Here is a 288358-nt window from a genome sequence, read left to right as displayed (position 1 = left end):
GTGAAGCTGTTAGAGTTGAATATTTGACCTGTGAATAGAAGTTGTAAGTCAAGAGCAATCCTTAAATTTGAGAGTTGTATTGAACACAAAGATGCTCAGAGAAATACAGTGCTGAGAACGAACATGCTCAGACAAAAAAGGGCTGTTTTAGCCAAGAATATGTGAATGCTTTATATGGACTGACCTCCTTGCACTAACTGCAATTTTACACCTCGTGACGCTGTGGGCAAGATTAGTTTTCTTTTTCTACGTGGGAAAAATGGTTGCATCATCTGGATGCATCAGAGCTGAGAGCAGGGAGGGAAAGGAAATCAAAGTAAGTCTTCACTCATGGGCAGTCACATTAGAAGATGTTTGAGAGGGGCCTTACTCATAAGAAATAGGACCACACATTTCACCATGGTTACCAGGAGCGTATGTTGAAAGTGTGCAGCCCTTGGGCACCACAGGCAGGGGTGTGATAAATCTCAGAGTCCAGCCTACAGAGAATGAAAAATCAAACATCTCTGAGTGTGCGTTGATAGTTGGCACACTGCTCAGGAGGTGATGCTCTTTGGCCATGTAAGCTCACTGTTAGGGCAGCAATGAAAGTATTTCAACACCTCATAGCACCACCAGGCTCCCTGAGTGCTGTGTGTGTGAGCTGCTTTATGCAATCCCCACTTGGCATTGATAGTGCCAGGCTGGTGGAGAGGTTTTGCACACTGAGAAGTCTGCCCTGCAGTCCTGTATTGAATGCATTGGCAACCCTTGCTCAATGATTATATAACTCTTAAGACCAAGTCCCATTTTGTGACTGTGCAGTGGGAAAATGCTTGAGGCAGTCAAGGCAGCAGCCAAGCAGAGAAAAACCAAGTCAGTGTTACAAGAGGATTTCCAAAGCACTTGCAAAGTTAAATAAGCAGTAAATGATTCTACTCATGTGCAAAACTCATTTAGGTTATAGCTCGAAACAAGGCTCTGTGAAGCACTTCACTCAGTCTCCTCTTTTATATGTATGTTATTTGAAGGACTGGAAAGGATAAATACTGAACATAGGTCCTCTGGCTCTCTGGAAGAGAAAAACAAACCATACATCATAACAGTCCCTCATTCTAAGATATTGACAGCTGGCTTAAGGTGTGTTCACAGCAGTGTTCTGTGTCTGATACATACGTGTATGTATATAAAAGAACACATTTATCTTCTTTAAAAATACGTTCTTCACAATTAATCTCTCAGCCTATAATTTAGTTTTGCATGAGCATGTATACTTTGTTTCTTTGTGTGTGCCAGATGCTCCTCTGGCATGCTCTGATTCAGGGGGCCTCCAGCATCAGGTAGCAGAGAGTCTGCACATTCAGACTATGAGGGGAGATATTCAGAGGGAGAGATACCCCTCTGGGAGCAAAACTGGAGCCACACAGCAGGTTTTCTCGTGCCCAGTAAGGAACAAATTGTGTTAGGGCATCCTTCACTGGGAGGACCATTCCCTCCGTGGACTCTCCACTTCAGTCTGCCCCTGAGGGAACATGAGTTGTGGTGTTCTCTGATTTCCACAGCATTCTAAGGAACGGAGTATCATTGAGACTTTGACCTGTCACGATGCACCAACCTTTGGGACCAGAAATCTTCATAATGGGATAATGGATTCATGTGCTAAAAATTGGCAAAAAGCCCAGGGACATTTATGGGTTTGTTGCTGCTTTGTGCCATTCAGGCATCTTGTGATTCTCTTTCCCTCCCTCCATCCCTCCCTCACTCCCTCCTTCCCTCCCTCCCTTCCACCATCCTTCTCTTTCTCCCTCCTCTGGGGCTGGTGCCAGAAGACAGTGCTAGTAACAAAAGCCTCAAAGCTCTGCAGTGAAGTATTTAGCACAGGGGAACAGCATGAAGATGGTAACCTTTGAAATCATAAGCACTGTTGTCTTCCATCACATGCTAGAATTACTCTTAGCTAGTGAGTGCAGTCTGTGGTGGCATGGGGATGCTCAAGAGGCCACCAGGCTGTTATCAGAAACAATGTGTGGGATCGTACACTGAGCACTGAGTAGCCCATGGCCCAGAAAACAACATATGCCACACTTGCCCTATTGGAAATCTGTGAGAGCAAGAAAGTGCTGGGAAGTGTGCTGGGCTTGAGCCACTTTAGAAGGCGGTGCAGTCCCATTTGGTATCTGCAAAATTCCATGTTGTGGAAGCCTTTTCTGGCCACTTGGGTCTCTGCTTTTGCCATGCCCATTAGAGAGAAATAGCGTCACTGAAGGCGGCTAAAACATGCTTCAGGAACAGGAAGATGATTTAAAGGTGGAGTGGGGACCTTAACTCAAGACTTCTTTGCTCCTGTCAGCTTGCAACACTGCCTTTAAGTTATTTTTATGTCATCCTTGCATACTTTATTATTCACAGTAGTGTTCAGTTTAATGTAGGATGACCAGATGCCCCAGCATGACTCAAACAGTCTTTATCCTTAATTAAATGTCCTCTCTGAGTCTGTTTTTTCTTGCTGGTTTCTGAAGTCCCAGGAATTCAAGACAGCTTTCACTTTCTTGTTATTAGCAAACATTATTTCATACGTGGCTTTACAGTCTTTATTATACAGTCAGCTGCAGAGTTAAAATTGCATTATAAGGCTCCCTTGAATACTCTGCCTCTCAATATAAGCTGCCTTCTGCAGCATGGTGTTTCTAAAGCTTGTGCTATTACCCAGTGATAATGCACAATTTTATATTTTAGTATCATCTACTGTAAAAATAAGACAGTAAAAGTTTGTAATTTACAAGGCTATAGATGACATCTGCAGATCTTATGGGTTTAAAGATGTATTGGTTCAGTTTCACATATATATCAGTCTGAGATGGAAGCTATTGCATTCTGCATATATTCAGCATATTGCTTCTATTTACACTCTATGCTGTCATGTCTTTGAGGGAGAGCATAAAAAAGCGAGGGCAAAAATAGGAGTATGGACTCTGTTAACTACAGCAGATGTTTTCTAAATATGTCAAGTCACAGGGGCTTGATAGACCTGAAATGGCAGCAGAAACAGTCCAAAATCTTGAAAGCACATATGGATGTGCTTTAAATTTATGCATTGGAATAGTTGTGATTATTTTAATGGAAATGCTTATGGATGTTATGCTAAGTATGTGCATGAGAGTTTGCAGGACTGGATGATAAAGAATAGTTTATCTTAGGGCTAGAAATTAATTGTGTATATATATGGGCAGCCATGAGTTGGTCTGTGAATTACTTGCAAGACCATTCAGGCAGTCTTACAAAACAAAGTGTCATCAGTAGAGCAGACTACCCTCAAAACTTCACTTTTACCAGTTGGAGAAGGGTAGGAAGTGTGCAGAAAGAAAAATACAACTGTGGCTGTGACCGCATGCGCAGAGCAATGTAGAAGCTTTTGGTTTTGTTTTACCAGCACTGTTGCTGTAACCTGCAGCCGTGAACTGATAGGATTTAATTGACTAGTGTTGGATTTTCACAGCAGACCCCCTGGGGTACACCAGCTCTGCTCCTGATGGCAGCCTTTTGTGCCATTGATTTTAAGTGTAAGAAGGTGGTACAGCACGCAGGATACTGGAATAGTATTGACAGAGTTAATGTACTCTCTCTTTGGTCTTGATCTCTTGCAAGAGAAAGGTAAAATCATAACAAAGCCATGGTTGCACATGCAAGGATGGGAGGTGATCTCTACTGTTTGAGCCAGCAGTATCCCAGGAGATTTTCAAATAAACATATGGGCTTCAGGTTGCAATTAGGAAGTTCTAGGCTGATAAAATCGCTTGATACATTAAATTTCAATAAGAAAGGTAAATCTTGACTCTTGTCTGTACTTGTACAAATCTAGAATATCTCCTGTGCCTGAGAAGGATTTAACCTTGTGCTGCATTTCAGACTGAAAACTGATTATGAGCCTCTCTACTTCAGGAGAGAAATGAGAGTAGGGCGAAAGTGCTGTTTTGTAGTACTGGGAGGGATGTGAAGTGACAGAATCAATGTCTGCAGAAGTTTACAGACTAATTTTTTGTGACTTTGTTACTGGATACTGTGGTGCCAGGTTTTACGTGCTGTATGACCACCCTGTAGAGTTTTGGCAGTGGTTTACCAGCCGACCTTGCTCTAGCAGTGCCTTGAGGGGTTTTGTGTGTCTGTGCTTGCTCCATGTGGCCTGAAGTCTCAACCATGATCTCCATCCCATCTTCTCTGCTGTGTGTCAGCTGAAAAGCCTGTGTGTTTCCTGCTGGTTCATGTGTGCTGCTTCACATCTCTCTCTGGAGCCTTGACCTGGGATGTGGCTTTTCCCCATGTTTTGAGTATGTTGTGTCTTCATCCTCTGGCAGTTGCAATAGTGCAGCAGATGAGGCCACTGTCAGCACAGACCTCCCAGTGCCTTATGAGAGGAAGGCAAGTGAGAAGTAAAGCAGGTAGAAGAGGATGAATAAAGAGTCACCCTGAGACAAATGTGATATGATGGGTAAGATTAACTTACATAGAGAGAGTGAATAAGGTAATAGAAGCAGGAGCCAAGCAAGATATTTTTAATGTGGTGCACAAACCTATTACTCAGACTAAAATGTTTTTTATGTAGTGTTTTGTGCCCTTGCACAGTATGCAAGGTCTGTAAATCTATCTGATCTATACAGAAAATTTGTGTGTCAGGATAAGCAGAGAACACAGCATCAAATAGAGAAAAGCAACTGCTAGTAAAATCAGTGATTAAGACATATTGAAACAAACACGTAGGCTATTTTGAAATGCTTGCACAGTGGACTTGTTTTTGAGGCATCCAGTTATAAAACACAATGTTTCTTTATCAAAGCCTTATAACTGAGCTGCTGTGATAATGTGGATTGCTTGTTATTGTCTGTTTCTTGAGCTCGCTTCTTCTTGTTAGTTACAGAAGACCCTGAGTTAGAGGATAATTAAATGAAAGGACCATTTGAAGGAATTATCTGGATAATTAGTTGTGATAAATACAATTTTGCTTTAGAGCACTGAAATAATAGAAGTCACTGAATTGAGACGAGAAATCATATGGGATTCCTTTCATCTGAGCATATTTATTATCTGTTTTAATTAGCCAACTAAGTAATAAATGTAATGTAAAGTACTTGTCTAGGGTTTCTTTTTGTTAAATTACTTACTCTCTGAAAATCCATTATGCAGCACCTTATATATGCATCCTTTTATGGCTACATCAGTGGCAGGGTTTTACAAAAGGACAGAAAAGTGAATTATAGAGAAATATTAACATTTTGAGCTAAGTTGGATTTTTTTTGGTCTGTGGAGATCTGGTTTTGAAAGGTTTTGTGTATATTTGACATACTCCCAGTGGCTGGAGCCTTTAGACTATTAAAGCACACAAAAGCTGCTAAAAACAACATTAATTCTGTGATTGAAACTCAGCAAAGCAAGAAAAGTCTGAGGCTGAAATGTTTTGCTTAACTTTCTCTCTCATGCCTATTCCTGGATGCTTGTGCAGAAGGTGAGAACACAAGCTGCTCTGTGGCACTGGGAGGTTTCACTGCAGGAATTTCTTACCAAGAATAACCACAGAGGCAGATCAATCCTGGTCTTTCTTACTGGAATTTAACAAGGTTTGTATTACCTTCAGATCTCAGCTTATAGTTTTTAGGGACCAAAAAGCAAGCAAACCCTCTCCCTCTTGCAGTTAAATATCCAACTCCACAGAATTCTATTTGCACCTGGAAATCAGTCCTATGAAACTTGCTGTTTCTAGCTACATTCTGGGTATATCAAACATGTGTTCTTTGTTACTGTCTGAGAGAATTTTTGGAGGCACTGGAGAAATTACCTGATCATTTCTCTACATTTTTGTGTGGAAATCCATGCATAAAAATGTCTGTGCCACCGTCAGTATATTTGTTTATAGAAGAAACCTCTCTTAGAGCTGCAAGACACTTTATTGATGTAACATTCATCCTCAGTCACTTATAATGTTATCCTGATTGTTGGAAAATTTGATCTGCAAAAGCCAAAGACCTGAGTTATTCCTTCAAGGGCTTTTAAACTTGAGCCTGCCATTGTACTAACATAGCTCTAGTTTATGTACTGAAGGCACCACCTTTCTGACTGCTAGGGGCATGAGTAATTGACTCTATGTGATCCCCTCTATTATAGACATCTTCAGGTCTCCAGAATCCTGCCTCAGTCCCCTAAGTAAAAGGTTTCCCTTCCTTGTGTACTGGCTGGAACACATGGGAGAATAATTGTTTGGTAGCTTAATTTCCTTTTCTGTTTTATGATAGCGTTTAAAGGAAACAACAAGCTGTTGACAAGTGCTACAGCATTAAAGCTCCCTTAAATCCAAGGTCCTACAGCTGTGTGCTGTCTGCTGACTCCTGTCTGAAACTGAGCAAATTTTGGCTGAATGCAATGTTGAGCTCACCCCTGTATGGAGGGCCCATGCAACAGCACATCGTGCAAGCCTTTCATGAAAAAGACTTGCCCCTGTGCAGGCAGTCAAAAACTTCCTTCCCATTTAGTTTATATTTTGAGAACTTAAGTGATTTATTGACCTTGTGTCATCATTTTGCCCTAGAGTAAATTTTACCTTTAAATGCAGGACTTGACTAGGATTCGTGTAATTTCTGAACCCTTGTGCAGAACTGCTGTGCAGACATGATTTTCAGTGTGAATTTTGAGGTTTGCTTCAGTTTTATCTGAAAGTGAAAATTCATAGCATTTCTTACAGTCATAACAAGGTCTATGTCAGTCTTTGGATAATGGAGTTTATTTTTCAGCAAAAAGAACTTTCAAAAGAAACATAATTTGGCAAAATAAATCACTCTTTTGCATAAGTAGAAACATTATTTTACTGTTTTGTAATATATGTTCATGTGTACTTTCAGAAATAAAGTATTTTTTAAAAAGAGGTGGCATCTGAAGACTGGAAGTTTGAGATTTTGGGCTTTATTAATGCTCTGTTTTCCCTTCAGGCAAATAACCTTCCTTTACCCATGTCTCCATTTGTAATATAGTACAGAACAGAAAGTTATTCTCCTTCATAAAGTGCTTAGTAGATAATGTGTGTCAGGTACTGCTAAATTCTCACTAAAATACAATTTTTGTCAAAAAAGTCATCCAACAACTAATAAACTGTTAACTTTTCCAAAATTTATCACTTCCAGTGTATCTCAGTCATTTCAGTGCAAATGTAATGGACTATTTCATCAAATGTCATAACAAATACTATTCAAATAAAATAATTTAATAAATTTAGAATTTATAAAATATGAACAGTATAAAGTATGAATTACTATACTTGTAGTAATTAAAGTTTTAATAGAGGTTATTTGATATTTAGCCAGAAACTTTTGTAGTATTTTGTTTAATTTTAAGCAATGTTTTTCATTAAGTAGTTTGAGAAATAAAAAGGGGTGAAAAACACACTGTAAGAGACAAAAAAAAACCCCAAACCAACAACAAAAAAGAACTATTTTGTAATAGATTTGGGTTTTAGACTTGACCAGCTTTAAATGTTGCAAAGTACGTTCGTGTATGCTGTGGCTTCCTCTGGAAGTGCTTGTGAATTTAAAGGTAATGCAAGACCCTAATGGTCTCATTTTAGCAGATTTTTGCTCTGGTCATAATCATGGATTAGGAATGGCAGGATTTAACCTGAAGAGATTATCAAAATATTTTCTACTTCTGTTTTACTATTATTTTACTTTCAGTATTTAAAAGAATACACGTGCATAGCCATTTTTGGATGCAGTTTGATGCATTCATTGAACTGTGTGTGTCGTGTCACCAGTGTATGTATTGCCACAGGAAAGTTTATAGTGCAGTGGTCTTGACAATTATTAGAGGAAAATTCCACGTTACAGTTTTCTCATATTTCTCTTAAGATCACAGCAGAGTCCTGAAGATTCTTGTTTGTGCCCCACACTGCGCATGTTAGAAGAGACACTTCTCTGATGAGCACCGCTGATTTATACATGCATGTTGTGCCTACTCTAGAGACCCCTCTATTTTTTATGAGATACAGGATTGAAAGGATTCCTCTGTCTCATTGAATTAAATCCCACTGCAGACTCAGGCAGCCACCTTATATGTTATTTCCACAAACCAATAAAGCTTCGCTGTAAAATAGCTAGATTTCCTGCTCATTAGTGCTTCTTCAGAATTTCATTCCTCTGACGGTTAGAAGTCATGCTCCCAGCCTAACCTTATTTATGTCCAGCTTCTACCTTTTTGTTCTTGTGCCAGTGCTGGCCTTCAGTTTAAATAGCTCTTCTCCTTCCCTGATGTTTACCTCTTTGATATATTTATAGAGAACAAATATATTCTGTCTCAACCCTTCGTTTGTTAAGCAGCTTCTCTTCTCAGATAAGTTTTTTATTTTCCTGATCAGCCTAGAAGCTGGTTTGTGCTCCTGCTTCAGTTTAAATATCTTAAATTCCTCAGTTTTTGGAATATTGATCACGAAAGTTGCCCATAAAGCTCCAAAGGACATTTGAGCAGTTCCCCATGCCCCATGTCTTGTGCCATTACCTTTGCTTAGTATCACTTGTTATAAGACAGCTCATTCATGTTTTCCTTCTTCTCAAACTGATGCCCTTTCATCTTGTGCTTGCATTTCCCATCCATCCCTTACTACTGCTGCCCTCCACTGCAGTATTTCATATCTTTTCTCCAACCTCCTGTTAATTACCAGTGTTTCACTCTGTGGCAAATGTCCTCAAGCTTTGTCTTACCAGCATATTACTTAACTGCCACCATTCAGCTACTTGCTAAGTAGCCCAGACTGTCACATTCTTTAGGTCATTTCCCATGAAGTACTGTAACAGATGTTCTTCTAAAGCCTTCATTATATTGCTTTTTATTGGTTTGATGACTGGTCAGTAAAGAAGTTTTTCTGCTGGCAGTCTGATAGGTTTAGGTCATAGAATGTTAGAATCATAGGATAGTTAGGGTTGGAAAGGACCTTAAGGGTTATAATATATGTTAAGAATATTGCATCTTTTCCAACTTAGAACCTTTGTCTCTCCTCTCCCACCAACTTTAATCACTGAAGAAGAGGAAGGAGAAAGCATTAATGCACCTACAGTGGTGATGATCAGATTTGTGCTGATATAGCCAACTTTTTGTGCAGCTTTGCAGCTGTCGTGAGGAAACTTGCTTATTTGAAATCATCTGGAGTGTGAAATGGGACTTTGTTAGAAGAGAGATGCTTAGCCATTGATTTTATTTGTCTTTTTTTTTTCCTTTTAATCAGATACAAAGATACCCAGATATTTTAAATTCCCTTTTATTGAGGAATTGATGTCTAGCACTTTGATTTTGCTTGGTCTCTTATTGAATGAAAACTTGCTTGGTTGTGTCTACATGAATTGGATAACTTTTGAAAAGGAAAGCTCAGCTTTTGTTTTTTGTATGTCTAAGATCTGATTCTTTGCTTTCTTTTTTTTCAGCTCTTTGAGCACTAAAGATTTACATTATCCCTGCTATGTATCTGAAAACTAGCCAGAGATTCTTCTAGTTTTTCAAGTTGGTTTTGTGCTGTTTGCAAGATTTTCTTGGAAGAAATCAGACTTATCTCATTTCTTCATCACTTTTTAATATATATTCTTTCAGTATCTCCAGATATTTTCCTCTGATCTTGCAGATACGAGACCATTATCATGCTATTTAAAAATGCTTAAATATAAGATCCTCCAAGATTTGCAGAACAGAGCATGTTCAGCTGTGACTGTCCAACTGGTGCGCTATAGCGTAGCTGGAGCATTGAAATGTCATACAGAAAGAATATGTATTGTAAGATTATTTTCCCTTATGCGTTACCAGCAAATTGAATAACATTGTTCCTATTAATATATGGCTTCCTCAATAGGTAAGATGACACACTGTTAAGAAACACCTATGTTTAGGAGAAGGGGAAACTAATATAAAGCAAACCAAGCTGAAACAGACCTTGGCCCAGGCTGTTTCCGGGGGTGCTCTTTGGTGCTTGTGAATTCTGACTCTTCTCCTGGCTGTAATGTGATGCTTCTCTGCAGTGTGACAGCTTCAGCTTTCTGCCTGAATGATCTCATCACACACATGCACAAAAAGCCAAAAATGACAAAATGAAAACTCTCATATTGCTTATCTGCCCATCTTTTTGGTGAGGAGAAACTCATAATGTCTGTGCAGAACTTCAGACATAAAAAATGCTACATAAATGAACAGAGAGAAGGCTGAGAATGGGATATGATTGCTATCTATAAATACATTAGGGAAGTAAACTTTACAAAGGAGAAGAGATATTTAAGGTAGAGGACAATGCTGGTGCAAGAGAAAACAAATGTAAGAGGGCCATTAATAAATATAGGCTGGAAATGAGAAGAAAGCATTGCTTAGAGCAATGCAGCAACCCTCAAGACACAGGCACAAGGTCAGAATCTGTCCTGGCTGTGAGATGGAGTTTCAGATGTTAGAACTGTATGCTGTGGTTGCTTCCCGGGGGGGAACTGAAAGTTTGGCAAATACTTTCCATTGCTCACCTGGCAGACCAGAAAAACCTTTGGCTACAACCAGATGCCCTTCAGAAGGTCTCACTCCCCCCAGTCTGGCCACAGCCTGTGATTTTCCTCTCTGAAAGAAAACAAAGAAATAGAGTGTGAAATTGTTTTGTTTCCCTGAAGAATACCTGTTCATCCTTGATTTGGACTAACTTGTATCTCATATCCAAGCATAGTATCTCTTTGTATCATCTTATCTATAAATATCCTGCAAAAGCCAAGCTCGAGGGTCTGCGCTGAGTAGAGGGATGGTGTCCTCAATAATTGCTGTATTTCCTCTCATAAGATATACCATCACAATATTTGGATTGGTTCACAAATTACTTGCAAACAGGAAAAAAAAAAAAGGATGAATATCATCACATAGCTTATTTACTAAATAAATAAAAAAATAAATAAATAAAGTTGACCGTCTCTGTTTCTCAACATAAGAGCTTAGTGGAAATGAACGAGGACTCTGTAGTTCCCATTGCTGAATTACAATCGTTTTTTGATCTTACTGTGAAAGGAAAAAGTGAATGCTTAGATAAGTTTGACCAGCAGCTGATGAATGCACTCTTTAGAATGTAAACAGGTTTTTCCAACAACCAGAAATATGTAGAATGTGAACAGAGTTTATGTGTAACTTGATTAGACTCCTACTTGGTCTCATGAGGTGTGGGGAGACACAATTAAATTAATATACTAATTGGATTGCCCCACCACCTTATAGCTCACATAAGGCCTATTTCACACTGATACCTTTTGGAACTACAGAGACAAGAGAAAAATTATATTTGCTCATTAAATGGTTGATGATGATTTGAAAGACCAGACAGGTCTACCAAAAATAGTCAGCCAATTTTTCAGTTCCCTGTAAAAATAAACATTTTTAAAGTATTTTCTTTAAAAAAAAACCATCTTTTTCTCACAAATATAATCTGAAAAAAAGATCAACTATAGACTAAATCTCCTGGAAAGATTTAGACTTTTGATAACTCTCTAGCATGCCTTGTCAAGCAGTTATTGATTGTGAGCATTAGTCAGAGGTATATAAACACTTATAAATATTGTATGCAGAAGACTAGCTGCACTTAGAGTGATGATTAATAGGTCTGCTGTTGTTAATCTATGGCATCTCTTTTGCATGAAGAAAGCAATTAGAAACACATTTCCGAATATCCCAGACATACCTTAGATGATACACAGCATAAAATTGAAATCTTGAAGTACTTGCATACAGGAGTCTAAATTAAATATACAGATACAATCGTAGCATCTCCCACTGTAGTTATTTAGAAACTATTAAAGTTCCTAGGCTGAAATGCAATTTAGTTTTATCTTTACTTTTTGTGTGATCCCGAAAGTTTTTATTTTTCTTTTCCTGTTTTCTTTTGTTACATTTTAATATAATTTTTATATATTACCCTGTGTTAAAAATTAGAACAAAATCTATGACACCTGTCTAGCATTTGTAAGCAACAATATATTTATAAACTAGCTATTGTGTGGAACTGACGAAAACAGCATTGATTAGGCAATGAATGAGGATTAGAGCAGCACTCTTTAAAGGGATGAAACTCTTCACCTTATGTCCCCACCAATATGGTCTGTAGCATCAGGCAGTTTTCTCCCAGTTCACCTTGAGAGGATCATTTGGGAAGCTTCTTCATCTGTAGGGATGCAGTTTTTCACACACCTGATTATGGGGGTAGAGGCAGGGATGGGAGGGATGGAAGGCCCCCAGATGTGAAGGTACTTTTAGAGGGAAGGTTGTACCAGCCAACGAGTCATGTGGCTTGGTAAGTAACATGGAGTTAAGAAATACAGAGGCAAGTAGTGTGGGGCTGATGTTAAGGCATGATTTCCTCTTTCAGAAGCCTTCTTACACATCTTGTTTTCGAAGGCAGCAATGAAGATCAATGGATTGCTGTCTGTGAGTATGTCATCAGCCATCCTCCCACTCTCCAGCTGTCACCTTTTGCTTAATTTTTGTCAAATTTGTCAGATAGGTGGAGAACAAAAAATCCCATGAGATCCATGGTCTAGGGGTGATGTGAAGCCTGTGGGACCCTCAGGTTCTCCTGCAGCCAGTGGCTGATGAGGCTCAGGTGGGACATGTGTGCACTTATCCTCCCATGCTCTCTCCTTGGGGAGAACCATGGGGATATGTGAGAGCTGAAAGCAGTGGCATAGGAGCTCAGGCAGTGCTGAAGGAATGAATGAAACAGAGATGCTTGTGCTGGAGGGAATCAGAGGGTGAGGTAGATGACGTGGATACATGTCTAAAGTAAACAAGGCTTCTCTATTCTGCCATGCATAGAGCTTCCTGACTGTATAAGAGAATTATTTGCTATCCTGTGCTACTCTGCATTGTTTCTTATTTTTGAAAAAAGGTGTTCAGAGTTATTTTTTTTCATTATTTTAAGTTTCTGTTCACACATCTTTAATTTTGTAAAAGAAATTATTAATACACTGTGACAGAATGCTCAGAGATAGCATTTGGTATTACAGTTTTACCTGAGGGAGAATAATTATTAATTTATTTTTTAATTAAGGAATTAACCCCTTCATAACTCCCCCAGTGAAGTCTGGGAAGGAAAAAGGTATGTCATTTTGAGTTCCTCCGTTTAGTTCATTAGAGAATAATTAAACCATAATTTTACATCAAACCTCAGTTTTGGAATCCTTTTGAAAGTAAAAAGGAAAAATCTTTTTTTCTGTCCTGACTTTTCCCCTGCTGATTCTCAGGCAAGAGGAGGTGTTTTCAGTCTTCATACAGTTTGGTTGTAAAGACTTTTTATTTCTGCATTAACTGCCACCGCATGCTGTCGATAAGGGGTCTTTCTTCACTTTGTCTTGTTACCTTTAAGACACAGGAACATTTGAACTCAGAAAAATCTCCAAAGTTGGCTAAAGTTCTGAATTCAGCCTTAGAGCGCAAGATAATTCATGTCCAGTACAAAGTCATATCCTTAATCTATTGTACCTACAAATTGAAAGGGTCACCAAAACCCCAGGAGATCTTTCATAGCTGCAGTAGGTGCCACAAGTCCTCAATAGGCAAAAGTCTGATGTTAGATACAGAGCGAGAGGTTCAAACTTTCCTCTGAATTTTCTTACTTTTGTGCATCCAAGGTCAGAACCTTAATGTTATATGAATACATCATGTTTTGTGATTTAATAAAGCAATGTTAGAGGCCAAAGGTCTGCCTATTGAATGAGTTATTTTTAACATGTCCTTTAACTTTATGAGACTCTTGAGGATATTTTTATATCAGTAAAGTCATCAGGAATAAGGCTGGTCAGGGGATGATAAAACTTAGGATAGCATCTATCCACCCATTTTAATTTTGCTGGTGTTGACAACTGGTGTATGTAAACTAAACTTTCCACGTGTTGTTTGGAAACTACTCAGAGCTTAAGAGCTTAAAGAGCCCTGCTTCACTCAAACCTCCTGGTCAGCAAAGTCTGGTGGAAATGCCTGTGTAACATGGCAGCTGGGTCTTTCTAGAGACTCCAAAAGGCAGCATTCCATCCTTTGTCTTTTTCCTTTCTGTAGCTAGTACTAAAAATCACATCAAGTAACAATTTCCCTTAATTTAACTTCAGATTTAAACCACACCTGATTATTAATGGCCTCCAGTTAGGCTCTTAAAGACCCAGGGTTAGTGTACTTTCCTGTTAGTGTTCCTTTTTGTTTGTGAGGTTGTAGGTCCATTTATTCTAGGTCTGTCCTACCTTGTGAGCTCAATTTCCAGTTTTAGGTGTCTCCTCATGTAAGAAGACTGTATACTCTTTATCTCCATTTTATACTGCACCATTGTCCTTTATTGCACTATTTAGTGCAAGCCTCACCTATTACTTTTGGCCTAGCTGGAGTGGCAATCTCTTATAGCTGCTGCTACTTGTGCCATTCCTAGATAAGACTGCACTGATCTCTTGGTTCATTGGCTTATCCTTCTCGGAGAGTTCTTTTTCGCATTTCCCTGTTGAACACAAGTTGACCTGTGCTCTTTGGTGCCTTGCTACAATTCATTAGTGCTGAACAGAGATCAGAATCTGAATCTGTAGTTCCTATTCAATGTGTGTTTTAATATTTTGATGTGCTTTTCCATGCACTTGAGTATAACAGGACTGGTGGGGGGGAAGGGGACATAGGTGCTATCTTTCAACATAAGCTGCACTGAAAACTGCTCTACCCTGTTAAACTGTGGCCCATGATCAGAGATTACTTTCGCAGTCATAACAAGTGGGAGTTTTATATCTGATTTTAGCCATCTAAATATGAAGCATCACATCAAAGGTAAATGTTTAGACTCTGTCTGTAGTCAATAAAGATCAATTGCTACAGAGAGCAATTAATTCTACTACCTTAGATAATTATCCTAGAATGACAAAGTACCTAATTTTCTTCACTTACTGGAGAAGGAACCTAAATAACTAGCTTAGACCAGGTACTCACTTTTGGATAGCTAATATTAAATTATATGAATCCCACGAATGGGTCTAATAAAAATAGGATTTGACAATCAACTCTTTATTTGTAGAAACTTTTAGAGAGGCTGAATTGGAAATGAGATTGTTTTATATAGGACAGTTGTTTTCCTATTTTTCAAGCATCCATATATGTGCCAGCTTTGCTCCAGTGCATCATTTATTCCCCTGCTGCCATGAAGGACTCAATTGGTTCACTTTGCAAAACACCTTTCTCCATGTCTCTTTTCTGAAGGTCAACATCTCAATTTATTGCAGTTGAATTTTTAGATCAGAATATGATGATGATTTTGGTCATTTCTTTCTGTAGGTATTTCCAGCTTTGGAAGATGACCTAGCAGTTGACACTCCTTTTGAAATTGAACTGGAAAAAAAGAAATGCCCAGTGGCTTGTAGGCACTGCAGGTTTAAACTCAGCTCTTCAGATTTTTGTCAAAGGTGAAGTGTTTGTGCCATCAGCTATTAAATCTTATCAAGTTTGCCTGACTTTTATAACTCATACATTGCAGATGGAAAACCTCATCTTCCTATTTTAGGGAAGCAGGCTGTTTGCCAAGCCCATTTTGACAAAAACTTTACATTGTTTATAGTTGTTTCAGCTCATCTGGACTTTATGTAATGACTTAAAATTCTACACATGTGAACAAAGTCCCAGTCACCTTCTATGCTTGAGCGTGTGTCTGCTGTTCAACCTGTGAGATGTAAATCAGCAGTCTCTGGGTTTGACCTCATCGTTTCAGGAGGACTCTGACACTTCCTGGGTTGAAAGCATTTGGGGGAAAATTATTTATACATTCCCAGGCTTACGGGACTTGAGATTTACAATTTTATGAGGGTATTGTGAGGAGGTCTTTGTACTAAGTTTCTGAATTATTACTTGGATTCATTCATGCTGTTCTGTTTCTATTAGTTTTACATTCTCAGTAGCGGCTCTAGCAATAAAGATTTTGGACATTCCCAGCATCTACCTGAAGTAAATAAATGTCTTTGCTATATTCTCTCTTTTTTTTAAAAATTAATATATTATTATTATTGTTTTAAATTACAAGTTAGACCAAACCTTTTAGTAATCAGTTTCTCTGGGTGGTTTCTCCCAGCTGTAATCACCATCTGGTCTCTAATCACTAGTTCAATTACCATGACTGCTAACTGCAATTGCAAGATTAGCTCTTTAGCCTTAAATCGGTCACAAATTCTTCTGTATTTTTACCTTCTGTTTGTTTAAAACTTCTCTCTGAACTATTTTACTTTTCCGAGTAGTAACATCCTTCTCAAATGAGCCTCATTTGCCTGAGTTAACTGAAACCTCTTACATATTTTTTTCTTTCAGAACTAGCTATTATCATAATTTTTCTTCTAGCTGTTGTCCTTTTGACTGATGCACTCTGCTTGCATGGAGCACTGTAGGAGGTAGTGAATTAATATATTCCTATAACTCAGGAAGATACTGAAGTGCTTTCTACCTAGTGTGAGCCAAACTCAGAGTAGCCTTGTGATACATGGGCCTTTTCTGAGAGCTTTCTTGAAGCACAGTCTCCCCACAGTCTCATAGCGTTTTCTCTGACAATTGAATGTAATATTTCATGATGCAAGAAGAGGTAATCCTACCTAGTCAGCTTCACTGTTGCATGCATGATAACCAGATTACTTTTTCTCCTTTAGATAGCTGAAGAAGTGTCACCTTACCAGCAGGTTTTGTAAAACTGGCAGAAGACACCAAAACCTATAATTAGTTATATTGCATGCATGCAAATTCCATACTTTTTACCACCTTGAGAGATCTGTTTTTACTTGTCCTTTCTTTTCCAGTTGGCCTTGGTCTCTTAACCTCCCTTGGCCATCCAGCAACTTATCAGTGCAATTAGCTTCTGCCTCACTCTGCTAACTGCTAATATTGTCCATGTGATTTCCTCAAACATACCAGAGGCACCTGCAGTGGGAAAAAAAATAAAAATAAAAATCAAAGACCACAGTGACAATGAGGTATAAAAAATGGGGCTACAGAAGGACAGGAAATTTGTTCCTACATGATCATCCATGTATCTGGGTGTAAAATGTAATTCCTTTCTATAAGCAATAGAGCAATCTAGCACAGACCAGGCAGAAAACTGAAAGCTTTGCCTATGTTGGGATGGGTTTAAAAGCCTGATAAAGGATTTGTCATTACTTTAACAACTATAAGTGATGTAATAGCACAAAGATTTCTCCCTTCTTCTCTTTTTAGACTTCTTTGCAATTGCATACTTTTCATTGGAATACCTCCTTTCAATGAGACAAAATCTATAGCTTGTATGGAGAAATATCACATACATTCAGGAGATAAAGCATAAGAACATATTACTTCCATTCAGTGATTCATGAAACTGAACCCTTACTCTTTGAGGACCTTAGGCATGCAAGCTGCAGGAAGGGGAAGATTTATCATACACTGATGACTGCACAATTGTTTTAATTTTCCTTGAAAGTAATAATTACAGTCAAGACAGCCAAAAAAGCTATTTCAAGACTACTTAAGGTGAGTCAAGGTGAAAAAATTCATAGGGGATTAATTCAGCTGGAGAAGGATTAGCACCAAACCCAAAATATCATACACATTGTCTCAGGAAAGCACAATTGGCAAGTGTTTATTTGCTTATTTCATAAGCAACCTGTTACAGAAATTCTTCAGTAGTATTTATATTTGAAACACTTCTATTATTTTTGCTTGTTCCCTCTACCTCTCTTTTCTCCATGAAAGCAACAGTATTTTCTCTGTCAAGCTTCAAGAAAAATATCTTAGCATCTGCTGGGAGAAAAGTTATCTCAAGGAGCTTCAGTTCATTCAGGAGTAGACATAGGCTTTCTATTCTGTGTAGCTGATTTTTTATCCTTGTTGCTTATAAGCTTTTAATATAGACTAACAAATTTTGTAATAATTCAGAACAAACACCAAACAGGTTGCCAAATTTGCACATTAACCCTCATCCTAATCCCTCCTCCAGTTTTGACGTGAGGTTGTTATCTTCTGTTTCTCTACCTTCCTCCTTCTGGGAGACCAGGCAAAAATTCTGTTTTAAATGTCTATTCAGATCTGAATGGAAAGTGAACACCTGAACTCCTTGTAGGGTGAAATTAACGTGAAATAAACAGTACAGGGGCTATTAGGAACTGCCCATTCAGAATGGTGTGTGCCTTCCTGAGGGTTGTGTTTATGTACCCACTCTTCCAAAGCATCCCAGAACTGAACAGAATCATAAAGTCTCCAAGAGGATTTACTGAATCACACACCAATGAAGTGGTTGCGTGGTTGTGTCTTCTCATGCACAGAACATTCATTTGATAGAATGTCTCTGGGGCTAGGTGAGGAAGAAGACCAACCAGCTAACAGATGGAACAAAACCCCATCACAACACTGCAATCACACCTCACTCTGTGGGCCCTGCGGATAGAACTAGGATTTTCCATTGCTCTCAGGTGCCTCGTTAAGGCACTGAGGGCATTAGTAAGCCTTAATGACCCTAAACAGCCTCACCTGTGCACCAGACCACACCCAGGAGCCCTATTTAAACCCGAGCTCTGTGCCTCAGTTGCTCTTTAGGACTCTGTTGGAGGAATGCTGCTCTTCAGCTCTGTCCCTGCCTGTGAAGATTGTTAGTCTGGACTTCAGACTGACTGCCCGGCTTGATCTTCTATATGATTATAGAGCAGCTTGGCAATTGCTGGACCTGATGGTGATTTGTGGACTGGATTGCTGCTTGTTCACAAGCCTGATAGACTCCTGGCTGGACTTGGCTGCTGCTGGACCTTCTCTTCTTGGGTACCTTGAAATTGGGCCTAGGCTGGCAGAGGTCTCTTCTCCTGCTGTGGGAGCCCAGAGGTGGCCTGGTCTGCTCTTGTTTCCTGAGGGCTGTGGAGATCCCTGCAAGGTTTGTGGGCAGTGTGGAGGATATGGCTCTGAGGGTGAGCCTGTGCTGCGGCACCAGAGGGGCCTCTTGCCAGGGAGCCGGGAGTGCTGTGTGCTCTGCCTCACCAACTGCCTCATCCACAGAGAACAGCTGGGCTTCTCTGGGCCTTTTGCATTGATTTCTTTGCTTTGAGCAAAACCTTTGGCTGCTGACTTATGAACTAACTCCTTAGACCTGTTTGAGGCACTAAAGTGATGAGCTGCAGGTAAAGGCCTGCAGTCTGAGGAGCAAATTGTGTCTGTTTTCCAAGTGCCATGAGGTGCTGCCACAGAAGTACCACTGCAAGGCAAAGTATGTGGGCTGGTGTGCCCCTTCTCTGCTGTATGTGTGATTGGACTCGGAAATGGCTTTTAATTGCAATGTTTCATATCAAGCTTGTGGGGAGAGTCTTGCTGAGGCTGACACAACTCCCAGTTTGACTATGAGTTAACTGGCTAATTGGAGAGACATGGGAAGATGTACATCGAAAGAGAGTAAGAGGCTTCTGAAACAGGAGGTGGAGAAAGAGAAGTCCATTCAAAATCCATGAACAGGAGCTTCAGCCAGCCTCAAGCAGTCATCTGTAATGCAGCTAAAGCAAGGTAAGTGTTGAGCCTTACTACTTTTACTGATAAGACTTTACTTTTTAAAGCAGTGTGCTGAACATGTTTAAGTGTTTCTATGTATATTTGCAAACATAACTTCTATTGATGTGTCTCAAATGCATTTGGAAGCTAGTTTGTGTGTTTGTGTGCTCTAGTGCTCCTCAGAGTTGCTACAACTACCAGGTGCTAAAAGCCCTTCAGAATAAGACTAAGCAGGAGCTGCAAGGATATTAAAAGCAAGCATTCAGATACTAATCAAACTTTCTGCATGTCTCAATAACTGAACAAGTACTATTGTGTGTGCACAGCTACACAATAGTGCACTTTCTGGGTTTGGCTAGGAAAAGATGTCTTAGCATGGTGTTTGCTCTCTCAGGTGAGTTCAAGGCCTGACAGAGCTGGTTGAACCAGTGATGCAGGTGTTGGTCCATCTTATTCAGCCTGGTGAGGTTTCTGTTACTTTGCTTCAGGGCAGTGAGTGAATCATTTTGTTTGGGAGGCTGCAGCTGTGTCTAACCCTGTTTCTATGCTGGTTGGGGAAGGAATGCCTTATGGAAAGGAAGTATACCTGTGTGATGGTAATGATTACATTGCTGAAGAGATGTTTAAGGCTATACAGCAGTGGTGCTAGATTTTATGCATTGAGACCCTTTGTTATATGTATATTACGTAGTTAAAAAGTATGACTTGTGATTCTTTGTATATGTACAGTTGTATAAAGTTAGTCCTTGTTACATTAGCCTATTTTGTACTTCTGCATTGGCTCTAGATAACTTGGACCTTCTATCGAATTGATTTTGGCCCAGGTTCACAGGGTTAGTCATAAAACTGAGTTCTTCATAGGACTGGGGCTCCTGAGATATTTTTGAGTCTTTGTGCCCTCTAAGTGAGCATAACCTGCACACAGCATGGTATTCTCAGCTTCTAGAAACAAGTGCTAGAGGACTAGCCTATTGAGTTATGGGGAGAGAGAGAAAAACAGTACCCAAGTGCTAGCTCTTGTTACATTTGGTTCTAACTGTGCATGTCATTAGAAATTAGAAATAACAAAAAGCTTTTTTGTTTTTTCACTGCCAAGATGGTCAGAAGCAGACAGCAATTTTCTTGGATTTAGTACTTGTCAGACTTGTACCCAATTCAGTATTTGATCCTTTCTTAATCCATGGAGGGGAGCTGAGCAGTTTTGCTGGCATTCAGCTTCTGAGCTGCTCTTTTGTTCATCAGGAGAAAACCTTTAAATCACTCACAGACTAATAGAAAATAATCAGGGTTTAATTTTTATACTTAACTGCTGCACATCTCACTTGAAAAGTTCATGATCTCATTTTAAGAGACTTGCTCATCTCTGGGGGTTGGCCATTTTCCTCCCTGCATGGAGAAGTTCCCTTAGGGTGGAAAGAGGGGAAATTTTAATGGGTTACAGAATGATCTCTCTAAATTCTTGATTACTTTCAATTTTGGGTATGTAATATCTACTAGAGTTCTTAATCACTTGGTGTTTCTAGGTCTTTATTGAAGCTAGAGAGCTGAGTTAGTTTTTCTGTGAGATGTCATGCGAACTGTTGGGTGATGGCTTTTCATAGACGTGTGAGTTAGCTGTCTGCATAGTGGCTGCCTAGTTTCTCCCATAGGGCAATGCAATGAAGTGTAGTATGTTCTAGAAAGCCTACGTATAGGATGTATGGATTTTGATGGCTGCTGCAGGAGAGGAGTATTTGTTGCTATTGTGGAAATTTGTTGCTGGGTTTTATACTTGCTTGAGTTTGGTGTGTTTTCATCTGGAAACAGCAGGTTGTATGCTTGGAATAAGAATTTAGCAAAGCTGGAGAGACAGAAGTGCAAATGTTAAATGAAAAAAGCAGAACCTAATGGGTGGTACCTGTTAAATAATGTTCTGTACTGGTGCCAATCAGGGCAGTGTAATGATCAGGGCTTCTATGCATGAGCTTCCTAGGATGTAACATGCTCTATCTGTGCTCTCCTGGCAATATGTTCTGCTTTGGCTCTTAAAATCTTCCATTTTTACACGAGTACTTTTTTTACCCTGTTAAAGTGGATGATTAAGTAAAAGCTGTTGTCACTTATCAACAGTCTTAACCTCTCAACAGCATTATGGCAATAGCACTACTATAGAACTTAATCCTCTTCTTTCATGCCAGCTTTGTGTTGTCCCAGAGTCTGTACTCAGTTTATACCAGAGCACAGAACTCTAAGCTACAAGTAGTAGTAGTCACAGAAACTGAAATCATGAACAGTTCCCAGTGATGCTTAATCAAATCTGTGTTAAGGAAGCTGTGGTAGAAAAATGTTTGAGAGCAAAATTTAACAATGATGGTTTCTGAGGTGTATGGGTAGGTTTAAGTTTTGGTTACTGTAAAATGAAATGAATCTATGTGCATCAGCCTTTCTTTGAGTGTAATTAGATCCTTGCCTAGTTAACTGAAGTACTTGTGTGCCGAAGCTTTGTTGTGAAATTGGGAGAAGGCTCTTCCTGTGTGTCAGGCAGTGGCCTTTAACATGGAACTTGCCATTTTAGTATGAAAATTGGAGGCAGCAATCTTAAATTTGCTTTCAGGTGACATTTATGAGCTAAACTAAATCATTTATTTGTGGTAAGCTGACACTGAGAGAACTTGTCTTTAGACTGGAGTGGATACTTGGGAAACTTTTTTCCATTAGAATACCTCTATTTATAGGATGGATTTACATGAGGAACCTGGAAAATTGCTTCAGAAGTACAAATCACTGGAATTTTGGTCCTTTTGTGCATATCTTATCACTTCAACATCAGATCTACAAGATATTGGCTATAATAGGGGACCTGGTTATTTATAAATGTATAGCCACATTTTAAGGGGAAAGGTTTCTTTTTTGAAGAAGCAAAGGGCTTTGATTTTTGTGTAATTTTGCATGCAGCCCCATCTTGGTATAAACTAGAGAAAAATCTTCTGTTTGAACTTTGTACTGCTTATGTTTAAGTTTTTAATTAACTTTTCCTCTGTAATTCTCAATATGTTTCTATTGTAACTCTCAATATGTTTTGATAGCATTCAGGGAACAAAAGGTAAGGCTGCTGTGGCTAATTTAACACCTGTAAATTCCTTGCAGATGAGCAAGGAAGCAGTGTGTAGCCTTTTGGGAGGGAGAGGGGGGAAACATAAGCTTTTATATAAAAAAGCAGTAGTTCAAATGCTATTCAGATAGATTCATTAATTAGGTGTTGGATTTTCCATCTGTGCAATTATAAACAGATTAATTCATAGCATTTTATGCAGATGAAAGAAGTAAAGTAGACCTGTGACCAAAATAACAGGCCAGGGTTATTTCCATGTTCTTGTCTTTATGTTTTATTTGGAGGGTGGAAGAATTCTATCAAGTTTTTTTTTCCTCTGCAATATTTATCTCCACAAATGAATCACGTACAGGAGACCAGTTCAGTGAGGAAGTGAAACTGAGGCATCATCTTACATTTATGCACAGTTTCAGGGTCTAATTGAATACTTATTGTCCCGTTCTGCACGAAATGGTGTATAAATTTCGAGTTAGTTGACCAAAATAGAGTCACGTAGAAACCTGTGCAGAAGCCAGCCTTGGTTTTACTTTGCAGTTTGAATGTTTTTCTTCTAATAGATTGTGCCTTTTAACTGATTTCAGAATACTTAGAACTAAGCTTAGATCATCTCATTTTAAACATATAAAATCTCAAGAGAAGAAAAATTTGGAGGTTTAACTCCTGGTATGTGTAGGATGATTTTGCTATGGAGAGCACACTCCACAAGGCTTGGAAGGTCTTTATAAGGTTTAGCTCTTGGCTCAGGAGTAGTTAAATAATGCACACCAGTAAAAGTTTAAAAGACACGGATCTCCTTTCTCTGCAAGGAGTTCTCTGACTTAATTTGCTGTTTTTGTAGGTGAAGAATCTGAGCATCAAGAGATGAAAGAGTTTAAAGAAGCATTTGGGAAATGAGCTCAGGAGGTTCTTTAGGGATATGTGACAGTAGTGAGCTGCATCAAGTTGTCTCCATGTCCAAGGTTCCATGTAATGGGTGTATAATATTTGACACATTTGCACATTTTGTATTTTTTTTTTTTTTTAGTTCTGGTTTTTGTTTTAAATCTAAATGGTACTTTGCCTTGTGCAAGATGTCAGGTCTCTGATTCATAATGCTGCTGTTCCAGACTGAAAAAACAGTGGCTGATGTTCTGAAGTGAGACCTACTGGAGTTAGTGGTGGTAAATTGCAATAATGTAGCTTTATAATGCTGATTTTAGGAAATCAGGAACATAGAACTACCACAGTAACAACAGAGGTGCTAGAACAGAGAGCGTTCTCAAGGGTTTCCAAAAGAGGTTCCCAAACTTCTTTCTCTCAGATTTGGTGTTGGGAATGAATGCACATTGCTTCAAGATAAAACCTCCCAGTCTCTTGGAACTTTATTGTTTTCTGCTTTTTAGTGGAAGTTACATATAATGATGTTTCTTTGGATGATATATATATGACTATTTCTGAAAGACTGGTCTTTACTGTGCCTTTACTACTCTCTTTTCTGTCTTCCTGTTCCCATTCATCCTTAGAAAAGAGAAAGTAAATGAATTGACTTCTGAAATAAGGGTATATTGCTTTAAAGTATCATCTCAGTATTCCCTCTTAGAAGTAGCTATTATCTAATAATACTCTAATTTCCTGGCTTTAACTCTGGGCCTTCAGCTGATTTGCCTTGACTTTCCTGAGCATGCCATGTGTAGATAAGCTCCTAATGTATGTTAGACTGGGGTTTTGCTGCAAGCATTTTTACATGGATGTTATATAGGCAGAAGGACATTGCTCTGCTCAGGAAGATGAGCTGTGAGACTGCTCTAGCTAGCAGGTTTGTTATCATGGCACTAGCCCAGTGCTCATGCTGGCAGGGTCTGCCACCTTGATCCTGGGGCTGCTGCTTAAGTGCTTTATACAGCTGTTGGACTGGAGTTGGCATACAAGTCATAGTAAGGACAGGAGTTCTGGTCATCTATTGCTCTTTTGAGCAGGTGTTAATGCTGATGAAAATCAAATAAGGTAATTTTTGAGCAGTATTTTAAAATGGGCATTGTTTCACATTTAAAGTGTTAAAAATCATGTGGTTAGAGGTGTCAAAAAGCACTCTTCTTTTTAAAGAAAGATTCTCCTAAGTTTTTGTGCATCCTGAATGGCATTTTGAAGAGTCAAGTACAAACCGAAATTAATCAAAATGGGGTTTTTTGGGTTGACAACAAAACCTTATCCCTTATTACTTGGATCACTCTTAGTTATCACTTTCAAAAACCAGGCGGCTATTTCTGGGATTCTGACCCTGAACAATAAAGTTGGTAGTACTGAAGGCAGCATGGAGTGGCAAATGTCTTATTGATACAAGCGTTACCCTTCAACATTATTCTGACACTTCTACTGCTTGTTAAATGTGGAAGGGTAGAAGAAGTGGAGAGCTCAGGGTGTGCACATGTGTATGTCTGCATGCATAGCACTAGGTGTGACTAAAGTTAGCTTCTTTGAGTCTCCAGAAATTTCAGCTCTGATTTTGAACAAAGGATTAGGAAGGTTCATACTTGTTCTGAATTACTTACCTAAATCATTCACCTAACCTGTTTTAATTAACAAGTGGGCTCCACAGTGTCTAACTCAGAAGACTGAGTCTTATTTCTACCAATTACTTGCCTGTGATTTGGGGGTGCTGTGTATTTTATTTTTATCTTGCTGTCTTACCGTCTTGACTCCCTGGAAGTGTGCTGACTGATCTTGGTAAGGGAAAAGTACTTCATGCCAGAGAAGTGCAGGAACAGTTGGTATCAGGCTTCTCTGCACCAAAAAAAAGTTATTAAAATGAGATAAGCACCTTTTATTTTCCACATTAAAAGGAACAAAACCATAGGCAAATGGAAGTGCAAATTCCTGTACAAATTACATATGCTGTAAAACTTGTTTTTTGTGCTTTAACTTCTGTTCATTGTGATTTTTCAAAGTCAAATTGAACTACTTTCCAGAAGCCAAACCTGTGCTATTATATTCTGCACACTAGATGTTTAAGCATCCTCTGTGGCTCATTGCCCTGTAGGTTTAACAGTTCTGGAATTAATTGTGGTGGCTTAGGAAAAAAAATTGCCTTTTCCTAGTCCATATGCTTGGTGCTGCAGCAGCAGCTCTAAGGTAGTATCGGGATCTATGTGAGGAGGGTGAAGTGAGTGGTGTAGCTTTGGGGGTGCTGGTGCCAGAGAAACAGATGACTCCCACTGTCCTGTTGGACTTGTCAACTCAGCTGCTTGTGAGAGCAGTGCCTGCCTCATTTCAATTAAAATGTAAAGGTTTGGCTAGTCTAGTTTCTATGCAGTTGAGTGGGTGCTCTGAGGAGAATTGCTTTCCCCAGGCTCTTAACATTGAGCTTAGTTGTTTTCTAGAGCCATAATTGTTGCCACCAGCAGCCTTCCTGGGGACAGACCTTTCACAGATAATTGCCCATCCTTGTCCTGCTTAGCCGAAGTGGTGTGTGCTTTGGCCATGACTGTCTGGCTACTACTGCAGCATGTGTGCTGGCAATCCCCCTCGCCTTGGGGTTGGCCCTGATGAGTGGGGGACAGCTGGGTGCCCCTACTGTGATGTGAGGTAATTAATGCCATGAACTTGGCTTTGGTAGGGCATGGACCCCTGGCCTTCCATGCAGTGGCTGGGAAAACTGCAAGTTATATTCTCTTCACAGAGGGTGTGAGGTTTGTGTACCTTTGCTGAGGCTTAATTGCTTTGAAACAACTTGTTTCAAACAAGTTTAACTGACTATAGTTTTTCATTGTTTTGGTTGTGTAAGGTTTTGACAGGCACAATGTAGTGCATGCTGCTTCTCATCCTTTAAATGGTTTGATATCGCTTGTGTCCTAGGTCACTGTTGTAAATGCCCTTGGTTGAACCACAAAAAATTCCCCATTTGCAGCCCTGTTATTCCAGGTAGTCCTAAACCCCATTTTCAGTACTAAGGCATATGCCACTTTCTGCTTTTGCATCTGCAATATATAGTTTTAATGCAAATGACTCAACAGTCCCAATGTGCTCGTATTCATTAGTGCCATAAAAACCTTGAGATTTATTAAGTCTTGATATGAAGAATACTTTAATTTTAAATGGAATTGTGTCAAGGCCTTTCTGAAATTATATTTGTCTAAAACTTTAAGCTATGAGCTTTCAAACTGTGTTTAAAGTAACTTTGTCAAGGCATATTTGAGCTTTTATTGCTGTATTAAACCACTTTTTATTGTGTCATAAAATGCAGAGACAATATTTACACTTCCAAATATTTTAAACTTGCAGCCAAGGCCTTTAGAAAAGATGTAAGATTGGCATCCCTCACTATGAGGTGTTGTTTCATGCAGATACTGCTGTGTCATCCTCTCATTACTGTGTGAATGTTTTTGCTGGAGTATAAATAACATTTTGGTTAATACATCTTCTGTGGGTAGGGAGCTTACCTGATAGGCAGCCCTTACTGGAAGACTTGCTGCTGCAGAGAGGTGCTGCTGGCCTACTTTCTGGGCTGGGGAACTAGAAATCAGGAGAGCCAGGAGCCTATTGATAGGGCTGCCACTGAGCTGTTGTTGCCCAGCCTTGAATATTCTTGAGGGAATTGCTTAACCTCTGCAAGTTACTGTGCCTTTTCTTGAGAGAACACAGAACAAGTTGCTTGTAGTGTTTGGATGCCTGTGGCTGAAAGGTTCTAACAGTAGATGCTGTAAATGTGCGTACTACATTTCTGTAGGATTTAGTTGTCCTTTGCACCAAGGAGGATACCTTATGATCAATGTGTTTTCTGTTAGGCATTACTTATTAAAAGTAATCTTAGGTATTACCTAGGTGTAGGTAGTCCTTAGTGCACAGGAATCCCTTGTGTGGTAAGGATGACATACTTGTCTCGCTCGAAGGCTTGTGAATTGCTCTGGCAGAAGTAAAACTTCACATTTTAAAAACATTTATTCCACATTGCCCTATTAATGTACCTTAGCATTGTTCCTCAGGGACTTGTTCTAGCACTGATGAATAACAGTCAAATTTCTGTGCTAGTGCAATTTCTTGCATCAGCTGACTTGCTGACAAATGTACTATTTCTACAGGCATTTGACCTTTAAAAACTGGCCTTGGATCACTTAGCTGCTTCACATTCATCTCAAAATTGCTTTGACACTTTAATGGGGATGAGCCTAATATTCAGGTTTCATTGTGAAGCCTATATGGAAGTAGGATGCCAAGTGCATATTGCCTACAACTATGTATTAGGTACTGTAAGCCTCTCTCTCTGTGTTTGCCCATTGTTTTGGTATTCATTTTTCTTGGGCCTTGGTGGCTTGTTCCCAAATTTAAGTACTGCTGCTTTTAGCAGAGTTGTCATCTAGGTTGGTTGTTGGACCCAAGCTGCCAGAAAGTTTTACCTTTATGGGTTTGTTTTTGTTGGAAAGCCAAGCTGAGTTTTGAAATGTATCGAATCCCTCCATCTTTTCCAACTTACCTGAGATCATGAAGATATTTCTGCTGGAGCTGAAACAAAATAATTTTTTTGCTTTTGTATTCTGTTAATTTTTTGTGCATACCTCAAACTGGAAAAAAAAAACAGTAAAAGCTGCATTGCAAAATTTTTTTAAATATAAAAGTAAACCAAAATATATTAATGCTATTTAAGTTCCACTTTCCCTGTATAAAATAAACACATCCCTTTGAAATGTATGGGGGTTTTGCCTATTCTAGGGATAGCTTTGCAGGATTCACATTGCAGAAGTGAGTGAGTTGAACACAGCTTATTCTGAACAACTGTATTTCAGGTCAGTAGCTCCCCTTAATTCCCAAAGAGACAAAGTTGGTCGTAAGGAGGATTCTCTTTCTAAATAAGACAGGGTGGAGTGTGGAATAGGCCTGAGATGGAGATGTATCCAAAAAAGCCTGGGAAATGCTGTGCTGAGGTATGGATTTCCAGCTGAATCATGTTTTATATTTTACAGTCCTGTCTGCATTCCTGTGATGCACAGGGTAAAATGAGGATTTTTGTATTTTAACTGGAAAAAGCTGCCCATGTGAGAAATGTGAAGTGACCCATTTTTTCCTTAAGAATTTTTACCTTCTTTTGTTCTTTCCATTACTCCAGTGAAACTCCCTCTCCTACAAGTGGTCGCTCATGCGCAGCAGATTTTCACAGTTGACAGTAGATCTACTTCCATAGTGGGACCAATTGGATGTAATAAGAGGGTGCTATGACCTGATGGGCTGTTGCAGTGTGTTTGTGGTGCATGGGCTCAGCAGTGCTACATGACAAGTTATTTTTTATTGATGTGGCTTTCCAAAGACTTCTGTTTGTGCCTCCACCACTGCTGGTGAGATCTGTGGTTGTTCAGCACTTCATGGATCAGGTCTTTTCTTACTGATCTCCCTAGAATAAACATCATAGTTGCTTAGAGGCATCACTTGATGTTAATTCTTTCAGGGTCCAAGAGGAATGTGCCGGAAATGAAGAAGTACTGGTTCAGTTAACAAAGGGAAAAATCAATTACAGATATATTAGGGTGCTGTATTAGATATGCCTGTACTCCCAACAGGATAAGCTAATGGCTGTCAAAACACTGCAATCTTTTTCCCAATTATATGTAGCTTTGCATTTGGTTTTCATGGAGATTAGAAAAAAGGATTCACGAAGCCTGGTAGTTTGGTCTGGATTCAAAAGGTGCTGAATAGATTTGCTTCCGATGTCCCTATTTTTGTGTTGCACATGATGATTTCTGCTGTACTGAGCATTTCTAAGAAAAGCGAAGTCACTTTAAGATTTGTCTAACTGGATGCAAAGAGAATTGATGTGAATATGTGATCTTGTGCAGCTCTCTGAGACAGAGTGATGGGGAGGATGAGGCAAGGAAGTGCCTTTGTCTTGTGGATCCAGTTGCTGGAAGAGTGCTCAGCCCTCATATGTTTATGTGTCCACTGATGAAAACAGCACAATAGCGGATCTATCTCTTTGCACTCATGTTTTTTGCAAGCAGGGATCCTGACTCTTGTTTTCCTTGCAGTAAATGATGGAAGTTCCACTGATAGCAGAATAAGAGAACCAGGCTCTCCGTAGACTCTTTTTCCCCTGAATGCAGAAATAAAGACTTTGAAATGCAACCTTCCTATCTTGTCAGTATGATTATTTCTAGATTGCTGGGAGGGCCCTTTAAGGCAGCACACTTGATGGACACACAGGAAGATGGCTAGACATTGCAACATAGGAAGAATACTAAATTCTAGCCTGGTCGCTCACCTGATGGAGCTCTGAGTAATAAAATGAGGTTTCTGAGAAAGGAGGTGGAGTAGAAATCTCATGCAGTTTACAACAGCTTTGTGTGTTTTGGTTTTGTGTGTGCTTAAAAAGACCAATTTGTTTTTGAAATGGAGTTCCTTGTCTGTTCACCAGCACACATGTGGCCCTAGCACCCAAATTGCCACTATAGCCTTTGCTTGCTTTGTGAGACAATGTGCTATGCTGCAATAGTGTCACCAGCTACCCAGTCTGCAGGCATCCTGTCACTTGGAGTGAGCAGACAGAGGTTGTGTGTGGGCCCATATAAGTGAGTGGATAACAGAAGAAACAGCTTTGTGTTGTAGTGAACAACTCAGGATAGTGGGAAGAGCTGGTGTCCATATTTGAACTCTGCTACTAAAATCAGTCTTCCCTTTGCAGCAGCATGGCCCTCAGTTCTGGAAGTAGAGATCCCTGTGGACAAGACCCCTCCCATTGTGTGCAGCACTGGCGTGGAGCACTGTTCATTTGTGTAGTTACAACCTGTAGGCAGTGATCCTTTCTAGGAGGATGACTTCTGAGGCAGGATTTGCGGAGGGCAACACAAACAATCCCTAGGTGTCAGGGAAACCAGGAGCCATGGTGAAGAAATCTGTATCTATTTTACAGTATTTGTGCCTCCTCTTGTTCTTAATACAAGAACTGGTGTAAGCATTTACAATGTAAAACTTGTAGTGACAGTCAGACTCAAAAGTCTTTAATAGCGTTTTACACTGCATTGGCAGAATCACACCATAGGTACCAGCCAGTATCTCTTAAAGAGTTCATTCATACAGGGAATGAATATCAAAATCAACCTCCAATAGGCCAGCCTGACCACTTCCAGCTCTGCAACAGTCATTGTAATGCTATTGCAAATGGCCAGGGACTTTTTCAGGTTAGATAACAACTGTGATACAAAATTAGATCTGGAGGAAGGGCTTCTGCCTGCTGTGATGCAGCTCTTCAGGGCATGTTCCCGATAACACTGTTCTCTTTACCAAGGGGGACAGATGTGATAGGCTTTATCCCACCTCCCTGTACATGTCTGCAGTATAAATATACCCACTTAAGCAAGGCTCTCCCTTGGCTTCTTTAGTTGGAAAAAGAGAAACGGGCTTTTTTAGGATGTCAGTTATCAGACCTATTTTTGACATATCATTTTAGCTGAGATTAATGGTGGCTTCCAGCTATTTACTTGTTTCCAGTGTGACTAGATTTTATTTAGAATATACCTGCACAGAAACATCACCCTTCCTGACTAGACTTGATTTCTTAGTGGCAGAATTGATTTTGGTAGGTGATACACATAACATGCAAACAAAATTGGGGATGGGTACATTTATGCTCTATTTTGTTATCTGCCCCAAAGCTGGATTTTGCTGTTGGTGTCGAAGATAATGCAGCAAACTTGGTCTCACATACAAAACTTCTCTTCCATCCCATCCACCGTTGGTTTCTGGCATGTCTTGCAGGTTTGTACACTGCCCGAAAATGCCCTGAGGGGACATCTGCAGGCTGCTGTTCCATGCTTGATCCTTAAGTGCAGTGCAGGCAAATCCACAGTGTCAAAAGAAGTGTTGGGGACATGATACTCCTGGTTTTGGGCTGTGATTTCACAGATCAAGAGAACTACATTAGGGTAAATACAGCGTGACTCGGGAAAGAAACAGATCCACATTTCTTCTTAGAAAGTCAGATGCTTTACAGGACTTTGGTTCCCATCTGCTGTAGTCTCCAGCAGGTCCTGCTGGGGAGACGGGTCAAGGCGGAGGGAACTGGGCTCTTTCCTCTCATTATTGAAGTGTTAAATATGTCACAGAATTCTGGTGTTGAAAGCTGCAATGTGAACAGTTGAGGAAAAGTTCAGACCTGCCTACTTGGCTTCCAGAAAATGCCCACATGAATTTCTCTGACTTAAGTGGAACAACCACAAGGGAAATTCTCAGGACAGACAACTTCTAATTCTAAATAGAAATGTAACAGGAAATTAAAGTAAAAAGGAAAGACCTATGACCAATGTCCCTAAAGAATCATTTAACTGGTGTCTGTATTTCAGCTTCATAACAAATCTAGGCAAACTACCAAGAAAAATGTATTTTTTTATACTTCTTCAATTCTGTTTCTCAAGCTCAAAGCACTTGAAGTAAATAAAACCGACTCAGGAAATTAGTGTATTAAGGTTTTCGTTGATGTGAGTGTAACTATAAAGAACATTTTGCAGTATTAACTTCAGTATCCAATCATTAGTTTGCAGTCAATATAGTTGGATGCATCTGATAATTAAAGACTCAATCCTGATCCCATTGATCCTTTTATAACTGCTTCCCCCATCAGCAGCTGTTTGTATTTGGTGTATTACAGGTATGAGAGATTTCAAATGAGGAAAGCTCCAGTCTTCCTAACAGCAATGTCTCAATCATCTTCTCAGTGATCTTGGTGTTCAGAGACATTAGATACCTACATGGTGTTAATGAGCAAGCACTCACAAACTGTTCTGCCTCGATTCATGGTATGACTTCACGAGTAACTTCTTACAAGTTGGAGGTAAGTCTTCTCCACCATTGGGCCACTAATACTCTGGATTTTTTTGGGTTCACAAAACCTGTATGGCAATGCTGCCACATGCGCAGCACCACTAAATGGGACATCCAGTGACCTAAGAGTATAGTGGAAAGAGAAAACTGGTCCTTAGGTCTGTTTGTAAACCTGAAAGAACAAATAGTACAATTGCAAGCTTACAGTGTATGAGTCTTTCTTCTCAGAGTAATATTTCCAGGCACTCAGTGCTAGAAAATTTTGTAAATCACAATTGTATTCTATAGTATGTGAGTGTACACATACTTATAAGCATACACTCTGCCATATATAACAGGATAAAACTAATTGTAGTGGGAAAACATGCATCCTGAGTGCATTATTGTTACTCCATTAAAATTGCCTGTTTGGTGTGTTTGCACATAGAGGCTGGATGTTCTTTTATGTAAAAAGAGTTTCTTTAAAAAAAAACCCCACCCCCAAACACAGTTTTTTAACACTTTGTCTCTCCACCCCAGCAATTAGAGATTAATTGGATGTCTTAAAACTCAGAAGTCTCTTTCCCCACTCCCGGGCTGGAAACAAGTGTGAGAAATGTTAAAGGAGGTAACAGATAATTATCTCTATATGTGCATATATGCAACACCATACACATTTTTATATGTTATACATCAGAAACTTCAGCAGTGCAGGGTTTCTAAGGGGCTGCACCATGCCAGCCATAGGGGTAATGCCAGTTGCTCTCCTCCTTGAATATTATCCCATCAGTTTCAGGATGGAGAAGGAGGTTGTTGAGCTGCAGCTCTGCTGTGAGAAACAGCTGGCAGAAGCCCATTAAGCAGTAGCACTTGCTTGCTTTGCCCTTGAGCTCAAATAACTGTTTTATTGGTCTTCTGAGCAAGCTGTGAGTCTCATTTGTTTCTTCAACATGGAAGGAATGAGAAGACCCTTAAACAGTCTTGCATGTGTGTTTTACTGATGATGATTACGGAGCTGTTGCTGCGCAGTGGAAGGGGCTGGGATGCTTCCAGGAATGGTGGGTTCCTGCATGTACATAAGAACAAGCTGAAGAGTGGCTGCAGCAAGCTGGGGTGATTTCTCTCTTGTAGTTTTTCAGTACAGCTAGATGAATACAAATAAAAAGCAACTGAGCAAGTTATTCTCAAAGTACCTCCTGGCCAGGAGGAGTGATCTAAGTAACATAAAACACTTATTTGAGCAGTAGAAGGGAAGACAGATGGTTCTATAGGGAGTCAATTGAATCTTGCTTGCTTGGCATTGCTTGCTAAGATTTTCTCTGCTTTTTAAATACGTTGTAAGAATTCCTCCCCTGAGTTGGTCTTTCTTCTGTTCTCTTCCCATGGAGTATTTATTCAAGGGCTTGGGGGCTGTTTCATTCAACTTTAGAGATTAAGATCACAGGTAATTAGGCCCAATTTATGAATCCTTTGTCCTTGCAGGAACTTCAGTGGGTTCAAAATGTATCAGAGACACAAGCATGGTGTGTGACTGCCAATCCTGTTTCCACATAAAACAAGGCAAAAAATTAGTAGGTGGAGATGAAAATAATTCCAAACTCTAAGATTCTGAATGTATGCACCTCTTCCCCATGTGTGACCCAAAAGGCGGTATAAAGTTTGCCAATAAGAATCCAAGCAAATAAGTTGGAAACCTATTCTCATTATGTGTACAGATACTGAGATAAAAGAGATCATAAAGCAGTTTGAGGTCTGTAAGTTGCCTCCTGCTGCAGAAAGAGCAATCCTCCTACCATCTCCTGTGTGACTTGGAAGTCTCCCATCTAACTCCACAAGAAGTCTGGCCATGCTTAGCTCCATAAAAAGCAGGCAGGAGCAAGCGGATTTAAAAAACCCAGCATGTGCTACTATTGTGAAGAGTTGGTTAAGTTTTTTTCCCCTTACAGCATTTCAGAGGACAAAAGTGTTTTTTCATGGATTAAAAAAAAAAGCCAGAAATGAGAAACCACAGCTTTGGGGTACAAATATTTTGTTTATAAAAACTGGAAAGGATTTTGGGAAGTGATTTTTAAACTTTTTTTTTTAATAGAAAATGAGTTTAAGTAAACAGGAGAAAATGCAGTTTCGGGTCTGAATTTCTTTGACGAACAAACATTTTGTGTGGGGAAGAAGAGGGAAAAAGCTTTTGTAATCTTCTACAAAAATACTTGGCGTTTAACACTTCTATGTCTTTGTTTGCCTCTCGCTCTGCTTCTTAATTGTCATAATTTATACTTCCCAAGATGTAATATTATTTATCAAGGAATTGTGTTGACTACGTCATACACTCAAAGGAAGGTGGCTAAGAGGAAGGTTCCTGTTGCAAGACAGCATTCCAGGGGGCAAGTCACTCCGCTAAAGCTCTCTTCAAGTCAGATAACTATGTTATAGAAGTGTATGATGCTACAAAGAATGTTTGCAGTGACTTGTCTTTTCCTTTCTTAAAAATACAGCATATACATCATCTTGCCAAACCATTGTTCTTGTGTTAACTGCTTCCCATGTTGAGAAACTGCATACCTCTGTGTAAAATTGCAGCTCTCCAAAGGCAGCTGGAAGTCCAGGGTGGTACTGGGTTATAGGGTGGAATAAGTTGCTGCTTCTGCACGTTGGTATAGTTGGGGAGAAAGGTGACGCTTTCCCATTAAGTTTCACTGAAGACTCACTCTGATTCTGGGTTATCAATACTGGGGAGAAATGATCCTCAGTGTATCATTTGTTTTTAACATGAGACAGTCTCTAGGCATTTCTAGCTTTCTGTCAGTTGATTTGATTGCTATTTGTACTGTCATTTCTTTCAGTGGCAGAGACACACAGCAGAGATTGACAACAGGGTCAATCATTAACCTTGCCTAACAATTTAAAAGAATCATCAGTCTTGTCTTGATTCTGTTTTCACTTGTTGATATTGCTGTTGAACTTCAGCCCTGCAGAGTGGTATTTTCCACACCAGAGGTTTTCCCAGGATGGAGTCACAAAAGTTAAATCACAAAGGGCTTGCTGAGTCTTCAGTCAGGAAATTAGCTATTTTTGCCACTGTGAAGTCTCAGGAGGAAGGAAGAGAGAATACAGTTTGTCCTGAAAGTGGAGGGGCTACGTGGGAGGTGGCAGCAGGGTCAGCAGAAGGGTGACAGTTCATGACTGATAGGGAGGTGACAACTGAACTACAACTCAGACAGTGGGGCTCAAGTAGTCAGCACAGACCCTGAGACTTGACATTTCTTTCCTGCTAGCGAACAAGTGGCTCTAAAGCAGTTTTTACCCTTCCATTGGATGCGGTCCATGCTGCCTGTCTCCTGTTGGTGTAGAGCCTAGCAGTCCTCAGTGTGCCGCAACACAGAGGGCTTTTGCAAGACATGGGCTATAGTGTCTGTGTTGGTCTTATGGGCAGCTGGAATGGAGATGCCTGTAAATCTCATGTGTCTTTGTGACAGATTATATTTGGACCTGCATCAGTTTTTTATTTGCTTTCTATGGGCATAGGAAGCTGATGTGGTAGGTACCTGATTATGAGCAAGCTCTGAAGCCCAGAGTCTTCTTATGGATGTCTGTGTGTATAAAACACAGGGTATATGCCTCCCCATGCAGAGTGAGCTGGAAGATTGCTTGAGATCTAGCCTGCTGATAGTGTATTTGACAGTATGTGACGTGGACTAACAATAAGTTTGTTCTTTGCAGCCTTGGGACTGTTCTCATGCAGCATTGTAGATGCATCTTCAGAGGATAAGGAGCATTTTTTGTTAGCTTGTGTGGTGTGTGTAGTTGTGTGCTGGTTTTGGCTGGGATAGTTGATTTTCTTCACAGTAGCTGGTGAATGTCCATGTCTTGGATTTGTGCTGGAAACAGTGTTGATAATACAGGGATGTTTTAGTTATTGCTAAGCAGTGCTTACACAGAGTCAGGGTCACCTCTGCTCCTCACACAGCCCTCCCCCCAGGTGGGCTGGGCCCAGATGCACAAGTTGTGAGGGGTCACAGCTGGTACAGCTAACCCCAACTGACCACAGTGATATCCCACACCATATGAAGACATTCTCAGCAATAAAACTAGAGGGGCATTGGTGGGGAGGCTAATGCTCAGGCACCCGGTCATTTGGTGGTAACCAGTTGTTTTCATTTGCACCAGTTGTCTTTCCTGGGTTTTATTTATCTGTGTTTTTATTTTATTTATTATTTCCCTTTTAATTATTTCATCATCATCAATCATCTTTCAATTATTAAGCTGTTTTTATCTTGACCCATGAGTTTTCTCACTTTTCCCCTTCCTGATCTCTCCCCTTATCTTGCTGAGTGGGCATGAGCAAGCAGCTGTGTGGTGTTTAGTTGCAGGTGGGGTTAAACAGTGACACTTTGCATAGATCTAATGCTGTTGGAAAACTGGAATAATCCTCAGCAGTAGCTTTAACTGCCTGTGTTAATATGCAACTGCCAGACAACCTGCAGAATATTCCACTCCAGAATCAGTAGCTCCTATCCCAAGACAAAATGAGGTCCTCCAGCTTTCTTACCTGTCTCTCTCTGAACTGATGTTATTCCATGTTAGACCCTCTGTGCTGGCAGTGTCCAGCGGGAGTTTTACTAATGATTGAAAATGGCATTTATTCCTGCAAGGGAGATCTAACAATGGCTACACAATGGTGCCTTTCATGCCTTCAAGCCAAAAACCAAGGCAGCTGCTTGCCATGGGGGTTGCAGTATGTGAGTTGTCCCTGTACCACTAAATAACTAAAGGGAGCAATCCCTGCACAGTGAGGCTGGTCTGAAGAAGAGAACTGCTTTCACTGAAAATTACTATTAGGAAACAAAACCAGTAGGAGCATGGTTTGTAAAGGTCATTTGAAGCTCCCGGTAACAGTGTTCTTGAGGGTGGAAACTAAGAACCAAAGGGGTGGCAGGAGCCCCTCTCAATCTGAAGAGCTTAATCATATCAGTATTACCCAGGGAATTCCCCCTAATTTTTGAGTACTGCTCAGCTATTTAAGCATGACACTGTCATTGCTAGAAGAGGCCTAAAAGACAAGAACTCTGTCAGTGGTTTTTAGAGCATTGCAAGAGAAGCTGTGTTCTCTCCGTTCTGAGACTCACATGATAGTGCTTTGTCATACCTTCTGGTATCTAGAGACTCTTGCTCCATCTAGTGAGTAAATATATTGCTCATACTGCCTTAGTTTTGCCTGTGGAGAGTGCCTGGGGAAAAGTAAAATAACTTATGAATTTGACCTATACAAAGATGGGAATTACCCAGGAAGATTCTATGATTGATTTTGTTGGAAGAGCAAGAATGACAGTGATTTTAGGTTACAGCTGGTCACTGATAAATCTTTTAAATTCTCTTTTAAAAAGACTGGAGGATTTTTTTAATGAACTTCTCCATGAAAATTTATTTGTGTTTATATTCTGTGGGTGGATTTGCTTCTTATGTGAACCAAATAAGGGGAAAAGATAAAATTAACAAAGTTGGTTTAAGTACTTTAAGTGTATCTGTTACAATCGATCTTTATTGTTCTTGTTCAGCAGCCAAAACGCATTGCTCTTTTAGAAAAGAAGGAACACAAGGGCACCAGCTTACAGATCTTTAATGCAATAAAGCCATCTCTGAGGCCTATGTGAGGATCCACATCCTGCTTGGCACTGATGAGCAGAAAAATAGAGACAGGGCATGCCAGTATAGGGATGCTCAGGACCCTCTCTATGCCTGGTGACTCCTATGTTTGGTGGCACTGCCTCTTCTCCTCTTTATCTTCTCTGCTAGCTCAAGTGGCAGAGGCCTGCTCTTCTGGTGGAGGAAATGCCAAGGTAATGATTTAGCCTGTAAAACCAGAAGCCTTTGTACTGCAAGCGCTATCTACAAAAACCCCATTTCTGAGTCATCGCAGACTGTCTCTGGTGGTCTGGGGGTTTAAAGCAAAGGAGTGTCTCTGGGTGTGAGCTGTCACAGGTTGCTGATGGGGTAACTGTCTCAGCTGTACTGCTGAGCACATACCTATATATGTGATACATGGTAAAAGGCACATGCTGATGGTCCACCCCTGCTCTCTGATCTTGGTGTTTGCGATCCTTCCCCTGTGTACATGCATGCATTCTGCACCTACGTGTGAAACAACCAAAGAGCTGAAAGTGTGAACTCATGATGCACCCGCATTACACTGCAGGATAACACCCTGTGCTGATGGTATGTTGCTCTCAATGGCAACAGTGACTGTTTCTATAGGTGAAAGCCTGCAATCAGTTTCATGGACTTGTGGCTCCGGCCCCTCGCTGGACAAGGGGTGTCCCCTCTGTCATCAGGGGCTTCTTCCCAGGTAAGAATATTGGCTTCTATCTTCTCAAAGCCTCACTGTGCAGGAAGCTCCAGTCCCCAGACCTCATTGACCCTCTTATGGAAGTACACTTGACCTGAGGAATAGGGTGGGAAGCCATGCTGGCACAGCAGGCATCTGGCAGCAAGGGGGCATCGTGTTCCCAGTGTGCTACATTTTCCTTGATGTTATATTAATATACAATGGAGTATTACAGATGTTCCTTCTACAGTTAGACAACTTGTGTTATTAATGCCAAGTATAATAAAAATGTTTTCTAATCTTCACTGGGTTTCTGCTCGGCCCCTGCCATCTTAAGTTTCACTGCCTTTTTTCCCTTCCAGCACTTCTTTCTCTATCATGATTCTTGTGTGTCTTGGGTCTTTCACAGACATGGTCCCTTTTTAGGGCTTTCTTTAGCTAGTCACGAAGTGCATTTTGAGTTTTTGTTCTTTCTTTATTAACATCTTTGTTAATTTACAGAGGAACAGTGAGGGAGTGCTTGGGGAGCATCTTTACATCTTCTTGCCTTCGTATTCTGTCTGTCATCTCATATCACCTCCTCCTTTCCACGTTGTGGAACCTTGTGTGAATCTCTGGACTGACAACTGCACCATCTGGCTCATGATTGTCCTGTCTTGTGTCCTTTGTCTTTGGTCCCTTGCAAAGCAGAATAACCTAAGCCTTGCAGATTATTGAATGTGCAACACTCTCAAATGCAGCAGGTAAATCCATGCTATGTAGAGTTTATTACCCTAAAATCCAAACCAGTGCTATGCCTATACTTGCTTCTGCCAGAAACACCAAAGAAGAAAGAGCAATAGAAAGGGGACATCTGTAAAGCGGGGGGGGGGGGGGGGGGGGGGGGGTCTCCATGTCTTTGTAGGGAGTGATGAGAATGGGAGATCTGAAAAAAATACCATGATAAAAAATGGCTTATAAAAATTTTGTGTCATGTTACAGACCCAAATTTGTCAAGATTCTATTTTTTTCTTTACCATTTTCTTCTCTAGTTCACAATTAGAGAGAGGGTTTAAATATTTCCAGAAGATCATAAAATCTGAAAACATTTGTACTGAACTTTTCATGGGAAATCTTTCTGATAATATTTTCTTTTCATTGCTACCAGCCACAGAAACTCTATCCATATAACAATAACAGCATGCACCAGCACAGGGCTGTGCCCTTACCTCATACAAGTTCCCAAGGCACTTTTCAGACCATATATAGGGATCATTCCCTTACCTCTTGGGCAGGAGGCAGGGTGCCACTTCTCAGCACCAGCTGCGCTTCTCTGCAGGTCTGCAGTGGGGAGGCAAAGATACATTTTTCCTACTGAATGACAGTGGAAATTCTTACGCAGGCAGAAATGTGGTTACCTCAGCCATACTTTACAGGGACACCCAGGACTCCCTCTCTGAAAATAAATGTTCTAGAAGGTGTTTAATACCCAGAAATGTTCAGAGCATCTGTATAATACATTGACTGTATGACAATGGTCTTTCCCTTCCCTGAGAACTCATCAGGGGATTGATTTAAAGTAGCAATAAGCGAACTGTGAAGCAGTAGAAAGATTAAGGGACAGTAAGTATTACAGCTGTTTTCCAAGGTATTTTATTCCACAGGGTCAGCATATCTGATCTCCTGCTTGATGGAACTGATGGTTGCATAAAATGCTCCTTCATAGGTCAGTGGGACCAAGATGCTGGAGGTAACTTTGATATTAGTCTTTCTAACCATCTGTCTGCCATCATCAATAAAATTCCCAATGAATTAGCATCTAGGTTCTTGCTTAATTTCTGTCCAAAATTGATTGTTTGAAGTGTTAAAGTGATTCTTCAGCCATTCTTGAAGCCAGATTTGGGGGCAAAATAAGTAACACCAAATAATAATAGTAAAAATTTTAATGGTTTTCTGTGTAAGAAAGAAGCTGATGAGAAAGAAGGGACTGCCTGAGACTGTCCAGAGCCAGTCAGCACTGCTTTAATTTGTGTCTGAATAGAAAAATGGGCCCTGAGTAAGAGACCTCGTGGGAGCCCTGGGAGATGTCAGCAGCCAGTGTGGGGTGACAAGCACCAGTGGGAGCCTAGATCCTGGGTCTGAAGGAGGAAAACCAAGGCAGCAGGTGAGAACAGAGAAGGAAAGAGCATTTGAGAAACAAACAGGTATCCAAAGGGTTTGTTCAGCTGAACCTCTGCCCGTTTGTTTTTTCACTTCTTGTTATTTCATCACAGACAAAGAGCAATGACCACTCCTTTGCTCTTCAGCTGTGATAATCTGCCTTATCATGGCTTGGTCTGTGCCCAGTGAATATTGGTAAGGTAAAAATACCTTCAGGGAAGAGTGGGGCTATTTTACTGCCTACTTTATGTGAGGGTCATTTATCAAAAGGGCTGCCCCTTGGGACAAAAGGCTTCCTGAGGAAGCAGGTAATACTCCATCTGATGTGGAGTGCCACATATTAAGAGAGATGATTCCCATGTCACCTTCACCAGGGTCAAATATTTAAATTACCTCTACTAATCCTGAGCTAACAGTGTTTGGTTTAAACTGACTATAATTTTCCAGCATTATGTAGCAGCACAGAGCACTGGGCAGACCCTGAAAAACCGGTGACCAAACTGACTGCCTGAGTGTCAGTACCAAGTGATCTGTGTGGAAATAACTCATTTCAGCCCTTTGTGTTCCCTTGATGAATCCAACATTGGGTGTGCGAGCTGCCAAAAAGGGAAGTATAATTATGACTGATTATATGTCCTTTAGAAGTCCATGGAGCTGCCAGCCCTGCTCCATCATCAATCCCGACTGAGGTGCTGCGGGGTGATGTTTCCTAGGAAGGGCTGATTGCACCTCAGTGAGAAGATGTTTCTTGTGGGGTAAGAAAGTGTTAAGCAGTGAACTGAGGACAGGGCAGGGAGAAGCAGCAAGTACAAGGTTTCTGTTGTCTGTTTTGGTCAGTAAAATAGTTTTGTGTTTGAAAGATAAGCCAAGCCCTGAGGAAAAGGAGCTGATCCAGGCTCTGTGGGTGGTGTCAGCCTTTCCCTACTTGCAGAGACGGGCCAATGCTGTACAATGGAGTGCATTTTTGTGTGCGTTTGGACTGCTTCAAAATGCTTTTCCTCTAAACCTTGACATATGCTCTGCCCAAAGGGACTAGTATTGTTTGCACTGGATTGATCAGCTCAAAAAAGAAAGCTGGCCATGAGTGAGTGTGTGGATAAGATTCACTGGTGTGCACTGGTGTGCATTGGCCTTGCCTTGCACAACAGGCAAAGTGAGGTGGTGGATCTGGTACAGTTGGTGGCTTTAACTGTGGGTTTGGTGGAAGAACATTTGGGGTTGTGTGTAGTCATAGATGCTGGGCTGTGTAACTATTTCCTCAACACTAAATGATGTTCCAGGTAGGGGAGTTTTAGGAAGGAGAAGCACCCACTGAATACCCACACAACAGCACAGGCCCTTGTGTGTTACATTTATTTGCTGGCAGCCTAATTCTGCAAAAATTACATGCATTAACAGCAGGCTGCCCATATGTGTGTTGCCTAAATGAATGTCCCAGAGAGGGCTTTGTACCAGGTGGGGGCACCAGGATACTTTAGACATAACATCGTCCCCTTGGATACCACAGCTACTGTACAGAAACTTGGTTGATTCAAAGGAGCCATTAAATGGAGAAACACGGTTCAAAATGCTTCATGTTTTCTTCCATAATGACTCAAGTTTTCTGCTTATAGTATGATGAATAGTAGCTTGTGAATTTGCCAGCCTTTGGATGAATGTTATGGGGGTTTCTTTTGTGTGTGTGTTTTTTCACTGCAGTTGGCAGGGTGGTAACTGGTTACTTCAAGTCAGTAGACTCAATGTTAAGCAGCCTGAATTTCTCCCTGCTCTCTTAAAGTGGTTTTGGGTAGCTGTGTGAAACTGCACTTTCAAAATGCCTACTGCCACATGCTTCTCTGTGGCAACAACTTCTGCTATTAACAACTTTATAATGTGTGTACTACAGCTATACAGCTTAAGTAAAAAGATCATGAGTGTTTTCTTTCATCCTCCATAGCCAGGAGAAGATGTTGATCAGCAGCTATATGAAAAAGATGGGTTGGACCCTTAAGTTCTTTTGCTGCAGACTGTAGCCTTGCCAACCCAGTTATTTTCTGGAAATAGCTTATTGTTTTTCTTGGCAATTTAGTGACCTAGTCTGTTCTAGACATCTGGCTGCTGTATAATACCAGATAAGTCTGTGCACCTATGGTAGCCTAGCATACTTACGTTTGAAAAGTGGCTGCTGTACATTCATGAGGATCTCAGCATGGACCCAATTGGCTTGCTGTGTGTGAACAGGCATGCTGGTATTTGACCTCCTTGATGCTGACAGGCATGAATTGTTAGTACTGTTTGTCAAGACTATTTTTGAACCATGCACAGTGCTCAGAGTTCCAGCTGATGGAGCGGTATCAAAGATACTGCATCAGCACAGGTAACACTGGATGATGCTCAGCCAACACTGTGTGCTTTTGTCATTCAGCTCCAGCTTTGTGCTAAGGTGAAAGGTGGTCCAGAGCTTGCTTATCCTCCATGCACACTAATTGAAAATTGTCCTTCGTAAGAATGTCAGATGTATTTCCTGAAGAGAACTTGCAGGACAGGATAAACACACTTACTTTTCATCTACATGGCAAAGTCAAGAGATATCAATCTTTTTATTGTCAATACTGGTCAAGTTCGAAAGCGAATACTAGTCCCCAGAATGTGATGTGTTGCCTTTTTAAAGCTGTGAGTTAGTATTTCAATCCTTTGTGTCAAAAACCTGTTGCACTGTGGGGACAAAAACCAAGCCATTGTCCTCAGAAGGAAGAACAATACTTGAACAAAGACATGGCTTTTCTTTTTTCTTCTATCCTGAAGAAAGCCAAACCCACCATCTAGGACATATTTAAGAAATCCAGCTGAATAGAGAGCAATACTGGGTGTTCACATAGTGTTCTGTCTCTTTAAAATGCCAAATAGCCTTGGCAGTCTTATTTTAGGTCATGTCACTAGGGAGAAGCTGACATACAAGTAAGGAGGACCCAGCGCATAATCTTACCTGGTGTGGGATGGATAAACCAAGCAATCATGAGTCCCGCTGTAGCAGTCCTGTTTTATGAAGTTAGCAAAGAAATACGCTCTCCATGAGTACCGGTGCTGCTGTGGGAATTTCTCTCTTGTTTTATATTCCCCAAATGCACTTTTGGCACGTCTGGCAACTACAGGGTTGAAGGGATAAAGGCACCTTATTTGTGGCCTAATCCAAACCCCATGGATGTCACTGAGAGTTTGTGCCAGCAATGGGACTTAGTTGAGCTTAGTTATGAGCCTTTATCTTTTCCCAATGTGTGTGGATAACTATGATTTAACTACTACTGAGTACAGGTGAGTCCCACTACCTGATGCTTCTCTGCAGCGTGGCTGCAGGTTTCAAAGTAGTTTTACCTCTCCTCTCTCATAAAAACTCATCCTTTTTTTTTCTCTGCATCTATTAGCCAGAAAGACACTTATCTAAAGTGAAAACACATTCCATGATTGTAGTTTTTCTCCTTGGAATGTTATGACACATGGCTCAGATACTGGTTTTGTTAACTGTCAACAAATTAGTGTCTTCTCTCTCCCAGCATGTGCACTCATGGGTACTCTTAGCTCCTGCCATTAGAGAGAACAGCACCAAAGCTGCAGTCCAGGGAACAGTCCCTTTCCTGACCTTCTACCTCAAAATTCACGTTCTCAGCAACTGAGAACAGCGTCCTCACAGCTAGGAAAGCTTCCTCACCTTCATGTAGAATCAAAAGAAGAGAGCTGGCACTAAATTTATTTACTGTCACCAGGAGAACTTGAGGTGGGAAATACTGGGCATAGTATAGAACCACTTTGGTTATGTTTCCAATCCAGTTTTATTTTATATGCTTTATGAAAGCAGATGAAGCTCTTGGACAGTATCACTTGGATAGTACTTGCAATAAAAAGCCGATCTGGAAAGCCTGACCCAGCAGTGCTATACACCATGCTGAGAAACTGCTGCAAATTGGAGAAACCACAGCCTACAAAGGCAGGAGAAGGAGAAAACCCAGAAGCTTATGTCTATTATCTCTTATCTCAAACTTTGTTCAGTTAGAGAACTAGAGTGGAGAGAAAGCCTGAGAGTTTGCTGCACCATCATCCCACAGCCTTAAGCTTGACAAGAGTCTGAACCTGTTTTGCTTTAGCAGATTATTTGCAGGACCATGCTTTGCTCCCTCAGTGACTCTCAAGGTCCCTTTGGAAACCTGATGCTATCCCAGGCTGAACAGTTATGCTAGAAAGGCTAAAGGTGGCTGTGCTCTTTGCTCAGCAGCTTGCAGCAAGAGCTGGGTTTCCAGTGCCGTCACTAAATACTCACGGAAGTGCTCTCAGGATTTAGACCAGTGTGAGAGATACCAGGATCTGGGTCCCTGTGATCTGGGGATTATAAACTGGTTATTTTAATCAGAATTGAGATAAACAGCCAGTGAGTAACCAAGGCATGTTCCCCAAATACAGTGAGTCAGACACACCATTTAAGGGAAATAAGAGGGGAATATCTTCATTCCAGTCCAAGGTTTTTCCCCAAAGTGTTCCAGCCGTTGTCTTGAGACACTGGCAGGAGGAAGCTTTGTCTTCTTCACTCCCTTTTGTCTGCAATATCATGATGCCATTGCTGTATCATAGTCTGCCAGGCAGTGTGTTAAAATTATGATGTGCTAATATGGTTTCCTTAAGTACCTCCTATGTGCCCAAGGTCAACAAATATTCACATTAATTGTGCATGGAAGCCCTGCTTTCTGCTGAAGAGAGTAAGCAACTGAATCAGACTTTAAAAGGAACCCTCTGACTTTCCTCTCTTAGAGATCTAAATTTAAGAAATAAATGTATCATATCTGATTTTTTCATGGCCCCCAAGCAATCCTGTTGACCATGACAGTACAGCAGAGTGAGCAAAGGGGAACTGGGCATACTTAACCAGTCAGCTCTGCTTTCATATTTCCCCTTGGTCTGATTGTTTGCTGTTTTGAGGGACAAATAGTAAATTCAGGGTGAATTTAGGCATGGAGAAAATGAATTTTTGGCATTTTAATGCCAGTCTTGTCTTTCAATGCATGGAAATTTCTGCCTGGTCTCCTGTGAAGTCAAGTTTACACTAAAGTCAAAGCCTTGCAAATATTCAATTAGGAGACTAGTCAAGTATGTGGGATTAAGCTGTTTATATAAGTGCAGAACCAGAGCATGAGTTCACAGGCAGGCATGGGAGCCTTGGTTTCCCAGCTGATACATAAAAAGGGTCAAACACGGTATACTGATAAATGTAGAATACTGACAAATAGCCAGCTAGCTGCAATCCAGTCCTAACTGGAGCTTCCAGTACCAATTCCCTGTTGTTTATCAAGGTTAAGTTGGAGGCTGATGAGGTTGCAAGATGCATCATTCAAAACCAAATTCAGCCTCTTTGCTGGGAATCACTGCATGGCTTTATGGGCATATATAGACATTTGGGAGTGTAAAAGCAGTTTCGGCTTTAAGAAATCAAAAGCTCTCACTGACCTCCAAGAAGCAGCTCTGGTGTGAGCTGTGGGAACAAGTGAGAGTGGAAGAGGCCTTATGGAGTAAGGTCTGAAGAATGGGGTAACCACTCACTGGAGTGTTCTGCATTTGCTCCTCTTTGTTTCTGTTTCTGGTACCAAACTGCTGAGAGAAGCTGGAGAAAGCACCTAGTTTTCAAACTAAGAGATGATGAAGGATAAAATTAACTCCTCGTATGGAGAGAAGCAGATGCTTTCTCAACTCCAGCTTGAATTTTGGTGAGCCATGGTAGGATTGACAGTGCAATGATAGTTAAAACTAGGCAAGGGAGCAAAAGGTGAAAGAGGAGCATTTCACTCATTTATGTTTCTACAGTGTAATTTTGGGGTAGCATCACTTTTACATAAAATTTCTACAGTCTCTCAGGAAGCAGAGAAAAGCAAGGACTCCAAGGTTCTGAAAGTGTTTGCTGCCTGGTTCCCTGCTTTCTGTGCTGGTCAGGACAATGGGAGCTGAAGCCATCAGTAAGCAAACAGGACTTTATTCAGCCCCACTGTGCAGAAGGAAGAGTGACTGCTTTACATTTGTTTTTTCCCTGTGCGTAGCTGGCATAAGACAATTGGGAAATCCCTTATGTCCTTGTGGGTTTTTTTAGGGTAGTTTCTTTGGAAAACTTGTGGTTATGCTGTTGAGAGTATGCAGTTCGTGTCTTTTGAGATGAAAGCTGCTGTGTCAGTGCCATATGCTGCTTTTGTTGCTTGAGCCTTTTTTCTAAGCACTGGTATCTATACTGGAGTTACTAATAGGCTGAATTGTCCAAGCAGGGCAAATTACATACTATATTCCTGTTCCTACAGCATATGCAGGTATGTTACAGCTCCTACAGCCTGTTTTTCACTAAGTGCATGAGTGAACAATGTTTAAAGAAGGTTAAAAAAAAAGAAGTACTGGCACCAAAGAGATGACTTATCATTTGCAATTTTAAACAGGAGCCTGCAGCTACATGAATCTGGAAATAATATAAATCTAACCCACAAGACTGTTGCATTGGTTTTAGAAGAGCTTACTTTAAAGCTGGTATGTGGGCTCACTGAGAGACTGAGTGGTTGGCAAGGATGATAATGATTTATGGAATGTGTCTTTGGAATGGATTAAAGCAAAAAACATGTTGCTTCTTACCAGCTCTGAGCTAGGAATATAGCTCTAAGGGGTGAGTGTTAAATTTTAAGCATTCAGTATGTAAAGCTTTTAAAGAATAAACTTTTCTCTTTCCTTGTCCTGGTGCTTGCGATCAAATTCAGTCCAGACCGGATAGATTAAAAATCATTCCCATCTGACATCCAGGAAAAGGTCAGGAGTTAAAGGAGTACTGCAGCGGTGAAGCAGTTCCCAGCTTGCGTAAGTACTATTTGTGAACTGCCCAAGATAACAGTCAGCATTTTAGCTCTAAAAGTCCCAAGCCTCATATAACCATGCCTCTTCATTTTCTCCCTCTAAGCGGATTTTTAAAACTGCTTTGCACCAAGTAAAAGGACAATTAAATCTGAAGCCTGACAGTTAATTTAAAATGCTAAATCCCTGTGATTTGGTTGGGAAATCTTTAATTTCCTACTTTCATTGTCCCTGTAATGACTTTTAATGCCTTATGTACTCATGGTCCAGGCCCTCGCTGTGTTGTCCTCTTCCTGTGGCATCCCCCATCCCAAGCTCTGTTTGAAAAGACAGTGACAAATCTAAATTGCACTATTTTTCTCTAAAACAGATTCCCTGTTACTAATGAAAACAACTCCCAGTTTTTCCACTGTGCGTGTGAGTGGATGTGGTGTTGCATCTGTGTGGGTTTGCAGAAAGCACTAAGACAGGATTTGCTGCCAAACTCAAATTTCTACCCAGTATGAAGAAGAGAGCCCTGGTGCTGTTCTCAGCTCTGCCATTTTCACTAAGTGCCCAAGCACTGCCTCTCCTTGAGGAGTTTCACCACTCTTGAGAGGTGCGCAGTGGGAGAAGTCACCCCCCCCTCCCCCCCTGCAGTAGAGCTCATCCCATGAAAGGCTTCAGACATCAGAAGGATGCTGTAGTTTGGGTTTTGTATGCAAATGACGGAGCTTCTCTTGAACAGTGTGTGTTGCAATGGGCTGTGCTCATCAGTTGTGTCATTCCGAAGTGCAGGGGTAGATCCAGAAATTCGCAAAGTAGAACTGTGCTCTGTGTTAGGGAGCAGCATCAAGCCAGCTGCCACTAGCAATGTAATAGTCATAGTTATTGGGCATCTCACAGTACTGGTAGTCCACAATATGTGCAAAACTGCAGCCACTTGCACAATGTGAGGGTAGATGCTGTTGCAAGCAGGTCTAAAGACAAAAGCTGTTAGAAGTAACACCTAAGAAGGGACAGTGTCTCTTTTCCTGTAAGCATGTCTGCCGTACCATAGTCATCTGCTCTTTCTCCATGTGCTTCTTTGGCTGAGCAAAAGACCTGATTCATGGTGGCAGTGCAGTGTGATGTGATGCAGTGTGAAGGCACGTTATCTCTTACCTGTCAGGTTTTGTGCAAGTCTTGGTGACTCTAGGGGGGAAATCACAGGTAGGAGCCTGACCCTCAGGTGCAGAGCTGAGGATGCTGGATGTGGAGGGTCATCTCAGTGGGTTTTGGAAGGCTTCTACTGACTGTGGCTGTTTCTTAATAGAATCTTTCCCCTAAGAGACTTCTCTCTCTCTCTGACCATTCATGAAACCCAGAATCCAGTCCTGTAGTGTGAAAAACACAAGACAGTGAAAACACAAGGCTCAGTTTAAGGGTGATCAATGTTAAAGCCTTCCTCCACAATTTGCACTGAATGGGAAGATTGTAGTCTCATTTTGAAATCTTTGATTTCTTACTATAGAAACTGTCTGTGATGGGCTTTGTGTATAACTTACTTTTCAGTGTTTAAGAAATATTCTGGTGAGCTTGCTTTGTCAATGGATGTGTACATCAGTGTTATAAAAGCATGATATCTCACCCTCACTGTCTGACTCTGAGAAAGAATAACATGGCTAAAACATGGAGGTGAGCACTGCTTTGTTCTTTAAAGTGAAAAATCCTAAAACTGTGCCTTCATTATTCAGGATAATTTGCTTCCAATTGAATGGTGTTGTATTGAATGCTCACCTTTTCTTTACCATAGTAGTTACACTGATTAAATTCCAGAAAAGGTAATAACAGGTGCTTCTTGTGAGAGCCCTAATAAGCTGTGATGTCCCTAAATGGCTTCACCTGAAGCTTCCATCCACACTTATGGGTCCAAAAGCCCATTTAGGCTCAGCTCCAGACCATTAGTTGCTCTTTATGTTATGTTGTAGGATGTTGGTCTCAATTTTGCATTCAGCTCTGCCTCCTGCATAGATGTTGTACCTATGTGGTTGGTAGCTCTATCCTGGCTGGGGCTCTCCAGTGTGCCTTTTACATCTTTAGTCTTTTGTCTGGCTGTTCCAGAGAAGACTCCCTGGATGGACCTTGGGCTTGGTTTGCTGCCTGCTGAGCATTGAGCTGTTGGTGGACCCTGTTACCAGCACCCTGTGAGCTGATTCTGTTGCATTGCCCTCAGCTTGCTTGCACCTGGGCAATTTTGTGCTAAGCTGCATGACTTGGCTCCTCTAAGCTTTGCTAAGGTAAGGTATGAATGCATAGGAACTAACAAAGTTAAAAATATGAACTGGAAATTAATCTGGTAATGATAGAATTAGTAAACCTGGTTTTATCTTTTTATCCCCTATGGTTTTATGGTTATAGTGTTTTGATGGCATTTTCCATTTCCTTGTTCCATGCCAAATATCTGCATGTCTTCTTTGTGCATCCTGTAGTTATGGGCTGAGTGAAAGAAGGCAATATAATATGGCTGGTTTTAAGTTGCAGATGTGCTGCTCAGCTACCTGAAAGGTCAAACAGCACAGGTAACCTCTGAACTACAGTTGCAGCTCTGCTCTTGGTACAGGTGCCAATTTACATCCCTTGTCTTTATGACTTGCTAAATTTCTTTCTCTTTTCACAAACTGTGAAAGATTTCATAGCTTTTGAGCAATTCTTTCAAATTAATTTAAAATTGTCTATTTGTAAAATTTATGTTTTCTTTCCCTGTGGGGAAGGAATGAAAAGAATAGTGGATGGGCAGAAGCCAGGCAATCTGTTTCCACAGGTGACCATGATGAAAGGTTATCCATGCTTTTTATGGGAAAAGCATTGGTGTGAATTCATATGAAATTTTCAGAAGCTTTTCTTGTTAGGTTTGGGGAGTAAGGGCTGTGACTTTATTGAGTCTTGCCCAATACAAAGTTAACAGATATAGAGAAAGAATGAAGCTGTGGGTGAAGGGACCTGGTGAGACTGGAAAGGGAAAAGCAAGGCCTTGGCTCCAACCAGGATAATATGTGAAAGAACTTGAATTTGTGAAAGGTTAATGTGGGCAGAGTTATCACGAGGGGCATAGGCTGGAAACATGCCTATGCTGTCATTTCCAGCCTGCCTTCAGGTGCTCAATCCCTTGCAAGTGTAGTATGCTGGGGGGGCTGGGTTTTCTGGGCAACAGGTAGCCTTTGAAGGTTTGATGCTCATAACCACTAGTAGCAGGACTTCTCATAATGAAGGCTGCACTGCAGCCAGGAGTAATTCCTCAGTGTCTGCCCAGAAGAAATTTTCACAAAGCAAAACAAACTTAGATAAGTAGAGCAGAGATGACATTCCTGCTAGAAGTGGTATGATATCCTGGCTAAAAAACTTATAATAAAACCCGGAACGGTTAGGGAGTGGATTATAGGAATAGCCTGGGCAAAGGACTTTGCATCTTCCTGGGGAATGGTTTCACTGGGGAAGTGGACTTTGCTCAAGGGCCTTAAGTACTCTTGGTCTCTTTTGGTACTGGAAGTTGTGCAGAAATGTGATATACTATGGTGGGAAGAGACTGTGTTTGGAGGTGCTTAGTGTCTGTGGTGTGCTTAGCTGCAAAAGACCAACTTTGGGGACTGCATCAAGGAGGGTAATAGCATTGAGAGATCTGGTCAGAATCAGTAATGCTGAAAACATAACAGTTTAGAGATGGTTGTACAAGACTAAAACAAGCAATGCTTCTGTCAGAGGCTGCAAATAGTTCTGTCTGAGTTGTGGAGGTTCACTGATTATAGTCAGCCACCTCACTCGGTGGTCCAGCAGAAAGGAAAGCTGCACAGATATTGCTGGACATTTGTACCACTGAATGGTGAACTGAGCAAACTGCTGGCTTCTAAAGGTACTATCGGGTATTTCATGTTGCCTGGATCTACTGATGTTTGTCAGATGCTCTGTCCAGAATTCTTGATGTCTGAGCCTTTGCTTGCTGATTGAAGACTGCAATTTTGAGGTGTTTATCTGAATAAATGTCTACAGAGTTGGGTAAAAAAAAAAATTATATCTGGCATTTAAGTTGCCTTTATAAGCAATTGTTTGAAATAGCAGCGAAGTGAGCTTCTGAACACTGTCAATAAGATGTATCTTTGCAAATTCTGTTCTACTTTGAGTGAGCCTTATTGACTACACATCCTGAGTACTGACTACCTCTTCAAAGACCACCCAACCTTGTACATGGACAAGTCTCCTGAAGTGTTAATGTGAGCCTTGGCACGACAGGTCCAGAAAGTCCTATAGGAAATGTCAGAGAAGGAGCTGCTGATTAGCTCCCAAAGTAGATATGTTCTGCTGAGCCTAGGATTGGGATCTGGTATAGCAGCTACAGGCAGGATCATAGTTTGGTTTTGTTCAAAGCCAATCTGCCTTTTGGTTTATTTACACATAAAACCAGGCCTTTCAGATCTGGTTAAATCCTTTCTGCCTTAGATCAGTCTCTTAAGAAAGATCACCTAACTAAAGAAGAGGTTTGCTTACTTTTTCTCTTACCAGCAGCTTTTTCTGTCCCATGTTTGTGATCTCCTTCCTTCTGACAACTCCCTATGCCTTAATGCTGCTCCCAGGCATGTATGCATAATGAAGAGCTGCAGGCTGGTTCTATTGCAGCATTTAATGCACTCCAGAGTTGTTATTAACTGGGAAAAATGTGCAGTGATGAGACTACTCTAGGCCTAGAAAGGGTTTCCAGGCTTGAATGGTAGAAGGAAGATTGATTGCTTTTGGTGAGGCATTTAACTTGCAGAAATGATCATGACTCTCGGTATGGTCACAAGATTCTTGGGCAGAAAAAAAGGGAAAGGTTTGGGTTTAAGTTCTTGAATCCTTTTCAAGAAGACTTGTGTTGAAAGTGTTTAACCCTCTAAGAGTTCAGCAAGACAAATAGTTTTAAGTACCTGAAAAAATATTGGATGTAGGATTGTTGAAAAGACAGACACTCTTAAGGAACAAACACCTTGCCTGCATCAAGTGGCAGATGGGGTCGGAGATGGTATATGGCATTCATGATACCTGAAGTGTTACTGTCTGGGTGCACCCTACACCTTTTGTGTGAGTGGTCCTGGACTCATTAGAGATGCGGACTATTACAGAAGAGTTGCAGAAGTCACCCTGGATGTGGAGTCAATGTGAGTTTATCTTTGTGGCCCTCTTGAGACAGCTTTTGAAAAGGGCAATGTAGGAAGGCTGAGCTGGTTCATGTGCAGACATGGGTTCATGAACCCCTCTGTCCTACTTTTTCTTCTGTGGCTTTACTGCTCTTATGACCCCTAGTAAACCCCCTGGAAAAGAACCTGAAGTCAATTAAGAGGGTCATTTTTGTGGCATTGGCTAAGTGGGAAATGGAATTGCTTTCTATTTGCACAAACAGAGGTCTGGCAGCAGTCACAGCTCACTGTGCCTTGCTGGAAAACAAAAGGGACAAGGTTTGAAATCTGCTTCACAAGAAATGCATTTGGTTGAAATGAGGGCTTATAGATCTGTGTGCCTAGGTAAGAAATATGTGCCTTAATACCCTTCTCTTCTACCCCTTAGTTCTGAGAAAGGTCTTCAGACACCTGATCCAGGACTGAATTTTCAAGCTGTGAAAGGTCATGTAACATTTAATGCCCTGATGCCCTGCCTTTCCTATTGCTGGAGAACTAACAATATGAAATTTAATTGATGAGATGCCATCAGTACATCAGGATGGGGATACTTGGATTGCCTTTTGTGTTATAATGAAATTATCTGCATTCTGGTTTATTTTAACAACTATTTGGGCTTGAACCAATCATGTTTAATTTTGCATGAAGATAATTGGATCTTTTATACTATATATAGCTGATTCTGCAGTAGAGTGTTTATCTGTAAAGGAGATTCTGTTGTTCACTGAAGATGATTTATAACTGTGTGGGTAAATTTTATCATTGCTGGATTTTTGGATTGAAAATCCAAATCTAGATCTGAGCTCAGTTCTGCTGCCCAGGCTGAAAAGCAGAAAGGGTAGGTGTGACAGTCAGCTTATCCAATATTGACAACAGCAAACATTCCAGTGCCGTGAGTCAGGCTCCTCACAAATTTTGTACTTGGCTTAAGTTAATGAGACTCGGAAAAATATAGTTATCCATTTTTTTCCCTGTTCATTTGTAAACGTTTAGGGTTATGCTCAGGTTGTATTTTCATTCCTCTCCCCTGTGACAGTAAGGCCCGTAGTTTCCAAGGAAGCCTGTAATCCTTACATGAACTTTTGTCTCCAGGTGCTCTCAAAATATTGCCAATTATTGAAAAACTTGAAATGAACTGTTATTAGGCCTTCTGACTTCAAGCTAGAACAATGGCCCTGTTAAAATATTTATAGTTGATGTTAGGATAGCCTGTGGGAATTGGGTTTCAGAGTTTCATTTGGATTCTTTTATTTCATACATACATTTGTGTTGTTACTGAGCAAGCAGTGGTTGCTTCGGAGCTGGGAGATAGGGTTAGGTCTGATACCTCTGCATAACATTGTCTTGCTTTTAAGCTGTGGTTTTGGACAATGAAGAGCATTTAATTTATTTGTTTAGCACAGTGTGTATTTGATGGTCTGGTGAATGTTTCCCTAGTGCTCGGTCCTACCAGTCTTTATGCCATGGTGCTTTCTGCCCTCCTCAGTTTTCCACTCTCACTGTCCCTGTCCTGTGGTACCTGAAAGCACAGACAGTTCCCTATTGCTTAGCTTCCTGTGGGGATGGAAGGTGCTGATTTTAAGTGAGAACCTGTGAGTCTCAGATGGCCAGGGTTCTGGCCCAGAGTGTGCAGTAAGATGTTTTCAATGGCAGGAGCAAATTGCTGGAATTCTGACTTCCAGTACTCATTTACACTGGTAAGGCTTTTGAAGCAGTTATAGAAGTGTTATAGAAGTTGTTGAAGACTTCTCTAAACTGTTTTCATTTTTTAGTATTGAGTTTTATTCCAAGAACACACAGATGTAACTGATTCTTCTCTCAAATATTAGCCAAAATTAAGCAGTCTAATCGGATAATAAATAGCTTTACCTGAACCAACTCGAACTTCTGTGAAGCCATGCTTCAAAACCAGTGTTTCCTGTTTCTCCTGCTCTAACCACAAGAGAGAACAGGTCCTCATAGGATAGGGCTGTGCTGTTTTCAGTTTATCAATAGAGTGCATTCAGGGTGTTTTTCTTTACATGTGTGTTTTATTGCAGAGTATTTTGTTAATTCTTCAGTCTCTTTCTTCTCAAACTACAAAAATCCATGTAATCAGTCTCAGATCCAGTGTTCTGCTTACCTGCTGTTGCCCAAACCCATAGACTGTGTTTACCCTCAAGCTTTTTTGTCTATTGGCAGCTGCTCTCATTCCAATTACAAAATATCCTTGGAAATTCAATACCTCATTTGTCTATTATTTAAATTATGGCTCACACTGTAGTTCAATTAATTGAATTAAAGCATTTCCTTACACACATGGTGTCCATGTGGACAGGGAATAAAAACTTTTCATATTGAAACTAGGCATATGTAATAATTACAACACGAAAGATCATTCCTTCTTATTACATCCTTCAGGTAAAATGAATGTTCACATTGCCTGGGGGAAGACATAATCTCTATGATCTGGCTTTAAATCCTTAGGTAGCAGAGGGAATAATCTGTTTTAAATAACAAATGACCATATTGTGGGTAAATTGTGACCTAGTTTGAAAGTCCAGGAATAAAAAAAACATGGAGCCAACTAAATGTTTGGGCTATTGTGAAGAAACACTCTGAAACAGTGGTGATGGTTGAATGAAGATCGCTGCTATATGTGTTGGTTTGGATGCATGTGTGACCTGTTTCAGTCCCTGTTTGCTCCCAGAGCAGTGGGAAGTAAGAAGAGAGGTCTGACATTATTATGGTGCTGAGGATGAAGAAGGTGCAAATACTCTGGTGGTGCTGGGAAGGGAAATTAAAGGCTAATATCCCACACCCTTAAATAGCTGGCCTTCAGTAGTGCTTATGTGATGATTTGTTCTGTTTCTGTTGGAGTGTATGAGTTGTCATCATGGATCAGGCTAGTGGTCTGTCTATTCTGCTAACACCTCTGTGAATGGACAGCATCAGATACATCAAGAGAAGATTAGAGCTGACAGTTGTGGAATTACTACTTAGGACTAAACAGTGGCTGCTGTAAATCAATCCTTTCCCATCCTTGGATCAGCTTCTTGTTTATTGCTGCTGCCTTCAGGAATAGAAGAAACTGTGCTTTCAAGGGTATGTGAACATTTGTGATGGCTGAAGCTTCTCTTGTCCTAGGCAGAGGCTGACTCTGTGACTTTCTCCGGTATAGTATCTTTGCCCACTAGGCAAGCATGGGGTGTTTAACTTACTCTCCTTTGCTCCCCGTTTCATGTGTTTTCTTGGAAAAATTACGAACTAAATGCAAACCCAGCTACCACATAGTTAAGATAATACAAGTAAACACTTGCACCAAATTCACTGGGGGAAAGCTGCAGTTCTGTTTGATACACAATCAAGCCTTCAAAGGACAGGAAACTTGAAAATTGTGAAACATGCAAATTGAACTCTGTTTGTGCCTTTCCTGAGCCTCACAATTGATATACTGGTTTGGATGGTCTTGCAAAGCAGTTTTCTCAATCCGTTTCTTACTGTGATTCTGTTTCACCCTGATTATAGCACTATATGGAGCTGACCTAACAATTTAGCATTCTAGGAAGATGATTCACCCCAAATATAAACAACTGCTTGCATTTAAAATAACCCTGTGGTTCCCTGGGTCCTTCCGTTGTTCATAGCTGCAGATGTGGATATGGACACTACTTGCTGCTTCTGCTTTGAAAAATGGAGACTAGCTTGCATAATTTTGAGAGTAATTTATGGAAATTATCTTGGACAGATATTGCTAAATGAAAGAAAATACATTCATATTTCAAATTCTCAGTAATTGTGGGCAATCCTGATGTATTGATGCTATGTTGGTCACATTCTTTCTTGAATACAGTAGTAAGAGGAATATTCAGTCACCTTAACTCCTTTAAAGCTAATAGAACAGCTTATTCTGGAGTCTGTGTTTAAGCACATGGAAGACAAAAAGGTGATCAGGAGTGGTCAGCATGGAGGCACTAAAGGGAAATCATGGTTAAGCAACGTGATGCTTAAGCCTTCTATGATGGGACAACCAGCTGGATAGCTGAGGGGAGAGTGGTGGATATTGTCTACCTGGACTTCAACAAGGCCTTTGGCACAGTCTCCCATGTCACCCTCATAGGAAGGCTCAGGAAGTGTGGGCTGGATGAACAGATTGAGAACTGGCTGAATGGCAGTGCTCAGAGCTGTCATCAGTGACACAGTCTAATCGAGGACCTGTAACTAGCAGTGTCCCCAAGGGCCAATACTGTGTCCAGTATTGTTTAACTGGCTCACCAATTACTTGGATGAAGAGACAGAGCACACCCTTAGCAAGTTTGCTATGATAAAACTGGCAGGAGTGCCTGATAGCCCGGAGTGCTGTACTGTCATTTGGAAGGATCTAGAAAGGCTGGAGAGATGGGCAGAAAAATGAAATGAAGGCAAGTGTAGGGTCCTGTACCTGGGGATGAATAACCCCATGCACTATTACAGGCTCAGTGCTGACCTGCTGGGAAGGAACTCAATGGAGGGTGTCCTGGTGGATAAGTTGTCCATGAACCAGCCATGTGCCCTTGGGCCAACAAGGCCAATGGTATCCTACAGTGCATTAGGAAGAGCACTGCCAGCAGGTTGAGGGAGGTGATCCTCCCTCTCTCCTCAGCCCTGGGGAGGCCTCACCTGGAGTGCTGTGTCCAGCCATGGCCTCCCCAGTACAAGAGACACGGAGCTCCTGGAACAAGTCCAGCAAAGGGCTACAAGAATGGTCATGGGTCTGGAGCATCTCTCTGAGGAAAGCTGAGGGAGCTGAGGGACTCTTCAGCCTAGAGAAGTCTCAGGGGCATCTGGTCACTGTATGTAAGTATCCAAAGTGAGAGTGTTAAGAGGATGGGGCCAGACTCCTCTTGGTGGTGCCAGGCAATAGGCTGAGATGCAGTGGGCACAAACTAAAACAGGAAGTTCCACCAAACATGAGGAAAAATTTTACTGTGAGGGGGGCTGAGGATTGGAATAGGTTGCCCAGAGAGGTTGTGTAGTCCTGAGCAAAATCCTGAGCAATGTGCTGCAGGTGACTCTGCTTGAGCAGGGAGGTTGGACTAGATGATTTCCAGTGGTACTCTACAACCTCAACTGTTCTGTGTTTCATGACACAAATTGAATTATATTACTAATGAAGTGTGTTCTTGAGCAACAAATGAAGTGTGCTGTGCAGGAAATACCATTATGACACCTTAAAAGCGGGGTAGTCTAACTCAGTGGGATGATTGCACTTGACCGCTTGAGATAACACTTTGAGTTAAACCACTGCTGTAGTTGTATGTACTAAGGAAAAATAATTGTTAACAATAAATTATGTGCACAACTATAGGACCTCTGAATGTGAGAAATGAGTCAGTTATTCTTTGCTACTTTAAACTAATGTAGTCAATGGTTAGATTATAATCGATAGGTTATTTTGGAAAATGTGAGTTTCTGTAGTGCTTACAACTACAATGATTCTAAAGTATATCCTCTACAGTGATTTTTGTGTCTCAACATAGTAACTGCTTTCCCAGCCAAGTACTGTCATCTCTGCTTGAAGTATGGTGCTAGTGTGATTTTGTTACGCTTTCATGTCTCCTTTGCCTTTCCATGATATCAGGGAGAACAAATGTGTTACCAGCTGCACTGGGCACGAACAGATCCTAATTGTATCTGGCAAGAATTTTTGGGAAATCTACTGTGAAACAAAACTTGGAAAAACTTGTTCTAATTTATAGTGATAAGCTTCCAAAACTCAAAATTCTTGGACTTAAAAAAATCTATCACTGGGTGCCTAAACCAGGGGCCTTTACAGTCAGTCTGCCTTTCTTTGGAGGATATTGTCTTAAGCAATGAAAGCATGTAGAGAATCTTAGAAAACATATGTAGTACCAGTGTCTTTGGCCACATCATTTTTATTGTGTTTGCAGAGCAGTTACTAAGCTGTTCTGTTTTGGAAGTGCAAAAAAGGATTATATGAGCTATACAACCTCTTCCCAAGCTTCTGTATTTCAACAAGTAAAGACTGAAAGGATGTATCACATGTGTCCAACCATGATGGCCTTTAGTCAGAATCTGCTGTGCGTTATGAGACCCTTCTGTTTGGCTTCAGTGTATACTGGAAGGGGCCTTTGGCAGTATCACCATCAGTAGCATCTTTTACTCAGTACATATGTTAAAGTAAGAATGTGTCCAAAAAAGTGGTGTTTGGGTGTTACTATTTAAAACTGGGTGTAGTGGTGGGTTATTTCCTTTGTCACTCAACAAGCTGAAAGAAAAACCTGGCTAAATAGCTTATCACTCACCTTGTTCAAGTGTGTTCTGTTGAAAGGTTTAGTTTGGATTTAGTGAGGAAACAATGTATATGTTTAGAAAATCATATTCTACTTCTATTAGAGGGCTCTCTCAATGACCAGGTAAAACTTATTGATGGTGATGTTGCTGATGAACTTCCATATGGCTACCACTATGAGCCCCATGGAAGTCACTGAGGATGAAGACTTTACCAAACTTACAGACCCCATGTGGATGCCTGAGATGGAGGGACATTAACTTGACCATTAGCTCAGAAGCTGGTTTCCAGGCCTGGTGGCTGGTGTTCTGTATATTATCTCAGTGTGCTCCTTCCTCCTGCAAACATCCTGCAGCCAATTTGGAAACCTATGAGCGGGAGCTCCCTTAGAATGCAATTTTGATGAAGCTATTTTAAAAGGAGGGCCTTGAATGTACAGTTAAAATCATAGGTCTGGATGGGTGTGGGCTTTAGGGTAGTCACTAGAAGTCTGGGATAAAGAAAGCACAAGTTTTTTGCTATTTCTCTGCTGAGGCTATCAGGAGCTCTCATTGTGTTCCTGGTGGATCATTAGTATTAACTACCTAGGTCCTAGCCTGTTGTGATCCTGCCTAGCTCACCCTTCCTTCTGAGGGCTGAAACTGTTCAACTCCTCTCTCAAAGCTGCCCTCATATTGACATCTACAATACAGTTAGCTGTGCCATGCTACTGGTTTCCAGTGAGTACTGACAAAGAATAACACTTGTTTTATATGTTCTGCCAATGCTGCCTTCTGTGCTTGGGCTACATGCGCAATCTGTCAGCCTTGTGGACTTAAACTGCAAAAAATATCACTCTTGCACAGCTGACTCATTTTAAGGCAAAACAGGTCCTAGGAACAGCAATCTGCCAGTCCCCTTACATGGGAGGAATGGCTTGTACCTGACTTAAGGAATGCATGGCAACTAGCCAAAACAAGGGGGAAAAAAATCCTTTAAGTTGCTTTATTAGTATGTGGAATGTCAAAATTGCCATGTATTTCTTCATCTAGGCAGGGCTGGTAAACTCTGTAATTGATGCCTTCTCTAAGTCATAGGCATATGGCAAGAAACTAAAATTTGCTTGAAAAAAATGGGTTTTGAATGTCTGTCCAGTAGGATCACTTGATCCGTGCAGCCTGAGGTTCTTAGTGACAGTTGTGTGCAATGAGGGTTAGGTATGTGTGAATAAAACATTTATGTAAATATAAATTGCAGAGGGACACAATGTACAGTTGACATTACTGTATGCTTTAAAATCAATCTACTATCTCATTTTTCTGATTTTAGTCAGAATTAGAGGGTTTCTTTAAACCCTCCATCAAACCACTTAGTACAGGGATTACCTATTGCTACTTTCATGCCTAAATACCCAGACTGAGGCATAGCCCAACAATTTGACCAAAAATAATGGAAATGGCTTCTGCTCAGTATTGTTATGCATGCGTGTTCCCCACTGTCAGTTGCTTGAATTTTTTGGTTGGAAGATAGGAAGGCAGAAAACTTAGCAGTGGTCTGAACAAGAATATCAGTGTCTGAATTGATGCTACCAAGTGCCTTGTTGAGTGCAAGGTGGAGTTTGATTTGGTGGATTGTTGCATGGAATTAGCACATGAGATGGAGAACCGAAGAAGGGTGAGACACTGGAAAGAATTGAATTAGTCTTGGTGGAGGTCTTCTGAAAACATTTGTGATAATATACAAATTCCCTGTAGTAATTGTAATGCCTGTGTTGCTGTACAGCAGAATTGCCACTAAATCAAGTAAGGGAGCAATTGCCCCATGTAGTAGCTTGTTTTTTCTTTGTGGTCTTCCCTTCAAAGCTGTTTGCTCTTTACCCAGAGGGATGGGTGCTGGGTTTTATCAGCCTTGAGAAGGCTCAGGGAAGACCTTATAACAGTGTTCCAGTATTTAGAGGGCCTACAGGAAAGCTGCAGAAGGACTTTTTACAAGGGCATTACCAAATGTCTCTAATTTCCCTCATTTTCCTACACCAAACATTCCCACATTAGTGACAACTGAAACTGGTTCAGCTGGCCCAAGCTTCGTGAAAAGCAGGATAATTGCTAGTATTTTCCAAAGTCAGTATTGAAAATTGTCCTGATGTTCTGAGGTGTTAGGTGACCACAGGTTTTGTGTTTTCACTTTTCAGACTTCGGTCTCACAGGTGCATACCACATTTTCTGAGCTACTAGTGGCTGTACTTTTATTGGAGTCTTTCTAGAGTGACTAAGATTACTGGAAATGTATGTGATCCACCTGATGGTCAGTAGTTGTGTTAAGTGCTGCTATATATCTCATGTGACCCAGTCTGGATTCCAGTCGCCTTGATGGTACTAAATAGCTTATTTCAATTTGGCGTCACTGAAATTGTGACTTATTTGTGGACTGAGGTAATCATGAAATCTGGTATCAGAAGTCTGGCTCTGTTAGTAGCAGTGAGAAATGGAAAGAAATAAACACTGCCACATTCTCATTAATGCCATTACCATATCCCATCAAACATGTGCTGATAAATTTGAGGCTTATATTATTCATTAGGCATATACACTTATTAATGTAGCCCTCATAAAATAAACAGTGGAGTGTCCAGCATGGGGAAAATTTCAGAGAACAAGAGCTCACATTATGCAAAGCTATGATGATAAATGTCTCCTGTGGCATAATTTTAACTCTTACCATCTGTGATTCCATGTTGCTGTAGCAACTTAAAGTAAATATTAAAAAGTAGTCTGAAACCAGGAAAAGCACAGCAGGGAGCGTCTGTCCTGAAAGAAAATAAGCCCTCAATGTGACCAGGCAATGGCAGGAAAAAAGGCGGATGAGAACTTTGGGAGTTTTAGCTCAGAATTTTCAGTATGCAGGGGTGGGTGAGAGAAGAATCCCAAAACAGTGTTTGTAAGTGGTTTTAGCTGTGCTACCAAAACTTTATCAGATGCTCAGTGCTGTACTTGTCATCAGTTTTCAAGTTTGAGCTTGAGAAGTAGTTTTAACTGTTAGGAGATTTGTATATATATACATATAGAAATTATTTTACATTTTTAACAGATGTGTGCTTGATTCCTTTGTTAATGAAGGAGGGATAAAGAGCCCTTCTGATGCAATTTTTAAAAGCCATTGGTGTTGCAATGGTGTTCATCAATTCATCAAATGGTGCCATTCAAATAGCATTACAACTGAGTCTTTAGGCCAAACACAAGGCTTAAAAGGAGAGCTGCACTTTCATGCCTGGCCAGCACAAGAGCTACTTCCAGTGGCTCCTTTCTGGAAAATACACGAGCTGAGCCCCAAGCAGCAGGGAAAGCAGGAAAGAAAGAATGATAGACTGCATTTAGTGAAAGGGTTGTGGAGAATGGTTTAAATAATTGCAACTGTTGTGAAAAGGAAAAATGTTTTAAAACCTTAAGAACTTAATTCTTTTTGAGGGAGGAGGGATGAAGAGGAAGGCTGCTAAATTAACTGGGAATGCCCTATCTAAAGAAATCCTTGGCTGAGGAGAAAGCTTTGCATGGAAAGAAAAGCCCTGCTTGGGGGAATTGTTAACTGTTTTGGATGTGTCCTTGCTTTACTCTAATTGCAATGAAGACTTGTTTAGCTTCCTTGCTGAGTGTTCTTGTATGTTTTGCAGTGTTCCCTTTAATTTGGCAGTCACCACAAGAGTGATTTATGATAAGAGATGAGAAAACAAACTTAGATTTGATATTAAGCAAGAGCCAGGGAACTTAGATGTAATCGCTACTGCATGACATCCTGTGCAGTTTTGTATGTGTTGTGTGCACGGTGGTAGACTTAATGCATAAAACCTCATTTGAGCCTGCAAGTCAACACAGCCTGGATATACAAACCAGCCTGGGAGCTTAGGTGCCACCAGCACAAATTGAAGGTCTGTGGCTGGGCTAGGGATGCATGAGACAAGAGGAACATAAATCAGGAATTGTCTGGCCCTATTAACACTGATAACCTGATAGGCAGAGGTTTATCTGCAGCCCTGTGGCTTGTTCTGTGGCAATGATGATGAATGCAAATTCTAAAAGGCAGCCAAATGTAGATGCCTTGATTTGTAGGGAAGCCCCAACTTACCAGAACTGTAACTTCTAGGGAGAAAAGTCACATGAGTTCCAGTTGGAGCTACTGTATGTCTGAGCTGTCCTACATGTGTATATTTTCATGCCCTGTTTCATTCTCTGCCTGCTTGGAAACCTCAGTGTAATCTGAGAGTTTTCTATATTTGGCCAGAGCTGCTGATCAGTGCTGCCCTCAGCCTGCTGTGTATCTGGAAACTGCAGGCACTTCCATGAAACAAAACCAGGCCAACTGCATGGCTTCTGTGCAGAGGCAGATGCTTTGGAAGTATTGAGAACTAGTGATTCTGTTCAAAACAGCTGCTGTATGCATGTAGTAAAACTGATGCACTTCAAAAGCCTTAGGCTCGCACCCAAACCTAGTTGAAGCAGGTCTAAGGTTTCTTACAAGGCTATATATTCTTTCTGCCAAGTTAATCAGGACAGAAATGGGGCATCTTCTTTGGTGATGTTATCTGGAAAAAAAGCCTTTCAAAGTCTTGCTGTAATCTGGGAGATCCCTGTGACACTTCCTCCTCACTGATACAGCTTTTCCCTGGCTTGCTATCCTAGGCCTAGCTGACCTGCAGAAAGGTTTCCAAAGGCTTTCCCCAGAATCTATTATAGGTGATATATGGAACCAATGCATTGATCTATTACAATATGTCATAAGGTACAGTCTCAGTCTTTGTTTGCACTCCTATGTGTTCATGGTGGATTCTCGCACCCATGGCAAACAGAAAATTCTCCAAACCCCTTCTAACTCTACTTTAGCAAATCAAATAGTTTATTCAAAGATTCACCCACTGGGCTGCAAATATTCATTGTGCAAGAGGGCTTCTTTGGAGCCTTTAGAATATTGTGCAGTCTTGTGACCCTCACTGTTAGCAATTTCTAGTTTTCTTGTACTCTGTTTCTGCCTGCTTATTTTGTGGGGAATTCATGCTTATACTGAAGTGCTTTCTCCTATACTGCAGGAAGGAAAGGGTTTTCCAGGAGTTCTGGAAACAAAAAAGTTGCTTGGAAGCCCTGCTGGAAACCCTGCTTGGAAGTTTGTCCTGGGTTCAGCAATAGCAGTCATTTTTTCTCTGTCTTAGTAGCTGGCACAGTGCTGTGTTGTTGACTTTTGGCCTGGGAACAGTGCTGATAACACCAGTGTTTTTAGTTACTGCTCAGAAATGTTTAATCAAGGCCTTTCTGAGTCTCATGCTCTGCCAGGGAGGAGGAGAAGCAGGGAGGAAGCAGAGACAGGGCACCTGACCCAAACTGACCAAAGAGGTATTCGATACCATAGCACGTCATGCCCAGGATGTAACTGAGAGTTACCTGAAAGGGCTGGGGTTGAATGGGGTATTGGTTGGTGCTTGGTTGGGCAGGGTGGGAAAAGTTATTGATTGGCAGGTGGTGAGGAGTTGTATCTTTTTCCCTTCTTATTTCCCTTATCATCATTATTATTATTGGTGGTAGCAGTAGTGATTTGTGTTATACCTTAGTTACTGGACTGTTCTTATCTCAACCCATGGGAGTTAAATTCTTTTGATTTTTCTCCCCATCCCTCTGGGAGCAGGGGGAGGGCAGGAGTGGTGGTGGGGGGGGTGTGTGTGTGAGAGAGGCTGCGTAATTTGTGGCTGAGTGGGTTTAAACCATGGCAAAGTTGCATGGAAAATAGCAAAACTTTAATGTATTTGCTCAGAAGAGTTCATTATTCAATGGTATATCTAGCTGGATGTGGTGGACATGCATACATATGTGTACTTAGTGTATGTATTATTTAACATAGACTGTGTGCTTGGCAGTCTTGTCATATTACTGAATATATAATGTTTCCTGCTTTGAGGAATTGCCAGCCTAGATGAACACTTCAGGAAGACAGAAAATCCAACAGCAGTTCAAGATGGAAGAGTTCATTTTATGAAGTTTATCTCTGTTTCATGATGGTGATGACATAATTTTTACTTCGAGTAGGATTTATGCTGAGGTACTTTGAGCTTTTATGCCAATCTCCTTACGTATTACATTAGAGGGTCCCTGCTGCAAAGGTTTGAAATCTCAACTAGATTAAGATATCTGATCTCTGCTTCCCAAAAATTCCACTGTGGTGTCAAATGAAAGCAGAAAGCTAATGGAAGACATGGAAGTGTGCAAAAGGCCTGCCATATTTCACCAGGATTTACTCTGACATCTGTGTGTAGCTATTTGCTATTTCTATTTTTTTTCTTTTGACCCAAATAGCAACATAACTGAAATCAGTAGCCAGCAGCACATTCCTTAATGTATCTAGAGAATTGAAGTTATTGTTCTATGAGGGAAGTGATAGCCAGGCAATTAGGATTTCCATCTGTGTGATCCTCTACAAACATGTAGCATTAAATAAAATTATTGTAGTTGTGAGAGGAGAGCTAAGGGTGAATTTACTCTGTTTACAGCTTGACTGTAGAATTCTACTTCTTTGGAAACTGCAGATGTTCACAAAACTTGCATATAGCTGCTTCCTGAAGCTATGTTTTGTCTTTAGGCTGAATGCTTAGATGGTCCAGAAGTTCCCTAACTCTGTACTTGCACAGGCAACTTGCTGCAGCTAGCTTTGAACTTGTCCCCTTAATGAAAAGTGCCTTTACTGTGTTTTCTTGTAGTGAGGGGGTTTATAGCACAATCTGTGCATGTTTTCAAGCAAACCTGAGCCTGGTTTTGCCTGAACTGAAGATTAGTTTGTAGCAAGTTTAAGCCTCTAAATAGTTCTGCATTTGGGCTGTAAGGAATATAAGGGTTTGTGTGTACTTGAGAAACTTGTACAAAACTTGGGGTTTTTCAACTGAGTGCTGTTTTGCAATTAGCCTTATTATGCTGTCTTCTGTGCTGGAGTTGTACTATTAAACTGTATATAACTTCCAAGTTCTAAAAGGCATTTCCTTCCGTATTCCATCCCTTGACTTTCCATCTTGTGCAGGCTGCAATAGTTTCCGTACTTGCTGTTCAAGATCTGGAGGGCTCATGGTGACTATCATTTTATTCTGCTGAGTACTTTAAAAGTTGTAATGAGGCTGTGTTGTAAAGTTAATAGAGCCTCCTGGTTATTCTCACAGTACTTGTAAAAAATCACTTGATGTCATGACTTCATATGCAGATGACTTTATAAAATTAAGAGTATTCTTAATGCCTATTCTCTGATATATACATATATATATTCTAATTTATTGGTGCCATGAAAATGCAATCTTTTTATCAGGGAGATAACCCAGAAGCTTCCAAATGCTGATGAATAACATGCCAAGTTCTTTCTTTGTTCAATAATGAAGTTAAATGCATAATGCACTGGACACATGGGAAAAGATCCTGTTTGCTTGCAGATGGCTAATGTGCCAACTTTTCATTTTGCTTCCTGCATGCTTATGCTTGGAGATGCACCAAGTCACCCAAAGCATGCACAGTGATCTTTTGCCTGGACCACTAATCAGCTTGAAGGCCACAAGGTCATCTCAAAGAGTTACTAATAATTGATAACTGGGACTTGTTTTTACTGTGAACAGGAGAAACTGGTACGTATTTTTAGATGGTAATTCCTATCCCCTATGGATGCTTTACACATTCTATATTTGTCCTTCATGGTTGGGTTGTCAAACTGGCCCAGATGAAGTTGACTCTCTGGTGGCAGCCTCTGGGCATCACCCGTTGCTGCCCAGAGTTGCTGCTGGGGGGAGATGGTATGTGCTCTGACCAGAATACCCTCTGCAGAGTTACTCGTTGCCTTGACTGTCTAAATAGGCCCAGGTATGTGTGGTTTTCCTTTTCTTTTTTTTTTCTTTCCCAAAGAGCAATAATTTATAGTAAATGGGGTAGGCTTAACCTATCTACAATTTATTAATTGTCAAATGAATAAGCTCTTAAGAAAAAAACACACAAGTTTTCAGAGGTTAGCAACATACAATTATGTGTCTGAGGCTAAGTACTTTTGTAAAAGGTCATAACACTCTGTTAAAGCTTAGTAGTCATATTTCACCATAATCTTTGGTTGATGCTAATGGTACCAAAGAATTACTGAGCAAAATAACTGCCTTGGAAAAAAAAAATCCTTAACAAGGCAAAGAATAAAAATGGCATCTCTAAATGTCTGATATATCTTCATCTGAAAACCCAGACAGGGTTCTTAATCAAATACTCCCTTCTGGAGGTACAAAACCAGATAGCTTCTGGCAAATTTATTTGAAATACAGGCAAAGAGAAAAGCTATTTTTTAATAGCTTTTTTTTTTTAATTTAAAATGTAATATTTTTAAATAGCTTTAATATTTGTGGCAATCTGGTGATTTCTATCAATTGCGTGAGAACAGTGACAAGGTGGTATCTTCCAGCTACACAGCCTCCTAGGCTCTCAGGAGTTCTGCAAGTGTTCGGAAGCTTCTTCCTCGAGATGCTTTTATATTACTGTTTTGAATTTAAAGTCAACCCTCAAAGGTATGTGAGAGCTGCAGAGTATTTAATGCACTGATATGAAGTGTCTGTAAGTTGTATGCTATGCCAAATCGAGCAGCAGTACTTCTGTATAGCATGTACAGTAATTAGCTATGGAACCTAAACCTAACGTTTGGCCTTAGGGAGTTTAATTCGGTTGTAGTGTTGTTGGGAAAACTAGTTCCATAATTGAGGCTGAGATCTGATGTCCCCCACAGTATTTGAGTGCTGAAATAGAAGGTTTTGGGTGAAGTCCATTTCTAATATTCACACTAATTTATCATTTTAACTGACATACTTGGAGCCCAGTACAATTGTAGGTTAAACAAAAGGAAAACAGGATATTAAGGATCTGATGGGTTTCATCCAAGTTTTGTGTTTCTTTCTCTCTCTGTATTTCTCCTAGCTTTCATGGAATGTGGCCCACTGTTGAAATAGTTCTTAAGTTCTTTTCATTGGAAACACTGACAAAAATTAATATGCTCCTAAAGTGAAACAGACCTGGGAAACAAACCAAATCTCAGCCTCTTAAAATTGTCCAAGCCAGAGGAAGTGCAGAAGCTAAACAAATACCATGAGAACCTAAGAGGATTTATGCTTTCAGTTTTAATTCTTGAAAGTATGAATAACAAAGATAAGGTAATGGTGGTCTATCTGCTAATTAAAGAAGTCCTGGAGATATGCTGAAAATGGAAAATTTAACTGTTCAGAGCCTTACTAGAATTTACATAGTGTGTATTTGAAAGAGGTAATTTTTAGACTGGTCTAGATTGCATGCAAGCCATAGTGTCGGAGTTTGGTTGCAGCAGTCTGTCTTGAAAACCTGGTTTCTTCAGAGCTGCAGTGTGTTCTGAATGTGCACCATGGCTAGCAGACATAAAGCCATGTAGGGATGAGTCTCAATAAAAAAATCTGGTGAGATGCATCTCCAGTGAGGTAAAGGACCACTCAGTGGATAAAGAACTGGCTGGATGGTCGCACTCAAAGAGTCGTGGTCAGCGATTCAATGTCAGTCTGGAGATCAGTAAAGAGTGGTGTCCCTCAGAGGTTGGTGTTGGGACTGGTCTTGTTTAGTATCTTTGTTGTGACAGGGACAATGGAATTGAGTGTGCCCTCAGCAAGTTTGCCGATGACACCAAGCTGCATGGTTCTGTTGATCCGCTGGAGGGAAGGAATGCATCCAGAGGGACCTTGACACACTTGTGAGGTGGGCTGATGCCAACCTCATGAAGTTTAACCATGCCAAGTGCAAGGTCCTACACCTGGGTCAGAGCAATCCCAGGCACAGCTACAGTTTGGGCAGAGAAGAGATTCAGAGCAGCCCGAGGAGAAGGACTTGGGGGTGTTGGTCAGTGAGAAAATGAACATGAGCCGGCTGCAGTGTGCACTCACAGCCCAGAAAGCAGCCGTATCCTGGGCTGCATCCAAAGGAGTGTGACCAGCAGGTTGAAGGAGGTGATCCTGCCCCTCTGCTCTGCTCTTGTGAGACCTCACTTGGAGCATTGTGTGCAGTTCTGGTGTCCTCAACATAAAAAGGACATGGAACTGTTAGAACAAGTCCAGAGGAGGCCACGAGGATGATCAGGGGACTGGAGCACCTCCCATATGAAGACAGGCTGAGAAAGTTGGGGCTGTTCAGCCTGGAGAAGAGAAGGCTGCGTGGAGACCTCAGAGCAGCCTTCCAGTATCTGAAGGGGACCTACAAGGATGCTGGGGAGGGACTATTCATTAGAGACTGTAGTGATAGGACAAGAGGTAATGGGTTGAAAATTAAATAGCAGAGGTTTAGACTGGATATAAGGAAGCAGTTATTTACTGTGAGGGTGCTGAGGCACTGGAATGGGTTGTCCGGGGAGGTGGTGAATGGTCCATCCCTGTCCATGTTCAAGGTCAGGTTGGATGAAGCCTTGGGTGATATGGTTTAGTGTGAGGTGTCCCTGCCCATGGCAGGGAGGTTGGAACTTGATGATCTTAAGGTCCTTTCCAACCCGAACTATTCTATGATTCTATGAAAATGATGTTATTATTCTTAAGGCCCATTTATGGATCCATTTGTGCCCTTTTAAATATGTTTACTAGTTGGTTCGGTAACTTGTCACTCTTTAACAACTGCATTGCATTCTGTAGTGAGAAAATGGGTAAATTAGGAGATTACTAAGATTTATTTCTTTTTTAGGTACTTGTTTAGGTACAGACCTAAATAAAACAGAAGTGTGGGAAAATTCACTGTCAAACAGGTGTTTTTGAAAGCTCAGCACATCCACCTTTCAGAGGGTAGGAACTGGGCCTTAGTGAATGGCATTTTTCTTTGCAATTTTAATTTGGGTGGAATCATTTTTACTGTGAAAGAGTGGTGTGATTTTTGTAGTAACATTGCTGGTTTTGCAGTTTCATGCAAATGGCTATTATCAGGATATATAACTGGAATTCTGGAAGTCATAAAGCAAATTACTTTGTCTTTCAGTGTGTATTAACTGCAGTGATTCAATTGCTGTTGAATCCCTGCTTGCAGGCTGGATTTTGTTGTTTTTGGGTTTTCCTCCTCTTTTTTTAGATTTGCAGTTATTGTCGGTATAGTACTGTTTCAGGAAATCCCCACTTTTCAAGCTGAGAGGAGTTCTGCTGCTGACCTAAATGGTGCCAGTCAGTTTAGCTTTAAATGTAATTTGTTTAATCCTGCAGACAGGGAGTGCTTTGCATGAAAGGATATCAAAGTTCAGTTTTTCTTAAGCACTCTTTTAAGTGGACTGTGCTAGTAAGTATTGAAAAGATATTTATATAGGGAGAATAAAAATAAAGGATGTTTACTTTTATTTCTTGTGGGATGTGTTGTTGTGGGTTTTTTTGTGTGGTGTTTTTTTCTGTTTGGTTTTGGGCTTTTTTTGGGGGGGGTTGTTTTGTTTTTTGGTTTCTTTTTTTTCATATTTTAAAATTTATTTTAGAAGTTGATGTTTTGTCTCTGCTTCTTTTGCTTAGCAAAAAAGGGCCTGAGAATATGTTTGTTCTGAATTCCTTTACTGTTGTGATTTGCAGCATAAGGTACAAAGTCCAGATCTTTTCATTGAACAGGTGGAGGCCCTATGTGCATGCTCATCCCTGTTAAGTAATGAGCATTCAGACTTCTCAGTACATGGCACTATTGAAATTGTGCTGGAAATAGTTTCTGGACAAACACCAAAAATCCTGAAGGTTTAAGTCAAGGAAAAATCCCTTTTGTGTTGCAAGTAACTTGCAGGAATAAATATTAAACAGTCTGCATTGCATCACTCTAGGTACTTATTGCAGTAGACCATGATTAGGAGGAGGAATTCATGATCTATTCCTCCACTGTATACATTCCAGGAAAATGTATTTGTTGAGTTTATTTGTAGATACTTCTTTGGTGCTCACCATTGCAGTATCATTTCACTGCTCTTAGTGCATTCATGCCTTTAATGGAAAAGGACAGATGGTTTTCCTCATTAGTTTTGCAAGTGAGGACATATCACTGAAACTCATCTCAGGCCTAAGTCTGACTTTAAAATAATTGGGATTTTGTCTAAAGGATTGTTATTATTTTGCAGTAGTTTTTGTCATGTTTCTTAACAGAAATAAAACAACAAATGTATTCTGTGTGGTTTTTTAAATGCATTGAACATTAAATGTGAAATGTAGTTGAGAAAAAAAATGGGCTTTGTGTAGTTTTCATGACTCTTAGCAGTGTTTGTGTATCCAGACATTTGCTGGTTCTGGTTATGGGAACATATGATGGGGAATACAGCTGCTTGGAAAATGCTCATCTCTTTAGTAGTCTGCTTCTTTCCCTGTCCCCAAAATGTTAATGACAATGAAAGCAATTTCACTCTCAAAAAGAAAATTAAATAAAGTAAAATAATAAAAAATGTGACAAGTAAAGTTCTCACTTAAAATTCAGTTGCTGTCATCTGCCCCTGCAGTCCCTTACAACCTCAGGATGTAGTTCAGCCTTCTTGTTAGCTGGGCCATCATGCCATGTGTCATGAGTAACCCATCCGCTGAAAAACTTGGCCTAAAAAAGAGTGAAGTTTGGAGGTATTTGTTGTAGAAATCTTGAGAGGCAATGTGTTAGCATTTCTGAAGGTAAGTTGTTTGGACCTAGGTCTGTTCTATTTTTGTGGTTGTTTTGGTGCAAAAAGTTATCAGTTCTCAAAGGAAAATGTGATTTTAATGGTGAAAAAAAAAACAACCTGCTGAACACCCAATGTTTCTATACCAGTTTTCCTATTTGGAATTCTTCATTATCCCAAGAAGAAAAGTGAGAAGCCTGAAGTCCTAATCCCATTACTGCTATTTGATTAATGGTTAAGATCAGTTTAATTTCTCTTATTCTCGGGTAACACCATTGAGCCACTGACAGGAGAGAAAAACAAGTGGTATAAAGATTTAACCCTTGATAGAGCTTCACATACTTGAAACACTATCTGTAATTTAAAATGTTCTCTCTCCTGAATATTCCTGGACAAATCTATCTCTGCAATGTGATCCTAAATGAAAACAGGAAGCAAAGTTAGGGGGGAAAAAATGTAACTGTCAAGTCTTACAGCTATATTATTAGTACACCATGTGTGGCTTCTCTGAAAACTAAAAGCAGGCCAAAAGCTTTGATCCTCATAACTCATATGTACAATGGATACATCTTCTGGTATATCTTTTATAAAGTTTTTGCCAGTCTTGAGGATGTTGTAACTTGCAAAAGAGCCTGAAGCTGGGAAGAACGTGCCAAGTAAAGAATGCAATGGAAATTAAGAGACTCTCATAGAGGAGAAATATGATCCTAGAGAGCTTTCTGGTAATCATAGAATTACAGAATGGTTGGGGTTGGAAAGGGCTTGAAGATCATCCAGTTAACCCCCTTGGCCATGGGCAGGGGCATCTCACACTAGACCATGTCCCCAGGGCTCTGTCCAACCTGGCCTTGAACACTGCCAAGGATGGGGCATTTTCCATTTCTTTGGGCAACCCATTCGAGTGCTTCACCACCCTGACAGTAAAGAACTTCTTCCTTATATCTAACCTGAACTTCCCTTGTTTTAGTTTGAACCCATTACCTATTGTCCTGTCACTACAGTCCCTGAACAGAGTCTCTCTCAGGCATATAAGCCTGAGAAGGAGATGTACATCTCCTCCTTGGACTGGATTTCAGTATTATACAGTACTCAAAGCCATTGCTGATATAAATCGGCTATTTGAAGTGAAATTCCTCTGAGCAAAAAGAGCAGGAAGAGAGCTGGTATAAGGGGAGAATGAACTCTTTGTCCAAGGCATGAGGGATAAAGATTGTGCTGGCTCTGCTGAGCTATTGTGGGGTTTCTGTCTATGACCAAAGAAGTGAAAAGTTGCAGAGGTAACAGGCCCTCCAACAGAAAGGGATGGGAGAAAGCCCAGTTACTTTGCTGAAAATTAGCTGGAATAAAGCTTCCAAGGATGACCTTTCTTCAGAAGTTTGCTTTGAAGATTGTTTTTCCTTTTTGTTGTTGTATTTCCAATTTGTACAAGAAAGCTAAGTTTTACTCTCTGAAAATTAACTTGGCTTATTTTTGTCCTGTTAATATTGCTATAAGAGAGGTTTCAGGGGATCCTTGTGGATCATGAGGGCTCTCTTGTTGTAGGCAGTCAGACTTCAGAGAACTCAAATGCAAGTGTGGAGAAATTACTTCCTTGACACCTGTAGGCCTGTGCCTTTTTGTCTTGCAGGACACAGTGTGAAGATTGATTGTAATTGTCAAGTAGACTTTCAACAATGTAGCATACACATTAGGGTCACACCAGGGATAAACTTAGTTTATTCTTGTTGAAAACACTGTTTCTAATCCTGGGCAACTAAATGGTAGGAACAGTCATTTAACCCAAGCTTCAGTGTTTTGATTTATTTAAACACAAAGGGGGTATCATAGCTGTAGTGAAAGTTTTCTGTCCTTCCACAAGATTCTTGTGATGCTACACAAAGGGGAAATCCTTTTCATACTCAAGAGTGTTTTTGCATCCAGTTGTTATGAGAGGTTTATGTACTTGAGTTACAGGGAAAAAAGAGATTTGTTCATTGATAATATCCCATAAGCCACCTCTTTCCTGTTAGCAGTGTTGTAAGTATAGAAATCAAATACATTAGAATTCCAAAGTATAGCCTCTGTACAATTAGTAATATTGGTTAAAAAGCTCTAACTTAAAAGCCAGATGTACTGATGCTCATTCATTCCAGTTCAGTGGGTGATTTTAGAAGAGTCTGGTGCATTGGCTGGTGAATTCAAACCCCAGAAGGGCAGAACTCTCGCATTACTGTATGAGGAAGTTCTTTGGCACCCCAAGAATGGCTTCATTTCTAGCATACAGGATTCCCCACACAAATAAAGAAAAACTTATTGCCTGACACTGACTGCATTCTTTCCCTATGGAAACAGAGGAGTGAGAGTGTTCATGGCTAGAGTGATATTTCCTTGTTATTGAAGGCTTCAATGCATTTGTCTACCTGTCTTTTAGGTGGTGTTAAAATTCTCAGCTATTCAGAAACTTTGCAGAAATGGGCTACCTGAAACTGCTTGGATGTGAGGCATCAAAGTTACAGGAAAAAGTCCTGGTCGGTAGATAATACTTGGGTTTCCATCTCAGAACTGAGTATCTCTGTATGTTTTTTTTGGGAAAGACTAAATCAGACTGTTGGAAGGGGATATCGTATGGTGCTGGGGGAGAAGCTATCTGCTGAAAGTGTTGTAAAACTGAGCTTATAAAATTTTTCTCTGGTATAGCAATGTAATGTCTTGAAGAAGGGAGAAAATTCCAGTTCACTGACTTACTCTTTTCTTAGCTCAGCTGTTCCTGCATTTTCCTCCTCCCTGTGCTCTTTGTACCCAGTTTTTTGGTTCTGTCTTGCTGAACAGTTCTTTCACATGAAAAATCCGTTTCAGTGGCGACTGATGAGTTCCTGTATGTGTCTGTGAAATGCCTTGAAACTCACTACAGTGTTGGGTAATGTTTAATGCAAGATGTTTTCAGAATAGGAGTTTGTGAATGTTTTCAGTTCAATAGGTAACCTCTCTCTTGTTATGCAAAAACTCCAGCAATTCAAACTTCTGTGCTGTTCAGATTTGACCAGCAATTTTTGTTCCTTGTCCTCCAAATGTCCATTATGTACATTACAGTTACATATCAGTGATTATTTCTGTTTGGAAGAGAGACCTTGAACAAGAGTAAACTGTAGCATAGACATGTGCCTAGCAGGAGTTTTACTGAGACTACCAGCTCATTTCACATGGGTCATCAAATGGCTTTCAAAGTATGTGCTGCCTTGGACTGGTTTTGAACCATTGACTTAGGGTGGAAACATTTAATATGCATTACTAATCTCCTGAGCCAGCTGGTCTCCCACCCCTGTGGTCATTATTTTAAAGGAAAATCAATTAAGTGCAGAAATCCAGCTTTGTGTTAACTTTGGTCTGCAGCATTCTGTGTGTGCTGTGTTGGGAAAACTTTATAAAATGTAAAACAATCACGAGACTGCGGAGGGGTGGAACTTGCTTTTCCCTCTGAACTGCAGCAAAAGTATCATATACTTAACTACCAAAAATGTCTGATAACATTGTGTGTTAATTCCAACTTTCTCGGCACTGCTTGAGTTCTGTTGCCCCTCTCCAGACTCGCTGGGCTGTTCGGTTTCAAGAGTTTTCCTGGGTTTGTGCTGATTTTTTTTTTCTTTTAAGTGTAGAAAGAATTGTGCTGTGCAGCAGTGTCATGTATAAAACAAAATATTAGTTCCCTTTGAGTCTCATAGGGAACATTTTCATCTGATGAGTCAGAAAAGCAATAAAAACTTGTCAAAGGATGAGGATGTCTAATAATTGCCAAGTTAGACTTCAGGAAGAGATTGACAGGGTATTTTTGATGAAAATAAAATTGCTGGAGGATGATTTAATAGTTGGAGGAAGATTCCTGGTGCTGACAATTTTTGCTGTGTTTAGTACTCAGTGTTGACATAGCTCTTCTGCAGCTCAGAATGTTACTGTGTACTTGCAGAAATGCCAGTGGTGATTTCACTTCAGAAGTTCCTTTATTTGTGGCAATTGCCATCTTCCCAGAGACAAGCAGATCTGACAATGCATACATTTACACCTTGAAGTCCCTCTGATGGCTACTTCTGCATTTTCTTCCCAATAAAGATCATGAAACTGGCACGTCAAACTACCTCAGTATTTTGGATAGCTACATCCTTGAATATGAAGATAGAAAAGGAACTGTGAAAGTGTAGAACAACATTATGGGAACTTGACATACTGTCTGGAAAATATGTCTGGAAAGCTGTGGGTTTCCTTTCTACTCATATGCCTCTAAGTGGATTTGCTTTATTGCAATGCCAATAAATAATTTAAGCCATTTATATTAGACAGTTTGTAACCCCATCCATTAGTCTAGTTTTGTTTTTAATTTTTTTTCTTATTATGGTGGTAGAAATTTGCTCTTTTAAAATCTGGTTGTTGTTATGAATAGCATTGCTCTAAAGCTTCTTAGTCTTAACTGCTTGGATGTCTTGTACTTTTCCAATATTGTCACAACTTCTGCTGAGTTGGGCACCCATAAAAGTCTGTTATGATCTTTAATGGAAGAAATGAGTAGCATCATTGTTATGGTACACTTGTTAGGAAAGTGGCAGCTTGATCCCATATCTACTACAGACTTAGAGTAGTCTTTAAGCTCTTTCAGTATTTGAAGGTCTTTATTTGCAAAATAGGTGTAGGATCTTTACTTTCTAAAACTTTCTGAAGAGGTTAGGAAACTGAATGCTTGTTCTTGAGAATAAGCTCTTCTGGAAACTGCTCTATCATTGCAAGATACAAGTTAGTTTTCAAAACAGATATTGTTATACATTGACCTTGCAGAATTTTATGATTGTATGTTTTGCCTTTTTTGCCCTCTTGGTAACCTCTTTGGGGTGATACTGTTATCACCTGATCCTCAGCATCCAGGTTTTCTTCTTGTTTTGGTAGCTTGTTCTGCTTTATGACAGTTCAAAAGCGATGTTTCCCCACCACCATCTTTCCTCAGCAATGAATAAGTCATGGGGTTGTTCTACTTGTTTCTTTACCTCACCTAAAGCCTAAACTTCACTCATGTCTAAAGCAGGATCTTTCACCATCCAACAAATAATCTAATTGGTTAGGACAGATTTTATATTTCTATCCAGACTACAATTTCACCATTTTCCCCTCCCTCTTTTCATACCCAGTGTAACGCATGTGGGTCTCATTTGTCTGTTTATATTTATCTGTCAGGCTTTTTTCTACTATATTTGTCATAGTTCTCATCTCTGGAAACACTGGGATAATCTATTCTGGGATGATAAGGAAAGAGGCACTTAATCTCTTTTGAGTGAGAGACAATGTATCAAAGTGATGTTGTGAGAATAAGGATGTGCTAGAAGTCCTGGTGGCTCTAGCTGTGTCTAAATATAGCCTAAAAGCCTAAGCAAGATTTGTGGGGAGCTAATTAAAGACAGTATGGTGGAAAGTGCTAGAAGCTACCAATCCTATGTGAACGTTATCTTGGTGTTTGCAGCATTCTTTGGTGCTCCTGTTTACCCTGTAACTCTTACTTACTGCTATTAGGGAATTATTAGAGTTCTGAAGACTTCATTTAGGGCCTGGCCCTTTAGTAACCTTTGTGTAAGTTGATGGGTCTCGCTACTTCATATGGTTCCCCTGAAGTCCACAGGCTTACTGACAGCTCAATACAAGTTCATTGCCAGTTCAACACTTGTTAGTTGAGCAAGTTCTGAAAGACCATTGCTATGCTGTCCTGATTTAAGAGATATTTTGCATTTGTTGCTGCCTTAATTTTGTCTATTTTACTTTCCAGATGAGTCACAAATATGTGCTATTCCTTCCAGTAAACTCCTGTCAGGAATATTTCCCTCATTGCTTGTTGATCAGTGTTTAAAAGCCTTATAATGATCAGAAAGTGTACTTGACTTTTAACTGAGCAAGAGAGTAGCTAAAATGGGATCAGATCTCTGACTTCATAAATTCAGTATGTTGTGCGTTTGAACTTGAAGGGAAGGATATGAATGCAGTTGTGATCCCACAGAGTCTGTTCCAAAGCTCAAGGAAGATTTTGAATCTGTACTCAGCTTCTGTCATGATCAGTGACAAAAAATTAAACCTACCTTCTTTTGTAAAAGCAAGACCACTTCTGGAAAGATATTCTTCAGTGTTTTGTCGGTTTTTGGGTTTTTTTCCTCCCATGCCATTCATGGTTGAATGCAGGAAGGCCCTTAAGGTACTTACAAAATTTTTGCTTTGGGTAGCTGCTGAGAGAATAAAAAGCCAAAATAACTCAGGATGGTTGTTCTCTATTCATGGCAATATGTGACTAAAAGGATAAATAAAGTAGGAAGAAAAGATTGTATATCCATATAGAGCTCCTCTGGTCACCAGGTCTGATTTCCACACATAAATCACAGTGTCTTCTCAGCCTTTGCTCGGTTTCAGGTTTGTGTCATGTTTGACTAGAGTAAGAGCCACTTCTAGTCATCTCTGCTGTAAGAAGTCAATGGGAAAAGCTCCAGCCTGGCTTTAAGAAAGCATGCTGTAGATATGTCATTTGTCAGCACCTTCCTTTCCTCTGATACCCTCCTCCCTTAATCCTAGAAAACCCTTTCCTGGATGAGCATAAGTGTCTGTTCTCTCTCATGCAAATGTTGTCAGAAGCCCTGGAAGGGAGATGATCCTGTCTGTTGCCCTTATGGTCTGTTGGAATAAATGGAGGCAGTTCCTCTGAAATCACTGTGGCTTTGGTGATTTAAATGCAAATAATTTGTTGACATATTTTCATGGACTATTTCTACATTATGTCTGGAAATGAGGACAATTAATATGTGTTTCATATTTCCTGCTGATACTTGCTGACTTGACCTCTTCTGTTCTAGCTATGTTAATCTCCCTGCAAAACTAAGTTGTTGTAACAATTTTCCGTTCCTCTTGATTTTCCATGTTAAAACAGTCACCCACAATAACAGCATTTTTGTTAGGATTATGAAATGTCTTATACCCAGTCTTGTCTCTTTCTTCATAAAGCTGCTGATTTGTGTTGTTTTTTATCCAGTTGCTGCTTCTTCTCTTGGTTTGTGTCTGCTAAGTACCACTTTGGATTACTGTCATGAAAGAGCAGAAGCTATGCCTGTTCTCAAAACCACCAGTGCTACTGTCTTTTATTGTCCCTCCCAGAAAATTGAAAAAAACAATAATAAAACTTTTTTCTGGTTGATGCTTCATTTTGCTTGGTAGCATGGGGTCCATCGCTTACTCTGATGTTCATCTTCCTGAACTTCCAGGCCCAAGTAAGTATCTAGATTGTCTTTCATGTTCAGGCATTCCTCTACAGTCAGTACTACTTCCAGAGGAAGTCTTTATCCTGAAGTAGGAATAATATTCTTCCAGAGGTGCTGATCTTTCTCTTAAACTGGAATCTAGGATAGCTGTCTTCCTATGGGAAGCAGGGAGAGAAGAAGGGCACATGTTTGGGATTTCACATGGTAGGAAAATCCTGTGAGAGCTTTACCGTAAGAAGAGAGTGAAAGGCTGCAGGGTGGATCAGGATGCACAGAAGCATTTCAGCTGCTCTCCAGTATTGTACCAAGGTTAGGCACTTCATAATTCTGGGGAAGGTGCTCATATGTTTTCCCTGAATATAAGAGTTTATATTGCTCTGCATGTAGTCTTGCTTATAGTAAAGATAAAAATGCCAGGGAAAAATCACTGCACTCTGGAGTTATGGCATGCTAAGATGGCTTCCTTGGTCTGCTCTGTGTGAGACAGAAGAATTGCTGGGTCTCATAGCCAAAGGGTGTCGCTGTGTTTGAATAGAGCATGCAGTGTGAATAATAGTGGGAAGATGGGAACAAAGAGCATTTGAACTTCTGATAAGCAGTTCAGCTATGCACCAAAATGTAAACATTGGGCAAAACTGTCTGGTGCACATGTAACTCATCTTTTGAAATATGAAACAATTTCTAAAAGCTTAGGGGCTTTGATGTTCTCCAGTGCCTCCAAGACGAATTCATCCTAAATGAATCTGTGAGGAATGGGATCTCTCTTCAAAGAACTTATGAAATGTTTTGGATTTTTTACTTTTGTCTTTACTGAAGCATAGTGTCGAGATGTGCGAGGTGAAAAAATGGAAATATACAGACATTGTTCAGGTTAAGGCTTACCCAGGTTCCACACAGTTCTTGGCTGAAGACAGTTTCTATACAAACAAAAGAAAACAAAATTTAAGAAAATATTAACTGTCCAACATCACTGGGCTTTGGTCAAATAAAACCATGTACAGCAATTTTTGCTGAGTAAGTGATGTGTGCATCAAGTCCTTGCTGTCCGTCGTAGAAGGAATTGGCGAAAAGCCTACCTAGTGTTCACAGAAAAAAGCACTATTTGATATCAATTATTTTCTTAATGAGGAATCACTTTAAGACTAAACAAAGCAACAATATCTTACTCTAGTGCTAAGTAATTAGGAAAGACCTTATATCCGGGAAAGATGTGGCATGTGGAAGTATAGGGAGCCACTGCTCTGCAAGCACGAAGGGTCTGTCATCACCTAAAGAGAAGTTAAATCCAATAACTTTGGGCTGGGCTCCTTTCTCTATTAACTTGTACCTCAAGGTAGAGCCTTGAGAAGGAAACTTTCAGTGCAGTCTGCTAGTGCTGGCTCTTCCTTTGAGCATATTTTCAAATGATAAGAAAAATCAGTTTGACTTTAAGCCTTGGGATACTGATGGTTTCTCTGAATCCATACAGTTGAGTAGATAGAGGGAAGTCCATGTGGACAGTATTTTGCCTCATTTTTTTGGTGATAGTTGTACAGTGGAATTCAAGAAAAATGTATAATTATCAATGTATTACAGTAAAAGATGGTAAAATACAAGGTTGTAATGTATTTTTACTACCAACCTGGAGATAACACAGTATCAGACAAACTTAGAGGTCTGCTGTCCAAATCTTCAGTGCAGGCAAGTTGATAGTCCGAGGTGTAAAAGACTAGGCATGCTTGAAACTCGCACCCCAGTTAAGTCTTCATTTGGCAGAAACTGCTAGGATCCTCTTCTGCCTAAAGACCCTCTGCTACAGACTGACTTGTTTTAGTGCTTTTAATCCCTACCAGAAAATAAATAACTGACAAAAAAACAACTTGGAAATGATGCTGGTTCTGTGTACAGTGGTAATGAAATGTTCAGGCTTTCCATGGAGAAGAGTCACAGAGGCATGTACAGCTAGTATTCCCAAGACAGACTAGCAGAGATGCTTTTTCTTGACTTGAAAAAGTCTGAGGTCATCCAAAGATGCTTGAGGACGCTAAACCAGCAAGAACCATGATGTTTGGCATCACATGGTAGTGAGAATTGCAGTTCAGGATCAAAATGGGCTTTTAACTTGTACTGGTGCTGAATTCTGTGAAGAATCTGCTCAGAGTAAAGGAGATAGGGAAAAGGATATCCACTAGTAAGTTCAGGTGTTTAAAATACTTTTTCCCTTTTTTCATAATAGGTATATCTTTTACCATAGACTTTCAGTGTTATACGTAAGGGAAACTCAGAGGAATAGCCTAGAGCTGCTTTAGTATAGCTTGTTATGTACAAAGAACAAAAATGTATCTTTTCTTTTTTAAATTGCTCTTTTTACTTGGGAACTGAGTATTTGCAGGCAGGACCCCTAACATTCAGCCTCAACTCATCAACTCGGCAGCATTGCACTCTGACCAGAGCCCAGGCTTGCTTTGCAGGCCTGGCTTACAGAAGCAGATTCCAGATAATCAGTTTAGCATGTCGGTCCAGCATGGACCTCCAGGCTTTGGGGGAGGAATGAATGGAGGCACAGTTCTTGTGCAGGCCACGTGGGTTCAAGACTGCCCTCTGATTTACACACATTCTGAGCTCATGGGAGCTGCACAGGTGTATGTGGAAGCAGAAACAGGCACGTTTGTTTGTTTTAAAAGCAGTGCAGATCAGGACTATGCAGCCACATCTGCACTGCTCAGATGCATGCTTTATGTCCAACCAGTAGCTAACTTCATACCTGAGACTAGATTACAGAATACTCAAAGTGACTTTGTACTGTTGCCAAACAAGGAACAGGCTCATTGCTTACTCTCCAAATCAGAAATATATTGTAAAAAGCAGCATAACACAGAATCAGGGTTGTGTGGTTTAAATATTAAACCGTCAGCAGAAGTGAAAGGAAAGATTTCTGCAGCAGCGTTAGCCTTAAACCAGGCTATTTCTATTATGATTTTTTGCCAGCTAGACATGCAGCTTACTACCTGCACTTGCTCTCGATGACATCAGCAGTGACATTTTTGTGTGATGGGAGGCAAATGGAACCTTGAAATGGGCTGGAATGAAGTGGTGCCAACTTGTGCGTGTAAACCTCGCCAGTGCATCTGGTTTAAATTGTATCTGGGGCTGACCTAAAAGAGTTTCACAGAACAAGGGATGTCTCGAGAGACGGCATTTACCCTGTATGGCTGTACACAGAGGCCAAGGCTTGGTTTCTTTAGGAAGATAGTGCTTGTAATATCTGATTTACTGAACCCAAAGTATGTGTGCAGATCTGTCTGGAAGCTACAGAAATTACTTCTTTTCCTGTGTAAGTAGATAGGTGTAATTCAGAGGTATTGAAAAAGAGAGTATGGCTCCCTGGTAATGACGGCTGCTTCTTGATCCCATTCATACTCTTATTTTCCCAGCCAGATAGCTTAGCTGACTCTGGCAACAAGTTCAGTTTGAGCCTAGCAAAAGCCAGGCTGGCTGCAAGAACTAAAATTGACCAGTCATGCTGTTCACACCCCAGAAAGGTCATAACTGAACTTCAGGGTCATGAGTGAATTGAATTGCACCTACGTATGTTGACAGAACTCGAGACACTCATAGTTCTTTTAAGTAATTCAGGTTTTTACCAGTGAATAGCTGGCTTTGCCATGGGTTAAAAACATGCTTCTGAGACACGTGCTCTGTAAGTTGGTTTAAGAACCATGAACCACAGATTGTAGCTCTATCTCCCCAGTCACTGTAAACATTGGTTTAAGCATGCAGTTGTATAGATTTGCAGCCCTGTAGTTGCAGCTGAAATGATTTCGAAAGCTGGTCAAGAAGAACAAAACCAAATGCTTACATCTGGCAAAAGCAGCCAAAGGCTTCCTTTCACTGTTATTTGCAGATCTTATTCTAGGCTGGATGCGTTTGTCAGACTCATAATTTAAGATTCCTGATTAATGGTCCAAGAAATAAAGTTTGTCTTGTTTCTCTCTTTCTGCTCTGATCCATGCTGCTTAGGCAGGGGGGTTGGGACTAGATTATCTTAAGATCCTTTCCAACTCTAACTATTCTATGATTTACATTTGGAGCAGATATCTTTCTCCTGGGAAGGGGAAAAAAACTAAAATCTCTGGAAGAGTGATGACTGCTAAGCTTGCACAGTGGCTTATGGATAGGGGCTGATGCTGCAAGACTCAGATGTGGGCAAAGTAGATGCCTTCAGGAAGCCAGCAGGCATGTGCTGGGCTGTGGTAGAGCCTAGAGCAGCCTGTGGTAGCAAAGCAGGAAGGGATGGATATGGGAAAGTGGCACCTTCCATGCTTTGAAATCTCTGAAGATGGAATTTATTCAAACCTATCAAACAAACAAAAAAAAAAACAAAAATAACAACCTTTTGATTAAGAGCCTGAGGAGATGGACCTTGAGAATGAGGACTGAAAAAGGAGCTATTACTGTTAAACATAGGTTGAGCATAACAGTTTTGGCACAGGTTTTCTGAGACTGAGTTATAATGTCTTTGCTTTTTCTGTGCTTGGTGAAGCTCAGGCCAGGCTATCAGAAACTATGCTTTGTGCCTAGTGAAAGTGATCACAACTGGTTTCTTTACCTCATCTCTTTCACAGAGACAATCTGAAGGAACTCCTATATGTAGACAGATGCTTGTTAGCACCATGCTGCGATAGTCAAGCCCCCACCTTGAAAGACTGTGTGAATTGAATTAGGATGATTTCCTATGTAGATGGGAAAAGCCCTAATGTGGAGTCTGTTGTTTTATCAAATGTGAAACTTCTGCTCTGAAGCCTGGAGCTTCTCTGTGAAATAGAAATAGCTATAAGACCGTTTTTCATGGTCTAAACATTTATTGTGGCCCAATATTTGCCTCAAGCTTTTGGAACAAGAATTTTTTATTCTATTTTTCTTTTTTTATTAAAAGCAAAACACCCCCAAACATTCCCCCCAAAAAAACCCCAACCCAGAAACCGTCATCAGGTAGCATGACACAAATGCATAGCATGGAAACTTCTAGTCAAATAGTTAATATGGAGCAAAGCTATAAGCTACGGCAAAGGGGGTGTCTCGTAATGGAAAATGTTGTGCAAGATGAGCTAGACGTGAAGCTGACACTGGTATATAGAGCTGTAAAGCCATGGGTGGCTTGTTTATTCTCTGCCTTCCCATCTAAGCTGTACAAGCAGCATTTGCCATCAAGGTTATTTTTACATGAAATTTCAAACTGAAAGTAGAATTTACAAGCTAGTTTTGGTAGGGTTTTTTTTGTTTGTTGCTTTTTTGTTTTGTTTTTTTAAATTGTGCATGCTTTCGAGTGGGACTTTCTAAAGTTAATGACAGGGGAAATAATTAATACTCGGGTTCTGCAAAAGGATTTTGTTTTTCTGAAGCAGTATGTAAAATGCCAGCTCTGATTCCTTGGCTTTGTTCAATTACTCTCACAGAATGGTGTCATCCTTTTTAGCTTCAGGAATATGATGAGACAGACTTTGTGGCCTAATTTTCTGGGCTAGCAGTCTGTAATTTCAACCTCTTTAGCTCTTGCCTGTGAATCCTGGGAAAATAGACAGTCCAAGCCTTTCTATTTCCCCTCAGCAGCTTCCCACACAACTGGATGACATATCTAGGGAGGTGGTGGTAGAGAAGCAGCTCTTAGAGAGGAGGAAAATGGTCCTGGGTAGTGTGGAGGGGCTGCATATGTTACTTGCCAGGGAATCCCAACAGGCTTTCAGCTGTCTGCTTCTCCACTCTTCTTTCTTTCCCTTCTGCACCACAAAAGATGACATTTCTCTGCTAAGTGCCACAGTGGCCATTTTTCCAGCATGGTTACTCCTGGGATTTTTTAGATCTTGTTTGAAGACTCATAAAGGTTCTGTTATTCTTCTAATTTGGAGATAAAGAGGGCTTGTTATTTTGTAAGGGGCAAAGGACTTAAACCTTTCAAGCAATTATTTCCATGGTGCAGTACTACCTGTAATTGTGAAATCAAAACTGAAGCCAAAGAGATCAAGATCCTAACAACTGGTTTGACATGAAAAAGAAGGGGAAAAGCCAATGAGATTTTGTAGTATGACAGAATACCAAGCCTTCCAAGCATTTGGAGGAATTAGGTTAGCAAGAGTGAATGAAAGTATTTAGGCATACTTGAAGGGTTATAACAAGCAGCAGAAGACTATTCATAGAAACTGGATGTGCAAAATCCCCTGTGCATATCAGCTGGGAAGGAGAGGAATAAGAAAACAATGACCCAGTTTTGTGAAAATTTTCAAACTATAAGAGTCAGTAGTAAAGATATTTTTTATATGAGAGCTCTCCTGGTTTATTCCTATCACTACCCTAGGTAAGTCTGACTTTCTTTCTCCCTCTGCTGTTTCTTCGCATCATAGAATCATAGAATAGTTAGGATTGGAAAGGACCTTAAGATCATCTAGTTCCAACCCCCCTGCCATGGGCAGGGACACCTCACACTAAACCATATCACCCAAGGCTCTGTCCAACCTGGCCTTGAACACTGCCAGGGATGGAGCATTCACTACCTCCCTGGGCAACCCATTACAGTACCTCACCACCCTCACAGTAAAGAATTTCTTCCTTATATCCAATCTAAACCTCAGCTGTTTAAGTTTCAACCCGTTACCCCTTGTCCTGTCTTGCGCAGGAATACAGTGACCCTTCCACACTTTAAGGGCACAGGAGGATGTACAAAGGGGTAAAAATCTGTAGGATATTTTCAAGCCTAGATGAAAGCTTGCTTCTTATGTTTTTCTTTTCTTTTGTACAACTTTCAGTTATGAAATGATTTAAAATTGGTCATAATAAATTGCCAAATGTTTGACAGACTGATCTGAGAACAAGCCCTCTCAGTTCACTACATAATAAAGAACAGTTTGAGGGTGAAAGAAGCTTTTCTGACCAGTGACTTCAGAGTGCAAGCTTCACATTACAAGCTGTGCATCCACTTAAACCATGGTGTAGCCAAGCAGAAACAGCTGCCCACCAAAAGCTGTAGCTCTTTAATCATGGAGAGTTTTGCACTTGTCTCTCTTGGGTTCAGCTCATCTCCTGAGTTCAGCAGAGCTAGAAATCTCCATGAAGGTTTCATTTCCCTCTTAGTACATCTCCTCTCTTTTAGATGGCTATACTTCTCAGCTCTGTATGCTCAAGATGGTAAAATAAGTTGCTCTACTAACTGATTCTTTAATACAGTGGATAAGTGTGAAAGAGTTAACAAGGTGTTGGGATTGAGCAGAAGAAACAAAATGCTTATTAACAGGATAAATTTACAATAATTAAAAAAAATGGTCCAGGCTCTGCAAGCTCAAATGGAAGCTGTGTTTGGGTTATGGTTTCTTTGCAGTCTCAAAGTGTAGACACTTGGTTTTTTAATTCCTGTTTAAAGAGAGACTTGCTGAGTCTAGAGGCTCCCTGTAAGGCCTGGATGATGCTCTGGAGAAACCCAAATTGATAGTGAAGTCCTAACTCTGTGATGTGTAACTCTGATCTCCTTCATGCACTGTGGAAAGTCCTACTGGGGCCTGCAGGAGTATAAATGGATCCGGATGTGATGCAAGAGAAACAAGCGCAGTGAGGATAAAAAAATGGAGGGTGGTATGCAATAAAATTGAAGGTGTTCAGAGAGCCTGTCTTTGCAGGGGCAGGATGCACCTTTTCTTAAAAGCCACATGAAGTTTCAGTGTGGTTAATGTCTGGATGGGAGACCACCTGAAAAGCCCTACAAATCACAGATGCTCATTGATGTGGGTTTTAGAATGGCTCAGCTTAAAAGTCTGTATTTGCTGTTGATTTAGCAGCAAGGAGGGGTGAGAGGATACTATATCTAGAGAATTAGAATCTGTGTTCTCTGCAGCTGTCATGTTTGTTTGCATATTTTTTAAGGAAGGAATTAAAGCCGGAAATAATCTCGGGAGACTCCATGCACAAGGGATAGGGCATGACATAAATGCAGCTTTCCATGTGCTTGAGAATATTCTATACCTTCAGAAAAGGGAACTTAAATGCCTTAAAACAACAGGGAAAGAGTTCAGGCAGTTCCTCAGAGTTGTAAAATCCTTCATCACTCACTACTGTCCCACATGATTTACACTGCTTAAGGTGGGCCAGCCACAGTTGAGCACTACAATAGCCAAATACATAACAATAAAAAGCTAAAAAAGTAATAAAAGTTTTACACAGAGGATGTGACCAGCATAAACAGCTCACAACATCTGTCTAATTTGCAGAATAGGTGTCTGGGGCTGAGCAATCAGCATCTGTGAGCAAGAAAATAGCCATTGTTTTTAAGAGATAGATCATATGCTGCACTGCTCAATCTAAGCACATGATATCTGTGACCTTGGTGGCCCCCTCTGGCTGTGCATTGGACTCTAGCAGCACAAAGCCATTTTGCATCAAAATTTTGGAGCATTTCCTTTTTGGCAAAAAGTACTGTTTAGAGAAGACGAGCTGAGTTGCTAAGGCAATAGGATGTGGGAGAGACTGGTTCAAATCTCTGCTCTCCTCCTTCAGGTCCCAGTTCTTACCAGATTTCTCCCACCTAATTCGAGCAGGGACTAGACTACACTCATGTACAATACAGGTCAGGTTTAGAGATTTACTTCTGCTGTAACACAGAGGAAGCCCAACAGCATTATATGGAAATAAAAATTTAAGCTTCCTTAACGAAATTATTAATCTGATAATTGCCCTTTTGTGCATATTCCCACTGAAATATGCCTGCAAACCTCCACCCCTTCCCTTGAACACCCTGTATTGTAGATGAACTTACTGTTAGTATGACTGGGGAGCACAAAAGCCCCTACAGGGAAATTCACTCTCCTATGTGTTTACTTGGCTGAGCAAAGCCTGCTGGCTGTAGTATCTGCTGCTGTTCTCTAGGCAGAAAATACACACTGGGTAGACTTGGTTTGTGAGCAAGTGAGCTTTGGCTAGCTGTGGGGTCTGAAGTACTTGACACCTCATTAAGCATTGTGGCCTGAGGCATATTGCTATCTACGTGTTTTCATTTACTCACAGTGCTGTATATAGAATATCCTTGGTCTGGTTGGGTCTGCAAAGATTTCCCAGGTGTTTGTTGCATCCAGAGGAAGCTTGCATCACAGAAATAGAACTATGTGATTTTAAAGGGTTTATGTGAAAGCTTTGTGCCTCTGTGGAAAGGGAAAGAGACATGGTGGCTGTGTAGTGATGACAGCAGGAATAACATACTGCATTTTAAGGTACTTTAACAAATAGAGCTTGAGTGTATTAAATAGGAAAATTGCTCACCTTGATTTATTCCTATTGTATATGAAGTCTAAGACTGTAAATTCTTTCTTGTATTCACTGGAGACACTGTACGAGACTACACTATATAACTAGTTAGTTCTCAATAACTGACCTAGTCTTGCACATCTAGCTGCTCTGTTGAGCTTCAAAAGCCCATTGACCTTAAAACTTGCTGTTCCTGGGCTGTGTTCGTATTTGTGGGTTGTATGCATACACATGGTCTCTCAGTATGTTTCTGGGGTTCAGGATCTGTTTCCAGTTGCCTTCTGGGGAAAGAAGAGACTGACATGTAGCTTCTGATTCTCTACAAACTGATCTCTCTTTGTGCCATCTCCAGGCCTCCATTCTTGTTCTTTTTGGACTATTGTTTTGTCCTGTGAGGACTTCATGATGAATGGTGAAAGCAACGAACATGGGTATTGCAAAGGTACTTTCAAACCATATGTACACTGCACTCATGGCACAGTTCATGATAAATACTCAACTACAGAAAAAACAAAATACTGCTCAGCAAACCTGGGTTTGTTTGCTTCCAGCCACTTGGCAGGTCCATCTAGGGAGTGCGGCTGCCTCCTTTCTCTTCCTTCTCTATCTTTATTTCTGTTAGCTTCTGCTAGGGGTTTCTCTTTAAACAGCCATAATAAGACTGTTTTTTTCTTCAGCCCTCCTGGGGATTGATCATGCTTAGCCTGCTCCAGCCTGCACCTCTTTGTTGGAAGTTTGTCATTACTGAGACAAGGGCTGCAGGCCAGTGGATTCTTTGGAGCAGACAGACAAGGGGCTTGACACCTGCTGTTGCTTCCTAAAGACTTAATGACTGGGCCATCTGCACCCCTTATCTACTTTTCCACAAATCCCAGCACCAAGATTGACTGCTGTGCCCATGTTGCACACATCATGACAGTAATATACTGGACAGGATGTCATTTAATATCAATAGTCTGGATGTCTTCTGCAGTCTTAGCAGGTGTTGAGGTTTTGTAAATGTCTTTTTCCATCCGTGCATTCCTAGTCATATGTAAACTTAATATCCCTGATTGCCATACAAGCACCAGAAAGATTAAAAATTATTTCAGTTGGTGGGAACCCTGATGATCCTGTCTCTATAGAGTGTGGTTGTTTGAGAATATTGATGAGTTATAAAGCCAGGGAAGGTCACAAAGAAAGATGAATGAAATTTCAGGTTAGAGAGCATATCTGTGGACATGCAGATAGATACAACAGGAAAAAGAAGAGCAGCATCTGTGATGATGTTTGGAAAGAATCACTGCACATAAATTACTAACACTGTTTAGAAATAATCAGGAATGGGTAAATCTGTGCTTCAAAACAAATAACTACTGTAAGCCATGGCTTATGGCATGTGGTCATGTACCTAGGTACATCTGGGTCAAAAGTCTGAGTCTCCTTCTGAGGCCATATTTCAGATGTTCCAGCCTTGTATGTATATAAAGGCTGTCCAAAGAGTTTGAATATGAGCCTGTAGCGTCATGAGGGAAAAGTATTTCTTGTAAAGGGGTGAGTTTGAAAAGGGAGGGTGCGCTGAAGCTGTGTGGATGCCTAGGAAGCAAACTGACGTTGGAAGTCACAATGGTTATTATCAGGGGATATTGTGGAAAATGGTAGACTCTTTTTCAGTACTCTTCTTGATGTTCATAGTTTTCTCCATGAATGAGTCAGGGGGGGAAATACAGCTGAAAAAAAAGCAGCAGACAGTAAACAAATGATATGGGAAAATTGAGAGATGGGTTGGTGAATAAACTACTCCTATACTTGGTCTAGCTCAATAAATGATGTACTCTGCATTTGCACATTCCTGCATCTGATATATCTCAGAGGAAAACAAGAAGAGGAGGCTGGAAAGAGATCTTGTGGGGTTGGAATTGTTTGGGGTGAGGTGTTTTTGAGATTTTTCTATAGAATTCACATGAATTTGGTTACTGAAAACATGAGAAAAACACAAATTTTGGTAAAAGTGGAATCAAGGCAAATCTTTTTGAAAAGGTAGCCATTTAAAAATTATCTGACCTTTTAAAAATTAAAATGCTTCTGAGTAAAAGCCTCTGATGGCATTGCCTTGTAACTGAGGGAATCACAGCCATCTGGGTTGTTTTTGTTTTGTTTGTCTGTCAAACCAGTCTCTCATGTGATATATTCTGAAAGTTGCCAAATCCTTTCAAATCTTGGGTGGCCTGGGCCTGAAACAATGAGTGGTCCCATTTCCCATACTGTTGCAGTATGTAGCCACCAATGTATTTTTTTTCTGAACCTGAACAGAGAGATTATAAAAAAAAATGAATCAAAATCTCTTTTGATAATGTTTCCGAGAGTATGAAGTCGTGTTTATAAGCCAGAACTTGTATCACATGATTTATATAATCAATCGCAACAAATCTGGAAGATAAATTGAAAAAGCAATAGGGAAATCGGTCACTCTAACAAAAAGCTTAAGGTAAACACTTTTCTGGATATTACTCTGTGCTTTTTCACATATCCTTGGTGGCTTCCAAAAGAGACCAAGATAGTAAGCAATGAATCAATAATATTACTGCAGGAGCTAAAACTTTTTTCCACTGGAGTGTTTTTTCACATATTCTCTGAATTTCACTGGAATGTGTTTTGCAAGAGGTTTTTTTTGTCTCTCTTTGAGTGTTATTGAAAAAACTAGAGAGCAGTTGAAGCACATTTTTCTAGCATTCATCTTTATTTCTGATACTTTAATGTAAAGTTCAGTGGGGAATTAGAATGTTCTCTGGCATTATCAGAAGGTACATCTGAAATTTCCTTGAATTTGAAATGTTTTTCTTTCTTTCAATTAAATAATGAACACAAGGATAATCCTGAGATGTTGGAGCTTACCATGAAACAGACTTTTGGGACTTTGACCACCCCCGAGAAGTGTTTGGATAGAATTTTGCCCATTCATAACACTGCTCAAGTATTGTGCTCAGCGTACCTCTAGCACAGGTATGGGATAGGACAGCTTGCATCCACTGTGAGAGAGGGTATGCCTCCTTTGCACTATTTACATTTCACAACAGTTCTTAATGGCTTCAGACATGTGCTGAGTACAATGAATGCCAGTGTGAATGCAGCTGTGTGCCGTGTTGAGGAGTAAGCCCTGCTTATATGGGCTAAGGAGAATGAGCAAATCCTCTCACTGTGATTTTAGGAGCTCCTGACTTATGTTAGAAGCAGGATAACAATAGTTTGAAATATACAGCTATATATTCGAATGTGTATAAATAACCTACTGCCTAGTAATGCAGTCAGGAGCTTAATTGTCTTGTAGTCTGGTTCAGGGTCTGTCAGAGAAGAGGCTGGTATCTCAGTGAAGGCTGGTGAATTTACCTGTGATACAATCAGGGATGGAAGTGTTGCCAATCAAACTGTGCAGGGACATAGGCATGCTGTTTGTTTCATTGGTATTTGCATTGCAAGCATCTGTATAAGGAAACCCTTTGTGATTTTGAGGAAGCATTAATTATATATAATTGCTCAGAAGCCAACATAAATAAGACAAGTGTTAGTTTTTCTAATGAAATACGGAATATTTAAATCCTAATTGAATCCTACAGATAGCAACCTAAATGCAGGAATGCGTTCCTGACCCATGATCAACTTGGAGTCTCAGAAACTAAAGCTGCTTCTTAGAAAATGTATCAGTTATGATTTTTTGCCTGTGATGTTATAGTGTGCTAGGCTCTGGAAAAAGTTGAACTCGTGATATTTCTTCTAATGAATCCGAACAATAGCTGTTAGTTAGGAATTCACGCATGCGTTCTGACACTGAGAAGCAGCTCAGACTTGAGGCATATGAATGTTTATCTTGGTGGTTGAAATCACATGTGGTAGATGCTGGCAAGGGCATCCCTTTATTTTACCCAAAACCATTTAACAGAGATGAAAAGAGTTTTGTAAAGGCATGCATAATTCATTCCATATTTGTGCTTAGAAAAAGTTCATTGATTATTTTTTGTTTATGGAACTTGTCTTTGTGGCTGAAAATAATAAAGATATTAACCATAAGCCACTGGTGACTGGTTTACATCATTGGTATCTAAACTTGCAGCACTGGGAATTGCTTTTAATGGCTTGTGAGGCTGAGTAATAGAAATGAGAAGAATGTGGTGATGGTGCTGCCGGAATAAAGGGTACTATATGATAATCTAGAGAGTTTAACGGAAGAATAAATTATTTTCTTCATAGAAAAAGTTAATGAATGTTCAGCCAAATATTCTTAAAGATATCTTTTCAATATCTAATATTTAATATTTCACTATCTAATATTGAAAAGTGAAACATTTCAAAGATAAAAATATTTCAATTTTATCAAGCCAACTTGTGAGATCTATTTTGAGAGGGATGCGCTGAACATGCATTGCATGGGCAGCCTCATGTTATTTTTTTGTGGTAAACCATAAGCCAGGACTACAGTGCACAGGATTTGCATTATGGCAAAGAACATGCTTTATACCCATAGAAATCTGTGACCTGCATGCATTGTTAGGTTCCTACTGATGCTTCAAAGAAGATAAGCAGTGCTTCCTTACAGCAGTTATTCCAGTGATTCTTGTGTCTGCTGTTATCACTGCAAAAAGACACAGGAACATTGCAGTCTTCCCTGACATTATATGGATTGCCTGAAGAAGTGGTATCTGAGGAGATACCGTGATTTACAAAAGAAGAATTCTAGAAACCTGGTAGGAGCATTAGTATTAAATTTCCATTATTCCTGAAACAGAATTGGAGGAAGATTGTTATAAGTACTTGAAACATAAATTCAAAGGAGTGAATGGGAAAAATATGGAATTATTTCCCCAGCATCGCATATTTTCAGTTGTTACTAGAGTACTTCATAGATTTGGCACTCTGTGCTCGATTACCAACTTGAATTATTCATGAAGAAAAAAAGATTTTAATTTATCTTAAAGAATAAAAAAAGATGAGGTATTTGAACAGAATGTGCAAATATCAATATGTTGGGGGGTACACTAAACTTCAGGAGTTCACAGCTTGTCACAGGAAAGGGATATGAGTCATTCTGGAAAGTGAAGGGGACAAAGAAGTTTGAGCCACTCAGGAGATCAGATATTTTAATAAGTATTTGATGAATCAATCATCAAACTCATGGTCATGGGAGAACCAGAAGATCGCAAAGTAAATTTTTCAGGTATGTGTGACCACTGCTTAGAGAATTAAACCTAGCACTTTCAGTTTTACCTTCTGAGCAGAGGGGCAGCATATGCTCAAAGCAGGAAGCAACAATCTAAATCAACTTGATTTTGCCATAAACTGTGGCTACACCACTCGCAGAGCAAAGCACAGGGATTTTATCTCTTGGAAGCAAAGTCATTTTGAAGTGCAAAGGAACTGGAGACTGGAACTGTGAGAAACATATGAGCTGTTAACACTTTTTTCTGTATACTTCTGTAGTTACCTCATCATGTATACCAGTGATTTAGCTTACATAGACAAACAGCATAGCTGCCTGCCGTTCAAAACCCCAGCTGCCTCCTGATGGTTTTCCCTTCAGAAATTGTGTCATGCTCCTTCATCAATACAAACGATTAGGACACACTGGGAATATTGGAGGATAGGAGATGTAGAATGAAATGTAATTTCAAAATGCATTGCATGGAGGCTTCTGAACTGGCCCTATTCTAAAATTTATAGTGCTTTTTTTTATTTAAATGAAGCTGCTGCAGGAAGTTGCCTGTCAGGAGACATTGCCCAGAGCTCCTCAGAGGAAGCTGACTGTGTCTACATTTGGAGAGGAGCAAATGCATTTTAGCAAAAAAGCCACTATCCCTCTCTGTCCATATGAGAGCCGGCAGGGAAGGACATTCTGCTACATCCCCTGTTGCACTAAATGCTGCATCTTTCTGAGAAACATCCTGCTGGAGTTCATACTTTCCCAGGATTGCTAGCATGGAGCCTTGCCTGTGCACAGACAGTCTGGTGCTTGGAAATTCCACAGCACAAGCATCTCCCACAGTCAATTGCTGTGGTGTAAACAGAAATACAACCTCATGGGAGCTGGAATCCTGTCTGAAGTTACTAGGCAATGTTGCAGTGGGAATAGTCATTATTTCAGTGATGCCTCTCTCAGCTTTGGGATGAGATGGTTTGGGAGCCTGTGCTGCCACATGACTGATGGGGACTTGGTGTGCTCCTATATCCAGTTCTCAAGTTTGGTCCACAGTGTTACATAAGCTGTATTGCTAATGTTTCTTCATTTTCTCCTCCTTCTAATTTTATTTTGAGGCAGATACTGAAGTTCTCCTTTCCTCTACTGGATAAATCCAAGGGCAGACAGAGGTTTTGGCTTAGCAAAATGCCTGGGACTGCTGTCAAGACTTTGTCTTCTGTGCCTGCTCCTCTTTGCTATAGATTCCTTGTCAGTGGCAATGACAGAAATTTGTCTTTTCCAAGAAAGTGGCAAAGGCTTGCTCCTTCTGGAGGGACTTGATGGCTGTAAGACTGAGGGAAAGATGTACTTTGACTGATGCATAGCTCCTTTCACAGAGCCACCATGTTACTTTGGCACAGCCAGTTATCTCTAGCGGGCTTCTAGCTGTGGCTCTGCCATTGCATTACACAAGGTGACAGGTTGTGATGCAGGACACTAGAGATCTCATTTTAAACAACTTTTTTCACTAGTGCTTGCACTTGCTCAGCATGTGGCACAAAGTGTAACTGGTTAATACATTCTGAGCTGGGACAGCTCAGCTCTGTTTCCTGAAGTTATTCCATGCATGTGTTGCATGGATAAAAGGGGAACAGTAGCAGATTCATTATTTGAAGCAAAAACGAGCAGAATCAGGTATTCCTACCAGCAGCCTACCAACTAGCTCTGCTTGAATTTGTTGAGTAAGCACAGCCTTCAGTTGCCTGAGGTGCCTTTCTCTCTTTGTGGCTTGTCATCCCTAGGGACATGAACATGGAGGAGTAGCTGCATGTGTTGAATTCTGTTACAGCAGCCAGAGCTGCACAGGAGACCTAAGTGGAGATCAGAAAGATTATTTGCAAACATGGGCATGTGTGGGACTTAGATGGACTTTATCTGCTAAGGTCGTGTTTTTCATTTGAGCCAGAGTTAATGACCGAGACCTAACCTTTGCTCATTGCCTGAGCCAAACTGCTGAAGCTGAATAGTTCGTTAGCATTGGAGCACAAAGGGGCCTGGTTCTCACATTGCTGTAACAATAGGCTACGTCAGAGAATATTGATTTGATTAGGCTGACATTTGGTTTACCCCAGCCTAAGTGAGAGGAGAATAAAGGCCAAGGAATATGCCTCACCCTGAAAATTCCTGTACCAGCAGCTGTACAGTTTGTAACCCATCTGCAAAAGTAGGTGATGGCACCATCTTTTCTGCCTGGAAAACAGTGCTCAAAGACAAATTTACAAAGAAGGGGCATGTACAGTGCAATTGTTTTGAGCAAATACACCAATTTTTCTCAAACCAAAGCAAATTGGGAATGTGTGCAAGCTTTCTGGGCACCACTAATTTCATTTGTACGTAATATTTCATGGCTGGTGATGGAAAACAGGGGTGTTTAGAAAAAGATAAACATCTGTTGTTCATATTTTGTACTCTGCAAGAGAAGTGGGTATACTCTTCAGGAAGAGCATGCCCACTTCTGTCCCTGAGAGCAGATTTCCCTTACCCTATGCTAGCCCGCAGAAAAAACGTGTAAAACTCCTATTTTCCAAGGTGATCCCCTCTGCTAATGGGTAAAGGTGCTGTGAAGTCTTTCTTCTTTGGGGGGCACTGTGTACATGTAGCTAGGCTTAGCTCTGTAGTGGAAAAGTGTAGGTATTCTGTTTTCTTTGGAACCAGAATGGACCGCTATGTTGTTTGTTTTGCTTTTAGTAAGGTAAAGTCACTGTGCCCCTGATTAATCTTTCTTATTGTGGGTAAAATGTCTCTTTCCAGCAGGCTTTAGTATCCTTTTTTTTGTTTTGATTCTTTAGTATATAAATGTGCTTTGCATATATTTAGGTGGCTAAACCAAGAGAAATAAAATACCACACCAGAAATGGGCAAATACACCACACGAAAATGAATGGCAATTGTACATAATTATATGCATACCTTTTAATTTCTTTAATCCAGTGCAAGGAAGTGCTGCTTTTGATACCATTGGACTGATTCCTACTGTCAGGGTGCTAAAGACACTCTTACCCGTAGCAGGGGTTCTTTTCTTTCCCAATACCTTTATGCAAGTTGGAACTGGTACTGTCTTCTGCCCTTCATTCCTTGCTTGTTTATCATGGTGTGGATTGGTGCATGGCATGTTTTACTATTCCCACACCTTAAGCATTTTTGCATCCAGAAGATTCATAATGCTTTTCAGGAAGGAAAGAGAACACAATTGTTGCCACTTGTGGGGGATTTATGGCACTTTGGGTGGGAGGCCTAGTGCCTTGGGGTTCCCAATTGTCAGTGCAGTTCTTCTGCATATGCTAAACATCCACAATGCAAATGGAGGGCTCTGTCTCTTCCACTGGATATACACAAGTCCTAGAGAGACTGAGGCTAGCATCTGTGTTAAGAATGATATGCATCTCTCTTGGTATCTACATTCTAGTCCTTGTTAGTGTATGTAGTTAGCACCAGCTTTTCTTTCATTTCCAGCTGTCTGACACTGTACTGCATGCTCTCCTGTGTTTGAAGAGGTGCTCGTATTCCTCTGTTTTCTGGTAGCTTTTACACCCTCTTTGAGCACACTGGAGGCTTTGAAGTCCTGTGGATTGTACTGTTCCAGGCCAAAAGATATTGCCTGAAGCAGCATGTGTAAAATTTTCCTAAAAAGCTACCTCTGCTTCTGTAACATAGAAAAGCTTGTCTGTGGCCAGGAGGTAATCATAAGGGTGATCAAATCTGCTCACGGTGTGTGGGCTTCTCCCTCACGCCCTTCGAAGCAACCCCCTAGACAGAACTGCCAGCTGGGTGGCTTGCTCACAAGTCTAAGCTTACTCACCTTCATGTCAGACATTCACAGCTGTGAGCAGCACCATCTGGGCTGTATCCTCTGTATATAAAATTAGGCTGACTTCAGATGAGCTGTGGAAACAGCACAGCCATAGCATCATTTAGAAATCGTCTGCTGGGGCAGAGAAAGCCCAAGCTGCGGTCTCTTTATGAGGGGGTATGAGAAAATGTGCAGAGCCAAGCCATGCTTTCCACTCTGGCCTGGAGCAAGAGAAGGAGGTGTGAGCTAGCCCAGGGTGCACACACATTTCCTGCCTGCTGCTCCATTGTACCAAGGGAGGAAAAAGCAAAGTCTGCTGACAAGAGTGCCTCTACCTACCATCTGAGTTGGTTTCCCTTCTCTGCTGCTCCTAGTGCTGAATTTCCCTGGATATGCTCCTCATCCAACCCAGTTCCTTGTGCAATTATGTCCTTTGGTGACCAATGGGTGTATAGGCTTCTTCCTGCCCATGCAATCAACACAAGTTCCACATATATGAAACAGGGCTTCCTGAAAGGTATTGCTAGCCTGGGCATCTTGTATGATCTCACAACAGTTCCCCTCATCTTTGGTGTGCAACTTAAAGATCACTTACCTGGAGGTTAGGTAACCTGGAGTACCTTACACTTTCTGGAGGGCTGAAAGTGAAGAATGATGCAGCTGTGCCTGGTGTTTTAGGGATGCTTGGAGGTATTCAACATAGTTGAATGTTTCAATATACATCAGTGTTTAATGTTGCCAGGGAAGGAAATCCTATCTCCTCAAAATGTAGTCTTTTGATACTTCCTTTAGCTCCCTAGAGGATTTACAGGGTTGGATCAAGGGTCTGCCCCTGCCATATGCAGCCATGCAGACCTCCAGGGATATGTTTTTTCATTGGAAGAGTTAAAACTCATTTCCCTGTCCTGCTCAGAGACAAAGAGTGGCAGGCTTTTACTTAGAATTAACAGTTCCACTGCATAGCTCTGAAGGGAACCTAAATATGACAGATGAAAGTATTGTCAGTTGGGTTAGAGGGCATTTAGTAGAGTGAGAGCAGTGCTCAGCTGTAGCAGTGGTTGCCAGACTCAACGGATGCTGCTTGTTGCTGCTGACAGTATTATCTATTATGTCTGTGCCCCACACTAGTACTCCAGCATGTCACACCTTTGTTACTTGTACCAGGACTGGAAATAAAGACCACTTTCTTGTCAGTAAGGCTGAGCGACACATCATTACCCTGGTGCAGGAGGAAGCCTGCCTTTTTGTGTCCATCTGTGTGCTAGGGAACAGGATTGGTTATTCCTAGCATAGACCATGCTACTGCTATTCTCCTAAGCAGAGCTTTGGTCTCCCAACCTAAACATGGAGCATCTGTGCTGGTTGCAGCACAGAAGCTCCTTTCTGAAGACTTCTGTCTTTATGCTGGGAGCACTAGGGTGGTTTTGACCAACTGTTAGCTGTGGGAGACAACAAAAAAATTAGATTTTGGGCATGTGAGGCAAATTGGGTACAGATGGAAAGAATGGCCTTCCCCATGATGTATTTGATGCTCTATATTCACCTTGCTGTAGTGTAGTGTGGGAATATGCAGGTGTGGGAAATATATTTGCTCTTAATTGCTGAAATGGCAGCTGAAGACATTGCAGGGAGAGTGGTGAAAGACTTAGTGCTACCCAGGAATGGCCACATGCACCATGTCAAATGAAGAGAAGAAAAATAATTTTGGGAAGCTCAGTCGTAAAAAGTGACTTCATTTTGAAAAGCAAATATCATCTCTCCCCAAATATCCCAAAGACTTTTTCCAGGTGGGGAGCACAACTCTAGCATTGCAACTGCTTTGCGAAGTAGGCAATTGGAGGACTGGAATGGCAATAATCCAAAGGGGTCCCTGCTGAGTCTTGAAGGCACTGTAGTGCCACAATACAAGTTCCTTAAGAGTGGCTGTAAGCAGCATGAGACCTGCCCCCCAGGGGATGATTTACAGTGTACTTCCTAGGCCACAGACTTACCTCAGCTTTAGATTGTAAATTTTGCAGGAAAAATTGATAAATCCGTGAGAGTCACAGTCTGAACAGAGATTTCCAGGTACTTCTAACATGATTCTTCTGAGGGAGGGCCTGCAGGGTTAGGTCTCCAAGAACGCACTAACAGCCCAGCATGTACAAGCGCTTTGGCTCTTATCGCAAGCAGTCCCACCCTTGCCCTGAGTTATGGAGCTCAAGGGCTTAGCAATGAGCACTTGCAGTGCCCTTACTTACCATGATAAGGTATAGATATTGAAATTGTGCTCGGTTTGGGGGTTTAATTTCTGCATGTACTATTCCTTCTATATCTTATATTTGCAATCATAAACCAGGATTTGGGTTATTCAGCTCCCCAAGTGGTTTTCAGCTCTGTGCCATGACACAAAGAGTCTGATTGTTAAAGCTCATAGGAAGGTGTCGTTAGAGTGGCAGCTCTGCTGCTGAGGGCAGGGACTACCATGGTAGCTCCCCAGATACTTACACTTGTGGATTTAGGCATTTTATCATTACATGTTTACAGTCTTAGGATGCAAAGGGGCACCCACTAGAATTTAACTCTGTGCCGTTCATAGATCAGGTTTTCAGTAACATCTTGAGGAAAACTATGGTATCTGTGCCAGTTCATTGGCTTCAAAATTTCAAGTCATGGAATTCAAAAGTTTAAGTGAAATTTAGCTCAAACTTTACATTTCATGATATCATTTCCCCAAAGCAAAATGGGTCTTTTTGTTGAATTTTAATAGCAAAGTTACTTGGAACACAGAATTTGGCATGCTTTATATGGGAGCATTGAACTCAGAGTAAATCTCTTCCAAAAAAAAAAAAAAATAAAGTTGCTTTCAGCTTTAGGTACTGTAATACCTTCTAGGTTCCTGTTGCAGTGGACCTGAGATTAGCGGGGTTGGTGGTAATGGGGGAACAAGAGGCTGCATCAAAAGGAACATGATCACAGGTCAAAGAAGGTGATCCTGCCCCTATTCTCTGCTCTTGTGAGACCCCATTTAGAGTATTGTGTGAAGTCCTGGTGTCCTCAGCATAAAAAGGACATGGAATTGTTGGAACAAGTCCAGAGGAGGCCACGAGGATGATCAGGGGACTGGAGCAGCTCCTGTATGAAGACAGGCTGAGAAAGTTGGGGCTGTTCAGCCTGGAGAAGAGAAGGCTGCGTGGAGACCTCATAGCAGCCTTCCAGTATCTGAAAGAGGGCCTACAGGGATGCTGGGGAGGGACTGTTCATCACGAACTGTAGCGATAAGACAAAGGGGAATGGGTTAAAACTTAAACAGGGGAAGCTTAGATTGGCTATAAGGAAGCAGTTCTTTACTGTGAGGGTGGTGAGGCACTAGAATGGGTTGCCCAAAGAAGCCTTAAATGCTCCATCCCTGGTGATGTTCAAGGCCAGGTTGGACAGAGCCTTGGGTGACATAGCCTCGTGTGAGGCAACCCTGCCCATGGCAGGGGATTTGGAACGGGATGATCTTAAGGTCCTTTCCAACCCTAACTGTTCTATGATTCAGTTTTCTGACCATCAGCATCCCTTAATTTTGTTTACACCTCAGCCAGAATTCTTCAGTGGTTTATGTTCTGAAAATCTAGAGGGTTTGAAGATCCAGTGGAGTATTTAATTTCATCATAAATAATGTTAGTACCTCTATTTGGTCATTGACACATAGGATAATAATTTTTATAGTTAATGGAATGATCTGAGAGTAAGGATTTTTTTCTCCCTTTTCTAGTAAATTGTGCAAAACAAGTTTACATGTATGCTGTATGTATTACTTTTAATCTTTAAAAGCATCGCAGCCACATCATGGGAGATGTCTGGCATTAGAAGTTGTTTCCAAAGGGTTGTTAAAATTAAAAAAGTGCCTTCTAAAAACAAGCACCACTTTTTACTGCATTTAATAAAACTGTGAAATTTAAAGTGACACTAGAATCATTATAGCTGCTTGCTGTAAATTGGCATAGATTTGGTGTTCTGAGTATGTTTTTTTTGTGCTATACAGATTAGTTTACTGTCTGTGGACCAAATCCTTCTTGCATTGTACATGTGACTAAATCTGTGGGGACCAGTGGCCAGAAAAAAAAGACCCAGAAAGGCATTAAAATAGTTTAGCCCCTTCAGCTGTGAAGTCATCTTGCACATATTTTCCTCCTAACCAGTTTTGTACATATTATTGTCAAATATGAATCTGCAGAATGTCTCTTGGTCTGGAATTCTGTTCCCTTAGAGCAGTCAGCAGTTCTCCTGCAGCCTTGTTTTAGTGGCTGATATATGCGCATGTCAGGAGCTGTGTACTGTGCTGTTTTCCTAGGCAATAATGTTCACATTTATTTTCACACTTTGTTTATGTAGCATTTTTTGTTTCCAACATCAGTCTGCATCCATTCTTTCATTTTTTTTTTGGCTGCCAGTATAATTTGTGAAGTTAGTGTGCAATTGGTAAAGCAAAACATATAAAAATTACTGCAAGCTTACTTTAGCTATGGTATTCAAAGGCAGTGAAAAGTGTTGGTCATAATATGTAGATGTAGGGCTATCCTCATAGTTTTAATGTCTAGATAAACATCTGTATACTTATAAACTAAACCTCTGTATCCAATTAGTCCAAATTGCTAAATATTATCATCAAAGTTTTTAATCCCTTTAAAAGTTATTTTTCACAACACGGATATTCTATATGTAACTTCTGCTGTACTGTTTGAAATGGAAACAGTCTGTGAAGCCTGCCAGCTCATGTGCCTTTCCCACTGCTGTCTCTCTGCAGAATCAACCTCGCGCTGCAGAGGGTTTCTGCTCCCTTTTACATGTGGTCCTTGTTAAAAAAGAAAAAAATACACAACAAAGTTTAGCTCTGGTGAAATTATTTATTTTTTTCAAAACTGGTGCAAAAAATAAATATGTTTACTGTGTCCCTTTCCATGCAGTGTATTTCCTTTTTTAAGCTCCATTTGTGTCCAACAAGACAACCTCTTTCTCCAAGATTAACATTTCTTATGATTGTTCCTGACAGAGGATTTACTTTCAGAGGCCCTGCTAAGGATAACCAAAAAAGGGCATGTAGCAAGACAGTTTTGGCAGCTTGCACGAATTTTCAGAGCTTTTTAGGTCTTGGTTTTCTGATGAGTGGCTTCCTGAGCATGCCTAGGGAATGACAGGCATCTCTGCAGGCAGGCTGAACCCACCTTGGCTTGTGCACAGTCATTGGCTGCCTATTAGAATAAATTGAGGACAATGCATACCGCTGCCTGCCAATTGTAAACATAAGGGATATGTATTCACTTAGCATTGACTTTTGGGAGGGGCCAAGGAAAAGCTGTAGTTTTATTGAATAGGGCTGTGTGTGAGGCTGCTGGTGTGCTTTTCTTGCTGTGCTCCTGCCCAAGCAGCCAGTTATTCATTTCCTTCCTACTAGTTGAAAACTTTTCAGCCAGAGGTAAGGACTTAAGATACGTATTTGTTTGGGAGCGAGCTGGTCTGACTGCATTTGCATTACGGCTAGAGTTTAAGCAGCATGCGGAATCTAACCAGTTGTGGGAACAGTGTGAAAGTGTCGGGTACTGTTTTTACTCTCCTCTTCTCTCTGTGCCCCCCCTTTCCAGATGTTTGAGGTAAACTAAGGGAGATATCTATGCTGGGTGAGTAGAAGGGGTGCATGCTTGCCCATCCAAATGGACCATAATGATGAGGTGCTGCGAGCAAGGCTTTGGGTGCAGGGCAGGATGCGTGCTGGTCTCACTCTTGCAGCAGGCTTGTTAGCAGAGCAATACTCTGTGTGTTGTGTTCCCCCTATGCATCTTTTTTTTTTCTTTCTCTTTTTTTTCAGGTTTTTTTTTTTTTAAGGAATTGAAATGAAAAAGCTCTTAATGTAGTAATGGCTGATGAAATGCTTTTCATTTTGCAACTTAATACCTGGGCTTTCAGGGCAGCCTGGCTGTAAAGGCAGTCTTCCTGCTGTAAGTGATACAGATACAGTAAAGCTCTGGTTAATGTAACTGATCAGATCCTTGCTGAGCAGATGTCTGTCATGGCAGCCTTTCATTGGAGTACTGTTGACAATAGATGGCATTCTTTTTTGTTTTCAGCCCTCAACACGCATAGCAGTGTACTGCCAGAATGTTTCTTGTGAAGTTGTCTTTCCTGTTAAAAGGGAGAGAAAAATGCGCTTGGGTAGGACCGGAGCCCTTAAGAATCTGCGTCTGTGTCAGAGTGCTGCCGAGGAGAGCCAGGGAGCAAGCTCTGCTTCCCGGCTCCTTTGACATGCTCAGACAGTTTGTAAGCACTGTGCAAGGCTGGCTGCTGACAGCATGATATTCTGCATAGCAGGGAATTTCTGAGAGAAAGAGCTGGGAAAAAATGAAGGGAAGGATGAAGTTAGTAGCAAATGGATACTTGGGAGCAGCAGACATTGACCAGACTCTGGTCAGACCTGCAGGGGTAGAATTGATTTTTCTCATGCATATTGTTTGGAAAAATGGGCAAGATAACTTTGAACAATTACTTTTTGGGGAGTATATATAATTCTTTCAGAGGAGTGTTTCTTTTCAGAGTATGCGATTTCAATGAAATTTTGCTTTGCTGAGAAGGTTTCTCTTGCTAAAAGGCATACAAGAGAATAATTTGTGAAAATAACACCTTCCCTCCTTGGCAGCAGCTCAAAGAAAATAAGGAGGCAGAGTGTTTCTTTTGTGAGAACTGTGTATTTATGATAATTTGTCTATTTTAGATGCCATGCTGTGAGTGATTGTGCTTGTATGACTTGTCATAAACCCTGGGACCCTATCTCCCTTCTGTCTCTGTCTCATTAAATGTAGCAGTAGGTTCTCTGTAAGCATATGCATCTACAGACAAGTTTCATGCCTTTTTCTCCTGCCTTTGAGAGACAGGATGGTGTCCTAAAACTACATACACCATGCACCAAAACAAATGAAATGGGCTGTTTTAACAGAAATTACAAATGAAGTGATGGTTCAAGGAAGTGGTCCATTTTCTTAGTTAAATGGACTTCAAGGTAAAGGCTGGAGGCTGAACTTTTCTCCAGGTATTTGGAAAAGTATAGGTCTGCCTTTCTTTGGGAGACTTTTCTGATAGGGAAGTTTGTTCATCAGTAAAACCTACACACATACATTGAAGTAATGATGTGAGAGGAGAAACTCTGGATAAGATGCCTGTGAACAGGAGGCTCAATTGAAATAATTTGTATTTCCTGAAAACTCCCCTTTGTTGCAGCATGCAATGACAAGAGGATCAGTTCCACAGTCTTCATTCACAGATTAGTCTTGGTGAAATCAATACCATCATTAATGGATGCAGGCTCTGATGCAAGGGGAGTCCTGTGTAGTCTCAATGCTCTCTGAGAGTGAGTGATGTAAGCATGTAAGCATTAAATAAGGGATTTTCCACAATTGCTACTTTATATACTCACAACATTATTCAGACATGGAGTGACCTGAGAAAGGGGTAACTCCCCTTGTGCTTTTATTTCCAGTCCAACACTGATAGATGATGCAATAATGGCATCGAAATCTATGTGATCTGAAAGGAAAGAGGGGTTATGTAAGTTCCTCTGGTTAGCATTAGAGGGAAAATTAAAGTGCATTAAGATACAAAGTTTTCTTACTCCAGGTCTCATTCATTGGACTACACAGGCATGGATGCATGCTGGTCAGCATCCATCTGGACCCATACAGGATTAGGATGCAGTGCCACTTTTTGCGCTGGAAAAGGCAAGGCTTTTATGCTGTTTTTCTGGGGGGTAGTTTTTGTCATATGAATAGAAAAATGCCAGGAAGAATCTATCAAGCGCTTGGCTGGAAGTCCTTTTTTCACCCTTCCCTGCATACAGCTGGAGTGGCCTTGTCTATGGGGGTGATCTTTTTATAGCAGAAAATGACAGCCTGTAGGATTCCCTTCCTGCAGGACAGATAGTTTTCTACCTGAGACCTGTGCTGTTGGCTGCATGAGTTTTAATTTGTATTACAGTTCAGTGGAATTGTTAACCCCTGTCTGTCAAGTGTAAAACTTGGTACATTTGGCTGATGTGTGTGAGCAAAAGGGGACAGGAAACCATATACACCTAAGAAACAGAGGGCCAAGAGGCCAAAATTAGCTGTTCATCTGCTGTGCTTCTCTGGATTCTCCTGGGTATCAGAGAAAGCACCAAAAAAGGTAACTAACAGGGCAGAATGAGAAGTGCATTCCCGTGAACCTTTCATTGCCTTTGAGAGGAGCTTTATGAGGAGTTAGCAGGATCGGGCTCCAGGTGTACAGAGCCTGAGGCGCACAGGCCTGTGACTGCAAAGAGTAGGAGCCTATCTTCAAAGCAAGTTTTCATTCTTTAAAAATTGTCTCTTCTTAGTAACTCCTCCTGGCAGCTTGTAACAAGAAAGCTGCTTCCTTCTTATTAGAGCTCTCACCTTCAGAAGTATGCATGTGCAGGGGCCGGTTTGCTGGGTTTGTCTGTAGCTCCTGGGTGGTTTAAAGCCGCACAAGCTGATGAGAATGGATTCTGAGGGCAACTGCTCTGGAAGCAAGTCACCTCTCTATGTGTTGGCACTTACCCTTCAGGTGGTGGTGCTTGCTGGGGAGCTGTAGCTGTTGAACGCATCCAAACGGTTTGTTGAGGTTTTGTCTAAGGCTGAAATTTGACTGGGAGGCATTTGAAGATCAGATTAGATCTGACCCTTCTGGGTGAAACACCAAGGTCATAGGACAGTTGAACTATGGAACAATTTCTTTTTGCCTTTCCTGATGCTTTCGTATAGCTCAGCTAGCCCAGTGGGGAAGGGCGCTCAGTACATTGTAACTTGGGGTCCCTCCCACCCCTGGGGGAGCTTGCTGCTACTTTTCTTGAAGCAGATTTGATTAACCATGGAGGTTAGGGCACATAACACCATTATTTAGCTGCTAGCTCTGATACGTTAGCTGTATGGTTTGCATCTTGCATAAGGAAGTGCTTCTTTTCATGTGTTTTTCTCTGGAACTGTGCTTAGGTGTGGGGCTGGCAGCCTGGCTGCCAAGCAGATACCAGCATTAGCAGTGTGATCTCTACTTTGTCCCTCTTCCCAAGCATCAAGTAGCAATCTCTGTGAGGAATGCAGCCTTCTGGACTTTCTCACTTGTAAACCTCTTGGCTACTGCTTTGTCTTGCAGAACTGCTGTGCATCCAGGTATGGCAGTGCCCAGGCTTGCTGGGCTTCCCAGTTGGAGGGGCGGGTGGGCTCTAAACTGGGGCACCCACCTCCTGCACATATGGCCAGGAACCACCACCGTTAACTGATGCCTCTTTCTCCCTCCCTGCCCCATGTGTCTGCCTTTTGAAGAGGGAAAACATTGTCTATGAAGCATAGGGGCACCACCTGATCTGAAGATCCTACCTATAGTACTGTCCATGCAACTCTAGGTTGAAGCCAGGAAGAAGCGCTTGTGGGGACTGTCCTGCTGGCTTGCAGTGGGGGCAGGAGCAAATAACTGAGGAAGTAGGGGGAAGAGAGAAAGGAAAAACGCAGCCATATCTTAAGCCGCTGGGGTAATTTCTCCTTTGAAATTTTTCCTGTGGTCATAAATACCTGGTGAGTCACTTAATGGCTCTGTGTCTGTTTCTGTGTCTTCAAGTAAAGGGTAATCTGGGCCTTTTTGTATTTAGCCCATATGGCTGCTGGGCCTTAATTTGTTAGTGTTTATAAAGAATTTGTAATGCCAAATGCCAAGTTTAAGCACTGGCTAAAACCTTATTTTTGATAGCTTTCCCAGCAAAAAAAATATAACTTTGGGGTTTTTTTGTATGTTTGGGATTTTTCTTTGGTTTGTTGTTTTTTGTTGTTTGTTTGGTTTTATGTTTTGTTTTGTTTCTTTTCCCACACAAATATGTATTATACTATGAAGTAATTTCTTTAGATTGTGGGTATAAAACCACTGAAGCCCAGTGGATGAGGTGGAAGATGGGCCAGCAGTGGCACTGAAGGGAATTTCTTGGATGCTTACAGATTTAACTGTGCTTGATGCAGCTGAGACAGAGCTTTCCTGTGAAGTTGTCATGTGTGTACAAAAACACGGGATGACAGTGTTTGCTTACTGGCTTGCCCAGTGTCATAAGCTGGGAAGGGAAGCTGCTGAACCTTATCTGCTTATCCAGTTTCACTCTGATGAGAGCATTTGACAATGTAACTCCTGGGGTCAGGCCAGGCTGCAGTGGGGGAAAATATTAGGGAAAGATTTCAGGCAATGGAAACAACATTACATGTTTCCACACCCTCTTGTGTACAGAATACAAATAACGAGCATCTCCCTTGAGCCTTGCTGTCCAGGGTGTGAAGCAAAGTGGAACCCACCCGTTTGCACATTTTCTGGCTTATGTCCTTAAATGGCAAAAACCAAAAAATCTTTGGAATTTAGCTCATAAAAGGGTTATAAATAGATTTCTGGAGATAAAATTTTGCTGTAAATGCTCTGGGTTTTGATCTATTCAGAAAAGTAACTGTAGGCCAACAGATTTGAAACGAGGGTATTGCTAAACACAGGAAGAATATTTCATTGCACATAGACGTGCATGTACCTGCGTGTGTGTGCACGCACACCCCTCTCCACCTGCATTGACCTTCCCAATCTTTCTTTTAGGATGAGGAGATCTAAAGGATATGGAAATCAGTGTGTGCACTTTTAAAAGTTAAATAACTTGGAGTGAGGGAGAACCAGCATTCATGATTCATCAGATTGCTAAGGGAACCTGAACCTATGACAGCTCTGTAAACAAAGCTCCTGAAATTTGTTGGCAGCTTGTTTTATGTCCTTCTCCCAGGCAGCTGGCACCAGCTAGGGAGAAGCTGTGCAAGAAGTGAGCACAGGAGGAGCAGTTCCTGTGCTCCATTCAGAAGCCAAGGTTTGGTCCTGCAGACTCATGCCAGTTGGATTCCAGTCATCTTCAAAAGGAGCTCTGCCCAAGTGAAAGCAGTCTGTGATCAGGCCCTTGTTTGTTTTTTATTTGCAAGGCTTTGATGTTCCCGTTGTCTTTCTGACTGCCACAGGGCATGTTACTAACCCTTTTCCCACTTCATTCTTCTCTTTGTCAGTGAGCTCTCTAATGGTGAAATGGTCCTCCTCCCTTCCCAGTTTGTTGTTTTTTGTTTTGAGCTCTAGTGTTCAGCCCGGTAAAATCTCTCATTCCAGAAGGAATTGCAGAACCTTATTTTCACTCCTCAGGGTTTCAGGGGACCTAGCAGTGCTTATTTGATAGCCCAGATCATCATTTCTAATACAAATTGCTTTATCGAGGACAGTTTCTGCTCAATCTTCTGGGATCAGCTGCAGATGGAACAAAGGCTCTAAGGACTTTCAGTCTGCATCTTCCTAATGACCTAGTAATAACCTGCTTTCCCTCAACAATTTCAAAAGCTGTTGAGCCAGGGCAGAATTTGGCTTTGTTCCTGCCTAGGTAAAGCTCATGGGTTTGGAAAAAAAATTCCTAGACCTTGGCTGCAATGTTTGGAAATGGGAGTGGGCTGTGTTAGCTCTGAGATCAGAAGAGTTTGGTCAGCTCTCACTTACCTGCATAGCTTTAACCCATCGGTGCTGCTGTATGCCTCTAGTCAGCATCCTTCATAGGAGGCTATGGAGTGCTGCACCCCAGGTCCTCAGAAAGCAGAGGGTTTGCTGCTTTGCATGGCTTTGGGAACAGCTTAGCGCCACACACAGGGCCACACCCCTGCTATGAAAATGAGGGGTTTCATGCAGATATCTGATAAGCCATAGGTGTTGCTTTGCCACTTCAAACAAAACTTGGATTATGAAGACTGAAGTGCAGCATTTTAATTGCTATAAATATGAATAAGAGTGTTTAGGCAATCCAGATGATACTGAGCTGAGCATTTCTGTGGCTAATGTATGTTACACTGACAAAAGCAGGCCACCGGAGAATTTCCCTACTGCTATGCCAGTAACTTAAAACATCAATTGTCTGTTTTCTGTTGCATTGGTGAAAATGGGGGAGAAGTTTTGACTTGGCCATCAGCTGGCCTGACTCTGATCCTGCTTACAACATAAGTGGTGTAAGCCATATTGATTGATACATATGCGTGTGTATATACACACGCACACACATATATAGTGTCTGATCTCAGGTACCTTAGCGCAAATCTGTTTGATTTCTTTGAGTTACTTGGAATTCACAGTGGACTGCTTGCTGTCAGAAACTGACTCTATTTTTTGGCTTGCTGCACATCCCTAAAGGACAAGGCAGCAGGAAATTGGGTCAAAATCCCAGTAACAAGTACTCACTGGGAAACGGTATTTCATACAAGAGAGGGCACTGCAAACCCAGAAAGCCAGTAAAATTCCGCTGCTCGTTTGCTCCCTGGTGATTAAAAGGCCTGCCATATATGGAAAAGGTCTGCGCTTCATTCACTCCAACCACAAATGGCTTATTCACTGGACACAGTGTACAATCAAGAAGTAATGCCTTATGACAATAAAAAGGAAAAGCAGCAACTTTTGCTTGTAGTTTGTTTGCATTTTGCTCTATGTTATTAAAAGTTCTGTAACTATTTTTTTTCTTGTTCCTTTATTTAGATCCTTGTAAACTGCAATCAGTTTGGTTTGCCATTTAACTCTCCCCCACAAAACCAGACACACCAGCTTATTTCCTCTCTTTCCCCCTATACAACCCAAACAAGAAAAAGACATTTCCTCTAACAGTATATATAGATGTAGCTCTTATGTCTTCAGTGCATCTGTTGTGGATTTATATGACTAAGGGCTGGGATTAGCAGACAAAATCCTATTCTCAATAGGCATAAAGCATTAACTTTAGCAAAAGCAATGATTAAATGCCAGAATTTCAGAGACAGTGATGGGACCACAGAAGTGAAGCACATAGGAAATGGGTGTATGTATGAATAGGTATGAGTTTTGGGGAAAGAATGGAGCAATGTGCTTTGGATGGGAATTTAGGAAGCTGTCCCCAGTGCTCCACACACCCTTCATGGGCTTTCCTTCCACCCCATCTTTTACTGCAGTGAAACTCTACACAGATGACATTAAGATGTGAAGTCACTGGAGCACAGTTGTGTTTACATTCTTGCTTTTTAGTTTGTTTTGTTTAGAGATCAGTACTCTCTCTGCCATCAAAATTGTGTGGGTAAAGCAGTTTAGTTGCATTTTATTTCTTAGGAACAGTGGAGCTATATGAGGTTCTCTGCTGGAGATTTTTTAGATTTTGTGTTACATTCAGTAAGAAATATGATTGTGTAATATTTGCAGATTTAGAGATTATGTCTTGGATCCTACCCCTATGTGAAATCTGATGAAAACCCACATCTCTGTGGCCAGAAGGGCTGATTGATCAGTCTGATCTCACAGACTGCATGCCTCATTGCACAATATACAATTACTCACATTTTGAAGCCACTTAAGCTGACGTGGTTAAAATGGATGTAGTAGTAAGCCAGAGGATAGGTTGACTGGATATGAAGCCAGTCCTCTGCTCCTCCAAAATGTTGTCGTGCCTCCCAGGAGGGACCACAGCTCTGTGACAGAGGTATACTTCAGCTTCTATTTCCATATGCAATTGGGCACATCTACAGTTTTCAATAAGTGAAACTGGTAATATGAATTTTTGTCCGTGTCAGGAAGACAGAGTTTCTTACAGGTGATCTGCCACAGGGTGATAACAGATTTACCTGGCAGTTTAGGTTAGCTATTGACTGGCAGCCTTCAGATGATTTGGGTTCTCAGTAAATTTGTTTTTGACATGTGGCACTGCTTCTGGTTCTAGTGTTAAGGAAAACTGACCATTCTGTTTGGTAGCCCTTTATGCTGCTACCTCTTTTTCAGTGAGAAGAGGTTGTTTTTCTGTTTAATTATTTTGTTAGAGGTGAAACTGGCTCCCTCAGCTGCATCTGAAAGGTCAAGAGGGAGGATGTAAATTAGGACTGCTTTGAGATGTTGATAATTTCATCTCTTGATGACAGTAATTCTGAGATGTCATTTGACCATTATCATGAGGTGACGCCAAGAAATGCCCACTGAGAAACCATAACATGGCCAAAAGAAGCACAGCACTGTCAAGTTGTAACAGCTGGGTAATGCAATAATAACTCATGAGATTACTTCTGGTTCCCAGCTCTTGGAAGGATCAGGGATAGCCAATTTGGAGATCAAAATAACTAGATATCTGATCTTCATGTTTCTTCATTCAGGACTTGGATTGCGTTATATCAGCTTCTTAAACAGCATCTGGATCCTCTGGGAAATGTCCTTGAATAATAAGCACATTGAATGCAATAAGTATTATTGCATGGTTGAAAAAAAACCTTGTTTCTTCCATTTTTACTATCTTTGGTATTCCAAATGGAAGATGTAAGACTGTTTTGTTTTTCTTTTTCCTCTTAAAAGAGGAAAGTGTAAATGATGCAAGCTTTGGATTAATTTTCCTGCTGCTATTGCCTCCCCTCATCTGTGGCTAAGCTCAATGTTTGTGCAATCTCATTCTGGCTACCTGTAGAGAAGCTCTGCAGAAGCTGATGTTCCACTCTGTTGCTCTTCACTGACCCCAACTGGGACTTCCCTTTGTTTGTTGGGGTCCTTCAATAAACGATGTCAGAATCACAGTTTTACAAGATAAGTATTTTGATGTGCATTAATATTTTTTAGAACATCACTCTTCCCTGTTGTAGTGTTCGTGAACTGCCTTAAAGCTTCAGTCCATTGTCTAATAAAGGACTTCTACAGTCAATGAAGATGTTTATTGCTTCACCTTTCAAAACAGAAAGTTGGTTTGTCATTCCTGGGCTATCTGTGCTAACAACCGAGTTGTTTTCCCAAAATAGACAGGATATTCTTTGCTCTTTTTTCTGTTCGCTGCCTTCTGTAATGGATGTGAGCTCCTTTCTTGGAGTCAGTATATAGCAAAATTAATACTAACAAGAGGGAAGGGAGTAATGGTATGTGTGCCTTCTGTGTCAGAGTATCTGTTAAGATCAGCTCATCTTAGTAAAAAATGAAAGGAATTTAGTATATGTGTAGGAAATACGTTTTGTTATAAATGAACAGATTGAGGTGGTGACAGACTATGAATCTGACTTATGACAAAATACAGTTGTACAGTTCTGAAGGCCTGGAGACTGGTGTGATAAACTGGAAAAAACATTATAATCTGAGTACATTATTTCTGTCTCTCCTGTGACCCTTCAAGGCAATGGAAAGTTACTGACGGAAAGACTGTTGGCATTAGCAGGCATAGAACTGGTTTCATCAATCTTGGTTCAGTGCTTACTGGTCAGTAAGGCTGAATTTAAATATTTACCTTCAAGGTTTTTCCCTGATTTAGAATTAAATACCAGAAGCTATAGGCATATATAACACCTCGCCTCCACCCTGAACCCCTCCAAATCCACCACTAAACCAAAAATTATAGCCTGGGAAAGTCATATATAGGTATTTTTGTCCCTTCCCTCTAGGCTGTGCAGGATAATTCCCTAAAGTATATTCACACATGTTTTGTCCATAAACACCTCTGTTTATTAACAAAATACAATCAGCTGTAGTTATTCAGTGAGGATTGTTATACTTTGCTGCAGTTTCTAGTTTTTAGCAAGGGGAAATAGCTATCATTCTAAAATGTGTTTCTTGGCCCATGGATATTGCTCATGTGAATTTGAGCAAAAAAAAATCACCTAATGAATGGAAACTTGCAGAAGAGTTAACGGCAGCTGCTTTATTATGGACCATGGCTCTGACATGATCTCACGTGAGTTTAATACAACTGTTACCTCACTGACTTCAGTGGAGCTGCTTTTCATTTGCAAGGGAGTAAATGAGGCTGAAATCAAGCAGAGACCTAGGGACACTCACTGGGAGAGTGTTTTAGTTTGGGGAATGTGCTTTACATACATATAAAATATATGGGCATAGCTGCACATTGCAGTAAATGTGTTGGGCTACCGGGGAAAGAAGGGACCAAATTCTGTTTTGAACAGTCCTTGTGTAAACCCAGAATGAAAGATAGGGGCGATGTGCCAGGTGTGACCAAAGAAGTACCTAATTTTTCAGAGTGCTAGGCTGAGTTTTTTCCTGTTTTGGATTTCTTATGTTTCCTTGAGGGGATGGTAAGGAAAGGTGGCAGAATAAGAGTGTTCTGCAGGGAATTCCAGGTTTTTCGCTGCTTAGTTTCAACCATATCAAATTAAAAGAGGAGCTGTTGGCTATTGTGAAGCCAAATCAGACAAAACCACCACATATGCAATTATTCTGCCTTGAAGCTACCATAAGAAGCAGTGAAATAAGAAACTCTCTTTAAAATTGTGCAATATCACATCCTCTTTCAACCTCAGCCCTCAGCTTAGTTAAATCTTGCAAAATTATAAGAAGGTGGCTGTGCTCTATTGAAATTGTGGCTTTGGTCTCACAAAGGGAGAAGAGCTTTAAAACTCCTTGAAGAATAGCAGAGGTATTATTTAAAAGCAGGATGCTTGGGTGCTCACAGCACAGTCTGCAACTCTGAGATGGACTTTGCTGTGGCTCTGTGTATGAGGAAATATAGTTGAAAATGTGACAGGTATTGATTAAGAGCAAAGAAAGACCAGGGAGAGAGGTTTTGTCATCTTGGTTTCTTGATTCTTGTGTTTTAGTGGTCTTGTTTGCTGCTCACCCATACAGCAGCACCTGAGGCACAGGCACATCTGGAAATGAACTCTGCAGTCTCTTCAGTGTATGCTTCGAAATGTTGTGTTTTAGGATTAGAGTTTAGCATGGCTCCCTTGATTTTTAGCACCAGATTTCCCACCAGTGTAAACACAGTATTCAGATGTTTTTTGCTTTACTTGAGTCTTTGAAATGGTGGTGTTTACAGGTATGTGGCTTAGAGGTTCATTCTAATGTGTTTTGCAGTGTCATGATCTGCAGTTCCAGTGATGAAGGAAAAACATTTAAAGACTATGGAGTTATGTAGTTGCAACTTTAGTTTTTACTGAAGGTATTGAAGGAAAGCAGAATGATGGTAATTAAGCTTGATCTGTAAGTCAAAATTGAGGGGGGAGGGAGGCAATAAAGCACAGGTAGTGTTTTAAATGGCCTTATCTGCTCGTTTAAAAGGGAGCTGTTATGAAATGGGGTTACAAATCTCCTCTCAGTCTATTACAGCATTCTTACTGTTCACTATTTGAGCCAAAATTAGTTATATTGTCAGCAGAAAAAGTGCAGCAGAAGCTAATGTTCCTGTGGTTCAAACAACTGCTAATTATTCCCAGTAGCAATGCATAAATGTGTTCTTACCTAGTTGGTCTGAGGTGACCAACTTATTTAATGTAGAATGCTGTTCTGCCATTAGGCAGAAATGACTTCTGCTAGCTGCAGTATTTTGCCAGATTCACGGTGGAGAGCATGACATGTAAGCCCTGTAGCTCAGAGCGTTTGTGATGAGATTTCTAGTCCTCTCTGGATCTTCCTCCTAAGCAAATTAAATGCTGCTGAGAGAGAGAGAAACTTCAGTGGGAGAGCTCTTGTTTGAATACTAAGGTTGTGTGGAAAATCATTGAAAGAAGCAGGGGTGGAGACCATTGTCAGAAATTAATAATTGCAATTTTATGCTGAAAAATGATAATGGCAGAAAGGACAGGAGGCTACATGGAAATAGCGGTGTTCCTCATACAACTTTGGTGCTGCCTGCTGCACAGGGAGCATAGAAATATCTCTCTGAAATACCAGAAAGAAATACTTTGTGTACCACACGTGACTTTGCATTTATACAGGTGCAACTGGCTTCAACTGAAGGGCCATTTTTATGGGAGATGGAATGTCTCATTTGTATCATTGATACAAATTACATTTTGACATTTACATGAGTGGGAGAAAACAGACATAATCCGCTTGTGTTGGTGTTCTTGTTGTGTGCATAAAAGACGACCTGTCCTCCTTACCCATATGCCTTTTCTGTAAGGGCATAATGCCTCTATTCAGTATTCATAAAGTTGGTAGTGGCTCCCCACCTTGGCTGCTTGATGAAGAAATGCAGAATTCCACCCAGCTGAAATCACTGATTTTTGCAAATGGAAGTTGCTTATGCATTTTCTCTTCAGTAAAAGGAAATGCAATTAGTGGTTTACAATGTTTGTATGGCTAGCATCATCTGGATCTTGTTCCAGCCCATTGCATGTTGTTTTAATGTGTCCTACAATGCGCATTATGCAAAAAATATCTGACTGGGATGCCCAATGTTAAGTGCAAATTCCTAATGCAAATATGAAGTTTTGTACGGCTGAATTAAGCTCCTTAAGTGTTACCAGGAATGGTTTTGTTGGTTTGTTTCTTTTTTTTGCAAGGGATAGGGATGGAGGAAACTAAATGGAAGTCAAATGGTATTTGCAACTATAAAGGATTAGATCTTGAAGTAGATTGTTGTATTAAATCCAAAGAGTGAAGTCAAATCACTCCCCACCATTCACCTTTTCATTCCAGTGATCCCTAGAAACTCTTCTGAGAGGCAGTTGTGCTCTCAGCAGGTTTCTTCCTAACAAGGCAAAGGTGTCAATTCAAAACTTTCAGTTGTGTCAGCAGTGCTAAGAGGGCATCAAGTCTCAGAGGTGCTGGCTTGTATAAAACTAGGCCATAAAACTATCCCATATTGCTTCCCTTTTTACCTGATCGCTTTATTTTATATGTGTTTCGTTTCACTTCAGCTTTATTGAACAGATATTACTTCAGGTTTATAAGATCACAACAATATAAAGCTTCTGGTGAACTTCAGTAGCTTTTGGGCAATTATACTCTAGTATTTTACTGCTTATTGCATGTGAAACCTGAGCAATCTTGAGCCAGGTTTACCTCTGTTGAAGCTTGTTTGATTTCTAACCACTTGTCATACTCCAGAATACATTTCTGGAAGCCATGTAAAAAGAGCAATTTTCCCCCCTGTCCCTCAAGATTAAAACAACCTATTGTGTTCACTAGAGTACAAAAGAGTCTGCTAGAGAAGAATGCCTGTTCTGAATATCCCCAGCACATTATTCACAGATGATCAGTATAGACAGTGAAATACCTTATTAGAGGTGTTGCACATCAGATGTGGTAGGTACTCTTCTGTCTGTGCTCTAAGGCATGGTATTTGCCACTGCTTTGGAAGTAATCATTCCAGTTTTGGGCTGTGCCATGACACAGGCACAATAAAATCTGAATTTCCTCAATCCAGTGCTTTTAGAGACTTTTAATTGTCATTGTTTGGATTGGGAGTTACTCTTCTGAAAGAGCAGTTCTTTGGCTGCTCTGGGGGTTTTTGTTAACACCTGTTCAATTCTGTTTAACCCCTTTTTCTCCTACTAATAGCTGCTGCTGACTGCTCAAAGAAACATGTGCCTAGTTTTGACTTTTACCCATCTGAATGTGGTCAGTGGCTTTATAGTTCCTACTTCCTACTCTGTAGATGTGCTCATGACTGATGATGGAGGGAAACAGGACCTGAAATTTCGTTTTGAATATTGCTTTGCCATTGGGTGATTCAATCAATGCCAGAAGTACCAGAATTTTGTTAGGAACCTCAGATGTTTACTCAGAATAATGTAATTGCTTGTGCATAAAATTATGTGGATTAAAAATGCTTCATTTAAATGAGACCAAAGATGTAGACATTTAGGTTATTGCTGTCTAATTATCATAGCCTTGTTAACGTGATGAGGAAAGGGAGAATGGAATATAACGTACTTTGAGCTAGCAGATAAGAGATATAGATCCTACAGGACATGCTAGCCACAGTATATCTTTTTTATTAAACATGCGTATGGTTAGCAGCTTTAAGCACTGGATGCTGTCTTTGATTATAACAGTGGTGAACTTTGTCTGCAAAATTGAAACCTCTGATTTTCTAGTATATCAGTAAGTGAAACCTAAGCACATGTAATCTGTAAAAATAAATGTAATTACTTTAGCAAATGTATTGCAGCTGGCCAGGTATAACATTAAGATACCTGTTTCTTATAGCTGACTAGTGTCAGAAAACAGAGGTGGTGGTTTGAGCTGTGCTGTGCAGACAGAATGTAAGAGAGAAATTATTGCCTTGCATTCTTCTGCATGTACATTAAAGTGAAGTGAACTGAGTTGTGGTTCTGACCTTTGACATTTCTTCCCACTATTTTCTTCTGTTTAAAGCACCTTGGTGAGAGTAGCTTTTCTAATTTCAAAAGCTCTGGTAAAATTGTAACTAAGTGGACTGCTTCAAAATTGAACACTTGATAAAATCTTCAGGAACACCTAAGGCGTCTGAGAGCTGTCATTGATCTCTTTGAAGGTGGTAGTGTGCTAGAGCAGGAGATGGGACTGTTGCACTCTATTTCTGGTGCTGCTTTGGTTTTGCTTTAGCAGATGTTTTTAGCCTTGTCTTGTTTACTTATTTATAAAACGCATATTTCTGATTTCTGTGGCAGCGTAGGTGTAAAGGTCTGGCTGCAGCGAAGCACCTCAGTGTCGGGCAGTGATTGCTATGATGAGAACAATAAGCTCATGAGAGGCTGTGGAAGATTTCTCCCTGCTCAGACCACTGGCAGAAAGCACTGCTGGCATGGGTATTGCTCTCTTCATTATTTTCCAGATTCTTCCCAACTAACTTTTGCATCATTTCCTATTGCGGCTAGGACCTTATTCACCAACTACAAAAGTATACTTATTTTCTGACCTTTTGGGATGTCTAGAAATCCTGTTTTTTTCACAGGAATGTTGTGACTTGAGACTCAATTAGGGTCTACAGAGTGTTTAGAGGTCCTTTAATGAAAAGTGCCCTGGAAGAGATAAGCGCATTGTGATACTGTTGACTAAAGTGATGCCCATAGAACTAATGGCTAGATAAGGCTATCATCAACTGCTAAGCTTTTTCTGTTCCTGCTCTTTAATCTTGCAGGCTTATAATTCCTTCTTTTCAGCAGTTTTATATTCCCTTTGCAATGAATGCGTGTTGGTGAAGTAACATGGACCAACTGATTTCAGATCACCGATCCCAACAACTGGAATAAATTATTAGGTTTACAGTTTCAGTCTCAGCTTATAGCACTGGGTTTTTTAGAGTTGCACTCTGGGAGGCTTAACAGCATTTAGAAATTACTGCATTGAGTAGCCAGTGTAAGTTACAGTGCGAGACTATTAATACAATAACAAAGTTACTCCATTGAGCAACTAAATAACTCCCTCCTTTAACCCTTCCAACTTGGAAAAAACAATGTCAGATTTAAAACAGTTGAGGATCTTGGTATTACAGCCAGGTCCAGCTGAGGTGTGATGGCTACAGGAAAAGAGAAATCAGGGACCACTGCAAGAAGCAGCTGTGATCTCAGCATCTGTACTCTTGGGGACAGATGTGTAACCATCCCTGAGCATTGCACTGCGAGGGAGAAGCATGATTCCTGGTGTGTGGTCCATACTGAGGCACGGTGGCAAGTAGTTGCAGCCAGTTCATCTCCTACCCCCACAGTAATTCTCTTCCCTGTGGAGTCTTTGTGGCAGTAACATAGGTAATAACAGTCCTTAGGAATTCTCTGTCTCTGATTTGAGGGTGCCTAAGTAGTTACCATTCCATCTTTGCTCCAGTTCTGACTCTAGGACAAGGATGAACTTAGCCTCTGTTGCTTTATAGTTGAGGTGTGTGTGTGGCCCATCCCTCTTTGAGCTACTCTGTGGGGAATTAACAAAGAGACAGTACACGTGGGACTTTGCTGAGAGGTGACCTAATTCTTGTACTCACATATTCTGGTCTTCCCGAGGGTCATTTTCCTCCTGTGAGATGCTACTGAAAGTGTTTTGTGGCATTAACTGCAACTGTGTATCTTGATTTTAACCCACCCACCCCCCCCCCCCCGCCTCTTGAGCAGCATATGGGAAAAAAGCTGTAGGGGAGGTCTAAATATTGTTGGTATTTTGCTTTGGATGGCCTTTTTTTTAATGTAGGATAATTGTAGTTTTTGAATGACCTGCAGACATTATGGGGGCAAAATTCCTGCTTCAAGTGGTTCCCAGGGTACTCTGCATTGTACATGGTCCCTAACACTGAGCAACTTGTTGCTGAGATTTGTTTCATTTACTTGCAAAAGAAAATCAATGTATCCTGATGGGCAATGCATGGCACATAACTCAAACTACACAAACAAGTGAGGATTTTTGTGTTCTTATATCTGTCCATGGATAATATTTAGAAAACAAAGTCCTTTGAAAAACTTTAGGAATTTTGGCTGCCTTTCAGGAATGGTAGGGTTAAGTCAATAAAATGCTCAGTAGAGATTGTATGTCCCTAAATATATTTTATCTTGACAGGTTATATACTATCGAGAACTGCTGCCATGACTTGAAGCCAAGTAAGGAAAAGAGTGCTTCTGTTACAGGACTGCATTTGATGGGAATCTGAGGAGGAGAAGGGAGACAATGTTGTGGGCTCTGAGAACACCAAATGCAGAAAGCTTCTCTAAGCTGAACTTCTGGGTTTTATAAATCATTGTAACTCTGCTGGCATCAGTAGGTCTTTACTGATTTACATCTTTTGGGCATCTGGTTTGTTTTTAATTTTACACAAACCTAATCATTCTGGATGCATGAATTCATGGGTGTTAGTAGAACTTACATTGATGGATAGTAGCTTGGAGGCAATCTATTAAAACTTCTATATTGTTTGCCCTAAACAAAAGATAATAAAATTAATAAAATGGGCAAATGGGGTAATGTCTAACCTCCAAGACCTCTGTCTGAACACTCTTCCTCTGCAGTCATATAACTTTGTTGAAGTTTGTTCATCAAAGAGCTTGCTTTTATGCCAAACTGGAAAAAGATAGGCTTTCTGAATAGGAGACAGGGAGTTAATAATTATGTGACATTAGAACAGATACTTTATTTCTCTTTAGATTGTCCCATCTGAAAGGATCATGAATAATTCATTCTAGTAGCAGGGAGGATAAAATCTGGCTCTTGGTGATACCTGCTGAAAGAAGCTCAATGCATCTAGTCACACTATTGTGTGATTATAACTCTTTGAGTGTATAGATATGGAAAAGTGGTATCTGTAGCAACAAATTGCTTAATCTATGTTTTATTATATCTATTCTGCAAATTCTTAATGTGTAACATAATTCTGAAGTGAATTTGGATGGTATTTTTGACCCTAATTAGCAGAAAATGGAATGGTTTGGGGTTAAAGTATTCAAATAATTACAAAGGATTTAAATTCACTTCTCTGTCTTGTATGAATGTTAGCAAAGCTTTTAAGAAGGGAGTTTTAAAAGTCTGATTTTAAGAGAGGCTGTGCTCTTGAAACCCTTTGGTACTTTAGGAAATCTTAAGTATTTTAGATGTTGTAAGAATGCACACTGGGCCACTGATGGTTGGCGACTTCTCCTTTTGCTTGTCCCCTTAGTAGTCTGACTTCAAAAAGATCCCAAGCATTCTAAATGTAAGGAGAAGCTAGAATGTGTGTGTTTATCAAGCTGAGTGTCTTAAAACCAAGTATGACCAGGGGTCAGATAGCAGTATGTTCTACCTCCTGGGGTTATGTGGAAAAACTTGTATTAAAAAATTAACCAATTTATATTTGCACACGTAGGCTGAATTGGTTTTCCTTTGTAGAAATACCTCGAGAAGATGTAGTTTTGTGCTGCTACTGTTAAAATAGATATTTTTGACTGTTATACTTGATTTAAAAGAAGTTGGAATTTGTTTTTTCCTCCTTTAGATGTTCTGTCCTTGAGGTAATTAAGAGTGCCTTGAAGCTGATAATGATGCAGTTGAAAATACAGCTGTTGATTGCAGCATGGAGTCAGCTGTTCAGAACATAAAAACTTTGAGGGCCAGCACTTCAGCTGGCAGAAGTTAGCAATAGACTGTAGTGGCTTTACAACGTAAGTGCAGTGGTTGGTAGCAATCCCTTGTATTTTCAGTTCTCTCACTTCTTCATTTAAAGTTTTCTTTATCTCTTTGCCAGTCTTCTGGGGAGAAACGCCATAAGTTAGAAGTACATACTTTGCCTTCCTAACAAGTGACCTGAAGAATTGCTTAAGTTTTTTGTTTGTTTGTGTTGTTTTTTTTTCTCCCAAACCCCATGGCTATGCATGGGGGGCTGATAGAAGGTTTCATCTTTCCCTAGAAGTCTTCCTTTATCCACTTAGGTTCGGTCAGACAAATGTGGGGAGAGGGGGGTGAGAGGTAACTTTGCACTTAAACTGAGGTTAATTACTGTGAAATCATTTCTCTCCTCTGGAAGAGGAGAAAGTAGCACGTGACTTGGAAATGTATCCAAATTAAATACGACATGTACCCATTCATTCTTTTGGGGTGGAAGGCATCCAAAGCTAGTGGTGACATTGCTTACAGAGAAATGTTAACAGGATGCAAACGGTGGCTTTCTCCACCCTCCCTAAACTCAGCTAGTGCTGCATGGCATGGTGAGCTCTCTCTGTGTCATGAAGTAAGTGCCTGACAACCTTCCTTTCTTCCCTTCAGTGTTTAGGCAGTGGGGGGGAAACTGGAGTATGACTAAAGTCATTTCACAAGGGCTGAGGCATTTGTCTTGTACTGTATTTTATTGACTTCACCTAAAGCAGAATCAATTACTTATGCCCCAGGAGTAGCAATTATAAAGCACAGCATATTCAAAAAAGTGGAAGTTACTTTAGTTTTGCTTCATGGTGGGGTCTTACATTTGAATTAACTCTCATTAGCCAGACTTTGCTGAATCTTTACTGGGGTTTTTTGTTGTGGGTTATTTATTAGTTTGAATTTTGTTTGTTTGTTTGTCTGTTTTCTGCTGATGACTCATGATCTTGAAAAACATTGAACTGAATTGGGTTAAGTAAAAGAAAATGGATAGATTTCCTGAGATCTTTTACAATTGTGAATGATAACACTTTAGTAGCCTTTGCGGGCTGGACTAGGTGATCTCCAAAGGTATCTTCCAACCCTAACAATTCTGTGCTTCTGTGCTTCTATACTGTAACATACAAGGAACTTGTAATTAGATACTAGTTTTTGATTGTGCTCCTGACATCTACTTGGATTGCTCATTTTTAGAGACACATCTACTGAATGACTCTACATGATCTGAAGTTCTAGAGACTGAATGGCACAGTGTGATGCAGAGTTCTAAGGTCGCATTCAGCTGGTGTCAGAAAAATTACCAAAAGTTGTTGTCTGACAGCTATACAGCGATTTAAGGCATGCAAAACAATATATTCCAGCAATGCTCAGGAAATGCTTTTCAATTGAGTTCTTAGGACATATTCTTCCACTACACCCACTTATAGTCATTCTAATCATTAGTAGATTATAGGTCAGGATTTAGTTTTGTCTTTAGGGAAGCATAATGAAATCTGCATTGCTTAGCTTCTGCCATAACTTCTTCTAAGTAGAGGAGTTTACCTTCAGGTCTGTCTATCCAGCATCTGCCATCAGCACTGAGTTTACTCCATTTGCCAGGTTGCAGTAACCTCTGAAGCATGCATGTTCAATGAGGTTGTTTTCAACACCAGCTAAATGTGTGAAGCCTGTAGTGCTATGAAACAGCGATATAAAGTCAGGCAGGTCCCCTACAGAGAAGAGTTTATTATAATGTATATTCTTGTGTGTTGTAATGGCTATTGTTGCATAGGCTTTGACTAGCTTCTTTACTTCTGAAGCAACTTACTGATTTTTGTTTCCACAGTGTCATTTGGACTATTTCATTTAAATGCCAAACCTCCCATTGTTGATCAAATTTTGTACTCAGCTAAAATGTACAGATATTACCTGAGGCTTTCTCTCCTTCACATATTTTTTTTTGCACAATGATGACTGGCAGGATAAAGAAAATCTAAAGCTATATGGCTGCTGTGGATAATCAATATATGAGTGGTACAGATTTTTAAATGAGCAAATTGCCACAATGATCTAGCTTAAGGTAGTGCTGTTATTCCTGAAAATCCCACTAAAATAGTGAACCGGCTTAACTGAAGTGGCATTTTGGGTTTTTCAGAAGTCACACCTTACTAAAAGCAGACATTCTTTTTTTGCTTTCACTGGTAGAAATCCAGATGCATGTTTTAAAACTCAGTTTACTCTGGATCTGTACTCAAATAAGCAAAGCCAGAATATTGGTCCAGATGGGGATTCTTAAATCACCAGGCCATATCTTCATTTATCTTCTTTTCTTTCAGTTTATTCTCCCTTTGAAATCCTGGCCACCCAAGAAAGATTCTGAATGCTGTGATCCAGAATATTCTCTTAAAGCAATACCTGCAGTTATTTTAGACTGGTGGTTCATTGCTCTCCTTCCTAGGATTTTTAGCTTTTCAATTCTTTCTACAGTGATTCCTGATTGTTGGCAAGCCCAAGGCAGTTATAAAAAGAAGCAGCTACTTTTTCACTCAGTACTTGGTTGTCCCATATACTCTAATTTCCCTTATGGCAAAACATGCTAATGGCAAGGTACTTCAGTACTCAGCATGATCATTTCTATCATGTTTCTTTAAAAATATAATTTCATGGAAGTTTGCTTATAAGAAGTACTGGACGAGCTGTGTTGAAATGAAATTAATTTTGTTTCTAGAAGAAGATAGCCTAAACAGAAGCTTTTATCAGTCTTCCCTCCTGCCCTGAAAGAGCCCAGCTGTTAGGAAGAAGAAAGGGATATGTGCAGACTTCATACTCATGTAATAGTTGGCCTTCTTTATGCAGACTGTCAGTAGGACTGCTCATTTATAACAACTATAGTTGTTTTTCTGGTTAAATAAAGAACTATCAGGACTGAGTCTAAGGCAGTCATGCCCCCCTGGTGCAAAGCATCATCAGGTGTCATGGGGTAGGTTAGAAAAAATAAATCTACAAATCTTTCCAGCCATTTAGCCCTTGACTGTTATTGTAAAAAGACTAAAGATATTCAAAATCACTTTCCGTTGGGTTCTCTTTCCAAATCTGAAAAAACAAATAGTCTATCTAAAGCCTCTTTAATGGAAAATGATTCCCAAGGGAATAGAGAGTTTCTGGTTCTTTTCCAGTAACTAAAAAGTTAGCATTGAAACAGGAAGTGCATATAAATATCTACTAAGCAAATACGCTACACATTTATATAGTTAAGAGTGTAGAGGTTAAGACTGTCCAGTTGGCACTGGGAATGCTCCAAGTTCTCCAGGTTTACAGTTTCATTATTGTGTTTGAAACCTTAGGGAAAAATATAAGTACTTATCAAATATTTGCATTTACCCACCCTCTTGCAAATCACTTGCAGAATGATATTTTAAAGATTTCCCTGAGCTTACTTGGTGGCTGTGGAAATTGTGGTCTGCCCTGTCTCATACCTACACGTTTTGGGGTTTGCTAGTTGTTACTTTTTAAGTTCAAAAACAACTCATTAGAAAACTAAGAAAAAATAACACACTGGAACAGGGAGAAGAGTGATCTCCTTGTCATACCACATAGTGAAAAAGGTTTTTGCAGAGTGGGGATGTGGGAGAAGTGGGGCTTGGAAGCTTTATACATAAAATCAATGGTGGGATATATTTCAACTTCAACAAAATATACTGTGGGTCTACTTCTGTAACCCATAACTCCCATAAATACGCCTTTCCGATATGAAAAGTACCACAGATCTGGTGGGATTATTCAAGTAAAATGGGTTAGCAGGGGAGGCTTGGCTCTTTCTGACAGTAGCTCTGTTTGGTAATCTTAAAGCAGATGGTCCCTCAGGAATTCAGATATGATTTTGGGAAACATGTATCAGACATGCTAGTCTTTCTTGAACAGTTATTGTGATAACACACAAGAACTGTAAACCTCAGGAAAAAGTGAAGCAAGGAGCAAAAGTTAAGGAGAGCTACTACTGGGAGATACTACAGCTGCTACTACTTATAATTCAGATAAAAAGCACAGATGATACCAGGATCGGGCTGGTGGGGGGATAGCGGGTAGTGATGAAGATAAGTCAGCTGTACAGTGTAATCTGTATCACTCAATAAAGAGAGTCTATTCAGATAAATTGTTGTAATGAAGTCAAAAGCCAAATCATAAGTCCAGAAACAAGAAAAACAGAACGAGGGATTGTATCTTCTGTGTATGAACAATATAGAAGACTCTAATAAAAATCAAATCTTGGTACCTCCTTGGGGACAGATACTGGCTACTAAAAGGCTTTATGATTCTAACAGAGAAACTCCTATCTAACAGCTGGAATTTGAAGCCAGCCAAGTAAATTAGACACACTTTTACACTCAGGGTGAGGAACCACTGCAAGAATAAGGTTTGGTTGGTTCTTCATCTCTAGTTGGTGTTAACATGTGACATCTGTTTTATGTTGTAATGTCCCACAGGTTTTTCTTCTTCTCACTTTCAATTTAGTAGTCCTCTTAAGTGTGCTATGTAAAAACTGATATTGGGCCTACACGTGCACTAGGGTCACAAGTCCTGTTAGATAAGTTAGATTCTTTGTGATCATGCCAGAAGTGTGTGTTGGGGTTCTCACCGAAATGTTGTCCAGAGACATCTGGAAAGACAAGAAACACACACAATACAGTGCATGGAAAATACTCAGCTCTTGCAGAACAAAGATAAAAAGCTGGTACTGGTCTGTTGCAAAATGACTTAGAGGTCCTGTGCATTGGGGAATCAGAAACTGGGAGCAACCAGCAAGGTACGTGCTAGAGGCTTTTCTGAATGGGTGCTTTCATGAGTGTTTTTTAAACTGGAATTTATTGTAGACACAATTTCACATTAATGACTCACATAAATTAGAGAAAGGCAACATGATGTGAGATATGCTGCTCTGCTGCATCTCCAGAATGAGAGCAATCCTTTTTAATAACCAAGAATGAGTTCATCTCTAATTATGAAATGCTTCAGTAGGCAGTAGGTACTTCAGTACATAATAGAACAAGATATTGAATACTTACTTTAATCTACACCTTATACAGAATGGAATGAATCCACTTTGAGCTGTCTGTCCCTTTCATGTTAATTTTTCTTTTAGTTTTAGGAATAAAGTATTCCTGTTTTGCACTGTGTTAGTCACTAGACCCAACTGGCAACTGCTGATTATTAGTTCTACAGGACAATGTGGGCATGACTTAGAAACAGAAAACCAAAACTCATTTCTTCTAGAATCTTTATATGCTGCCTAACTTTCCTGCAGAGATCACGGTGGATGCATATTTTGGTAGGATTTTTCATAGGTATTATGGTCAGAAAATGGCCAATGCCTGTGGGAAAGAAAGCTACTTCTGCTATGGCATTTATAATCCCAAGTGGTTGGGAAGGTTGCAAAGAAAAACAGCTGCTAAGAAGAATCAGCAATGTTTGTGGAGTTTTGGTTTTATTTTTGTTTGTTTAGTTTTTAAGTTTGCATTCATACTCCCGAGGAAGACTAAGAGAATAGAAATAGGGAAAATGGCAATGGAATTTAGTAAGCGACTATTGAATCTGGGAGTAAAGGTGAGTTAAAATGAAGATAACATTGTATCTGCAAGTTTGGGAGAAAGGAAGGAGGGTAGAGCTGTCAGGAGTGATAAAGAAGGCAGCAACAAGAAAGATGGGTGCAGTTGTTGAAGAATTGGTCTGAAATAACGCTGTATAATAAAGGCTAGGAAGGAATGAACAGAAGATGAGCAGGTGAGTCAAATGATACAGTCATGAAGCTGAGATCAAAAAATATCAGCTCTGGGTACTACCAGAGGTGACAAAATGTAACACAGATTTTGAAGGTTGCTGTATTTCTGTTTAGGTGTGATGTTATTTAGTATGTTGTAGCCTAGTAGTGGCAATTTTGTTAATTGTGGCACTCTTCCATCTGGTGGAAAATATTTTTTTCTTGTTTAGTGTGGACATTCCACATAGCTGATGGTGGAAAGTGATTCTGAGTGGAAAAAAATACACCCTATGTTAATGGACCAAATCCAAATAATAACACCTTCCAGTCCTGGGGAAAAAAAGGTGCAAGACACTTCTATGATGTTAGATGTATGCTTTTATCTGACTTCCCTGTACTCTTCTCCCAAAGTTTTTGATGATTATACACACTATCTTTCCACTCATCATCAGTCTTTTAGTAATGTAGGTTTGTGTCTTGTACTTTTCCATAAACTGCAGTCGATTGCCAGTGCATTATACCTGTATGCTTTGGCAGGAGTGCAGGCAATCACACTTTGCAAGTCTGGGATAGCCTTCGCCCACAAGTCATTATTTGAATGTCAGAATTTTATTTGGCACTAGTTATCTAACTATAGCCTGAGTGTGGCACAGTGGGCTTGCATTACAATTTCATCTCTGGTTCATGCTTGATGACAGCTTGTCACACACAAGTTGGAACAGATAGGTTTTCAATGGGAGAAGCTGGTTACCCTCAGTTTTGTGCCTATATATCCTTAGCATGACAGTGCTCATCCTGACGTTCAGTGTTACCTGTATTGCACACATGGTATATGCAGGCAGCATTAAGACTTGCTGTCTCCTGTGAATGTCTGGTTGTAATTCTAGTATTTGTGTAAGCTCGGAAAAAAACTTGTTTGACTTACTGGCTAAGTGTGGGCCTTATGTAAAGTGGCAGAAGGGGGATCAGCCATCACATGTGATTTCAGAAGTAAGGTTTCATCAAAGTGGTTTTGGGTTAGTTTGAGACAGATGGACCCATGTTTACTGCAGAATTTGTCATCATCTTTGTATCTTCAGAATTTTGCTTCCATTCTCTGCCCATGAATCTGATGAGGCTTGACTTCTTGAATAGGGCACCATGACACATTTTTAGATTGTTCTCTTCTGACTGGAAGCTATATTTTTAAATGAGTGCTTGTGTAGGCTTCTCTGTTGCATCTTTCATCACCATTTCTTGATATCTTCCCGTGAATGTCAACCGCTTAATCAGTTCTATGACCTCATGTACCTTCATGCAGGGCTGGTGACCTGGGAAGTTCTACAAGTCTGCGTATATCTTGTCAGCACCAGTTGTGCTTTGGACTGGGCCTACTCCTAAGTAATGTAGACAGATGTCTGGGAGTGATTTCAACAGAGCTCTGTTCTGTGCCATCCCTGTGCCTAAACTTGCCTTGTTTTGACCGCTGTGGGATCTGGCAGTACTAGTGTCCCAGGAACAAGGACATGGGGAATATTAGTCCCCTGTGACTGCTGGATAACTTGTTTCTGAAGAAGTTTCTGGCTGCTTCAAGTACAACATTGTCTTAACATCTTTGGAAGACTGTTACTCTGAAACTCTCAATGTGTTCAGGTTTCTGTTTGGCTGTCTTGCTGTAAGCTCTCAGTTTATGAGGATTTTTATCAAGATGACTCATCTTGCATTCATTGTGTGTCCCTCCCCTCTGCAGTTTCAGTAGGCAATCGTGCAATGATTGGGATGACTGCCTCAGTGGTAAGAGTGTGATAAGATCCATCTGATCAGCACTGTTCAGGTTTATGTGGTCACTCTCAGCATTTCACAGAAAGCTTTGATGTCTGTGTGCTCTTTTTGAACCTTAGGTAGCAGCGTGGCTTTAACCAGCTATTGCTCAGTTGTACTCTGTCAAATTCTCCTCATTCTCTTCATGTATTGCCAAGCCATACGTAGAATTTTCTTGCCATCTGTGTCTATATATTATATTGCATTGTATTATATCTTACAGACACGTACTTTTCTAGGATTTGTACTCTGGCAGAAACAGTACTGAGATGTGGATTAGTTGGTTGCTTGTTGGGTTGGTAGTGAATAGAGATTTATTGTGTGAAGCAGAGGTCTTCCCTATAGTTTGTCAGTGTTGTCTCAAGTTGAAGTAGTGGGCAAATATTTGCTGTGCTTGGAGTAAGTGATGACACTTTGGTATCTCCCATTTTCAATGAAAATTTAACTATAAGGTTTGCAATGGAGAAAGCAATAAGTATGAAAGATGCATTTTCCCTCTGCTCTTGTGGTTTTCAGTTCACATAGGAACTGTAGTTGATGCTAACTGGAATTAAGTCTGGATTAAAATTTGGATGCTAATTGCAGTCTACATGCATGGAAAAAAATAGATAAATAAATTCCTTTGTGATATATATATGTTTTTTTCTTAGAAATGCCTTTTGGTTGAAATACTACATGCATTTTACAAAGTTCATGTACCTCTGCAGTTTATTTTAAGAGATCTGAATTTATTTGGTGTAGATTTATTTCAATTATCTAATCAGAAGCAGACACATAACTTCTTAGGCTGTCAAAGGTATTCAGGAATGTATGACAAACTTCAAAGGAATGCATAAGATCTTGCTACACATCTTACCATACATTTTATAGAAAAGTTAATTAAATTTTCTCTTTCTGCCCAGAAAGTGCTTTTAGGCTAAATTAAATATGTGGGGTTGTAAGGCTTTTGAGTGTTCTCTCTTTCTGCTTTAGGTTTGTGACTGATTAAATAGCCAAATGCTTATCTGGATCAAAGAGATAATAAGCAAAGGGACATCCTTAGGCCCAGTTATCAGTTGAAAGCAATCTTAACTGCGACATATCCAAGTTTTAAAGCACATACTCAATTGAATGGATTAAGCAATGGGGACTATGTGTAATACCGCTTATTTCCAACAAAGAAACTTCCAGGGAACAAAAAATGCTGTTTCTCAGCGCATGTGTCTGCAGGCATGGGTTTGCTGGGGAGCAAAAGGACTACTACCCTGGGAGTCCTGCCTGGTGTGACATGTAGTCCCAGTCAGATGAGATGAGTTTCCTTGTTACAGTACAGCCTTCTTCCCTTCCTCTGAATTGGGAATGCAGCTTATTCTTGGGTTAATTCCTGTGAAGACTTAATTTATGTTCACTCACTGGGAGGGAAGGAAAAAAAAGAACTCTAGTTATCTGAATATACAGCACTCAAATATGTGTGCAGAGACAATATTTTAAGTTATTAGTCTCAGCAATTTAGATAAGAACATGTATTTTCCTATGAAAGACAAGACACGGTGTCTTAATATTAATACCTGACACAGAGTAACCCTATGTGATAAAATACCTAGATAGCTCAACAAGGAGTGAATTAGAAATGCCTGGGAAGATATATGATGCCATTAGTAAAACATACAGATTTATGTGTAATTTTAACATTTGTAAGGCAGCAGAAGCAGAATTGTACTGCTAAAGCTGCATAAATTTTTAGCTTCCCCCCAGGTGCAACAGCAAAGAGATCTCAGAGAAAATGTTACCTCATGAGTGAAGTACTGCTTATGATTTGGCAGACCTATCATTCCCTTTGAGTTTTCCTGTGTATCCTCTGGCAAATGACTTGGATTCACACTTTTGGAATCTATGGCTGATGGCCATAATGACAGTGGCATTTTGGGTGTGATTGAATACCAGAGTTGCCCTTTCTTCATGTTTTGGTATCTCCATACCTGATGAGAATGTCTGTGCACATCCTGTGGAAGAGTAAAGCAGAAAGGATGGCTACAGAGGAGCAAGACTGGCCAACAGCAAGCACCAAGCACAGAAGTCTTCTGAAGTTCACTTCCTGAACTCTTCCACACCAGTCCCAGGAAACAGATGAATGTTAACTCTGCTATTTGGCTTTGTGGCATACTTCATCTCCCATGGCTGCAGGATCAGGGGGATGAGAGAGTGGTTGCACTCTCTCTGGCTGAGCCTTTTTTCTCTTCTATGCTGACTACTGCTGCTGTGAATTACTCATATTCTTTTTGTCATGTGTAGTCAAGCTCTGTTTTACATGCAGTGGGTCAGCAGTGATGCAACCTCATTCATCAATGGGGCAATCCTGTACCTTCTGCCAAGAGCGAAGTTTCATTGTCTTGGTTCATTATAATACAGAGAGATGGAGCCACAGTTGCAATCCTCCCACAGCGTTCTCCCAAGAGAAAATGTTCTCTTACCTGTTGGGAATTTCTTGCTGTACAAAGTGAATTCAGTTAAGCAACAACTTATATTTTTAAGATATTTTTTCTACAAAGCAAAGGAGGAGTTAATGATCTAGGACTGTAGTTCTCCTTTGTTGAGAGCCAATGTGAAAGTCAGCAGTCAGTCTGTATTGTCTTAAAAGTAGAGAAATAAGAAAAATATCATGGTGCCTTGAGTGAGTATGGAAAACTTGAGCAATAATTCAGTTTCCAAGTAGAAAACGTGGTTTCTCTTGAGCAGACCATCAGTGTGTAGTAAACTGAGACATAAGTATCTATTGAAATTGGTTTCTAACTCCTGTTTGAATCAGCTACTAGTATTTATATATACATATAAAGTTCTGCTGTCTTTGATGTAGGACAGTTAAGTTTTGATACAAGTGATTGGTCATTTGGGGAAGGTAGGTGCTATAGCAGGTGTGCAGCATATTGAAGAGTCTTGCTGAAATAGTTGGTAAATGTCCCTAGAAATTTGGAAATCAGAAGTGAAAGCTGACCTCACCCTTCCAATTAGACTATAAGTCTGCTGAAGGTAAAAACCAAAAGAAAAATGCTGCTTATAATAAGTAAGAATAGTCTTCTAACATTCAAGCATAGGGTCCTTTAATATTAATTAATATTTATTAATGTCATTAATAATACATTTCATAAAAAAGCACTTTTAATTTAAAAGTTCTCAAAGATCTTTACAAATGTGAATTTTGTGCCAGTCTTCACTGAAAGTGTCATTTGGATTACACAGAACCCATGACACTGAGGCACAGTAACCCTCAGGACTTTGTCTTAATTTATGTATGAATTGGGAAAGGGAAAACTAGAAACCTAGTTCAGGACTAGGAGGCTAGTTACATGATGATCTTTTAGGTTTTTTATTCTATAAGCTGGGGAACAACCCTAATATATGCAGCTGCTGCATGCAGGAAGGGTATAGAGAAGTTGATAAATTGGAGAAATGCTGACTTTCTGCATTTCTCATGCATTTTTCAGTTTTTATGAGGAAAGTTGAAACAGCTCCGCAGTGTATAACCCTTTATTGTTTAGGGGTTTGTAAGTTCCATTTTATTGTTCATAGCATAATTTTTTTAATCTTTAATTCTGAAATGGAAAACCCCCCTCACTTTTATGATGTGTAAGCATATATTTTACATTTATTTTCATAACTTCCAATGTGAAGAATCCCTCCAAGGAGTTGTTGGTAGGGTAATAGAGTTGGAGTTTGAGACTCCACAGACCAGGCAAATCCTTTAGCTCCCTCCATTCCATAGCATGGATGGTCCTGGCTGCTTTACAGAAACAAAGATGTAAGGGTATAATTTGGCAGCACTTGTTCCCAGTAGTTGCAGCATGAAGGGCCTGATTGAAGGTCTTCAGTGAATTTTGGATCAGGTTGCCAAATAGTCTGTCTGTAAAACACCACAGAATTTAGATTTCAAAATAGATTTAGGAGATCAACCTTTATATGTATTAAAAAAACCCCAGCTTCAAATGTATGATCAGAATAAGTGTTTGTGATCCCTTTAAAATGAAACTATTCTAGTGATTTTGAAGAAAAGCAAAAGTTAGCATGTAAGAAATAGATACAGTTTCTGGCTCTGTTGAAACTGATGACAAAGCTTCTTTCCTATCCACTTGTAGTCAGTTCTCAGATTTGGCAGTCTCACTGATTTTTGCCTGTTGACTGTTTTTAGCAATAGTCTCTGGCTGTAATACACCAGCTTTTTAGATGTCCTGTACCCTGGGCTACTAGATGTCTGTAAATCCAGTACAAATATTTAGTGCTTAAATGCAGAGTCTTTCATTTCATACTGTAGTATTCCCAGTATCTCAGGTCGATTCCAATTGAATGCGGTGTCAACCAGTGCAAGTGTCAACCAGTGCAAGTACATTTCAGACCTACTTAATTTGACTTGTCATTGCTGGCAGTCTTGAGAACTATGCACAGAAATTGCAATGGTTTAATCAAAAGTCATCATTCTTCTAGAGTAAAATGGACCAGTTGAACAAAAAACCACACAGAAATCTTGAGCCCCAGAATGAGCGTGCATGCATAATTTACAGCTCCCAAACAGTCTTATTAAATTCATGTTTTATACTGTCACAGACAGTCATGGGATATAAAACAATAGTCTGGCTCTTGTAATAGGTCAAAGGTCTGTTTGTTCGTTCATATTTCTCCTTATTCAGTTTGGCAAGTGGATGTTCTTTCTGTCAAAGAGAAGAGGCCAAAACAAAGGGTAGGTTTTTTTGAAGTTATTTTTGAAATGCCTTAGTTCTTGGATGTTCAATTAGGATATTTTAGACCTGGCTGTCGTTACCCTGGAAATCAAATGCTGTTACCGTAGCTTAACACGAGCAGCCCAAAACTGTAGAATCATAGAATAGTTCGGGTTGGAAAGGACCTTGAGATCATCCAGTTCCAACCCCTCTGCCATGGGCAGGGACACCTCACACTAAAGCATGCCATGCAAATCTTTAAAAGCTTTACAAAAATATATGTATATAAACATACTCAGGTTTTTCTTCAGCTGTAAAACCAACGAGGCACTAATTGTAAGCTTAACAGAAAATTCATATCTTCCCTCTTTACAGATTAACCAGAATTAGAAATTGTGCCATGTAAAGAGCTATAGATGGGGTCTGCTGTGTTCTTCTTTCTGTTGTCCTCATACATATCCATATACCTTCTTTTTGTATCTGGGATGTGTTTCTGTGCTGGGGTTATTTCCTCTCTCTCTTTATATATACATATATATATATATATATATATATAAAATAAGCCAAATAATGAAAAGCTGTGCACTGTGCTTATCTGAAATGCACACAAGACATCTGAAAGGCACACAAGACATAAACTGAGTTCTATGGGGGCTTGAGGTGCAGGATCTAGCCCACTGTAACAATCTGGGCTGTGCACTTCCCTCACTTTCCAGTGATCAGGAGTATTTCCACTGGGTGGAAGCACCTTATTTAGTACAAATCTCATTAGCATGGTCAGAACCCTAATGGAAGAAGCTGCTGTGAGCTCAGATCTCTGATGCTTACAACATGGGTCACTCAGTCACTCAGTCAATACAGCAACACTGTATTTGAATACTGCTGGATTCAAAGGAGGAGGCTTTCATCAGCTCTATCACCTTTCTTTCGTATTTTTTTTATGCTGGTGTTCAAATGTCAGCCTGGGATTATTCATGAGTTGTGACAGATCTGACAACACAGCCCCTTCCTGTGTTTTAAAGTAAAGGTTGTTCTTTGAATACATTGTTCCATAGACATTTTTTTTTTCTCCTCAGTATTTCTGCAATGTTTTGCTTTCTTTATCTGCCCTTGTCATAAACCCCTAAAACTGAACTACTCTAATCAGGAATTGTTTGTCAGAGAATTAACAAAGCAGCGATTATTTGAGATGCTATATTAAACTTTCTTTTAGTCCCAAAGCAAGTGCTGTTACAGTAAACATCTTTGGGTTTAGAAAAATTCCTATACACTGATGCCAGTTTATACTTCAGACTCCAGTAGGTCATTTTTCCCAAATTCAGGTTTTCTACTTGCAGACAATAGATGGTTATTCTCAATAACTCCCAACCTTATGTATCTGTAAGATGCTCAATAGCTTTCTTATTACTTATTTTTAAAGAAATCTTTGAAAAACACCTTCCTTTTATGGTATAAAATAGCAGTAAGATCAAGCTGTCGGCCACTGCTTTTTCTCTGTTGATTTCAAGGTTCTTTACAAAGGACCTTGGCATTGCTTTTCCATTTGTCAGTCTGAGAAACTGAAGCACAGAAAAGAAATATTACTCCTGTAGCAGCACCAGCCTGGAGCTGATGCCAACCAAGTACTTTGTCTCCGATGTCACAATCTGCTTTGAAGGAGACTGATCTCGTAGTTTCAACTAGTATTAAACATGCTACTAAAGCCATGCAAATATTAGTCATCAAGGATATGGATGGGTTATGAAAACAGGCATCACAGAGCCATAGCAAATGATGAATCTTTCGAAAAATCCAGTGAAGGGCAGAATTAGATTAACTTTTTAAAAGAGACTCAAGTAATAGCATAACTTGTGCTCTGTCGCACGACATTTTAGCATGCAAAGTGAGCCAGACAACTATGTTATTTTAACCCACATTCAACAGTCCTATCAGTAAATCTGCACAAAGGGCCCTGTATCCATATCTCATGCAGTACTGTCATTAAATCTCTTTTTTTTTGCTGCTGCCTGGAATTTTGTTATGAACCATTAGTGATGTAATGCTAAACCTACAGAATCTTAAATATCTCTTACAATCTATGGAATAAAGTAGTCTCATACCAAATAAAAAATGCAGTACCAACAAAAGATGCTGCATCTTTTTCAAATTGCTCATTCCATTTTTTTCCCAAGCATGTTTCATCTAAAATGTCTCAAACCTTGAGTAGATCTCTTTTCTAATAAAAGCTGTTTTCTTCCATCCCCTGTTCCCAAGACATTATTTGATGCGGTATTTAAATACAAATGTTTGCTATATGCTGCCCTCTTTTGCATGAATAATGTTTGAGTTGCTTCTGGTTGTTGTAGGAGCCTGCCTTTAGAAATTTTTTTCCTGGAATTGTGGGATTCTGTAAGAGAGTCTTTCTCACCTTTATAATCTGAGATTTCCCAATGTTTCATTAATAAGTTATGTGAACCACACCAGTCTGAAACTAACAGAGTGGAATTTGTGTCTTTGAGAAGCTTCTTGTTCATAAAGGTGGTTATGATTTACACTGTAGCTACTGGGAAGAGGATAAAAATCTTTTAAAATGTACCTTTAATTATATGAAATAGATTCTGGGATGTTCTGGATCATCTGTGAAATGTTTAGCTGCCACAGACATGCTTCCATCACAAATAGGAGACAAATTGAAGGTTGTGCTTTTAAAAGGAGCATATCTTGAGCAGCCAAACAAGGAAAGAACTGCCTGCTTGTGATTTTCAGTCTACAGAAAAGCATGTGTGTGCTTTTATGGAGATGCTACAGAAGCTGTTCTGCTGAAGCTGGTGTTTTAGCACTGAACCTATGCTGGCTAGAGGTTGCATAGCAGGATGGGGGGGTACTGCCAGGAGCATGTTGTGCTTGTGGGGTGTCACAGTCCTGCTGACGCTGTGGAGCCATTGCTCCATGGGCTTTCCTTGTGCTGTGCAAGGATGTAACAAAGGATGGGCCATCGGGCAAGGGAGTATGTCCTGAATGGTCATATATGTGCTTGGCTGCTGGGGTCGATGAGGAGCTATGCTTAAGAAAAATGAGTTGCTGCTGGCTCCCTTTCTGCAATGTGTGGGAATGAGCTGAGGGCCAGAGTGGTCTCAGACAGAGTGTGAACATCCATTAATACCTTGTTTTCAGTGTGTTCATTGCCATATCTGATTGTCTAGCTGCTCTCCTCACTTTGGAACAACAAATTGTAAGGCACTGCCACTGGTTTGCTGCCTTGTCTTGGACTGCTATCTTTTTATCACTAGAAACGTAGACTACCAATGGTCAGTTAAATATGGAGGGAGCACTCAATAGGCCTGCCAGTGTGTACCAAAGTAGGAAAAACTCCAGGTTCAGGAGCTGGAGTATGGGTGAGGTTTTCAACATGGTGTAACTAGGGGCTAGAAATCCTTCTAGAGAGGATGATGACTTAAATTCCACTCTTCCTTTGTGAGCCCGATGACAAACTTGTAAAAAACAGCTTTGCAGATTTAAACAACAAACCCCTCTCCCACAGGCCCCTGTCTCTTCAAAGTTTTCTTTCCTTTGAGCTATAAATTCACTGCTGATATTGGCTTAGGAATTGGCTGGGTGCCGGATACAGTTGTCCCACAAAAATGTACAGAATATCTATCTTTCAGTCTCAAATAAAGAAAAGCATGGAACAAAAATGTCAGGGATAAAATGTGTTAAATAGAACATGACCTTCACTGGAGTAAATATATTCAAGACTTACGGGAGCCTCAAAAAAGCCACTCTTTTTTAAAATGCAAATGTGTCTGTTGGTGATTGATGTCAGAGGCAGTATGATCAATGGGTAGATGGTGGGAGCTTAAACCAAAATGTCTGATCAGAGGTTTTAAAATCAGATTCTGCCTATATGTGCAACATTCATGCATATGCTGTGCTTTTGTAGGCTGACAGCTGATAACCTGCACTGCTTTTTTTTTCCCCTGTCATAGAATTGAATATCACATGTTGAGTTGTCATCGAATTGTTGTTAACACAAATTGTTAGAAATTCAGCTACATATTTGAGTTATGCAAGGGACTAAAAGCTGTACTTTGAGCAAGGTTATGTCTAACTGTGCTTTTTCACATCAGCAGTGAAAAATACTATGAAAATAGGCAAAACTGCTTTAAGCCTCTTCTAAATGCTGTTAGAGGAGAAATTAGAGTACTTATTTTAATATGTAAGATAAAAGTGTAAATGAAGTTTCCTTGCTGTGACAGAATTATTGTTTTGCCATTGTAACTGTGTTCCTTTAACCAGTTGTATATAAATACATATAATTCATATATATAATATATATATGTAAATAAAAAATCTTGTGAACAATTGCATCCTAAGGGAGACTTCCAAAAGCACCTGGAAAGTCCAGACAGACACCTTTCTGCCACATTTCTTCTTCATCCTGGTCAGGTGTAAGAGTTGGGAGTTTGCATCTGAGGACGACTACCTCATCGAGCATTTAAGATGTTGTTGTGCATATGTGAGGTTCTGCATTGTGGGTTGCTTGCTATTAGCACATCAAAGAGGAACTACTTCCTGTGATGGGTGGTGGTTTTCGTGTTGTCTCTTAGGTGATCATAAGTGGAAGATGGTGTTGCTGGGCGCACTGACAAGTATTTTCATTTGTCTCCCTTAAAATGTCTGCAGCCCAGATACACTTTGTGTGATGTCTTTTGATCTCAGGAGCTGAATAAAACCAGGCTGAGTGATCCCTGGGAACCTCTGCAGCCAGAGTTGCTGGAAAGCAGGGTAATTCAGTGCATACACTGTTTTTCTCTGAATCAGTGCCATACCTGATATGGTTTCAATGAGTTGCTTGGCTGTTGTTCACACCTCCTCTTTTAACAGCCCTAAGCCAGGACTCCAAAAGTGTTCAGAAATCAAACTTTTATTTCTGTAAGTATTTAAATTTGTATGCCATAACTGGGGGAGTTGTCTTCCGCATTCTGGCCTAACAACACTTCAAAGGGTGTGGCATTTCATAGAGGTGGCAATGAAGGAAGGCATTTTGTTTCCTTATTTAGCTTACGGGAAAGAGGATCAAGCCACTTCCAGGGGTACTGAAGTTGGTAGCCCTCAGTGCCATCATTTTTGTTTGCAGTCTCTACCATCTAAGTGTTTATACATGTAATACCATGGGACAGGCCTGCCAGGATTGCCCTACTGTGAGAGACCAGTGCCTCAACAGAATTTCCAGTCAGCACATAATATCCTGATGCTATTACTGATGAGGGAAGGGACTGGTCCGTAGGCCCCATCTTTGTGAAACAGGGTGTATATGAAGCCCTGAAACTCATCTTTCCTAGAGCTCAAGCCTTGTTTTACAGCCTGTGCTCACATCACCTGGGTTGACCTGATATCAAATAAGCAGCAATGTAATAGTGAATGAGATCTTGTTTTCATTCATGTCTCCAAAAAGCCCTAAACAGTTAAAAAATTGATCTGGAAAACTTAGAGGCACTTCAGGTTTTAGGAACTAGCTCAGAAATCTTACAGGGTTTTGATTGGTTTTGGTTTTTTGTTTTTGTAGCATACCATTAGTTTGACAGACAAAATTAGCTCAAGTTGAGGGGAAGGAATTTCTCCAAAATATTAGACTAATGCCTTGTGAGTTAAGCTGTAATGACTTTATTTTCTGAAAATTATCATTTTCCTCTGCCTACAGAGAACAGATTTTCACCTTTGAAACGGGCAATGGTAAGTCATGCTTTAGTTTGCTTATAAGAATGTAAGTGGTCTGCTTCTCTGTTTAGAATTAGCTATTTCTAGCTATAGAATTATGAAAGAAAGATAGCCCTAACAACTTGAAGAGGAAGAGAAAGTTTGTATTTTCACAACTTTTTGGGTTTGGTACCTTGTTTTCCCTCAACTTGGTAATTAGTTGGTCAATATAGAAGTAAATAAAATGATGAGGTGATCTATAGGAAAGATTAAAGAAATAATAAGGTAAATCCATTTTTATCACACTTCAGTCTCCTTTAGGAAAGAAGTGCATGACAATTAAGTCTCAGCTTTTCTTTAGGCATGTCATCCAGAGATTGCTTGACTATGAGCCAAATAGATTTGTTTTATGCAGTCTTTTAAGTTGCTGGTGTCCTTGACTGGTATTTATTGGTATAAACCAGTATAAAAGTATATCAGTAAATGGCTAAAACTTTCCTCTGTCTCAAATTTTGTCTAGTAATTAGTGTTCAGTCGTGTCTAGTCTTTCATTTCATAGGTGTTTCATTAATTGTGTCCTTTTAGGAGAGCATTCAGGTTTTAATAAATTTAATGGCACAGATTCAGTCTTTATGCATAGAAAATGTCATTCCAATTAGGAAATAGTATGGGTTGCCCAGGGAGGTTGTGAATGCTCCATCCTTGGCAGTGTTCAAGGCCAGGTTGGATGAAGCCTTGGGTGATATGGTTTAGTGTGAGGTGTCCCTGCCCATGGCAGGGGGGGTTGGAACTGGATGATCTTGAGGTCATTTCCAACCCGAACTATTCTATGATTCTAAAATATATTTATTATTTTTGTTTCACTGAAGAATTTTTGAAGAGGTGTCATATAATGGATTTTTATTATTTTTTTTATACTGTGCTTTGGACTAGAGAATAAAATCAGCCCATGAAAGAAAAAGCATGTCTTTGGTCAGGTATATATGTGTGCGCTCTGGGACCCTTGGGATTCTGTGATTCTGTATGCAAGTTTTGACTCTTCCTCAAAAAATGTGTGTCTAACTTCAAGTAGGAAACTAATCTTGTTAGTGAGGAGTATGCTTAACATACTTAAGTACCTTGTGAATGTGAGCACTTGATGTTAAGGTATCACAGGAAACAAGGCTAAGTGAAAGCCTTAGAATGGAAATGAGATGTTCTGATTAAGACTGAGATGGAGCTTTATCTCTGATATATCTCAGCAGTCAGGAAGTTACAGAATTTAAGCTATTTATTATATTGCAACTTTGAGTTTTTATTTTCCTCATTATATGTAAATTATAGTGTGTTTCTTTTTTTCATAGCTACAGAAGTTATGTTGGGTAGGCAGTGCAAAAGCTGATTTCCTACTTGAAAGAACGGGATCACTTCATGTAGCCACAGGACTTCTGAATGGCATGTCAGTCATTGAATTTTATTGATGACTGGAGCAGTTGTGTTTTGTTGATGTAAGGGTAGTTCTAGATTTTTCTCTGGATTAGGACATGCAATTGCTATTGACTGTAATGGGAGTTTTGCTGAAGCTGAGATAGTCCAGAAATCCTTGCCTCTGCAGTGCTCAAAGGGAATCTGTTCCTTTTACCAGATTTCCTGGATTTGTCCAACTTCACAAAAAGTGGATGTCTTCAGCCCTTCCTTTGATGCAGTCTTAGGAAGGTCCATGGTAAAATTTTCTGTAGGAACTGACATCCCAGCTGGACACAGCTGTGATTTTCCATCTTGTCTGTTCTTGGGCCAACAAAGGTGTTACTTGCTTTTGCAAAACTACAGGATACAACTTGTGATTAGTCGTGGTGGAGCACGGTACCCTTTGTGTTGTGGAGTTTTTTAGTCCCCTGTCATCCCATCACATGCTGTCTTCATGAGACCTTGTTTGGCAGACAGTATGAAATTAAAACAACCCCCTCAAAATTCCCTGAGATAAGCACCCCACCCTCCTGCCCCAGCACTGCTGCTTAGGGGCAAGGTCACTTGCAAAGGTGGGTTATATTTTTCCAGGGCTTTGTCAAATATTCTGCTCAAGCCGGTTAATCTAATGAATACTTTTAAACGTGTTTGTTGATGGTATTGATTAGGTGGAGAAACAGGGAAGGCAAACTGTATTTGTCTAATTAAAGGCTGATTGTGAAAACAGCTCATTTGGAGAGAACTTTCTTCACCTGATTTAATAGATAAATAAAATTTATCTGGACCTTGTCATATCAGCCTTTTGGTTTTTAAGTATATAGACCTTTGGAAGTTTTCTCTCTCCATTGCCTCTGTAGATGAAAGAGGATGGGAGGCGCCAGAGCCCCGAAGCAGCTTTCCAGTTGGCTTACATTACTCCAAGAAGGATATCTGAATGTGTTCTCTTGCTGAGATAATGCTAGGAGGCAATTTGTAGTCTCACTGCACACTGCCCAAACTGTTGTTATTTATCCTCACTATTACTTGAGGATGTCTGGTTTATCACTGTAACAGTCAGAAAGTGACTAAGTACATGTAAGGACAGACAACCAACCTGTCACTGAAAACTGTATAAGTGTATTCCAGCAGCTATGCAGAAATAGCCAAATGTTTTTTCATCTTTGACTGGAAGCAGCTAGCAATCAAGGAACTGTGCTGGTCTACAGCCAAAACAAACAGGGAATTCCCTCAGATATGTTTTGTGAAGCAAATCATGGGGGCATAATCACGTTTGGCTCCATATTAATTGGTGCAGTTTGGCTATTAAAATTCTCAGTTCTGTGTCTGATGCTTCCTGGGCTGTTCTAAGAATTGCATTGCATTACGATTGAGTTACACTCATGGCAGCAGGATCAGGTTAATGGAGGAGCAGTTTTCCCTGCAAGGGGAAGCAACTCTTTTCCCTTAATGAGGCTTTGGATGCATATTGCAGTTTGCCCTTTCTTGATTGGGGTTTTCTTCTTCCTCACTGGAATACGGACCCGCATCACTGGAAAAAGAAAAGGAGCTGCAATTCAGCTTCCTCAGTGGTGCTATGGTACTGTGAAGTTCTGCCTTTGGTGCCCTCTTCATTCCAACCCATAAATACTTCTGTCTTTCCAGTGCCTGTGATAACTGTTTGGTTACTCAAAGAATCCCTTGGGAGCTGAAGAAGCAGCATCTTCCAGGCTCAGGGGCAATATAACTGGTGAGGTATGCTATTAATGTTCTTATATGTATACTTATGTGTATTTTATTTTCCTGGAGGTATCTTAAGTTAGTTGAGACACTAACTTCAGTATTAGCTTAGTTTCTTTTGAAATTTGAGGTCTGATGTGGAAAGAGGCCATCCTGTGTGGTTAGTGTTCAGCTGAATTTAACACATTGGAAAGATACTTTCTGGTTGTCCTTGATTGAACGGACTGTCAGAAATTGCTTGGGTATGTGTGAGTCTTCCACCTTGATGTTTCCTTTTGTTAGTGTTTTATGTGCTAAGGATTATGAGTAAGTATGTGCACAGTAATATAGCTCTCTGAGAGAGTGGAAAATTCTTCCATGTTGTGGTTCTTATGGTGGCTCCTGGACATTAAACCTATATGTAGTCACATTGGCACACACACATCAGCTGTATACACATGATACAGACTGAGGTAATTATTTCAGCTCAGTGGCCATATTAGTCTTTCTCCTGGTGAAAGGTTATGAATATGGAGACTATTATATGTCATTAAGATAATAGTGTTGCTGAATATGTTAGCAAAGTCAATGACTTTATATCCCCTAGGTGTTCTGGTTTTAGTTTGGTAGGGACATGTGAAATTATTCTGCCTGCCAGGTTGGAGGAAATTTGCCTTTCAAGAGATTGTTGCTTCAGCACTTGATAGGAGTTTTGCTTATAATTGCTGTTTAGCACAAATTGCTCTGAGGAACTGCATCATTTTGACTACACAGGGGGAGGTTATGATGTCATGTGTCACAAATTCACTGTTCCAAAAGCATGGGACATTTATATAAAATAGTAACAATGCAGAGTTATAGCAGTGAAGCTGAAGGAAAACAGTCAAAAGGGATTTATAAGCAGAAGCCAGCCTTGATGATAAGGTGAGGAAGGGACTTGCCTTGAATTGGCTACCTTTTTGTTGAATGCCTCTCTGAAATGACTGGCCACTGTCAAGGGCTGTGCCTTGGATGGGGGATATCACACATCCAATCCTGACTTTTTCTGTGAGAGTAATCTTTTGTAAGTGTCCCGAGAAGCTGTGGTCATGCACATGGCAGAACTGATGGTGGTGGTGTCTGCATTAACTTTAGTGAGTGAAGAGCAGATAAATTGCTTGTGTTTGAGTCATGTTGCTTGTCTTGCAGCATTTTTCTAGTCCACCTTTTATGATGGCTGGTGATCATCAGGCAGTTCTCAGTGTTAAGCAGCATTCCTGAGTGCATACTGAGTTTGTATGGTCAGCTGTAGCTTGTCTGCTCTTCTGGGCTCTGGATATCACAGCTTACATCAGGAGATGAGGCGCAGGGTGAGCTGGGCTAAAGACAGGAGTAGTAGAAACCTAGAAGTGATAGTTTGTTGGAGTGTATTGGCTTCCAAACAGTTCTTTTTTATTTACATGTAGAAGTGTAAACGCTCCAGTTTCATTCCTTGGGAATAATTAATCCTTATGTATTGGAAAGCAATGCAATGTGCAATGGATGAGCTCTCCCAGCAAAGGCATGTCAGAGTAAAATTTTTGAGGCTATTAACTACGCTGACAGGGTTGGTTAATTCTGTAAGGATAATATTTTGGGTAAATTCCCAGCCTCTAAATGCCTGAAGGCAGGCTTGTCCGTATTTGTGGTGTATTTGAGGTCTAGCGTTCCTCCTTTGGGCCATGTATTTTAAGAGGAAGTTTTAATGGAAGGAAGCATTGTAGCAGAGTAATAGCCTTCTCCGAAGCACTTCTCAAAGAAATGTTAAGGCCAAAGGTTTTGTTTTTTCAAGGCAAAAAATGTGAATTTTCTAATATTTATTCAGTTATAAATAGTGATGGGCAAGGCTCCAAGGATGGATTCCTGGGAGATTGTATCAGGGGTTGTTATTCCCCAAGCTAGACAAATGCAATTGTTTCTTTAATTGTTGTATTCTCTTTGGCACAGAGAACAGCAGATAGAGAATAATTGTAATCAATTTGTGAGTTTTTCATCCCTCTGCTCAGGTACCTTTTATTTTTCTTCAGTCCCAACAAGAACAAAAATGTCTTACTTCTAATAACAGATGGCAGTTTGACACTGGAAGAATCCTCATTCTAAATGTGTTGGTTCTCCAGCCATGGTAGTAGTGATGCAGATTATATTAGCAGTAGGGGTAGTGCAGATGGTAGGAGAAAGTGTATCCTGGTGGGGGGGAAGTACTTAATTGACATGCAATACATGCTGCTGTTGAATGACCAGCTGTGCTTGGGCAATTAACTGCATTTATCCGTACCTCTCTTTCCCCATCTGTAAACAGAAGGGAAGTCTATTACTTGTTTATTACTTTGAGAGCTGCTGTTTGAAAATGCTGTGTTCCTTTAAACTGAAAACAAAATCTGCTGATACAATTATTAATAGATGAATGTTAACTAATTCAATTAACAGATTAGTTTGTCTCTCAGAGCAAAATTCAGCCTCTTACAGGGCAGGTCTTATAAAGCTCAGCATGCAATTTATGCACTGCCAAAAATTTAACATGAAACCCGAGTGATGCTTATAGCCTTGCTAAAGAGGCTGAAGCCAGAACCTTTCTAATGCCTTGGCACTTTCAAAGAGAGTTACAGTGCTTGAGATGTGTTTTATAGATTCATCCTTGGCAGTGTTCAAGGCCAGGTTGGATGAAGCCTTGGGTGATATGGTTTAGGGTGAGGTGTCCCTGCCCATGGCAGGGGGGTTGGAACTGGATGATCTCAAGGTCCTTTCCAACACTAATTATTCTATGATTCTATGATTCGTAGGTCTGCCTGAAATCACAGGGCTGTCCTGGTGCATGTGAGGCATCTGCCTCATTCATATGCATCACCAGGAAAATAATGTCTAGATGTAAAATTCTAAAATATAAGAAAATGCACAGCATTAATTCTTAGGAAAGGAGTGCAGTTTCTGGTTTGCTTTCTAATTCTCTATATCAAGAATAAACATATGGTAACTAAACTTACTGGGAAAAGTATTTGGTAGTAAATGAATTAGCTAAGACCTCCCATAGGAAAAAAAAAGAGCATTTTTCAAGCACTGGTGTGGTTTTGTGTAGATATATGTTTTTCTATTAGTAGTTACTGAGAAGAAATATCAAGATCGGCCTCTAATAATTATTAGATATCATTCCACAGTCTTGCAATGTAGCATTTTTTTTCAACTTACGTAAGGCAGGTATTTAACTTTTTTAGAGTTGTGGCTAGGATCTTTAGGATGTTTTAGAGTTTAGGGGACCTGACAGATATCCTATTGTAATGTGTTTTGTGCTATCCACATCCAGAAAATTAATACCCAGTTCTTATAACTCTCTCTTCTCCTCTCAGAACCCAACAAAAAACCAAACCAGCCAAGTCACAGGGATCAAATGACAGAATTGCTGCTTTTCTTGGTGGCTGTTTGTACTATCATATATGCTAAAGGCATTCCAACCAAGGGCACGTGGCCATAATGGAATTTGATGTACAATCAGTTTTAGGGAACAGCCTGTGCCTTGTTATATAATCCATAAAAGGCTTCCCAACTTCCTGAAACCGGCTCCTTCTGTTTTCAAGTCTGCATATGATCTCATAGGAAATGATCTGGGGGAGGCCATCTAACCCTTTTGCATAATCAAGGTAGCATTGTTCTTTTAATGCCTAAAGTGACTTGTTTCACTGATATAAGCTCAATGATCCACTTCTCCTCTGTTGCCAAATGCCTGTTATCAGACTTTGCAATGATTTCTGCGACATTCGATTAAGAGTGAGAGGACTGAAGTGTGACTGAAAGGCTGGCCTTGATAATGCCGTTCATCTGCTTTGTCACCCTTTTTGTCTGAAGTGTTTCTTAAAATTCTAAACCTAGTGAAATTTGAAATTCAGAACTGCAAATATGTAACACGGGTGAGCAAGGCTTTTTTTTGCAGTGGACTCAGAAGTGGGTGAGTAGTCTGTGTTTCACTAAGTTTCTGAAATAGCAGTAGTAGCAGGACAGAAAGCGAGGACAATACCTACCCTGGATTTGATATTGTAGAGCATCTCATTTTTACCTTAGCACTAGGTATAGAAAATGTGTTCCTGTATTGTAGCTCTTTAAATCCCTCACTTTCTTGGACGCTTACACAAATGCAGAGCGCCTAATGGAGTGTGTGTTCTTTTATATCCTCAGGATACCCAGGATTTCCTTAATATAGCTAGGCCAAGAAGGGAAACATCCCAATGAGCTTCTATCTCTGAAACTAGCATTAATCTTAATTGGTAGAGGAGAAAGAAAAAAAGTATCTGGGTTTTATAACTGTGCAGAAGTACAGTCATGGTCTAGTTCATGTGAGCAGGTAGTAACTGCACCAAACTGAAACTGCAGTGAGCCTAAGCAGAGGGCTCTGTGGCACTCTGCTTACTGCAGAGTTGTTAAGTTTGGCACTCTGCTCTGGGCTTCAGTCAAACATTTTCTTAACCATATTAGGCAATAGGCTTTTGATGTACTTATTGTTTGTGCTCATATTTTACGGACTAGACAGCCACTGCTTTTAAGATCTAGCAGGTTTAATAAAATAAGACAAATAAAATCCTTTGAAAACTGTCATTAAAGTTTGGCAACAAAAGAACAGCATTTCCCAAGACAAAGGTAACCAAAGCTGACATTGCTATAACACAAGTTGGTGGTTCCCTTGTGCTTTTCACCCATATATCTTGCTCACTCTGTAAAACAGACCCTGGCAAAAGCCCAATAGGTAAATATTATGCTCTTATTCAGCTGAAAGAAAAAACAGAGTGCAGTGAATCTGACTGGCTAAGGCACAAGCATGCCCATTCCCTTTGTCAGGCTCATCAGAGGCATGGTTAGCCCCCAGCGGAGGGGCAGGGTGAACAAGTGGATTGGTGACTTTTTAAACAGTTGTAACAAGATTTCCTTGGGTTTGGTAAATGCAGCCTTTTGTGTCCTGGTGAACTGTCAGCAAGGTCCACTTATGTGCTTGTCCTGTTTCCTGGAGAAAATAAAGAGGAGAAACAGAAAATACTAAATATTGAGTTGTTTGGTGCCCTCACCACTGCAAATTATCCCAAAGCCAAACAGATCAGGATCTGACATTTATTTTCATGATGGAGCCACTGACAAATGCCTCATCTGGGACATTGTTTACCAGTACATGCAGGCCTTCTTGTTCAGGGAGTTCCTAGTCAGAGCTGTAGCTTATACCTTGGGCAGTGCAAAAGCATGCTGGTGTTGCTTCAGGGTTACCAATGTCTGAAATTCCCCAGTCAGGGATAGAATATTCCACTGGGGAAATTTCCAAACCCGTTTTCAACCTAAAATGTCAAAATAGGGCATTTTCAGGATTTAGCTGGTAATTTTTGTGCTCTTAAAGGATGAAAAATTGAGAGGCAGTGGTGTTGGTTAAACATATTATCAAGTTTACCACATACTCTGGTAAATTTTACTATTAAAATTTTTATCAATACATGTTTTCATAATTTTTGATTAACTATTACTCCATGTAGTTGTAAACTTTCACTAAAACAATGCTTTGCTCTTGCTAATGCTCTTCTAAGGCTTGCAGACAGTTGCCCCATCCCCTTCTTAAGATTAGTCAGTTGGTGCATCCTTATGCTTTTAATCTCTTTTTGTAAGTCAGCCCCTCTCTGCTTGCTTAACATTTTTATGGCTCTCTTGTGATCTTCCTCTGGTGTTATTGTCATGCAGGAAATGAGTTCTCCAGAGCTACATAAAGTATTCCAGGTGTGATCACCAGAGCTCTGTGTTAGGGATATTACCTTTCTGCTCTGTGAGGTTGCCTTTGTATTTTATTTAATATTGCTTGGACTTTTTCTGCTACCACATCATGCATTACTTGTTGTCTACTCTAAGTAACAGCATTAAATAAGGCTCAGATTTGAGTCTTGTGATTGAAAAATTTGGAAACATTCTTCAAAGATGCAAACATAGCTGAAGCCATGCCCATGGTTTGGAACTAAAGACAGTCCTGTGCTGCCAGGAGGCTTGAATGGTCTTGTGAGTTCTGACCCTGGTTTCGCTGATGATGTGTATGGTATTATACAAGTCATTTGGCTTCTTGACCCCTGTGGATGATAATGCTATAATAGCTGCTTTTGGTAAGGCTCCTGTGAGTGTTGGTTCAAATTTGTATGTGATCTGGAAAATATAAGGTGGAAATGTAAGATAGTTGGGAAAAGGCTGCAACAAAGCACACTACATGACCTGTAGGCTTATGTTGTCCAGGCTCACAGAGATTGAGGAGGATGATCATTAAAAATTCTTGTGCATAACCATTTGTCACCTTCTTTGTTAAAAGAAGAGTGGAACTAAATCAAATAGAAAGGGTGAACATTTTATTGAGTGTAATCTCTGCATATTTCACTAGAGACCCATTGAGAACACGGTTTTAACGTGTCCAAATTTCCTGTGTTTTTTTGTTCAACTGTTGATTTTTGTTGAGACCTGCACAAGCAAGTATACAGTCAGCCAAAAATCCTGGAAAAGGAAGTGAGCCTGTTGTTTAGGTGTGTTTATATCCATGCAAAATGAATGCAATGTAATGAAAAATGTGGCAGGCTTGGGGGTGGAGCATGGAGGGAATAAATATTATTTCTGCATGTACTCTGAACTCATGTAAATATGACACATCACAAATGCTGCTTCTGAGCCCAGGCTGTTAATCCACTCACTGACACAGTGTATGGATTTACTGGATTAAAGGAAACGCATCATACCTTGCTGCATGTACCAGATGCAGATGGAGTCAGATTTGTCCAACAATCCTCTGCCCATCATCTTTTGGATTACAAACCTGGTGAAGTTTTCACTGCAGAAACATACAGTTGATGTTAATTTGTGAGGAACTGGTGTTTATTGGTCCTATATATATAACTAGCCGGTGAAGGGTTCTCTGAGTATTGTAACATACCTGAAAGACAGGCAGTCTTTTTCATAGAATCATTTTTAATCAGGTCCAGTACTGCTTATGTGAGTTGAAAAATTTGCAGTAGTGGTCCTTGAGGCTTAGAAATACACCCATGTTTTGCAGATTTAGTAAGCTTCATTTATATTTGGAAATGAATGCTCTGAGGTAGCTGAGGATAAACATACCCCAAAAAAGTTTTCTTAGTGATAGTTGATTTTTTTCACTGTAAACAGCTTCTTATAGAATTTGGTGGTTGAAAGATTACACTACCACTTGTGTGAGTTACTGGCCAGGTGAAGGCTTTAGCCACGGACCAGAGCCATGGATGAGGACTGCAAGGTGCAGGAAAGGTTTGAAAATGCAAGGCTGGCATGCAAAAGTGCATGTGCTTTTGTGGCAGGAGGGAGGAGGTTCTAGGTGACTATGTTCTGCATTCCCACAATACATCAGGCTGAGACAAAATAGATGGAAGTGCAGCCTCTGTTCTGAATTCACTGAAAGGAAATGAGGAAGGAGTAGAGAAACACTCCTGTTGGTTCCCATTTTAGATCCAGTAGAGACAGGAGTTGTGCTGTAGGGCTGCAGTTCAGTTCTTGCGAAAAGCATTTCTATGGAATTTTGGCCTTAGGTGGACTTCCCAAGAACAGCTACTGTTCAGAAGATATTCCAGCTAAAAATCATCTGAGAGCAATTTGAAAGTGTTGGCACCGTGTCATCTGAACTCTGATCCAACTTTAGCTATGAGAGGAACATAAGAGGTTCTGATTTGGATCTAAAAGCTTCCTGTCTACACTGTCCAGCTTGCACATAATAATGTGCAAACAGAACAACACCCCAACTAAGCAGCCCCCCAAATGACCACTTATAAAGAATATGAAGATGAAGTTGTACAGTATTTGTGTTTTACTAGAATAAGGCATAGTTTTGACCGCAGACCATTACAATCAGATGACAACATATCCTCAGAAGTGAGAGGGGAGATTGTTGCAGGATAGCATGGCACAAAAACCAAAGTGACCCACACTGCATTGGCTGAAAACGCAGCCTGTGTTTTGGCTGGCTTTGAGCTGCCTTAGCAGAAATCCTTCCTGCTATAGTATTGTTGTTGTCAGCACCACAACTAATTCAGTTGTTACTGGCATCTGCATATGGACCTTTCCTTGACTTAATTCTAAACCACTAGGACTGGGCTATTGTATTGAGCTGTGTAAGAGACCATCAACAAGAATTCAACAAGATGCTTTGTTTTCCTATACCTCAGTTTTCTTATTGGAAGTAACCTTACCTGGCAGAACCAGATTAGGCAACATGTTCTGCACCCAGCCTATTTTATGTGTATTAAAGGCAGCTATTTTTAAGCACTGATTTTATTACGGACCACCTGTGGGACAGAATTATGATGTTGCTTTGGATGCTTGGATTTTTTTGTTGTTTTGTTTTTGTATGCCTTCTTCTGTATGTCTGTGTTGAGTAACAGAGTAAGCTATAGAGCTGCTACTACATCTACTTGTGCTCTGGGGAGAAATATCTTCCTATTGTTGTGTCCCCCCCAATCTGTTCCAGAATTTTAGTTAATCATCTTGTCAAGAATTTAATTAAGTAGCATGGATACAAAAGAGGATTTTGGTTATAATGCTTAATAAAACATGTAAATATGCTTATGAAGGTAAAGGTAAACAAATTTTATGCTCCAGTGTGTGAGCTGAATATTCAGGGATTCAGAAAGAGAATTCACCTGTCTTACCCTGCTTGTTATTGCATGCTTTTGATAGGTGAATTGTGGATTTGTTTCATCTTCTCTTTGAATATTTCATAGGCGCTGTTGGAGGCAGAATGCTGATATTGGTAGAGTAGAAACTACAGCTGGCATCACTGATGTTATGCTTATGATCCAAACAAAAATAACAGACCAGAGCTCTATAATAATAGGAAAAGGAATTTTATAAACAAATGAAATGTGTGGGAAAATCCAAATGAAAATATTAGTGGTTAGGGGAAAGTTTCAAGGACAGAAAATAGGCATTCAGTGAAAGTCAAAGCTGGTAACTGTCCATTTTATCTCTTTAAAATTACTCTTTAAATTTTCAGGTTCAGATTTTTTTGCTTTAAGGAAATGAAATTGAGTTAATGGACTTGAAAACCATATGCTTGGCAAAAACATTTCTGCATCTTGACTTCATTATACTTGTACAGCTATCCCAATCTGGCTTTAGATTGGGGTTTTGTATGTTGATTTGATTGTTACCTATGGTTATTAGGGTTTTCACAGTCAAAGTACCTTTGGTTCTGGTTTTGTTACATCTGTCATTGATTTTTGATACCTTTTGGCTATAGGCATATGCTAACTTGCCAGCTGAATCTTTAGGAATCTTCTTCTGCAAGTGCTTCTGTGGAGAAGGTAATGACTGTGTACTTCCTTCTCCTTCCTTTGGTCTTTTGATGAGCTCCAGCTTACTGCTGTTCTTGTTGAAGACACACATGTAGTACTTATGATGAAACTGGAAGGGAGCATTATAAAATATAGAAGGTAGGCTAGAAAAAAAATTTGGCAAGTAATCTAGTCCATTCTACTGACCCAAACCAGAAGTTACTACTTAAATAATTTGGGTGGTGTATTCTGTTCTGGAAGTGCCCCATGCAGAACTTTGCAGTTTGCTTCAGTTGACCTGTAACAGTGCTTAACTATCTTTCTCTTTACATAGCTTCCCCAGGTGTCTATTGATAAGGAAATCACTAGTGTCAAGGAAGAAAATCAGTCTCAATTGCTCCATATTAAGCACAATATGTCTCGTCCTGCTTTCAGTGGATACGAAGAGTTTATAATTCTCATCTTTTTAATATGTATGAAGATAATTACTGTATATTTTAGGCTCAGCGACCCTGACCCTTCAACTTCTTCATGGAGACCATGTTTCCTAGATCTCTGAAAACTTCTGTTGTCCTCTTCTGGATCTTCTTTCAGTTTGCCCATATCTGTTCTGAAGTTATGCATATCTGCAGATAAACTCAGGACTCCAGCCACTGTGTAATTTCTGTGTTTCCAAACATGACACTTTTCCTACAGTGTGATTCACTATCAGTCCTTAGTGGTGGGATTTTTCCTATTTTTATTTTTAAGAACTCAGAATTACTGTTCCATTTAGTAAATTGCTATCTAGTGTTTGTAAGAGCAATTACCAAATCACTATAATGATTTTTGGAGAGATTTAGCCTGCAAGCGTAGAATGTGTAAAGCTGAAAAATGCTTGGCTTTACATGTCCTGATACTAGTCAGTAATGCCTTCACTTGCAATTCCCAATGTTTATGGTGGTTTTTTTTAAGCTGTTAGTTGCAAAATACGTATCAGTGAAGAATCTTGGTTTTTTTGGTCAATGATTTGGTCTGCCTAGCTTATTCAGCCATGGCTGAATATGTTAGGCTTCACAGAATAGGTCAGGCTGAAAAACAAGACAGGCTGAAATAGGGAGGCAAGCCCTGGAGCAGTGATGGAAATGAATGCATGAAATGTTTCAATGAGTTTTTCTAAGTGGTTAGAAAGCAATTAGAGCAACACCTTAGGAGAGCAGGATGGAGCTGGAGCCAAGTTTCCTCAACACCTATGGGTGTGCTTCATATTAATTTTTAATATCTGGTTTTAGAAGTCCTGAGAAAGAAGAGGCAATGCTATGACAGAAGAGCAAACATATTTTGTTGAAAGTGGAGTGAAGATGTCATGTTATTAACAGTGGAAGCCACTCTCCTTCTATATAAGATGAACAGCTTAAGGCAAAGTTCTTGCTCCTCCAGTCCTCCTTGTTACCTTATAACTGAAAGTTTTTGGAGTCTTTGAAGTAAGTTTACCATAACAGTGGGATCCAGATCTCTTTGTGCTTGGTTTCCTGGACGCTTGCTCGGTGAGCAATTGTTAATAAAATCGACAGCACTTACCATGTACATCCCCTAAAGATGTAAATTGATAGCATAGACACTGATATCAAAAATATTTTCAGTTCCTAGCATCCATTTACCATGGCTCAAAAAATGCTTCATTCAGAATAGCAGCCTTGCAGGGAAAGGTCCATATACATTCTAATGCTGCTCAGTCATTCATTCAATTCAAGCCATCTTTTTCTACTTTGTAAAAGAGAGGTGGGATGAAAAAGAGTGTCTGTCAGTATAACTATGCAGTAGAGAAAAAAAGCTTTGGAAATACAAGGCTAAGGAAATATAAAATTGGGCTTGTTATTGTAATGAAGCATAATGGTATGAGTTCACAATGAGTCTGTTACTGTAATCAAGCAGAGAAAAGGCTCTAATCCTTTGAAGAATACAAGTTTTTTACATGATTTGCCCAGGTGTGGGTGTGATGGATGGGGCCAGATGTCCGTGGTGCAACTCTGTGGGCTCTGTGAGGGTCAAGCTCAATCTGGCCAATATTCTCAGAAGAGACTTACCAAAGGCATAATCTTTCTTGCTCTGGGGACTACCTAGCTACATTATTCACCTTTAGAAATAGCAAAACTTACCTCTTAGGGTGATAACTGATACACTGTAGATTTTCACTGTGCTAGGAATAGGAAATAACTGCTGTTTCAAACTTTCCCATGCACTGAATGAATAAGGACATGTGTTTTTAAGCTCAACACCTTTTCTGTCTTTTGAAACCGTGCTGATAGTTTTCCGTCTGAACCTAGGTATATCTTGTGCACTTTACTGTAGTACATATGTAGACCTCAGCTGAGTGCTAGGTACTGCTAATAAAATTCAATTTACATATTTGCACATTTGCAAAATGTTAATTGAAATTAATAAAAACATGAAATAGGCTTTCGAGTAGGTTTTGGCCAGGCTCTGAATTAGAATAAACATACTGGTAAGTCAGCTGTGCAAAGGTAAATACTTGTTTTCCTCTTCATAGTGTGACGGAAGTGTAAACACATGAAGCATATTTACTTAGTAATGTAATATCTTATTTGTGTAGACCTATGAAGAAAAAACTATGCTTTCCTTTTCCCTCCCCACCCTTTCCTCTGGGCATTGTTAGAGTGTGTATTTGATCTGATCCAAGTGTAGGGAACCGAAAACATTTTCTTCCAGTTACTTGATAGGTTTTGGTCATTTCCCCAAGGCTCAGGCATGTTCAGTCGTGTCACTTATCTTTCCCAGAGCTGCCTTTAAAGTTCATCTCTGTTACAAAGGCCATAATTGATATTCAAGAAACATTTAAATGAAACTGTGGAAGCTGAAGTTCCGATCTCACCAGCAGGTCGTGGTTCAGTGATAAAGTAAATTGTGCATTGGGGCTCCTAGTAATGTCTGAGAAACATTGTAGTTAGTGTAATGCAACTGCAACACACGTTCTCTCTACTGATTTCTCTCACTAGCAAGCAAGCTGACTGGTTGACTTCATGCTGGCAGGGTTTTTGGTGGAGTAGGTATTGTCTTTGTTTGCAAAGTGGACACAGATCTGGTACAAAGGTGTAATGCTAGTTTAAACTCCATAAGCTAATAGGACAAAAATGTAATCACATATGATGAGATGTGCAGGCTTTGGTCGTATGTTTGTGCACAAAGCTAGTGATCATAAAATGTCAGTCTCAATGTAACTGGTCAGCCATTTATGAATCTGAACTACCTTACTCATCTTTAGAATTACAGGTGAACTAGTGTGCTTCTGAGAAAGTGTATGAATGAAAGAAATGAAATGTTGCAATGAAAGGCACAGATAAGGTTGGGCAGAGAAGTGATCCAGAGCAGCCCTGCGGAAAAGTACTTGGGGATGCTGGTTGACGGGAAACTGAACATGAGCTGGCTGCAGTGTACGTGTGCAGCCCAGAAACCGACTGTGTCCTGGGCTGCATCAAAAGAAGTGTGACCAGCAGGTCAAATGAGGCGATCTCAAACAGGGGAAATTCAGGTTAGATATAATGAAGAAGTTCTTTACTGTGAGGGTGGTGAGGCACTGGAATGGGTTGCCCAGGGAAGTTGTGAATGCTCCATCCCTGACAGTGTACAGGCCAGGTTGGATAGAGACTTGGACAATGTGGACTAGTGTGAGGCATCCCTGACAGGGGTTGGAACTAGATGAACTTAAGGTCATTTCCAACCCAAACCACTCTCTAATTCCATGAAATTAACTGCCTCCAGTTGTCATTTTATATGAAGGATACTTCCATCTCTGTCTTTTAAGCACTGAAAACACCTATTCAAGTCTTGCTGTATGGCATCAGTAATATATTTTTTAAGGTTATTTTTCATTATATAGCATATATAATAAAAATATTTATATAGTCTACTCTTGAAATCTGGTTCAGACACCTAAAATACATATGAAAAAATAGAAAAAGGGAAAATCATTTTAGATATGTTTTGAATATAACAGTGAGACTTCACAGATCAGTGACCCTATTCTGTAACTTAACATCTTGAAGTTTCTAGGTGTCTCTGTTAAATCAGGACCTTACAGTACTAACATAAATGATTGCTTTTATCATACTGGAAGTTTAGTCTGTGCTCTGCAATAATAATTGTACTAGGAAAAATAAGAGCTGTTTAATGATATTATTTAGGGTTGACAATAGACTTGAATGCCACTTGAAGGCTCTTGTAGAGGTGCCTTGGCTGAAGGATTTTCCTGTTTCTAAAGGCAAATAACACGAAATGAGCTAAGCCAATGGCCAGGTAAAAAAACTCCACAATGGCCTACAGCTTGGCAAGCAGAGACCTGGGTTGCATCTTAGAAAACCAGGGCTATCCTTTCACTGTTTTGGACTTTTTCCATCTCTCATGTAGCAAGGCTTGAATAGCTTGTATTAATTCCCTGGGATTTGATCCTGTAATGTGTCTCAGTGAGAAGCAGTTTGAAGCAGAATTCAGAACATCGTGTTAGTGAACTCTTAATTCCTAGGTAAATTGTACAGTGCTGGTATGATTCATCCTGGAACTTGTTGCAGTAAGGCAACCTTTTGGTTAGCATGTTGGATGTTACATATTTCATGGTTGATTTAGTTGGGTTCACAGAGCTTTCTGTAAACCACGCAGTTCTAGAAAGAGATTTATGGGTCTGAATGAGGAACCAGTTACATAGGGCAAATGGCACTGTCTCCGATTACTGTACAAAAGGAAGTTTGGGTTTACCACTAATTGCAGATAAAAATTAATATTTGCAAAGGAGATATGTATGATTTATTTATAAGTGTTTTCTGTTTCCATAATGAAATTTCCTCCAGGTTTAAGTACAGTCATTTGGAGGAAAAAGCAGAGGTCTGTGGCTCATTAGTTTCTGGTGGTTGTCAGAAGCCATTAATCAATTGCCCCTTTTACCAACATAGGTCCTAATTCAGCAAAGCATTTAGGCATATGCTTAACTGTAAGCATGTGTTTCAAAGCACTTTGCTAAATCAGGGCTTTAATGTGGTTCAAGCTTGCTGCATTTCTTTCCAAGTCTAAGTTTACCTTGAAATGACAAAAGTAGCTAATACATCAGCTAAGGTGCCATGTACATTCCTCACCTGTCTTTGTAAAAAGTCATACGTAAGGGGAAAAAATGGGTCAGTTTTTCCTCTGTCCCCCTTCCCTCATCCTCTTCAAATCCTACCTCAAATGGAGGCTTCTCTACTGAATAGTAAGGCATATGAAATGATAGCACGGAAAGCAGTTTCCACTTGACTGGTTTAAACTCTCCAATCTCTGCTTTTGCTAAAGCCCACTTGACCATATGGAGGAAGGCAGCAGATGTTCTGATACAGGCAGATGAATCCTGGTATCCAGGATCTCACAAGTCTAGGTAGGGTAAGCATATGTCTTAATCTACAGATTAAGAGTGAAGGGAACTTGAATTTAATTTCTCCCAAGCAGTTATACTCTTGTGAAAATTGTGGTGGGACTTTCAGGGGTGATGACAGGTCAAGGCTGAGGGTTATGTTCTCGGTCCCTGTTTTGTCCAGTTTGGTGCAAAAACGATGTGATCCAACCACAGCTCTCCTGCAGAGAAATTCCCTGGCAGAAGCAGCTCCCCAGCTGGAACAATGCCAGTGTAACTGGCCTCCATGTCCACCCTTCCCATTTTTACACCCCGTTTTTACAGCCACATATCACACAAAGACCTTTATTCATCATGGACTTTGCTGTAGGGATGCTGCCTATTGTATCATCAGCACCACTTTTTGATAAACAGGTTTCCTTTGGATTTCCTCCTCTTGAATGTTGTTGCCATTCAAACTTGTTTTGCTTGTAAAATCTGACATCATCTCAGCCTGAGGTTGTATGTGGGAAGGAAAATTACTTCAGTGACACATATTTCCATTTTCTTCCTTTTCTATTTTTGACAGCAACAAGAACATGTGATGTAACTTTCACATAAACCTTTGTTATGTGTATTACACAGATGGAAATGACAGCTGAGCTTTGCCTTTCAGATTGAAGCAAAGCTTCTTACACTGCTCATAAAGGACCTTGACTCTGCAACATGCAGTCAGTTAATTAGTGTGGAAAATTTTGTGTACCTCCTTTGACTTTTCATCAGTGTTTTCTCTATCTCAGAGAAGTCAAAAGACTGTTATCTTTATTAATAGTTTTATACCACACTTGTGAGGCACTTAAGCAGTGTTTATGTTGAAAAGCATTCCAAGACCTCAAAGACTTAAAATCTGACCAGATGAGAATCAAAGGGCAGCAGGGGAAGAAGTACTGAGGCAACCTTCTGCCCCCAATCTCACCCCAAACGCGTTCCCCAAATCACACGGTAGAGTTAAGCAGATAAGTCTTATCTTGAGTCTCAGGTCACAGCTTTCTCCTTTATTGGTAAAAGGGTGTCTTTCAAAGGCTTAAACAGTTTTTTCTAGCTTGACTGATAATGGTGACAGTGACTGTCTCCTTAGCATACTTCTCTGGGACTCTAAGTAGAATGTCACCATGCCAATCTTTTTATATTGTTTCGGAATTCTAGCAGGAGTCATTGAGGCAGGTAGAAGTAGAAACTCCTACTAGGAACCAGGTTTGCCCCCCCCCCCCTCCCCCCCCCCCCCCCCCCCCCCCCCCCCCCAATTTGAAGCTTGTTTTTTGGTTTTGGAAGTCAAAGCAGCACATGGAAGTTTAAGAATAGCTTTCTGCTTTCCTTCATGCTTTGATTGTAAGGTTGCTTAGAAATCCTACTTTCCTACTGCTTTTTTAATGTGCAGAAGGTTTAAGGGGCTTCACATCTTATACTTTGCTCTGTGGTTTGCTGGGCACCCTGTGTTTGGGTATTACAGATCTGTCAGGAGCAGAGGCTGTGAGCTCTCTGCGAAACTGCATGGGGAAAGTCAGTCCTTTAGCCTATATATGTATACAGCTTTGAAGTTGTCACTTGTTGCTACTAAAGAATGCTTGTTCTAGAGAAAGCTGCACATGTGAAGAAAGAGATCACTAATAATAAATTGATTATTTGTCAAGATAAACCGTCTAGTCTTGACAGATGCTGAGCAATTATAGGTGGCCCTGGAAAGTCTGACTATTTAGTCATCCATAGAACACACTCAACCACAGCAGAGATGTTATCTTGAATAATTATGTAAAATGATAAAAATGCCTGTATTTGTTTCTAGGCCAGGAAGTTTAAAAAGAAAAAGGGAGAAAAGATGGACAGAGAACAAAAGGAGAAATGGTGGGATATATGTGATTAATAGAGTTAACTTTGCTGTCTGTGATGATGGTATGCAGTGATGAAGTGGATGTGTTCAGTGATTTATTTGCTTCTACTTTAAAGTATTGAAGCTCTAAAAATGACTAATGAATCTCCTTTCAAGGTTCATAACTATGACCTCATTCATATATGCAAGAATCTTGTCTTCCACTTAACTTCAGCAGAGAGTTGAGGGTTGCTCATCCAAAGAGCATTAGAGGCCAAAGCAGAGACCCTGGATGAGATCCAGCACAAATAGCTGCATTCCAGCGAAAACAAGAATCACATGTTCAGTGCACATGATAGTCTAATTGGCGGATGCTATTTACCATATGTTAATTGCAAATTGTACTGGAAGTTATGATGTTGATTAAGGCAATGATTAGAGTAGTTTTGTGTAAGATGCTGAGCTGTTAAAAAGAGTTCTGGTAGAAGCATTTTTATCAGGGTATGACTGGAACTTACTCTTCAGAACAAAACCTTGTTAATGTTCATAAATTCAACTGGTCCAAATGGATGTACATAGGACTACTTTCCCCAGAGAAGTTATTACCTAAGGAACTGGCCTATTATACTTTTATACTATGAAAGTCAGTATGGTTTGTATGTTTGCATACTGTACTTTTATGCTACATATATTGCAAGACACATCAGTGTACAGTCATCATGAAACTACTGTAGGTGCAGAACTGCAGAACTGATGAGGTTGCAAGGGGTCTTTGGGGATTTTGTAGCCCTCCCACATTTTCTCACGACAGGGTCAACTAAGATAGGTATCCCATGCTTGTGTCCAGTTGAGTTTTGAATATCTCTAAGGATGCAGCCCAGAAAATTTCTAAAGCCCAGAAAGGCAACCGTATTCTGGGCTGCATCAAAAGGAGCGTGACCAGCAGGTTGAAGAAGGTGATCCTGCCCCTCTGCTCTTGTGAGACCTCACTTGAAGCATTGTGTGTAGTTCTGGTGTCCTCAACATAAAAAGGACATGGAACTGTTAGAACAAGTCCAGAGGAGGCCACGAGGATGATCAGGGGACTGGAGCACCTCCCATATGAAGACAGGCTGAGAAAGTTGGGGCTGTTCAGCCTGGAGAAGAGAAGGCTGCGTGGAGACCTCAGAGCAGCCTTCCAGTATCTGAAGGGGACCTACAAGGATGCTGGGGAGGGACTATTTCATTAGGGACTGTAATGATAGGACAAGGGGTAATGGGTTGAAACTTAAACAGCAGAGGTTTAGACTGGATATAAGGAAGAAATTCTTTCCTGTGAGGGTGCTGAGGCACTGGAATGGGTTGCCCAGGGAGGTTGTGAATGCTCCATCCTTGGCAGTGTTCAAGGCCAGGTTGGATGAAGCCTTGGGTGATATGGTTTAGTGTGAGGTGTCCCTGCCCACGGCAGGGGGGTTGGAACTGGGTGATCTTAAGGTCCTTTCCAATCCTAACTGTTCTATGATTCTATGATAGAAACTCTGTGACCTCCCATTGTTGAGCTTCACAAGGTTCTTGTTGGACCATTTCTTCAGCTTGCCAAGGTCCCTCTGAATAGCGCAACCATCTGGTGTATAAACTGCTCCTCCCAGGTTTATGTTGTCTGCAGACTTGCGGAGGGTGGACTCTTCTATCATACAGGTCATTAATGAGGATGTTACACAGTTTTGGTCCCAGTGTTGACCCTGGTATACCCCACTAGTGACTAGCCTCACTGGGTTTTGAAACACTGCTCTCAGCCCTCTGGGCCTGACAGTTCTTTCAGTTTTCAGTCCATCTCGGTGTTTATCTATGTGGATGTTACATGTTATGAGATGAATGTCAAAAGCCTTACTAAAGCTGAGGTAAAAAACATCCGCTGCTCTACTGATCTCAAAATAATCTAAAAACCTTAGACTAATTTATCCATGCTTGGAGCATTACGTCACATTTAAATGTAAATGGGAGTGAAAAATATGTTATCTAAACCTGATTCTTTTCAGTCTTTGTTGAAGGTGATAGGCTTTTTCAAAGGGATTTTCAAAGGTACAAGGTACATAAGTCCTATTAACACTTAAGAGACTTGGTTACTTAACTGTTATTTGTGCCTTTAGAAATCTATATTTTGTGTCTTCGTATAAACACGTATGTTAGCCAAGACAAGTACTTGTCTGTCAGAACTCATTTTGGATCTTGAGAGCAAGGCAGGGATAGGCTACAATCTTGAAGAACCTCTTCCAGGGCTCTGTAATAAAAGCTTCTCCGTTAAGATCATGTTAGTACTTTATTTCCAAGTTTATTTTATAAAGGCCTGACAAGTGATCACAGGAAATTGAAGTTATTGATATGCATGATGTTGTATCTTACAGATATCAGTGGAAAATAAGATTGTTTATTAGTCATGGTAACAAACATCCCATTAACATGCTGATTCCTGTTTAGAAATATATTGTATTCCACTGTAAACTGTTTATTACTAGAAACCTTAAAATTCTTAGTAGCTTGTTTCTTAATATTTGATATTGGTGTTATCTGTATTTTGCTTTCTATTATACTACCATGCATCCAGAATGAAACTCTTGACATTGAGCGTTTACGCTGGTGAAGTAGGTTGGACTTACTGATCTTAAAGGTCTTTCCAACCTAAATTATTTCTATGATCTTATGAATGGTTACCCTGGTGTTGGTCTCCTTTAAAATATCTAATTACTTAATGCAGCCATTTGTAGGCATAAACAGTGATTGTTCTTTTAGTGACTAGGAGTGAGTATTATAATAGAGAGAGCCTGCAGTGGGGATGCTGGTATATAAACGGAGATCAGGTTACGTTTCGTAGACAGATTTTTATTATAATTTGGAGGCTGAAAATCAGTCTATACACTGTGTGGTGTGTGACAAGCCTTTTATGTTGTTACATCTGTTTGGTGGTGGGTATTTCAGAGTAGAGGAAAGAGTAGGAAAACTTTAAATGAACAAGATCAAAAAGCAATCAAAATGCTTAGTTTCTTTCTAGTACAGAGTGGTCCAAGGATTATTTCTTGTGGGAGACCAGCTGCATCCAAGGCCATGGTAGTTTGTCTCATTAAGGCTGAGTGGTGCTTCAGCTGTGTCTCACTGCTCACATTCTTGAAATGACTTTTGTACAAGTAGCTGGGCTGGCCATACTCACATGGGACATATAAGGATATCCCAAAGAGAACAGAGCAAATAATCTAATTGCACTAATGAGCATGGTGGGGAGGTAGCAGAAATTGCAGAGGCAGAAATGTCATATGGCTTTTCTTTTAGCATACAGCCTTGTTTTCAAAACATACTGAAACACCACCTTTGGCACATGCTTGTGGGTACAAGAGTACTTGTCATGTGTCACCACATTTCCCTTATACCAGTGCTGAGTTTTCCTTTTGCATTTAAACTGGAAAGAAGCTGACTTTCTGTCTGTGTTCTACAGCCAAGTAGTCACCCAGAACCATGTCATAACAAGTTTTTAAGCTGTACCAGCAGACATGAGGAAAAAACCTCAATTTTTTCTCCTTAAAAAAAGAACAGTACTTCACGCATCTAGTGAACAGTGTGTACTGCTTTGAGAGAGTGATTTATATCCATTCTCTCAAAGCAGAAGGAACTCCAAGTAGGAGAAATCATTGTGCTGAAGGAGAAGCTACTTTGATTTGCATCATCTTCAGAGTGCTTCAACTCCCAGCCACACTCTGACCTCTCAAACTGGAATAACTATGTCTACCCAGGGATTTGTAAGGACTTAGCTGCATCTGTTCAGAATTGTGCCTCTCACTGAAGTAGTGCAGCTTTCTATTTCCTGGAAAAAGCCATTTTCATAACAGCTAAAGGCTGCGGTTGTAAAGACAAGATTGAACTGGTGAAATTGTAGTTTGGGGGTGTGTGTGGTTAAGTTTTTGTTTTACTTTTCTGCTTTAGTAAGGAAGTTTACTTAGTGTGGTCTATAATTACTTGCCTGTGGACATCTTGGCAGGGAAGTGATGCATGGAGCCCCAGAAGAGAGAAAACAAAGTTGTGACTGCTATATGTGACCAAATGTCTTTGTATTGAGGCAGGTATTTGAAAATGGTGACAAATTAATCTGCAGAGAAATCTGCACCTCTGAGAATGGAGTAATTTTTATGAGTGTTTGAACTTAAAATGAGGAGAGCTTGGTTTGCAATTGGTTGGTCTGCTCATGAGTCTTAGGCCATGAACACCTCATGGACGAAATGCAAATAGTTCAAGACAACTTGAGGTTTCATGTCAGAGGGTAGATGTATATACCACATATGAGTTCCGAATGCACTCAGGGAATATCTTCCTCTTCAAAAGAATGAAGAAAGTTAATAAGTGAGTACTTTTTAAGCTTTGCATCCTAATTTCAAGAATCCCAGCTAGGCAAGAACCCGTAAGACTGTGGCGTGCAAGTAGAAATTTTTGATTGTAGAAAATAATTTGGATTTCCCATGAATTTATGAAATTTTATTAGATCTATCTTGATGTGTGTTGCACAGTTTGGGGGATTATAAATCAGTCTCTATGTGAACTATATGGAGTTTTTTAAACAATGTAGAATTTTCACAGATGTCTGGTCAGTTGCCAAGCACAAGTGATCCTACTTACAGTTCCAATAGGGCACTAAGGATACTGCTGCTGTTTTGTATGCTTAGAACAAAACGGTACGTAGGGTTTGTTTGAAGCTTCCTCTCTTTTCTCCTTCCTCTTCCTCCCATTATTTTTAATGGTTTGGATGTCATTTATGGATGTATAAAGAGGCCCTTCAGTCTGTAAAACATGTGCTTTATTTCTGGCTCAAACAAGGAAATCAACAGCAACAGAATTGCTATTTCTAAAGAGGACAGCAGTTTATCACCTACTGCCACATTTGTCACCATCTCCTCTCCCTTTTCAGAGCATAGAACTAAACGAATCTAACAGAAATAAGTTCTGTGTTTCTAGGAAAGGAAGCATTTATTTCTTACAGAAAAGGTTGCCTTTTATTTATTTATTTATTTATTTTATTTTTTTTTAATTTTTTATTTTATTCCTCTCATTTCCCTGTAAAGAAAACAAGAAAACCAAATGGGGGAGTTAAAAAAACCAAACAACCCAACCAAAAAAACCCTACCAAACTCAAAGCAAAAAACAACACGCAAACAACGTTTGACACACTAGGAGGCCCCCATATAGGTTTTTTCATTCACAAAATGTCTGTGACTGTTCAAATTAGCTATTTTCCCTTCGTTACAATCAGCCTATGGTAAAATGAGAACAGAAACTACTCCTTTCTTCATAGGTTTGTTGTAAAATTGAAAACTGAATCACTCAGTCTTGTAGTGGAAATTATATGCATATCATAGAAAGAAACAAAAACTTTACTATGGTTTAATGTTGACTAAAAGTGATTATAGATATATTTGTGCTTGTATATTGCAAGAAAGCATACAAACTTGGCCAGGGGAAGAGATAATATATTACGTGAAGCCTTCCCCTTGTGGAGTTTCAAGCACGTTCCTCATGATGGAATGCAATTTTTTTTGACAAGCAATGGCATGTATGGAATAAGTGAGTAGCTACGAGAAAAGTCACTAAAGCTACTGTCCCACTCTGGCATCCTGGATGGGAAATGTAAAGTAGCTAAATATTAACTGGAAATTAATCTGTACTAACTGGGCTGGCATGGCTGCTGCTGCCATTCACTGTTCGGCTTTGTAGACCAGTGAAAGACTTCATTCTCTGAGATTGCTAATCTAACAACCCTTAATAAACCCTCATAATTACTTATTTGGTTGCCCTCCATCTCCTTCAAAGTAATCCTAGAAGCAAGCAATTGTTCAAACACAGAAGTTGGAGCATACTATTAGTTTTCACAATCTTGGTACTAAGTGATTGAATTTGACATTGTTGCACAGAAGGCTAATTTCTGCAGTGAAGCTGGCATTCCAAGCATTGCACTGCAATAGTGAGATCTATGGGAAATAGTCAAGGAGCATTATCTGGAGGAATTTCATAGGCCAGTCCAAATTCCAGCTGATTCTATGAGGAATCCCTAGATGATAATTATTTAGAAGGTTTCTGCTCTCTAGTGGGTAGAAATCAAAATTAGAAAAATATCTGGGATGATTGAGTGGCTTGGAGGAGAGCAATTTAATTGTTTAGATGAAAGCTGTTTTGTAGAACAGACTCAGAGCTACAACATTACCCATATAACTTCTCAAAGACACCCAGCTCACCTCTTTGGTTATCTATTTCTGATCTCCTGGTTTTGGTAAGATAGGTAAGATTTGGTAAGAATGAGCCTTGCTTCATGAAGTATTATTGTAAAGCTGTTTTGTGCATTCCTCCTATCTGACAGTAATTCAGCATGGATTCCTTTTCTGTTGGTGTGTGAACCTCTTTTCTAGGTAGAAAGGACAAGCACCACTGAAGATACTATAATTATATATAAAAGAATAATGTGATAATCATATAATAGTTAGTTTGGAAAGGATCTTAAGATGATCCAGTTCCAACCCCCCTGCCGTGGGCAGGGACACCTCACACTAAACCGTGTCAAACCAAGGCTCTGTCCAACCTGGCCTTGAACACTGCCAGGTATGGAGCATTCACAACATCCGTGGGCAACCCATTCCAGTGCCTCAGCACCCTCACAGTAAAGAGCTTCATCCTTATATCCAATCTAAACTTCCCCAGCTTAAGTTTTAACCTGTTAACCCTTGTCCTATCACTACAGTCCCTAATGAATAGTCCCTCCGCAGCATCCTTATAGGCCCCCTTCAGATACTGGTCCTGAATGTGACACCATGCTTCTGCAACAAGCCCTAGCCTTAAACTGGAGGAGCTGTAAGAGTTGCTTTGGACTTCTAGTGTAATGAAGCTAGGTCAGGCCAAGGTTACATTTTTACTTGCTAACTACTTCTCTGGTTGGTCTCATTACCTCTGTGCCAATTGCTGTCCCAATCTTAATTTTTGATGCTTTTGTGTCACTGTTGCTCTTCCTCTTTTTTTTTAACAACCAGTTTCCAATTGCTTTATTTTCCATGTCCCCTTTCCTTCCTTATGTTGTGTGTCTTGGGTATGTTTTTTACCTAAAGCATAGGCCAGATTTCTTTCTATAGTTAGCCCTCTGGAGTATAGCTACTGTACAAGTCCAGGTAGATAAGGTCAGTCACTCTTCGCTTATCCACCAATGCTGTAGCCCTGTCATAGAAGGCTACCAAATTTGTCAGGCACAATTTATCCTTAGTGAAGCCATGTTGGCTTTCATTGATCGCTTCCTTCTTTTCCATGTGCCTTAGGATAGTTTCCAGGGAGATCTGCTCCATGATCTTGCCAGGCACTCAGGTGAGACTCACTAGCCCATAGTTCTCTGGGTCTTCCTTTTTTCCCTTTCTAATAATGGAGGTTATGTTTTCCTTTTTCTAGTCAGTTAGAACTTCACTGACTGCCACAGTTTCTCAAATATAATGGATAGTGGCTTAGACACTTCATCTGCCTGTTCCCTTAGGACCTGCAAATGCATCTCATCAGGTCCCACAGGCTTGTGCACCTTCAGGTTTCTTAGGTGGTCTTGAACCTGATTTTTCTCTTACAGTGAATGGTTCTTCATTCTTCCATTTTTTGTGTTCCATTCTTCCACATTTTATATGACGGAAGAAATCAGTGGAGCAAGAAACTATTGTTTAGTTTAGTGTATTTCTACTACTTAAAGATTAAGGAAATCCTGAGACTGACAAGAGAGTTCTGTTTTAAAATAAAAAATGCATGAAATTTCAAAGTCAGCTGTCTTGAATTCCACTTAGTGAATGAATCCTGATGTCTATATGATACTGTGCTGTTTATTGGACTAATGTGACCCTCATTGAAAGGTTGCTTTGGACAGATGGCATCAAGGCATAAAATTAATAAACTCTTCATGAGTGTTGTTAACAATGAGAGCTGACAATAGACAACATCAACTAGTTTCCCATGAGAAACAAAGAAATATCAAAGGGCTGTAAATAGCATTTAATTTTCTGTTTGCCAGATGAAGATGGGACATGTGGATGGTCTTAAATGTTTAGACCATTTTGGTACATGCTTGCATTTTCAGTGGCCTAGATTCTTGCTCTGAGGTTTAAAAGACAAAATAGTGCTATTATCATATGACAAAAGAGGCTTCTTGCCTTTTAAAACACAGCAGAATCACTGAGTTATTATTCATTGATAAGACTGCTCTTGTGAATAAAAGCTGATGACATTTTAAGTGACTTTGTTACAACTCTTTCCCACTAGACAGGATCTGTTTTCTTCCATTTGTATTTTTGAGTTTAATTTTGGTTTCCCTGTTCTCAGTATATATGAGACTGTACCTACTTCCCTACCATTATACACGCAATGGATAAAAGCTTTTGCTTTGTGTTAGTTTTTAGACTGAGCTATTGCAGATCTCGAAGAAAAACAAAATACTGTGGGAAGGATAGAATTCTAGTAGTCAGTATTAGGAAACTACTATTTGATAGTCAAATAGTCATCCTATCTGGAAAAAGTAAAGTTTAACTGAGAAGCCTCTCTGACTTTTCTCTTTCCATGTAACCCTTAGACTCAAACACCAAGTGACCATCTGAAAGGTGAAACCATCCCTCCAATGATGTTTAATTCAAATAAATTCTATTCTTATATGGAAATTGCTGTAAAACCTAAGGAGACTGAACTGTAGCATGTTTTAGTTCTGTCAGTGCCAAGCTATTTTTCCCTCCGTCTCTTAATTTTTAATACTGAATCCAGTTTTGTCTTGCCAAAGAAGAATATTTTTAGTACGTTTGGGCTCTGCTTCAATGCTTGATTACCCAGAAATTCATTCTGTTGTGTACTGTTGGTCACTAAACTGTTGAATTTATTTACATTTGTTTGGGATGAGGAATAACATTTGAGTTCCAAAGGCTTTTTAATGTCTTTTTTTTTTTTTAACAAGTTTTGGGCAACAAAGACTTGAACTCTCAGTAGCTGCAGCAATGTTTCTGTGTGAGCCAATGTCTCTGAGTCAAAACAAATGCATTTTGCCGAACATGGTTTTCTGTCCTTTTCCAAAATATATGCAAAGCATAAAGAAAAAACGTTTTGCAACCCAATATCCTCTTTCTCTTGTGCTTACTGTTTCATCACAAATAATATGCATTATGCTATTTAGTTAGCTATCCTTATGTTCTGTGGTCGACTACAGATTTTCTATGGAGCCAATGGAAGATTCAGATACTAGAGAGGAATCTGGATGTGAGTCAGCAGATACTGACCAGAGCTGTGTGAAAAGTTATTTCTGTCTTTATGTTTTCAGAATTTCAGACTCTTTCTGGAAATGCAATGAGATGCACAGAAAGACCTCATAAGGTAGAAAGGCAGAGAGACATTTTCAGATTAATCCAGTGGCTCTGTGTCCTTGCAAGACTGAAGTTTTAAATATCACTCTGTGCAGTTGGGATGGGGGTTGAGTCTTTCTGTTCTGAAAATGTGGGTGCACTGACCATTTTATACTGCATTATTCATGTTCAGGACTCTTTCTTTTTAGAGTTGCTCTGCACTGAATAACTAAATATTATACTTCCCCTTGTCAGTAGACTTTTTAAATGCAAACTGGAATTAATTCAGTTAATTCCAGCAACAACGTCCTATTCCGGAAGAGCCCTTAGGCTGGTGGCTTTCTATGCATGATGGTACTTACCTGAGCTGCAGGAGATATGGAACCATAGAATGGTTTGGATTGGAAGGGACCTTCAAGATCATCCAGTTCCAACCCCCCTGCCACAGGCGTTTCACTAGACCAGCTTGCTCAAAGCCCCGTCCAACCTGGCCTTGGACACTGCCAGGGATGGGGCATCCACAGCTCCTCTGGACAGCCTGTGCTGTGAAGCTAGAACCCCAGTGTAATACATTTCTTGGTCTTAGACACCAGCAAATTCCATTAAAATAGCCTAGGACAAACTCTTACCCAGGCATGAATAAAGGCTGCTTTAGTATTTGATTGAAGAGAAGCAAAGCTGAACTTGGAAGCTTTAACATGGGTCTGCTGAAACCTTCATTAAAAGGCATGTCCAGAGTGTCTTCAGCATTTACACACAGTAAATGCAGTCTCAGGCAGTGCAGTCATGCATACTTTTATAGCTAGAAAGGAGGTTGGCAGTGAAGATTAAATATTTAACAATATTAAAATGATAGTCTCTGATGATTTTTAATCAAGAAGGCATTCATGTGAGAGAAAGGGAATGCCTTAAAAACAGGTGTCTCTGTGTGGTGCTGCAGACTGACCAAAATTGTGCAACTGGATTTTTTTTTCTGCAAAATCTATAAATACTTTTTTTTGGGGGGGGGGGGGGGGGAAGGGGCAGAAGAGAGGAGAGAGGAGGGGAAGGAGAGGGAAGTGAAAAAAATTCCTATCTTCATTTTTTTCCTCCTTTTTAACTGGAATGCTAACCAATCCCTTGGCAACAAACCCATGTTTATTTTTAATTAAAAACTAACATAGCTGAGTTGACTTCAGTTTTCCCAGCTGCTATTCTTCCATCACAGCAGCTCTCTGGCCCCTTTTCCCTTGCTGATTTCTTTCATCATTTGCACTTAGCTTTTATGTGTTACATGGATTTTATGTAATATTTCCTACCATTGAAAGCAAGGTTAACAGTCTAAACAAGTAGCTGGGGCTCAGTCACCCCAGTTCTCATCTGCAGTATCTGAGCATGCCCTTCCTTTTGGAAAAGTAATAGGTGTGACCGAGATAACTTTATTTTTTTTTTAACGAGCACATTCCTTGCTGGTTTTTTGGCAGCCAAGTGAGGAGAGATTTCAACTGCATATTGAACTTATGAGTTGTAGTTCATTAAAATAAATGGAGTGGGTTTGGCAAAGCTCATGTCACTGGGAGCACAGGTAGTGTTTGAAGGTTGACAAACAGCCTTGGTGGTTTTTCTTCTGATGATCAATTGCGAGCTGCCGGTTTTTGTGTTTGCACATTAGGTAATAAGTTAGAAAATAGACATACTTGCCATGTCGTTTCCAGTAAATTCATTTCCTTGGTCTGTGGGGTAGAACACAAAGAAGTCAGGGTGATGATCCATTTCTCAGCAGGTCATGACAGAGTTGATTACTTATGTAATGGAGAAGGTGGTGTCAATCTGTAACAATCAATCTGTTTTTCTGAGCGGACTAAAATGTAGGGATTGTGTGGATATGTTAAGGCCCTTGAATGTCCAGGAGTATCTGGTACTTTCTGTAGGCATTTTTAAGCTAAAGTTGAGATATACCAGTTGACATGCCAGTCATCCCTACCAAAAGTTAGCAGCAGTTGGAGCTGACAGCACCAAGGCTACTGCTATTCCCAGGCAGAAGTTTAGCAGCTAGAGGAAAAGTAGTGGTTTGTTGCGTCACTGGAACCAGACCATGAAAAAAGATAAATGTATTAATAACACATAATGTTACTACTGGGACAATTTTTGCAATGTGTAATTTTCAAGCTTTCCATACATAATATAACCACTTTAAAAAACAGTTTGCATTGTTTATTCCTGAGTAAGTGTCAGCATTCTGGTATGCTATGATATTTTTTCTCTGTGAAAGTTTAGCTTTGCTTCATCTTGCCTCATTTAGAAGCCAGAAAGGCAAGGACAAACGCATATGAATTGTTATAATCTGAAGAAATAACATTATCCAAGCACTTTAAAGGCCAAAAAAAGTATTTGAGAGAGATTGGAAATTTCTGGGTAGACTTCTATAATGAAAAGGACAAGAGTGGAAAAAATATGTGGCAAGAAAGTGAAGGTATGATGCAAATGAAGTACCTGAAAATTGCTCAGAAGAGATCGGTGTATTGAATTTGTTGTCCTGTCTGAGAAGGGCAATTGAGAGGGATGGAGTAAGTGGAAAGAATTCCATTTCACAGTTTCTGGGAGATGGCTCAGCAAACCAGTGGGTGCTTCCTGTGTGAACTGAGATGCTGCGGTCCTACCTTTACTGTTGCAGTGGCATAGTGGCCTTATTTCCAGATTCTAGTTTTGGCATGTAATGCTTTATCGTTCTAAAAGATGGTTTATTTGGGTTACTACTTTACAGAGTTTACTTTACTTTACATTGTAAAGACTTTACAATAATCAGATAAAATGCAATGCTGTGGTCAGTAATTTGTCCTGAGTCCTTGTAAGAGATTAGAACAGCAAAACTGTGTTTTGGGCTGAGTGTCAGTAGCAGAATACTAGGTTATCTTAGTAGGAAGGTTGTATGAATTGGAAAACTAAAAGAAAAAGGTATTTAGTACAAACTTAAAATAAATATGGAAGCAAAGAAAGTGGAACCAAATGTTTGCTTCCGTGAAGTTTGGGAACATTCCTTTCTAGAGTTTCATTTTGGCTCATTATTTTGGCTTCTCCAAGGGCTAACCAAAAAACCTGAATCAATTTTCTGCACCCAGGGCAGGGTATTCTCTGGGGACTTTCTGCTATCCCATCTCCATGGAAAAACCCATGTGAAGGGAAGCTGCAGAAGAGGTTCACATGAACCTTTCCCACTGAGGGAATGCCTTCATTCGCACAAAGCTCCGTTCTGAACTGTTTTATTTTTTATGGGAGCTGTGAGCTCCAGTATCCACAAATAGTAATTTTTAGTGTTGGCACTAATCCTGTCAATCAGAATCCTTCTGGAACACCATTAATTAAACTTCCCTGAAAAGAATACAGCTTGCAGAATTCTCCCTTCAGCTCTTTCTCTCCTGACACCCAGCCCAGCAGTGTGTGTACGTTCAAAAAATGAAGAAGACACAGGAGAGGAGAAAATCAGAACTTTAACAAGAGACAACCTTGTTGTTATTGCAGACTTTAGTTGCCCTGCTCTGCTTGTTTTGAGCAAATTCTTTCACTTGTGTTGAATGATGCTAACAGCTGTCAAAATATGCTTTACAGCAGCAAGTTTCCATTTGCTGCCTGTTGCAAGTGACTATTTTCTGAATCATTATGCAGTATTCTTTACAGATTATTAATAATTTAGATCAGAGGTCTAAGTTTTCTTTAACCCTTTTCTGAAATGGACAATGGATTTGCAAGGATCTGGTTACTTGTTATTACCAGTAAATGGTTTTTCTCAGTAGCATGTTCTGTAGCAGACATGCCTGGATTCACTGCCGGTGATGTAGGGGAGCCTGTGTTCCATATTCAGATGATCAAAAAGGGATATGGCAAGCTATAGTTTTTAAATATTAAAGTGCTTGTTCTTCAGATCACAAATTGAAAGGGGAAAACCCTCCTTGAATTGTCTTTTCCTTGTTGTGCATGTTGCTCCTCCATCAGGGAGATAAGTTTACATGAGGACAAATGGCTATTCTGAAACAGGATTGTCCTGTTCTTGCTGCCCCTCTGATGTCCATGTGAGAACTGCAGAGCCTGTGTGAAGAAAGTGAAGAACACAGCCCTCTGTTTATTCCTGTGGTTAGTAACTGCTGATCAAAGCAGGAAGAGATGAGGAGTCTGGTTTTCTACTAATGTGAATGCCACTGCTGTGTGGTTAGCAAATGGTTTCTGCTTAGTAGCATTAATGTGGCCAAAGAAGGAAGCAAGTACTATATTTGCATGGCTGAGGATGATGTTCCAGCCCACATCTGCTCAGATGCACACATACTTTGCTTATTTGTTAGCCTCTAATTTAAAGAATAACCATGTAAAGACCTTGCATTTTACTTTCATTCAGTATGGGCAGTAGCTAGTCCTTGTTTTGGTTGAGTTTAACCTGTCTTATGCCAGGATGAAAGGCTGTATGTAGGGCATTTTTTTCCTTCACAGACTTTCTCCCTGATGTGTATGGTTGCCTAGTGTTATTTTAAAGACCAATCATGATTATAAGCTCTGATTCAAACTTGTAATTAAGAACATTTATTGAGCAGCTTAGTACGTGGCATAGGCTGTGTTCAGGGTAGCCCCAGGTCCTGCTCTGGAGAGCCATTCTGTGTACTGCTGCGCATATGGCATTGGGAGTGGACTGAATGTGAGGTCCCGTGGCTTCCCAACAAGTTGAACTGTAACAGATAGGTGAATGTTGGAGAAGGATTTCTTTCCTCCCTGCTCTTCAGTTCTGCAATGTATTTTGCAGCTGGTCTGGAAAAGTCACTGCTGATAGCATGCTTTTCCTCTCCCTGACTCTTTATCTCCAGACTATGAGCACATCAGGACAATCAGGACTATCAGCCCTGTATGTAATGCAGCCTTTGTGGTTCAAACAGAAAATATATATCGGGATAGGAAAGTTTTTCCTACAGCTCACATTCTCCCTGTGAATCTGTACTTATTGATACTTCTCTGCATCGCTGAAATCTTCAGATGAAGCCATAATGGACTGAGTACTTAATAACATTTGAAAGCTAACAATAGCATATACATGTAGCTATGTGTTTGAATGGTGGAAGTATTTCCTGGAAGACTTGTGAGCTGTGCCTTAATGGTCATTAGTCAGCTGAGATTAACATGGCATTTGAACTCTAAACCTTTTCTTTAATAATATTAACATATATAACATAATAATATATCAAATTTAGATTACCTATTAGATCAGAAATTTCTAACATGTAGCTTCATTCCTTCTGTATCTAATGATAAACTCTGGGAGTAAGAACAGCATTTTTTTCCTTACCATTTGTATAGCATCAGAAAGCTGGGGCTCAGTGATACTACTGCACTCTTAACACTGACAGAAAAACTGATAACTGGGAGATGGCTGCAGCCCTCTGGGAAGTAGAACTCGAGTATAACAAACTGTCCATGTTCAGCAGAGCACATAAATGTGTGCTTAGCCTGAAGTCGAAGTGCTTTGACTATGGTTTTTAAATTAAACTCTAACTTAAGTGTATTGCTACATGAGAGGCTTTTTAATTTACTTTGAACGCTTATGTTCTGTGCTGATAAGCTGATTGTAAGTGGTGAGGCAAGAAGTTTGCAGGAGACAATACATCTCACTTTTGTAGGTCATCCTAGAAAACAAATTCCTTGGGTACCTTCCTTAGATAGCAATGAATGAATTTGAGGCTTCCTGTTCTCCCCTTCCATTGGCAACATTTTCTTGCCAAACACTGTAATGTGCATATAGCATATCTGAGCAGAGGTTTTATGTAAGTGTTCCCTCTGCAATGTCTTCCTAAATAAATAAACTACATGGCAACCCTGACACCATAAAAATCAAAAGAAGAAGAGTTCTGGAAGAAATGGGTAAACAAAGAAAGCCTCCACCTAGACTGCTATTTAAAAGGGTGGTTTCCTGTCCTCATGTTCACGACCTGGGGGGAAAAATTAATTTACACAAGAGCCAATACTAAAATCTATGGGTAAAAATTCCTAGCTGTAGCTGGAATGAGATTCAAGTTATGGCTGTCACACACTGTGACTCCGTAAATATGGGAGTGGGGGAGCAATGGTGGCAAAAAAGATGGAGCCAGGCTCTTCTCAGTGGTACCCAGTGAAAGAACGTGAGAAAAGGGACACAAACTGAAATACAGAAAATTCCATTAAAATGTAGGGAAAAAAAATAAATTATTGTGATCAACAGATTTCCCAGGAAGGCTGGAGAGTATCCATCCTTGGAGATATTCAAACCCCAACTGGATATGATCCTGGGCAGCCTGCTCAGTTTGGACTAGATGATCTCCAGAGATGCATTCCAACTGGAACTGTTCTATGAGTCTGTGAAATGATTTGCTATTTTTAAATATTGGAGGAGGAATCCTTCTTTTATTTAATAGATTGCTAATTCAGAACCTGGTATGTAGACTGGGTTACCTCCTTTGTCCAAAAGAGCTGCAGAGTGTACTTTCCAACTATTCCTTATGGTGCTCCCACTTTTTCCCTATTGGTGTTATTTCACTTTCCTAAATGATCAAATATGTAATTGGGACTGAAACCCAGGTGTACTATTTCCAAAACAGCTTCTTAACCCCCTTGCTGTTGGATACTTTGGGATTGCTCCATTCTATGTGATGCAATGAGGAACATTTCCTATGTAGCTGTGTGTTAGGTGAGTATGCCTTCAGCTGGGAAGTGACATAGCTGAGTCCTAGAGTCAGTATGAAGGTTTAATTACTTGCCCAAAGCAAACTATATGTTCACATAGCACATAATTAAGTTGTGGGACTCTCTGTTATGGGATTTTGCTGAGTGTTGGCAGCTACTGGCAATAATAATGGAAAAAAGCTGCCATGGAGATCAGTAAATACACAGATTCCATCTTCCTGTCAGGCATTCTGGAAATCACAAGGTGTTGTAGAGTATTTGTGGGAAGCATCATTATATGTTTTCCCTGCTCTTGTTTCTACCATAAAAATCTTCTATTGGCCACTGCCAGAGACAGAATACAGGGCTAGTCAGACCTTTAGTCTAGTGTGTTATAGCTCTTCTTACACTCTTGGCACCAGCACTTGGTAGGAAAGGATGTGGAAGAGCATCCTCGTGCTAGAGTGTCCTTTGGGAGATGTAGGCTAAACTCCCTAAGAAAAGAGACAAGATCCGAACCCTGTCACAATCCTCGCTGTTGAGCTATTGGATAAAATGGAGTACTTGCAGCACATAGTTTTGGTAACTGGGCTCCATAACTTTATTTTCATTCAAAGCTGCCTGGTATAATGAAACTGAATTCATTGAACAGTGTATGGGAGTGAAGCCTTGCTTTTCTTTGTGTGTGTATGAGCATATACTTTTAATAAAACACATTAAAATGTCAACTTCTGAATGACCTTGGATGTGATTTGGTTTCCATAGTTTCTGTAATCAAGATAACAAAGTCTTAATTTTTAAGCTATGAAGTACTTCTGATAGAAGCATTTTCAAGAACATCTGATAAAAACATTTCTTTTACTAAAATTGCATTTAGTGGGTACTGACCCATATTTGTTGAGGATCTAGTACCTGTGTAAGCTGGAAATTGAGTTCTGCTGTGTGTTTGAATGTCCAGTGCTGGTTGTGTGCCTAGGTCTGCAATGCTGTTAATGCCATTGTGTGAATGAGAACAGAAAATGAACCCAGTGTTTATGGTCAGGGGAATTTGAAGGACTGAAGAATCAGTAAAAGCTGTGCCAATTTTACCACTGAAGATTACAGCCCCAAATGTGTGCAAAGCCTGGTGATGTTTCTTGGATTGGAGGGTTTAGATTTATGGAGTCTGTTTTTTGACCTGGACTTGAACTTCCTTCATGGTTAAGTTGTATGGAAATTTCCTGTTTGTTAAACTCTTCTTAGTCCTTCATAGTCAGCTCGGGGTGGCATTGTGGTGTGATAGAAGTTCTTTTGGGTAGCAAATAGTGAGAGTATGTTTCAGTCATTTTATTGATATTAAAAATTACATTGAGCTCAGTTCAGAAAGATGTTGGTTTAGGGCAGAGCAAATGCAAGGAGAATAGCAGAAGAGGGCTTTGCGACTGTGGAAAAGAAAAGGAAAATCTTTTGGGAGTTGTCTCCATTTAAAAAAAGTATAATCTTGAAAAGACTGAAAGAGCAAAGGGTCAGAAGCAGAAAAAGGCCTTCGGACCCGGGATCCTCCTAATACACGATCTGAAGGTTGTGAAGCTATGCCTGCTGAGAGCCAAGTGGGGCATGCTAAACAATAGAAATGGGCAATGTCAGCTTTTCTAATCAGTGAAAAAAATTGCATTAATTCAGTTACCTGAAAGGGCTTTGATGCCATCTGTGAGTTGGAGAGCTGTGGACTGATAAATCCCAATCTGTTCTTGGTGTAAGCAGCTGAGAGAAAGATCACTTTGAGTTCATGGTTGCTCTTTTCAGACCTTGATGATTAGAGATGTCCTCTTACACTGCTCTCTTTTTGCAATGTGCTACATGCATAATAAAGCTAAGCATCAAAAGCAGATTGAGATCTCTTTTGAATCTAATACAGAAACTTCTAACAGATAAATCAAAATCTTGGTTTTGGGCACCCCGGACTCTTTAGTAATGTAAATCACTGACTGGTGTCTATAAAACCTAGAGACCAGGCTGTAAAATTGTTTTTGAGATTTTTGAATAGCCATTTACACCGAGTGCCCCCATGAAAGTCCTCAAAAGTCTGAGCTTCTAGTGAATAATTCAAATTAATGCGAGTATGATCACACTATGATTGTGCTATTTTCAGTAATTCTACTTCAGTGATTTTTAAATAATCCATCTATTTGCAGCAGGAAGTTCCTTGCAGTATGAAGGCAGTATGAAGGCAGTATGAAGGCAGTATGAAGGCAGTATGAAGGCAGTATGAAGGCACTTGGGTCTAAAGGGTATGGAGTGTATGAGGCTCTCTAAAGAAAGCTTACAGGTTTTATCTTTACTTTGGTAGGTGTGTATATCACCAAGTGGTAGCTGAAGGAGAGAGAGTCTTCCCCATTTCAATGAAACCTGTTCCTCCTGTATCCATTATGAGTTTCTACTAGATCACACACAAACTGTTGTACTGTCTTTGTATAAGGGTGGCAGCTTATTTGCTCTTTCTCTGAATTGACATTTACAGAATTGTCATGCTGGGTCAGAACAAGGGCCCATCTAGGTTAGAATCCTATCTCTGACTGAGGCAGCCACTTACAGTAAATGAAGTGAAACCTTGTGAGTGTGGAATGGCTTTTCCTTTTATGTGCTTTCTCAGAATCTGGCAATCTTTGCTTTGGGACTTTCTAAGCTTGAAGTCACATCTGAACTAACCCTATCCTCCATGATTTTTTTGTTCCTTCTTGAGTTACAGTACTTGTACAACAATAAGCAATATTTACTGTTCAAAATCCATTTGGGACCTTTCTCATATCCTGCCTCAATCATTTACCTTTTTCAAACCATACTCTTATGATTATGATGAGTATGGAAGAACCATACTCTTAGATTCTTAGACTGGAATGTGCCATAGCTCTTGTCATTATTGTTATCCCTTTATAGAGATCTTCTTGAGAAAGAGTAAGCAGAATTTCATGAAATGTGGAAGCATAGGTATACATGCACCTATATGTGTGACTGAGAGAGAACCTGGGTTTTCCCCTACTGATTCTTAATACGATTTTGACAACCACTGGCTCGTCAGCCAATGTTTTCAGAGAGCTTTTCCTCAGATGCTGAGATATTTTTGCTGAATGTTGTTGGCTCATTTAGAGTTCATTACTGTATGCATAGAGATATATGTATTGGGGTTGTTTTTTTGCCCCTGTACCTTAACTTGTGAATATTGAATTTAGTCTGCCCATAGAAATTCATTACTATGTACTCTTCCCCCAGTTCTTTGTATTATAATGATTATAATTGTTATAATGAGTGGTTTTGTGTCATCTACAGACTTTGTCTTCTCACCGTTCATTTCCTTTTACAGAGTACTTTTATGAGTATGTTGAATACTACAGGTCTCAGTATAGATCCTTAGGGTGGTACTCCAGAAACCTTGCTCTCTTTTGAGAACTCACCATGGGTCTGATGATGCTTTGCTTCATCGCTTGCTAATCACAAGAGAATGTTCAGCTTAACGTGTATTGGCTTCACTTCTTACAGAGGTTTTAGTAAGTGGCTTTGTGGACAAACTTTGGGAAATAAGTCTGCTTTGTCAAAATGTGATTTATAGAGATGTTGATGGGAGTTTCGTTGGAGTCTTGCAATTTTTTTCTGGTTTTTCCAAACTTCAAGAAAACTTTTAGGAGTGCTGTTAAAGAAGAATTTACAAAAAAAATCACAATAATTATGCTACTGCTAAATTAAGTTCCAAATGTTTTGTTTCTGTGCAGTGATCACCTTTATTTTCTGGAGTCATCTCTGGATTCTTCAGTAGCTGGTTTGTTACTGAAAAGCTTGGGATATTTCCTCTGATTGCCTTCCTGTGAGTATGATCAAAAGACCTCAGATTTCCTTGCCTGTGGTATTCAGAAAGGTTTTCCTGTATCAGGTTTTTTTTGGTTTTGTATTGAGGCTTTTTTTGCCCCCTGTGTACTTGCTTGCTTCTAGTGGGCTGACCCAAATCCCTCTGAAAATCAGTGGACAGCCATGAAGTCATACCCTTGATTCCTATTCCTCTGAGACCACTGTCACCAGAGTTTACTTTCTTCAGAACTGGTGGTAAAGTTACAGGATATTATCTTGAATTTTATCTTTAGATCGAAGTATTTGACTTTTTTTGTAATCAGTTTGTGGGTGTATGGCTATTCTTTTAATAGCTGGATTTATTTCTTTACTGGATTTCAACAAGTTTTTTGCTTCCAGTGGGAGTCTTAAATCATATTTATTTGTGTTAAGTTGATGTGCTGGTGTGTTTCTGTCCTGTTGTGTCATCTTTTTAGGGCAAGCAGGCTCTTAGGAGTCAGAGAGTCCAAGTAGCCATGTTTGCTGACTATTTACATGTAAGACTTAAACATTTTTTACAAATGTTCTTTCACTGCCAGAGCAAGTAAGGGCTCATAAACGATTTAAAGAAAGTGTTTATTATGTATGTAAACTTTAGTCCCTCAGTATACAGAAATTCCAGGCTGGAGACAAACTGAGAACTGGTTCTAAGTTTAAGCATTGCCTATGACAGCAGACTGATGGGGTTTGAAATATTGCACCAGGGTCAAGGCAACTCCCTTAGATACTATCATCTCCAGTTACTTCAGCATACAGTGATCTGCTAATTCTCACTGATGAGTGACCATGTTCTTCTGTGTGCCTGGACCTCCCCTGTACCTTTCCTCCATTCCTCCTCTTTTTCCCAAGAGCATTGTGGAGGAGAGAGATGTGATAGTAGGCTGAACACTGGTTGCGTTGCCTTCCATCTCCAGCAGCCTTCTCCCCCACATCAGAAATGCTGGGTCTGTGCCCGTTTTAACTGGTTTTGTCATTGTTCTTGGGGAGGACAATTGTTAACTTTGCCTACACTTCTGAGAAGGTTTGTGTAAGTGCTTGAATGGGCTGATAATGGTTTAAGGCTGTTCTCTGCCCTGGTTGCCATTTTGGAGTTCTGCATTACTTCTGAGCATTTGCAGGAAGAATATTTAAGGCTGAAGGTATATACAGTCTGAGATATCCAGTTTGTAGGAAATACTGATATTCCAAAGTTAGGATTTCATAACCAGCCTAAATGTTCTAAAACTTCTCGTGAAACACTTCTCCCAGTGAGATCACTGAATTTAAGTTCTCTATTGTTTCCTTGCATGGTGCATTTATGAGCTATGTAAATTCATTTAAAATTTGACCCAAGGAGAGAGAGGCCATACTGCCCAAAAGCAAATGGGATCAGAAACGCGAGTGCTCTGCCCCATGCTTAGGATAGGGTGTTCAGAGAGAGCAGTGACTGTCCTCCAGAGTTTGTCTTACAGCTCAGCAACTGGAGTTCTATTTGTAGACATGTCTGAGCATGCAAACTGTGGTGTTGAAAAAAGACTGTGCTCCAGTGCATTTCTGAGCTGGTGCTAGTGTCTTGTTGTGGTGCATAAATGGCATCTGTAAATCTATTCCTCAGGGACTCATTCATCTACTCCAAGTGTAGAACACAGTTGAGTGTCACCTGTTTCATACTGAAGTTCCCATGGTGCTTGCCCAGTGCTTGTCAAAGTGGTGGAAGAATTCTGTCATGCAGGGGAGGAAAGGCAAAATCTGATAACACTTTCCACACCTAACCTCCTCTTTCACACTGTGAAGCTGTCCAAGTAAGAGGATGGTCTTTAGGGGACATGAATGAAAATACCAGGAGAAAGGCCATTTCTAAATTTGCCTTTAGAAAATCATTAAAGCAAATGGTGTGGACCAATACATTCAGTTAGCAATAAAGAAACAAGCATTATCACAGTAAATACTGGAAACGAGGCACATATCTTTATCTTAGTATAACAAACAGTGATACAGTTTAGTATTATGACAGTGCTGTAAGTCTTCTGTTAGTTCTTAAGTACAGCCAAATCCAACTTCACAAGACAATCTGAGAAATGCTTATAGAAATTGTTTTAAGAAATAAGTGATACCCTATAAGGTTCAGGTTCAAAGTCACTGGCTAGTGATGACTGATTATCTTCCTTGAAAGGAAATGTATATTTTGTTAAAAGTCAAGATGTTTGCCATTAGGAAATACTCTGTGAGAACTGTTTTGATCAGCTTTTCTCTTAAATATTCAAGACTGAAACCATGTCTTTAGTGTTTCTGAAGACATTTTTCTATGGCTTTATTCTGATGAATTAAATCAAAATGAACATAGGGTCTTCCTTCTCTCGTCTGTTCTTTCTACTGCTTGCAAGTGCAAGTGCAGCAGTCAAGCTTGCCTGAGTTTCGGTGGAGCTTTAGGGACTTCATGTGACCTCTATGTGCAATCAGGGCATTTTCTGGTAACAGCTCTTGTGTGAGAGATGAGAACCTGGTGCTTTTTGCATTGTGCTGCATTCCTGAAGAGGTGTTAAAGACAACTGTTTGGAGTTTTGTTTAGTTTAATACCAGGGGATCAAGCCTGGGAAGTCCTAGTGTAGCTCTTACTGGTGCAATTCACAGCCCCATGAAAATGTAAGGTTGTCTTTGGCTGCCGACCCCAATGGGTGGTCATCTTTTGCAAGTAAAATCTTATTACTTGAAAGAAATTTGGAGCCAACAGGCAGCTGAAACAAAGAAAACCAGAGCATTAAATGGAGCACCCCTATGCTTCATTTAAGGGTGAACCAAAACAAGTAAACCTGCTGTGAGTCGTCCAAATTTTTGGATGAAGAACATTTTTTATTCTCCAGGAATTACACCACCTAGGAGCTGTAAAACTGACACACTGAAGAGCTGAAGAGAAATCTGCTTCTAATAAACCATGTCTTGCCAGACAGAGGCTAAAGAACATTGGAAAAAAAAGAAATCTGAACAAGCACAAGGATCATATGTAGGGGCAGAGTCACTGCTGTGCTCAGAGTGAAGGGAGTGGAGCTGATTATCTGCATCTTCCCAGTAGGTAGACAGCAGACACAGTTTGCTGGAGAGGATGTGGCAGGAGCATGCTGCGCTTTGGCTTTGTTCACTGGCAAGGAGTCCGTCAGAGAGCTGTGCCAAGCACAGCTTAGGCACAGCAGAAGCTATATCTTTCTGTCTTCTGCACAATATTAACCTTCTAAGGCAGGAAATGCGTATGCTGAGGGAAAGACAGCTGGGAGCTGGGATTCTTCAGTCTTCATTGACAACTGCGCTTTCTCAGCCCTGTTGCAATAAGCTCTTGTGTCACTTTAAAACTGCATTACTGATACTGATGCTTTGAACTTTCCGGGGACCCTGTTCACTTGGTGTATGTAAATTTGCAGAGCAGACCAATCTCTTTCTGATAAATGGGGCTAACTGTTTAGAGCACTAATAATCACTATACTGCTTAGCACTAAGAAAAAATAAAAGACTCTTTCCCTTGATTACATTTTGATGACACTTTCACGTCATGAAAGCCTCAGTCAAATACTCCTAGATCATCTGGAAGTGGGAAGGAGCTGAAATCTGAAAGGAACATCTTGTCTCCACCTAATGTTGTAGGCTCAGGTGTTGTGTAGGTGCTCAGAAGTGCACCAGCATTTGTTAATGTTTATCTGAACTGAGCTTGAACTCCCAGTCTCTGGAGGTTCCACCATGCCTGTTTCCAAGAAGAGCCTGATCTTTGTAGCTCTTTCTCACACAAGTGCTGTTGGGCCTTTGGCCTGACTCTCACTTTCACTGAAGTCCCTTTACACACTTCAGGCATTCTGCTTTGGGGATGCTAAAACTAAAATAGATGACATTTAATAGCATAAATGAGAAACAGGTCCCTTGGAAGTGAAATTGGTCTTCCCTATGTTGTTGAGTGCTGACCTTGAAAAAGCCCTTAAAGTCTCTGCAGGCAGACTGAGTTTTTTTAGGGGAACAGATACCCCAAACTGCAAGAGATCACCTGAGGCAAGTTATGAGCTTCTTAGCTTTCTTCTTACAAGAAATTTTGTTTTCCATTGCACTTGGTACCCACATGTCTGTCTGAAAGCACTATTTATTTGTCACAGAACTTCAAAACTGCTGTTGTAAATTTCTCACCTTCTTTAGGACATCTTAAATTTATGAGTTTTAAACATTTTAATATATTCTGTTTGTGTGAAGCATGTTAAAGATTCCATTTGTATTTAGGGTTTTTTTTTTTAATGTGGGAGGCAATGTTTAAATATGTTTTGAGAAGGGGAGAGGCAAAAAAAGCTGTCATCCATCAACTGGTATTAAGTCCAACTTTGAAAGTTTGATACAAACTGAATCTGACTGTTAGTGCAGACATGATACAAATTAGCTGTGACTTTATGATACCAGCTGTTTCTCTGACAGGGTAAAAGGGCACATAACTAAAATAGCATCTTTTGTTGAAGGCAGTGTCTCCCTTTGTTAAATGTGGCAGCCTCAGGCAAAAAAATCACAGTCCTTAGTTATGTGACATATGCAGTCTGCAACATATTCATGGAGCTTGGGGAGCTTTTACTGATGTTTTTCAAAGACAAGATTATCATAAGTGTTCTGTTTTTGCTAGTTTTATCACCAAAAGACAAATCTCTGTCATGTTTTTGCCTTGTCTTAAAACTGAGGATAATCTAAGTGCTATTTTCCTTACAAGTATAAAGAAAACATTGAATAGCAAAACCTGTGGCAATGCTGCAAAAAAGAAATCACAAATCTCAATGTAAAATTCTATTTAAGTAATTATTTTTATTAATTGATTCAATTTTTTTTTTTCCTTACCAGAATCTTCAGGGATTTTTATTCCTTACAAACTAACAAACACTGTTAACTGAGTATAGTTTCACTGAGTCAGCAGGTTAGTCCTGAGACAGACAAAGGGGCACCAGAGCCAGCTCTCTGCAGTCACTTCTTGAGTCATTTCTGGTGCTAGGTAGCTGTGTGCAGCTTCCACACCATGTGGAGTGCACAAGTGAAGAAGGTGCAAGGAGCCTAGGGGATAAAATCCTCAGAGCTGATGCACCTGAAGATCTTTGCATGGAAGCAACCAGGGGGTTTGTTTGTTACCAGAGCTCATAAAGCCCAGTTGTAAACTGAAATGGCTCTAAACAAAGCCATTTGGGCAGCTTTATATTACTGTAACCTGCATCCCCACTGTCAATCTATATGACCTTAACATATCTCCTCACTATCTCAAGCAACATAAAGTTGGTCGTAGCATCTAACTAAACTGAAACAATGTGATTTATTAGGCAATCACATTAATCATGCTTCTGCCACTTGACTAAGAGCCAGTAAGATTTGAAAATTTATTACAGACTCCATTTGAATTGGTTGGGAATAGGGCAATCTTAAGAATGGGGTTATGTTATTAGTATATTAGTGTCTAACTAGGAGTATTACAAGGAACAGCACTCAGGCTAGAACTACTAAGACATTCAAAATCTAGGCTATAAGCTTTCTTGGGTCAATGGTTACCAGTTCTGATGCTAAAGTGAAAAAGAAAGCATCTCAAAAGAGTTACTTTTTGGGACTGGATTGTGGGATTTTTTTCAGACAGGTGGAAGTTAAAATGACTTGATGATGTTTTGGCCATGGCAGAAGTTGTCATACACATCCTGTGTATCTTTCTACATGGAGCAGAGAAGCCACTGTAAAAGCTGCTGTGTGAGATGGTAGAGATGAGAAAAATATTTGAACATAGAATTGCAGCAGACATATGAGTAAAAGGGCAGAGGTAAGACTGCTGAAAAATACTAACTGCTACCTATACATTTCTTGGAGTAAATGTAAAAAATAGAGTTCAAAAGGAAAGGTTAAGATATAACAGATTTTGTATTTTTCATGCACTGGTGGTGATAATATGAAGCACAAACCAGAATTTTTTAAGCACTAACAAATAGGTCTTGGTCGTTTCTGATGCAAACATGCAATTTTACTATTTAGCATCTGTTTCTGAAATTATGTGAAGTATTTATTTAAAATGCTTTGCCATGATAGTCTAAGGGACTAGAGAACATCTTGTTCTCATGAATGTGTAGAGTGGTATGTCAACAAACAAAGGTTCATACATGACATTCGATGCACAAAACTCAACCACAAGAAGCTCTACATTCTGAACTGATTTTTTGTTGATGTAAAAATCCAGTTTTCTGGTTTTGGTTATATCTGTGCAAAACTTGAGTATCTCCAAAGAGAGCTTAATATATCCATTCCATTCATGCAACCAGGCTGAATATGGGAGCACATGGCAGGCTATAGATGCAGACAAAGTAAAAATGTGCAGGAGATGCTGAAGAACGTTTAACTGTAATGTGCAGTAACCATCAAGAAGAAAAAGGTCACATGGAAAACTTAAACCAGCAGCATTGTAGCAAGCAAATGATGTGTTATCAAGTGTATGATAGCTGCAGAGCCCATCATCACAAATGAATTTTATGGCCATGATGTCAGAACCATCATAGCCTCTTGCAATACCATATTCAGAACATCTCATAATAACTTCCATAAGAGAAGGATGCTAGACCTCAAATTCCAGAACTTAAATTGGGCTTTTTGTTCTTTGAAAGTACAATACTTTCAATGAAAAAGACATTTTTCCTCATTTTGTATTCTAAACTTCGGTCAAGATGCCATATTCCCCTCCAAGATGGTTATATTCAATGGTGAAATTATGTTGTCTCCTTTGGGTATCTGGGAGAGAACAGGCGATATGTTGTCCTCGTCTGGGTTCACTGCCTCACATTCCCCAAGGGGAGAAAAATATGTGCAGAGTTATGGTCAAATACTTGAGTACCATTTCAAGAACTTAAGGAAGCCTGGGATCACTGGAGAACTGTCTTCATTCACATGGCAGAGAAGAGGATATTCCTCATGTTAAGTTGCTCCAGGATTTATGGTTTATGATAAGGAAAGTACCTTTACTTAAAATGCCTTCTGTTTTGTAGATGCTAGCCATGCATAATGACTGTGTTTCACGCTTTTATCCTTCTTGATGGCTCACTGCTACCCTCATATTCCTTTGTGTCTCAATTAACTCATAAGGGTCAGCAACCTTTTACTTTTTAAGGTTATTTAGTACCACACTCTGTGACTTGTCTCTTTAGAAGGCAAAACCTCCATTCTGTGTGAGTAAAAGCAGCAAAATTTGACCTTGAAAATGAGTAAACATCAAAAACTTGCCTCTGCCAGGCAGTGGTACACTGAACATTAGGTTAGTCCCTGTATAGCTGTTTTAATGGTACAGATTGTTCTATTTTTCTCTCTTTTTCTTAATTTTTTTTAGTCTCTTTCTTTCCATTTTTTTCTTTTTCTTCCTTCCGCCCAGCCCCATGCTGTAAGCAGTGGTCTTGTCCATAGTATGAAAGCCAGCTTGAAAACCAACCACAAAACCAACCAGACCTAGCCTTGCTTCAGTTTTAAAACCTTGCTTGAGGGAGCCAGAATCCCTTTACTTAAATGACTTAATTTTCGAGCAGTATGAATCATGCAGCAACTGCACCAGCTCTGGCTAGAATATATTGTACATATGCTTGTTCTTTAGGCCGTAAGAAGAGAATACAGAACTGGAGGTCATTTGAGTTACAACTGCTTGGGGGGATTTTTTTTCTTTAAAACATTCTTTCTAACGAATGCAGTTTAAATGGGTTTGTTTGTATGGCATGGAATTGGAAAGGCCCAACTAACCATGCTTTATACAATGTGGCCTTCTTCCAAATTAATCTAAAATATTTTAATCTCTCTGGAGTTTCTTTATCCTCTGCATCTGTGCTGTAGTGTTAGACACATTTTTAACATTTCTTTGAGTAAAATTACCTTTCTTTCCTTCCAACTGTACTGAGCAAGGTCAATGGAGCACTGTTATATGCTATTTAAACATCTGAGATTCATCATATATCTGCACAACAGAAAGAATCATCATAAAATGTCTAATGAATCCTGACTGCTAGCCAAGCAAGGGAGTCCCATTACAGATAATGGGTATTAGAAACAAAGAATACATGTGAAATATAGTTTTGACACTTTAGCTTTATACAATTAAAAGTTAAACTGCCCCATAAGAAGGGGGCAGGGAAAGCTCGTAACCCCCTGAACAATTTTGGCAAAGTAAACTCTGTTTGAGCCAAATCTTGCAGTTGTTCCATGAGCTAAGATGGTTGTGGAGTCTGCCTGGGAATAAGAGATCTGCTTGCCTTGTGGGACCAGACAGGGCCTGAGAGGGAGCCTGGATGGGCTTCTCACTCCTCAGGAAGAAGATGCTCTGAGTCATGGTCAAGCTACAGAGCTGTCTGTCTCAAGCCTTTGGCTATGTGCCTATACTTGGTTTTAAGGCCTCTTTGTTTTCTAGTTCAGTAGCAAGTTTATGGGACTGAACTGATTTTACTGCCCAGGAACTGAAATACTGAGGGAGGCCTAAGTGGTGTTTTTATTTCTATTTCCACTTTTATTAAATTATTTTCCAGGCATTTCAAAAGCCAATGCTTCTCCTTCTGGTGGCTGCAGCTCCGGTCAGTCTGAAATGTCCACAGACATTAGATACAACTCTGATTTGAACCTCTGAAGGAAAAATGATATGCCTGATGGCCTCTGTTCTGTGAAGGCACAGTGTTTTAACACAGGCCTTTTTTTTTCATTGATGACATCCTGCAGGGACTGCAGAGAAACAAGCTTCTCTGCCAGCCTGCTCCTTGTTCTTAATCCTAATCCTAGTGTCCTCTGCTGGTCTCCTGCACAAGGGGCTTCAGGGCATAAATTGTGGGGTGGCATACCACAATAATGATGGTCTGAATGAAATTGTCCACTAAAAATCAATCAACCCAGCCTGTCCCTGCTTTTGAATGAAGAACCATACCTATCCCAAACACGTTTTCCCTGTCTTTTCATATAGTCAGAGGTATTTTGGGACCATTGCAAGCTACACAGTAATGGAATAAATTCCAATTGCAGCAGGAGACCACATCAGAGGAGAAACTCATTAAGTGCCAAGGGCATTTCTTTCACTTTTCTTACTGGGACTGGAAAAAATTCCCTAAATAATACATCTGGATGTAAAGAAGTAGAGAGAGAAAAGATGAAAAACAATCCTTTAAATTCAGTAGGAGCCTACTTTGATGGCTTGCTTAATCTGCCAGCTGGCACAGTGTTGACTTCTTGCTACACATAGTTTAAGGAGACCCATGTAGTTCTTGGAACCAAGTTCATATTAAGTTGTAGAAACTTCAATATTAATAAATTGGCAGAACTGCTTTTTGGTACTTAATAGAAATCAAGAAACTGCTTAGTCATCTCTAAAGATATTTCTGTCGCCTTTTTAATGTAAATACCAAAATAGTATGGATTAAAGCAGTAGTAAAGATACTAAGTAAACAGATCTGTTTCTGATATGTGCAATCATAAGTATTCCCTGTACATATTATTTGCTTTGGGCAGAATTTTTGTAATGTCATTTGTGACACCATTTTATTTGAAAGAAATACCTTATGAGTTTGTGTCTTCTTCCACACTGTGGGCCAGGAGAAGAGCTGGTGCCATCTATATGTGGATTGTTATTTGCAGTGTCTTGAAAGTAGTATCACTTAATAAGTGTTCTAGTGTATATTGCACAGGTATTTTATGTGACTTTAAGTGTTCATGCTTCATGTGAAGGTATATGGGTGCGAGTGCAAACTTGAAGTGCAGTGTCAGCTGTATATCTAACGTTCATACTTTCTGTTCCTGAATGTTAGGCTACATCAAGAAGCATGTCTTCTGTTTTCAATTACTTTCAATACTGGAAAAGCAAAGGGGCAAAAATGTAACTGCACACCAACCTTTTATATTTAGGGAATCCTTTAATAATATCTGAGGTGACACTTGTCAGTATTTACAAGTTGTAAAGGTTTTACTTGGTCCAGGTAAGCAGTGAAAAATCTGGCTAGTTTACTTGGCTTTTATTGTCTTTGTTCATCTTAAGGGTGCAAGCTATTTTTAGTATTTTTATCTGGGAAATGGATTGTAAAAGTCCTCCAAGTCTGCAAGCATTATGGTCTGTGATTTTAGTTTGATCCTTCTCCGTACATCGTTTCCAGAGTCTACTTCATTTTTTTCAGACCTCTTTTACCATTCTTGCCTCTGTTCCCTTGCCTTCCTAATGCTCTTTTCCACATATTTAATAGGGTATCTTTGCAGAGGTGGTCTCTCTAGTTATACTCCACTCCTGTAAAGCTATCAGATGTGGTGAATTGTGAAGCGTCCACTATCAGGAGGCCTCAGTGCACACATGCCAGTCATAAGTGCAATTATTTCTGCTTTCTTCATTTTGAAGAAGGCATAGCATTTGAAGGCTGAGTTCAACATTTTTTTTCCAGCTAGGCCATAACTAAGGATGAGGTGACTGAGTTATAAAGTATTATTTGCATAGTATATATAGGCTGCTTTCCTATGTAGACCATTTACAAAGAGACTGGAAATTGTCCACCTTTGTCTGTCTGGTTTTGGCCAATGCTTTGTACACATACCTTGTGTACAAAGACCCGTTCTGTGGGTTGACTGGAAAACATTTTCTCCATATGCCTTTGGTGTCTGGAATTTAGACTGTGACCAGCCCTGTGTGCTCTGTGTCTCATTCTGAGCTGGGTGGACCGTACATGGCAACAAGGGCGGCTGGAGGAGACCCCACAGGGGTTTTGGATCCTTATGAAAGGGGACTTAGGGAAAGGTAGCACACAATGCATGGTTCAGAGATTTGTTCAATTTTTTTTCCATTTATTTTTTGAAGGAAAAGGAAACATTTTCTTTTCTGGACCACACAGACATTGTCTGAGGCACTGTTCCCCCCAGAAATCAGACCATTTATTGGCTGGATGCAGTGCTCAATTGTAACCTTCATTTGTCACATTAATACAAAGAAAGTATGTATGTCTGTGTACTCTCAGTATTAAGTACATTGGATGCTGTCAGGCCCCACCTGTCTTATTTAGTTGACTCTGAGCCAGGCTCTGTTGTAAGTTTTGGCAGTGATGGTCCCCTGCAGGGTGAAGCAGCGCACAGAAACACAAAGTTATGGATGTACCAAAGCATCGCTCTCATGGTGTTTGTTGGCAGTAAGTGTTTGTGCCTCAGTGTCTAGATAGCAGTCAGATTATTATCCACATTATTTAACAGCTCCTCTCTGCAAGTCTTTTGAGGGAAGCTGGCAATATATTAATCTTGCTATGTAAGGTTTTATGATGGTTCTGCACAGCATGTGAGTGTGTCATCTTACCTACCATTTTGTTGTTGTAAGAAAGCCTTACTGCTGTTGGGTCTTCTGGTTTGGTGATGGTGTGTTTAGTGTTTCCTTACTTTCAGCTAAACTTGGCATCAAGTGGGGTCTATGATAGAAACTTCAGATATGCAAATGGCTTGGAGAGCATCTAATTTGCAATACCCTATTTAAGCTGTCTTGTTAAAGGCTTCACATTTTTGCTGCCATGCTGTACGTCTTTGAATCTGGTGCTGACCTCATGCTTCAGTTTTCAACCAAAATGACACAGAATTGCTGCTCATTAGAGATGAATCGATATAGCAACTTGGCAAAAACCAATCTGGGTTTCATTGTAAAAGTGACTTTCAAGTGTGAGTTGGAAAAACCCAGTAGAATTTCCTGCAGCTGGATCCGTTCCTGTGGAATTCCACAGAATTCCATGGTACTCTGCCATTGAATAACTGGACTTTCAGCTTCAGTGTGTCTGTCACATTGATGTGCATTGTGTTTGTGCAAAGAAAGCATATGGATACTGGAGAAGATGAGTTAATTGAAGTTCAGGAGCAAAAGGTGAGACATTGAAAATTTGTCATTCATTTCTTTGGAGAACTGGTTGGATTCAAAATCCTTGGTGTCTCTCAGAGGAGAACTAGTAAGATCACCAGACCAAAGACTTTAGGGGTGAGGTTTTTTGGTAGCGTTAATGGTTTCTTTAAAGATGCAGGGATGACAACTTAAATTTGGTATTGCAGCTTATTGCTGGTTCAGTAGAGCAAGCAAGAGACCCCTCAATTCTCATTAGATTTTGTGATGCTTAGTGGTAGGCAGAGCTGAATCCTAGGGCTGCATGTTTTAACAGGAAAAGAAACAGGGTTGAAAATACAAAAAAGAAGGCACAGTAAGCTGGCTGCATTCTATCTTTATATTATTTTCTATTACTTTTTTATGACTGACTATGTAGCTTAATATATCATGATTTTGTATTTTGAAATGCATTCCAGAAAACATGTGGAGTTGGAAGTCTGGCTAAGTGAATGTTTCTGTTGGAGCCTTACCTTAGACTTGCTTGTACATTTCATTATTTTTAATGACATTACCTTAGCTTTTTAATTCAAGACCTGGGCAATACAGGGAATAAGTGTGAATAGGGTGATAAAATATTCATAAAACCTAATTGGAAACAAATTAGTGCAGACAACATATTGTTGTAATATCTCATGTAAGCATGAAGGTCAATAGGGGTGGTGAACTGAAAGGAGATATATTTAAATAAGTTATTAGGAAGAATTTCTTCACTATGAGGGATGTGAGGCACTAGAAAAAGTTGCCCAGAGAAGTTGTGGATGCCCCCTCCCTGGAAGTGTTCAAGGCCAGGTTGGATGGGGCTTTGATCAACCTGGTCTAGGGGAAAGTGTCCCTACCCATGATCCAAACCCAACCAGTCTATGATCCTATGATTTATAAGGACAGAGGAAATGCATTCTACTCTTTAATATGGTTTAATCATCTGAGCTGGGCCTAATCTGTTTCTTAGTGATTTTTGTCAGTCCTTTTCTATTGTTATGAAACAAATAGCTTCTGACTGGAAGGTGTTGGCATGGGCACTGGTTTTCTGCATTGAGATTTCAGCAAGAGATGAAGATGGCCAACAGTCAGGGCACAAATTTGTGACAAACATGCAGTTGTCATGAATGCATGATATGAGCATTCTGCTGATTAGGTTAACATGATGAAGCTGAAGGTAGTCACTGTTAGAAGCATATAAGAGAGAAGGGTAACTAGTGAATGATATCCTACAAGCCAGCTTTCCAGTGTTTGAATGCAGAGAAAATGTGAATGCAAGTCAGTGCTTATTCTGGGACTAAGCACTTTTACAAAATGTTGTGTGGACTACAAAATCCCTTAGATTTCAATGGTTTGAGATGGGGACCTCATTGACATTACCTGGGATATTTTCACTTATGATTAAACAGTAGTACAGGGCAATATAATTTTCAGCTGCCCTTTGTTTCTATGACAAAGGCTAAATATTACATCATTGTTAATGATATGAGTAAAAATAATTTGTTTCTCACAGGTAAGCATTACAAGAGTGAAAGAAATTCTGCCTTTGCATGTGCTTGCACCAAAGGTATGAGAAGAGGAAGTAGCATAATCTGAGATCAAACCTGTTTCTGACATGCAGGATGAGCTCACTTATCCTTCGTAGTGTATATTAGATGGATTTGGCCTGTGAGGGTGGAATCCAGTCCTGATTGAAGTCTCTGGGAATTCTGCCAGGGATTCCAGCAGCACCAGGATTTCAACTCTATTCTTTATATGAAAAATATTTCAGTATCTTCTGATCTTTGGGGAGAACATATTTTAAATACTTCAGAGGACACTTGAAGGAGAGAGTCAAGGGTCAATCCTTCTAACATGAGAACCAGTAGCTGTGCCAGCAGTTTCCAGCTACATCTTGTTTCTTCCTTTGTCTGCTAATGGGAAATGATGGACAAATGTCATAGAGATCAGGGGTGGAACCGATATATGCAAATCCAAATGTCAAGAGAAAGCTTTGCTTGGCCCTTATGTCGATGTGCAGTAGGAGAAAGATGAGGAAGGAAGTGGGAAGAGTGGAAATGGCATAGCCACACTCAGCCTTGCCATGAGAATAAAGACAAATGAGCACTTTCCATTGCAGTTGTCTATCTCTGCAACAATAGGTCCTACTGCTGCATGCTTGGATGTGTATTGCAGTGTTAGCAGCAGCATGCTAAGTTTTCTGACACTTCTGGGATGGTGTAGCTCTGTAATGTTTCTTCCTCAGTGCTGAATTAGATCATGGACCAAGAGATGAACCTGAGCAGGTATTTAAAGCCATGGATCTTTTAGTTGCAGATCCATGGAATGAACATTGTGGCAGGGATAATGTCCTATAAGAAGCTCCTTGTCAACACTTCCATGTGTTCATCCTATAGCAGCAGGACCTGACACCCTGCAGGAGCAGGAGCTGGCACCTGCAAGGACAGGTGTGGCACTCATTGTGGTAACCTGTGCTGTAGCTGGGGCGAGTGAAGCCTGTTCAGCATATACTTGGATCAAGGACCTGGACCATAGTGTGGTGCTGTGGACCACTAGTATGCAGGCCATCAACTGGGAATCTTTTGTCTATGTAATCACTATATCGTTTTGTTCAGGAGGCCACAGAGATGCTAACTAATAATCAGATTTTAAAATGCCTAAGCAATGTACATAACCTTTTTTATTCCTGTGAAAGGTAAAATGGAAAACATACCTAAGGCCACAGAAACTTTAACAAATTGGGTTTTTTGCTAACCTGTCAAAATACTAGATAATTCTCTGCCTCTTTCTCATAGTCAGTTGTTTGGACATACACATGTAGATGGAAGTGAAATGTTCTGAGAAACTGGATTTTGAGCAACCCCCAAAGTTTGATTTTCTGTTGCTAAGTATGAACTGCACTTGGTGGGTTTGCCATTGATGGATTTTCCTTGGAAGTCCTAAGAAATATTGTCAGATGAAACAAGCACAGGCTAGACTGGAATAAAACTGTGTTCACATGACCAAATACATTTATTTTATGTAAAGTCCCAAACTTTGTCTGGGAAAGAATAAAGCTGTTTGATATACATGTGTGTGTATGTGTGTGTGTGCATGTACAAGAGTTCATTATCTGCACTCAACAAGAATACTTGGCGAAGTTTACAGCAATTGCAGATGTGATTTTACATAAAGAAACAAACATAAATTTATGGAGGAAAGAAGAGCCTCTTTAAATGTAAACTTTACTACTGGTACTATATTACTGCCAGCTATATCCAACATTTCAGATTAGCGAGGTGGAACAATGGACAAATCAATCCATTGAACTCCACCGTTTGAATTAAAAGAAGTTGTGCCTGTTTCTGAAAGATCTGAGTGGCACTGAAGACTTCTCATGTGGAATTAAAAGGGGAGCTGGGAAAACAATTTCTGAAAGTTTTCTGACAGATTTTCATAGATATTTATTGGTTCTGACTAAAGATAGATTATTTGTTCTGACTAAAGATAGATTAAGGAGCTCTAATTTTCCCAGATATTGCAGTAAAATGCTTGTCATAGCTGCATTTCATGAGTGCAAGATTAAACAAGTCACACTTAGACAATGAGTGTTGCTTGCTGAGTTACTCTCAGCTGGAGAAGGAGCAATGAAGAGCTTCTCTTTTAATTTTTGAGGTGGAGGAGGTAGAAAGAAAGGATAACGGTAGTCCTAAGGATACAGCGGATGTCATGGCATATATCCAGCTGAAGCAAAATATTTGTGCTTCACATTGACCAGTCCTTTACTGACATTTGAAAGGCCCACACTTCTACACCAGCACTATGGGACACATGGAGAGAGGTAGAAAAATGGGACATTTGGATTAATGGAGTACAGCTCACAAAGCTGTTTGCAGTCTGTTTATGTCAAGCTTTAATGAGACATTTGATCTTTTTTGTGGGAGTAAAACTGACTGAGGCTCAGCTCTTAAGGCCACAAAATAGTAAATCAGAGGTAGAATCAAGCAGGAATATTCCTAGTTGCTGGGTTTCTGCATCACCCCAAATGTCAGGAACTGGGCCATGATATGTCATTGGATTCCTTGTTCTGCACTGTTACTTGACTTCTGTAAGTCCTGGGGCTGTTTCTCTTGGCACCCCTCCTGTCTCTTCCTGCTCGGGATACAAGAGGGAGGAAACAAGAGAGGAGGAGGCTGGGAACTGGACATGGTTTCTTTCAAGAAGAAACACAGCATTGTCCTTTTTATTACTGTATTAGATACATACAGCAAACTTTTGGTAGCTGGTGGGCTACAGCAGTGGCTTCTATGGCAAGCTGCTAGAGGCTTCCCCTATGTTTGGTAAAGCCAATGCAAGATGGCTCCAAGACAAATGCACTGCTGGCCAAGGCCAAGCCCAACACCAACAGTGGTAGCACCTCTGGGATAATGTGTTTAAGAATGGGGGAAAAACTGCACAACTGCAGCTGAAGAGAAGAAACCACTGTTCCCCACTTCCCTGCACCACTTGATTGGGGAGCGTGTAGAAAACTTGGGAGTAAAGTTAAGCTGGGAAGAAGGAAGGGGTGAAGGGAAGGTGTTTTTAAGATTTATTTTTTATTTCTTCTTATTATAATTAAGCTAATTTCATTAATTTGAGTCTGTTTTGCCTGTGTCAGGAACTGCTGACTGATCTCCCTGCCCTTATCTCAACCCACAGGACTGTTATATTTTCTCTTCCCTGTCCAGTTGAGGAAGAGGAGTGACAGTCACTTAGCTGGGCACCTCCTGTCCAGCTATGGCCAACCCACTATAATTACTCTAGCCCTTTTCTGTGCCTCCTGCAGGTCTTAACATTTCTATCACCTCCCATGGGACTGGAGTCCTACAACAGTGCAGGATAAAGCTATGTTCTGCCATGTGCTGGTTTTGACTGGGTTAGAGTTAATTCTTTAATGAAGGATAGGCCAAACTACTGAGACAGGGTCTGGCTCTGATTCATGCTGTCTTGCATGGGCAGTCATCATGACCTGCAATTTTCTTAGCAGTTGTCTGTGTGAAATTTGTCCTGGGTATTCACAGTGCTGGAGCAGTGAGTGATCCCATGTTGAGGAAGCAGGCATGGCTTTCATCCTCTTTGGGCCTGAAGGTCACCAAGAGGAAATCTGTAATTGTGTCATTGTACTGGAAGGGAAACAAGGTGGCATGTGCTTGCACAATGCTGCCACCAGACATGGCCAGCGGAGAGCCCTGTGCAATACACAGCCATGCTAAATTAGGGAATATGCTGTGGCTTGAAGTTTCTTGGCTCAGCTAGGTTGAAGCTAGTGCAGAGGCTCAGCATAACCATCTCAGTCTGGGAGCTTGTTCAGTGCAATGCTAAGGTGACTGGTAAGTCTTGAAAGAAAGATATATCTGTTTGTTAAGAACCTGAGTATCAGTCTGCATTTTCACTTGCTAGTTATCAGTCTGGCTCATCTGTTTTTAAGCCCCCAGGGGCTGAATTGTCTCAGATCAGTGATGGGAATAGGGTGAAGATAATATTAAATCTGAGTCAGAGTAGGAGGTTATTTTATTTTCCATACTGGAATTATACAGATGTGTGATTGTGCGTATATTTCTACCTAGCCAATTTATTACTTGCTTTCAAAGAGCATATTCATGTTAATTGCTATTAAAGTATTTTGTCATATATTTACAATTACTGTGCATTCCTCTGATTTTTCCACCTTGAGGAAAGCTGAAAGAAGACAAAATTTTAAACTCTCTCATGGAATGCAACATGAACAGGAGTGGGATTTTCATGTGTGTGTTTTGTACCAGGAGGGTTTAATTATGGCAGTCCTTGAAGGAAGCACTTTTTAGTAAGACAATGAAAAGCTTAACCAATTTTAGCAATAAACCATTGTCAAATGAAGATAAAAGGCATTGTGTGAAGTGCAGAGTTTAAAAAGAAAGAGCATAACTGGTGCTGCTTTTGAAATGAGTGGTTTTGTGGGGAGATGGTATTTGCAGGGCACATTGCTATGATTCTGATTCAAGTAATGGAGCAATACTGGTAAATGTAGATAAGCTACTTTGTTTATCTGTCTTCTCTTAGTCTTTCATTGCATGGTTCATCAAACATCCTATGATCTCTAAAGTTTCAGTCTCAGAATTAAAGGAAGTAGGGACCCAGAGAAGACTTCTGTATCTGAGGCTGTGAAAAATCTGAGGCGTTGAGCAAGAATTATCTGCAGTAGTTTCTAGAAAGCATTTAAAAATTAAAAGTACATCCAAAGGTATTTGCAATATTCTTCCATAGGTCTCTCTTCTGCCTCTGGTGGTGGAAAACTCTTAAGAGTTCACTTCAGATTCTTTCAGTATTATTTCAGTTGTGTAAGGGTCGAAAACCAAAATTTTTGTATTTAAAATAAAAGAATATTTTATTTATTTCAGGCGGAATGAATCACTACGTTTAATCGGGAACAGTTTTCTTAGGGACAGTTTTTCTCTTTCCAGACAAACGGAACATTTTTTGGTCTGACACCAAATTATTAAAAATCTGTAAGAGGGAAATAAAAGGATGCAATAGAGAGTAAACCAATAATTTGTTTGCACACCTGGGAAGGTCACACAGAGATGTTTTCACGTTTGGCTCTGAAGGCAGCCCTGGAGCAGAGCTGGGTGGTGTTACATTTAGTCCCAGGGTGTTTCCACTCATGAACAATTCTAATCCAGAAAAAAAAAGAAGCATCAAAATGTGCATACTCTCAAAAATAGTTTATAGAAAATACTTCAAATTATTGGTAGTTTTATCTATAGGGAAAGCAGTTTTCCAAAGTTCTGAGAAGCAGAACCAGAAACTATTTTATACTCTGTGGAAATTAATATTTTTAGACAGATTGCTGAAACTATTGCCCAAGTAGTTTTCAGAGGCTGAAAGATAACAAATCGCTTTGGGGAAGACAGTGAACAGCATTGAATAGTTGAGTTCTTCAAGTAGATCTTTTAGCTGATGACTCATTTTCTTGCACTGATATGGCTCTCCTAACTAAAGGTCCTGCTGTTGACCTGACCTCCATTTCCCAAGTGCTTTCCTCATTTTTGAAAAAGAGAAATTTGACTTGCAAGTCATCTGAATACCATGAAGGGGCTGGACCTCAGTCCTTTGAGAGGAGACACTATAATAAACCCTAAACATCCTCCCAAGACATCCATCCATCTGATCTTCACTGAACAGCAGAAAAGCACCCTGGAGATGGAGAAGGATTTAGAAAGATTACGGAACTTCTCATAGTTGCTGTGCAGTCACCCTTATGCTCCTGGGAAAGAAAGAGGGGAGGAAGAACAGAAATAGTTCTGGGTTGTTATTATTATTCTCCATGGCTTTCCTCAAGAGGAAGAGAGCTTAAGGTTTTGGAGTTAAGAGATGGTGCTGAGGACTGTGCAGGAAGGGAAAGGGTGGAGGTATTGGCTGGAACATATGGAGTGGGCATGAGGAAAATGTGGGTGCCCGGAATCTGGAGCTGAGGGTGGGGAAGGAGTGTACCTTAGTCAGAAAAGTTGGAGAGAGGGATGTGACTCACTGGCTAAGAAATGATGAAGGTGCAAATAAATCAGATGTCAAAGCACGCCTGCTCTGGGGATATGGAATGGGAGAAAAACTTTTGGGTTTCTCAGTTCTAGCATATGAGGTGTCAGCCTGACAGTCAGCTCTTCATATTTTAAATCCCTGACGACAGCCATACACCATAGGCTAAATGCTGCTGCTTGGTGCAGCCTTAGTTTCTGTGGACACTGTCATCTGCCCTCTGTGCACAGAAACCCATCATGCTGCTTCTAACTTGCTCTCTGTAGTGTACCATTCCTGCTTTGATTCTTCTCTCCCAGTGGGGGGGGGGGGGGAACCACATCAGCCCTGCAACTCAAAGGCCCTCTAGCAAAGGAGCCAAGGCAGGATTTACTTGCACAAGTAGGCTGGGATGAAATACTTGTTGTGAGAGAACGGCAGGTTTGCTGTTGGTTGTTCTTCGGGGGTGCATGGTGGTGAGAAGAAACAAACACAAGATTTGAAAAAAACGTCTTGTTGCAACTTGCTTTTTATGCGTATTTTCAAATTGTACATTTAAGAAAGGAAAAAGGCAGCAGCAGTTGTACAGTCATGATCAGATTTGCAAAATGAGCATTCTCTTTGAACCTCCACAAAACAACCCCAGCCAGCCGGGTGTGAAAAAATTCACAACAACAACAACAAAACCTTAAATCCCCCAATCCAGGAACAAATCAGGAAGAAAAACACCCCCAGGAAAAGTAAACTAATAAAATAACCTTCACAAAACCCCTGCCCTCAGCAGCGTTTTAATCCAAAAGAAGGAGGCAGAAAAAGCCACAGATTCCCTTAAGTCATGAGAGGCTTTGCTACTGCAAGTGATTTGATGGGGAGGGCGGTTGGACACTGCACCAGCAGGCAGGAACATAAAGCCACAAGACACATCTACATCTGCAAACAGCGCTTCAAATCATTTACAAATGCACCTTGGCTTTGTCTCTCTCCAAATGCAAGCAGCTCATAAGCTACCTTTGAAAACGTTAGTCTGCATCAGCGTGTTAGCTTTCTCTGCAGTGTAAATGGTTGGTCTTGAAACAGGCTGGAAAAGGGAATTTTGTGGGGGGAGGCTGGGGGGGGGGTGTGGAAATCCTCTGAGTGCAGCGCCTAGGCTAGGATTGCAGAGGAAGCTGAGGCCTCCAGCCCTGCACAGGAAGCAATCTTAGAGCAGGCCTTAAATGCCAGATTCCAGGCAGAGTTTAACTAACCACTGACAGCTCTGTAAACAAAGCAGGGACAAAAAGAGAACAGCTTTCCCTTTTCTGGTAGTCATTTTTGGTTTGGGGGCTGCAGGGGAATTCTGTAATACTTGGCTTGGTGGGATATAAACCAAGGCTGGAAAGGCTTTGTATATGAAGAGCTGTAAAGGGGAAAATATTTCATGGACTAAATCATAAAAAAGAAGGTAGGGCACGGGGAAAATGCATGGATTAAACTACAGGAAAAAGAAAACATTGCTACGTTTGGTTCTTTGAGCAGGATTTATACATAGTTTGGCTCCTCCTGGGTGGTATTTAAAAGCTGTGGCTTATTTTCCTTCTGTTCTCTTTACCTTCTCTCTTCTTTTCTAACTTCCTCTGCTTTTTCTTTGTTTCTTCATCTTCTCATTTCTTGTTTCTCTTTTATTTTTCCCTGTTTTTTTGAAGGAGGCTGGTGGGCACGGGCAGATGAGAAATAATTTCTGCAAAATGCTTAGTTATCTGTGCAGCTGAAGAACATAAGAAATCTCTTGTGCAGCGTTTTTACTGCTTCCAGTAAAAACTGGAAGCTTAAAGTTAAAATCCTCCTGAACTGTTGCTTTTGTTTGTAGAAGAGACCTGTGATGTTACAAATAGCTAGTCTGCGGCTAGCAGATGTATATAGTCCTTACTTAAAGCATGTTGATTTGATTTTAGCTAGGAAACTGAATGCAGGCATGGGCTATGTTTATCCTACAAGGCATTTCATTAATCTTGTTTAGCTCAACAATACTGAGGAAGTTAATTTTTTTGATGGAAAAAGAAAATAGTTACAGCAAAGTTAAGAAAGCAAAACAAAACTAAATGGACTCGGTTGATTAAATGCTTCCATTGTATTTTCTCTCCCATCTAAGTGGTCATCTCCCTTTTAGATTTGGATCATCCTAGAGCTCTGAACACTTGAGCACCCACCATGGATGACTTTGAACGCCGCAGAGAACTCAGGAGGCAAAAGCGTGAGGAAATGCGCCTTGAAGCAGAGAGGTGAGGTATTATGTGTGGAAAATGGTGCCGGTGGCTTGCCTTTGATTAGCAGTGGCTTTGAGTATTTTTGTTCTAAATTCCAAAGTATACTACAGTTAACCAAAGAGTCTTTGCTAACAATACATGCCATAAAATAGCTTTAGTTAATACCCTGAGAGAGGATGGAAGTAAGGAGTGTCTATTGTCTAATTTTCTCAGGCTGTAGTAAATGTTGAATGGCTTCTAGTTATTTTGTTGTATGGATAAATGTTAACAGTGAATGTGGACTGTGGTCACACAAAATTACTGATAGGAAAACTCATGCTTAGATGTCATGTGAGTGAGTGATATGCTAAAGATTTCAGATATGGAGCTAGAATGATATCCATTGAAAGCTGAGACAGTGTTTGGTATATTAGTATAGCCTAACTGTGAATTGTCTGCTGTTACAGTGCAATTGCCGTTGTATTTGTACTGTTTGTTACTTTTTGTGGGCAGCGAGGGTAGCATTTGCTGTCGGTTATTACAGATTTACTTTGGTGTGAATGAGAACAGAACTTGATGTGCGTATGATGATTTCAATTTATGAAAGAAGCAGTATGAATATACTGGGAATGACTTTTCATTAACCCCATTTTACACCTGTTCAGTTCTGTTTGCTTTAATGCAATTTCCAATGATTTACACTGGAGTAAGCAGGGAAGAAGTCAGGCTTTAATTGTTTTTGTAATACCTTCTCTGATACAAAGGTTTGATTTAGTCACTGCAGTGATTTCTTGAAAAAATTGAACATAGTTTTTAGCACATTTTATTCTTAATTTTGTATTTAATTTTGCATATGGACTTAATTTTTATTTCTGGTCTTTCCCATGTGCTAACAAAACCACGGTGTTTTGGGTTCTGAATGCTGTAGGAGAAAATGCATTTTCAGAGAAGTTTTAAATGGAAGTCACCAGAATCCAATACCAAATACATTTTTTATTATGCCTGCTTTGAGTTTTCAAATGAGGCCTTGCTCCATCAGCAGGGATCTCTAATGGAAATTCATGGTACCCGGAGGGGGGAATCCCAGGTTGATAAGATGCAATATCCTGCTGTCTTTTTGAAGGAAGTGTTGCCATGCAAAGCGGAATATGTGAGTTCTCATCAGACTCTGAATTGAACCTATGGGCTCTGGAAAGCAGCAGCATTGCCTGATGATTGAATAAACCCATGTGAAGTGTGGTAGTCAAAGGTGCAAGCCTCCATTTGCAAATTGCAGCTCTCACCTGGTTGGTGACCTCCCCATAAAGCAGAGGAGCAAATGTGCAATGGCAGTGAACTGCCTTCTTGTTCCAGGTCTGGCCACAGGCCTGGGGCAATATATGGGTTTTGGGCAGAGTGGGAGGGATTGCAGAGCACAATGCGTGGTATAGCATGTAGTATTTATCTTCTTAAGGGAAGGTGGCGACTTCAGGGTTTGCTGCTGATAAAGGTCTGTGTGGCCTGTGGATGATGCTGGGAGGTGTAGTTTGGGAGGTGTTTTCTACTATGGAAAAAATGTCTTGGACTTCCTGTGGAGGCATCCGAGTTCTTATGTGGGTGTTCAGAGGCTCTGGGGTAGTCTGAGCATCAGTGATGTGGTGCAGCCAGCTTGTAGATGCAGTGATGGCTATAGTGGGTTGGAGATAAGGGGCTCTGCCCTCTCTGCCATGGAAGCTGAAATACAGGATTCAGGTGTATCCATGTATCACCATACAGCTTGCAATCTTATGCATTGGTCCTAACTCTGGTCCCTGATCACTCATGGAGAAACTAGAGCCCTGAGGAGGTAAAAGCTATGGCCAGCAGCTCACCAATGTCCCTCAAGGGAACCCTGCAGGATGATGACGAGTCCTGCCCCTGCATGAAGGAGGAAGCCAAGTGGCTGGGCCAGAGAGTGGTGGCCACTGCCATGGGAAACAGCCTTCTGCCCACCCAGCCGTGCCTGATTTTGGGAAGTGTTTGTGCCACATTCAGGGTGGCTTTGCTGGGATGCTGTGTGGTAACCTTTGTGGAGGAGGCGAGTTCCACAGCAGCCTGACTGGAGGAGAAGAGCTTGAGCCTGCATCCCCGTTGTCTGCTGAATTGCTGTAGAAGTGCTCCGTGCCCTTTCCCACACATTTGAAGGCTTTTAGCAATAAATTGTTGTAAGCTAAACCTTGCTGTGCTCCCTCTGCTGCTGCCAGCTTCAAGCATTCAAGTATCATGAGTCAGAGCCCTGAAAAGTCACAAGACTGCTTTAAAAATCTTGAGGTCTTAAAAATAATTTAGTCTGGCCTTTTTATTTTTGGTTTGCCTCAACAATAACAGAGCCTGATTCTCAAGTTCGGATGTAACTCTGGGAGCCTGGATACACTGAAACCAGGGAGGAGCTGAGCATCCACTCCATTGCATTACACTGCTCACACCGAGCTAAGGACAACAGCATTTGGACAGTTATTAGAAAATGTTTATGTTGTCCTGGGTTGGTTTTGGTGAATTCAGATTTTTAGGGATTTGGAAATCATCTTCACCTGTAAAAATAGGACTGCAAAATGTTTGTGTACATGTCTTAAGTTACAGCATTCTGCTTGCCAGACCTCCCCCTGTCTGAACACATCAGGTGTTTGATCAAGTGAATCATGCAGTCCTAAAGGGTTGCATGAGGGCTGAAAGTGCTCTGAGCATTGGTACCTGGCGCTTGGGCACAGGGAATTTCCCTGTGTGCTGCTATCAGTGGGCTGTAGCCTTGCTATGTGGAAATCACTGCTTATGGTAAGCATGTCCACTGGGAGATGGACAGAGAGATGATTATGTAGGCTGTGACACTTTTGCTAGGCTTCCTAGACACTGTTTAGGCTTCTTTGAGTTGAACAGTAAACTCAGAAGTGCAAGCAACCATATCAAACAGCAATATTTGTAATTCAGCCAGCCACAGTGATGTGTTTTGCCAAGTTCCTGGGATAAAGGCACATGGAAAGCCTGTCTTTCCAGCCAGATGCTTGTGTCCAAGAGAGATCGAGGGATGAAGATGCCTTGTAGCAGTATGGACTCATGCCCCACATACCTGAGGGGAAGTGGATTGACCTTATCGTGTCTTCCCCAGGGGCCAGAGGCTATATGAGGACTGGTTAAGATGTGCCTGTCATGCTGGAGCCACTGATGTCCAGCCACTTATGTCTCATCTTTGGAGAAGCTTAGTGCAATTTGAGTCCTTGCAGGCAGATGTTAGGCTTTGTGTTTTGTTTGTTTTCTTTCTATTGGAATGCTGTTGGAATTGATGCTTAGTTGTGCTGTGTAGCCCTGGCATTGATATGCTTAGGACTGATCCTGAGGAGAAGCTAGTTTTGTCTTTGAAAGACCAACAGTGTGGTTCACCCTGGCACATGCTGATGCACTTTGGCCTGTCACAGCTGTATGTAGCAGCAGTGAAAAATTGAGGTGAAATACTTCTTGGAGTGACAAAAGATTCTACTTCCTGGACTCCAGCATAATTGAGAACAAAAATTGGTCCCCTGAACTCTCTAAATAATAGCTCTCAGGTTAATCTTTTTAACACTTAACCCACAGTTTATGACTGGCTGGCTTGCCATTGCCCAAGCAATGTATTTTCACGTCTTCCTGGTGTTGGGGCTCTCTTAAAAAACGTTGTAGAAAGCTGCTCCAATTAGCTTCATTGCCATACCATCACTACTGCAGATTTCAGGAATATCTTAGCGTCAGTGTTAGCCTGGTCTCCGTTTAGATGAAGCTTAACTTTGAACCACAGCTTTGCCCTGTGAAATGTGCTTCACTAAGGGATTGCAGGTCATTTCATGTGTAGGATCTCCTGACAGGGGCCACAGCTGTCCCTACCAACAGGCTCATATTCTTGCAGACAAATCTGATTTTACTAAGCATATCCAGAAAGGGATGGTGGGTGAGGTGTGCAGGTGTTAAGCTCTATGGTTCCTGATAGCATTAATTACTACAGGCAGCAGGTAAAGAGTCTTTTTATTTATTTTATTTTAAAAGCATCCAACAGTTCAGCCACAACTGTTGTAGATTGTGTAGTCTGTGTAATGCTCATGGCAGTAATCCAGCTTGCAGGTCTGGGATGGCAGCAACCTGAAGCAAAGTCTTCTGCGGTGGTAACTTGTTCAATGCAACCTCAGTTAAAAGAGGGCACATTGTTAATCCCCAAATTTACTTTGGTACAACTGAAAAAAAAGTCCAGTGAATTTCAGTCCAGATCTGTGAAAGTAAGTACAGGACCAGCAAGACATTTGACATTCATTTTGTTGTTTCAGTGCTCCTCTTGAGGCTGGTGTAGCTCAGGTTAACATACAAAGGGCTGATTCACCAAGTTAAGAAGGTAAAACCAGCAGGATCAGACAGGATGCATCTTTGCAAGACTTAATGAGAAACATCTTGCTTATCTTCTGGATGGGTAAGGCAGCACATTTGTTGCCACAGCATCTTAATGCTTCCAGAATACAAGGAAAGGTCATTCTTGTCAGCCACAGAAAGTGAACAATTTCCATTTTCCTGTCCAGAACAGTGAGCATAAGTCAGTGTTCACGTTAATCTGCACTGAATGACCACAAATAGCTTTTGAAATTGGTTCTCATTCCTGCACTGGACTTATCTCTGGTATAGCATGTATTTTAGTAATGAATGTTAAACAGTTTTGAGAGTTTAGGAATGAACATAGATGGTTCCTTTTTAATTAGCCCCTACTTCTTGAAACACTGGGACTTACCCATGTCTTGTTCCTAAATGTCTGGTTACATTTTTATTAAGAGTTTTCAGAGACTATGCTTTAATTCAGGCTTGTGTAACAGAATATGATCTTAATGGAATTTTTCAAGGAGTGCCTTTTTAAACATAAAAGAATCTGGCTGCATACACCTAACATGTCATTTCCCTACACCCATGATTTATTTCAGAACTGTTCTTAGAGGGCTGTGCCCTCACCTGGTCCAAGCATCTTTTGCAACTAGAACAAGAGCTACAGTGGTTTTATCTCTCCATGAGCTTCATGTATCCTGCAGTTCCAAATGCTTTGAGGGTTTCTCCTTGTGTTTCTGTAAAATACTCACATTCTGGTAAACCTGAGACATGACATCTTCTGCCCAGGTGTTAAATATTAAGACAATGAATAACTAAGATTAGAAGTGCGTGAGGGTTGAGAACAGATTGAGGCAAAGTGCTCCAGCTGTTATCCTGTCTTCACAGCTACCTTAAATTCCAGGGCTGACAGGACATATTTGGATTTTCGAGGTGAATTTGGCCCTTCACATTACATTGGAGCTCAATCTTAACCCAGACAGAAAAGAATGACCCTACTTGCTGTCACTCTCAAGTGAGGGTGGAAACTAGATAAATCTTTGCTATTGTAGCATTTCAGATGCCCTGCAGGAGAAAACCAAACATATGCAAAACTGAATAGAACTTACCACTTTATTTTATAGCCATTGTGTGTTTTGCAGATTATATTTTCTTTAAAGTCATCATGGAGAAATATTTTATAAAAGAAGCTTTATTCTTCCAAATACTTAGATGTACAAAATACAGACTTTACTAAGCTGACCCCAGTGAAATTCCTAAGCAGATAATAAAATCAGCTTCTTAGTATTTCATATATCAATCCCACATGTATGTTAAGATCATTCTGTAATCTCTGTACTACACCTACTATACTAGCCAAGCTTTTAGGAGGACAGCCCAAATCTAGCACCCAGACAGCTGGCAAAGTGCTGCACCTTTCACCTCTTTCAGCAGAGTGGCAGGTTTACTTTGGAAGCACCAAGGAGTCTGGGAAATTCTTGGATGAAAAGTGCCCCCTCCAAGCCTATAAGCAGGTAACCCACCTACCACCAAAGGGGGAGCTCTGCCTTTCTGTTTCCTGCTGTGTTTTTATTAGCTTTAACAGGACTGAAGTCCTAGATGAACTGGATCTTATTTAAATGCCTTATAATATGGGTATTGAGGCACAGCTTTTGGTGCTTCTTACAGCCAATTTCAACATGCATATTTTAAAGGGCACTATATGAGGAGTAATGCATCATGTTATTTTATCATGATTTTCAGAATTAGAGTGAAGCATAGGCACTGAACAAAGAAAATCATGAGGCAGAAGGAATATAGCAGGTATAATAGAAATATGTGTCAATGGTTGTACTTTCACATTTACACTGAAAAAATATCTTTTTAATATCTTATGTGCAAATTGGCAGTATGCAGTCTATTAAAGGTAGCCTGCAGCACTCTTGCAGCTCTGTGCACTTGTCATTGCACCTCCAAACTGTAAATCATACCTGCCATCAGAACTTTCTCATACAAAAGGCTTCAGAAACCTGAAATGCCAAAAGCTGCAGTAACTAAACATTGGCCTAAGGTTTATGAAGGCACAGAGCCTTCAAACTTTCAGTGCCAGCCACAGCAGAACAGTATGGCGCCTGTGACTATCAGTTAGTATATCCCTTGGAAGTAGACATGTCACCTCAGTCTCCCCAGCAACATTTGCTGTCCCTTGGCAAACATTCCCCAGCAGCATTTGCTGTCCCTACATCAGCCCCTTCATGTAGGTTACCTTCACTTAACTCAGTATGGCAAAGATCAAAGACTGTCCTAAAGCAACACAGAATAAAGGAGGTTCTTGGTCCCTGAGTCTACTTTTGTCAGACTCTTTCTTAGGCAGGGTAATCCCTGCTCTGGACAGCCACTGTCAGTTGTCAGAAAAACCTGCATGAACCATTGCTAAGTCTTATTAGCTTCCTATCACAGACTTTCTTCATAAAAACCCAGTTGGTCTGTATTCTTTCTGGACAGTAAGTATATGATTGAGTCCCCACCTGCCTAGTTACTTCCCATGCTCTTGATACCCACAACTAGCACAAGAGGCAGGGTTAATTTGGTTAATTGTATAACGCCTTTTCAGGCCCTAAGATTGTGCATACCTCAAAGTTTGATTTTGTGCCTGAACTGAAGAGAGTAACTAAAAGCAGACTCTAAAGCAGCAAATATCCAGACTTGGATGGGTATGATCTCTTAGGTGTTACATTGCAACGCGCTGTTCTTAGTGAGTAAGAACATGACTGAACGTGCTGCTTAATTGTGGTCACTATTCTTCCAGGCATTCTGGGCTCAGAATGGTAGAAGTTATTAGGCATGATAGAATCTGCAATTTTTACCCAACTAAGAGGCTCTTTAAGAAGTGACATGGAAATGAGTTTAGCTGATGGGTTTCTAGGAGCATCTGCTGCTCAGTATGAGTTTGCATTTTATTAACATCTTTATGATCTAATATCTGAAATTAAACCAGATAATCACAAGATTAGACTTCCCTTTAAAAAACTGAAGCCAATTTGTTTGCAGGGATAATAGATTAAGTGAAGTCAAATGCTAACAATTTTTACACACGAATAAGTAGAGTGTGTAAACACTGTCACATTGCTGGCAGGCTGGGTAAAGTCACCATTTTACAGCTCAGTTCGAAGAACTATAGAGGAAAAATGTGATTTGTGGGCGAAACTCCAAACTGATTTAAACTTGCAGAAGCAATTCATTTAGTCAATTAGTTCCTTCATTTTTGGCTCTGTGCCTTTAAACAAAGTTTTAATTACTGAAGAGAAGTGTTTATAAGAAGCTTTATTTCTCTCACCATAGCCTATGTACTAGGTAATGCTAAATGAAGAAAATCTGCCTTGAGAGCAGATTGTCCTTGTGTGACCAAGGTCTTTCATAGGCTGAAGGGAGACATCAGGTGACAGTGCTGCTTGGACAACTTTCGTCAGCACACAGCTCAAGAAATATTATTGACCAGAAATAGTCAGTGGGCCATAGAAATGAAGTCTAGTGATGGCACAGTCCCCAGGAAAGCTGGCATACAGCCTGACCAGAGGGCCAGGTTAACAGGAGTGGTGCAGCTTCAGATTAGACACAGATTTGACACAGCAGTTGTGTCAGATTTACAGCTGAGCCCTTCTCTTTCTGCGGAGCAGTGAGGGTGATGGGAAGTGGAAAAGTAAGCAGGATGCTTTTCTTTTCTTGGACAGTATAAACCAGTAGGTAGCTTTTTGGCAGTTAAAGGTTAGCCTCATCTTGATTGACATTAAGGCAATGTAAAGAGGTGTTGTTTTTCTCCCCTTTATGTCAAAACCTGTTGGTTGGACTAAGTAAACTTTCTTCTTGCTTATTAATAGTCTTTGCTGGATAGCCGGTTGAAAAACTGCCAGCAAGTTCGTCATACTGACATAGAAAATCAAGGGCAGTTAGCTAGATGTCACTGTCTTTTCTGGTTTGTTTGGGTTTGTTTTTTTTGTCTCTCTGATATTTGCTGAAAACATTCCTTGGTTTTGTTTCAGGTAGCTCATGACACATTTTCAATGTGGACATTATCTAAGCAAACTACAAGGACTGCTCTAGCAAGAGATTATTGTCTAGGTAAACTGTGTTCTTGTGTTGAGGATGTAAGAGGAGTGCTGAAAATTAGTACTCAAAGGGCTCCTTCAAATGTCTTGTGTTATTTCTCTATATGAGTACTTCCCTCCTCTGCCAGCACGAGACAATATCATATCTATTTGTGTTTAAACTGCTTCACTTGAGCAAGTGCTTCCTTTGTGAGCCCTCTTTGTATGATTTACACCTGATGTATATCATGGTAAATTTTTAAGTCAATGAAATGCACACATTGGAAAGTAATCAAATTGGCATAAATCAATTTACTGCTTGTCAGCTGAACCTCTTGCAAGGGAGATGCCTTATTTTGAAACAGCATGGGAGGGTAAGCCCATATATGTTTGAACTGGGAGGTTTGCACAGATTCAATGCACTTCAAAACAGGTTTGAGGTAAACTTCTGTGACTTCTGTGTGCAGACAAGGACTTTGTGACTGTGGTGAGGTCCATTCATGCTCGTCTCCCTGATGAGGAGTCTCTATTGATCTTCACTTTCTGTGCAAATCCTGCCTCTTCTGACAGCTGCTTGTTTCTGTTGTTAACATGGCTCTGTGAAGAGTTGTGAGACACAAGTGATGATAGACACGGAAGCTTCAACACTGATCTGTCTTCAGTCCCTCCATGTTACATGTTGAATGAGGTCAGGTACTGATCGGGGAAGGTTGGTATTAGATGGGTGAATCATGTTACACACATCCACCAACTGCTACTGACCACATGTGAAGAAACAGAGTGCTCAGAACTCCCTGCAAGCCTCTGTGGAGTCAGCAAGCAGCTACTTCCTGGTCCTGGCAGCTGGATTCCTGCAATAGTTTGGACTACTACGTATGTCCCCCCATGGCATGAGGGTTGGAACTAGAGGACCTTAAGATCAAGATGATGCTGTGAAGGAGTATCCTGCAAAAATGAATAAAGAGAGAGACTAGAAAGAAAAGCACTGCAGAGGTATCTGGGAATATGTAGTTACTTGTTCACAAGACATACAGCTTCTTACCACAAGAGGGGTTCCTTTGTGTAATGGTTTAATCCTCAGAAATACGTTTTTTTGTGCTGGGGCAAGGGAGATGATTTTGTTGAGTAAAATTCCAACAAGCAGACAGTGCTTACAGGAGCAAGCTGGTTTCATTTATAAAATTGACAGCCCTCTGGTCGTAAGGAGCACATCAGATACTTCATGTATCAATCCTGACTATTTCTGAAAGGCATCATTATCATACAGTGGTGAGAAAGATGTGTGGGTGAAGTTTGCCCCAGCACAGAATGCGTCCTTAATATAAAGAATGGAACTTTTACACCTGTATTTTTGAGCAGAGAAAAGGAAGAAGGTGACATAAATAGCTTTTAGGGAAATGGACCTTTTGGTGTGAGGGAAAAACACAAAAAAATAAGTTTTAAAAGAAATCTCACTAATTTGTTTGTGGCCCTCATGTAAATTCAAAATCTTTTCAGCAAAACCTAGCAATCAGATTTTCACAAACGTGCTTACAGATGGGAAGTCAACAACCACAAAAGGCTGCCTCCACTCCTCCCACTTAGTGCTTATCGTCTTGTGAGAGGACCAGAGCACAGTGGAGACTGGAGAAGAAAGCCTTTCTGATTATCTGTATACAGATTGCATTTGTATGGCATCCCTTCAGATGAGGTTCTCAAAATCTAATCTGTTTTTTCACTTTTTCCTATGGAAAAAAAAATATTTATGTCTGGACTGAAAGGAAGAAATCCCATGTATTTCCATAGGAGTAGCATGAATGTAGTTTCTTTAGAATTGGTTTCTTTTACTAGCCTGCAGCTGCTAAGCTGCAGAGGTCTCGCAGCTTTTTTGAGTTCGTTGTCAGCTCATGCAAAACAACAAGCTTTTTCTGGGCGCTGTTGCTTGGAACATTCCTGAGATTCTCCAATGGCTACTATTTCAGTGTCTTAATAAGGCAGCACTATAGCTGGGAAAGACAAGGAGATGGCTTTTCTAAACACTGTCTACACATGGATTCCTTTTATGGTCCAGCTTGCACAGTGGGGTATTCCTCTGAAGGTCAGCAACATGCATAACAAAGTGCTTCCCACTGCAGCTTACTTTTTGTTCACAGGCATCACATGTCTTGTGCCACATGTTCAGCCTCCTCTGAGAAGCGGGAATAAGAAATAGTTGGGTAGGGGAATGTAGCAAGAAGGGAATCAAGCAGTGTATGAAGTGCTGTGCATTTTGCATTAATGCTTTTGCTGTGCTCACTGTGGCTGCTGGATGTAGTTGTGAACACCATGTAGAGACTATATGTGCTTGTGCTGGGCTGATATTTCATTAAAAAAGCCCCTTAAGAATCTCCTCAGTATGGTTTCAGTGTTCAAGTCATCCCCCAGCAATACCAAGGGCAAGTTTTCATGTCATGCCCATGAATTTGTCTTTTCATTCTCCTAACAAAAAGGGATAGAGTGCTAATGACCTTTGCAAACCAGTGAGTTATGATGGCTGGAGGGGTTGTCTGTGCTGGAATGCCACAAGATGAATTTGTTTAGGAAAAAGGTTTGATTCCCTCCCTTCTCTCTTGTTCAAGCTGGCGAGTCTTTTCTCTCATTAACATGTAATCTTTTTAGTCTGAAGGGTTGCATAAGTTCCTTCAGGGCTATTGTCTTATTTTTTACCATTTTTCATGGGATGGATGAGTCATTTCAATACTCTAAAGAGAAGGAATATATTGGTGATTAATTTAATATGAGGAAATCCCCTACTAAGTAGTGAAAATCTCATGTTTTGTCAGGACTGAATATATGTACAGGATATATATAAATTGAATGAAGAAAATATATCTTCAAGGCAAACCAGAAACGTGTAGGCATATTCAATAGGTCTGTAATCTAATTTTTCATTTACTGATTATTGTCAGGTGGACTTATACAGTCCCTAATAAACTATGAAGACAAGTAAAAGCCTTAACTGTGTCACCAGCTCTGACACTATTTGAGGAAAGAGAATGCTTTAAGGTATTGTTGTGGTGACTCACATTTTAAAGTCCAACTTTCTCCATCTGTTTCCCTGTTGCTTCACTGGCTCCATCCTGATTTTACCTATTGTGCTCACATCATACTTACAATGAGATCCTGATATACCGACTTTGATATCATTATAGACCTTGCATGCTTGTGGTTATTCTGGCTTTGGAGGGAAAGTGACTTCTGAGTATGTTGGCTGCATGGTTTTGCAGGATACGGTATCTTGCTTTGAGGATGTAAAGGCAGAAATACACAGACATGGAATAAAGATCACAAAACATGCAGTTTGGTCGATGAAAGCTTTTAAACTCTTATCGATGCTTGCTGATAACAGAAGAATTCTGAAGTACTAACAATTATTAATGAATATGTTTTAAAGCAGAATAGATCTAGGAGGAAAGGGTTGGGCCCCAGTTAAGCTCAGAGGACCCTTTTAACAGGCTATGTCATACCTTCATAGCTGTCCCATGTTATGTTGCATTCAGTGTGTCAAAGCTTGCTTTCACTCATTTCAGTCTGAATTCTGTTTTCAGTGGTTGTGCACATTTAGCAATTACTCTGTATTTGAAGGATTGGTATAACTGAGAGCAGAGATCATCTGTCCTGTCCTCTTTATACTGCTGGAAGAAAATATTGGTAAGATGTCTTGGTGACTAGGAATGACTTTTCCGTCACCAACCCATCTTCCTTTATTTATTGGTTGTTTTTCCCTCAACTTGGCCTGTACTCTGTCATCAGTTTTTAAGCCAAATTCTTTATGGAAGTCAATAGGGAGTCCTGCGCAAAGGGAAATGACATAATGTTGCCCTTTAGGCCTACCTACAGAGAAGCAGACATGGGAAACAGGCACATTTTCCTAATTACAAAGCACTGAATATACAGCATGTGTTCATTTTCAGTTGACATCCGGCAGCTACCCAACATACTGCAAATTGGGACATTTGTATTCAAGACAATTGTTTTTAATAAAAATATTCTGAATGTTCTCTTTATTTGGATTACATATGGTAAATGTTGAGGTCTTCACTGCTTTGAGGCAAAGAATATGTCATTTTTATGGGGCGCATTGAGAGTTAATAGCTAAAATGTCTCCTTGTCCCACTGGAGTGAATGATTTTGTAAGCTGCCACATTTTATTCAAGAAGTAACTGGATTTTGTTAGAGATGTGTCTCTCTAGTTTGTAAAATGCTTTGGAAACAAAAGATGATTCTATAAGTGTGAGCTATTATCATGTGAACTGTCAACTTTTACAGGGGATGGGTTGGAGGTTCATGGCCCACTTCTGCAGTGCCTTCAAGTTGTTCTGCAGGGCAGGATAAACAGAGTTGCAAAAGGGGGGTTAAAATGAAGACTTTTTAGAATAGGATAATCTCTGTGTTAGGGAGAATCCAGACTATTTAACCTTATGTATTTAATTAGATGAAGTAAAGATGTAAGCATAAGGGCATAAACAAAGAAATTTGGTTAGAGGAGTCTGCTTGAAGAGAAGCTGAAAATCATAACTTCTGTTGAGAATAGTATCCCATTTTAACTCTTTTTACTTCTGCCTTTAGCACTGTAGTGACTCTTGTAAGCTATTTTGCCCATCCCCATAACCAGAGCATCTGAGATCTTGTCAGTTGTTTACTAAATGTGTATATCCCTGCATCATCCTTGTAACTTGGTAATGCTGTTCCTTTAGCTTTGCTAATAGGGAATGAAGAGGGACTCAGTGACGCCCCAAAAACCTGTCAGATGGGATGCATGAATCCTTGTTGCTTGACTCTTTGTTTATTAGATCTTCTCCAAGCTGCAAGCTACGTAATTTGGAGAATGATGTAGAAATCACCCAGGCCCAGTTTTTTGCACTAGCATTTTGGTATGGGATATTTTTAGAAGGAGAAGTGTTCTGCATAAGATTTAGGGTCATTAGATCAGAAGTTGTCCCACCTCTGTTGGTTACATTTAGTAAGAACTGTGTATATTTTGTTGCATAGAAAATTGGATGTGAAGGCTTTGTTTCTCTCTGCCACACACTCACTGTTGATTCTTAGATGTTGATATGGAGATGCTGCAGTTCATGTGTTGATGATTTCCCCTGGCAAGAGAAGATAATTAGGTGGACAGTCTGATAATGCTGGTCCTGTTAGCTGTTAGGTGGCTGGCACTGAGATGGCATGAGCTGATTTGCACAACCTGTAGGGTTTGGGCAGAGCAGCTCTGTTCTTAATTAAAGAAACACTTCCCAGAAGCTGGAGAAGAGTAATAGTGCCTTCTTGTAACCCTTTTCCACTGGATTTTTGAAATTTCACTTGTTATAGCTTCTGTTTAAGGATAGACTGAAGAGACTTTCAAATGCCTGTGCAAGCTTTAGAATCACATCTTGAATGGTCAGTGGATAGGGAACTTTAATGTTTTGCTGAGCATCTGTGTGAGAGGACGTGGAAGACATATGGAGGCTTGTTCTGGCCAAAACCAACAAACATGATGCTGATTTTTTTGGGAAAGCAATCAGAAAATAGGACAGGAGCAATACCAGAGTCTTTGACTGAAGGAACTTTTCTGCCATTTGTGAACTGGATTCACCATCTGGGATAGCAGCTATGGTCGTATCAGCTTATTTTTTCCCCCCTGTTTTTGTCTTCCTATTTTATTTTTCTTTTTCCTTAAACCAGAACCACATCCAAATTTCTTGTGAATGTGCCTTTGTCATCATGTGTTTAGGCTGTCATAACATATTTTACCTCAAACTCCATCGTTAATCACTTAGTGGCAGACCTGGGAATAGAAGCCATGTCAGCCACAGGACCGCATCATCTCTCTAATGCAGAGAACAGATGTGAGCTTTCTTATAGAGCAGCCTGCTCTGCAATTTGCTTGCAAGCTGTATTTTGAGCATCATATAAACCAGGGCAAATGCAAGTTCACTTTTTAATAAAGAGTGATATGAGCCTCAAAAGACAGAATTTCTTGCCACCTTGCTTATGCAGGGGAAGGGAATGTGGCAGCTGAGCTTGTTCATTTAGTGAATACTGTGAGCAGATAATAAATTAAGACTTTTATAAGAAAAAAAATGTTGCCTATGTAACATAACTCCATTTTCTAAACTTCTTCCACCTTAGCCCCACTACTAACTATTTGTCAGTTAAATATGCTAGGAGTAGTGAGCTGCTGACCACAGAATTTGGGATGGGGGGGGATAAGAGTTATTACCCAGTTCCAAAAGCTGTAATACTGGATACCAGAAAGAATGTGAGTCAGATGTAGATGAAGCTGTTGAGTTGCCATTGGTAGAACAGAATGTACTGTACTATCCAGCTATGTTTTTTTCTGTGTCTAAAACCATATACTATGACTGAAATGTTGATGTCAGTCTGTAGCACTTGTGTGGTTTATAGGCTTCTCATTATGTCACTAAACTATGTGCAACAGATTAAACTACAATTAAAATTCCATGTCTCAAAATGGCTTATTTTGCTGTGCTAACTTTTCTCTGCTTCCACACAGAGTTGCATGCAAGTGGAGAGAGTCTTATCATTGAGGCAGTCAAAGGTTCCTGTTTGTTATTCCTTCTGTGGGCAAAATTATATTGATTTCATTGTTACAAAGAAAAGGCTGAAAGGCTTGTATGCTCATTGCTCATGAAAACCTGTACTGGTAGAAACTTTTGGTGACAGGGAGCTAGAAAAGAGTGCAGAAATTGGGAAACTTTATCCCAAACCCTTTTTTACAAATGAAACTGGGGAGCAGGAAGAGGAGGAGAAGGATGAAGAAGCAAAGCTCTACATTTCCTTCAAGGCAACAATGAACAGCCCAGGTTTTCTCCAGATGGAGAACACTCTCTGAAGTGGTAAATTATTCCATTAAGAAATAAGGGTAAAGGCCTTACATCCTAGTAGTGAGCTGCGAACCTCAGTGTCCTGAGAGGGAAAGGGAGCAGGGCAGAATGCTTTCTGTTTCTAGTGACTGGCACAGGAGTCTATGGTATCACTGAAACATGTGCTGCTGCAATGTGAATTTTGCTTTGCTGCTTGGCTTCTCTCTTCTACATTAGCTAAATCTTGCTTAGCAACTCCTCTTTTGCTGCTAGGTGTATGTAATTTCAAATCAGCAGTGTTTCAGTACTAGCTGGAGTCAAAAATTATAAACTAAAGATTTACGCTGAATGTGAACTCAAAACTAGTTTAAGCTCTTCTTTTCTTGAACTGCAACTCAGTCCCAATCATTACCTTAAAACGCCTCTTTTTAAATCAAATCTTGACTTGAATAGAAGGAGCCAAACTGGAGTCAAACAAAAGCTGAGCTCAAAAATAATACGTTATTTGAACTTTATGATTAGAACTGCACTCCAAAGTCCCTTACATGTATGCAGTGAAGAGAAAGGCCTCTGCTCCAAAATTCTTGCAATCTTAACTGGTACAGGGTATGCACAGCTGACCGACAGAGAAGCTGCAGAACATAATCAGGCAATTATAATTAACACCAACTGTGGTCACAACTCAGCTAATTAACTGTGGAGTCATCAGCATATGTGACCCAGGCTCTGTGATTGCAGTGAAAGACAAACTTATTAAGGAGATCTGACAAAACAGGATTTCTCTCACCTACTGTGGCACCCCAAGATGCAACTGGTTACCTGGAACCAGAAGATAAAATGAAAGGATATAGTTCCAGTAATATGTTGAAGTCGGGCCATTGGTCATCCTGTTAGACTCATTGAATGTGACACATGCACTTTATCATGTGCAGGTGATGGGTATACAGACCTCTTCCCCATTCATATCACAGGTGTATCCTACCCTGAAAGAACATACTAGCACTATGTGCAATCTGATATCATAACATATCTCAGCAAAGCCTCCCATGGATTTCAAAAGTATATTCACAAATTACCAAAACAGTAAGAATATATGCTGGCGCATACTGGGAGTAGTCAGCCTCTGCTTTCTTTCAGGCTCTGCATGTGATCCCTTCCGTTCCCTTCCTTTCTGTTCCCATTGTGTTTTGAATGTCAAAACCACTCAGTACTCCCAGAAGTGGCTTCTAAGCCCTCCATATGACCCAGGGAATGCTTACTTTTCTATGACCATCTTCACCTTTTGGAAGATGTGTGGTGCTTTGTGTTCCATTTTCTTCTAAATGAAACATGTTCCATGTATTTCTCAGCCCTCCACTCCCAAAGACCAACACCAGTGAAATATTTAAAAATGGAAGAACAGACTAGGAAAAAGAATAAATTTATAAAACATCTCCCATAAGATGAGTTGCTGGTAAACTGTGCCACAAAACTCTACCTCAGTTGGTTTTCCAGTGGTGCAGGATTGTACCCAGGGCACCTGGCTTACACGGTAGCCCAAGCACAGTCCATCCCTCCCTGTGTCATCACAGGCGCTCCTCGCTCCAGGCTCTTGCTGCGTGGATGCCCAGGGGCACCCATGGAGGTGCTGAGAAACTTGCACACTCCTTATTTCAGCTTAGCACCTCGCATTGCAGGTCTCCAGCTGCTGGCCTGTATGTGAATGGGTATTTGGCTTGTGATAAATGTACCAAAGTGTTTTTTTAATTCCCTCCCTTTAGTACTTAATGCTTAATTGTCAGCATCCAGGAAAGCCATGTTTAGACTGCAATGGAAACAGGTACCGTTATGGCTAGCTGACGCAAGAGTGGTTTATTTTCCATTTTAATAGTTCTTTAAACAGATCCTGCATTCATATACAGCTCCTTTGTTGGAATAAAAATCTTTGTCGTAGGCTACCAGACAGCTATAAATAGCCATCATGAGTATTTATGCTGACGATAATCTCAGGAGAAGGTATTTTTAACTTTGCACATTGTTTAGAATAGGAAATTCTTTTAATGCCCACATTTTCCATTCCCGATGCTATTAGTTTTTCCCCACAGCCTCTTATGATGTATTCCTCTTTTTCTTTCTCCTTCTCATTTCTTTCAAGTTTCAAGGTTACAGCCAATCTGCTCCAGAGGCAGGCTTGAGTTTATTTTTTTTTTTTAAGGAAAATGCTAACTTTGGCTTTTTGCGACTGTTTGGGAATTCAGTTCATTTCATGGGGCTATCGGAATTTAAGCGAGATATCTCACTAGGCTGTCACCGTAAGTTGGGTAATGAATGAGCACTTTATTTCTCTTGCACATGGAACTAATGTGCTTGTTAGAATAACAGTGGCCAATCTATTTTATATTCCCAGAGAAAGTATTCCACTTTTTTTGGCAAGTTTGTGAGAGCTGCTACTTGTACCAATACTCAAGTTAATGCTGGACAAAAAAAAGGTAGTATGCTGAACCATACTTCTAACTTAAAAATATGGTCCCCAATAAAGCCTGTTCTGACATAAGTCAATAAATAATTTTAATCTGCAAAATCATCAAATACTGTTTTAACTTGAAAACTCTGTGTAGACTGTGAGCCGCATTCAGAAGAGGTATAAGCTGACACAGTTTAAAGTGAAGCCTTTGAGAGAAGTTCACAGTTGACCTGCATTCTTGTCAGGGCTTTATTTCTTAAAAATATGGCTTTTAATCTTGAAAGTGACTGACACATGGGAAGCATCACAGTCAATGTGAATTAGACAACTTCTAGACAATGAAACCCTAGATGATCAGGGTGAAGTTTAGCTAATTATTTCACAGCTAAAATTAGATGAGATACATGCTGTCTGGAGAGCCAGATTTTAGAAGGCTTTTCAATACCTTGTGAGTTTGTCTTTGACAGTGTTGATCTCTCATGGGGCTCTGCAGAAGCCAGTCTGTAAGTGCTCTTGAAACTGTCACCCAAACTCCCTGCCACTGCCAGCAGCCACAGAGCATCCTTTTACTCCCTATGAGAAGGGATGGTGGTTTTGGAGGTAAAAGATGGATAGCTTTGCTTTCTCTGTAGAGTTGATAAGGACAGGATTTGTATTCTGTAACTCACCCCAGCCCTTCTTGTGAAACAATGCTCTTCACTTAGTGGGAATTGTATTTGTGTTTTTGAGAGCTCATGTTACTGTTAATTTGGCTATTATATTCATGTTTGCCACAAAAATATGGATAGAGATGTGTATGCATAATATGCAGTTTTGAAACACTGCTCTATATGAGGCAAGGGCTGGCGGCCACAGAGCCCACTCCCTGTGCTGATAAGAGAGAAGAAATTGGGAGGACAGGAAAACTCACACAAACCCTTTTCAGTCCAGACTGCATCTTGTTTTGATCTGTTGAGTGAGCCATGTAATATTCAGAAAGATCAGAGCTTAATATTAAATCTGTGGTGTTATTTTCCTGAAGACCACAGGTTAGTAAATATTCATATTAAACAGAAAATTTGACCTTCAAGACTATGTAAATGCTAGGGAAATCCTCTTGCTGCTTGGTGAGTGGAGAGAGGCTGAATGCTTAGATATGCCTCTCTGGAGAAACATGGTATATGCCATGTATCCAGGCAAAAGGGCTGGGTTCTTCTGTCCAAAGAAATCTGATCACCTACCCCAGGCAGCTATTTGTAGTCTTGGAAGGTCTTTGCTGAAAACCATCAGCAATCAACTGGGGCAAGAGCTCTGGGAAGTACAATGAGTAGGCAGTAAGCTCAGGTACCCTGGGAGTACTCCTACCCTGTGTGACCAAAACCCAGATGGGCACAAAGACTTGGTTTCATGGCTACCCTAGGGTCAGTACTGGCTGTGCTATTCCAGAAGGGAGGCCAATAAACATTGGAGGTCAGCAAGAAGAAAGGTGATGGATTGCAGCCACATTGATGTCTCAACTCCCAGGCCAAAGATCGAGGGTGCGTCATGAATGGAAGCTTTCTGCATGTGCCATAGCCTTTACTGAGAGGTGGTTTTGCTGAGTTAGCCTGTAAAGGTGCCAGGTGTAATGTGTCCACGAAAACCCGGCTGGAGACCACCAAGTTTCTCACATTCTCAGTTTACCGGATTTAGTGAAATGATTTCGTTTTCCCCTTGTCTTTCTTACCTGAATGGGTAACTGGGGCTTGATTCAGTCTTAGTATTTTTCTCTTTTTCTCTGTTGTCTAGAATGTGACTAGATCAAATTTCTCCCTTCTGTCATGAACATTAGTGGCTTATTCTTTTTACATGAAGATTTTTTCAACAATAAAATCTGTCCCAGATTGCAGTTACATAATATTCAAGGTCAGAGTAACCATAACAGAATCTGTCTCCCTCAGTAGGACTGCACTGATGGAAACAAAAATGACCCAGCAGGACTTTTTGCAGGATTTTGCTACTGCACACATCATTCAGTGAGACTTGATCCATGCAAGATAATGCCTTTTTAGGCCCATTGCATTGAGCTGTTTCATGCCTTAATTTTTTTAGTTATAAGGTAGAACAAGAAAGGTACTTGGGCTGTTCTCTCAGAGCATAATGGACTGCATAATTTCTTTGATATTGCTGTTCTATACATACTGTCAAGGGGCTTTGAATATGAAGTGTCATGAAATTAGAAATTAGTGTATCTGAAGGGGTGAAAAATCTTCTCAGAGATGTTTTGTGCTTGTGTTCTTTCTATTTCCTCTCCACTGTCTTCTCATCAGCAGAGTAATCTGTTTCCAGTTCTCGGTCATCCTCCCAGGAATTATTCATGTCAGAGGAAAAGCTTCAGTGTGCCTTCGGTGGTTTCACTGTGGGTGGAGGAATGATGATCTAGGGGAAAGCCAACCAGCTGAAAAACTCATGGTGCTTTCTTCATTCATATTTTTCTATACCTGATATTCTTTGCCCTCTATTCATGGTGGCTGGGAAAGTATTTTGTCTTTGAAATTTGTGAGGCCATAAGTAACTATTTTCAGAGAGTGTCAGGACAAAAATTTTGCAGTTTCACTGACTGAAGATCCTGTTACTAAAGGGACCTCCTATTCAGGTGTCATCATCCTCTGGTCATGACTGTAACTAAGTTCTCTATATTTAAATGTACATAGAAGAGCTGTGTACACTCATTGCTTATGGGCTCCCCCCAGTGAAATGAGCACACGATGTGACTACCTGGGGACAGAGGTGTAGAAGAGGTGTAAGGTGAGGAGAGTCTTCTTCCCATAATACAGCAAGATGGAAGCATACTATGCAGTGGATGGAAATTGCTAGAAAATCAAAATGCTGCCAGAACAAAAGGAATTTAGCCAACTGGCCTATGTTGAAAGTATGCCTGACTGTGCCATCCTAGTGCATTGGTGAGACCCTGAGAACTTCTTACAATTCTGGGTTAAATTCTGAAAATACAGTCTTGATGACTGCAAATATTTATAATATTGTGTGTAATTTGGTGGTAGCTTAAAAATTATTTTTAAAAGGTGCTTGACATCAGTAAAAATGCTTGGGCTTATCCTTCAAACCTTATGGGTAGCTTAACTTCAAGATTAAATGCCAGCTCTTGTAAGTATGGACAAAGGTAAAAACACTGTAGAATATCACTGTAATAGACTCAAAACTGTGCCAACAGTGGTTAATTTTGAAGGAAGCATTAATTTCCTTTTCCTGTTTCTCAAGAATTTTTATGTGTAGGAGAAATGCCTTTGCTGCATAGACATTTTTTAGAAGAATGGCTTGAAAGGGCACAAATAAGAGTCTGAATCCAAATGTTTTGCTAGTACTTAAAGAATCTTTGTTTAACTCTTGCTTCCTTCTTTTTAGTTCATGCTGGAATGTGGCTGGAGCCAAGATCAGTATAGGGCAGATATGGGTAAAAAAACAGCAGTGGAATAATGATAACTGCCTTTCCATCAAAAACTGTTTTGTTTGACTGGCTAGTACTTTAGCACAAAAAAGCAAAAGGAAGGATGCTTCACTCTTTTTTCTGCAGATACAAGGAAGAAAATGAACACAAACAGTGATTTTGAGATCCCAGGTTTGTGTAGGCTTCTCAGAATATTTACTCTGGGTACATTTGTCATCCAGGTTCGGGGGGGTAAGCACCAGGTGATGTCTGTTTCTGAGAATACCGTTTGGAGGTAGCAGTCCTGTGCTGAGCATGTGGCTTGTATAAATATTTAGAGGAGCACATTAGGTTTAAACTGGCTAAATAGACTCATAGACAAGAGCTGGAGCACCTGGTTACTGAAGGTTGTTTGCTAACACTAGGTGTGGAATATAGACCGAATTGGAGTACCGTGTTGCTCTTCCCCATCAATAACACATTCTTAAAAACACACCAAGGGAAATTGCTGCATTTAGCTGAATAAATGGAAGTTACAGAACTAGTAAAATATGTTGTGTGCTCCTTCAGGCTGTTAGGGAGGTGATGAAATCATTCCCCCAGACCAAAACAGCAGTCCACCTGGGACTGCTCTCAGCCATATCATTGCTGGCAGCATTTGAGCTGATGTGTGTATCTGTGGGTGATGAGGGTGCCCCTCTGCTTTCTTTTTCTGCAGCTGGCAGCGTTGCTCTTCCTGCCATGAATGCATAGAGCAGAGCAACCCAGTTGCTATTCTTAGGTCTTAGTCTGAGTCTGTAGAGTGGGTAGTGGACTCTAAACATGAGCTCTGGGACAAAATGTATGCATGTGTGTAGATATCCTAACCTTTTAGTGACATGTATTTATTCAGCTGGTAAACAGTCCAAGCAAATTGTGTGTGCTGTGAAGTGTATCAGTTGTTTTATTTTACCTGCACTAGGTATGTTCTTCTTGAAGGGAGCTTTTCAGATACAGTAGTGCATACATGTAGAAATAAGGCATCTCATCTGACTGATTATTGTGGCTTTGTGGAGAGGTGGATTGGAAATGGCTTTGTCCAACCTACCTTTTAGGGAAGAGCCACTTCACACGGAAGGAGATAGCTAAGTAATTTGTTTTGATTTACTCAAACAGTCTCTTTTTCCGAACCTGTATTTGTGAGTAAGCTGTTCACAAATGAAGAAAGGTAAAGCAGAATATAGAGAAATTAAATATTTACCCTCATTTTAAATAATAGACCTTTTCTAAATTTATATGAGATGTCTGAGCCTCTTATGAGAAAACTAATAGAGGGACTCTTAACATAAGGTAGCAAATATTATGCTCATTGTTTATATCTGGGTCCTGTCTCCCTTAATTCTGATTTAGAGTCACAGTTCCCACAACAGAGGACACTTAAATAAATAATGCTCAAGTGATCTCTTTATTGCAGGCAGTTCACTTAGAGTCCTTTGCTTGGCTTGGCCATATGCAGTCAAGATATTGGGGCTTAGATGCATTCAAAAGATGGGAACAAATTAGTTTTTTCTATGCAGTTTCTAGTTTCCTTAACAGATGTTTAATTATATTGTTGAAAAATTTGATAGGCATTCCCCATTTGTTTTCAAGATCTATTTGTCACTGTTTAGAGCACATTATTTTTTTTTATCTCAGTGGTGTCTTAAAGTCTATAGGAAAAAAGCTGTTGCTTTAAGGTAACTTCTGTGAAAGACCTGCTCTAAATTACACTGCCATAGAAAGGCAGTGAATAGAGGAACTATATCTTTCGCTTAGTCCCGATTCTTCCAATACATTATGTTGAATGCATCTAGGTTCCTCAGGTAGCAAAGGACTGTAATGCACAGGGACAAGACTGCAGAATTAAGGATGCTTTGGCAACCTGATTTTGGAATGTTGGAGGTATATTCTTACCTTAACAGGTTTTTCTCCTTTTCTATGTGCTTGATTTTTTAGATGGGCATGTACAATGACATATGTCAGATTGACACAAAATAATATAGAATGTGTATGAAAGGCTACTATTATAAGTAGGGATTGTGTATACATACATGAAAAGAGCTTGTTATATCTCTAGCCACCCATACTGTACAATTATTTCTGATCTGTCTGTTAAGTTGCTCATGCAAATTGCACTTGAGCTTTGTGTGTTTCACCTCTGGATGAAAGCTATCCTTCTTCATTCAGTATTAGCAGGTTCAAAACTACTAGCCTGTGCTTGTTTTGGTTGTTTTGTTGGGTACGGACTGAATATTTATAACTTTAATAATTTTTGCCTGTAGAAGCGTTTAGACAGAAAACCTTTATGTAAAGTTCTCACTCCTACTTTTGAAACAGTATTTCACTACTAAGTGAAGGTAAGTGTTTTTGAAGAATTTCACAGAGTAATTATCCTATCAAATATTAAAGATAATAGGAGAGAAAGCTGGAAGTAACTTGTTGGAAGTGGTGTAGGTAGAGAATGCTGTAGGTTGAAGTAAACCACAGTGCTCTCTCTGGGCCTTTCAGCTGCTGTCTACTGTTTAAAATAATGTTTGTTCTTCATTTCATTGTGATATTTTGGCACTTCATGTGGATGGGGACCATAGTGATTGCTACTTAATTCATCAGGTTTAGTTTACACACTACAAATGCAGCTTCTAAGGTAGAAGAAGTAGTCCTTTGGCCCTTTCTTTACTGGGCCAGGGAACTCCTGAGAATAAGGAAGAGACTACTGTCTGCTTGATACTAAGCATATGGCTGGGCTGCTGCCTGGTCTTTACATAGACCATGCAAGATTGGGCAAGGCTCTCAACGCCTACTCCTTTCACTGTGCTTTTAAGGAAAGATCGTGAAGCATCTGGCCCTCAGCTAGAAAGTCAGAATGCAGGAAATGCCTTTGCATGTAGCATTTGCCAGCAGTGGTTTCTGGTATGTTGGTGGGTGGGTTCTGAACGTGGCCATCTTGATAAGAAAATGCCTAAAGCCAAACCCTGTTCATCCTTCATCAAAGAATCATTTTCTTTATCTCTCATTTCAATTAAATGTAGAGTTTCTAAAAACAAAAACTCATCGTACTCCTCTCAGAACCACATTTAACCTCTTAAGCCTTGTCACATGCATCAGGAGTAGCCAGGTCACAGTTAAGGATCAGGCTTATCTTCCCAGTTGAATCTATTTCAGTTGACGTTCTCCAAAGAATTTTGTATCCCCTGAAATTTTGTATGTTATGTCTTACTGTAAATGAGTTTTTTTCTGGGAAGATCTTAGAGGGAAAAAAAACCCAAAAATATTATGATGTTTCTAAAAGTGTCCCTATTTTGATTTTGTGAATTATAAAAATGTAAATATAAAATATTCTCCTGTCTAGAGATTATTATTATTCATATTTTTCATCCTAAGAAAGAATGGAGAAAGAAAACATACCATAATTTGATTTGGTTATTGGAGAGGTATAGTGTCTAGGGTTTGGGGTTTGAGAAGTACACTTTTAAAAATGTACTTGGGATTCAAATAGAAGGGAGTGGACAAAGTTGGCTTTTGACAAGGGATTACATTTAAGAGGAACGTATTTTGAAATAAGACTGATAGGAATAAAATACCATTGAAGGACCACACTATGTGTGTTTCTTTTCTGTACAGTTTCTTACACCCCCAAAATGCCTGTTATACACTATTCTTTGGGTTCAGAACTGGTCTAGGTCAGCTAGTTTTGTATAAGATCCCAAGTGTTGCAGATGTACACTTAAATCCTATCAAGTGATGCAGAATTAACCTTTGCCCTTGATGGTGCTTGGCCAGGCAGGTCTTACTTATTGTTGGTCCCTTCACAGTGCAGAGGGGTGGCTTGCTGGGGCTTGCTTGAGACACATGGAGCCACAGTGCACGGTGAAACCCATATAACCACATGTGTTTCTTGTAGTTGTGTTTCCCATCTGTCTTAGTTACATTAAGCACCCAAGCTCCCACCATGTGAGCTCAGGGTGCTGGTTTCCTGCCACATGGACTGCTGACACCACTGTCAGGTCTTCCTTGTACGTAAGGATGAGTGGAGGGGACATGTGGGTGAGGAGGAAGGGAGCAGGATGCCCTGTGGACAGCATCCCTTTGGAATCACCACTTCAGTTACACCATTGCCCTCAGACAGGCTGCCCAACCTTGCCATGAGGAAGAAGCCTCCTCGCCTGTTATGAATCCCATGTTGTCACAACACTAGACATGTACCACCCACCCTAAGATTGGTTTGGATTTCATTATGCAGTGTACTTTGAACAAGTATCAGTGTCCTTGACAGTTTTAATGAGCATTTCAGAAGTATGCATCTTGGCTCCCTTTCTCCTCTCTAAACACATTGGGAAAGCCCAAAGATCCTTGATTGATTTCTGAGCTATTTGGAGGCTTTAGAAGCTCTAGCTAAGATAACGTCTGGCTTATCAGAGCCTGAAACAGTCTTCTCAAGGGCTCCAACTTTAAAAAAGAGCTCAGTTTTATCACAGAACATCTCATCAATAGTTAGTGTACTTGTTGTCAAACTGACAAATTTTGTTTAATGCGTCCATTCTGCATTTAGGCTCTACATTGGCATTTGGAGCTGATGGGGTTTTCCTGCTTTCTACAGGGACAAATCCTGTATTCCTTGTTTAGTCTTAAGCTTAGAATTTCACAGCAGCTTCAGTGTAAATGAATGCTGGTGAAAAAGCTTGCAAGCCTTTTTTGAAAGAAAAAAAAGATTGTTCTCAAGTATTAAAAGTGTTTGAAACTCTGCCAAGTTTCTGAAAATGTTTCTGATTTCTCCCTTTCATAGTTTTCTGCGATATTTACTGGAAATATGATTTTACTGGTTCTGAAGAGTTTTAGTGAATAAAAGTGTCTAGTGGCTGTTTTAGTGAGATGTTGGTAGTTATGGCTCTGAGAACCTGGAAATGTTGGTCAGAAGCTCTGTAAACGCAAAGATGGTGCTCTAGGAACGGGTTTGTCTCCAGGTGCCTGCATTTTGGAATGATGAAAATGCTTACTTTCCAAACCTAAGTTGTTTAGTCTGGAAAGGTAAGACCCTGTTATAATGACTTTTTTCAGGAGGAAGGTTGTAATACTGCATATGCATGAATCTCTCCAGAACCTCTAAATCCCATAAAGGCCTGTGGAGGAGGAGTTCCTGGAACCCTTCCCATCCCATGAAGTTTATTCATAAAACATGATGCTCTGAAGCTTTCTCTAAGGGCACAAAACACTGTTATGAAACTGTAGCCACAGCCCTAGATCCCAGGCTGCAGCTTTGGGCAGATCTGGAGAGCTGATTTGCCTTTTGAAAGTGACAATTATTTCTCTTTGTAGTCAGTGGTCAATATTCGTCTATGCAAGTTGGACTATTACTGACCCTTTTGATAGCTATGATATTTAAATCTCCTTATGACAAGTCTGCCAGCTGTTTGGTGGAAAAAGCTGCATTTTTCTTAAGCCATTTATTGACTGCTTTTTCATCATAATATGAGGAATTGAATGGGAAATGTGGTATATTGCTGAGGATGCAAGACCACCCCAACAATGTGAGCTGGTAAGGGCTTCTTTTGTGTTCAGGAGTGTCAAAGGAGATTTGCCTGTTCTTTGCCTAGCAAAAGAACAGGTGAGGTTCAGGCCCTTTCTTTGCCATCTTGCAGCATGCCGAAAAACTGTACTGGCTAGTGCAAATTTAGGAAAGGTGTATTTTCATATGCAAATCAAGTCTCAGTGAACACTGTGCAGTGATGTGACAGATCCAGGACAATTGTACAGGGATGCTGATCTCTGTGAGAGTTGTCCAGCAACTGAACTTTAAAGATGGTGGCAAGGAAATAGTTCTGTATCCGTAAGTTTCCCTTAACCACAAGTGAATGCTTTTATTTGCTTTTCCTACTATCAGATCTGTGAGACTTTTCTCGCTCTCTTACTGAGCTGACTGATAAACTGGATGGTTACTTAAGCACATGATTAAAGCTCTCATGTGAGCTCCTGTGTTACACCCACAGAAAAGGTGTGGGGAATGCATGCCACCATATCCCTGCTCATGTGTCTCTGAGGTTACCCTCATCGTATGACCCATCTACCCAGTCTGTGTCCAGAACTCTTTAGGGTGTTGTGATGGTGGATGGGTAGGTTTTGAAGGGGGAACTTAACCCTGCTGTGATAAAGAAGCAGTCTTACAGCCTGGGGACTTTAGCTGTCACCCCATGGTGCTGCTTCATCCCTCAGTCACTGGCTGCTGGGCAGATGATGATGCTGTCCTAAGACTGTGAAAAGTAAAGGCAAAGAGTTGAGACAGACTTTTAATCTGCATAGATGTTTGTTTAAAATTGCATTTAATTATGGCTACCTTAATAAGATGTTCAAAGTTTAAAACTAAGACCTAGAAAAATAACAAAACAACGCATGTACAGTGTAAAGAGTTGTAGATGCATGTTTTCTTTCTTCCCATGGGCCTGCCTCCTGAGCTGCCCAAGGTTTAGCACTGGCAGAGGAGCTCAAGGCTTATGCGTAGGTGCTGGGGGCTTGAGCATGCTCAGCAGAAGATCAGAGCTGAAACACTTTCCTCACATCGTTCATGTGTTTGGTAAACAGCTCAGATGCTAAAGCATTTAGGCCTGTGGTACAAGGGTTTTTGTCCATGGTGCCAGCTGCTTGCCATTCTGGGCTGTGCTCAGGAGGCACTCAGCTGGGGTATGGTTATCTGTAACACTGCTTGCACTTGTCTTTGCCCAGGGCATCTGGGTAGTGCGTGTGAAGTCTGGAGCCTTAAGCACACTGGGCTGTCCTTTTGCAGACAGGCCAGGCCCCTTCATGTGGGCTTGAGGGTTTACAGTGTAGATAGGAAGAAATCATGGTCTTGAGATTTTGCTCATGATAGTGTAAGGTGTGACCTGAGAGCCACAGGAAGAGCTAGGAAGTAGATATGCAGTGTCTTTGTTACTAAATTACAATAGATTCCAGGTACTTCTGTGCAGAAATAAGTGTTAGCACTTGGGTATGCAGAGAAATAACAAAAAATCTAGCTGGGTCTTTTATTACACTGGGGTAATTTAAGTCCCCACATCATTACGTCTTTATGCACATGCTGTTATGTGAATAATGAACATCTATAGTGATTTCATTTTAACTCCTTGATACCCTTTTATGTGTATTACCTTGTAATAAGACCCTGCAGTGCAGAGAGCAGTGCCTGTATGAATCAGAGGCCCAGCTGCCTGCCTGCAGTGGGCAGAGGGAATTGTGCTGTGCAGGGAGGTGGTTGCTCAGTGGACCAGGTGCAGTGTGGTTTGTCTTTATTTCCCCATTGCTTTCCTCTAAACCATCAGGCGTGAACCATGGCTGGAGGCAAGAATCCATCCTTGATGGAATGTCATCCTGATCTGATATGACAGCCCTTGTGGAAGTGTTCAGCCTTGATCCTTTGTTGCTTTCAAGAGGGAAATCCCATTATATAACAACAGCACCAGTGAGGCTGGAAGATTTTGTCTTTAGGTTTCCATAAGACCAGAAGAAAGTGAAGAACGAAATCTTTTCCTTTCCTTTTGTTTTGTTCTGATTTGTTTTGTTTTGGTCTCCTTCAAAAAAGGAGACCTGTTGGAAAAAAATATGTTGGATGTATCCTGTTTCTTGAATAGTCAAGAAAATGTTACACCTCTAACACTGTTTAATCTCCTATTTGGTCCTGAAAGAAGCTGGAAAGGATTGCTGCACAGGGAGAATAACTTTCATGGGTTGCTAGGTCATCTTGGAAACTGAAAATGGATTGGGACAGGAGTGCTAAGGAGATTTATCAGACAGCAGGAGTTGTGAGTGAGTCTAAAGTTAGGATAGAGATTAGCATGTTGAGGAAACCTCTGTATGAACCGTAGAAGTGAAGGGGTGATGAGAAGGGTTTAGATCCACTCCTTGCCAGTTTGTTAAAGTGAATTTGAATGAAACTGAACATATAACTAGCCCCTAATTTCCAAAGCATTTTTGTGTGGGTTTAGCAATCTGATTCCTGTCAAACCCAATGACTGTCATATTGACGCAAATACCAGGCAATATTTAGAAAATTTGGGAAAGGTATTTTGCCAAGCAAGAAAAAACAACCCTTCTAACATGCATTCCTATAGGGATCAGAAATACAGAAGAAGGGGGAAAAAACACACTGGTGTGTTGGCCATTCTAACAGAAATCATACTGGACTGGTCCTTTTCTTGGAATGTGTTTTGAAGTCTTCCTCTGTCTGGAGGCTTTTGAAGGAAAGAAAAGACTCATCTTCTGTCTTGAATTAACTTTGTTAATGATTAACAGAGCAGTGCAGTATGTGTGGTGCGTTTTAATTAAATCAGAGGAGACATGATTTGGACAAGATTTTAGTTTCACTTTGAAAGTTATTAAATAAACTAACACTGTTTGCTCTCCAAAAGTTCCTGGGAGCATCCGGTTAGTCAGTAATCCCTGTGTAACCAGTGAAATAAAGCTCCTTCCAAAACAGCTATGGGCTGTTACCAGATACTAAAATAAATATTAAAAATGAGATAGGGATATAGCTGATCCTCAATCTGCATGAGGCAGGGTCCTGGTCGAGGCTCCAACTTAATATTTTTTAACTAAATTCAGAGCTAAGAGAGGTCCAGACTCGGTATTTCTAGTCGAGGTATTTGGAATACCTCTGAGCTGTTCAAGTGGCATAAGCTGTTGAACAGTCGCTGCCTTCAGTGGAATTCGGATGGCTTTTGCTAGCTGAGTTTATAGGGTTGTTTGTGAAGTGAGATCCCGAGCAGGGCTTGGATGCTGTTCACCAGTAAAATTCAGAGTATCATAAGATAGGAGCTTTTGGTACAGGAACGCGTCCATAAATTGGCCCAGCAGGAAATGCTCCTCTCTTTCCAGAGCTGCATGCATGTGTGCCTGTACACACATTTATATAAACTCTGCCAGCAGAGAAGGATCAAGCTTGAAGCCTGGACTTGGACCATGGCTTCAGGCTGAAGTGAGACAATGGATGCTCTCGCTGATGTGTGGTGTCACACAAGGGTGAATAGATCCCATGCTTCACACTTCATGAGTTTACTAGTGTTTACTGGAGTGTCTGTTAAGGAGCTTTGGCTTAGGCTTTTACTTATGCCTGCTCACCAGCAAAATTAAGGCATAACCTCTTGCTAGAGATGCATCTATCCTTTGTGTTTGTATCACACTTACCACATAGTGGGTTTTTCTGGCCTTTGTGGCTAACATTGAACTGAATAATAATGTTTAAAGCGTGCATGTTGATGTATTAAAAATAACATGAATAGTTTTATATAAAACCTGTTGTTGAAATTAACTATTGCCAGAAAGAGCTGGAGTGGAGAGAGATCCCATCTACATTATTGGCAGCCTATTCAGCTTTCTGTTTTGTGGACTCTGCAAGTGCTACATGGCTATGAGGAGAAGTTCTACAACTCCAGTCATGGGTTTCTGGGCTTTGAGTACTATCCTTTGCATTGCTAAAGCTGACATGAATTGATAGCAGTTATTACTCCAAGCAAGCTACAATTTAGGTACATGAGAGACAGCAAATTTTAAAATTTGCCAGCCAAAATAATGGATTGCTTTTTATTGTTGTGAGAATTGGCATGTGTCCCTGAAATACACAAAGCACAACAGAATGGGTGCAAAAGTGAATGGAGAAATGGTGGGCCCTCACCCCTGTTGCTGCTGTCTCATGGAGAGAAATGGGCTCCTGCTCAGAGAAGGAGGGGATCGGAGTCAGTCCCTCACTAGAGACAGTGCCAGAGCACAGGGAGAGGAGGTAAAGATAGCTTTTGTGAATGCTTCCCTCATACAGTTTCCTCCATTTCAGTTGCTTAAATTACCAGAAGGTGGCTATATCCTGGCTGTTATATGGATGCTATTGTTTGGATCTTAGCATTTATTTGAAAGAGGTGAAAACATAGCATAAAACAAAAGCTATGCTTTGGTTGAAATAGTCTATCACACCCTTGAAATATTATGCTGCTTTATTTCTGGATTGTGCATTGCCCCATAAGTAACTGATAGAGAATGCAAGCACCAGCAAATATGTTTTTCTAATCAGGTTTCAATTTACAGTGGAAGTTCTCATTGGAATATCGTTTTAATGCTTGTCTTGGAGTTTGTTTTGTTTACTGCTACAGCCACACATACAGTCAGTAACTATTCCATGTGAGAAGCAAGATAATATTAGTACATCAAGAACTGATGACAATCAGAGAAAATTCCCTGCAGAGGACCAAACTTCTGCCTGTGCCATCCAAGGCCAGCCTGTGCCAGCAAAGGAGGCATCCGATAGGACTGAGTTCTGCATGGGCTCTATATGGGTCTTCAGTACCTGGAAGTGCATTATTGCAAGTGTTTACAATTTCAGGCTTTAGGATTTTGAGTTTTAATGTAATAGGGTTGTGTTCCCAATCCCGCAGAACTTGTCTATGCAAAATGTAGCTCTGTTGTCTGCTAAGGCATTAGTTACATGATAATGTGTCCTTGTGAGCATGCAAACTCTGTTTGCATGTGACTCCATGATTTGCATATGCATATGTCCAACCCCACAACTGCATATTCCAATCTGAGTAAGGCTTTTATACATATATCCACTTACGTGGCTGTGTAAGTATTACTTGCAGGTTTCACTGAATGCATTAGAAGTTTTGGTGCTGCTGTTTTTTATAGGCATCCAGATGGATATAACTACAGGTTACAGTTAAAAGGAAAACTAGATGTCATAGCCATAGGACAGTTTCTTAGTACCGAACCCTGTAAGAGAACAGAAGACTTACCACTGGCAAATGGCAGAATCTCCTAGTGATATTTAGAACTTGTGATATTTAGAGCTGGACTTGAACAAAAATCCCAAAACATAGTAAGAGACAAGCCAACATTATTTAATGATGAAGTACATACCCTTGTTTTTATGAGTACCCAAGAGATTACTCCAAGACCTTATGTATGGGTTGCCAGACTTTACCTGCTGCATACAATTTAATGTGTCAAGTGTTCTAGAATGAAATCTCACAGGAGGGTGAATGCAGATGCTTTTTGCCCTGTGAGATGTATACACTGAGTTCCCTGCAGTGAACTGTACTGGGCATTTCAGAACAGACCTTAAAAAAGCCATCTGAGTTTGTCTGCTCCATGAGAACATGAAAGAGACTGTGGCATCTTCTATTTTCCCAGGGAGGGAACAGTTAAAAATATTCTTCAAACAAGAAGCAGATGTTCATGTCATTAGAATGGATTTTCATAAAAACAGAGTTGTGTTTCTCTTGCAAAATGCCAGTAGCTTTGCAAAACTCACTACAAGTCTGCTTCCTTATTTCAGACCAGTGGCACAGAGGAGAGGTAGTGCAGGGTGAGCTGTTTACTGTCTCTGAAACAAATCAGATATATTTCTGTAAGTTATTTACCTGCCCATTTTAAAACTGCCTCAACTTGGAAAAGAAGAGCTAAAGAAGCATGAGGATGTTTGAATAGCAGGGCAAAAACAGTGACTGGCGCAGCAAATCCACTGTTGAAAACCAGGTACAGAAAGGTATAGGCTACATATGGAAAGGTATGGGCTGGACAATGCATGTGAGCCTGTCAGGTTCTAAATTCACTGTAAGCTCAAAGGAAAAACGATTCCCAGGCTATTGTGATCAGCTCACTGGACAGTCTGCCTTGATACGTAATGGTTAAAATAATAAACAAAACATTAAGTGGCTCTCTGGATGACCTCTGGACATTCCTATTGTTAGTATGAGTAGATGTTGGAACCTCCCAGTAATAACTTCCTTTGGAAAGCTCTTATGGCTCCTTCCTCTTCCTCATCTTGCTGCTTTTAATATTGAGAAGCTAGAAAAGGCCTTGTAGTTTCTTTCCTTGTAGTAATTGATGAGCCTACATTCTTATGAGGCAATTTAACTCAAATTCATTGGTGCGAATGGCATCTCTCAAGTGCCCTAGTTTAGTTAGCTTCTCTTTTTAGTGTCTTGCTTAGGGGTTTTGATGTCCTGGAGCCAAGTAATAATCTCTGAAGCATCAGAATATTCAAGGAAAGCAGGTTGAGACACTCGTCTCCTGCCCCCATCATTGTTCATGCTTTAGATGACCATGTGAATAATTGAAATGATCTAGGGAAGGTGATTTGCTTCTTCCTGCTCCATATGCAAGATCTTCATCTAAGGGCTACAGTGTACCAAGAACAGTTCTCTTAATTAAGGTACTGAAAAAAGTGAACAACAAACATTTGGCTTTGCAATAATAGATTATTAAGTGCAAAGATCTAAAAGAGACTCAGGTCCTCCTCCTACATTTTTTTTTCTGGGAATTTTTTCCTTGTCTGTGTCAGACTCTTTCAGGGAATCAGTTCTGCTTTGATGCAAACTGACAGAGCTGCTGGCTCCTCACCCAACTCTGTTAATGCTTGAAATTGCATGTGTTGGCTTTGGAGAAGCCCTCTGTTGTGCTGCAGACTTCATCACAAATGTCTCTATAGCTCTTGTTACAACGGTGATGTTCCTCAGCTGAATGGGTCTTATGACTGATGGGTGCAGTGGAGGTAGAACATCAACTCTTGCATCTGGCATCTGATTAAAATGTGTATTTTGGCAGAACAACAATATAATCTCTTTTTAACTCATGCTCTTCCAGAGGGAAAAATGACTCCCCTCTCAACGCATTTGCACTGCCTTACATGTCCTCTTTCCCTTGAGGTAAGGGTAGAAGAAACGGAGATGGCCCTCCTGCTATACTATCCATCATCTCACTTGCAGATGTCTCTGCAATCACAGAAATGGAATCCATGTTTTTCGCTCTTTGCAATCAGCACTATTGACCTTTCCTTTCTCCAGACCAGAATTCCAGTATATTTTACACACTAGAAAGTGGAGGTTTTTTACATGTACTTTAGAACAAAGTGCTGGGGCTGCAGAAGGTGTACATGAAGAAATAGCAACTTCTTGGAGTATTTCAGACCTGTTTCTGAGTGTGCAAAAAAATTCTGAGCTTGTCCATGTGAATCATCCACCCTTTTCACAAAAATCTGTCTCCTTGAAGATGTAGAGGGAGATTTTGGGAGTTAAAAAACCTTGGTTATTGACTGCAGGATTTGAGCAGGATGTGAATGAGTATCAATACCTCTAGCATGCAGATGCTGGGTTCTTGCAAGCTCTGAGAAAAAAACTGTCAAGGTTGACACTTCCTTGGACATCCAGCATCCTGGCTTCCTGCAGAGAGGATTGCCTTGGCGCTCACTTCAAGGTAAGAGTGCCACCTACTGAACCCACACTCTCCTTCCCATAGAAGGGCGAGCTTGCAGTAGAGGTTTCCCTTTGGAGTACTAATCCATCCACACCCACTCTTGTAATTTATGAGGTTTAACAAGATCAGATCCTAGGGTGTAATGGCTGCAGCACTGCATAGTAAGCTGTTTCAGTTTACTCACATATGTGGGCTTAAAGGGGTATGAGAGCCAAGCATGTAAAATCATGGTAACTGATGGTGCCTCTATTTAAATTACTTACTTTGCATTTCTATTTCCTGCCTCATTCACTGGATTAGGTGGAAGAGCCTTGAGGAGAGTCTCTTAGGTTGGATTTAGCTCCAGCCCTGGTTTCATCCCTTTGCAAATACAAGATGTTCTTACCTGGACTGCAGTTTATCTTGCAACTGCTTCTCACCTCCCTGAATTTGTTCCTGTTTGGCAACCACCCTCCAGTCTTTTGAGCCACCTGATCAGGCTTGACCTTTCACAAGTTAGACTGGGTGCAAGTGTCTGCAAAATGCTTAAGCAATGATTTATGATCAAAAGGGAGGACTGTTTCCTGGACCATTGTTTTATATTTGGGTTCTCTCCCCTCATCATCTCTTGGCAGGCTAGAATGTGAGTTTCCTACAAGCAAATACTTGTGAAAGAACCTCTGTGCAGTGCTCAGGCTGCTTGGTGCTCAGACAAGCTTGCTTAAACAGCAGTGCTTCTTATGAAAGCTGAATGGGAAGCAAGCATTTATTGGTCAACTTGAGCAGCTGAGAGTCTGCAGGAGTTTTTGTGACGGGGACCCAGACATAGCAAAGAGGATCTATTAGAGAGAATACAGTAAAAAAAAATCAAATCATATGATCACAGAGCAGAGGCAAGTGAAGGGAGAGGAGGAGGATACAAGATAGATTATGAGCTTGACAGTAGGCAAATAGTGTCAATAGGGGAGCTACAGGACCGACCAAATGGTTAACCTGTGGGGTGGAAAGAGCATCCAATGAGTCTCGCATGCCTGAAAGGATAATGGCATTTTTATTATCTCATTCCACGCCCTGATCATCCGTCCATTTGCTCCCTGGAGCTGGCAGCAGTTCGCACTGATTCATACGCTGCAGACATGATCAGCAGATCATACTGCAGGCAGAGCTTGTCAAGCCTTTCCAAGTGAGTTGCCTATTTATTATGATATCTGTATGGATTTAGTCTTTTGGTGTTGTGTGGGAAATGCTGAATGTTGGCGATGGGAAACAGGAACAGAATGGTGTAATAAGTTGGGAAGCTGGTTGAACTGGGGAACAAGCATTGAATGCAGACTGTGTTCTTTTGCTCTTCTTTTTGTTATATTGTGCTCTATTGTCTAAAGGAAAAGCCTTTGCATTTATGCATTTCTCCTACCTGAACTGTAGAATTTAAATTGCTTTGTTCAGTGGCAGAAGAATATGTTGGAAAGCGTGGTTGCTAATTGGAGTTCTGCTAATGGGAAGTTTGCAGAAGTTTCATAGTTTGTGTGAAAGCTTTCAGAGAACTCAAATTGCTTAATTCAGTGAGCAAAAGTCCTCATGGCACATTCATCACTGACTGTGGAAGGGAAGTGGGAGAAGAAAATCAATTAGTCTCTGTAATATAGCCAAAGAAATTATCTGCTTTATTTGAATCCTGTGCTGTTGGGGTTTTTTTGTCTGCTTTATGTGTTGAGGGGTGGGAAACAGAACATTACGACACTGCTAAAATACTGTTGTTTGTATCACGGGTTTCTTTAAAAATTGGGGGAGGTTTTGAAAAGCAACTGGGACTTCTGGGTGCCTGTTTCTTGATTTACCAGCATGGAATACTGTGTTTTTGGAGAGAGAAGTTGCTCAGGGATTTCTGAAACCCAGCCCCTCCAAGAAGTCCCTTCCAGGAATCTGAAATCTTTCATCATGATTTCAGAAATTGGGCAATAAATAATAATTTAACTAAAAGCGTGTCAAATGGGTTTGTTTTGTGTTGGTTTGTGGTGGAATAGACACAAGCCACAGTTGCCAGCCTGCCCGTACTGCTGTACGGGAATTGGAAGCAGCCGTGGCAGAGCATCAGTTTCTCTGCAACCAGTGTGAGTGGAAAGGAAGAGAGGAGACAGGACAAAGTGGGCTAGGTTTGGGCACTTCAGTGCTGATATAACTGGTGGAAACCTTGACTCTTGGAGCTGGTTTTGGGTTCAGTAACCCAAGCTGAAACCTTCGGCCCCTTTCACTGGTCTGCATTGGGGCTGGTTTAGCTAGATGTTAAGGTCTGGCTGTTTTGCTTAAAAAATTAGAAATAATTGGATATACTTACTGAGAGAGAGTCTCCTTCGCTTCCCTTTGGGTGAGAGAGGTAACCAGCAGTGTGCTGACTTTATGCTTGGTGTATCTCTGAAGCATTGAGCAAGTGCTGCGAGGAATGCCCTAGCTTGCGTGCACTGTAACACTCACAATTATGTTATATGAATTGAGTTCACTGAGGTCAGTGAAATTATATCTGAGTGAAAACAATTCAATCCTCTTCTCCTGAAACATGATTAAGTACTATGTGGTTGGTCTCCTGTATCTTGAGAGATTTGTGTCCTGTAGCGACTTTTAAACAAGAGCAATCACACCTTGACAATCAGACATTGGTTTTCTTTTGTCAAGACTCACAGTAGCATATTTGGGGAAGAAAAGCAAGGCTTTGAGTAGGACTCTTTAACAGAAATCAGACTTGTGTGGGCAAAATTTGGAAACTGATTTATTCCCTTTTAACAAACATCTCTGTGACCTCAGGCCAAAAGCAGGGAAGACACCTTTAGCATTACCCACAAAGGCTTCTTCAAAGCATTGCTCAGTGAAATACATGATGAAATACTGCCCTTCCCAGGCTGAGGCATAACGTACTCATTCCAAGTGCTCATGTCTTCTCAGGAAATTGTAATGGAAAAGAAAAGGAGTATTAAAATCCTTATAAGTTAACTCTCTGGAGACTCTCCAGGGAAAAGGAGGAGGCTGTTATGCACTGTTTTGAATGAAGTGCAATGTGATTGCTAACTTCTTGCAAATGCCCTCTAATGGCCCCTTTATATGACTGTTTCAGCTGCATCTGAAGATACTCTCTATGCTCTCAGCATACTCAAAGTATTTGTAGAAAATTTTGTAATTGCTTAATAGTTGGATATAATCCTGTTAGCATTTGATACACTAGAAATTAAAAGCAGAAGCTCTCACCATTGCCAAGAAATCATTCCGGTTGGCCTGGAAATTTAAAGACTTCTTAATAAATGTGTAGGGATGGAATTGGCTCACTTTGCTGGACACTAAAGGGTTTACTATGCAAGCTTCTAGGGAAAGCAGAATTGTCTTTGCTAACAGGTAGAATGTTTTCTCCCAGCAAATTAGAACTTTCCTTCAGATATCACAGGTTGTTCATGGGCAGTTTGATTGTTGGAAGTTCAGTCTTTTGCAGTCTTTTCATTATGTTGTAAGTTACCTTTTCTGGTTTTTGGCTGTATGCTCAATAGTGATAACCAAATAGGTCTTGTTAGGAGAATAGAAGGGTTGAAGGAGACACTTTTCCATAGACAGCAGCAGTTTTGGTCTTAATTTGTTATCTGGTTAATTCTGCTTCAAAATTTGGTGCTTTTCATTTTCACTTGAAGCTATTTCTTTCCTTCTTTCTTGTCTTCTCTGTTGGCCATGCTTTTCATTTCATTTTCCCAGTGGGCAATGGCCTGAATTCTTAGTTTGTAAAAGCTTCTTTACATTACTGAGATATATAAGATGGACATAATGCACCTATAGACCAAATGCACAAGGCCTGTAGTGACCCTATTTGTCTACATTTTGAAAGGTAAGAATCTCAGTCAGTTTCTGAAAGTGGCACTTCCCCAACAGCGACAAACGTACCATGGGCCAAGAAACAGGCAATTTTCTTACAATGTCCTGTCCGTCTGTGAGCTGTAATGTTTATATCCACGCTTCACTTCAATGCCTGTTGTCTTGGAATGAAATCTGAAACACTTGGGATGGTGAGTGGTTGTGATGCAAATACGTTTGTCTGTGGGTGGACCCACATACTTGAGTACTGTAACAACAATATTCTATGTATATGAAGCATTCTTTATGTATTAGTTGTCACCACCTGAATGAAATACATGTGCTTTCCGTCTGATTTACACAACAAGAGAAACAGAGGCTATTGAAGACTGAATGTCCGGTTTGAGATTTTGTTGCTAGATTTAGGAACTTTTCTCTTATGGATCAGAAGAAATTTAGTGGCAGAGCTGAAACATTTTTGAGTGAGATTATCCTCAGTGAAAGAAACATTATGGCAGAGAAAGGACAGATATATATGGAAACATCTGTGAGATTTCACAACTTTTTTGCCTCAATGAAAGATGCTTTTCTTTCTTCCAGCATGAGGAAGGCACTGAGTGTTGAGAGCACGAAGTTGGATTGGTCTGTGTGAGGTTTTAGATATCCACTTGAATCTGAAGTCATGACTCTGTAAGAATCAAATATCTAGGATTTTGTCAGAGAACAAGTGACTCTGGAGAGTTTAATGAAAACCGTGACTACCCTGTGCAAGCCTTGGTTCAAGCCAGGACAGTGGCGAGAGATACCAGACTCAACCTGGTACTGCTCTCTGTGAATCCAAATACCTGAAATGAGCTATAAGAATTGTTTCTGACTGAAGGCAAACTTAGCAAAACCAAGAAAAATTGTCAGAGTTGTGGGCAGAACTGAGAGCTCAGGGCAGAACTGTTTGGGAGTACATGTTATGTTTCTGTCTGAATGAAAACAAGAGGAAATACTTTAAATTAAAACTTGAAATAAAACATTCTGATTTTTTTTAATATTTTGATTCAAATTGACCTACATTTTAAAGAAAAAAGTTATAAAAAAAAGTTTGTTGTAGGATTTGCCTTCTTGCTTCACTCTGAATTAAAATAAAACAGTGTTTTCCATGCCACTTCACTCTGACAAGGGATTCTTCTTCTGCTTCAGCAAAGCTACAAAATTTATTGCTAGTGCAGATCTTAAATTCAGATAGCTCCTCCACAGCCATACTGTTGGCATAGGTGTTCAACTAGTGTGGGATAGGGGTGGCAGAAGTTCATCCTGCTTCTTTATACCCTTATCTTTCCCTTTCCTGCAAACCTGCAGTCCCGGGCCTCCCCGTTCACCCAGTTCCCAGTTCAGAGTAAAACAAAGAGGTTCAAAAGAACCAATTATCTGGTGGTTATTTTAGGCCCTCTGTGTTCTTCTGGCCATACATATGCATATATGTCCATATAATGCAGATGCAGTAAACTAGATAATCCAAAACCGTATGTTTAAAACCCAACCAAGAAAATCACTTCCACAAATCAGTTGAAATAACTGAAACATGGATGCCTACCTGACTGTAAGTTTTCATTCTTTCTACATTTTGTTAAAGAAAACATTAAAAAAAACCCTTTCTTTGCACTGCTTTCACGTACTGAAATTTGATGTATGTTTTGAGCTGTGTAGTCACTTAAGTGTAGTTATAAAGTCTCCTTGACTTCAGCAAGTCTTCTTATGTGTATAAGTAGCTGCAAGGCCAAATTTATAATTATATATCTGTATAATGTTAGCCTTCATGCATTTATCCATTCCAGTTTTAATTCTCCATTTCATAAATCTATGATCAAATTTTGGAGCTCAAGCTAAGCTGATGTCGTCCCTTTTAATTTAGGACTCAGCCCTTTTATTCTCCTCCTGTGTTTTATTTTTATTAGTTGCTTTCTTTTTGTGCTGATGTACAGCACATATTGTTAAAGCCACTTACTAGAGCCAGAATTTTACAGCATGGAGACTGTCCTAATAAGGGAAAAATCTTAGCCCTTTATTGGTGAGGTAAGAGAAATCAGGCAGCGGATATTTTTTTTTGCTGATTGAGGAGGATAAGGTGTGGTTTGGCAGGTGTCACATTGGTTTGGCATTTGCTGACATGGTTCCTCTTTTCTGCAGTTCATATCCTTTGCAGAGTACACAGTCAGAGAGGGCTTCCCCCTTTACACCCCCTTTGCCTTTGCCTCCCTTCTTCCTTCTCTATTTCATAAGGGTTGCCATGAAATCTCACTGACACACAAACTGGATATTTATGCAAGTCTATCAGTACCATACCATCATCACCGTTTTAGGGAACAATGGACATGTTGGAACACAGTGATCCATGTGGGTTGTTCTACATCTAAAGCATTTAAACATTTGGTGAAGTTGTCAGAAAAATCACACTTCTGTCCAAAGTATATGATCTCTTCTCAGTCTCTTATTGAAGAAAAGTACCAACTACAAGGTTTAGTTGATGCTTTATATGGCTCAGCTATTTTTCTTTCAAAATGCTTTGAAGGCACATGTTGAATTCCAGAGATGAGTAATGCATTCTAGGCTTAAGTACAGGCTTCAGGTCTGAAGTCAGTGAAGTTTCCTGGGTTTTAAACTGAGTTACAATGAGCAAAATTTCAAGAGAGGACAGAAGCTGTTATATAAATACTTTTTTTCCCCCAGTTGCTGTTTGCCTCTTGGTAACTGAAAGATCAAGCCAAGTATTGTCTGTGCTTAAATTCAGTCTGTGCTGCACCAGGAAATCAAAAGCAACGTAAAGTGGCTGCCTTCTTCCCACCCAGTGCTCCAGTGCGGTTTTTTGACTGTAGGAGAAATAACAGTTAACCTAGTCGCTATGCCCGGTTTCTCTGTCACTTGCTTATTTACTTTCTTCTGAGTATTGTAACCTTGATTATGTCACTTGTGAAGCAATTTTTCCCTTTTCCAGCTCCCCATAATTGTAGAGTACATATCCTGTTATTGTTGAGGTTAGCTTACTGTAGGCAAAAGATGCAAAAGATAAAGTTGGATGATAATGAAGTTGGAAAAGAAAAATAAACAACACTGGTAACAGGAATTGGATGTACCAGTACACATTAAACAAAACGTACAGATGCACTATTAGGAGTAGGCTACTCCTGAAAGCTTGCTTCACAACCACTCTTGAGGGGTTTGGTAGGGTTATATATATATATATATGTATATATATAACTAAGGTATAACACAAATCAGTACTGCTACCACCAACAGTAATAATGATAAGGGAAATAACAAGGGAAGAGAATACAATCGCTCACCACCCACCGAGCAATACCCAGCCCCATCTGAGGAGTGATATAACCCTTCCGGGTAACTGCCCGCAGTTTATATAATGGGCATGACGTGCTATGGTATGGAATACCTCTTTGGCTAGTTTGGGTCAGTGCCCTGTTTCTGCTTCCTCCCTGCTTCCCCTCCTCCCTGGCAGAGCCTGAGACTCAGAAAGTCCTTGGTCAGAGTAAACATTACTGAGCAGCAACTAAAAACATTGGTGTTATCAGCGCTGTTCCCAGGCCAAAAGTCAAAACCATAGCACTGCACTGGGTACTAAGGAGAAAAATGACTGTTACTGCTGAACCCAGGACAACATCTCATACTTAACCACTGTCATTCTTAAAGTAGGCTTAACTTGTTTTTCCAATTTGAAGGATTGCTGATCTCCAGACCTTTTTGTTACCTGCTGCTAAAGTTTATCTTCTTCAGTCTCTCAGTAGATTGAGTTGTGGTAGCAGGTTGGACCACACTCTTTGTGAGCAAGAATTCAAATTCTTTCATGCTTGCCTTAAGTCTTTATCGTGCCAAATATTTTGCAATTTACATTGCCACATCCTTGCTTGCCAAATGTTGGTATATTCACAAAAGTATATTAAACACAGGTTTGCTATCTAGTGCTTGTTTTTGGGCCCTTTCCAGTGCCTTCCAGGATGCATAGTTTAATTTTGTAAGAACTTTCATAAAAGGGTAAATTGAGTTGTAACTCACTTGCCTGGAGTGCATGTATGAATAGTTACTATGGACTACTGGGAAGAGGATAGTCAGATGAACCGCGTGGCATGGTTAGATCAAGACTAAAGTCTGCTCTCTGGTGTTGTTTCTAAGGAACCATCTGCTGTGCAAATGCATTGTTATAGGAGTCTCTTTGGCTTCCTAAAGCAGTCTTCTTGCACTGCAGGTGAGATGGGAAACATTTTAACTTCGAATCAACACAGTCCTGCAAAAGCCAGTGTTGGAAGGGTTGTCTGGCACTGAGGTCAGTCCCATCTACACTGTGGGACTAAAGAGGGTGTAGACAGTTGTGGTGCACAGAAACCTTCCCATGTGTTGTTGTCTACAGTTCCTGTAGGACTAGAATCACTCTGGTTTACAGCTGGTGTTTTCTCACTCAATCACCTTTTGGAAGTCCTACCTCACCAAACTGTCTTTCTGCACCTGTTGAAGCCTGAGAAACAAAAGAGTTTGACAACAAGCTAACCCCTTGCCTCCCAATGGTAGGGTGAGGACCCTGCACCCTCTTTTCCATATTTCCAGACACCTAAGTGTGTTCACATCCCAGTGCTTCAAAAAGGTGCCAGGCTGTGTTGAGGCATGTTGACCCCTGCACGAAGTTTGAGGTTCTTTCATAGTGACACAGCTGCAAGGTTTCCTGGGCTAAACCAGCTTTTCACCCTTTCTTTCCCCTTTCCCAGCAGGCACAACCCTTTTTAAAATGTAAACTACTGATTTGGAAGTACTTAGCAACAGAGGCATTACACAGAGAAGAGGCAGGCTATCACTTGCTCAGAGAGAGCTCAGGGGAGGATGTGTCTTTGTTCAGTATGCCAGCAAAGAAAGGTCCCAGGATAATAAATTCTGCCAGTGGCTTTCACACGCTTTCAGGCACAGAGATGGAAGTCAGCACAGTGCAGCTGGTAGATTCAACAGGTTTTGGAGCAGGCATGAAGTAGTGTACCCAAAACAAGAATCTTACCTGCTAATCCTAATCTGGTTTAGGCTAAAAGAAGTTTGTTTATCTGTTTTGTATCCCTTTAACTGGCATTGTAGTAGTAATAACACTGACCATGCAGAAGTCAGAAGGGGGTACAAGGATTATTAACACTGATAAACATTTGTAAGGCACATTGAGATCTTTCAATGGAAAGAATTTAGCAAGTGCCAAGTATTAATGTAACAATGATAGGACAATAACCATTGGTCTGCATTCACTTCTAGAATGTAATGGATTATACCAGACAATCTGTGTGTGTGTGTGTTTAATAATGATTTTTTTTTATTATATTCCCTTTAAAAATGGCAGTTGAATCAGTAAAAAGGCTTTTCTTGGTGGTGGAAACTTATCATCTCTTGTCTCCTCAAACATTTGAAACTAGACTCCCTTTTGTCTGCATTTGCAGTCTGTTCTTTTAGCCATATCACTTTCTTGCCACAGGAGCCCTTTGCTATCCTTACCACGTTGCTGGCCACCTCCTCTCACTTTCGTTCTACTGCTGGTCACACTCCTCTCTTATACAGACCCATCTGCTTTGCTCCTTCACCTTTGCTTCCCTGGACTCAGTTGCCATTTCTTTTATCAGTATGATGAAATGCAGATAAAAGCAAATGTATATTGTGTGTCATCAAATCTCTGCTTTGTGGACCAGTGCTTTGCTTATGGTGTGCAAAGGCAAGAACAATCACAACACAATATTATGCTCTCCAACAAGGGCACACTCATTGCTATCTGGAATCAAATCAGAGCTTGTAGGTCCAGCCCAGATTAGTGCTGCTCACTCTCTCCTGCAACCCAGATGCCAGTGCAGACAGATCATGAATATATTTTGCCTGTCGGACAGGCTAGAGCTGAGGCAAGGGCTGAGGTGTTGTGGAGGTGGCTAACCAGATAGGGCAGAGGATGGCTGACTGGCAGGGGAAGATTTGCCAAAGAAACAACAGGACCTGATCAATAAGTTGCCACAAATGTACTGATGGCACTACCACTTAGCTTCCTGTGTCCATGAAGAACTTACCTGTATGGGGATGCTACATTATAAAACCTTTTCCAACAGTTATTACAGACTGGTTCCTATGTGGAGCTGGCTATTACAGAATGGAAAAAAAACCAAACCAAACAAAAAAATACCCATACAAAAACCAAACAAAACCAAACCAACCAAACAAAAAAACCCAACAGAGATCATAATAATTGCTGTGATTTGGAAACATGTTTTATATTGCTGCAGTTTGTGTTAGGTGCTTTATGCCCCTGTGTCCTGGGTTCAGCAGTAGCAGTCAGTTTTTCTGATTTTTAGTAGCTGGTGCAGTACTGTGTTTTGACTTTCAGCCTGTGAACAGAGCTGATAACACTGATGTTTACTCTGATCAAGGACTTTGTGAGTCTCATGCTCTGCCAGGGAGGAGAGGAGGTCGGGAGGAAACAGGGACAGGACACCTGACCCAAACTAACAAATAAGTATTCCATACCACAGCATGTCATGCCCGGGGAGGTAACTGGGGTTACCCGGAAGGTCTAGCTCTCTTCTGGGTCAGGCTCATTTTGGCGGGTGGTATCGTATTCTCTTCCCTTGCTATTTCACTTATCATTGTTATTATTGGTGGTAGCAGTAGTGATTTTTGTTATACCCTAGTTACTAAACTGTTCTTATCTCAAGCCATAGGAGTTACATTCTTTTGATTCTCTTCCCTATCCCTCTGGAAGCAGGAAGGGAGGGGGGTGGAAGGAAAGAAAGAGGCAAGGGGGAGTAGAAACTGTGTGGCTGACTGGGTTTAAACCACGACACTCTGACAGCTGCATATACCCCATTGGAAGTCCATATCCACTTTTAGGATAAGTAGGCTATTATCTTCTTCCATTTCCTAGTTTTCATTAGGGTATTTCTTGTTCTGATTAACTCATAAATTGTAGATAATTTGTTACTGCATCTGTGAAATTGAGAAGTTGGGGGTTTTTTAAGTGGTTTTTTTGTGTGTTTTTTTTTTAAGTTGGGTTTTTTTTTTAATGCTTTTTAAAGAGCGGTGGGTTTTAGATTGACATTTTCAGTGTGACTGACCAGCTCTCATGAATTCAGTCAGCTTTTCAAAGGCTTTCTCCAATAGTTAAACTGATTGAGTTGTTTGGTTGTTTCTTACAAAATAGCTTCTCTTGGAATAAGGGTCCCAGAGGTAAAGCCAGGGTACTTTTTCGTGTTTATGTGGCTGTAGTTGCAATGGCTACATTTCAGACTTCCAGCTGTTTAAACTGCACAGCACCATTATATAATGTCTGCAAATCATTGTAACACGAGTTTGCTGTTCAAAGTGTTGTACGTGACCCTGCATATCTGTATGGGTCTGTTTTATGGAAGGGCTTTTTACCTTTCAAGAAGGTGAAAGACACATTGGGATTAGCTTTCAGAGAGATGCATGGAATGTAGCTGCCCCTAATCCTGTTAGCAAATGACAGGATCTGCACTCGTAATTCCTCTGCTGTCTCACTGCAAATGTCTCCTAATCACCTTGGCTGTTGACAGTTGGTTTCTTAAACACCTGAGAAAGAGACAGATGCTTGTCCATATTAAAAGCGAGCAGCTATGAATCTCCCTTGAAACCAAATCCGTACCTGCACAGCATCCATGAGTTGTGTGCACAGGGAATTGGTACCAGAAAACTTGGAGACATATGATTTTCATTATTTTTTTTCCCATTCACCATATGTTGTAGCACAGCACTGGATGTATTTGTAATGCCATACCCCCCTAAAGTGGTTTATTTCAGCTAGCATAAGGCTTCAGAACCTGCTCCATTTTGGTGCATTTTCTGCTCTTGCATTTCAGTTGTTTTCCTGTTTGCAGCATTTATTTCAATATTTAGTCTGCTGTGCTATGTTAAGGCTGTGTCCTTATCTTGCATATTTTGTGTCGGGAAGAGTGGATAAAAAAGATTATTCTATGATTATTTGAATGATTATCTGGTAAAACTATTTTTCCAGGCTCGCTGTAAGTCCATGCCTTATACTTTGTTCATCAGCACAGTCTTTGCTCCATTTCTGAAGGCTCTAGCAGATATTTCAGGGACTTGTCTGTCTCTGAGCAATAGTAATTTAGTTACAATCTCTAATCCTCTGGGAAATGCAGAGGAGTTTTGATGCTTCACAGAGCCCAGGCTAATGCTAACCCATACTTTTGATGAATCGACCAGTAAAAATAGCAGGTTCTGACTGTAACATTGCAGGCAAGATCAAAGGAGCTCCTGAGTGATGTGTAATCTAGGTAATCATGACCTGCTGTCTTAGAGTTTCCATTCAGTCAAGTCATGCTGGGTTTTGGCTTGCCAGGTTTTGGACATCATGTGAACCTGTTCTGATGCTAAATATTGATGGCTGAGCCACTTACCTAGTCCTGGTGCTTTCTCAGTCCTTGCTACTTCCTGATGGATCTCTTTTCCTCTTCCCTGTCCTTGAATATTTCTCTGTCAACCTTTCTCCATTCTCCATCTTGTGCCCTGTAGGGATGATGCTCCTCATCCATTGCTGCTGTTTTCTCCTTAGGCCCATCACCAGTCCAAGGAAGATGTCTTGTTCCAGGCCCCTTCCTATGGCCCTGGTCCCTGTTTGATCTATGCTTCCACATTACTTCTTCCTGCCTCACTGATTTTCTGTCCCAATCTTGTTAAAATCCGTAAACAGTTTCAGTGTCACTCCTAGATCAGAGGCCAGTGTTTTGGTTATGGAGTCATAGCCATAGGCTACATGCTGATCCACCCCAGGTGCAGCTGCATTTCAGTGATAGATGAACTAACTCCTTTCAAAATGGGTGCAACACTGTTGGTGTGTGTTGTTCCTGATATCAATCAATGGGATACCATAAACTTCCTGTTAGGATTCATGCACTGGAGAGTCCTGGTCCCTGGCTCCTCGTTACACCCTGCAAAACATGGCAGGCAAGTGAAGAAAAACTACAAATGCAAAAGGGGATTTTGCTCATAAAGATTTGTCATCTTTGAAAAGCAAAGCCATGTTTCATCTCAAATTTCACATCTTGCTTTGGCAGGGTGGATGCTGAATAAATATATGCTGGGAATTGATTGTGAGTAGATTGGGCATGGTGGTGGAGGGTTAGAGTGTGTGACTGAGATTGGTTTGGATGTTAATGAATCCAATGGTTCTCTGAGATAACTTTTTCAGTGTTTGTCTTTAGAAGATATTCAGTGGGGCAAGTACAGGTTGAAACTCAAGAAACTTCCTGTGAATGAGATCTATCCTCGTGGTCATTCACTTCCTTTTACTATGCAGTGCTCTTAAAATGCAACAATCATATTAATCTTTGGGGAGGGAATGAAATGCAAAGGTTGATTTGTTAAGAGGCTATTTCCTAATGTGCTGCATTAAGAAAGCTTTCAAAGCAGGTATCCAGGGTGAAAGTAGAGAAGCAGATTAAATTGAAGGTTAGGTTTCCAGGTCAATGATACGTGCATAATTTATAATAATTCAGTTAGTGCTTTCCTGAAATTGTAGCTTTGTTCTTGCTTGCCAGTTTGGGAGGATGCAGCGTACTCTTTTGGGATAAAAAATAACACCAACAATAATATACTAAAAAAAGGAAAATGTTAAAACTTTTTTTTTCTTCTTCAGAAAATATTGCATGCTTCAGTTACAGGGTTAAACAGGACATGAGCAGAGGAGTGAAAGCCAGTTCTCCTTCCATCCAGTCTGCTTATAGCAAAGTCTTGTTAAAATGTCCCTTGTTTCTGTCACTGCTCTAGTTCCACTAGAGTGAAGGTGGTCTGTATTCTGAGCACCATGTCTTGTAAGTCTGGTTTTAGCTCACCTAGCTGATGTGGTGATTACAGTAGCGAGGCATGTCTAGAAGGTCTGCTTTTTGCCATTGCTGCCCTTAGAATCGAACACTTTGGGAAAAAAAACCAAAACCCGAAACGATGTAAAAAGCCTGGCATAAAAAATGTTGAAGTTGCTACTGCACCCTAATCCTATGTATATGAAATCCAGAAGTGCAGTGCAGCTGGAAGGTCCTTGTATCAGTCTAACAAATAACCTAAATCTATTGTATTTTATACTTAAACTATGGCACAGATGCTCATGTCTGTCTTCATTTTTAATTCCTTCTCTCTTGAGTATATCTCTTAGTCATGCCAGTTGGAGTTTTATTTGCAATGAAATACAGAAGAAAAGGAGTTAGATCTTAACTTTGCATACATTCAGTAAGCTAACAATTTGAGGTATAAAAGCGCCTTGAAAGCCATATTGAGTATAGGGTCCCAAAAACACAAGAAAGATTTCTGACTTGGCTTTATAGCAGTTGTGGATTGTATATTCTGAGGCAAATCCTCTAAGTCCTTACTTATGGCTCAGCTAGGCAAAATGCCCATTATTCTCAAGTCATATGTCTGAAATATTACTGGGTAAAGCTGTGGCATAAATTATTTTAGATTTTATAGGCAATAAAGCGCTGGAAGCTGGAGGTGGTGGCAGCAAACAGAAAGCAATTTGCTACAGAGTCAACAAATTCCAAATCAACCACAGTGGCATGCACAGTGATTGGGTTTTTCTCCCACTTTTTCAAGTTTGAGAAATTAGGCTTATTTTGTGCACTTTTTTTGGTTGATTTTCATCTGCCAGGGAAACAGATTCTGAGTGAATTCCACTAAGCTTCAAAGAAAGCAGTAAAAAGTAATAGTTATCAGCTAAAAGGCACTTAGCCAGTGATTATTTTCTGCCCAGTTACTTTTTTCTTTTCTTTTCATGTGAACCTTCTAAATTAGAACAAGTTAAATGTACTGCACTGCTCACCGACAGGTCAATGTCAGGTCTATTGTGGATGAAGTAAAACTGCAGAGCATTACAGGTTTCCCATATTGAGAGAATTACATGCTTTTCCCTGGGACATTTCCAACAAGTGCTTTTATCTAAATATAATATATGTCAGAGACAAATTTGACATTGTTTCAGTAGCTGAAGGTTCTTACCCTTCATGTGAGCGGCCCTGCATGCGATTTATGCTGAGGTACTCAGAGGCTGTTCAACAGAGTTATTTGAATGTGCTTGGAGAATCTGCTTGCATTTCATATTATGAAACAGATCATCAGTTTTCAGCCATGAGGAAAGCAAAAAGAACCCCAGAAAATAGGTGCATGCATGAGTCATTCTGCCTTTGTGCAGAATGATGCCATGGTGTTACAGACTGGCTCTAACTATGAGGCCCAGGTTTTAGGGCTTGAATCTAAAACCAAAGCAACAGTGTTGCTATGAGCAGAAAACTGCAAGAAATGAGTGTTGGCGTTAAGAAAAGGTATTGAAAACCCTTGACATCTGTGCAATTGAAACTTACATTTCCAACAGAAACCAGTAATTTGGGAAGCCGGGATCTGTCCTAAAGGCTTCAGTGCCATCTTTAGCAATGCAATAAAATCCCTGGCTACTTTTGGCATGGATTACTTGGTAGTCAACAAGTATTTTTGTCATCATTGTGGAGTCACTTTCCCGTGTGGTTATTGGCTTACATATAACTTTTTATACTTCATTCTTCAATATGGATTGCTTGCACCTTACTTTTTTAGAGCCAAACCATTAAAAGGATAAGTGTAACTGCTCTTTTCTTACCTGTGAAAAAAACTGTCAAAAACATCAAAAGGAAAGAAGACATAAAGAAAAATGTTCACAAGCTGGACCTCTCAGGGGAACTTTTCTTTCCTATATTTAGCTATTTTGTCATGCAAACAAAATAATAATCTCACAGATAGATTCTTAACCAGAGTAACCAATATAAAGATTTTCCTCAGCTCAAACAAAAACTAGTTATTAAAATGCTCATTGGTTTATCTTTTAGATCTACGTTTAAAGTAGTAGAAAGGCTTCTAAGTGTGTGGTAGGAAATGAAGGATGCCGGATTTGACACAAAGAGTGTTCTTCTAATTCATTGAATAAGTGGCTATCCAGCAGAAAAATAATAGTTGAATGCTTTCAAGCTATAAAAAATAAGATATTAGAAACACACAGTATGAAAATTATGTAAATGAATACATTGAATACCAGTGTCTTTATTTTTCCCAAAGAATTGTGTGGGTATCTGGGTAATTTTCTCACTCAGAAATATAGGCTGTGTAGCTCCGCAGAATTTGTGGGTGAAAAGAGTAAAAATATTTGTGAGATAGAGAGAAATTTTGAGGAGCATGGATGAGGATTAATGTACCTTCTGTAAAAGGAAGATTGTAGTGCTTAAATCCAGCAGGTGCCACAGTATAATCTAGTCTAACTTTCCATACCTAAGCGATAATGGAATTTCACCACATTGTGTTTATAACGAGTCCCCAGATTGGTATTTCACTGTAGTATAACTTCCAAAAAGGCATCCATCTTAATGTGGAGATGTGAGAGATGGATGTTCCATCAGTTCTTGGATATTTAACCACCCTAACTGTTAAAAACATGTGCTTCATTTCCAGTTTAAATTTGCCTGGGTTTAATTTCCAGCCATTGGTTAATTTTATCCACTTGTCTCTCCTACATACAAAGTGAAAGAAAAAAAATGGTGCATGTCAGATTGAGAAATATGTGAAAAATATGGGTGTTAATAACAGCATTCATGCACAACATTGGACTGAGAACTGTGTGGCATGTCTGCATGTCTCCAGCATAATGCCCTGTTTTCACTCACTACATCTTTTTGAAACATGAACATTTTGGACTGAAATTCTGCTCATTCCCTCATAAAAATGAATCTTCATGAGCAGGTCTAAGCAGGATGCTGGCAGCTCTCATTGAATTATGGAGGAATGACTAACAGAAACAGTTTTCCCCACAACTCCCCCCCACCATTCACCACATTTTTAGATATGACTTGAACAAAATACAGCTGATACTTGACACGCAAAGCTTGGCAGAGGCATGATCCTCTAGAAGTAAGGGCATTCATTATGGTTTTTTGAGGTGAAGATTGATCAGTTGTTTATATCCACGTTATGAAGCATGCCTCTCATAACACATATTAAATCAACAATAAAAAAACTAAAAACATGTGCAGTCATAAATAACAAGGGACCGAATATCAGCAGTGACACAAAGAGCGCTCTCCAGTGGGTATTATAACACAGTCCATCCTCACCCCACCCATCCTTTCAGGAAGAGCCTGGGTAAATAGGCATTCTAAGAGCACAAGGGGCCAACAAATGCAGCTTCTATGGGCTGAGTCTGGCAGTGAAATTTGTCATCAAGGGCATTTTACTGACGTTCTCCATCTGCCAACAATTTGGAGATATAATAATCAGCAGAGGTCGCTTCAACTGCTGTGGTGTTAGGTAATGAAGGATGAAGGTCTTAGAGGTAGGTTAGGTTGCAAGTGGAGCAGTTTGATACAGGATGAATGACCTTATTTCTTCGGATGGATCATGGAGGAAATCAATCTGTAATAGGTGTAAAGGTTTCCAAATAACAAAAACATGTGGAAAAAAGCTGTCTGAATAGCTACAATTACATCTAGTTGAGGTACATGTTGGGAGGGGTAATGCTATGAATACAAGGCCTTTTTCAGGCAGGGGGAAGGAAAGATAGACTGGCATTTGTGTGAATCATAGGTAAAAGAAGAAGCAGATCAGGGCTGCCTATTTAAGTTAAAAAATCTACTTAAAGTTTTTTTGTTCTGTTTGGAAATTTTTCACATATTTCTGACACTCTTAAGTCAGAGTCAAAGCTCCGATCCATAGCTCTTCTTTTCCCCTGCCTCCTCTAGAATGGAGTGGTGCGATCCTGCTTAAATTAGGCATTGGTTTTTTTCTAAGTGTGAGAAAAATGAAAAAGAATTTAGTTTCATCAGGTTTAGCTTTCAACTAAGGCATGTGGTGCTACAGATTATAAGGCTTCTCTTTAATCAGGAAGCACAGTGTTTAGAACAGGGAGAAGATCTTCCCGTCTTCATAAAATGCCTACCACTGCAAACCCCTGAACTTGATCAGGAAATTTCAGTGCTGAGGCAATTCAGACAATAATAATAATAATAATAATAATAATAATGATGATGTAGTACTGTGCAAGAAACTCTAAAACCAAAGTGTGTTAGGTAATGTTTGAATTATTTACAGTTTCTAATGGAAACCAGTTGAAGCTGGACTGCATGAAATGGTTTCAGCCCCATAATCATCCTAGCTATTACCAAGTTTCTTATTGGGTAATTGATTTTGCTTGTGGTGCATAACTATGCAGAGCTGTAACAGTGTGAGAATGAGGGTCAGTCTTCCCATTCCCAGTGGTGGGTGCATGGATTTGTGAATCTGCCTGTAGTTTATTTTCTATGTGAAATTAGTTGGACATCCTAGACAGCAAAGGAGGAGGAGCTACTTAGATAACTAAGGAGAAGGGAGTGATGTGCTAGGTGAGTTAGGGTAAATGAACTCAGTGTATGAAGATTGAGTGTGTAGTGAGATAAACAGTGTAGTCAGAGAAGTGTATTTTTCATGGGCAGAAGTGGCATTTGTCTGACTTGCACTATCTTTCTGACTGAATTTCTCATGGAAAGTCATTGGCATTTGGGGTGATCAGGTTGGATTGTTTCATAAATGATCTTGCTGTCAATTTGCTCATAGTATGGTCATTAGCCTGTTAATTAACATAGCCAACCTGAACCTGCATTTTCACCCCACTCTACTGTCAGGTTTTGGTGGCTTGTCAGGCACATTCAGCAAAGCTTGTGTTTCCAAGGCACACAAACAAGCCTGTAGAGGTATAATCTGGGAAGTAATGTTACCATAATTGCAAAGAAACTACTGTTATTGTTGACATAACTATTTCCACATTATTGGGATGTTTCATGTATTTTTGCTGGTGCATAGAATTGAATACTTAAGATGATCCTGATGTACTTGCTCACTGTAGAAAACCGCTATGATATTCAGTAAGGTAGTGGATATACTTCAAAAGATATCGAGAGAAAGATTGTCAGTTTTCTTAACAGATGATCTGTGTGTTAAGTGTCCAAGAACAGGAAATACATATCTGTTTTCATTTGACTTATATTTAATGGGTACAATGTTGAGGGAGTTTTTTTTGCTTAGGGTATTTTTTTTCTTTTCTTTTTTAGGTTTCTGAGCAAGTGATGGTTTTAAGAAAGCATTTTAAAGAGTTTTTTAAAAGAAGATGTTCTCTTTGCTGTGTAGGAGTATTCTGTGTGGGTACAGAGAGCAGGATAAACTACTTCCTCCTGTGGTGTCCCTGCAAAGACAAATCCTGAACCATAGGCACTGGGAATTGAATCAGTTGTGGCCATTCTCCAGAGGCAACAGTCTAGGAGCAGTGTGCCCTCTCCTTGCACCCTTATTTTTGGACTTCCGAGCTAAAAAGATCATAGGCTTCTTGCAGCCAGAACATCTTGCTAAGGAGTGGGCTTTCAGTGGTCAGTTTGCTAATGCAGTTTTATTCCAGAGAGTCTCTTTCTTCTGCATATCAAAGACCCTTTTGGTTTATTATTGTATTCATATGCTTTCTGTGCTAGACCTAAATGAAATGTTGATCCCCTTTAAATTTCTTATAAATTACAAGGGAATATTTTTCCTTACCTTCCCTGCATCACCTGTAAAGCTTTTGATTTTCTTCTTCCTTTCTTCTTCTTCCCTCTATTGTGCTCCTTCATGGCCATGTTGTTCATGGTTTTCACCCTCTTTGAGAGAAGCTGTTTCTACAAAGAAAAGGTTGCAATACCTTGAAGTGGAGCATGAAAGTAGAAAAATCAAATCCTTCAGTGCAGAGATGATGAAAATGGTGCTCTAGGTCTGGCAAGTGGCTTAGCCATGCTGTTTTTAACATGCACTTTTAATTTTTAAAGCAAAATTGTGATAATTGAATCTCTGCTGAACCTGTACTTGCATCCTTCTCTTAACAAAGGAGAAAAGTAGTACCAGAAAAAGGTGATTGGAGAGTCTTTGACCCAAAGAGCCGGATTCATGATTAATGTTTTAGTTGCCCTTACTTTAAAAAAATTCCTTGAAATGCAAGCTTTAATTGTGCTTGCTTTCACTCTGTTCAAAGCTCTTTTTTTTCTCTATGTGCATGGCTGTGCACTTTAAATGTGTGACTACTTACGGAAGGGTGACTTCTTAACCATTATGTATCAGACCGTAAGCAAAGTAAATGAAGGTCCTGACAGGGTCTGGGATGTGTTAGATTTCTATTTCTCTTTCCCTGCACAAAAAGGTAAGAGGAATGCAGGCCTTTGCATTTATTTCACACAGTAATAATGCATTTCAGCAAAGATTTGAATAGGCTACAGGTTTATTAGGATTGTAATGTCTTGCTTTCCTTTTCAAGTAAGTTGAAGCTAAATGCAATCATCTGTTGGGTTAGATAAACACAATGGGTTCTCAGCTGTAGGCTTCCATCACAACACTGATCTTGCATGATTTGGCGTGGCAGGGCTCTGGGCTCACAAGAATTTTGTAGGTGTCAGATGTTTGGCACTCAGAACCAACACCTGAAAGCCACCGTCATCCTTGTGTTTCTCTGCTTCCTCGGATTTCAATTTTAGAATACTGTCACCCTTTTCAGCATGTGATTTTTAGAGAAGGCTAATGAAAAGCTACTAGACTAAGTCCTATTTCAGTTATATGGGCTTGAGTGAATCTGCTCAAGCGCTGCTGTGTGCATTCTGACGGGATCATGGTGTAGTCTGGCAGGATGTTTGCTCAGCTACAGAGCTTTTCTGGCTTGGGCATTTTTTGTAGGAGCAAACTGACAGTGTGGTGTGGCTGCTGCCTTCCCTGTGACTGTTTTGTCAAGTTCATTCCTGAAAAAGAAAACAAAACCAAGCTCTGAAACTACGCACCTCAACATCAAAGCATCTTTTCTAAACAGCATATGGAGCAGGCACTGCAGCCACACTGACTGTGCTCTGCTCAACTGCTTTTGTAATTTTTCATGACACTATCCTATATACTATAACCCCTTTGTTTCCCTATTTTTGTTGCAGGCTGTCCTACCAGAGAAATGATGATGATGATGAAGAAGCCGCCAGGGAACGTCGCCGACGGGCTCGACAGGAGAGACTGCGGCAAAAGGAAGAGGGAGATCTATCCGGAGATGTAACGGAGAAATCGGAAGTTAATGCCCAAAACAGGTAGATGTCTGAAATTGTTTGCTGACAAGTCAACAGTTTTGCGGTTTTTATCAGCATAGAGAAGTATCTTGAAGTCTGTTTTAAATTCTAAGCAGCAGGTTTGTTCTGACAAGGACCTAGCATAGTGAGGAGCACAAATGGCTGTGTCTAACACAGTGGGATGTGAGTGTCACTGAAGCTGGGCTTGGGGCCATGCTCATGACCCATTCCCAGGGTGTACTCAGAGCTGTCTATGGGTAACTTAGTTGACACTTATTGAGGGTAATACTTCTGATGCATCCTGCTGTCAGATTCCCTCAGGCATGACTGCATCTGGACTCACAGGCCTCTACATCTTTTGACCTACTTATAGTATAGAAGCCATGATGACATGCCATGTTAAGGCATGTGGGATTGGTGCCTCAAGCTGCAGTTGAAACCTGCCTGCAAGGAGCTGGGAGTAAGCACTAGACCTCAGCCCTTACCTGGGTAAGGGCACTGTCTGGGTTGTACAGCTATAAACAGCAGAAAAGTATATGGAGTGATACATCACTTGTCACAAGCTGAGTGGGCGGACCTGGCCTTCCAGTTTGTCCATCATTTATTCAGTTTCATATAATCACAAATAATATACTTAGATTCCCAGTAGCCATAACACAGTTGATAGAAGAGACCAGTAACAAGTGGTGTCCCTCAGGAATCAGTGTTGGGATGGGTCTTGTTCAGCATCTTTGTCAGTGACATGGACAATGGAATTGAGTGTGCCCTCAGCAAGTCCGCTGATGACCCCAAGCTGCATGGTTCTGTTGATACGCTGGAGGGCAGGAATGCCATCCAGAGGGACCTTGACATGCTTGTGAGGTGGGCTGGTGCCAACCTGATGAAGTTTAACCATGACAAGTGCAAGGTCCTACACCTGGGTCAGAGCAATCCCAGGCACAGCTACAGGTTGGACAAAAAGGAAATTCAGAGCAGCCCTGCGGAGAAGGACTTGGGGGTGTTGGTCAATGAGAAAATGAGTGTGAGCTGGATTGAGTGTGTGCTCGCAGCCCAGAAAGCAACAGTATCCTGGGCTGCATCAAAAGAAGCATGACCAGCAAGTCAAAAGAGGTGATCCTGCCCCTCTGCTCTGCTCTCATGAGACCTCACTTGGAGCATTGTGTGCAGTTCTGGTGTCCTCAACATAAAAAGGACATGGAACTGTTGGAACAAGTCCAGAGGAGGCCACGAGGATGATCAGGGGACTGGAGCACCTCCCATATGAAGACAGGCTGAGAAAGTTGGGGCTGTTCAGCCTGGAGAAGAGAAGGCTGCGTGGAGACCTCAGAGCAGCCTTCCAGTATCTGAAGGGGGCCTACAGGGATGCTGGGGAGGGACACTTCATTAGGGACTGTAGTGATAGGACAAGGGGTAATGGGTTGAAACTTAAACAGCAGAGGTTTAGATTGGATATAAGGAAGAAATTCTTTCCTGTGAGGGTGCTGAGGCACTGGAATGGGTTGCCCAGGGAGGTTGTGAATGCTCCATCCCTGGTAGTGTTCAAGACCAGGTTGGACAGAGCCTTGGGTGATATGGTTTAGTGTGAGGTGTCCCTGCCCATGGCAGGGGGGTTGGAACTGGATGATCTTAAGGTCCTTTCCAACCCTAACTGTTCTATGATTCTAAGATTAAAAATAAACATTGTGGTATCTAGCTAATAAATACTGAGCACAAGTAGTATTCTATTAATCCAAGGAGAATGGATATAGACAGGAAAACATCAACATTTCCCATTGTAGATCATAAACATTTTACAAGGGTAGGGTGGGGGGAAGCTAGAAAGAAGGAAGAAAACTGCACACAGGAGAATTAAACAGCTAAATTCTGAAGGACTCATAAACCCTGCAGGGACTGAGAAAGGGCTTCAGTCCTGGCACCTACAGGTGTTGAATAGCATCTCTGAAATTAGGTGCTGTGCTCACTCAGCTTCCTAACATTATTATCTCTGTACAGACCATTACGACTTCACTGCACTCTTAATGACCAGCTTATTCTATTATGGACTGTGTCTATAGATGTTGCTGAACAGGAGTAGTTTCTTCTTGACTAAAACAAGTTGAAGTCTTCCAAGTATTCTACTGCAGGGTGCAGAGGGGAGGCTGAATTTTTCAGGGCTGTTAATCTTTCAGATGTTTCATGTGTCGGGACTATTCTGGTGCCTGCTGAGGTCAGTAACACTCCTGGGGGCTTCAGTAGCTGTTGGATATGGCCTGGAAAGGAGCCTTTCCAGGCTCTGACATTGTGAAGCACCAGATTCATATACACACAAAAATGACAAAATTAATCTGCAGAAGCATTTTGCTAAATTTCGAAATATGCAACCTGTTGTGTTTTCAAACTATGGAATGATGTTACAGCAAGTTGATTTCCTAAAAACAGCTATGTGCTTATGCTGTTAGAAAGGTGTTTTATTGTTGGTCTTTTTGTTTTTAATGCAAAGTTGTCACTTTTATGTAGTGTGGCAGATGAGGATACCAAGAGTACTACAACCACAAGGGGAGCAGATGATGAAGCTGCATTGTTGGAGAGACTGGCAAGACGTGAGGAGAGACGTCAAAAGCGCCTTCAGGAAGCCCTGGAACGTCAAAAGGAATTTGATCCCACAATCACAGATGGGAGCTTGTCACTGTCCAGCAGGAGAGAAGTAAACAATGTGGAAGAAAACGAGATCACAGGAAAAGAGGAAAAAGCTGAAACACGCCGTGGACGCTATGAGATTGAGGAAACAGAAACAGTTACCACATCACACCAAAGGAACAACTGGAGGGAAGATGGGGAAGGCGAAGAAAAAAAAGAAGGAAAAGACAAGGAAGAGGTACAAGAGGAGAAACCAAAGGAGGCCCCTGTAGAGGAAAATCAGGTAGATGTGACAGCAGAAAAATCCACAGACAAGGAAGAGGTAGCAGAAACAAAAAGTCTAGCTATAAATGCAGAGGAACACAAAGCAGAGAATGATACAAATGCTGCACCAGAAGTGGAGCAGAGTATAAGTGATACTGTAGATAAAGAGAAGCTTAGGGATGAGGAAAAGGCTGAGGAAGAAAGGAAGAAAGCAGAAGAAAGGGAAAAACTTGAGGCAGAAGAAAGAGAGAGGTTAAAAGCAGAGGAGGAAAAGAAGGCAGCTGAGGAAAGGGCTAAGGCAGAAGAGGAGGAGAGGGCTAAAGCAGAAGAGGAGAAGAGGGCAGCTGAGGAGAGGGCTAAAGCAGAAGAGGAAAAGAGAGCAGCTGAGGAGAGGGCTAAAGCAGAAGAGGAAAAGAGGGCAGCTGAGGAGAGGGCTAAAGCAGAAGAGGAGAAGAGGGCAGCTGAGGAAAGAGAGAGGGCTAAGGCAGAAGAGGAAAAGAGGGCAGCTGAAGAAAAGGCTAGGCTAGAAGCAGAGAAATTAAATGAAAAACAAAAGTTGGAAGAAAAGAAAATAGAAGATAAACAGGTAAAAGAGAAGAAAGCACAAGAGGAAAAAGCTCAAGCAGCTTTGATAAGAAAACAGGTACAGTAAACATTTTGCACCAAAATAAGACACCTGTGGCTTGTGAGAAATGTAATGCAAATTAAAAACAAAAAAAAGATTGAATTGGAATTTCCTCACAGATTTATCCCTGCATTGAAATGACTAATACTCGTGCTCTCTCTCTTTTGAAATAAGCTCCTTACCTCTGCTTTCCAGTAATGTAGTGCACAACATGCCTGACTTCACTCTATTGTTGAAAGAAAGCCTTGCATGTTCAGACCTTTGCATGTTTGCTGCCTTCTTTCTCAGCTGCTATAAACTGGCCCAATGCAGTAACACATGAGGTGGAGGCAGGCACGTCTTGGCACAAAATACTGTGAACACCTGGTAAGCTGTGTATGCTAAATGCAATCACAAGAGAAGGCGTTCTGCTGGGACATGTGAGCATGATGCCACACAAGGGAGAAAGGCCCATAAAGGGGAATGGAAGCATTTGGAGAGGGTGGGGGGAGCACAACTGCACATGGAGATGTGGACACAGCAGCATATGATGAAAATGTGCACTCAGGATTGGTACATGAACACAGTGTGGAGAAATAGAAGTACAAACAGAAGCTATGTTTTCATATTAAAAATAAATAAATAAATTATTTAAACCCCAAAAACAAAGGGGGAAGAAAAAGAGGTTAAAGTGGAAGATAAAAAGGAAAAGTTGCCAGATGAGAAGCTCCAACCTACCTCCAAAACAGATCAGGTAACTTGTAAATCTTTGATTTAGGTGTCGAAGGGAAACTTGAGATAAGAAAATAAGTAAGGACTTATCACTGAAAGTTGCTTGTTCAGCAAAGTACTTAAGCATTTGCTCCACTTCAAGGACATGGGTAAATCTACTGAAATAAATAGGGATGGAGCTACTTACGTGCTTAAAATGAAGTAAATGCATAAGTATTTTGTTCTTCTGGGACTTTAGAACCCAGTCTTGTTTGTCTTAGAACAAATACTTCAGGAAAGTCAGTTTGGTCAATAATGCAAGGATGGTTTCCACCCTAGGGATGAATTTTTCAAGGCTGTATCAACTAATCATCCTTTCTTGTTTTCCTCCTACTTTACTGTGAACTTTTTCCCTATGACTGAGATCTACTCTGATAATAATAATAATAATAATAATTTAGGTCCTTTGGCCACCTGACTACCTTAACTAATGATTTTCCCCCAAACTGCAATGCCCCATGATACAAACTGTCCATATCCAAGATTCTTCTTTTGTTTTAAAGAGAAAATCTACAAAAATTACTGCATTGCATTTCCACTGTAAACGCAGGAGCTGGTGCCATGGTGTTTTACTGTATGGTAAGTAGATAAGATTTGGGGACCATTTACTCTTCAGGTTGCAGCTGGATACAGGGAGCCATATTCAATATTGTGTAGCAACTATGCTTTTGGTTCAGTGCAGCAGGTATCAAAATACTCCCTGATTCTAATCAGACATTGAGGTTGGTCAGGCCTTCAGAGGTTTAGACCCATTTGTGTTCAGCCAGGTCTGTATAGCATAAAGGGAGCCACAGTACATAGATCTAGCAACAGGCAGCTTGCTGCCTGTCCAGATGCTTGGGAACATTAAGGGTTGTAGAGGATCTAGTCCAGGGTCTTTAGGATTTTTTGGATAAATTTGGAAAGTGGTTTAGATGCTTAGCTCACCCTCAGAGAGTGATGGGGACAAATCATGTCACAAGGTTTTATGTCAAATTGTCTGTTTTGATCATCCAAGGTATCATATTTTGAGTAAGGTACATGTGAGGCTGAAAAGGCAAATGAAGTCATGAAGATGATTAGAATAAATGTTCCTAATGAACAGGGAGAGAGATTTGGAATACTAGAATAAATTACTCTAGAAAGGGGAGGATTTAAATAAGACCTCATGGACATGCTTCAGAGTAGCCCACTAGAAAAACTAAGCAATCACTCTAAATTAAACCAGTTGCAAAAGCAGAGAGAAGAGCTGTGCAAATAATAAGGAACTGATAATATTAAGAGTACTTCATAAGACAGATTGGCTTTCAGTTCAGTTCAGTTCATTTTTGAACAGGATCTTTGAATATTATAACTAAATATAAAAAGGAGGTTATAACTAACCCCAAATATTGATTTTAGGAGTAACTTGAGGCACAGTCATTCTGCTTGTGATTATGTGGAGCTCAGTCAGCCCTTATTGGAGCCCTCATCATGCTTTAAAACTGAAGCCACAGGGCTAAATTGTTCCAGGAATTTGATTTTTAATAGTTATTTGTGATTTTAGTGTTTCTATTTTTGGTTGCTCAAGCTGAGACAATTTAAAAGTCCCACTTTAAGGGCATTGCTGAATACCCATTCACTGAAAGGTTAATCTTCTACATACACATCAAACTGAGTGTTCAAAGTGTTTTGCTCATTTTTTAAAATCTCAGTTGTTGCTTCTTGGCTTGTGAAGGCTCCAAGTCAAGATCAGGCTCCCATTTCCACTCCTTCCCCCTCTTCAAGGACATACAAATTCAATGAGGCCTATTTCTGAACCTTGTGTGCAGGTACAAGAATAGCAGTATATCATGAACAAGAACCTGAGGGGACACAATGTACCTACATAGTCAGATTTTGGTTTTGCAGTTGTGCAACACAAGCACGTGTCCTTTCTTAATGTGACCAAAAACTGGCCCTCAAAATTCAGGTTTTGATCAAATTAGCAAGTAAAATGTGTCTCCTATTCTGAACCGCCCCACAATTTTTGGTTCTCAAAAGTGGCCTGGAAAGTTCATAAGAACAAACTTTCTCATGATGTGAGACTCCTGGTATTTCCTGCTTCCAGTTTGGCTAGACATGCTGCAACAGTTGCTTTTCTCATGGTATCTGGGTATGGTAGCTGGTTCTAAATGGAAGCCCCAGACCCAGATGCCTACATCTTTTAAGTCACCAAGTAACTGAGCCCAAACAAAGAATCAAATTTGCCAAATGGCTCCAAACTCAGTAACTGATTCACTGTGGTCTGAAGGCGTTCAAATTCTAGATTCAGAAATCTCAACTCTCAAATACAGCATAACACCCTAACAGGAAAGAAGCAGTGCAGAGAAAGATGAAAATATAAATAGATAAAGGTGGAAATTAGCTAAACATGATCTTGGTCATGTTCTATCTTGACTTGATGGTCAAGATCTGTGAGAGCACATGAACTGTCTTCAGCTTGGGTAGTATCACCTGTCTACTCCGATGTGTGTCAGTCTAGTCCTCTTTACTGAATGCAGCTCCTGCTAAATTAGCCTGTAGTTTAAGGAAACACTGAGGGGAGGGAAGTGACTTTTTCTGTTGCCTGCCTTGGGAACGGGACATAATGGTTTCTGCTTCTGTGCCAATCATCCTCTGATTTGACATTAAATTTAGTAGATGGATTGTGCTCAAAAGCTGTGAAATGTTTCTGGAATATCTTGGTTTATGATCTCTTTGAACAAAGAGGCCAAGCTGTAGTAATTATTTTCTCAAATGCAGACACACTGCCATAAGTCCTACTGGCTTCTAAAATATTATTTCTGAAACTGTTATTTTTAAGCTATATTGTTTTAATATTAGTTTTCTCACTGATTTCAATTAAGATGTAAGAGATATGGCTCTCCCCAGTGGACTTCAATACATCAGGCAGCTGGAAGTATTGGCTTTTTAATGAGACCTAGAAAGGTCTAGATGAAAATCTCAGCAAAGGAAATCCTATGCTCCCAAAATCCCAACACAGACATCCTGGCATGCAAAATCTTGCAACAATCAACATTGCTGGTTTCGGTATCACCGTGACTGGGACTGAAGGGTTAGGAGATTGCTAACAGACAGCAGAGATTTTTGCTATGAACATGATGACTAGCTGCAATCCTGCCCCTATTTGGGAGTACCCAAAAGATGTTGCTGTCTAATAGCATTCATTAGGCTCAATGAATAGCCCTGGTTGTCTCAGCCCAGCTCCTAGAAAACATAAAACCATTCCTTGAGGCTGCTAGTAATAACGGGCTTGTTTGCTAGCAGTTACAGCATCATAGCCAAAGAATGAACGGTCATGGAAACTGAGCTCCCCTATCGTCTCTCAGTGTGCTTCTGCTAGGTCGAGGCTAAAGCCTGTTGGCAGGAGAGGGTGGGGAAAATCTGCACCATGTTCTCAGGACAGAGCAAATGCTTCTGTAAGTTGTGTCCAGCATCCCCCAGCAGTGGTAAATTTGCTCAAGTAGTTTAACCACCCAGTATGACATTGCAGTGTGTGCCACCTTGGCATTGTCTGTCACATCACCTCTGACTCATTCTGGAACTTCACTCAGCAGCTTAATTCAACACCTGAGGAGGACATTGACTTTGGCAAATCTGAACTGATCCTTTCTTGGTAAAGATATTACATCTCCAGAACTTCTTGTTGCAGATAGGACTGTTATGGAAGTTCATTCTCTTTCTAGCTAGCAAATGGGATGGCAACCGACTTGCAAGGGAAAAAAATGTTTATTTTTTTCTAAAGATCTTCATATGATTTTTCACAGAGGGTATTTCTTGCTTGCCAGATGGAATGTTCCTCTAACATGGCAGATATGGGGGAAAAAAATAAATTTGAAGGTAAATGTTTCATCTGCTGCTGTTGAAAGTTTACTTAGGCTAGTAGTCTAAATGGAAATAATCCCATCTGAGGATAAAACATTTAAATCAATCCATATTCTCCTCCTATTATCAGTATCTAGCCATGACTCATCCTGCTGGGATCGGGCCATCTGTTGCATTGATAAATACTTCAAGCTCATAACTCTGAAGGAATACTGGAGAGTGAAATCTAGGCACTAATACTTGATTACTATTAAGACTTATAGGACAAAGCTTTTGCATAGGATTAAATATTCATGTGTGATAATACTGTCCATGTCTAGCCCATGGTAGGATTGTGGATTTTGTCAGTGACTTTTACTATGACGTGAAGATAATTTTGTGTTTTGGCCATTATTCTTGCAATAATGGAATATCCATCTCCTGTGACAGTGGAAAGGGTGTGAACTTGGTCGAGCAAGCCTAACAGTTGGTGAAGGTACCTGACAATTGGTGAAGGTACCTGACAGTTGGTGAAGGTGCCTGACAATTGGTGAAGGTTGTATGTTATTTTTATTGCACCAGTGCCCTAAAACTTGCACCAAGAGTGTATGGAGAAGCATAGTCCCAAAGAGTCTGCAATGCAGAATCTTAATATACAACAGATGAATCATGCTGCAGCAGGAGGGAAGATGGTTGGGTTCCCTCAGTGGGGTGCAGTTACAGTATGAAGCAATATGGTAACATACTCCCATGGCCACAACAAACTTTCCCAGAAGACTGATTATTTTATTCAATATGTTTTCATCTTGAATTCAGATCAGGACAGCAGAGTGGTGCTTGGTCAGTTTAGAGCTTTACAGCCTACTACTGCCATAAACCCCATAAACATTTTAAAGACATTCACTCAGTTAATCATTAATACCAAGAAATTTGTATTCCTCGGCTCTTATTTAGAATGCCTCATTGTGACTTTTTGTTTGTTTGTTTTTTTGTTTTTGTTCTGTGATTCATGGTATCTCCTGAGCAGGTAAAAGATGACCAGGATAAAGGAAAAGCACCCAAAGAAGAAACGAAAAGCATCTGGGATCGTAAGAAGGGAGTTCCTGAACAAAAGGCACAGAATGGAGAACGTGAACTCACTGCCCCAAAACTTAAATCTACTGAGAATGCTTTTGGGTAAGTTCCAAGCAAGCGTTAGTCTTGCTTATGCTATAGCAGGGCAGGGGGCCATCTCTGGATCTCTGCTTAATAGCCTTGTAGCTGCTGAGTAGAAGATGGGTTGGCAGTATCAGGAGAGGCTCTAGTGTTCATTGGGTTGCTAGGTGTGAAGTAAGGCTCTTGGCCTATTTTATAATGAACTGCCTGCACATTGCTGTGGTAACAAAACGAAGTACAGAAAGCAGATATGAATAGCCTTGCTCCCTCAATAGAGACTAGTGGCTGAGTTTTGCTCTGCTGTGGTTTTCCTTCCTTGAAGGACATTTATTTCTAATATGGAGAACAATCCAGCTCCTAACTCTTGAAAGAGCTTCTCTATTGATTTCAAAACAAAACTTACAATTAATGGCTTCTCTATAAAAGTGGGTTTTCAGTTAGGTGAAATCCTCTCCTAGCCAAAATATTCTAATTTTTATCTTTTTATAAGATCTACCACAGTTTGATTCTGTTCTGCTTTGGTTTTTGTTTTTTTTTTTTTTTTTTTAAAAATGGCTTTATGGCTATATTGGGAAATTCAATGAAGGGAACAAATTATTGAAAATTTAATTAAAGAAAGATTCTGCCTGCTAAAAGGAGGGGATACACAAAGCAGAGCAAAAGTTCCTATTTTTAGCAGAAAACCAGAAAAGATTAGGTTAGAAATCTGGTTTTTTATTTCTTATGCACCTCTCTTCCTCTTTTTACATTGACAGAGGCAAAGAAAATGTGAAGCTCTCCAGAGACTTTGAGAGATCTGTGCATGGGATTTGCTGTTGTATCTCAGCATTCCCTTTGTGATTGTTCCGGGGAAAACAAACTTTCTCAGAATAAAATGCAGTTCAAATGTCCCTGGAGACACCATGACCTAAGGCCAAAAGACAGACAGAGATAGACATGCAATAGCAGGAAATTGGCCTTGCTCAGGACTGTCCCTGCTTCATGACTTGGGTCACATCATCAATAACATGAGAATGGTTTTCTAAAAACATGCTGGTTGTGTTTTCATTTATTTACTTGCTGTGGGAAACAAGCCTTACTGGCAACATGCAGATTGGAGTTTCCACTCCTTTTTTTCCTTTTTCTGTTTTTCCTCTATGATTTCCCGAATGTGGGAAGAAGCCTTTTTAATAGTCTTTTATCATCTGAGTAGAAGGCTTCGGCTGGCAACATCAGCAGAGGCTCTATTGTTCGTTGGGTTATTAGGTATGAATTAAGGCTCTTGGCTTATTTTCTAATGAACTGCACCCACATCACTGGGCTCTGGAACTATCTTCTTGTTTTTACATGAACATATCAGATATTAGTTAGGAAGCATGTAACTTGGCCAACTCTCAGTGGTGAGAACTAAGAACTGAATAGGGTAGTGGAGGCTAGAGAAAATTCTTATCTGTGTCTTGTTTCTCTGCGTCAGTCAGTAAGAGAAATACAGAATAAACCGTCATTTTATGGCTTCCCCTTCCCATCTCCCCTCCCACCTGCCTTCCTCCCTATTCTCATACAGCACTGCAAAAGTCCTAAATATGATGTAATATGTTTTTTTTCACATTGTTATAACATTTTTGGCTCCCACAAACCACTTCTTTCCTTTTCCTCTTTGTCTGAAAGCTGGCAACCAACTCTATTTCTTAGCACCAAAGAGGTGCTTACGAAACTCTTCCTCCACCCAGCATCTCAATACTAATTTCCCAATGTCGACAGTAGAGAACAGAGATTCCCAGAATCTGTTGAAAACATAAGAGTTTGGGAGGTGGAGGAAAATAAAGAGAATTACTGCCAGTTTATTGTTTGCTATTTTGGTTTGTGCAGAAGCAGTAGGGGAAGTCCTGAGAATAAAATATGAGAATAAAGCAGCATTAGAATAAAATAAACTATAAACTTTAAATGCCCTTCTTTGTAAGACCTGAGGTCTCCAAACAAAAATGTTAAGACTAGATTCTACCTTTGGATTTCATTAGTTGGAAGCTGAGAGTAGCTGTTAATTTTATTGAGGTTGCCCGCACTAAAGTAATTGACAACTAACCTTTTTTCTGTGCTGATATAAACCGGGGTGGCTATTTATTAAGAGAATCTTGGTAAATCTTACGGTTTTAGTTTTCCTAATTTTGAGGGCTGAGTATCTGCTCTTGACAGAGATATCATTATGTCTATCAGGAGTGAGGTCTTGCATCTTCTTTGGGCCTAGATCTTGCAGGTCTGGGTGGGCTGGCAAGAGAAATTTCAGTGACCAAGAGAATAAAAAAAAGAAGAAAACAACAGTTGTGAAGTTCTTGGGATGCTTGCTATAAAGGCCATTCCCTTGCAATGCAGCAGGAAGGCCTTAAAATAGCCAGGGATTTCTCATGGCCTGTGAAGGATAGATGCACTGGAACCTTAGAAATATTTAGTGCTTTATTAGAGGCTTGTGGAACATTTTGGTTTCTCAGTACCTCTGCAAACCAAATCAGAGGTATTTCAGGCTGGACACCAAAAATCGTACCTCAAACCTCAGGTACTGGTACTCACTTTGGTTTTGAATGGGCCAAATTAAATTTCAAATAAAGTTTTGAATGTTTTCTCACAATGATTTAGTTAGTTGTATATGTATTTTTCATTAAAAAGCAAGAGTTCCTTTCTTTAATTAGGTGTCATTACCTCTTATTCATAGCCACTTACATTAACTTGATTCTTACGGCGAAGGGTGATCCTGCAGTTCTGCTTTCGTGTTTTAAGTGATTTCACTGCAAAACCACAATTGGGAATAGGGCCTAGAGCAGAAATGGATTGTGATAAAGTAATATTAGGGAAATATGCATTGTGTACTTGTAACTCTAAGTGAAGAAATTGGGCATAAAAATGTACTGGAAGTACATACATTCAGACCTCTGCACCATTTTTTTCCTTAGCTTTCCTTTGTGATGTTGCACTCCTGCATAGAAAAGACTTTGTAAAACAAAGTAAGCACATTGCAAAATAATTGCCAGGTCCTACTACTGAAATTATAAACTTGCACAGCTGAAGTACAGCAGCAGAACTTATAACATCAACCTGGTCATGTTATTTTGCCATATATTTTTTTAATGATAAAATTCCTAAATCATGCATCTTGTGCTAGAAATTAATTTAATCCAATTTGGTAACACCATGTGGGGGCAAAGAACTCTGTGTTAGAATATTCTGTTGTGATATTAAACCCCGCAGGTAATTCAGTTCTGGTCCTACAGCCTCTGTTTTATGGTTAATTCCATCTATATAAGGTATCTATCTGAATGAAGAGCTCTTTTGTAGGATTGGGTATGATTCACCAGATTACAAATTTGTATGATATTTGTTCTTCATGTTGTCATCTCTAATCTGATTGTCTCTAAAAATTATTGTTATTGTTGGAATACTTAATTTGTACCGTTTTGTGATATTATACTCTGCAACCCTCTGGTTGCATTAATGAAGCCATTAATATCCATCTTTTTCAAATGCCAACAGAACAGAGAAGAAAGTGGGTTTTTTTAATCCATAAGTACATTCCCTTTCTCTCTCTTGTGAATAGCTGATGTCTCTTAGGTATCTATCTCCTTGTCAGCAGTATATTAAATACAGTCAGGGAGAAGCTATTTGTCTAAACACTGGTGTGGTAATTATTTAACTAGGTAATACTACCTGACTCTGTTGAAAGTATGTACTTCACCTATTTAAGTTCTTTGGGGTTTAGTTATTTTAGGTGTTCATTCTTTCTGCCTCAGATATTAAAGCTGGTTGAAAACTTCTGGTTTTCTCCTGTAGAAAGTTGCCATTAATGAATCATTTCAAATTCTTTAATAAAAAGTCATACTTTCCCTGGAAAATATTTTATGAGCTTTTCTGTTCATACAGGCTGAGTTAGAGTAATTAATGTTATAGGTTAGGTAGGACTCTTTTTAGATTTTTAAAACATTGTTGAAGCTGTAAGATTCCCTTCCTACTCTTATATCCTGCTTTCCCCAAGTAATTTGTCCCCAAAGATGCTTCTCTTTTTTTACAGGGTTTCTAAAAAATTACTTGCCTTTGAAAGCAAAGGATTAGTGCGTCTTTCATCACACAGAACATAGCGTAATATTTTTGCTATGTGATTTTTTATATGTAAATTTATCTCATTTAAAATTAACAGAGAGGAGTTATGGCTTTCCACTGTTTTGTCTCTATGGAGAGTAATAGTCTTCTGAAAGTGTTTCTTCTGTATACTACAGAGCAAAGGTGTGAAATTTAGAGTTTACTGTATCCTATAGAGATGCTGATGAGGTACACGTCCTCTTGCAGAAGTTACATGGTATGTTAAGTATTTCAAGCTCAGTTACTGAATTCTCCTAAAAATGGAGCTGAGTTCTCAGGCAGGGTGGTGCAACTCCTGTGCACACAAACACATGAAAGGCTCTTTCCTCACTGGCAGTGGGTGGGAGAGGTGCTCCTTTCAGCATCCCAGTTTAGTAACTCCTGATGAAAATGTCTGGCGCCTATCATGGTTTGCAAAAAGCAAAAGGTCTTATAAGGCAATATCTTTGAGTGACAAGCTCTCGTGTTCTTCCTGAGTGCATGGCAGCGGGTGGATCTGGCCAGAGGAAGACAAATCCCATGTTGCATCACCTTCCATTTCATTTTCTTTCCCCAGACGTTCCAATTTGAAAGGGACCCCAAATGCCGAGGAAGCAAAGGGCTCTCAGGCTGAGGTTGCAAAGCGGCTAGAAGATCAGCGCCGTCGCCGAGGCGAGAGCGATGAGCTTGAGAAGCTGAAGGAGAAGCAGCAGGAGGCAGCAGCAGAGCTGGATGAACTGAAGAAAAGGAGGGAGGAGCGCCGGAAAATCCTGGAGGAAGAGGAGCAGAAAAAGAAGCAGGAGGAGGCCGAGAGGAAAGTCAGAGAGGAGGTAAGTACAAAATACGAAGTGTTGGACTCTGGTTTTATTCCTTTGTTACTGCTTTACTTCCACTGGCCTTGCATTAGCTAATGACACTTTACAGCAGTGTCTGTAAAGACACTGTAAAGCAAAGAAGGGGCTGTAGGTCAATGGGTCTGTATTTAACAAAAGGGCAGAATGAGGCCATGGGAGACTCTTCATGGGCAAAGAATGAGCATGGAACAAGGAAAGCAAGAGCAAACACAACCATACATACAGGCCAAAGTGTGCTGCTGCTTCTTGGTTCTAATGTTGCTGTGTGGGGAGTTGCTGCTGAACCTTTGCTTCAAATTGTACCCTTTTTCTGGGCCCTCTGGGTTTTGTTCCTTTCTGAGCATTGCTGTTTCTTAGCATCTGTCAGGAGATGGTTTGTTGCAACAGGCCTTGATTTTGAATATACTACCCAGCATTAAAACCATCCTGTTTTCTAACCTTCAGATTTAACTACAAGTATACCATATTTGATATCAAGTGACCACAGCCCATAAATGGGTCATACCCAAAATAAAACATGCAGTCATCCAAGGTAGAAAGAAACTTAACAGTCCTAGCCTCAGGAAATACAGAGCTCTAATATATGTCTTCCTGAGTCAGGATTTCATCTGTGATAGCTGTGAAATTTTTATCTTATTGGGGATGCAAAATGTTGGGAGCAGTGTTATAGACACAGAATTCTTAATTTATTTTGGGTGTCTTTTTGACATTACACAGGTTGAATTACAAAGCACATGTAAAAGTTTATCTGCTGCAGATAAGCTGGAATGCTAATGTTATATATAGGTATGATGGGCTACATCTCATTAGGAAGACATTCTTGTCTATTTAAATATTGAGTACCCAAGCACATCTGTTTGCTTGTATTTCCTCTGCCAGGGGACTCTATAAATAGGATTTCCAAATCCCTGGTGCATCATTTAGGAATCTTAGTTGTTTGAAAAACAAATAGTAGATGAATAATAACAGTGTTTGGCAGCTGAATGCCAATTGCTTTTAATATGCTAAGATATTTACAGTAAAACTGTACCTTGCAATGGTTACAATGGTTATGCTTTGAAGGCTTCTGGTTTGACTCGTACCTTATGAAGTAAAAATTAATGTTCTGTCTTTGGAAGAAAAGATGTAAGCATTTAGTCTTCACTTTTTTGGGCGCCGATTGATTTTTCCTTGTGATATATTAACTTTGGCACAAGTGCCAGAGTAGATGGACAGAACAGTAAAATGATGATACATGAGGATATAGAGAAACTGAATTTGAGTTGTTTTATAAATGTGCTTTTTTTCTCTCTTTGTATGACACTGGTAGCACTACATGGCAAAAATCTGGTGACCTCACTGTGAGGAGACACTAAAGCAGCACCAACTAGCTGTTTTTCCTACTTCCTTAACATTGTGATATATGAGTAGCAATACATTGCTAGGTTTTAGATAGGTCACTGAACTTCTTTGGCGAGCATAAAAATCTGTTCTTAGAAAATGTGGTAAATGTTTGCAGGACTACAGAGCCATGTAATGGAAATGTAGTTTCTGAAAGAATAAGTCATCTTTTGTATTTTTATAAGGAGGAAAAGAAGAGGATGAAGGAAGAAATTGAAAGGAGAAGGGCTGAAGCTGCTGAGAAACGTCAAAAAATGCCAGAAGATGGTGTATCTGAAGACAAGAAGCCATTTAAATGTTTCAGTCCTAAAGGTTCATCTCTCAAGGTAACCTCCCTGCTAATTTCTATACACTACCTCAAAGGTAATGGGGGTTGCAGTCCAAACCAACAGCCAAAAATCAATGCAGTGTGGAAATACTTGAAATCAGACCTGAGACAATGCTCTGAAATAAACCTTAGCCTGAAATGTTTTGCTGAAAGACTTCGTTCACTGGGATGATTGAAAATGAGAGACCCTTTATAAAAATAGAATCTAGACTGTTTACCTGTTCTTCTGGATGAAAAATGTCAAAACAAGGATCTTTACCTTCAAGACAAAATTATTTTGGAAACTTAGAGCTGTATTACTGTGTTAATTTATTATAGGAGTACTTTGTGAGCTGGAGTAGATAAAGATCACAAATGTTCTCACTCTCCTTCCACATCCATAATTACTTTCTTCCTTGCCAGCTTACTTTGTCTTTAAATGTATGCAGCCTAATCATCATTAATTGAAACTGCCCCATGTGGGAGTTCTAGTTTATGTTTAATTCTTCTAAAAATAACATCTAGAAGTACATGGCTGGATTTCATTTTCTTACATAACAGGAAAAAACCCCAAACTTCTATCACTGCAGGAATCTCTGAGTGGTCTTCTGTGGCCTGTATTATACTGAAAGTAAGATAAATCAATTAAATGACCTTTCAGCATGGAAGAGGAGTCCTGACCCCACTGAAATTACTGGGAACTTTGTTTTGGTATTCAGTCCTCTTGCTTGGATCAGCTCAAGCTCCAACTACAGATCTATTCATTGTTTTCAACTACTTTTCCTTTTCTCATTTTGTGTCATTAACCATTTAAGAATCCAAAGCGTTTGTCAAAAAAAGGCCTCTTAGTGGCACAAGGAGAAAAAGGAATCAGGCAGGAGGCTGTCAGGTAGGAACTCGTTGAACCGTGAAGTGGATCTCCATGGGATTAAGAACTGTATTTGCTGAGTGACAGACTGCATTTGGTCAAAATCACTTTTCTGGTCACAGTGAGCTACACTTTGAACCAATCTGGAGCTTCAGCCCTATGCTGTTTTGGGTTCAGTTCTAGCAAATGCAGTCAGTGTCCAAATGCTTTTGAGTGGAACTTGCCTTTGACTTCTCAGATACATTTGAACCTGAAATACAATGACAAAATGCATATAGCTGCAAATGAAGGTTGCCAAGCTTTATAATGTACTCCTGTTGGATAACAGGAGCAAATGCTCTTGCCATTTTGGTTGCAAAAGGTCATGTCAATAACAGACACTATAAATGTGTAGCTTCTTCCCAACCCTCCTGGGAGGGCTTTCTTTTCTTCTTTCTGTTCATTTAGGTGCCATTTATTACATATATTTGGAGCTCTGGTTCACAGATGACTCAGAAGAAAGGAAATTATACTTGAAAACACGTAATATATAGATCATAATTTTGGGGATAGTGGGAAAAACACTTGATTTGGCAGAAGGTTAATAGCTTTCAGAAAATTTTTGGACCAGTGCTATACTATCCTACTATGCTAAGTGGTTTTTTTTAGAGGAAAAATGGAATTTTTCAAACGTCTTTAAACATCCAATGTCCATTTTTTTTAATGGTGATAATTGATGCTGGGCTTTATGGGTTTTTAGGTAGAAGTTTTTGTTACAAAAACTGATACATGCAACTGTACACATTTTTTCTGTGTTTCTATCTCTTGGAAATTGGTCGCACTGTGTATGTATTTCCTCCAGTGTCTGTGGGTGGCCAGAATAGATATGTAATGTTGTTGAACTTCACGGCCTAAACTGTTTCTTGGTCTTCTGTGATCCATAGCTCAGGAGAGAATAATATCATTTTAATAACCTAATGTCAAATTTAATGTCAAACTTCAGTTTTTAGAAGACAGGATATTTCATTACCTTTCATTTGGACAGACTTCTCAAGCTGGTCTAACCTGGTTGGTGCACAGCTTTCTCGTTGTCTGTTATGCACTTCCCAAGTTATCTTTTGACTTGTAAAGCATCTGGCACATATTTTCTCTCTTGATGAATGTATCATCCGGTTAGATGTGTCATGAGTCATGTGAGAACCCTAAATGCACAACTATGGGTGGGTGGAATAAGTAATGAAAAGGGGAGGCTCAGTATTAAAATACCGTATGATACATGTGCACATTCAGACTTCTAGATCATGATCTTTTTCTCCTTCCTTGTCCTTCCTGATGTGGTAAGTTTGGGGGAAGAAAAAGAAGTTCCTGGGATTAACTTAGATAAGGAGAGTAGGGCATGCTGTTTACTAACTGAACTAGAAGAACAAAGGAAAGAAGGGGCATAAACTGAAAAGCAGTGTGGCATACTAAAATTTTATGGACAGTGCATTTATCCATCAGGAAGAGCATGATCCAGCAGGACATGCAGACTCAGAATTGAGAGACCAAGATGTGCAACCCATCTCCATGTGCTACATGGCTCATGGATGTACCTATATAAATGTAGGTATAAAAACACAGGCATGATATGCATATATTTAGAAAGAACTACTGCCAGGCCTCTAATAAATCACAGCCTACACAGTGTTGACAGGTCCTGTTGTTTTAACTGTTAAAGACAGTATTTCCCTGAAACTTGAGACATTACTTCAGCACAACTATCACATCAGCATGAAGTCTTCCCAGTGACAGGATGAGGGCTGGTGCCTTCTGAGGGCACAGTGAAAAGGAAGCATGAAAAGTTCATCACCAGCTCAGGGACAGAAGCAGCTTGGATTTCCCAGGGTTGGTGGGGTCCCTGTGGGCAACAGCAGCAGTACCAAACCTCTGTTCAACATCTGCCCTCTTCCTTGGTTTATTTTATAAGGACAAAGACTGAAACAACATCTTGCTGCACTCCCATCCTGCTCTAGCTCATGTTTTCACTGGTTTAGTTCACACAAATGGTGCTGCAGTGGATGAATGAGATTTTCTGCATAATCTTTGTTCATTTTCCTTTTTAGACAAGTTAATTCCTCACATTTTCTTTGTGAGGAAGTGCTACTGACTTGTCTAACGATCCTCTAGGTTAATCAGGAGCGAACAGGATATTTCAGGACTAAGTTGTTAGGCATTGAGGGGAGGAAGGAGGCTGGGAGCCTGCGGTATCTCCTGTCATTGTGGAAAATGTGTCCTGGGAAACACGGGCTGATGCGGCAGCCTGCAACAAGGCAATGCTGACAGCTGGGCCAGAAGATAGGACTTTTCAGGGCTTGAGGTTTCTTTTTTCTTAAAGACCTGTCTTGTCCTATTTCATTATGCTCTCAATATCTGGCAGCTCGAGCAGTGACTGGAAAGAGACAATCAGTTCTTTCTAGATGAGCAGCTCTTGCAGCAGAGGGAAGACAGAGTGGTAAGAACACAATTTGTGACATTTGTTTTTCCTCCATCATCGATGCTGACGGCAGCACCTCTAGTCTGCCAGGTAAACTGGAGTAAATTGGTGCACTGCACAGGTGCTGCCCATAGCAGCTAAAAGCCCAACTGTGCTTAATGAAGCAAAAGAACACATGGGCCACATGGGGAGGAAAAGCTCCTTTACTCCTAGATACTGCCACTACAAATGGCTTTCCATTAGGTTCTTCCACCTGTTGGGCATGAGGCAAAATTATAATAGAGGGATTTCTGTTTTCTGTGTGCATTTCTTATTCCTTTTCATTCTTGACCTGTTTTTTTGAGAAGAGTTTTATTATGTATCAGTTTACAACACTTTCTGTCACATGATATCTAACAATCAGTTTAAAATTCCCAGGAATCATTTAATATGTTTGTATGAAACAAGTTTTGCTGGAAATATCTAGATATTTTTAGTTTTCTGAGACATTGGCTCAAATTGTGTATTAATTCATTCCCTCTTTCTGTTTCTGCTTGGAGAATATACAGATGTAAGTCAGTGTACTTTGACACCCACACTTCAACTGCGTTTTTAATAGGCAAGGCATTTCTTGCACAATCAGTGAACAAAATAGGTCTGTGCAATACTGAATGTGGATAAATGCATACATGTATCTCTGTATAACATCTTGCTTAATTAATTAATTGCCACCTATATGTACTGACCCCGTAGAGTAAGGTCATAATCGGATGTGAGAATAGAACCATTGGTTTCATTTCATCTGACTTTACCAGCAGAAGGGTACGTGTCCATCTAAGCATTTTGTTGTCTAATCTAAACTTCTTCAGTAATTAACAGAGCAGGAGCCACCTTCAGTGGACAAGCAACACCACCTTTCCTAGGGTGAAGTGAGTTTCTCTGCCTCTCCACTGGCTGTAGAAGGAACCAGAATGAGTAATTTTGACTAAATGCTTAACTTTCAAGCAACGCAGGTTATGTGGGAGAGATGCAGCCCAAGATCCTGTGCTTTTTTTCTCTGGTTATAATTTACTTACAGGCTGCATTTTTGGAGTATGTGTCTCTTGTGTCAGAAGTTTGAAAATTATTCCCTGGTGAAAAAACGTAGTCCAAGCTCTTTAATAAGATCCTGTTTAAATGAACAGATTACAAAAAGTATTTGTATCTCCTGGTCTCAGATTGAGAAAATATCTTTCATTTTGCACTAACCACCTTGCTTTGCCTGTTTCTCCTGCAGATCTATTTTGTAATACTCTTTACAGTATGTGCCAAACATTTTGAAGTTTATGCATGCAGTTTGTGTGGTGTGTGGTAGATACATGAACTTTAGATGTTGCTATGCAGTCTGAGTGTAGTTGACCTGTGTGTTGAATACATGTGTGTATACAGGTGTGTTTTCTCTAAGTGTATTCAAAGTGTGCTTCTGTTTCATGCATGTTGTATTTTGAGGAAGATACTCTAGAACAAATTCTCTTATAAACGTGCAGAAAATGTGTTATCTGTTCACATAAGGTACCTGGTTCAGATCTGAGGGTCGCTTCCTAACTCTGCTTTCCTCTTTAACTTATTTTCTGGTTTGGTTCCTCACTCCCCTGTTCTGAACAGTCCATGACTTATCCCTGAAATGACTCATCCCTAAAATGACTCAGGGCAGGTGCTCTGAGAGCTGCTGTTTCCAGCAGGTAAAGAATGACCCCATGCCTTTTTACTAAGGCCCCAAGGATACATGTCCCTCTTCACTACAACCTACCCCCATCTTACATCAATACCAAATGAAGCCAGATTTTCCTGCTGCGTGGAAACATCTCTCCCTCCTTAACACAGGAAGACTAGAAAGAGTCTACTGTTAGCCTCTTTGAGGAGCTGTCCCTCTTGTAAGATTTCAAGTGGATTCTCAGTTCATCTAAATTAGAAGATGCTGTCAATAAATTACTAGTTACCATTAGTCCAGGTTGTTTGAGTCAGTCCCTATTGCTTGTTCTTGCTGCCAGCCAGGGTTTCACTGGTATAGCTGGGGAATTACCCATTTATACATAGCAGGGGAGAAAACAGTGACTTTTGTTGTTGGTGTAACTCATCATTTCAATGAGGAATTTTTTTAAGCTTTTTGTGGCCCAGAACTCAGTGTTGTGGGAAAATTTTCCTTCTATACCATATTGGAGGAAAGGTGACTAGCTTAAGTTAGGTGTGTCTGGTCACTTTCCATCTAATAATTAACTTGCTTGTTTTATGGCAATGCCGACTGTATTTGCTCTGGGTGAAACTGAGTTGTGAACTGTTGAAGCTGGCAGAAGATCCGTAGATCCCGACGCGTGTGCATGGCGGCTCTTCAGCTTCTGCCTTGTGTACTGCTGCCGCCTTGTGGCAATAGTGCGTAAAGACACTTGGTACACCCGAGCAAAGCCCATCTTTCCATTCACGGCTGTGTTTAGATCATGTCTTGGTAACTAAAACTGTTAATGTAAATTACATTGTAAATTGTGTATATCTATGTATTGGCGCTTTAGAGGTGCCCTTGAGCTGGAGAGATGGTAGCTGGAGTTCCTTCAGTGAGCCTGTTTGGCAAATTCTGCACTGAGCTGCTGGAGTTTTTGCTTATACAAACTTGAGAAATAAAATATGCATTGATGGGATTGCTGTGGGATTTAGTATTCTGGTACAACGTGCTAAAAGCACCAAGGAGAGCCATTTAAAGGAATGTCTGTCATTGCCTCATTTTAAAAGCATGAATGCCTCAGCAATCACTGTTCAAGTAACTTGTAAATGGACAACACTTACTGAGGCTGGGGAATCCCCAGGAAACCAGCCAGGCTAATTAATAGTCATTTCAATCCCCTGGAGCTGCTTTTGTATATTTTACTCTTAAGTGGAACTGTAGATCCTGGGACAAGAAGTGGAACAACGCAATGTGGAAGACACTTGAGGAGGTTTGCAAATAGACTGCCCTCATCATGAAATACTTTAAAACTTTAATTATTGATGGAGTCCTTTTGTTTTCAAATTATTGAGACATTTGCCATAACTCGTATGAGACCTTCATGGTTATTTTTCCCTGGAAACATGACAATATTTTCCTATGCACAGACTAGAAAATAATGATGAAATATGAGATATGAATTTGTATAATAACAGATGGTAAATATTGACTCAGCAATGACCCTGCTTGAATATGAGCAGGGTACAGTCTGACTGGTTTTTTAGAGCTCAAATTCAATTGTCAGTATCCTGCAAAAACATGCATGAGATAGGGTACGTAGCTAACCCCCAAACCTGGCCTAGTCTGATGGTTCAACTCAGAAAATGTGGGAGATATGAGGAAATTTTACACAGGTTTTGTGAATATCGACCCTTTGCACAATATGAACTTCTTTTCTCCTTTCTGTATTGGTGATTTATTCTCTTGTTACAAATGAGGCCCTGAAGAAATATGCAGGATGCAAAAAAATAATGCAGAAAATATACCCGTAAAAAACTCTTAACTATAAATCCTGTGTTTGTGTCTGTGGTGATTTCTGTTGGAATGCATCTCTTTCAGATTGGCCTTTTGACATTTGAAATGACATTTTAGCCTGCCCTTGTACAGGCTGCCTTCTTGTTAACTTTAACCATACAGCTCTTGTTTCTCTCTTTTCTAGATAGAGGAGCGAGCAGAGTTTTTGAACAAATCCGCTCAGAAGAGGTAAAGCAATGAAACAATAAGTTCAGTCAGAACAGTAATGTTCAACCGGAGGGATTAATAATTTCTTTCTCCCTTTTTTCTACTTGTACAGTGGTATGAAACCCACCCATACAACTGCAGTTGTCTCAAAAATCGACAGTAGGCTTGAGCAATACACTAGTGCAATTGAGGTAAGTTAATTCCAGGTCTCAATGGCTCTAGTTGGTAATGGCTTTTATGATTTTCATCAGCCTATGTTTTACTGTTCAAGAATTGCAGGCATTTTTGGTCACAAGCCCTTTTTCAATGTGAGTTCAAGAACAGAACACTTGAGGCGCACCTATAACTAACATCTAGACACGTATCTAAATAAAACCTTAGATTCCTGTCTTCCCTTTCATGCTATAATTTACTCCGCTTTGTAAGCTTGGAGTAGCTTTTGAAGGACTCAGTCAGCATCTCATGAGTGACAGTTGCATTCTCTTTTTGGCTGCTGAGAGTACTATCAGCAAAGAGCTGAGAGTCATCCTGAGCAAAGCTGACTTAGCAGCTTATTTAGGAGAGCAATGAACAGGGCCTGTGTTGCTGGCTGCCACTTCAGAGTGAAATTCTTTGGCAAAGAAAGACCCTTCAGTGAAGCAGGGATTTAAGTAGTGACAAAGAAAAACCAGAGTCAGAACAAAATGCTGAATTTGACCCCAGGTGATTTTGACAAGTTGTGGCTAATAATGTGCCTAGAAGCCAGAATTGAGGGGTTTTTCTTTTCATGGTCCAAGCAAAAATAGGTGTTTGCTTTGTTTGTTTTAAACTGTTTTCATAAAGGAATGAGTATAGGCAATGTGGAAACTACCAGATAATGTAGCCCAGTCCCCTATTCTTGAAAAAACCACCTCATTCAAAATATACTATAATTGCTGAATTTTACTCCTAGAATTGTGATTTGTGAGATAAAGTTGTCTGTGACAACAGAATCAGAGTCTGATGCTGAATGACAGAGCAGTCTTTTTCCCCCATCTCTGCATAAGGGTTTCCTTAGCAGTTCTCCTGAAAGAGCCATGAGCATAGGATGCAAGTGCTAAGACTTGGAAGAGGACAAATGAAGGCCTTGGAGCAGTTGTGTGCTGAGCTATGGTTTGCAATGAGCCTTAGAAATTCAACAGATGCAAAAATCAAAGTGATTGCAGTTTTCTTAGCTGGTTGTGTCAAAGGTATAACTGCAAATCAAACTGGGAAGAGTCTCCATGGCACCTCTTGAATTGGGTACTCCTTCCCATGTTTTCATGATCGTTGTTAGAACCACATATAAATGCTGCATTCCCCAGAGTCAAACCACCCTGCAACTCCAGCTCTTAATGCCAAAATCAGCTGGTCTTGATTCTTCTGCAGGGCACAAAGGCTGCAAGACCAGCTAAGGCAGCAGCTTCTGACCTTCCAGTTCCAGCTGAGGGTGTCCGTAATATCAAGAGCATGTGGGAGAAAGGGAATGTTTTTTCATCACCCTCTGGAACAGGAACACCAAATAAGGTATGTGTTTAATTTTACATAGTGATTATAAAGAATTATGTTTTGTGCCTGACATTATCATTCATGTTCCTATGAATAAGCCTGACTGCTCCTGTTAACATCACTGGTGAAGAATATCCCAGAGGATCCTGAGGTCCTCAGAAACCCACAAAATTATGTGGCTGCAATATTGGATATAAGGAAAGAATTTAGTGACATACTGAGTAAGTTATGAGACATTTCAGAGCCACATCAGGTACCTTAGACAAATATATCTGAGTAGTTCAAACAGAGTACAAAGAAATTCTTTGTGTTGAGAAGCATTCTTTTGGGGGGGGCAGAGGAGGACCAAATAAGCAAGATAATGATGATATTTTACAGATAATGCATAGAAGCATTTGTAAGACCTTATTTTTTTCTATGTAAATTCTTAAGGCAACATTTCCTTTCTAGAAATTTATGCGAATTGGTAGTGATTCATCATAGGCAAAGAACTGAGCCATGGGTTGAAGGGGGTTATTACAGATAACCATGAAGTTTCAGTAACTTTTACAGTTTTATTTTAATGATTTAAATTTTAGCCCACTTAACTCTTCTACTGTGTGGCTTTGTTGTTTGTTTCTTGGTTGTATTTTTGTTGTTGTTGTGTTTTGGGTTTTTTTGTGTTTTGTTGTTTGGGTTTCTTTTTAATTTTAGTTTAGCAAAACAAAGACTGGTGTCTCTTCAGCTAAAGAGGTTTCTTTCTCCTTGGAGTTTGGGGTTATGACAGAAACAGCAAGTTTATGTCTAATGGTTATTCCTGGATTAGCACTAAAGTGGAAATAATTCTGTCATTTCAGTTATCATTATTGAAAACTAGAGACTAGTAGTACTGTGTGGTTTATAGGGACACTATCATCAGAGTATACTGGGTGACACTTATCTAGCCATAGTCTCAGTGAGGACATCTATATTAAATGCAGGGTTGGCTTTGTTTTTAAATCTAAGCTGTGGAAAGCACAGCAGAAGCTATTCTGAAAGTCTGATTAGATTTTATCATTTTCCAGGAAACTGCTGGACTGAAGGTTGGTGTCTCCAGTCGTATCAATGAGTGGCTAACCAAGACCCCCGAGAGCAACAAATCACCTGCTCCAAAACCTTCTGTAAGTAAACTTACAACAGCAATCCCTTCAGCAGGTGGGTTCTCTCCTGCAGCAGAGGTGGTGATGATGCTTCCTCAAGCAGCTGACGGTCTTTGGAGGAACTTTGCTGCGTGTCCTCTCTTGGAAGCTCACAGAGGCCCTCTGGCTGCTGATTCCTGTATAGTCAGAAAAGTGGGAGAGGAAGCAAGGCAGTTCTCACCTTAAAACTTCGAGGTGCTCTAAAAAGCCCTCTTAGCACTTCTCAGAGAAGTATGTTAATCTATCACCTGTGAAAGCCCCACCACTGATTTAGAAATTACCAGCCATAGACCTTGGGTGAAACACTTGTGCATTGACCCTTGCCAGTAACTATCTTTCAAGCTATTTTTAAGCACAATACTTTAATCCTTTAAGAACCTAAATGGGATTTCTAATGAAGGCCTTTTAGCATGCCCATTACTTCACAAGAATCAAAGCAGAAAATGTTATCAATGCAATAAAATGGGAGTGTGAGAAGCATCAGTGTGAATGTGGAAAGGCGCAGAAACAGCTAATTGTGAGGATTGTAATGGAAGGCTGGGGATGAGGAGCTAGAGCTGAAGATATCAATATTGGAGAATGGCAACTTAATGATTTAACTTCGGGATTTAATTCAAGAACTGGTTTCTTCCCCGTATCCTTGTGGAGTGTTTTTCTGCCAGTTAATTTACATTTTATAAAAGGTGCAGCCTGAAAAGCTCTTTCCTAATTCACACTCCTATTCGCTCAAAAGAGGATCTTGAAATTTGCTGTGCTGTCCCTAATGCTGATATATACTGGTAGCTATATGGAGATTGTGCCTTTATGGACATAAATATAAAAGCAGAAGTCATTGTGGCAGAGCATCTGCCTCCAGATTTTCCTCTCTCTTAACTTGCATCTTTTAAGTAATGTAAGACTAACATCTTGTTTTCCCCTCAGCCAACTGTTTCTATCTATGTCTTCATTTCCCTCTTTCTCAATAGATTGTTCTTTCTTCTTTCAATATATCTGCTTGAAGGAACCTGACCTCCTCCTATTCTTCTTTGAGGGTCTGTTTGCTAAGTTGGTCAGGTAAACCTGTTTGTAATTGACTGTGAAGAATGACATATATCTGTAATGTGTGATTTGTGCTTTTTTTTGTGCTTTTTTGTCTTTTTTGCCAGGATGAATCCAAAGGAAACCTAGAATTTCTTAGTTAGCAAATAAATTCCTACTCCACCACATACCACTAAAATACAGAACTGAAGTTTTTTTGACCATCAAGATTCTTATGGGTTTTGGAACAACATTCAATTAAAAGTAGATGGAGCAAAGTTCTCAGTTAGCTTTATGATGAACCTATATTACAGATCCCAAATTATTGACGGATTATGGAATGGTCCACTGCAATTTTGCTGGTTTCTTCCTTCCTCTGTTACTGCTGAACACTCCTTTTGAAGTACAATATTGGCTTAAAGCCTTAACCATCAGCAACCCCCTGTTATATTATTATCAAGTCTAGAGCGTCTATGTTGGTTGCATGATTTCTACCTCTTGCAGAAATTAAAATTCCATTCATCACTGGGTATTTTCTATCCCAAGTTAGAAATTCTTATGTGCAGAAAACTACCTGTCTATGGACGGCAAGAGCAAGATTTGGAAACTGCATGATTTGAACATTTTGAAAAGGAGAGTTCTCATGTCTAAACTTGTTTCAAGAGTCTTTTTATTTGCTAACCACAGAGGTAGATGCCAACCCAACTGTCCTTAAGCAGATGCATTGCTACTAGCCTGGCACAGCATCATAGAATAGTTTGGGTTGCAAAGGACCCTAAGATCATCTGGTTCCAACCCCCCTGCCATGGGCAGAGATACCTCACACTAAAGCATGCCACTCAAGGCTTTGCCCAACCTGGCCTTGAACATTGCCAGGGATGGAGCATATGGCATCTTGATTTGTAGCCATGCTGCTCCTCAAGCAGCTGGACGTTTTTATCAAGTTTTGGTTAGTCTCCATATACACTAATTTTCAGAGACTATTACTATTTACTAATGATTTTAATTTGCCTGGGTTTTTTTTTTCTGTTGGGCTAGTGATTGGTACATGCTGAAGTTTTAAAGGATACATTATGAATTCAAATGAATATGAAGGACTGAAGTGTTAAATCCTGTAAGAGTGCAAGGGAGGGTTCACTTTTCTGTGGTATTAGAATTCCTACACATTGGTTTATAGTTGTTTTTTTAATTAAATGTTTTATTTCTGATCTAAACTAATGACGCCAGCTGCTTTTGAATTCCTCCTTGATAGAAATGTTATTTGTATTAAAAAAATCTTTTTAATTTGCAAAACTTGGACTTGTCTGTTTTAAAAACCCAAAAGTGCAGTAATTTTTCAGTCTACTCCTTAGGATGAGCATAGTAAGTTATGGCCAGTCTGTGCAGTACTAAGAATAGATGCAGCAGGACTGGTTTTTGCCATAAAGCATGTGGAGTCATTGATAGACTCTGTGGATGCTCCCCAGTTTTTTTATAAGGAAGTCACATTTTGACTTCTTCTCTAACAAATTACAATAAACCTGAACTAATGTTGATTTGTGTTCTCTGACATTAATTTTAAAATACAGGATTTAAAGGCAGGAGATGTGTCCGGCAAACGTAATCTCTGGGAGAAGCAGTCAGTTGAAAAGCCAGCTCCTTCTTCTAAGGTAACACTTCAGTGTATTGTTAAAAGAATAATAGCTTTATGGGGTGCTTTCTAGGAAGAAGGTGCCTTTCACCTCCATATGGTCAGTCAGTTAGAATTAGGCCTGTACATGTTGTTTGTTATCCTGCCTTTTTATTTGTACAAGAAAGTACAGTGACATACAGAAAGCCATGGGCAGCATATAACTTTTATATTCATTCCTATTTAGCAGCTCTTTTGAGGCTGTTTTTTGAGTGGAAATCTGTCCTTTGCATGGAGTTTATTTTTTTTTCTTGTTATAAATAGCTTTGTTTTCACATATTCAAGTTTAATAATGGGTTATGACTTTTTTGAACAGGTATCGGCTATGGGGAAAAAATCAGAGACTAATGGTAAGTAATTCTGATAAGACACCTCCAAGTTAAATAGAAACACTGCCGTGTTTTCACACAGGCATATCCATGTTTCAGAATTCTACATTAATATTAATATTGATGCAAACCCCCCCCGCTTTTCTGTCTTTACCCGTTCAACAGCTCCACTGCAATATAATCAAAACATGAATGTTTGAGGAATAAATCTAAATCACCTTTCTAGGGAGACTAAGGGCTAGCAGTGTTCCAGCCATGACTGCAAAGCCTTGTTCAAGTTACATGCATAGCATGTTTGCTGGAGCTGGAGAGTGTTGTTAAACTGCTTGAGGTCTGACAAACGGGATGGTCATTTAACTACAGCAGATGCAAGGCATCTGGGAAAGGCTCTTTTAAGGCTGCAGCAGCAATTAATATACCTTTCATGAGCAGAGAGGACCCAGAAAATGAGGCTATTGCAGCAACATTATTTGAGCAGAAATGGAAGATTCCAGCACTATTACTGAGAATGAGCCCTGCATCTGATTTTGAACACTGGGTAATGGTAAAGCCTGATGAAAACTCAGCAGTGTTGATTTTGAGAAAGAGTTCTGGCTGCTTGTGAGCCCCATGTGCTCCTGCACACCCAGACTGGACTGGAGTTCAAATGCACTCAGCAGCAGCACTGTTTTTACTGAAGCTGTGCTTTAGTGTCTTCTCAGGGCACAGTACTGTCGTTTTGAAACTACTAGTTTAAGAAAGACAACCTAGTTGTACAGAAAGAAATTGGCAAAATTGCAGAATTGCTCTCCTAGCTTGCTTAAATTTTATTTTAATCTAAACCACTGCAAATGAAATGAAAGGAATTATGTGCTTGGAAGTGTTCAAAACCAGTGTAAACAAGGCTCTTAGTAACATGGCTTAGTGGTGAGCTCGGCAGCGCTGGGGTAACAGTTGGGCTTGATCTTAAATGTCTTTTCCATGATTCTATGATTCTAAGGAGCAGTGGGGAAGAATGGAAATTTACTGATTAATTTAATAGCATTATATATGATTTGCAAAATCCCTTGACTCTTCACTAGGAATGAAATTATAAAATATAGAAAAACATTTCCTTTGCTATACATTAATATGTGAAAAAAAGTGTGTGCACATCTGTATGCAGAGCCAGAGGTGTGGTATACCTGTGAATGTTTCTTATCAATTTGGAGTAATGCAGAACAGAATAGCTTTTGTTCCCCCCACCCTTCTCCTTTTTTTGAACTCAGTTGTTAGGAGAGGGGGTTTCAGGCTTGCTCAGTGTTAGCACAACTCTATTCCTGTGGAAGGTGCCAGCAGTCATAGAATCATAGAATAGTTCGGGTTGGAAAGGACCTTAAGATCATCCAGTTCCACCCCCCTGCCATGGGCAGGGACACCTCACACTAAACCATATCACCCAAGGCTCTGTCCAACCTGGCCTTCAACACTGCCAGGGATGGAGCATTCACAACCTCCCTGGGCAACCCATTCCAGTGCCTCAGCACCCTCACAGAAAAGAATTTCTTCCTTTTATCCAGTCTAAACCTCTGCTGTTTAAGTTTCAACCCATTACCCCTTGTCCTGTCACTACAGTCCCTAATGATGTGTCCCTCCCCAGCATCCCTGTAGGCCCCCTTCAGATACTGGAAGGCTGCTATGAGGTCTCCACGCAGCCTTCTCTTCTCCAGGCTGAACAGCCCCAACTTTCTCAGCCTGTCTTCATATGGAAGGTGCTCCAGTCCCTGATCATCGGACACTCAGAGCCTGAGCGAGATGAGGGCTTTGCAGGAAGAGGTTCTCAGGAGACTTGTCGTGGGTTTGGAGTGTGTGTGCCAAGCACTGCAGCACAGCTCACCTTAGCACAGCAGCTGCCTGCATGCAGCTGGCTTGAGCACTAGGTGCAGCAACCATCACATTTCTGAGTGGGAAGCTCCTGAGCTCTCCCTGAGCTGCTTCCAGGGGCTACTGGAGGTAAAAGTGGTGAAATCCTGCATGTCCTCTTGGAGACCAGCTCTGAGCAAGCCCAGTCCATGACCCACAGCACCATCCAGTTTGTGTCTTGCTTTCTTACATGGTGTTAATCTAGTGCCATGCCATCTCTGTTTTAGGGATGTGTTTGGGTTATTTCAAGCTGTCTTTAATCTTTCTCTTTCTCAGCAGGTTTGAGACAATTTGAGAAAGAACCGTAGAAGGCCACTAAAGATGCTGGACCAATCAGCTGGGGAAAAAAAAAAAGAAAAAGTGCTAAATTGTTCTTTTTATATTTATGTTTATTTACCAAAATGTCTTTTTGCATTATCCCAGTTAAAACCATGTATATTAGCACTGTATTTAATAATCAGTCTAGACATTCATCATAATAGTACTGCCTTTGCACAAGAGCCTTTATTCCTAAAGATCTTTATTCCTAAAGAAACCCATGCTGTGAAATATATAGACTCTCCTACTGATAGTCATAACTATGTATCTGAACAGTGATTTCAACTGGCAAAAGAAGTCAGCCCAAAATGTGTGTGAAGTTGCTTAAGAAAGGTGTGCAGTAAACCTATAAAAACAACGGTTACTTTTGTAATACAGAAGTCTTTTCTTTCTGCACTTTAGACTAAGGCATGGAAGAAGTATCTTTAGTTGACAATGTAATATTTTCTGTAAGTTGCCCATGTCATGAGAAATACTGCATCAATAACATGTTTTAATTTTTTTGTTTTATACTTTTTTTAAGCATCAATTTTTCCATTCTAGTTTAAGTTAATACTTAAATTTGGATGATTATGTTAGCTGACAGCGGTACTGATATTTCCTTTTGTTGTTAGTGACTAGTAATTGAATGCAATTTAGAGTATATACACACATAGCTTTAAGAAATTTAGCCTAAAGGCACTACTAATGGTAGAATGCTTTAATACGTGCTAGAGTATTATATTTAGTAATAAACATACATAATTAGCCAATATCACAGCTTAAAAAAAATAAAGACAGAATCACACATTTTTCTATAGTAAGATTTCATAATTGCCATTAGAGGTATGGTGAGATAAGTATTAAAAATTTTTAAATGTCAGTTGCCCAGTAATGGGTAATTAAAAAGAAAGTATAGTTTTTAAAAGGAAAAGGGAAGGGTATAGAGGGTCAAAAATAGGTCACTTGTATAAAACGTTGTAGTTTAATTTATATAAAGCTACCATAATGAAAGAAAAAACCCTAACTGCAGTTGGAGCTTGTTTCAAATGACTGTACACTAGATCTTGCCATCCATCAGTGTCGTACACTAAGTCCACTTACAATGAAGTAAACCTCTATAGTGCTTCTTTTTAACTCTCTCTCCCAAATATCTTATTTACAGATGTTTTCATTTGTATATAGTAAACACACAGCTATAAGACATCAGCTTGTTTTGAATTTACATGCCATGCAGTTCAGCATTTACATCCTACAGTGTATGGGTGGCATAAACTGAGCAACTGAAGTAGCCCCTGATCATCTTGTTAACAGCTATGTTGTGCACCAGAACTACCAGGATCTCCCTTTTCACCACTTCTATCTCTTACAGCATCTGACTCCTTCCTAAAGAAGAATAATGTTTTATTTCAACCCAGAGACGAGATCCCCTGCTTGTCTGAAACATCCTGTTTACATATAGAGATGCACGTAGTTATCTGTAGGGGGTGAAACTGTGCCTGACATTGTCTGTGAGTTGTCATGTTTTTTGTTTAGGGGTTTTGTAAACACTCTTCTGAGTCTTTCAAATACATCCAATAGCTGCAATAAAAATGATTTGTTCAAACAATGTATTCTGAAACTGCATCCACAATAAATGGAATATTTCCATCAGCAGCCCCCTGTTTTTTAATGAGTAGGAGTGAGCCAGTTGTAACTGGGATAGGAATAGTGCAAAGGCTGTGTCATTGAAAAGAAGCTCAAAGGGTGTCTCTCCTGATCTACTATCCTACAGTAGGCAACCAAGTGGTAAAATTAGCAATTTCAACTTACATATTCTTGGGGGAGGGAATAAAAACTTAGTTGTTGTGCTTACCAGTACACGATGGGACCTGTGCATTGTCCAGAAGGCAGTGTGCCTGTTGCAGTAGGCTCTGACCTAGCAGTACAGCCTGCTTCTTCCCTGTTTCAGAAGACATTTTCTGTGTGAGAACCCTCCTGTTTCTTTTGTCTACCTCAGCACGATGTGCTTCCAGGCTTTGCATGATCACAGGGATCAAGCCTGGGGAGCTACTGGCTCCTATGTGCTTTGCTTTTGTTCTAACAGCAGCACAGCATGTAATGCTGTACTCTAAACCTGGTCATGGTTATCTGAAAAAGGCTCCCTAGGCTGTTGCCAGCTCCACAGGAAGCAATGGGAAGGCTGCAGCAAGCAGCTGGGAAGGAATAATCAGACACTGCCTAATCTAACGTGAAAAGATCTTGTATGCTTGGAAGAGTGCCTGTTCTGTCTCACGTGAAGTGACACTTTTCCTTGTTGATGTAGACAAGTTCCTTCTGCTCCTGGTTGTTGCCTTTCCTGAGAGCATGCTGGTTTAGGGTTAATACCCTAATACCCTAAAGTG

General features: G+C 40.2%; 1 protein-coding gene across 11 annotated transcripts; it reads left to right on the top strand.

Moving 5' to 3' along the window:
• The first annotated feature begins 102460 nt into the window (after positions 1 to 102460).
• LOC101876724 (caldesmon) lies at positions 102461 to 287630 on the top strand. 11 transcript variants are annotated; one of them, XM_031048116.2, is made up of 17 exons: positions 102461 to 102643; positions 142015 to 142099; positions 178341 to 178432; positions 199941 to 200052; positions 255159 to 255305; positions 257781 to 258807; positions 259439 to 259522; positions 264371 to 264519; positions 269159 to 269411; positions 271001 to 271141; positions 278096 to 278139; positions 278231 to 278309; positions 279505 to 279642; positions 280668 to 280763; positions 283367 to 283447; positions 283784 to 283817; positions 285954 to 287630. In XM_031048116.2, the coding sequence occupies exons 4-17, from the start codon at positions 199982 to 199984 to the stop codon at positions 285983 to 285985; spliced, it is 2376 nt and encodes a 791-aa protein (XP_030903976.2). In that variant the 5' UTR covers positions 102461 to 102643; positions 142015 to 142099; positions 178341 to 178432; positions 199941 to 199981; the 3' UTR covers positions 285986 to 287630. The 11 variants fall into 11 exon arrangements, with proteins under 11 accessions (XP_030903976.2, XP_030903975.2, XP_030903977.2 ...); XM_031048115.2 differs by having other exon boundaries at positions 142015 to 142104; XM_031048117.2 differs by lacking the exon at positions 142015 to 142099 and adding an exon at positions 138932 to 138963.
• The last annotated feature ends 728 nt before the right edge of the window (positions 287631 to 288358 follow it).

This window comes from Melopsittacus undulatus, chromosome 5 (assembly GCF_012275295.1).
Source record: "Melopsittacus undulatus isolate bMelUnd1 chromosome 5, bMelUnd1.mat.Z, whole genome shotgun sequence".
Classification (NCBI taxonomy): domain Eukaryota; kingdom Metazoa; phylum Chordata; class Aves; order Psittaciformes; family Psittaculidae; genus Melopsittacus; species Melopsittacus undulatus.
The sequence above is the reverse complement of the archived record's forward strand: the minus strand, read 5'-3'. Positions and strand labels throughout refer to the sequence as shown.

Bases quoted from the DNA above. Each gene is read 5' to 3' on its own strand.
- LOC101876724 (XM_013128814.3), top strand. From the start codon at position 199,982: ATGGATGACTTTGAACGCCGCAGAGAACTCAGGAGGCAAAAGCGTGAG. The intron at 255,306-257,780 runs GTAGATGTCTGA...ACTTTTATGTAG, and splicing joins GAAGTTAATGCCCAAAACAG to TGTGGCAGATGAGGATACCA. The intron at 279,643-280,667 runs GTATGTGTTTAA...ATCATTTTCCAG, and splicing joins GAACAGGAACACCAAATAAG to GAAACTGCTGGACTGAAGGT.